The following is a 206424-nucleotide window of genomic DNA, read 5'->3' as shown; positions in this document are numbered from 1 at the left end:
TTAGATGCTCAATGGGGGATGTTGTTAAAATGAAGATTCCCAACCCCCTCCACCCAGACCCAGAATCTGTTTTTGTGGGTCTGAGTGGAGCCCAGGAATGGCATTTTTAATTGGCTCATGGCATGAGGCCAACACGGGTGGTCCCCAAACCCTGTGTCATTGGTGCAGCAGAGCCTAGGCGGGGGTCGTGGGGGTGGCACCCACTTGTGCTTAGGCCACTGAGAAATGTACAGACTCTGCAGGCCTTTGGTAAGTTCAAGTGGGAATGAAAGATGACAAGATGAAGGGATGCCTAGAACCTGATTTCCTGGGCAGCTGCAACAGGATCCAACAAGCATGAAAAACAATCCAGGAGCTCACGTTTATGTTAGGTTCTTACCAGCACTGAGAGCAGAATTCTCACTCTACACGCTTGAGAATGCAAACATGTCACAGTTATTTCTTCAAATTAGTTATGTCTGACTTGATTCAAGCCCTCATCCTGATGGCTGGCTGGAAATTGGACATCACCCATCCTTGGATCTGGCTCCCAGGGACCTCTGAAGTTCCCCGGGTCCTGCTAGTGTGGGTTTTTGGTCCCTTCTCAGTCTTAGGCCTCCTGTTAGCCCCCTGAGCCTAGAAACTCTGCAGAGCCCAGACCCGGGGCTGGGCCACCTCCCCATGCACAGGCCAGCTAGGCCCTCTTCCCCCATCCAGTCCTAGGAAGCCCACCCTTCTGCTCAACTCTCTCCCCGACCATAATCCAGCCCCCTGAGGGCTGAACAAACAAAGCTAGGAAAGGAAGGGTCTTCAGGAGTCTTTTTATGCCATCCTTCCTTGAGCCTTATTGGCACAGGAGAGGGAAAAGCAGTAAAAATCAAGCCCTGTACCTCCGTAAGTGATCCTTTGGTGCAAAGCCCTCTGCAGTAATCCTCACCATAGCCCCACTAGGGAGGCCAGACTGATCTTAAGGCCCCATCTGAAGATGAGGAATCTGAAATCAAGGCAGTAACTGTCATGGGCAACCTCACCAAATAATAACAATCTCACCAAATAACAACTGGCTGGGTCTGGACACAAAGCAGGCTGTTCAGGTCTCTCTACTCCAGCCCCAGCTCCCCTCCTGAGTCATTCAGAAATGAGGGAAGGCTGCTCTGTTCCCACTGATGTTCACTGGCCCACGGGAAGGAGGTGGAAGAATCTATGGAGGGTCATTTAAGGTGGGAATGGAGGTGGAGAGAGCCAGATAATATTTCATTTACCCGCCCTCTACTCAACTAGCAAGAACACTCCAATTGTTCACTAAACATGAACGATTTAGCCCTATCACAGCATGAGTTAAAGGACAGTCATGGAGAAAATGGATAAAGAGGAAGAGGCTTTCAGGAGAAAAGGCCCTGAGAGATCTGTGCACAGACAGACCTTCAAGGGGACACCCCCATCTGGTGACAGGTTGGCAGATTCTGCTTAGGAAACAAAGCCATGTTGTGATTTTCTCCAACGGCTCTTAGGGATGCAGAGATACAGTTCAGCTGGGGGCTGACTCCAGTCAGTATCAAATTGATATTAAAATATTATAGATTCCCAGAGAGATTGTCAAGGACTGTGTGTGTGTGTGTGTCTGAGAGAGAGAGAGAGGGACAGAAAAAGAGAGAGAGAAAGAAACCTTCAAATCCAAGAGAAAAATCCCATTTTTTTGCAACCATACAATCTAACCACCTGGAAGAAATGTCCATCTCCTGCCAGCAGCACCAGATCCAGTATAACCCTCCTTAGAGATTAGCTCTGTCCTGGGCAAGCCCTGGTCAATTCACAGGAGAAAATTCTTTTCCCACGACATACCCTGCCCATGCACCTGCTTCCCACCCCGCCCCTGCAGCATTACCACTCAGCACAGGGTCAGCCCAGCTTCTGAAATTGCTGCCCACCTGGCACCTGCTACACCTTGATAACAAGAGCATAACAAAATGTGCACAGAATCAGAGCCCACAAAGCCAGCCATTCATTTAACAAACTCCTTTAATTGGTAATTCAGTCAGGATAGGCTCTGCTCTGCTGCAGCAACAAATCTCACCAATCTGCTACATGACACAACAGGAATTCATATCTTGCTCACCTTAAGTCCACTGTGGCGCTGTGTGACTCTCCAGGGCAGTGGCCTCCAACCGGTGGCTCAGTGATCCAGTCTGCCTGGATCCCAAGGTACCTCCATTTCATAACATGCTGCCACGATTGATGAGCAGGAGCAGAAAGTCCTTGATGGTTTTGCACTGGAAAGTAAATATTTTAGCCCAGAAGTAACATGCTTCACCTCTGCTCCCAGATGCTGACCAGAACTAGTCACATGTCCCTGCCTATCTGCCACAGGGGTAGGGAAAGATAATCTTCCTATAAGCTCAGAAGAGACAAAGAGCAGGTATGGACATGAAATAGAATCCTCTACCACTGGGGGCCAACCTGGGTGGACATAGGTGCTCACTGGGACCTTTAAGCCAGCATTATCAAGCTGTTTGGGGGGAGGAGTACAGCCAGGAAAGGTTTTCAAAGGAACCAGCATCAGTGCCTAGTCCCAAAAGGTGAGGAGATGATTTTTAGGCAAGGCCAGCCGGCAGGCAGTTTGCAGAGGGGTGAGGAGTTGGGATAGAAGGCTGGCTTATCAGAGTTGGGGTGATAGCAGAGAGACATGCAGGGTTAGGGAAAAATTCTCTTAATATGGGAAACATTTATTGGGGCAAAGGGCCAAAGAATGGGGGTTGCTGAGGAGCCAAAGAGAAGGACAGCTACCTGAGCAAGGTCCCTGGGGAGGACGAGGAGCAATGAGCTGATGTGCAGTGGAGGAATCTCACCTAGAGCTTCCACCGGCCCTGGCGGCCAGGGCAAGTCCTACCCTACAGATGTGGAAAGTGAGGCCTGGTCGGCTGTCACTTGTGCCTTCATTTATTCATTTCAAGCTGGGTACAGATGAGTACAAAAGATGACGAATACATGGTCCCTAATTTTCAAGGACATATAATTAGGAGCAAAAATAAAACCTTAAAGAGGGCAAAGTACAAGAGTTATGAACTCATTTGGCTGAGAGATCAGAGAAGGGGTTTGATGCTGGTCTTGAAGGATGGACAGGATTTCAAGGGACTGCAAGGTGCAGGAGCAGATAGTCCAGGGAAGGACAGGAAGCAGGAAACCTGGGCAGGTTCTGAGGGCTCATGGAGGCAGGAAGCATGAAGGAGAGCGGAGGTCAAGCCTGCAGAGGCAGTCAGGTCCAGGCTTAGAGGCTCCTGGGAGGCCTTGAAGGCTAGCTTACCGGCAGGCCGTGAGCAGAAGGCCAGACTGGTCGTGGCTCCCAGGTCAGAGCTCATGTTCACCTCTTCCTGCTCAAGGAAGGGCCTCAGTGGCCCAGCCAACCAATCCCAGGAAGGAGCTCCTAGCTCGGGGTCCCCTCCAAGTATGCACTGGGAAGGGGCTCTTGAATGGGCCGGTGGGAGCAGTCCTCTCAGTATTCCCAGCATACACCAGCCAGGCCCATCATGCTCACAGGGAGCCCCCCACCCTCTTGCATGCTTGGAGGGACATCCATTCACAGCCTCCTTCTTCACCAGTGTTCGAACGCTGTCCCAGCCCATGGTGGGGCTATCCCCTTCTCCCCCCGACCACCTCCTCTCTCCCCACCTGGCACTGGAACCCTGTTGGGAGTCAGAAAGGCTCCGTTTCAGGGCAGAATGGGGCAGCTAATTTAAAGGGGCACCAGTCAGGTTCCCAGGGTGTTGCTAACCCCCTTCCCTTTGCTCTGTGGCCCTTCAGTGTGCAACACACCGGGCATTCCCTTTCACAGACACCAAACCCAAAAAAGGGGCCTCAGAGGTCCTCGCTGCATGCCACCACTCCCCACTTACAGAAGAGGAACTGGGTGGGAGTCTGGATGAGGCAGACGTTGTCCCTTGGGTCCACACTGGGAGAGGGCTGAGGCAGGTTTCGCACTGCTCCTGTCTGGCTCCTTGAACTGAGTCCAGACACACCTAGATTCCAGAAGGACTCCTGAGGCCAGAGTTTCAACAGCTCAGGTGTGTAGAGCACCCAGACACCGTTCCAAATGTGTTGGATAAGTTTACACCTTTAATCGTCACCACAGTCCTCTGAGATGAGATTATCATTGCCGTTTCACAGCCGAGGAACCTGCACAACAGCAGGCTGTGGTCTTGGCTCCTTTTCTCTCCCTTGCACCGAGAAGGCGCGCTGGGGAATGCGAGAGCTGAGGTCTGCGGAGAGCGGCGCCTAGCCGGCGGGAGAGCCAGGCACAGCGGGAGTCGGCCACCAGGGGGCGCCGTCCCCCCGCCGGGCCCGCAGTGCGCCCCGAGGAGGCGCCGGCGGCCAAAGGCGTGTGTCCGGACCGCGTGCTCTGCTGGGGGTTCCCAGCGCCGAAGCCCTGCGCTCCCGGACCACCCGGCTGCCCCATCCCGCGCCCTCGGCCCTGGGGGGCCCCACGCTCACCTCACTTCTGCATCCTCCTACTGTGGCCGCCCCAGAGCGTCCCGAGGGCTCAGACACTGGCGCTCGCTCACCGGACACGGCCTTGAGATTTCCTTCTCTTCCATCCCTGCGACAAACCACTGTTAGTCAGTTTATCTATATTTTCAGTATAAATGTGTAATACACACATTAAAGAGGCAGGGAAGTAGAGAAAAAGATGCTGGGAAGCACAGAGAAGGTCCGCGGGCACACGTGGCTTCTTCCCCCACTCTCCCCGACCTGCCCCGGGCAGTGTGGTCACCCAGCCTGGCGTGCGGGGTCACTCCGTCCTGATGCCGACACAGCCTCCTCGCAGCATGGCTGTCTAGGAACCACCATTCCACCATTCTGGGAAACACCAGCCACTTGGGCAGCCTCCCTCCTTGCTGCGGTTCCCAGAGCACCTCCCAAGGTTGGCCCTGAAATAGGAGTGAGCATCAGAGACAAACCTATGTCTGAATCCCAAGCACGGTCCATCATGGCGAGTGTCCCATTTCTCCATTTGTCACAGATAAAGGCACCAGACAGCTGCTGGGCACCAGGCCTGTGAGGGTAAACAAGACAAATGGAACTCTTCCCCTTGGAGTTTGTAATCCGGGAAGGGAGACAGACCTAATCAAAAAGGCACACAAATTGTGTGGCTGCAGTTGGCTAGTAATCAATCGCAGGTGCAATAGTGCCATGCCCGAGAAGTGCAGGCAGATACCTGTGCCAGAATGCAGGGGGAAGGAGGGCATGTGCTGGTGTCCCACAGGCCACAGAAATCAGTTCCTAGCTGACTGGAAGGTCAGAGGAGAGGACATGAACTCCAGCTGAATCTTGAAGGATAGGGCAAGTATGCTGATCAGGGGCCATAGAGCAAAGGTGTTCTGGGCAGAGGAGACTGCAGGAGTGAGGATCCGAAGGTGTCAAAGCTTGAGGTGTGTTTGCCTGGAGGGCAGCAGGCAGGTAGTGCATAGTTACAAGTTGCCAGAGTGTATGGGGGAACAAGCGCTAGAGGGCGGGTATACCATGCACGCACCTCCTTTAGTAATTGGATACCACCTGTGGCTATAATGGAAGCGACTGACAGGTTTTAGGCAGAGCAAGATGCAACCAGATTTCTTGGTTTAAATGACTACTGCGGCTGCCTATGCACTTGGGAAAAGGAACCTGGCTGGCAAAGGTAGGTCCTTAGGAAGGAGGCCTCCTTGTCATTATGGCTGCTGGGGGAACTGATGCCAGGGAACATGAGAGCTGGGATGCTCCAGCAGGTGCAAAGCCCAGGCAGCACCAGTCAGCGCCCACAGGCAGAGCGCTGCCCAGAGGACTGGCACTGGTCCCTGTGCCAGAACGTGCCTTGCTATAAAGCAGACCTTGGGAACTGGCTGGCTCTGGGTCCAGCACAAGGGTTCTAATTGGCACACATGACATTTGTGTTTTTAAACAATCTGCAAACACTAGAAGAGCTTGACTCTTGGGTTTTTCTCTTGAAAAAAACCCTGGCCAGCACTCCAGCTGGACAGACGTGGACTGGAGCTGAGTAGAGACGATCCCTGCAGATAGCACCCACATAAACCTTAGGATTGCTGCAGTACCCACTGCACCATTTAGCCCCTGTGGGTATTTAAACTTCAACACATTTAAAATCTTTAAATTTCACACACCTTTAAAGAGTCAGCCACCACAAATCCAGGTGAATGTTGGAAAGTATGATGTGGGGACTGGGGGGCCTGGAGGAGGAAGAAGGGCTGTATGTGAGAAATAATGACCAGGTAGATGAGTGCCTGGTAAAAGATGAGGAATCAGTAGTGACTGCCAGGTGATTGGTAGGGGCCTGCTAGTGACATTCAAACTGAATTCCCCATCTTTCTCCCCAAATTTCCTTTCACTGACTTTCCCTTCACTGACTTTCCCATCTCACTTAATAGCCTTCCAGTCATCCAGTGAATTAGACCAAAAACTGGGAGACAACAGAAAATAAGCTTTTTAAAAAATCAACTTTATTGGCACATAATTTGCAAACAACAAAAGCCTTAATATTAAACATACTTTTTGTTCAACGAGTTTAGACAAATGTATACAACCTGCAACCACCATCTTAATCCAGATATAAAACATTTCCAAGATCCCCCCAAATTTCTTGATAATACTTTGCAGTCAAAACTGCCCCCACCTCTCTGCCCCATCACCCCTCCTCATGCAAACAGCCATCAATATACTTTATTTCACTACAGATAACTTTAGTTGTTCTAGAATTTCATATAAATGGAATCATATAACACATTATGTAGCAGGCTTCTTTAGCTCAGCATAATGTTTTTGAGATTTGCAACACCTATTCTTACATAGCAGGCTCCTTTTGTTCAGCATGTTTTTGAGATTCATTCATGTGGTTGTGTGTATAAGTGATAGTTCATCACTTTTGATTGCTGACTAATATTCCATTGGATGATTATATCACAATTTGTTCACCTGGGCCTTTAGGTTGTTAAAATATTTTTTACTATTATGAATTAAACTGCCTGGTATCCTTACATAAGATGATCTCTTATGCAGAGTACAAGTAATATTAATGATAAAAAGTAGTGATAAATTGAGCTATATTAAAATTAAATGCTTTTTTTCATCAAAAACACCATTGAAAGAGTGAAACAGCAAGACACAGAGAAGAAAAAGAGATTTCAATGCATAGAGACTTGTATCCAGAATCTGTACATAAAACACCTATACTCATAAACAAGAAAAGGAGATGCCCAAGAGAGAAATGGGCAAAAGACTTGAACAAATACTTCACAAAAGAGGATATCCAAATGGCCAGGAAACATACTAAAATGTATATAATATCATTAGTCATCATGGAAGTGAAAATTAAAACTACAACATGATTCTGCTACATCTCCACCAGAATGGCTAAAATCAAAAAGATTTATGATACTGAATGTTGGTGAGACTATGCAGCAATAGGAACTCTCATACATTGCTGGGGGAGTATAAATTGGTGTGATCATTTTGAAAACCTTTTGGTATTTTCGACTAAAGCTGAACAGGTGCATATCATCTGACTCAGAAATTTCACTTCTAGGCAAATACCCAACTTAAATATATGAGCCCATGTGCAAGAGAAATGCACAAGATGTTTCAGAACAATATTATTCATCATAGCTCCAACCTGGAAACCATACTACACACATACAGGAGCATACACACACACACATATACAATACAAACAGCAATGAATATAAGTGAACTATAGTAGAAACACCATTGTGGATAAATCTTACAAACATTTCATTGAGTGAAAAACTGAAACACAAAAAAATACATACCCAGGGATTCCAGAACCATGCAAACTAAATTCCTCTGTTTAAGTTAGAAAAGTGGTTATATCTGGGAAGGGAGGCAGGCTTAGTGACTGGGATGAGCATGAGGGAGGCTTCTGTGATTGTAGCAATGTTCTGCTTCTTAAACTGGTGTGTGTAAGGTCAGCTCTTGGACAATATGGGTTTGAACTACGAGGGTCCACTTACAGATTTTTTTCAATAAATACATGGTACCTGAAAATAAATAAGAATTTTTTTTTCACATTATCTTTTCATTTCTAATGTCTAGTGTTAGTAATATGTGTAACATCTATAGTGTTTTGTATCATGTAAGACAATACTGACATAGGTACTGACAGATGATTCTTCTTCTAAACAGATGGGGTAGATGATATAAACTTACGATAACAAATACAGTACAGTATTGTAAATGTGTTTTCCTTATGTCGTTTAATAACATTTTCTTCTCTTTAGATTACTTTATTGTAAGAATAATGTATTAATCAACTATTTATGTTATCAGTAAGGCTTCTGGGGTCAACCACAGGCTATCAGTAGTTACGTTTTTGGGGAGTCAAATGTTATAAATGGATATTCAACTGCGAGGCAGAGGGTCAGTGCCCCAACCCCCATGTCGTTCAAGGGTCAACTGAACATAGTTCTGTGATAGTTCATTGAGCTGTACAGTTGGGCTTTATTTACTTTTGTGTATTATAGTTCACAGTGTAAACTGTCAAAAGACATGCATATATCTCAGTTGGGTACTATTATAGCTGCACGATCACCCCAGGAATAAAAGTCTTCCTTAAAGTAAAATTTACACCTAAGGCTTGGTTTTTCAAAAGTTTATTTAATTAAGGGTTTTGAGTAAATTTTTGATTAAAATCAACACTCAACAGTTTTATTATACAATGATGTATTACTATCTTTTTAAATAAATCATCTTTTTATTAAAATTCCCTCAAATAGGAAGCATTTCCAATTACCCGTTTACCTTTGTGTTTATGACTTTTTGTAAACAAAAACTGCTGTCACCATGTTGGAAGGCATCACGTGCTCTGCAACTTATTTTGGACAGAGATGGCTTTAAGCCAAAAGTCTGATTTTTTTTTAACTTAATAAAATAAAGAAGTGGCTTTTTTATTCCCCACTTTGTTAGTCTGCACTGACAGGGAAAACAACAAATTATGTGAGAAAAAATAGGGCATCAGTTTTAACATTCGGTATAAATAATGATAACTTTTTAATCTTTATTAAATTCATCTGGAACTTAAAATGTTATAATTAATAGCCTTTTACCCAGAAATGCCTGCATATTTGTTCTGTCTTTGTTAAATGGAAGCTTCATTATAAATACATAGTTTCATTTTAAAGTTTTGTTTTTTTTATAAAGTCCAGTTTGTTTTTTAAAGTCCAGTCCTTTATCTGTGAATTTTTAAAACTTGTTTAAAACATTTACACACATCTTAGAGTTTAAAAATCACTCTTTTTACTTGGCTTTCTATGAGATTGCAAAAATGGGTCCCCTCAGGCTGTAGGGATACATGGAAGGCAGTAGAAAGGAATGTTATTCAAGACTTTGGTCGTTAAGGCAGTGAGTCAGGAAGCTTCCAGTCACTGTGCTGTTGATCTGAATACCCCTGGAATATTATTCCACATCTTTGAGTAGGTAACTTCATATGGCCATGATTCATAGTGCTGCGTGAGAATCCCTAGAGTCACACCCCCTTTCTCCTCCCACCTCACTGTGTTTGGGCGTTCAAGGGGAACATCAGTCACACTTCAACCCTGGAACAGAGGCCCTCAAGCCTAGTGCAGCTGGGGAGCACCAGGAGGCCCTCTCGACCCACCGGGATCTGCCAGGACTCAGTCAAGTACTATGTGGGGGGCTTCTGGGGTGCAAATCAGAAGGTACACATCCAGAGAAGGGGCTGCACAACCTGACACACAGCAAGCACCCCTTTTTGTTCTGGCTCAATAAGTCGGTGCCTCATTGTTTAAGTACGAATGAGGTTCCACGTGAATGCCCCTTGCAGTGAGAGAAAGAGACACATTGGGTTAGAACTGTCTCCACTGAAACAGGTAGGAGCTGGAAGCGGGAAAGCCCGAGGCTGGCCATTTGTGAAAAATATGCTCCCTCCTGCCTTTCTGCCCTCACCCAAGACCCCAAAGAGTAAACACGCAGACCAGCCAGCACAGCGTTTTCTCTGAGGCTTTATCCACTGGGTGCAGAGTCTCAGGACGGGACGGGAGGCTGCTGGGTACCCAGGAGCCCTGATAAGCACAGGGCCTCTGGGGTGGTCTGGGGCAGTAATGAAGCCTCCCAGGCGGGGGCTTCGCAGCTCAGATCAGAGTAAATTCACACACTTCCAGCTTTCCGATGGAAACCTTAATTTACAACAAAAGGAGAGGGAAACTTTTCTAGCTGTCTTAAACTTATGACCTATAGTAGGCTCATTGATGGCCCCAAAGATAGGTCCACACTCTAATCCCAGACCCCGTGAATGTTGCTTAATATGGCAAAGACTCTGCAGGTGTAACTCAGTTAGGGATCTTCAAATGGGGGAGATTATCCTGTATTACCTAGCTGGACCCTAAATGTCATCACAGTGTCCTTATAAGAGGCAGAGGAAGAGCACACACAGAAGAGTAGCAGCCAGTGGAACCAGGGAGGCAGAGACTGGACTGAAGTGGCCCCAGAATGAGGAATGTGACAGCCTCGTCAAGTGAGAAGATGCAAGGACGGTTCTCACGCAGTGCCTCCAGACGGAGCGCAACCCTGCTGATGTCTTCATTTCAGCCCAGTGAGCCTAGTTCCGGACTTCGGGCCTCCTGAATTGTAAGAATAAATTTCTGTTACTCTGTGTGGATCAGGACAAATTCTAATATACTCCCGGTCATTTTTACAGCAGCCGTAGGAAGCTAGCACTCCACTTCTCAGCAAGACCCTTGGATTCTTAACATTTTGGTTCCCATCCCAGTTGGCTAGCATGCAGGGATTTCCTTTCTATGTACAATTTAGTGACTATAAATTAAAGTCAGCCCCCTCTTATCTTTCAGCTGGCAGGGGAATTGGTTGTGTGCCCATCATCCCAGCAGATAAAGCTCCATGCCAGGAGGTGGGGAATCCTGACCCACCCTCCCCACAATTCCATAATCCTCGTAGAAGAGTCTATGTTTTATTTTATAATGAATATAGCTACCGATTCTTGCATAAATATTTTTAAGGGAGAAAGCTTACCATTAAATTTCTTATTCCTCAGAGACTCCACTTAGTTTATATACTCTCAGATTAATTATAACAAGGTCAGAGGGGACACAGTCAGGGATTAATTGTCAAATGGTTGTGAGCAAATTCAATTTCCTACCACAAATATAGTTTGCAATTCTAGTGAACATTCATGATTTTTTACAAAAAGTATCTTAATAATTACACTTTTCTCTAACAAACACACAAAATAAAACAAGCATTACAGTTTCTATGGCCTCAAGGTTCAGGGTGACATTCTAAAGAGAATTAACAGCTTAGAGTTTTTAAACTATAGGTTACAGAGCACTCCTGCAAATCAAATACTTAAGGTAATAATGACAAGATTAGAATAAGCAGAGAATTATTTTTTTCTTTAAAATTTTCTCCTTTGTATGAAGGAAAACCAATGTAAGTTTTGTAAAAAGAATGCATACTTGTAAATTATTCAAGCACTGCATGAAGGTTAAAAAGAATTCAAATGCCACTGCTCATAAATAATTAGCATTTACATGAGGAGGGTTTCATTCTAGACATCTTTTCATGCAAGTGTTCCAGAAAGGCTAAATGAATACATTGAAACATTTTGATAAATATGTGATTGTTTTATATATGCCATTTGTAATAAGTTATTTTATTTAATTTTGTTTGTACTTAAAACTCAAAAAAGAAATCGAAAAGAATCATAAAACTTCAAGTAAGTTTCATTCACTTATAAGAAACTTTTTTGTTAGAAGGTCCTTCTATAATTAAAAAAAATATTTTGGAGAAAAGGAACACATTGAGATTAATCATTTTTACATTTCAAACTTCAAATCATTTGACTCCCTGTCATGAAAGATGAGGACACTGGAACCAGAGGGTTTCTTTCCCCTCTCCCACATCTTCACATAATTTGAAATTAATATTTTTACATAAATAGTGTTTATATTTTGGTTTGTAACTCTAACTTGTAAAATGTTTTATATTATTATTATTTTGTAGGTACACATTTTCAGATCTTACCACAGCTTCTCCAGTCCTGAAATCTTCCTTTTGATTTACAGAAGTTTAACTTCAAATAAGCCCTTTACCCTCTCTCTACTAATGACATTTGTTTCTTGAAGGTTTTTATTCCCCAAAATACTTATCTTCAACAATATTTCCCCTTAAATTTTCACTCTAACTTGTGACAGCTATTTTCTTGCATATTTAAATTTTTCCCAAGGCTTAGAGAAATTAAAAGATTTTACCCAATGTCACATAGCTAGTGTGCAAAGGGAGAACGCAAATACAGGTCTAATTTCAAAGCTCACACTGTTGTTATCTATCCATTATCCAATTTCTCCATTCACTTATACTCTTGCTCATTAACCATCACTCCCCACCTCAGTAGCTCTGTATCAATACATCTGTTAAACCCATCCATCCATCAAACATCTATCTACTTACTTCTTCAATACACCGCTACACACACATACTATGCACACTTACATACATAAATATGTAGCTATTCATCTATCCAGACATTCCACCTATTCCATCTGTCAATCCACCCATTATCATTCCATTCACTTACCTATCCATTTACCTACATTCACTTACCTCAACATCCATATATCTACCCAAACACGGATACATATGTACATACATACACTCACCCAGACATTCATCTATCCATCTACTCATCCACAAAGCCACCCATTCACAAATCAGTCCTTTCCATTTCCCATGGATCCTTTTATCCTTTCCATTAATTAACTCATCCAATTAGTTCATCAATTTATCCAATTGCTGTTAACTCTGAAACCCAAACCTTCCATAGAATAGGGAGTGGCCTCCTTGTAAGATTCTCTTCCAATCTCGTTCCATTTCCCAGCCATCAGGAGAGGACCCCAGCAATCCAGGAGCACAGTAAGGGTGTGAGAGCTGTAAGGGCAGGTACAGTGGTGAGAGTTCACACCCTCATTGTCTTTTCACCCATATGAGAATTCTTGCAACGTCTGTAGGTCTTATGGTATCCTATTAAACATGGAGCCCTCTGTTAACAATCTCTCCAGTCACTGAACCTTCTAATCTTTGTATAGTAACTAATCCCTTCTTTATTAAAGAGTCATCAGCCAAGATTCCAACTCAGGCTATGAGGCAGAAATTTTGCCCACAGTTGGCCCCCTTTGGCTTCCTCCTTCATTGGCCTAGTATTGCAGGCACTACCTTCCATCAGTCCACCCACTGCTTAGTTCTCTGGCCATCCATCCAGCACTGAGCATGACTTGCCAATATACACATAGCTTAACATCTGCTTTCCCCAACCCCACTGTAGCTCAGTGGCCGAGAAACACCACTTCAGTGGACTTCAGTAAGAACTTGAGTGACAGAAGCTCAGTTTCTCACTCAAATGACTGATCACAACTAGACTGATTAGATCAAGGCTATTCATGAAAAATATAAGTCAAAACAAATCAAGAGGAAAGACTATAGAAATAAAAATAAGCTTTAAAGACTCTTGCAGAGTAGTGTGCAAAATGGAGAGAAGGAAACTATAATCAAACCTAGAGTTGAAAAAGAAGAGCAGAAAGGAGGAGGCTAAAGAAGAAGCAGACACTAATAATGATGATAAGGAGTTGGAGGAGGAGATGAAAGGAGGAGAAAGAGGGCTACTAGTGCCCGACAACAAGGTGAACCAGCTCTGTGCTCTGGTTGTTTTTTAAAATATCAATGATATAGAAATTACAGAAATGAGATGGAGAAGCTATAACATAGAAACTGTGATTTAACCCCTGGGGCAGTCAAAGCTGCAGGAAAAAGAGGAAAGTTAGTAGCAGGAAGAGGTGGGGGTGGCAGGTACAGAGGTGAGGGGAGCAGGTACAGAGGTGGGGTGGCAGGTACAGAGGTGGGGTGGCAGGTACAGAGGTGGGGGTGGCAGGTACAGAGGTGGGGTGGCAGGTACAGAGGTGGGAAGAAGAGGTGGTAAAGAGATTTTAAATTCTGTTCATTCCTCTGTCCACATTGGCCAGGGAAGATGATAGGTAGCCTCAGCTAAATGGATAGGTAAGTGAACGGAAGGATGACGAGTGGAATGATAGATAGAATAAGTAGAATGTCTGGATAAATGAACGGCTATGTATCTATGTATGTAAGTATGTATTGCATGTGTGTAAGTGGAGTGATGAAGAAGTAAGTAGATAGATGTCTGATGGATGGATGGGTGTAACAGATGCATCGATACAGAGCTACAGAGGTGGGGAGTGTAAGGAAGAATCCAGTGGCAACAGCTTGGCTGCTCAGGTATGCCGAGTAATGTCAGAGCCATGCTGAGCTGAGATTCTAAAACAAATGCAGGCTGAGCAGATGCCCAGGCACTTACTCTTCCACCCCATTCTCCTCCAAAACCCTCAGGGTGGCAGATTTCAAGTGGTGAATATAGACTTCCACCATTGCCAGCCTATATCAAGGTGGCCCAGCCCTTTAGCTGGGATGGGGGTCTCAGGGAAGGCCAAGACGGGAACCAGGCCTTCATCCCCTCTGGGCAGTACCGAGGCCGGCCTCCCACCCACAAGCATCAGCAGAGACCATCCCCTCACCTGCAGTGACAAGGCCCAACTGATTTTTGACAAAGGTGCAAAGGAATTCACTAGAGAAAAGACAGCCTTTCCAAAACATGGTGCTGAAGCAACTGAACATCAACAGGCAAAAACAAAACAAAACAAAACAAAATTCTAACTGAAGTCTCATGATTCATGAAAATTTAGCTCAAATGGGATCACAGATTGGAATGTAAAACATAAACCTTATTTTAAAACTTTAAGAAAAATACAAGAGAAAATCTTTGGCACTGAGGGCTTAATGAAGAGTTCCTAGACATGACACCAAAAACACAATTCTGAAAAGAAAAAATAAATAAGGTGGACTTCACCAAAATTAAAAACTTTTACTCTGTAAAGAACCTGGGTAAGAGGATGAAAAAACCAGCTGCAGAGTGGGAGAAAGTATTTGCAAACTATGTATCTGACAAAGAACTAGTATCTAGAATATAGAAGAGAACTCGCAAACCTCAACAGTAAAAACAAACAATCCAATATGAACAAAAGACATGAACAGATATTTCACCTGAGAGGATAGGTAGGTGCCAAATAAGCACATGAAAAGATGTTCAGCATTACCAGCCATCCGGGAAATGCAGATTAAACCACAATGAGATGGCACTACGTACCTGTCAAAATGGCCTAAAAAATAAGTAAACAGTGACAAAACCAAATGCTGGTGAGGATGTGGAGAGACAATCCCTCATACATTGCTGGTAGGAATGTAAAGTGGTCCAGCCACTCTGGAGAAGAGTTTGCCAGTTCCTTTAAAAAAAATAAACATGCAGCTACCACATGACCTCACAATTCTCCTTCTGGGTATTTATCCCAGAGAAAGAAGAGCTTATTTTCTCATGAAAATCTGTACATGATTGTTTATAGCAGCTGTATTTGTTACGGCAAAAAAATGGAAATAATCCAGATACCCCTCGATGTGTAAATGGTTAAACAAACTGTGGTAATGCTTTGGAATACCACTCATCAGGGGAGGGGAGCCAACTATTGATACATACATTACCTGGATGAATCTCCACAGGATTATGCTGAGGGAGAAAAGCCAATCCCAAAAGGCTACATATTGTATGATTCCACTGACAGAATATTCTTGAAATGACAAAGTTACTGCAACGAAGAACAGTTTAGTGGTTGCCAGAGCTTAGGAAGGGGATGGGACAGGAGGGATGTGGTTGTGGCTATAAAAAGATAACACGAGGGACCTTTATGATAATGGAAATGCTCTGTACCTTGACTGTATCAATGACAATATCCTGGCTGTGATATGGTGCTACACTTCTGCAAGATGTTACCATTGGGGGAATCTGGATAAATGATACACAAGGTCTGTCATAGTTCTTACAACTGCTTGTGACTCTACGATGATCTCAAAGTAAAGAGTTGAATTTTTAAAGGTGTATGTAATAGCCAAGGGCTGAGGATAGCTAAGGCTTTCTTGAAGGTGAATATGTAGAAATATATGACCTGAGGACTATCTTTGGAAAACAGTTTGGCATAAAACTAAATATATATTTGGTTCTATACCTCAATTTATCTCCTTGATTGATAGGTATCTTAGAAAAACCTGTCACAGGTGCATCAGGAAGCACATGAAGAATGTTTGTAGCAGCACTGTTTGTAGCAGCAGAAACAAAACTGGGTGAATTTTCCAATGTGGATTTCCTGGTTTTGCTAACTTACTATGGTTCCGTAAGGTTATCTCTGTGAATCTAAATGTATTTTATATTAAAAACAATTTTTAAACTAGACACACTTTACTGAAAATGCTTTCAAAATTGGAGCATACAGTGGAATACTAAACAGTAGTTACAATGAAAGGACTGTTGCTGTATGCATCAACAAGTGAACTTCAGGAACATATTAAGAAAAATGAAAGTTGTAGGAAAGAATATACAGTTTGATACCTTACATCAAGTTCAAAAGCTGCAAACAAAACAAAGTATTGTTGAAGGACACAACCCAATGTGATAAACTTCAAACAAAAGCCAGGGTTCTGGATTTCTGCCTGAGGGAGGGAGGTAAAGAAGGGGGTGTAGTGGAGAACACAGCTGGGGGCCTTAAAAGTATTGTAGCGTTTGATTTCTCCCACTTAGTGGAGGGCAAATGGGCACTCACATTGACAAGCTTACTTTACCACTTACATATATATAGGACACCGAAGAAAGGAAGAAGCTTTACATAATTTTTAAAAATGGAACACAAAGGTGTTATATGTAGCAGATACTCTAGTGAGCTTGCCAGGCTGAGCATCCCAGTGGCCACATTTCACATTTTTTTGCCACCTGGAGAAAGCCTGTCTGCTCTAGGGCAGGTTAAGGACAAGACCCAAATAAGGGGAGACAAGCAACAATGTGAAATGGAGAAGGGGAGGTCACATGGAGCAGAGTGGACTCTGATTTCCACAGCTCAGTGACCACATCCCATGAGGAATGCCAGTATCTGCTCCATCTCCATGAGCCCATCCTTAAAGTAGGTGGAGTTGGGTTTTTGTCATTGAACTGGAAGAATCCTGATTGAGTCCCACGGTACATCCTGGGCCACAATCTTCCCAGCAGGGTCTGATTTAGAAGCTTGGAGGTGCCCAGGGAGGCCTGTGTCCCATCCCTCCCTCCCTGCCTTGTGTGTGGAGGACCAGATGATCAGGGAAAGTACAGGACTTAACCAGGCTTGTTAAAAGATGGTACCTTGTCACTTCTCAACTGTTTCGTCTTGCCCGTTAGGACAGGATGGGATGAGGCAGCATGGAAGACAGTGCCAGGTGTCAGAGAAGATGCAGGCCGGAGGAGCGTCACCACGGTGGTGCCTTGACCGTAGTTGCCCTGGCCACTCTGTGGAGGGGGCATCAGAGAGGCGGGAAGGGCTGCAGTTCAGGAGTCTCCTCTCACTGGGGCTTCCTTTAGCCCCATACTGGATGCAGTCTCCTGAGACAGCAGAAACCCCAGAGCAGAAGTGGAGTGGGAATTGGGAAGGTACCCCTGAGCCTGATGCCAGGCCCAGTGGGTTGGGTGTCCCACAGTGACAGCCTGTAGCCACTGGGGCCCCAAAACAAAAGTGATGCCGAGAAACACAGCAGCTTTGGGTTCTAGACGTTCATTTAAACATTCAGCTATTTACTAAGCTCTCAGCTTGGTCCATGGGACCCTGAAGAGGCTCCACAACTGCTGCTTTCATGGAATTCACTCTCTAGTCTTTCAGAAGCAACGAGAGAAAGAGAGGCTCTAGGTAAACAAGCCAGGGAGACAGACAGAGACATGCCAAGCAAGCCCTGTACGTCAAAAAAGAGGCTAATAATGTCTCCTAGAAATCTCCAGTGATGCAGGTTGCTTCTCACTCCTCTCTCTGTATAAACATACACACACACAGCTTGTTCCCAAACGTTTAGGTTATAACCCCACATAAATGTTCCTTAAACAGCTGTAAAAGAATAAGACCACGTGGTAGTAGGCCAGTAAGAGGCAGCTTTGTAAAACGCTGGGTAACCAGAACGCCTTGCGGGCTGTCCTGGGAGTGCTTCTAACACTTGGCATCTGCTCCTTGCTCTCACCCACCCACAATTCATTCTTTGTGCACCAGTACGTCAGGCGAATATAGAGGTGTTAATGGGAGGTTGCTGTCCTGTCCTCTAGGATCTCATGGCCCATATATATCTAATTCCTGGGCAAGCACTGGCACTGTCAGCCTGGCGGCCCCAGGGCAGAATATCCAGGGCACTGTTCTGGATATGTTCATTCTAATACTCGGGGATGTCATTGCCCCCTCTCTCCCATGGGGCAGCAGATTCAGGATAAAATGATTCGTAAGAGCGGTTGGTTTGGGGCAGATGCGACCTATGCTGGTCCTCCTCTCATGCTGGCCAAGTCTGCGGGGACACCTATGACCCCTAGAGGCGCCCAGAGGATGGATCTGGGCGTAGAGAGGGAAGAGCAGCTAGAGGCCATAAGGGGCCACAGTGGGGCCCGTCTACCATCACCTGGGCCACCAGACCACACCCTGGTTCTCCCCCCACCTCCTCTCCTTTGCGTCTTCTCAAAGGGCTACGCTGTGTATTGACGTCGCGGAGGTGGAGGAAGGGACCGGCATCTAGGTTTGAAAAGCTCAGAAACAAATATCCCATGACAATTTCATGTCCTTTTCCTGGATTTAAAAGGGTAGAGTGGGGAACACAAATGTTGAGGGGCAACAAGAGACGGCCAGATCCGGAGGCCTCTCGGGAGCACGGCGAGGGGAAGCCCCCAGCCCGGGTGCGGGCTCGGGGTGGGTGGGCAGACGTCCCCCAGCTCCGCAACCCCGCATGACATCAGAGGCTGGGGAGCGCGCAGAGCGCAGGCGCCGGCCGAAGCGGGAGGGGGCCGAGTCGCGCGGCCCCGGAGAGCGCCCCCCGCCCCGTGCTTCCCTGCGCCCCGCTCCGCCCGCGCCTCGCTGTCCGCGCTGCGCCTCGGGCGTCCAGAGCGCCGCCGCCCGCGCCGCCCGCAGCAGCCCAGACCCAGCCCTCCTCCTCCTTCCCCCCACCTGCTCCTCCGACGCCGCCGCTGCCGGACACGCAGCCGCAGGCTGGGGCCGGGGCGCAGCCGGGGAGCCAGGGACGCGCGCAGCCCGCCCTTCCCCCTCCGGCTCCCGCACCGCCGGCCGCCCCCCTCGCCCTCCTCCTCCCCCCTCCCTGCTCCTTCGCTTCTCCTGCTCCTCCTTTCCCGGCCCCGGCTGCCAGCACCATGTCCGCAGGGGGAGATTTTGGGAACCCGCTGAGAAAATTCAAGTTGGTGTTTCTGGGGGAGCAGAGCGGTGAGTGCCGGCTTCGTCTCCCGGTTTGGCGCGGAGTCGACCCCCGCCGCCCCACCATCCACCCCATCGGGACCTGCCCGGCTCCGGCTCGGAAAGGGCCTTCGGTGCCGGGGTGGAGGGGAGGGATGGGGATGTGGAGGTCGCGGCCAGCTCGGGCGGGGCCGGACAGGGGAGGGGCCAGGGGTGAAGACTGAGGATGGGGGGTGAGGTGGGATCTGGGCTGGGGGGCTCCGGGTGCGGGTGAGGGTGCAGGCGCGGCGCGGCAGGGAGGCCGGAGGGCGGCGGCCAGCTCGGCTGCGCTGGCCAAGGCTGAAGGCGCCAGGTTCGCCGGCTCTCTCGCACTGCGGCACCGGCTGCGGCCGACCGCGCAGGTGGCGGGGCGCCGGCGGGGGTCTGAGGAAGAACGGGAACCCCTCTTCGGAGAAGGAGGCAGGGCCGGCGTCTGGCCGCCCCCCACCCCGCTGCACCAGAGCAGTTCCCTGCGGACCCTGCTTGGAACCATGCGTAATTATAGGCACGTCCAGGCCCTGGGGCAGAAGGCCACGGGGAAGACTGACACCTGTCTCCCCTGGAAAGAGCCGGTGGAGACCCCAAGGGAACAGGGCACCTATCTCCCCTGGCTTAAGTCCGACTGGGCACAGAAGGTTCCAGACCCACTGCCCTTCACCGGTGTGTGTTAGCACTTTGGGGCTCAGGGGTCTGGGGGATGACAACAAGGGTTCCCCAATGCGAGGCAGATTGGGGGATGGTACAGGGGCGCCTTGCACCAAGAGTCTGTGAAGCCTGGCTCTGGGCAGAGAAAGGACCAGGCGACACGCCCTGCCTGCTTCCCAGCACCCCTCCAGAGAGCTTTGGCGGCCATTGGATTCTTCCCACCCCCACCTACCCCCACCTACCCCCACCTCCCAGCTCACCGCCCTTCTTGGGGGAGGGGAGGTCACGATGGCGGCCTGCCACGGGAGTAGGGTTGGGGGGTGGGGAGGGACGATGTTGGTAGGGTGGGGCAGGGCAGAACAAACGGCTTCCCTGCCCAGCAGCCTCTGCCGGCCTGCCGGGCATCTTTGAAATCCGGGTTGGTCTCATGGTGGAAAGACCAGATTGAAGAGCGCGGACCCCTCTGACACCTGTAGGAAGGAGTGATTCTCAGTGCATCCCTCCAGGGGCCCCTCACCTGGGGCTGCAGGAACACAACCCGGGCCCTGACCATTTCCACTTAGATAGAAGACTGCCACTGGGGGTAGGATCCCAGCTCTAGCTCTAAAGACCAGTCCAGTTGACCTGGTTTGGGACCTGTCTGTGAAAAGGGCCAAGACACAGGCCACCTTGGGAGCAGTGCTTTTGTGGAGTGTGTACCTGTGGGTTGTGGAAGTCACCTTGCAGTCTTCTCTCTCCTGCTGCTCATTATCTCGGGTGAGTGGTCCAGAAGGTGGCCAGGCCCTAATACAGGGATGGGGCTTGGGGTCAGGCTGGCCTTTTCAGAGCAAGGTCAATTCAGCCAGCGAGTGCTGTGTCCTAGACTTACTGAGTTTCTGAACTTAATAGTGTCCAGTTTCAGGGCTCACTTTCTTTTTACTTTTCCCAACGCGTGAGAGATTTCAGGGGTCTTCACATCTCAGTGCTGATCTCAGCTGGCCTGGAGCTCTGGAAGAAAACTCTATGGGGATCAGGCAGCATGGGAGTTGAATTGTGCAGATCCCAGGGCCTTCAGAGCCTCAGTTTCTGTCTCTGTAGAATGGTTGTTTGAGGGCAGCTCATCATGCTTCATGTTTCCCCAGTGCCTCGCAGAGGGTCTGGACCCTGCTAGACTCTCAACAAACATTTGTTTATTTCAAGTGTGCACATGCTTCAGTGAAAGACCAGGGCTTTGATGAGAGGAAACTCCCTCGGAATACCTGATGGGCTGATGTCCCTGCTGAGCCCTGCAAAGCCCCTTTGCTCCTAGAAGCACAGAAATGAGAGCTTAAGCCCTTGGAGATGAAGCCCCCGCCTGCCCAGCATATTTAGATGAGAAGTTGGAGCCGCAGGAATGGGGAGGGCATGCCTAGAGTCCCATGGTGAGTTGTTAACACTTCTGGGGCTGGAACCCACATCTTCTGTTCCCAGCCATTAACATGACATTGGGAAATTCATCCTGGCATTTGGGAAGCCAACAATTGGGGAGCTTTCCTGAGAGGGGGTGAGAGTTGCTACTCTCTAGCCAGGCTTGTGGTTTGGTCTGATAACCTGGTGGGGATGCTGAGCTGGTGGGCTGGGGGCAGGGTCTGTGGGCCTTTGGACCATGGCCATTAGGGATGAAAGGCTCTACCATCAGTGAGATAGGCTACTGGCTACTCTGGCCCCTCTGGCAGGGGGCCCTAAGACCCTGATAAGCCTCCTCCTCTTGGGCGTGTCATTAGTGGGTTGTTTACCTTAAATTGTACACAGCTTTTGGGGTACCTGAGTTAGGTAGGGATCATCTGCATCCCTGAGCCTGGTGGAATGGGGAATTGCCATCATAGCCATTGCTTCCATCTGGCCTGCACACAGTTCTGCTTGTGTTGGGCCTTTGTGCCACTGTAGCCTATGCAGGGGAGGGAACCCCTGAGGTCTGGCCCTCACCCCTTCCCTGGCTCTCCCCGTGCGACGGTGAGGTATATGGGGGAGTTGGGCCGGTTAAACTTGACAGTCTTCTAGAGCAGCATGAGCTTGCCTAAATGAGCTGAGTGCCCTGAAAAGGGGCCACAGGAAAGGGTTGGAGGGGTATGACCTTCTCTTGTTTCCTGTGCTTGGTATAGTGGTGCCATGTCCCTAAGTCAGTAGGTGAGGACAGCTGGGTTCTAAAAAGGAGTTCCTGGCCTGCAGGGTACCTTGGGCCAGATAATCCCAGGGGAGCATCAGACCTTCAGAGGTCTCAGAGACCTGGTTTGAGAGGGAAGCCATTGAGGAGCACTCTGGAGAGAGCACCGCAGGCCATGAGAGAGCTCCCCTCCCAGCACAGAAAGACAGGCTGGCTGGCTGGCAATGTCAGCCTGGCAGGGGGTGGGATCGTGGGGTGGGTGCTGTGGACCCGGGATGAGGAGTTTCCTTGCAGTAGGAAGGCTGTGCAGTCCTGCTGGTGCTCACATGGCTCTCTCTGGGCCTGCTGGCCATGCCCTCGTGCTGATGGCAGTGGTGGGGGACACAGGGGCTAATGCACACCAGTCTTGATTGAGGCACCTGGTGGCATCCAGAGAAGACAGGCATGAGCAGGTGTCTAAGGAAGGAGAGAGGACCTGCAGGACACATGTCTTCCTCCTAAGTTGGATGGCACCCTGTTGGGGTGTAGGCTGCACTCTGCAGGTCTGTGTGTGTAGTGGGGAGGAGGAAGGTGGGGTGTGTCTGCTGCCCTCTGGCTTCTGCTTATCTCCCTTTCCTGAGACTTCTCCAGCCAAAGTGGGGAGATAGATGGAAAAGAGTTTGGTCTGCTTTCCCTCGCTGAGGTGGGCGGGCCAGCCTCTCCCCCTGACCAGCCGCCTCCTCGTCCTGTCCCTGGCGGTTGTGCGGCTGGAGTGTCCATCCTCATCAAGGACAGTGTGACTGGCGTCCCAGGAGTTTTGCAATACAGTGACCCTGCACACAGCTGCCCTCTGGTCGCTTAGTCATTTGCTCATTCATCCCTCTCTCTCTCCCCGACATCCCTCTCTCCCTTCCTCCTTCCATCATCCCTTTATTTATTTAATCAGATCTTGAGTGTATCCCTTGCCTCATGGCATTCTGGTTCCCTGGGGAGTAGGGACGTTTGTGGATCTCGTTGCAGTACAGGTCTGTGCCAGCTGTGTGCAGGGAGGAACAGCTGCGGTGCCAGCCCAAAGTGGGGCGTCCTCCAATCTTTGGGGGCAGGGTGCAGGGGCAGAGACGGCTTCTAAAGGCTCCAGAGGCAGAGGTGCTTCCACAGGCAGCTGACTGTTCTCCTTTGGGCTGAGGGTAGGGAGTAGGCCTCGCAAGGGACCCACCTACAGAACATTGTCTCCCTGCTCTGGAGAAAAGTGGGTGGAGCAGGGAGTGGGAGCATGAGGGTGACTCTCAGGTGTCTGGTTTGTGCTGAGAATGGGGTTTCCCTCCACTTTCATCCCATTCTTCTGCGTGCGGGAGCATTCAGCCCCCTGCCCCACACGGCCTGAAGGGTCACCCTCTCACACCCAGGGCAGGGCCCAGTCAGACCCCTGCCCTTCTATCACCTATGCTGCCCACAGCCACACAGGGAGCCCTTTGCTGGCCTAGCAGCTGTGTGTGAAGGCCGGTCCCAGAGGGGTCCTCCTTCCTGCCACCTCCTAGACCTGTTTGGTCTGCCCAACCGACCCAGCCCACCTGGGTGTGCAGCGCAGCTTTGTTTTTTTCTGAGCATTTTTAAAAACAAGCACAGGCTGCCCCATGACCTCTCCGCTATCTTGGTTACTCAGGATTTTTAAACATTCATTAACTTTTTTAGGTCCCACTCCCTAACTGAATGTATGCCTCTTCAGGGTGAATTTAAGCACCTTTGAGGACTAAGTCTTAGTCATCGGTCCTCTCGGCAACCATGGGGGGTTTGTGCTCATTAAGTATCTGGGTTTGAAAATGATGAGATTACCCTCACTGTGTGGTACCTGCTGATGGCCCATCAGTAGATGGAAACGGAAGGGAGTCCAGGCGGCCTCGACATAATCCTGACACCTGCTGCCTTTTCAAACCAGAGGATTTGTAACAACAGCACTTAGAAATCTTTCCTTTCAAATGACTAGATCATTTAGCCCTGGTCACACCCAGCTCACAGCTCTCCTCACAGAACCTGAACCTCTCAGGGCACCTGCACCCCACCCCCGCCCCTTCTCTGAGCAACCGGACAGCAGCGGGCACCGGAGGCAGGAAGGAGGCGGGAAGGAGGGGCCCTGTCCAGACCGGCGCTGCCAAAGCTGCCCTGGAGGCCCCTGTGAATCCCCAGGCTGGGCGGGGCCTCCTCACCCCCGGCCTTGCATTCTCCCCTCCCAGCTCTTCTCTCCTCCTCCGCGGCTGGCATGACAGAGGGAACCTTGGGTGTTGGGTACATGCAGGACCTTTGATTGATTTGTTTAAGGAGGCGCGTATGAGGTGAGGGAGGGAGTCAGGTACCAACGTGAGGACTAACCTTTAGTCATGTAAGAAAACGTGGAACCTCGGTGCTAATGACAGAGACAAGAGAACTAACCAGAAGAGAACGACGAAACTGTTAGTGTATGTTCTGATCTTGCAAGAGGAATAGTCGCTATTGTCTTTGGCATAATCTGGTTATCATTATCATTTGCAGCTCCCAAATTATAATGAATCCCATTAAAATATAACAAAATAACATCATCCTTTTATTACTTAGCGCCTCCCTAAAATGAGCCCATGAATATTTATGCTTATAGGTTATATAGAAAATATATATATATATTTTCTATATAACCTATAGGTTATATAGAAAATATATATATATATATAACCTATATATTTATATATATATATATATAAAAATATATAGGTTATATAGCATATATAGAAAATATATGCTTATATATGACATTGCTCACTAGCCCCATGGGCCTGAGGGTGGTGCTGTCTGTGTCCATCTGGCTGCAGAGTCTCTGTCCTCTCCATCCTGTGTCTTCCACTGTTGCTGAATGAGTGAACCATTGAATGTGCACGGCTGTCTTGTCTTGGTGTAATAAATGGCGAGAAACTGTAGGGCAGAACCATTGAGGGAGGCGAGAAAAGGTTTGGAAGAACAGCCAAACTCAAACACCAGCGGGGACTACTGGGAGAACTTGTTTGTTGTGCACCCTGTCTGTCTGTCTGTCATCCTTTCCCACTGCTCACTACGGAGAAGAAAAGGTCGGGGAGCTGGCCAGGGAGGAGGATCAGAAGTGCCCTGAGATGGGCAGCTTTTGTGAGATACAAAAAGACAGGCTCCGGAAATGGGGCCCCCAGCATCGCCTGGAGATGTAAGCCCAGAGAGGGCTGTGCTTCCTGGAACAGAGAGGGCAAGAACAAAGACTCACACTGCCTCAGGACCCTGAAGGGAGGTTCTTTACTATATCCTGGGGCTTGACATTTCTAGTTCTCGCTATTATTTCCATAACTTTTACCCTAAACTAAGTGGGGTCTTTTTTAAAAGTAAGTGCTCAATGCTATGAATATTTTATCATTTTAGGAAAGTGATTCATTTTTAGTAGAAAAGCATATTTATCCTTGTCTCTTGGTACCAAGGCGAGCAGAAGCCCAGGTAGCTCAACCACGTGTCCTGGGCCAGACACCACTTGTTCCCAGGTGGTGACATAGCCAAGGGACATGTCTGGGCTCAGGAGAGAGTACATCATCCCCCTGCCCCTGAGAGCAGGAGAGAGCCTTTAAAGCAAAGGTTATTTCCAGGAAACGCATTAAAAGACTGGTAGCTTGGAGCCCCAGCAGGTGCCCTGGATGGTGGGCAGAGGAGGGAGAAAGACTTGGGTGTGTCTGTTCTGTACTGGAAACCACAGCTCTCTCCCAGGGTCCAGGCAGGCAGTGAAGGGGCATGTCGCCTTAGTGGGGTATTTCCAGAGAAAAGGGCTTCCAGTATTGGGGTGACAGACTCACACAGTTTCCCCTGTGGCTGGAGATGAGGTGAAGGCAGATCACAGAGGCTGGCTTGGCCATTAGCTAGAACTTTATTCTCAGGGAAATGGGAAACTGGTGGAGGACCCTCAGCTGGGGAGTGGCTTAGTCACATCTACACCTAGGAAGGATCTGTCATTCTAGGGGCTTAGAGAGGAGGATGGATGGGGAGGGATCCTGGATGAGTCTGCCCTTCCTGGTGAAATGTTCCTGTGTCCTTCCTCCAGTTAACCTCAGATGGCATTTAGGAACATGCACTCTGCCCGAGGCCCCACATGGGGCTCTTGGTGCCTTCTTAGAACCCTGTGATAGATAGGGGATCCTTTCTGTTTTGCAGGTGAGGAGGCAGGAACTATTTAAGAGCTGGTCACACCCAAGGACTCACTGCTAGTGTGGCAGGAACGAATTTGAACCCAGTTCGCTATGAGAAACACCGATCTCTGTTGGGCCTCATACCCCAAAGGCAGATTTAGGGCAGAGGAGACAGAAGAACACTGAGGCCTTGCAGACATGAGGTCTGCCATAAATGCCACCGAGGGCATCATGTGCCAAGCTCTCGGCTGAGGAGCTGCCAGCGGATCACAGCATGGTGGTGGCCGGGAAGAGGCCTTTGATGCCCCTAGGCTGAAAAGGGGCACTCAAGCCCTGGAAGAGGTGGGGAAGGGACTCTGGGAAGGAAGCAGGATACCTGGGAGTCTGATGGAGCTGGGCTTGCAAACAGGCCCTCCATCCTTACATGGAATGCACTGCTTATTTGGGGTAGTTTGAAGGGAGGTGGTGGACAGAGCATGGGGGCAGCTAAAGCCCTCCCAGGTCAGCCCTTGGCCTGCTGCCACAGGGGAAGATGCCTGGGCTCCAGCTGAGAACCGGTCACTAAGAAGGGAAGAGCCAGTCAGACTGAGTGGCTCCCTGCTCTGGGGGGGCCTTTTCCTGGCCTCAGCCTCTGTGCAGTCTTGCAGATAGCAGGTCCCCGGAGCCCCGGGTTCTGTCCAGGGCCTGCCACTAGCAGCTTTGTGTTTGGATGAGCCCCAGCCCGCCTCTGCTCTCTCCATGTGCCCCAGAGGCTGCTGGACTGGGTGCCTGCTCAGGCTGATGCAGCTCTGCCTCTGGCTCTCATTCAGTGCCAGCTCAGGCTGTGATGCCAGGAGATGCCAGGAGACAGCAGTGCTGGCTAGAGAGGTTGGAAGGGCTGCGGGAATGAGGGTGTGGGACCAGGGCCTTTGCCCACGGCTTCCCCCAGAGTGACCCTGGTGGGCCCCCAGTGCAGGGGCCTCTCCAGCCTGCCGCTGCTTCTCCTGGGAGGCAACCTCCCTGGGCCCAGCCCTCCCCGGTGTGCCCCAGGGTGCTCTGGCTCGTGCCCTCTGGGGACACATGGGTTCTGCTGCCAGGTAACAGGAATGGGACTGGCCTGCCCTTCCGGCTGGTAGGTGTTTATTCCATACAGAGAGGTCCTGTGATGAGGACAACAGAACAGGTGACAGCTCCCAGGTACTCTTACTCCAGCACACCGCCTTCTGTGGTCAGGTTGCTGGTGATAAGCAGGGAGGGCTAGGAAAGGGCCAGCACCCAACAGCTTTGGACCTGGCGCCTGCTCCTCCTCCCACCCTGTCACCTACCAGTGCTCCTGAGCCCTGGCTTCCACCCCAGCCTGGTGCTCGCTGTCTGGGTGGTAGTGGGATGTGACAGGACCGCTTTTTCCTCACCAGACAGCAGGGTGATCATTATCTCGTTGGGCTTTTACAAATATCATGTACACCAATACATGGGTCATAGTAGACACTCAAGTGACAGGTCATTTTGTTAAAGAAATAGTGATGGCAGACCCCTCACCCCTTCGTGGACGAATGAGGGCAAGAGAAGGGGTGAGGGGTTTTGGGAATCACGGTTGGTAGTTTTTGTGTAGTGAGCTGCAGGGCACACTTCCTCAAGATCTCACGGATGGAGCTGGTATCTCATTTTACAGATGAAGAAAGGGAGTCTCAGAGGTGAAGGCTCTCACCCAGACTGCAGGGCCCAGAGTTCACTGCTCACTTGGGAAGAGCACACAGGTCTCTGACTCCCTGGGTGAGGTTTTCCCCACGGCCCATCTGGCATAAGTGGGACAGGCTCATGCTGTCCCACCCTGCTGGGGCCCCCACAGCTGCTCACAGGAAGGGCCCCTCATCTTCACAGTTCTGTGACCTCCCCGAGGTGCGCAGCGTGGTGGACCACAGGGGCAGAGGCTTCGTGATGGTGTGATTAGAACGGTCTTTAGCGAGGTAAGCAGGTAGTGAGTCTCAGCCGGTTATCCAAAGGGGGATTAAGGGCACAGGCAAGGCTGGGGGTGTGGGCTGCTGGGCAATTTGGGAAGGCTGCCCAGAGCACTGTTCCATGATGATCAGGAGCACACTGGCAGGAGAGTAGGGGGCACAGCCGTGCCAAGGCCAAGGGCTCTGAAGGGCTTCGGGCCTCCGTGGAATTGGGTGTGCTTCGAGGTGGCTGGTCTCTGGTGTAGGTGGGGGTCGCGTGATAGGAGGAGGAGCTGGAGCTGGAGAAGTAGGCAGGGTCAGACCCCAGAGGACCTCGCTTCCACAGAGAGGGGTCTGGGTCTTCTCTGAAGGCAGTGGGGACCTACTGGGGGGGTTGACCAAGGAGGGACAGACACATGGATTGGAAGGCAAAGGCAGGATATGGCCTGATCAGGGGCAGGAGACCCAGGCAGCCTGGACCGGGCCAGGCTGGGGATGTCCAAGGACGGAACTGAGGGTTCGTGAGAGGTGCAAGCCTCAGTTTTCTTTCAGCTCTGAGGTTCGGCCCTGAGGACGTAGATTATCTTGACTTTTAGTTTGTACAATAAGGACTCGGGAACAATGTAGGGCTGCAGGGAGGGGCTCTTGTCCTCCTCCACAAGGCCACACTGTATGCAGATTGGCCACCTTGAACTCTGTGTCTTTTCTGCCTCCACAGTGTCCTGGGTCCCCTGACCGCTTCTGTCCTGCCAAGGGGGTGCTCCGGGACACTTGGGCAGCCCTTCCAGGCTCTTCCCCCTGCCTCCTGCTCAGGGTAGGATGTACCCCCGTGTGAGAAGCTGGTTATTAGGTGTCTGAGCTCCCAGCCCTCTGGTCATGGGGTCTGTGAACGCCCCTGGCCCTCAGGCAGCCTCCTATCCCTCTCTCCCTTGCTGGTCTCCTCTTCCAGGGAACAGTAATTCACTTCCTTTGCTTTTTCCCATGAATTCCCTTACTCCGAGGACTTGGTGGAGTGCAGCATTGTGTAGATAAGACCCCCTTTCCCAGCCTTAGGAAAGAAATATGATCTTAAGTGTGCTGCACAAAAAGTTAAAGGGGGGAACCAGGGGAACTGGGGTGGAGGTGAGGGGCTGCCATCCTGAACTCAGCCCCAGCCCAGAGAGGGCAGCCTGTTCGGGTCAGCTGGCGCAGTCCCCTGAGATGGAGGGAAAACATCCTGTTCTGACCGTGTGGATGAGCAGGGAGTAAACAGGGCATGGACTGAAGAGAGAGAAGTGGAACAATTAGAACAAATGTTTGCTGTTTATGTCCCTGTCCAGTGAAGGCAAAGGGCGAGGAGAGAACAGCGGGGCAGAGAGACCGTGGAAGCCCTGAGGTGGAACAGGGAAGCGCTCCCCCCAGACACAGGCCAAGGCGTGCCGGTCACAGGGCTTCTTGGTCAGGCGCAAGGGCCTTGGACAAGCCAGGGTGGTTTGCAGCTCTAGGCAGGGCGCTGTGCACCCCAGGGTTCTGACCGACAAAGGCAGGAGGTTCACGGAGGCGTTGACACATACGGGACCAGTTCTGTGTTTGTGTGGCGGACGCGGTGAGGAGCTGGGCTGCTGCGGTGTGAGGGAGGACCTTCCTACCCCAGAAAGCACTGCCACGGTGCTGCCAGCGCCAGGCCTCGAGGAGCAGACTGAGTTTTGTCTGCCTCCCACCAAGGCCGGCAGGCTGTGCCCCACCCTGCTATTCCCAGACTGGGTTGCTGTGAGTAGGATGGAGTTTGGGACCAGGAAATCTTTGTTTAGTTCTGCTCTTCTCTGAGTAGAGAGCACCTCTGAGAAGGGTTTCTTCTTTGGGAGAAAAAAAACACTCCCAAATTAGCCACTTATTTTTAGGATAGTAACAGATCCTACTTGAAGCATGAGGATCTAGAAATTCTCCCCTGATTATAATTCATTGAGTCCCCCCTCCCTCCCCAACAGGCAGCCAAAACACTGCAGGCTGCTGCCCAGATCAGAAAACGAAATGCAGGCCTGAAAAGTGCCCAGCTCATGCACCCACCCTGGCCTTCTCCCACCTATGTCAGAAGAGGGCAGAACCCCAAAGGCTGGGTCAGAACCAGCTTCTTTGCTGCCTCCGCCACACAGTGAAGGGGCCCCTCTAAGCCAGAGTTCTGGTCTGGAGAGCATCATCACCTGTCCATCCACGTCAGTCTGGGGGAGGCTGGACATGATGTAAGAGAATGGGCAGAGCAATGTGCAGATACAGGGTGTAGTAGATGGGGCAGCGTCCCAGCCCCTGCCCACCCACAGCCTCCATCCATGCTGGCTGGTAGGTTACATTTTAAGGTGGAGAGACCTGGGAGGTCTTTTGTTTCTTGCTAGCTTTGAAGAAGTGAATTGCCCTCTTGAGAGAGATCCTATGAGGGGTCATGTGGAGGAACTGTGGGTGGCCTCTAGAAAATAAGAGCAACCCCTGGCTGGCAGCCTCCAAGAAAATGGGTACCTCAGTCCTCTAGCCACAAGGAACCAATTCTGTCAATAACCATATTAGCTTGGAAGAGGACCTGAGCTCCAGAAAGAAACAGCCCAATTAATATCATGACTGCAGCCTTGCTAGACTCTGAGAAGAGGACCTGGATAAGCCATGTCCAGACTCCTTCCCTATGGAAACTGTGAGATAATCAATATGTGTTTTCCTAAGCCACTAAGTCTGTGGTAGTTGTTACACAGCAACAGCTAGCTACTACAGATGGGATGGAAATTTTCGAGGGAGGAGACACTAAGCTTGGAGATGCTGTTCTTTTGCAGACAAGGGATTGGAGTGTCCAAGAGGGCTGTGACCTGCCCCAAGTTGAGCAGCTGGCTAGGGACACCCAAAGCAGACACAGGGAGGCCTCCAGGAGTCAGGCCCTGGTTCTTGCTCTGCTATTGCTCTCCCTTCATGCAGCTTTGAACAAACCCACCTGCTTCCTGGGCTTCTGACTGTCTATTACAAGCAGTGCCAACTCAGATATTCTCTAGCTGCCTTCTTGCCATAACTTGGTATTTTGAGGCCACTTTGATCTCTGATTTTTCTAGAAGCCAGACCTGTGCACCTTAGTGTGGCTTACTCTCTGTTGCTCCTTGGCACCTCCTTGTTGCATGTTTCTTCTGAGGCTTCAGGAAGCAGAATCTTCTGGTCCTGGGCACACTTCAGTAAGCCTGTGAGTGCAGAGAAACCTCTGAGGAAGAGCTCTTGGCTGTGAGCTGGGAGTGATGCTGTCTGGCCATGGCCCTGGGGCTGTGTGATCCTGGGCGAGTGGCCCCTCTTCTCTGGTCTCACAGTGCAGTGAGGGGCTTGTGCAGGATTAACCCTAGAGTCCTTGGAGGCTCACACCATCTGTGGTACAGCTTTTGCGAGGGCTCCTTGGGGAACTGGAGCTTGTGGGATGGGGACAGGGTGAGCCAGCTGCCATCTCCTTGTCCTGGCACTGAGGCATCCGAGTCCAGGGGCAGACCTGGATATTGACCCAGTTCCCCTTGCTCCCTGCCCCGGCTTGGCACTGGCCACTCCAGTACCTGACGGCAGTCCTCCCTACCCATAAGGGCTGGAGACCTAACCCTCCTCCTTCCCTGCCAGCCAGTCCTGTGCCCATTCCCAGGCCCAGGATCCTGGAGATCCAGTGCCTTTCTACATCAGGAACAATGATCTTCATCTCCAAACTTCACCTGGAAAGCCATCTCTTCTCCCTGGGTAACTCCTGGGCAGGTGGCCTGGAGTCCATCCTGAGGCAGGAGGAGGCTCCTTCCTGTTGGATGATGGAGGATCCATTCCCTGCCCCCCACCAGCTGCCTTTCGGGGTGCAGTGGCTGGGATTGTGTCCATCTCCTCCGGTCAAAGCAGCAGGGTGAGCAGCAGCGAGCAGGCTGTGGGAGGTGTAAGCGAGGACAGGAAGAGAAGCTGGGGCCGGTAGAAGTGTTAGAGCAGCTCCCTGTGCTTGGGAACATCACAGTCAGCACCCTCAGCTGTTCAGCCAGGGGTTCCTCTGGTGGGGAGTGTGGGGGGGCATGTGGGAGGGCAGATGCCCTGCCTACGTTAGCCTGCAGTCTAGAGGCCGCCTTCCACCTGCCTGAGTGAGTGTGGTCTCATGGCCAGGCCACAGCTCTCCTCCCCAGGGTGGGGGCTCTGGGGCCATTGTCACAAGGCCCCTCTGACCGGACCTCAGCTGACAACCTGGGAAACACATGCCACATGTCTACCCATTCTCACTGCCTGCTTTTTTCTCTCTGTTAGTCAGGCTTTTAACACAAATGCCACCAGCAGTTCGCCTTGGGGAGAAAGGATAAACATGAGCATGTATATTACTTTGCCAAACTCCGTGCTGTGGATTGCCCAAGAGTTCCTATCAGTTAAATAAATACCAAATTGCATTAACACCAGCCTTGTCAAAAGATTGGCTGGAGGTAGGAATTTAGCATGTGCTTCCTCCTCCCAAACATACATATTCTCACTATGAATGAATTCTTCACAACACCAATGCCGCTACTCAAAAGCCTGAATGCGGCTGCCCTGTGTATGCACTGGCTGGGGTGGGGCTGAGCCCCAAATCAACTGAAGTGAAGTGCATTCTGCCCACCCTGGGGAAACCATGCCAGAGGGGAACCAAGTGTACTGTGGGGGACTCCTGTTCCGAGCTGGGGCTGGAAAGTGACTAACACTCAGAGCTCTTGGTGCTGGTGCTGCCAGTGGAACCTGGAGGGGAGGCCCTGCACCTTTTTGAAGCTGATAAGAGTACTGAGTTGACTCATTGAAGCAGAGTCCAGACAACAGGTGGACTGACTGATTGGGAGGAACTCTTCATACCACGCAAGCCATATGGTCAGATCTCAGGTGGTTTTTAAGAAATACTGAAGATGTCCTTGAGGAGGTTTTCAGTTTCCCAGCTAAGATACCAGGAGACTAGAGAGTTCCCCTACACACCAGGGCTTCTGGTGCCTACAGGACTGAGTGTGTGTGTGTACATCTCAGTGCATGTGCATACATGGTGCTCACACGTGGGATCTGCCCACTGAGCTGGTCTGTCTAGCCTTGCTCTGTGTCCTGGCCTGTGGTCAGAAGAGCTTACAGCAGTTCCCCAGTGCCTAGCTTGGTCCTGGTTTTCTGTGAAGACTAAACTGATGCCAAGTACAGTTATATTCTAGTCTTTAGGAAAACTTCATGTTGACCAGACTGTTTAATTAGAACAAGCCATTTCCTGAAGGTGCAAGGAGTCTGTGTGGATGTGTACATAATTTTAAAAATCATCATATTTCTCTTTCTCTTTAACTTTTTATTTTGACATAATTTTAGGCCTTTAGAAAGTTGCAGGAATGGTACAGAGGCTTCCCATATGCTTTTCACCCAAAATGTTACCTTTTTACTGCTCTCATAGAATTCATAATACTCCTCTGAATTTCTTCCCCCATTGTTCCTATATGGAAGCTGAGCCTCAGAGAAGTTAGTCCCTAACCCAAGATCACACAGCGAATAAGTGGCAGAGCCAGGATTAAAATCTGGGTCTGTCATACTTTACAGTGCAGTTATCAACTGTGTGTGATGTGACTGTACAGCTGTCCTGCTCCTTCTGCCTAAAGAACATCCTTTCTTATGTTGCAGGTCTGCTAGCAATAAATTGTCTCAGCATATGACTTCGTTATTTCACCTTCATTTTCAAAAGATTTCTGCTGGGTATAGAATTCTGTGTTGACAATATTTTTCTGTCCATACTTCAAAAGTATCACTTCATGTTCTTCTGGTTTGCATGGCTTCTGACATGGTGACAAAGATTTTTCTTGTATGTTTTCTTGGGTCTGTGATCCAATATAGTGCTGTTTTTGTTGTCAGTGATCTTTTAAAGAGATTTAAATAATGTGAAAGAAATCTTACATATTTACCTGTGTAGTGACCATTCTGATGATTCTCTGTGTTCATTGTTCCTTTGTGTAGATCCACATTTCTATCTGATGTTATTTCACCTTTTCTTAGAGGACTTCCTTTAACTTTTCTCATTGTAAGGGTCTGCTGTTGAATTCTCTCAGCTTTTGAGTGTTTGGAAAAAAATCTTGATTTCATCTTTGTTTTTGAAAGATGATAGTATGTATCTGAAAATTATAGAATGCTGCTATGTTAGCTAATTTTTTCTTTCAGCACTTTACAGATGTTACTCCACTGTCTTGCTGACATTGTTCCTGAGAAGAAGTTGCTGTCTTCCTCGGCTTTGTTTCTCTATACATAATGTTCCTTTCTTTCCTGTCTTCTTTTATGATTTTCTCTTTACATCTGATACTGTGCAGTTTGATTATGATGTTTCTTGATGTGGTTTCTTTCATGTTTACTTTGCTTAGGGTCCGATGAACTTTTTGGATCTGTGAGTTGGTACTTTTCTTCAAATTTGGGACACTTTCAGTAATTATTTCTTCAAGTATTTTTTGTCAGCATTCCCCTGTGCCAGTCCGTGGAGGACTCTAATTACTTGTCCATTTGATGTTATCCCACAGCTTGATGGTTTTAGTCATTTAAATTTTTCTGTTTCATTTTAGACATGACTATGTCTTCAAGTTCATTGATCTCTTCTACAATTAGTCTGGGATTAATCTGTTGTTAATTCCATCTGGTGCATTTTCCATCTCACTCATAGTTTTTACCTCTGGAAGTTTGATTGGTGTCTTTTTCAACATCTTCCACATCTCTTTTTAACTTTTTGACATATGAAATGCAGCTATAGAAGTTTTTAAAAAATCTTTGCTAATTCTAACATCTGTGTCAGTTTGGGATTGGTTTCAATTGATGGGGATTTTTTCTCATTAGGAGTCTATTTTATTGCTTCTTTGCATGCCTGGTAACTTGTTATTGGATGCTAGACATTGTGAATTTTGCATGGTGTGTATTGGGTAAGTTTGTATTCCTGTAAATAGTTTTAAGATTTGTTACCTGGGAGTGGAGTGGTGCTCAGTCTGGAGCTAGTTCTTACCCAGTATTGAGGCACAGACCTTCTGATACTTTCCCCAATGTCCCATGAATAATAGGCTTTCCATTGTGGATGGTTGGAACTGACACTACCACAGGCCCTATAGTTGCTGGGCATTGTTTCCTTTAATGCATTTGGATAGTTCTTTCCCCAGTCTCTTGAGCAGCCTCCTTATACACATCTGTTGATCAATCCTCAGCTGAAGACTTGGGGGAGCCCCTCACAGACCTCTGGGGCTCTCAGGCCGTGCATCTCCCTCCCTTCTGGCATTCTGTCTTGTGAGCTCTGGCTGCCTTGTTTTTTCCAGCCTCTCAACTCTCTGTCTTCAACTCAGGGAGTCCACCAGGCTCGGTGTGGTTCCTCCCTCCTTGTGCTATGGCCTGAAATGTTCTTAAGGCACCACTTTGGGAGCAGTTGTGAGGCTCATGTAAATTTTTCATGATTCTCAAAGTTTACCGTCCTTCATTGCTTAATGTACAGTACCTTGAAAATCACTGTTTCATATATATTTCCTGTCGTTTGGTTATTTCAGGTAAGAAGACAAATCTGGTCCCTGTTACTCCATCTCAACCAGAATCTGAAGTCTTGGTCCTTTTGTTTTCATTTGATCATTTATCTGTAGGGGGCACTGGTCCAGACCTGTGACTGTCAGTGCTGACTTGGGCAGGGAGTATTGTCTAGGCCGGTTAGCATTCTTGGTTTTTTGTTGTTGTTTTTTTTTGGTATCATTAATCTACAATTACATGAGGAACATTATGTTTACTAGGCTCTCCCATTCACCAAGACCCCCCAACAAACCCCATTTCAGTCACTGTCCATCAGCATAGTAAGATGCTGTAGAATCACTACTTGTCTTCTCTGTGTTGCACAGTCCTCCCCATGCCTCCCCCCACATTGTACATGCTAATCGTAATCCCTCTTTCTTTTTCCCCCACCCTTATCCCTCCCTTCCCACCCATCCTCCCCAGTCCCTTTTCCTTTGGTAACTGTTAGTCCATTTGTGGGTTCTGTGATCCTGCTGCTGTTTTGTTCCTTCAGTTTTTTTCTTTGTTCTTATACTCCACATATGAGTGAAATCATTTGGTACTTGTCTTTCTCCGCCTGGCTTATTTCACTGAGCATAATACCCTCTAGCTCCATCCATGTTGTTGCGAATGGTAGGATCGGTTTTTTTCTTATGGCTGAGTAATATTCCATTGTGTATATGTACCACATCTTCCTTATCCATTCATCTACTGATGGACATTTAGGTTGCTTCCATATCTTGGCTATTGTAAACAGTGCAGCAATAAACATAGGGGTGCATCTGTCTTTTTCAAACTGGAGTGCTGTTTTCTTTGGGTAAATTCCTAGAAGTGGAATTCCTGGGTCAAATGGTATTTCTATTTTGAGCTTTTTGAGGAACCTCCATATTGCTTTCCACAATGGTTGAACTAATTTGCATTCCCACCAGCAGTGTAGGAGGGTTCCCCTTTTCTCCACAACCTCGCCAACATTTGTTGTTGCTTGTCTTTTGGATGGTGGCGATCCTTACTGGTGTGTGGTGATATCTCATTGTGGTTTTAATTTGCATTTCTCTGATGACTAGCGATGTGGAGCATCTTTTCATGTGTCTGTTGGCCATCTGAATTTCTTCTTTGGAGAACTGTCTGTTCAGCTCTTCTGCCCATTTCTTAACTGGATTATTTGCTTTTTGTTTGTTGAGGTGCGTGAGCTCTTTATATATTTTGGATGTCAAACCTTTATTGGATCTGTCATTTATGAATATTCTCCCATACTGTAGGATGCCTTTTTGTTCTACAGATGGTGTCCTTTGCTGTACAGAAGCTTTTCAGCTTGATATAGTCACACTTGTTCATTTTTGCTTTTGTTTCCCTTGCCTGGGGAGATATGTTCATGAAGAAGTCGCTCATGTTTATGTCCAAGAGATTTTTGCCTACGTATTTTTCTAAGAGTTTTATGGTTTCATGACTTACATTCAGGTCTTTGATCCATTTCGAATTTCCTTTTGTGTATGGGGTTAGACAATGATCAAGTTTCGTTCTCTTACATTAGCTGTCCTGTTTTGTCAGCACCAACTGTTGAAAGAGACTGTCATTTCCCCATTGTATGTCCATGGCTCCTTTATAGTGTATTCATTGACCTTATATGTTTGGGTGAATGTCTGGAGTCTCTATTCTCTTCCACTGGTCAGTGGGTCTGTTCTTGTGCCAGTACCAAATTGTCTTGATTACTGTGGCTTTGTAGTAGAGCTTGAGATCCCCCCCACTTTATTCTTCCTTCTCAGGATTGCTTTGGCTCTTCAGAGTCTTAGGTGGTTCCATATGAATTTTTGAACCATTTGTTCCAGTTCGTTGAAGAATGCTGTTGGTAATTTGATAGGGACTGCACTGAATCTGTAGATTGCTTTGGGCAGGATGGCCATTTTGACAATATTAATTCTTCCTTGCCAAGAGCATGGGATGAGTTCCCATTTGTTAGTGTCCTCTTTAATTTCTCTTAAGAGTGTCTTGTAGTTTTCAGGGTATAGGTTTTTCACTTCCTTGGTTAGGTTTATTCCTAGGTATTTTATTCTTTTTGATGTAATTGTGAATGGAATTGTTTTCCTGATTTCTCTTTCTATTAGTTCATTGTTAGTGTATAGGAAAGCCACAGATGTCTGTGTATTAACTTTGTATCCTGCAACTTTGCTGAATTCCTATATTAGTTTTAGTAGTTTTGGGGTGGAGTCTTTAGGGTTTTTTTATATACAATATCATGTCATCTGCAAATAGTGACAGTTTGACTTTTTCTTTACCAATCTGGATTCCTTGTATTTCTATGTTTTGTCTAATTGCCATGGCTAGGACCTCCAGTACTATGTTGAATAACAATGGGGAGAGTGGGCATCCCTGTCTTGCTCCCGATCTTAGAGGAAAAGCTTTCAGCTTCTCACTGTTAGGTATGATGTTGTGTGTGGATTTATCATATACGGCCTTTATTATGTTGAGGTACTTGCCCTCTATACCCATTTTGTTGAGAGTTTTTATCATGAATGGATGTTGAATTTTGTCGAATGCTTTTTCAGCATCTATGGAGATGATCATGTGGTTTTTATCCTTCTTTTTGTATATGTGATCGATGATGTTAATGGATTTCCAAATGTTGTACCATCCTTGCATCCCTGGGATGAATCCCACTTGATCATGGCATATGATCCTTTTGATGTATTTTTTACTTCGGTTTGCTAATATTTTGTTCACTATTTTTGCATCTACATTCATCAAGGATATTGGTCTGTAGTTTTCTTTTTTGGTGGGGTCTTTGCCTGGTTTTGGTATTAGGGTAATGCTGGCTTCATAGAGTGAGTTTGGGAGTATTCCCTCTTCTATTTTTTGGAAAACTTTAAGGAGAATAGGTATTATGTCTTCTCTGTATGTCTGATAAGTTTCCAAGATAAATCCATCTGGCCCGGGGGTTTTGTTCCTGGGTAGTTTTTTGATTACCGCTTCAGTTTTGTTGCTGGTAATTGGTCTGTTTAGATTTTCTGTTTCTTTCTTGGTCAGTCTTGGAAGGTTGTATTTTTCTAGGAAGTTGTCCATTTCTTCTAGGTTTTCCAGCTTGTTAGCACGTAGGTTTTCATAGTATTCTCTAATAATTCTTTGTATTTCTGTGGGGTCCGTCATGGTTTTTCCTTTCCTGTTTCTGATTCTGTTGATGTGTGTTGATTCTCTTTTTCTCTTAATAAGTCTGGCTAGAGGATTATCTATTTTGTTTATTTTCTCAAAGAACCAGCTCTTGGTTTCATTGATTTTTTTCTATTGTTTTATTCTTCTCAATTTTATTTATTTCTTCTCTGATCTTTATTGTGTTCCTCCTTCTGCTGACTTTAGGCCTCAATTGTTTTTTTTTCCAATTTCGATAATTGTGATGTTAGACTATTCATTTGGGATTGTTCTTCCTTCTTTAAATATGCCTGGATTGCTATCTACTTTCCTCTTAAGACTGCTTTCACTGCGTCCCACAGAAGTTGGGGGTTTGTGTTGTCGTTGTCATTTTTTTCCATATATTGCTTGATCTCTATTTTAATTTGGTCATTGATCCATTGATTATTTAGGAGCATATTGTTAAGCCTCCATGTGTTTGTGAGCCTTTTTGCTTTCTTTGTACTATTTATTTCTAGTTTTATACCTTTGTGGTGTGAGAAGTTGATTGGTAGAATTTCAATCTTTTTGAATTTACTGAGGCTCTTTTTGTGGCCTAGTATGTGGTCTATTCTGGAGAATGTTCCTTGTGCACTTGAGAAGAATGTGTATCCTGCTGCTTTTGGGTGTAGAGTTCTATAGATGTCTATTAGGTCCATCTGTTCAAGTGTGTTGTTCAGTGCCTCTGTGTCCTTACGTATTTTCTGTCTGGTGGGTCTGTCCTTAGAGGTGAGTGGTGTGTTGAAGTCTCCTACAATGAATGCATTGCATTTGGTATCCTCCTTTAATTCTGTTAGTATTTGTTTCATGTATGTTGGTGCTCCTGTATTGGGTGCATATATATTTATAATGGTTGTATCCTCTTGTTGGACTGACCCCTTTATCATTATGTAATGTCCTTCTTTATCTCGTTACTTTCTTTGTTTTGAAATCTATTTTGTCCGATGTTAGTACTGCAACACCTGTTTTTTTCTCCCTGTTGTTTGCATGAATTATCTTTTTCCATCCCTTGACTTTTAGTCTGTGCATGTCTTTGGATTTGACATGAGTCTCTTGTGAGCAGCATATAGATGGGTCTTGCTTTTTTATCCATTCAGTGACTCTGTATCTTTTGATTGGTGCATTCAGTCCATTTCCATTTAGGGTGATTATTGAAAAATATGTACTTATTGCCATTGCAGGCTTTAGATTCATGGTTACCGAAGGTTCAAGGTTAGCTTCTTTACTATGTTACTGTCTAACTTAACTCTCTTATTGAGCTATTATAAACACAGTTTGATGATTCTTTATTTCTTTTCTTTCTTATTCCTCCTCCTCCATTGTTTATATGTTAGGTGTTTTATTCTGTGCTCTTTTGTGTTTCCTTTGACTGCTTTTGTAGGTAGTTGATTTTATTTTTTTGCCTTTAGTTTGTATTTGGTTGGTCTGCTTTCTTTGTGATTTTATTTTCTCTGGTGACATCTGTTTAGCTTTAGGAGTGCTTCCATCTAGAGCAGTCCCTCTAAAATACCCTGTAGAGGTGGTTTGTGGGAGACAAATTCCCTCAACTTTTGCTTGTCTGGAAATTGTTTAATCCCTCCTTCATATTTAAATGATAATTGTGCTGGATACAGTATTCTTGGTTCAAGGCCCTTCTGTTTCATTGCATTAAATATATCATGCCATTCTCTTCTGGCCTGTAAGGTTGCTGCTGAGAAGTCTGATGATATCCTGATGGGTTTTCCTTTGTAGGTGAACTTTTTTCTCTTTCTGGCTGCCTTTGATATTCTGTCCTTGTCCTTGATCTTTGCCATTTTAGTAACTATGTGTCTTTGTGTTGTCCTCCTTGGGTCCCTTCTGTTGGGAGCTCTGTGGGCTTCCGTGGTCTGATCGACTATTTCCTCTCCCTGTTTGGGGAAGTTTCCAGCAATTATTTCTTCAAAGACACTTTCTATCCCTTTTTCTCTCTCTTCTTCTTCTGGTACCCCTATAATGCGGATATTGTTCCTTTTGGATTGGTCACATGGTTCTCTTAATATTCTTTCATTCCTGGAGATCCTTTTATCTCTCTCTGCATCAGCTTCTCTGTGTTCCTGTTCTCTGATTTCTATTCCATTAACGGCCTCTTGCGTCTTGTCCATTCTGCTTTTAAGTCCTTCCAGCGACTGTTCTATTTCTGTAGTCTCCCTCCCAACTTTATATGTTAGCTCTTGCATTTTTCTCTGCAGCTCCATCAGCATGGTTATGACCTTTATTTTGAATTCTTTTTCAGGAAGATTGGTTAAGTCTATCTCCCTAGGCTCCTTCTCAGGGGTTGTCTCTGTTATTTTGGTCTGGATCAAATTTGTCTGCCTTTTCATGGTGATAGAGTTAGTCATGGGCAGTTGGCACGTGTGTCATCTGGGAAAACAAAGTCCGTTCCTGTTGGCTGGTCACCTTATTTTCCTATGAGAAGGGCAACCCCTAGCGGCCTGTGCTGGGCAGCTGTGTGCTGATGGGGCCTCTAAGTCTGCCCCAGGTGGTAGCAGAGGGGGCTCTGCATGGCTGCTGTGGGCATGGCCGGTCTCAGGCTGCTGCTCCACTGTGGCAGGCTGCACTGGAGGGGAACGGGTGGGAGGCTGTTTATCACTGTGAGGGGCCTCAGAGCTGCACTGCTGCCCAGGGGGTTAGGGTGCCCAGAGTTCCTCGGGATTCCCAGCTGCTGGGCTAAGTGTGCTGGGATGCTCCTGTCCCTTTAAGACTTTCAAAAAGCACTCACTTTTCTTTTGTCCCAGGGGCGCCAGCTGTGGGGACCTGCTCGCAGGTTTTACTGTTCCGTTTCCCTAGTATCCAGCACACCATGCACTGTGTGTCTGCCCTCCCAGTGCGGATGGCTAGGGCTGGGTGTTTAGCAGTCCTGGGCTCCCTCTCCCTCCCTGCTCCGATTCCTCTCCTCCCTCCGGGGAGCTGAGGTGAGGGGTGCACTCAGGTCCCTCTGGGCCACAGCTTGTATCTTACCTCCTCCGTGAGACGCTGGGTTCTCACAGGTGTAGATGCAGTCTGGCTGTTGTCCTGTATCATCTGGTCTCTCTTTTAGGAATAGTTGTATTTGTTGTATTTTCAAAAATAAATATGGTTTAGGGAGGAGATTTTCTGCTGCCCTACTCACACCACCATCTTGCCCAGAAACACGTTCTTGGTTTTCATCATTGATGTTCATCCAGTTGACTACATAAACATGTAAATTTTCCCTTTAACCCATCACATGATTTCTGCACTCCAGACACTTTTCAAGAACTTACTGCTACCCAACTCATTTAAAAAGCTCAATATTAGCACCTAGTTTGGTTTTATCTCATGAACACTGTGAATCTTACAGTTGGTCATGTTTCCTTTTTTTTTTTTGGCTTTGACTGCCAGGGAGCTCGGGGGCAATTCCTTAGTCTGACTTCAGTGACCAGGTGAGATGTTAGAACATGTATTTCTGTAACCAACTTTTCACTCCAGCCTTCTCTTTTAGCATACTTATCATTTGCCTTATATTTCTCTCAGTATTATTAGTTGAAAATAAGAAATCTACTGTCACTATCCAGCTGATTTGAGCAGACAGTGGGTGTGGGAGAGAGCAATGACTGGCAAATTCAGAGTCTCTGGGAAGGTCAGAGGGCCAGGCTTGGAGCAGCAGCGTATGTCATCCCAGGACTGGTCCAGGGGCAGACACGGTTCCTGTGCTAGGTACTGTGCTAGGTACTAGTAAGAGCTGGTGCTGAAACCCACATAATGTCTGCCCCTGTATACAGAGCCCTGGGGGGACCCCACACGTCACTCGATCCATGTAGGTCATTTCTGGTGGAATCTCATGTGAGCATCTGTTGAGAGAAGCTGAGGTCCTGTGCCTACAAGAAAGCCTGTTACATTGGGAACAATGGCTTTGGACCTCCCAAACACAATAGGGGTATTCAAAGGATCTGGGGGACTATTCAGTATTGTTTTCAATAGGTAGCTACTATATCCTGATATTTTAAACAATAGTCACTATTAATCCTTTCTGGGGAAAATAAGGAGGCTATTAAATAAGTGCAAGCACTCCTTGTGCTCAGCAGTCCCAGGCCAGACAGCACAGCCTCTCCCACCGTGCCAGTGTACCCCTCCTGCCTCAGAGCTCATGGCCCTCCCAGCAAAGCAGAAAAGGAACCCCTCTTCTGATACTTTCATCCAGCCATATTTCAGGGTTGGTAAGCATTTGTCACCAGCCTCGAAGTGGAAGCAGACCTTAAAGGCCATCTAGCCTATCCTCATCGGAATAGTGACCTCTTAGCCTAGGGAGTGGCAGAGCTGAGACGCATGGGGGTTTGGGGGGAGGTTATGAAGTAGTGGATGATGCCCCACCGCTCCTGACTCAGGGCAGGCTTTCCTGGGGTCACTGGGCTTAAGAGAGAAGAGATTGGGGCAGGGGGAGGACAATGGGAACGCGAGTGCGTCAGTAATGGGCCAGGCGACCAGCTGGAGCAGGAGAAAGGTTCCAGGCCAGACCAGCTCCCACCACGGTCCCACCTCCCCTCCTCCCTCCTCTCTTCTGTCTTCCCTGGGTCCCTCGGTGAGGCCCAGGTGGCTGAGCATCTTCTGGCAGAGGGAATTAACACACTTAATTAAAGTGTCCAATGACGAGCTTTGCATATCTCTTAATTACCATCTGAGTCTTTTGGGGGATGGCTTGGAATGGGATTTTTCACATGTTTCCTCATTTAGCCTAAGGTTAGCCAGCCGGCCTCTCGGGGCTCAGGTGGGAGCTGGCAAAGCCCTAGTCTGGAGCTGCCTTCCCAAGCACAGAGTGGCAGGGTGGGGCGTGGAGAAGGGAGTACAGCCTCCAGCCCTATGAGGCTTGTGTACTTGCAGGAAGGATGGGGCTGGATTTTATGTTTTGTGAAAACACAACAAAAGGAAACAAGAGTCGAACAGGTGTAGAGGGTATCTCCACCTGGTCCTCTCATCATCACAGGGCCCGGGGCTGTGCACCCCATAGTCAGGCCAGTAGTGGAGGACTTTGTGGGCAGGGAGGCGGAGGGGAATGGTGGAGTCCTCTCTCCAGGTCTCTGTGGAGAAGGGACACTGGACTAGGCTGGCCTGCCTCTTTCCCAGCCTCAGGGCATGGACTGAGCCCCGCGGCCCACAGGCCCGTGCCCGCACTCACGGGGCACTTCCCGTCTGTGCTCTGGAACCGAGCTGACGGATACCTGAGTTAGCTGGGAGTTAGCTCCTAGCTCCATCCTAGAAGTGGGTTGCTGGCCTGATCCTTGGGAAATCTGGTTTGCCTTTTCAGCCCTGAGAGCTACAGCTTTCTCTGACTGGGGCCTGGTTGTGGGGAGGCTACAGTCCAAGGATGCAGAGACCCTTCTCCTGGCATAAGGACCTGCTCTCCTAAAACACAGGCATGTAGGAAGTCCACAGCCCAGGGCGGCCTAGAAATGACAGGGAGTTCCACCAGGTCTTTCCTGCCGCCCACTCTGGGTCCACCTTTGTGACCCCAACGAGGACCAGATGGGACCCTGCTGTCCATCCAGCAGCACCCCAGAGCTGGTGTGGGCAGTAAATGTGAACATGTGGCCAACAGCAGAATTGTGGGCCAAGGTTTTGGTTTGGCTTGGCAAGGGGGCTACCCCATGGGTGGTATGTGTTCTGCCAGGCTGTGGCCGACCCTCCACAATGTCCCCAGCCAATTTCCCACACCTTCTATGGATGTGACAGCATGGAGAGCGGTCCTTCATGGAGGGAGACAGTGTCAGAGCAGGAGTCAGGGGTCTCAGGGCCCACTCAGCTGTGAGCCTGTGTCCTGGGTGTAAGCCATGCCTTGAGCCCTCATAGGCACTGAGCCCAAAGCCCTAGGAGGTTTTGGCTTCACGTGGCAACCGTGGAGAAACGTGGGGAAGTGACAGCTGTGTGCAGAGGATCCCTCAGCCTCACATCGCTGGCTGTGTCAGGTCCCTCCCCTGGGAATGCAATCCCCTGGTTGCCCTGTCTCCACCAGCTAAGACCCAGTCCAAACCCCACGTTCTTCAGGAGGTGGTTGCAGTTCCCAGCAGAGTGGCCTTGCTTTTTCCTTGGCCTCTCAAGCCCCACCCAAGTTGCCTTGAATCTTCCATGTCTGAGCCTCAGTCTAGCTCCACTGCCAGGGGAGGGCTGCCAGAGAGCATAGCTGCATGGGGGCACCTGCGCCGTGGGCTTGGCTCAGGATGAACCCCATTGGGTACTTGGTGAACAAGGAGAGAGGCCTTGTGTCTACTGCGGCTGTGTGGAAGCCACCGAATGTACAAAAGCCTATTTAACTGGGCCCTGCCACTGAGATGGGGACGTGGAGTGCAGGGCCCCCGTGGATGAGGTCCAGGTAGGTGCTGATGGTGAAGGGCTAGCATTCAGCTCCCCCTGCAGTGCTGGAATTTCCAAGGTATATGGGACTGAGCTCATTTAGACAGTCCACAGGTTTGCAAGGTGCCTGGGCCAGCTGCTCACCCTTGGGTAAGAAAGTAAATATTTCATGGTGCTCTCATTAGTAGAAAATAAGCTTAGATCCTCAGTTCATGAGATTGAATGATTATTATTAATCATTATATAGTGATTTTTTTCCAGAACACAGTGCTGGGGTCTGTGCTTTGGTCTGACAATCTTTAAGAAAGCTTTTATGGGTGGCCTGAATCCTGGGTGATTACTTGGTGTTTGCTCTTCACCCAGTTTGGCTGGACTCAAGGAATGGCTCCATCACCTGCTAGTCACAAAGCCGGGTGATGGGAAGGCACCGCAGGCTGTCCTCTGAATCTGACAGTCGCTAGGTCCTGCCACCTGCCTCTGTTCTCTATTTCTCCCCAGCCCTATTGCCTCTGTTTTAAATGAGCTCTGCCATCTCTTGCTGGACTCCTGCCCGTGGAGGCCATTCCCTGCATAGAAGTGTAAGCTTTTTCCTAAAGCACAGATCTGTTGCTCTGATTACCTAGTGTTGTGTAACAAACCACCCCAAAACCTTGTGGCTTGAAATGAGAATATTTAGTTTGCTCAGGAAGCTTTAGTTTGGGCAGGTCCTGGCAGGAAAAGCATTTCTCTGTTCCACTTGGTGTCAGCTAAGGGCTCTCAGGCTGGAGGCTTGTTCACACACAGGTCTGCTGCTGGCTGCTGGCTGGGGGCCTCCATTTCTTGCCATCTGGGTGTCTCCTTGGGGTCCTCCCTCATGTAGGGTGCCTCAGGCTTCCTCCCAGTATGGTGGCTGGGCTGGAGGGCAGCTCCCAGAGTTCACGGGAGTGAGAACGCTCCAGACGGGGGCTGAGCTGCCTTTCCTTGCCCAGCCTCGGGGGCCACGGGGCCATGTCTGCCACAGGCACAGCCCTGGCAGATTCACACCTAGCTAGAGCATCAGTGGTCTGGTGTAAAAAGAGCGTGTGTGATGGGGAATTTTGTGAGCCATCATGGAAGTCATGAACTGCGGCAGCTCTTTTAATTGCCTGTCTACTTGAGACCCTTCAGAAGCTCCCTCCACCCTTGGGAGAGAATCCGGGCTCTTAGGTTTGGCCCCCACTCCCCTGGCCCTGCCTCTCTCTGCCTGCCCCCCTCCCTTCCTCCACGGCGGGCCCCAGAGATGGACTGTCATTTACATCAACCCACTGGCCACATGGAGCTTCCTCAACCAGTGTTCGTCACTCCCCTTTCCTCACATACTTAGTCCGATTCCGTTTTCCCTGAGACAAAGCTCGGATGCAGGGGCCTCCAGAGTTGTCCCCGATGGCTCCTGGGCATGCTCCTAGCCCCGCCCTCCCGCCCCCCCAACACACACACCGCAGCCTGGCCCTCTGCCTTCTGTCCCTTCTCACAAGCTCTTCATGTTGCCCCGTGCGTTTGCTCACTGGGCTCTCTCTGCCTGGAAGACGCCTCCCCCGCCCGCCCTCCCACAGCCCCCAGATGCCCCGCCTTCGCCGGACTGCCCGCCCCCGGCCCGGTCCCTGCTGCTCTCCTGCTTTGCTGCTGGCCGCACCTTCCCCCGAGCCCACACGGCAGGGCCCCGACACTCGGGCTTGGGCGCCGGATGAGGAGCTGTGTGCCCGCTCCCCGGCTTGCCGGCTGTGGGACCCTGGGGGGATAGCTCACTCACCGGGCTGGGGTGAGGACTGAAGGAGGGCACCTAACGTAAGCACCAAAGTTCTTGTCTGGCACCGAGTAGAAGCCCGGTAAGAGCTAGAGTTGCCTTTCCTTCTTTCTACGGGCTCCTGGTAAGTGCTCGGTAATGAATGTTCTCACATCATTTGGTTCAAAGAGGAAAAATGCATCTCCCCATTTAACCATGTGGGACTAAGCTACCAGGAGATTACAGGAATATTGCTGAGCCACGAGCAGAGAGGAAAGAAAAGCTCAGTAATGATTTGCCAGCTTATTTCTAATAAAATCCTGCCTGTGGAGCTGAATCTTTGTCCTCAGGAAAAGCTTACTTTGCTGCAGTGGTGTGCAAGGGCTGCTGTGAAAGGGGATGTGGGGCAGTGTGACCTTGAGAACAGGACTGGGTAGGGAGGATGGCTCTCCACGCAGCTGCAGGGGCCAGCGGAGGGCAGGAAGGGCCTCAAGGGGAGGGCCTCCTGCCCCTGTATGCGCTGCCAGAGTGCGGAGAGGCACTGCCCTGCGGGTTTCCCCTGGGCTACAGCCCCGGGCAGTGGCAGTGGTAGGTGAGGCTGAGACAGCCGCCAAGGAGCTGGAGGGGGCCAGGCTCTCCTTTCCCAGCTTCCAACACCTGCCACGCAGGGCAGCTGCTGCCCCATGGGGTGAGGGACGGCGTGCTGCCTGTTGGAGCGGAGAGGAGCTTGGCACAGAGCTGCCCTGTACCTGTTTCACTCCTTTATGTGGTGCCAGGGCAGAGCCTGGGCAGTGGTGGGTGAGGGCTCCTTGTAATAAGTTCGCCTCAGAAGCCTCCTGAAGGTGGGGTGTGGAGGACACCCTGGCTGACGTTCATATGGGGTAGTGCTGCCTAGCCTTCCTCGGAGAGCTGGCCAGAGCTGGTGGCTGGGACAGGACGCCCCAGCCCTGGCCTCTGTGAAAAGCACGGATGAATGGGCCATGGCCTCATCAACACAAGACCCATGGGCGGTTGCAGGCTTCTAAGCTGGGAGGCCAAGCTCACAAGCTCAGACAGGGTCGGAACCACATTATCCTGGCAGCCGTGGAGAGAGTATGGGTGGTCCTGGGGAAGCTCAGAGGCAGGGAAAGAGGAGGCTTCTACTCTGAGAAATGACAAAAATGGGCATAGAAGAGCAGTAGGGAATTGCTCCCTTTTGCAGCAGAGCCCGCCACCCAGTCCAGGCCTCAGTTGGTGTGTTGGACCCCAGGCAGGCTCTCCCACCCTCACTTTTCTGAGCCCTCCTTGTGCCCCACAGGGCACCTCAGTTCCCAGGTTGCAACCTTCCAGAGAAGCCTCCCCCTCATTGCGGAGGAGAAGGTGCCTTGGCTTAGCAGCACTATTCTGGAGCTCCCAGGCACCCACAGTGGTGGCAGTAATGACCTGGCAGAAGCCTGAAACCCAGCATGACCCACACTGCTGAGGCAGGTTGGGGATAGGAGCTCGGTTCCTGGTCAGGCTGCCTCATCCTGGTGCCACTCAGTGCTGGCCCTGGGCAAGCAGGTGTCAGCTCATCTCCCCTTGTATAAGATGGGGATGACAAGATCCCCCTTCAGCACTGAGGACTAAACCGGGAGGTGCCAAGGGCTCAGGACAGCATTGCTGCAAGTGAAGAATTTTGAGGTGGCTGTCCCATCCTTTCTATTGACTGCTGTTATGGAAACGTGTGCCTTGTACAGCCCCTGGCCCGTGCTTGGGACATGCTCTGTAAATACAGAGCTCATGTGTTGCCTATTGTGGTCATGCTGGGGATGCTCAGAAAGTACCGGCTTTGGCCAGGGCCCCATACCTAAACGTTCCTCCTGCACAGTCCCAACAAAACAACTCGTTTCCTTGGGATTTTCTCCTTCCAACTAGCAGCCACCCTGCTCCAGTACTAACACACCACCAGTGCCTGGAGAAGGAGCTACTTGGCATCAGGAGCCTTTGCAGGGATTTCTGAGTTCTCAGATACTCCATGAACCTTCTGTTCCATCAGTAGCTTTTTGCAGTTTGGCCTGCCTCTCTGCCTGCTCAGCTGCCCCAGGGAAGAACCAGCTGGGGAAGGAGAACGGTGTCTTCCTGCTTTTTCTCCACTCGGCTCCCTGATGCTCACCCTTTCCCCAAGGTGTGAGATGTGGGTTTTGGTGTGTCACTACCCCGAGAAGTTCCCCAGGGGCCCTGCCATCCCTCTCTTCCTGAGGAGGTGGTAACTTTCCATTGCTTTTGGAAAGGAGGATGCTGTGTTCTCTTCAATTTCATCTGCCTCTCACTGGCTCAGGCCGTCCCATTCTGTGGTCCCCTTAGAGTTTCCAGGCCCTTCCCAGTACATGGGAAGACCCCATTTCTCACCTTCATGTGAAATCCAAGGGGGAGATTTAAAGCAAATGGAAAGCACATGCCTATTAGGAGCTCAAAGGGCAGTGTCCAGGTAAAACTAGAAGAGAGGTTGGGTGCACTACTGCTCCCCCTGGAGGTGTTCAGAATAGAAATGTGGCTATTCTGACAGCAGCCGCTGCACTGCCACCCAGAGCTGCATCAGATTCCCCAGGTTTCAGGGCACAGTCCCCAACAAACCTGCCCCCCAACTTCAGCTGGCAGCCACAAGTGGGGTCCCCAAGCACACCACATTTCTGGCCAACTGGCTACAAATCTGAGGGGTTCTTAACCCTCCTCAGTTTCCATAATTCACCTGAACAACTCTCAGAACTCAGGAAAGCGCTCTACTTATGGTTACAGTTTTATTATAAAGGATGCCAAATGGAGAGACGTGACGGGCATAGTTAAAGTAGTGGTGGTGGTATTTTTAAAAATCTGATGTTCTGGAAACTGCCTTAGCTATCTCAGTTACTTGCCTTCTACTTTTAAGCATTTCCTATGTGCCAGGCACTTTTATTACCTTATGTAATTCTTTCTTCTGTGCTTTGAAGTCTTTGATATTATTATATCCACTTAAAAATGAGGAACTGACATCTAGAGTGGTGGTGGCTACCTTAAAATAATACAGCTGAGCAGTCCCAGGCTGGGATTTGAATCCACCTGGCCAATTCTTGGTCAGAGACGGGGCATCTAAATTTGCCTCAAACAGTCTGTCCGATGTTCCTTCTGGCTAGATGACAATGGTCTTTCCATTACAGCTGTTGGTTGTTGGAAGATGTTGTTCTTGTCTGTTACTTGGCATATTGCTAAGGCTTCACAACTGGAAAAGGACCTTTCCGGGAGGAGCCCACTTAGGCTGCTCTGCTCTATCCAGGCAGTGACCGGCCACCCTGTCTTTCACCATCCCATCCAAGAATTGGGGAAAGGCAGAATGGAGAACTCTCAGATGCTAGCCTTTTTTCTTTCCCTGCCAGGGTTGTCTGTCTCCAGCAGCCCAGAGCAGAAGGGGCTTGGAGCCAAGCTCAGTCAGGCCAGTCCTCCTCTGAGCCCCCAGGGCCGTGGCAGGGACTCGGTGAGACAGTGGAGAAGAACTCCATGCTGAGCCTGACCTAGCAGATGCTCCTTTACCACCCTCCCCCCTCTCACATGATGGACGTGCTGCAGTAGGCATTTCTGCCAGTGCCAGGCCCCAGGGCACCTGCACAGGGTTAGGTCGGAAGCTGGACCCTGCAGTTTGGGAAATTAGCAGCATCTGTGGGATTCCCAAGAGACTTCCTGGTTTCTCTTAGCTACCCCAGTGGTTCTCAGTTGGGGTCTAACTGCCCCTTAGAGGGCATTTGCAAATGTGCAGAGAGAGTCCAGGGTTGTCACAGTGACTGGGAATCCTGCTGGCATTTACCTGGGAGGTCCAGGGATGCTGAATGCCCTGCAAGGTGCTGGAGAGTCAGGCATACATGACAGAGTCCTGCCCATGAGAGACCCTGGGGAAGAACCCGTTTACTTCACCTGCCTCCTGTCTCCATGGAAAGCCACCTGTGTCACCATCTCCCAGGCTGAATGAATGGGAAATAAAGAGTATGCCCATCCCAGCCTTTAACCAAAGGCACAGCAGTGTTTCCAGGCAAACACAGGCCTGTGGGAGAGGAGCATCTTGTTCTGCACACACTTGTTCTGAATTTTCATATGTGGCTCTTGCTTCAGTTGGGCTCTTATTGGTCAAGGAAGATCTGTATTTGGGTGGTGAGAGCTTGTGGGGTAGGAGAGGCCTCCTCCTCAGTGCCTGGCAGGAACTCCCCTGCACCTCACCCCATATAGATGGCTGCCTCGCCTTGGGGTCCCTCTCGGGGGTCTGCCTCCCACTTCTGTCCCTGCAGTTCTTCCTTTCCCCTGGGCTTTTTGTTTCTCTGTTGGTTTTATTCACATGGAATGTGTGCAGAGGAGTCTAGCTGAGATGTCATGGCTGAACCATTCTCTTCTTGTTTTGCAGTCGGGAAGACGTCTCTGATCACGCGGTTCATGTATGACAGCTTCGACAACACGTACCAGGTGAGGTCCTGGGCCCTCCACTCCGCACTGTGTCTGCAGCCGTGAGGGCGCCTAGAGACCACACTGGCCTCTCCCCGGGCTTGCTGATGCTGGATGAGAGCAGGATGGCCCTGGCTCCTAGGGCGTCTGTTTTGCCTTGAGGAAGCTTCCCTTCTGTGCATGGGCCCCAGCCCAGTAAAGACCCCTAGGCCCTTTTGAAAATCCAAACTTCAGTAAAGGGAACATTTTCAAGAGGGGAATTCTAAAGACAGAGTGTCTGTGTTCTCTTGTTCCCCATGGCAGATCTCAACCATTACAGTGTTTGGTCACATGGGGGGTCATCATGGTGGAGGGGGATGGACAAGACTCAAAAAGAGGGGGATGAACATCAGAGCAGTAGGAGAACCTGCTCCTCAGTCACAGCTGCGTTTTCTGGACCTTCCACTCATGCACGCTCACACAGGCATGTGAACATGGGGCCTTCACACACATGACCTACTCTCGTGCTCTCTCTCACACACACATGTACACACTGGCACACACTCGCACAGTTGCTGGGACATTTCCTTCCCTGGAGAGACTGGAGTGATGGGCTGGTGCTGCTCTATGAGGCAGGAGACTGGACAGAGTGACTTCTCTGGCTTCTGGCTTTCAAGAGTGGTCCAGGTCAACCAGTAGCCTACAGGTGGCTCTAGGTGGCCTAAAGGCTGAGCTTTTGAGGGCCAACAATATTGCATTTCCTGGCATCACTGGTGAGTGCAGGGTTTTTTACAAATTAAGTGAATTTTCACTGCAACTAAAGCTTTTTGTAAAAGGCAGCAAGTTTAATCATTTCAACCATTAAGAAAAAAGATTTTTTCCTTCCTTAAGATAGACATAAATGATGCATTTTTCTAAGCTAGTGGGTTCTGTGAGATAATAGTTCCAAGAGATGTTAGTAGGTGTTATTTGAGGAAAAAAGGCAGGGAGGAAGGTTTAGTGCTTGTATAGATTTCGGGAACACTGGTGAACAAAAGTAAATTGGCTTTTCTGCTACAGGACTTCTCAGGGCCTTTCCTATATCAGGGTATGGTTTTGATTTACTGAAAGAGGGAGGTGCAGAACCTCCCACATGTATATTTGATCATGGAATCCTTTTTGTCACCAAGTCCTCAGAGGACAAATATTTATAGAATGCACTGGGGACTGCTGTGCTATGAGGTCCCTCCACCTTGTGGGGCTTTCAGAGGATGTGGAGCCCAGCTCCCTGCAATCACAGTTCTGCCTGCTCTTTAGTCTGCCGGTCTCTCTCTGACCCCATCATCATCTGTCTCAAACACAGCCCCTCACCCTGTCTCCCTCTAATTCCCTGCTTTCCTCTGCTTTCATCTGAAATTCCAGAGAGCCAGTGGACTTGGTAAGAACTGACTGAAGGTACAGGACACGAGGCTCCGGAAGAGCAGCCCCTGGTGTTGTGCTTGGCCCCGGGCTCAGGCTTTGGCATGTGTCTTGCCCACCCTTTGTCTTTGCGGTTCCTCTCCAGGCCAGGGCTGTGTAACACGCAGGCTTGCCAAGGCCTCTCCTCCCGATAATGGGGGCTCCACCATGTCAGTCTGTGTTCACGATTGAAGCTCTGAGGAACTTCATTCTGAAATCTGAGTTGGTAGTCATTTATTTGTGAGGTGTGTGTGTGTGTGTGTGTGTGTGTGTGTATGAATAATTTCACAGATGTCATTTTGATTGTTTGATTTTTAAACACCATTAAGTTCTTTATAATGACTCTTGTTGGTGCCGCATCAAAACCAGTGAGACTCTTGGCTGGTTGGCAGAAGAGGTGGCCTCGGGGCCATTGCACTGGTCCTCATTGGTATGGATCAAAGCCTCAACTCCTCCCCAGGTCATTTGAGTCCCTCCAAGTCTCAGCCCACCCACATCTCCAATGCCAGCTTGCATTGCCCACTGCTTTGTCCTGCATCCTGTGGTCCAGTGTGCCTCGCTGCTTGCTGCTCACACAGTGACACTGTCACGCTTCCCCCCCCTTGGGTCACAGTGTCGCCTCCTCTGCAGTGCCCTTCCTTCTCCTCTTCCCTGCTGTGAAAAATTCTGACTCATCAAGGCTCAGAGCACATACTTGTTCTGCACGTTGGGCTCTTCGCATGCCCCGTCCCCCGCCCCCCTACCCCTAGCACATTGTCCTCAGGGCTCATTTAGCCTCCTGCCTTTCCAGGAACTCGTGTGAGCTCTGGCTCCTGGATAGACTCTGGGGGTGGCTGAGGCTGGGACTCCTTGGATGCACCCTTGCATTTGCGGGCCCAGCACCCCGCAGCTGGTGTCAGCACAGGGGCTTAGACAGGCACTGTCTGCCTTGGATGGAGAGGGGCAAATGGTTTTAGACCCCACCAGACTGAGAGCCAGAGGCACGCTGTTGATGCCTTGGTGAAAGAGGGAAAAAGCCCGGGGGGAGCAAGTGTCCTCCCCACTGCAGGCTTTTCTGGCTTTTTTTTTTTTTTTCATTGCAGCAGGTGGAAATTCGTTCCTAATACCCTTTAAAATGGTAATGGTAATTAGACTGGGAGGCCGTGGCTCCAATTCTGTGTATACACAGGCTCATTTTAATGAATCCTCTGGAGATGGAGAGGGGCAAATGATACTTTGTTTATTTCCTTTTACTTAACACGGTGGCAGAGATGTTTGGGAAGTAGACAAGTTTGCCAAGGGCTCTGGAGATGTTCCTGGTTGTCGTCCAGCACTGTACCCCTCCCTGCCACCCTCCACCAACATCCTGACCCTCAGCTGGAGAGCCCAGCAGACCTGCGCCCCGCCACCTGCTTCAGCTTCCTGAGGTGCCCAGACAGTTCCCAGGATGCAGTCTCACCCGCACCCCCCATCCCCCGCCATCCTTGCTGTGTGGCTGTGGTCTTGTTTCTGCTTCCCTCCCCCATTCACTCACTGACAACAGATATTTGTCAACTGTTTTACTCTGTGTGTGGAGAGACAGTGGGAAAATGACCTGGCCGCAGAATCTGGCCCCGTCCTCACCAGGTGGGTGGAAGGGTGGTTCAACCTCATCCTGGATGGCAGTCAGTGAGTCCTCCCCTAGGTCTAGGGCCGAATATGCCTGAGGGCATGGGGGCTGGCATTAGAGCCTGTGAGGACACCGGCAGGGAGAGCTGGGTTCCTGCTAGACCTCTTGGGGCGTCCGTCTGCCATGCAGGCCCTGTGGAGACACCATCTGGGGAGAGCGGGTCTTCTGCCATCTCCTGCCTGGCACTTCCCCCTGCAAAAAGCATCTTGTTCTCCTCTTGATACATCTCTTCCCCAGCCACTCACCACCCCACCCATCACCTCATCTAAATGCACTCAGTTGAAGAAGTACAATATCAAGGCTTACAAACAGGTTGGTGAAATTCACGTCTGCAATTCTCTTGTATAAAAACCAACTAAGAAATTACTTTCATATTTATTATAGCAGACAGACACCTTCTGGTACCTGCACTGTGATAAGACAACGCTAATGCAGGCCAGTGCCTCTTTTCCCCTCCCATAGGTCAGGTAAAACACACCTGCAGGTCTGGACGCTGCACCACCTGATTGGAACTTGCTCTAGAGCTGTCAGGGCAGTGTCAGGCCTCTGCAGGGGGTGCTGGGACAAGAGGGCAGGGTTTGAAAGCATCAGTCTTCTGGGGTCTCTCCTGGGTCCTTCGTGGGCTCTCTGTCTTGGCTGCACATCAGGGTTACCTACTGGCTATGGAGACGGCTAGAAAATTCACGGCTGGCTCAGGCATTAGCATCTTCTGAATCTCCGAGGTGACTGAGATGAACCTGTCACCAAGGCTGGAGCATCAGCCCATCGTGGCCCTGCCAGCATCTCCAGTTAGGAAGCCACTGACCTAACAGGCTGCTTCCGCCTGCCCGAACTTACTCAGCTGCTCCCGGGAGTGGGCGAGCGTGTCTGAAGGGCTGTGAGGTTTGCCTGCACTGGGTCAGTCCTGGGTCCCAGGGAGCCTTGGCAAAGGAATAGGATGGCTGTGTCCTCTGGTGTCCCACAGGCCAGGGCTGTCCTAGGCGCTCTTACCCCTCAGTCCCTCACTGTCATTCCTAACTTTTCTGCCCGGAGGCTTTCCCCTCTCACCTCCTGGGTCTGTGTTAGCTTTCCAGGGCTGCTAAACAAATTACCGCAAGTCAAGTGGTTTAAAACAACAGAAATTTATTCTCTCCCAATCCTGGAGACCGGAAGTCTGGAAGCAGGGTGCTGCAGAGCCACAGCCCCTCGGAAGGCGTAGGAGAGAAGCCCCGCCCCCTCGGCATCCCGTGGCTCCGGGCATTCCTTGGGGAGGGACCGCAGCCTCCCGGCCTCTGCCTCCAACCTCTTCACGTGGCTGCTTCTGCTGAACCTCTGCGTCCTCTCTCTTATAAGGACACCAGTCTTTGGATTTAGGGGCCCACCCTAAGTCTAGGATTTTCCATCCTGAGATCCTTAACAAACTACATCTACAAAGACCTTATCTATAAATAAGGTCACATTCAGAGGTTCCAGGTGGACGTGAATTTTGGAAGCACGCTGTTCAGCACAATACACCGCCTCCCAGCCTGATCTCACTGGGGACCAGACCCTCTGGCCTGGAGCTTCAGACGAGTCAGGGACCCCTGGCTGTTTCATGGGCATGGACGCCTCCCTGGAGGAGATGACAGGAGGATTTGACTGTAGCTGAGCTGGAGAGGGGAATGATGGATCACATGCCGCGGGAGAAGCGTCTGTGGACGGCCAGGGTGTCGCTACCCAGCCGTGCACATGGGGGCAGCAGGGGTCCCGCCGTTGGAGCCGAGCGCAGTGGGGGCCTCGGGCTGAGGATTCGCGCGGGTCTGCGGCGTTTTTGCCTTCGTGGGCACTTTGCTCTTCCCTCGTCAAAATTAATTAATTTATTAAGAAATTGTGTTTGGCCACTGTGTTATAAAAATGAGTATACTTCAGGCTGGATTCATTATTATATGTTCACTATTATATTTATTTTTCCTTTTGACTTTACACGTTAAGCATCTTTATGGGCCCCAAGTTCTGTGCCTGGTGAGCATTGCAGACAAGTGGGCCCGGATGGTCGGCACTGTGGAAGGCCCTGCAAGCTCAGGGGGCCTTGGGCTGGTGGGGCAGGGAGCAGACGGCTAGGGTGGGCACTGATGGGACTGAAGACTCCGGCGTTTGTAGGGGACAGATGTGGAGGGGAGGCACTTGCAGGTGGACACATACACACCTGGACAGCCCTGTGTGGCAGGGCAGGGATGTCACTGAGAAGTCACCCAGAGGTGAGTGAGGGGCCTGCACCAAGGACAGACACCACCTGACAGTGGAAGGGGCATGAGAATAGAGGGATCTGTGGGGTGCAGAAGATGGAGAGGCCTGAGTGGGCCCCAGGGTGCAGAAGATGGAGAGGCCTGAGTGGGCCCCGGGTTTCTGTCCAGACACCCTGGGGAATATCAGCTCCATCAACACAAAGGAAAATGAAGAGTCGAGTGGGAACTGATGGAACAGCCAAGTGGAGATGTTTGAAATTGGCTGTTACGTGGCCTGGGGCCCTTGAGAGGTTAGCGGTTGGGCAGAATGTGGGTTCCCGAGGCCTTGAGAACTGCTGGGTCCTCTGGGCCGGAGTGGAGAGGGGATGTGGAAGACCAGAAGGAGTAGCCTGTCTCTAGAATACAGGATGCGCGTGCTCCCAATGTGGTGTTCAGGTAACCCCCCAGCACCTGGGGGAGACAGGGAGGGGATCCTGACCCTGCTAGAGGTGGTCAGAGCAAGGGCTCACATTGGGAGAGATGCAGTGTGTTCCCTCACGCCTCAATTCTTTTTTTTTTTTCTCTTCAAAACAATGCTGCATGCAGAGGAGGCCGAGGTTCAAATCCCCAGTCTGTCACTGAGCTGAGAGGCCCTGAGCCAGCATCTCAGTTTCTCAGTATTGCATTTTTTTAACCTGGAAATGATTTGGTTGGGATGTAACCCTTGCTTCACCTGGAACAGTTGCCTCAAACTTTAGCACTAAGAATGTGATTAATTTCAATTTAAACCATAGATCGTATAGGCCTTAAAAGTCCAGATGGTGGATAATTAATAGGCCAGAAATCCTGTTGACACAGATGTGCATTACTCTACATGACATAAGAAAAGCCAAACAAAACAATGCCAAAACCACCAACAACTGTACAACAAACTAGGCAGATGATGGTCACCGGAAGCTGGTAGTGACTTGCTGACAAAGTGTCTTTGTGGGCAGTTGTCCCCACATGTGCCCTTGAGCCGCACTCTGCAACTCTGCCAGATGATGCTGGGCTTCTGGTGGACCCCTGGGCTCCAGTCCTCAGTAACTCCAGCAGCAGAGTGATCTTATTACATTAATTCAGTGAGGTTCATCTTTTGCAGACATTCGGTTCTGGGATCAAATCGTGAGGCGACTGTCTTATATAATGAAATCCGCCTGAAAGCTAGTCAGTTTGGCGAGATGCGCCCCCTCAGATCTGCCAGGGCACCGCCAGTCGTCCAGGTGCTCCCTCTGGATGTGTACCCAGCCTGCACTGCGGACAGACATGCCCTTGCTTCTAACAGCTCTTCTTTCCCTCCCTTCTCTCCTCTGCCCTTCTCTCCCTCTCTTGTGAAGCACCTACAAATCAGAAATGTGGTCGCCTCCTGTACAGAAAGCTGACTAGTGGTGGCTTCAGCGGAAGGGTTTCAGCTTCCCGTGCAGGAAGTCGCGGCGGGACTTGGGTGGCATGGCTGCGTGGTGAGGCCATCAGGCTCTTGCTCTCATTCTGTCCTGCCTTCTTGCTGTGTGGCGTTCCACCTTCGTGCAGGCTAGCTGTTGCTGCTCCAGGCGTCATCTCTGCATTCAAGGCAGTAAAAGCAAGCAGGAGTCCCTCAAATCCCCTCCCCCTCCAGCAGGCTGCGGCTTCTGTCTTACTGGCCAGAATCAGTCACCAGATCACCTCAGCTGCTAGAGAGACTGGGAAAGCAGAATTCCCCTTTTACAGCCTCTAGGCAAGAGCAAGAGGTTGGCAGCGGGTATTGGGTGACATCCCCAGGAGCGCCCACTATGTTTCATAAGTGAAATGGACCCGTGATACTCTTCTCTGCTCCAGGTTTTAGTAATCCCTCCTAACTCACTTTGTAGGGGACACTTAGCTCTTAGATCTGAAACATCTCCCGCCCTAATTGTTAATGAGAGGGCTGTGTACATGGATCCATTTGTCACCCTTTGGATGACCTCTCAGGAAGCTTCAGGCCACACATCTGTAGGTGTCTGTGTGGCTTTTGAAGGGATTGACTAATTTTGATGAAACTTAACCCATTATTTAAGTTGGAGAGTGCATATTGTTTGGTTGATATTTCAGACCAAAGGAAATAAAAGAGCAGTTGATAAATATTTAAATATTTAAATTGGGTGGTGACTCCACTGGGTGGACAGTGGCCACCAGGACTGTGCAGACTTGGAGGCTGAGGCGTCCGCTTCAAGAATCCAGGTACCTGCGTGGTGGCCTCCTGAGCCAGTGACCCCTCCCCCAGAGCCCATGGCTGAGTGGCTGGCAAGGAGAGACCCTGCCCAGCAAGGCTGCTGTCCCTTCCTCACAGCACCCACTGGCCAGCCTGCATCTCAAGTTTGGCCAGCCTCATTTGCATGCTAATTTGCATAACTTTGTCCTGATACTCTCATCTGCTGGTTGGTGTGCAGAGCACACAGCACCTTCATTGTCAAAGGCTTGTCATGCCCAGCTGCTTTCTGCCACTTATCGAAGCTCTCCCAGCCATGGGCCAAGGCCCGGCCAAGGCTAAAAGAAGACACACACACTGTTTTTCATGATTTCTCTTCCTAGGAAGAGAGTCTTGAGTCAATGTATGCAAATTGCCATGTAAATTTCCACTGCAGACTTCATTACTGTGTCTTGTCAGAATGTGGATGCAAAATTATATTTCATAACAAATGTACCTAGCATAGCAGAACTCAACAAGTGCCTCGGCAAACATCTCTTTCCTCAGGGATCTACTGGGCCAACAGTGCTCTGGGGCAGAGGGAGGGGTATCATGGGTTACCCGTCTGGGCTCCTGTGAACGCTGTGTAATACCGCCTTCGGAGGAAGATGAATGGGAGTGTGGCTGGGAAGTCTGTGCCTGTGAAGGTTGCTCATGTTTACTATAAAATGAAGTGCCTGCCATGTTCCATCAGCAGAGTAGTCTGTAAGCACGGCAGTATGAAAGGAAGAAATAAGCATTGCCAGGCTTGGGGCGAGCTAATCACAGCAGAGGGCAGCCCGGCCTCCTCCGAGGGCCATCAGCAGTGCAGGAGGCTCCCGCAGCCCACCCGAGGAGGGGCGAGGAGGATCGTGGGGATGGACTGGCAGGAGAGTCCCCAAAGCTGGGCCTACTGCTCATGTCTTGATACCTCTTTCCATCCCTGTGGCAGTTACCAGCAAGAATAATTTACTCCATACCTTGTAAGAGGAAATGAAGTACATAGTGCTTTGACCAAGGCTTCATGCCAAGTTAGAAGAGGGATGTGGTCTGCTTGAGAGCACACCTCTTTGAGGGTCAGCCTTCCTGAAGCTCTGGGATCACTAGTTTATTGGGATGTTAACAAGGATTACAGGCACAAAGGTTCCTAGGGCAAAGAAGCTTGGAGAACATTGGGTTTCATGAAGTTCATGTTTCTTCAGTGCAGGACTTCCCAGAGCCTTTATCATATCAGTGTGCTTTATGGCACACCACTGGGGCTTAGAATATGCAGCCTTTCCCAGACACATTTTATTGCACTTTACTTTTATCCCATAGATCAACTGATAGAGCTGTGTTTCACATAATCAAACAGAATCATGGTAGAGGGGCTTCTGTGTGTGGGTTTCTATAGCTTCTTTTGGAAAGCCCTCAGGGACTTGGTCAGTCCTCATTTATTTGTTTATACAGAGTACCTTCACATGGTCTAACTCCTGTGATCCAGCAGTCCTGGAAGGAAGAAGCTTGATTATCCCCATTTTACAGAGCAGAAGCTGAGGGCCAGAGAAGGTGTCATTTTTCCAGGACACTCCCAATCAGTTCTTCCCAACCCAGCACAGAGCACCCAGACCCCTCCAGAGCACTGGCAGTGGTCACTTGAAAATAGCCTGGGGCCCTCTGGGCACATGGCCCCACCCAGGTCCATTTGATAGGGGTGGGGCATCGTCTAGCTGCATACCAGATTCTGTGGGGCTGGTCATGGTCAGCCCTGGAGGGCATTGACAGGGAACCTAGGTTTGCAGGCAAAAATTTGTCCTTCTCCCCACCCCGCAAGGGCCATTAAGGCTCCTGGTCACCCCAGTCTCAGCACAGGGCTTTGTGCATATCATGGATCTGAGCTCTACCTTCAAAGCAAAAGTGACCTCCTCTCACCCCACGCTTATATCCACACAGCATAATATACTCAGTTCTACCCACATACACACACCTCTGCCTGCAAGTAAATACACAGTTACGTGCTCATGAGCATATCTCCACTCACCACGTGTCTGCTCACTTGTGCATCTGCGAGTTCCCATCAGTACACACACGTGGGGCCTGGCCTGAGCTTTGGTGCAGCCTGTGTCAGGTAGTGGGGAATCACCACAGTTTCTGGGGTCTTTTGCAAGGGGATGTGGCCTCCCTAGGTAGCTAGTTGTTTTTTCTATTTGGTGCACCCATATTATCCTTTCAGATCATTTCTGCTGATCTATTTCCAGATTCACTGTTTTCATCTGTCATCTATCTGCTGTTAAGCCCATCAGTAATTAAACAATTTCAGCTATTTTTCAGTTCTAAATTCATATTTGGTTTTTCTTCATAGTTTTTGTTTATCTGCTGAGATTTTTAAATCTGTGCCTTCATTATGAGCTTTTTTTTTCTTTATATATTTGAGCATAATTATATTAGCTGCTTTATAATACTTGCTACTTTAAGTATCTGGGTCAACACAAGGTTGGTCTCTTGGGTTTCAGCCATGGGCAAGTTCACTATGGACTCAGTGAGACCAAAGAAATAACAGTAGAATGTTCTTGGGGTGAAAGGGTTATACCCAATTTTATTTCCAGGTGGCAGGTCAGTCACTAGAATCCCATTCACTCAGAGCGAGTCTGCATGCAGCAAGCTGGTCTCTGCCTCTGGGCCCCTCTGTCCGCACAGCCGTCCCAGTCTTTGTCCTTGGTGCTGCCACCACTCCAGCCTCTGCTGTGCTCTCCTGCAGCCATGCCACTGTGTCGTCCTAAGCACCAGGCAGAGCTCTTTATATAGAGTCAATAAGCACATATTGCCCACATGTGTGTAGTGAGCTAGCTGACCAGGGCCAGGTGAGAATCTTGGCCACAGGAACCTTCACTTTATCCAGTCTCCATATTTTTTTCCTTGAGTATGGCCTTCACTTCACATGTCTAGTAATTTTATTTTTGACTTTTTTTTTTCATTTTGGTATCATTAATGTACAATTACTTGAACAACATTATGGTTACTAGACTCCCCGTATTATCAAGTCCCCCCCACATACCCCATTACAGTCACTGTCCATCAGCATAGTAAGATGCTGTAGAATCACTACTTATCTTCTCTGTATATACTACCTTCCCCGTGTCACCCCCCCATACTGTGTGTGCTAACAGTAGTGCTCCTTTCCCCCCTTGTCCCTCCCTTCCCACCCATCCTCCTCAGTCCCTTTCCCTTTGGTAACTGTTAGTCCATTCTTGGGTTCTGTGGGTCTGCTGCTGTTTTGTTCCTTTAGTTTTTCCTTTGTTCTTATACTCCACAGATGAGTGAAATCATCTGATACTTGTTTTTCTCCTCCTGGCTTATTTCACTGAGCATAATACCCTCTAACTCCATCCATGTTGTTGCAAATGGTAGGATTTGTTTTCTTCTTATGGCTGAATAATATTCCATTGTGTATATGTACCACATCTTGTTTATCCATTCATCTACTGATGGACACTTAGGTTGCTAGCATTTCTTGGCTATTGTAAATAGTGCAGTGATAAACATAGGGATGCGTATGTCTTTTTCAAACTGGGCTGCTGCATTCTTAGGGCAAATTCCTAGAAGTGGAATTCCTGGGTCAAATGGTATTTCTATTTTGAGTTTTTTGAGGAACCTCCATACTGCTTACACATCTAGTAATTTTAAGCTGTATTCTACACACTGTGATTAAGACTGTGGATTCTGTTTGTTCTTTTAGAAGAATATAGCTTGGATCTGAATTCTCAATTTTTTTTCCTGTGGTAGGCAGCAACTTAAAGTTCTTCTGTTCACATTTGTTTGTGTGTTTGTTTTGTTTTCAGTTTTAGGTTGAATGCCTGGAGTCTGCTTGGGTCAGTCAGATTTGGGCAGCATTTATATGCAGAATTTGGGGTGCCCTCTCCGTGGCTTTCTCATTTCCAGGATCTCCCATACTCTCTGGCCATGGTCATAGCTTTGTGGTCTGTCCTCTCATTTCTCAAATAGTAAAATTGAGTTTCTTGCCAGGTTTTAGCTGCCCCTCGGGTCTAGCTGGGGCTGCCCTTATGAGAGAGAAATCGTAAAAACAGGAGCCTTATGGGACTGGTCCCTTCTGCTAAGTGTTGACTCCCCTCCAGTTTCTACCTGCTTTTGGTCACTTCCCATTGCCTTCAGACAGTTGTTTGTTATATTTTGTTCAGAGTTGATAATACTAATGTGCCAGAGGGTTGCTCTGGTAGGAGTTCTGCCATTACAGAAATCAGAACTCTCCAACTTCCTTTATCTGGGGTTTTCCTCACACCTCCCAGTCTCCACTGCTCCTCCGTCTTTACCTCTATTCACTCAAGGACTTGAACAGGTCCCCCACCTTTACTCAGGTAACCCGTCAGAAACAAGGCCCCCCTCCTCTTGGAGCCCCACCAACTACACTAGTCCTGTCTGTCTGTCAGGGACCACAGTTCTATGTGCTCATCTTAGTTCCTTCACAAGATTGGGAGTTCAAGGCTGAATCTTGAACTCTGAATCAAAGTGTTGACCACACGGGAGAGCATTCCAGCAGAGGCAACAGATCCTCATGGGCCGGATGAGGGCTTGTTCTGCTCTGTGCCTATCACATAGTGGGCATTCTAGACTAAGTAAGTGAATGAGCATTAATGACTTACACTGTTGGCCAGGAGGGGGCTGCCCAGGGAAGATCATCACCCCACTTCCCTGCAGACCTGGCCTGCCCAGGAGAGACGGGCTCTAGCTGGCCGTAATGTGAAGCCAACTGCCTGTGCCTTGTGCCTGGCAAAATAGATGAGGCCAAGGAGCTAGAAATTTTCTGGTAACCAAGGTCCAGCCAAGGCCATCTTAAAAGTTGTTTCTGTTCTGTCATTAGAGAGCTGACTTTTATTGATGCTTTTGTTAAAATCAAATAAGCTTCCTCTTAAGTGGGCTCTGCTGAGCTGTTATGGTTAGTGACCTAAGATTCTGACAGTGGGGAGCCAGACAGGATGTGACTCCTGTGCAAACTCAAGTGACAGCTTCAGGCCAGACAGACAGCTTCAGAAACGAAGGGGTTTCAGGAAGCAGAAAGAATACAGCTGAATAGTCAAGCACAGGGGCTTTGCAGTGAGGGAGACCTGGGTTCAAATCCTGTCTCTGCTGTGCAAGTCATCTGTGTGACCTTGGTTCTAAGTGGGCTTTGGTCTCTTCATCTGGGAGTAGTGCCATCTGCATGCTCTGCCCCTCAGCCCAAGTGGGGAATCTGCCCCTCTTCCTGGATACCATAGCCTCCTCAGACTGATGACAGCATGAGTTCAGAGTCTAGGCAGTTGTTTGCAAGCTTTCCTGTGCAAATGAGTTATCTGCAGGCTTGTGGTGAACTTCTAATTTCCAGACTGACACCCCAGAGATTGAGATTCTGTCTGTCTGAGTGCAGCTCAGGAATCTGCATGTTAGGCAATCTTCCAATGTGGCTCAGAAGCAAGTGGTCCTTGCACTACAGGTTGAGAACCACTAAATCATCGGCCAGTGGGAGAGACTGGCCAGTACTAATTCTTTGCAGTCTAGTAGAGAAGCTGGTAAATGGGGAAGACCTGAGGCCAACCTGAAGGCTCAGAAAGTGACATGCAGAGGAGCAGAATCCTGAACTCTGAATAGGTTTTAACCATGTGAAAGCATTCCGGGGCAGGAGAACAGCATTAGGAGAGGTACCGAAAGCATAAAGTGCCTTGTATGTGTCCTGACCAAAGTATTATTACTAATGTATAAAGTACAAACTGGCATCAGGGACATGAGGCCATAGGAAGTGAGGGGTAGGCCCTGAGCAGTTTGAAGGCCAATCTGAAGTATTTGGACTGTTTCCTAGGGGCAGTGGGAAGTGATGTGGTCAGATTTCTGTCTTAGAAAGATGACCGTGGTGCTATATGAAATGTTGGTTATAAGGGGAGAACCTGAGGGCAGAGAGCAGGGAGCTGTTGAGGTTACTCAGAAAGAAGAAGTTGGTCTGAATGGGGCAGTGGTGGTGAGGATGGAGAGAAGCAGACAGGGGACACTCTCAGGAGGCAAAGGTCATGAGCCCAGTGACTCACTCCATGAGGGAGGGGGCATGGGAGCAAGCGACGAGGGCCTTCGGGGCTGGGACACCTCGGGGGCGGGAGCGGAGGTGCCCTGCTTGGGGACAGGGAGAATAGAAGCAATTTGGATGGTGATGATGGGCTGCACATGGGGCACACCGTGTTCTGGAGGTCTCCAGAGGACAGGCAGCTGGAGATTCTAGGGAGCAGTTGGATACTTAGATCTGGTGCTCAGGATGGAGGTAAGGCTTGGGATGTAGACTGGGAATCCATTGGCACATCCTGTTTGAACCTGTGAGTGTAAATGAGGTCCCCTGACACAGAACAGTAAGGGACACCTACATTTTTGGGATAGAGAAAGGAAGAGGATCCTTTAAGAGCTTGATAATTGTCTTGCCAGTGGGTTCAGCCCCGGGCAAGTTCGCTATGGATTCAATGTGACCAAAGAAATTGACAGCAAAACGTTCTTTGGGGTGAAAGGATTTATTACCCAGCTTGTTCTCCTGGTGGCAGGTGGAGCACTAGCGTCTCTTCCTTCCCCCAGAGCACTGGGCCGAGCTCTCTATATAGTGCAATAATAGCTTATTGCCTAAAGGTGTGGAAGCAGTAGCCTAGCAACAGGGAGTTACATCTTCAGGTGGTTTAGGTTCAGTGAGGATCCTGGCCATAGGAACCCCAACTTCCCCATGTATCGAATGGCAGTTAGAGAGGCAGGGAATCCAGAAACTAGCGGTGTTGTGAAAAGCAAAGGAAGGAAGAATGTCAGGGCAGAGGTTGCTCAGCAGGGCCACGCGCATCCAGTACCGCCTCGCCCGCACAGTGTGCTCCCTCACCACTCGGAGATAAAATGGCAGCTTTGGTGGGCAGAGGGCAGGCGCCAGACCCTCTAGTTTAGCAGTGGGTGGGAGGAGAGAAAGTGGAGACAGTTGCTTGGGGTCGTTTTCCAAGAATCATACCATTTGAATAGAGGTGAGAGATCGGCATACAGCTAGAGAGCTGCTTAGTGACAGGGAGGAAGGTTTTTTTTAACGTTGTGAGAATTGGGGGAAAGTTTCTTGGACCAAAGGCAAGAGTGAGTTGGAGACGGAGAGGATGAAGATATGGTAAGAAAGGAGACGGCTGAGAGAGCATTGTCTCACTGGAAAGGGCCCCGGCCAAGGGGACCCCCCAGGAGAGGCTGCTGTGAAAGGTGAAGGCGCAAATACTCAGAGCCCGGAGGGATGTTGGAATAAGGCTGGACATATGTTGACAACTTTGCAATTACCTCTTTGAATCCTGGCTCTGCTGCTTCCAGTTGTTGTCACTGGGCAAGTAACTTAACGTCTCTTACACTCAGTTTTCTTAGCAGTGACGTGCAGATACTAAAGAACAGAATTCATAAGACAGGTTATCAGGGATAAATTAATAATGCATGTAAAGTACTTCACCCAATAGCTGGCAAACAGTAAGCTCTTAGATGTATAGTTATTGTTACTGTGGTTATCACTATTGTTTGATTAGAGGGTAAATGCAAGGACTTGAAGTTGTATCTTCTGTTGTAAAGTACAATTTGAGGCCATCTTCTGAGAGGGAGCGTCCCTGAGGATGGAACAGGGGCAAAACAGAGCAGGGGGAGTTGTGAACCATTGCTGGTTGGGTGGGAGTAGGAGGTGATCAATGATAAGTCACATGTCTTTATATATTACCCATAAATTTATTTAAAGTATTTGGTGCTCTTATATTTCTTCCTTAAAGATAAAATTTCCCTTCAGCCTGAAGCATTTCTTATAATGAGGACCCACTTGCAACAAGTTATACAGCTTTCTCTTATTTAAAAATGTCTTTAGTTTTGCCTTGTTTTTTGAACAAAATTTTCATTGGCTATAGAATTGTATTTGGACGTGATGGTTGCCATTTCTTTGGGAGCTTTAAAGATGTTATTCCATCATCTTCTGCCCTGCGTTGTTTCTGATGAGAAATCAAACACCATTCTTGTTATTTCCTATATGTAATGTCTTTCTGTTTTCTGGCTGCTGTTAAGGTTTTCTGAGTATCTGACATTCAGCAGTTTGACTACAGGATGCCTAGGCATGGTTTCTTTGTATTTTTCCTGTTTCAGATTAAGTGAGCAACTGGGGGTTGATGTTTCTTATCAGACTGGGAACACTTTTAGCCATTACTTTTTCAAAATAATTTTATTTTTTGCTGACTCCGTCTACTTTTTTTTTTTTGGCATCATTAATCTACAATTACATGAGTAACATTATATTTACTGGACTCCCCCCATCATCGAGTCCCCCCCACATACCCCATTAGAGTCACTGTCCATCAGCGTAGTAAGATGTTGTAGAATCACTACTTGTCTTCTCTGTATATACTACCTTCCCCGTGTCACCCCCCTACACTGTATGTGCTAATCATAATGCCCCCTTTTCCCCCTTATCCCTTCCCACCCAACCCCCCTAGTTCCTTTCTCTTTGGTAACTGTTAGTCATTCTTGGGTTCTGTGAGCCTGCTGCTGTTCTGTTCCTTCAGTTTTTTTCTTTGTCTTACACTCCACAGATGAGTGAAATCATTTGATACTTGTCTTTTTCCACCTGGCTCATTTCACTGAGCATAATACCCTCTAGCTCCATCCATTTTGTTGCAAATGGTAGGATTTGTTTTCTTCTTATGGCTGAATAATATTCCATTGTGAATATGTACCAAATCTTTTTTATCCATTCATCTACTGATGGACACTTAGGTTGCTTCCATTTCTTGGCTATTTTAAATAGTGCTGCGATAAACATAGGGGTGCATCTGTCTTTTTCAAACTGGAGTGCTGCATTATTAGGGTAAATTCCTAGGAGTGGAATTCCTGGGTCAAATGGTATTTCTATTTTGAGCTTTTTGAGGAACCTCCGTACTGCTTTCCGCAATGGTTGAACTAATTTACATTCCCACCAGCAGTGTAGGAGGGTTCCCCTTTCTCCACATCCTCTCCAACATTTGTTGTTGTTTGTCTTTTGGATGGTGGCCATACTTACTGGTGTGAGGTGATACCTCATTGTAGTTTTAATTTGCATTTCTCTGATGAAAAGCGATGTGGAGCATCTTTTCATGTGTCTGTTGGCCATCTGAATTTCTTCTTTGGAGAACTGTCTGTTCAGATCCTCTGCCCATTTTTAATTGGATTATTTGCTTTTTGTTTGTTGAGGTGTGTGAGCTCTTTATGTATTTTGGATGTTAATCCTTTATTGGATTTGTCATTTATAAATATATTCTCCCATACTGTAGGATGTCTTTTTGTTCTATTGATGGTGTCTTTTGCTGTACAGAAGCTTTTCAGCTTGATATAGTCCCACTTGTTCATTTTTGTTTTTGTTTCCCTTGCCTGGGGAGATATGTTCATGAAGAAGTTGCTCATATTTATGTCCAAGAGATTTTTGCCTATGTTTTTTCCTAAGAGTTTTATGGTTTCATGACTTACATTCAGGTCTTTGATCCATTTCAAGTTTACATTTGTGTATGGGATTAGACAATGATCCAGTTTCATTCTCTTGCATGTAGCTGTCCAGTTTTGCCAACACCAGCTGTTGAAGAGGCTGTCATTTCCCCATCGTATGTCCATGGCTCCTTTATCGTATATTAAGTGACCATATCTGTTTGGGTTAATATCTGTCCATCTACTCTTTTTGAGACCCCAGTTGTATTATGTCAAATCACTTGATATTGTCCTACAAGTTCTTGAGACTGTTCATTTTTATGGCATCTCTTTTTTCCCTCCTTTAGTTGAGCAGTTTATTTTGACCGCCCTTCAAATTTATTGACCTTTCCTCTGTAGTATCCTAGCTCCTGTTATTCAAATCCAGTGTATTTTTATTTCAGTTACTGTATTTTTTGATGCTAAGATTTCCAGTTTTTGTTTTGGAGTTTCCATATATCTCTTGAAGTTCACCCATTTCATCTTTTCCTTTATATTTTTTAATGCATTTATAACAGTTATTTTAAAATCCTTCTCTGCTAATCCAACATCTGGATCATTGGAAGTCTCTTTCCTATTGATTATGACGAATTTCATGTTTTCTCTTGTCTGAACCTTTTTTATTGTTTAGTGGACATTGTGAATAATAAGCTGTAGAGATTCTTGGATCCTATTACCTTCCTCTGAAGATTATTGAATTTTATTTTAATAGGTAATTAAATTATGGGCAGCCAATTTTTTTTTTTTTAGAAGGGGTTACTTATCACATTTAAATGTTGTGAAGATCAGTAGGTCTCTTTTGGCTTTTCCCTTAGTCCTCTGATGTAACTCTCAGTCCTGAGATGGTGTCCTTCCTCTCAAAGCTGCTCTTTCTGGGGTTGCAGTGAAAAGCTGCTGGTGTTTACCAAGTCCTTCTGACTTGGTGGGACTAGGAAGTTACCTCGGGAAAGACTGGTTATATAGGATCTCACTTAGTTATCTTCCTGTCCTTCAGAGATTGTAACCCCTGCATTTTCTGGCTGCTTTTGATTACTCTTTAGTGCTCGCAAACTGTTATTTCTTCTATTTGTCCAGAGTCTATAATAGTTTTCTGAGGGAAGGTTAATTTGTATAAGCTACCTAGCCATTATCAGAGGCAGAACTTAGGAGTATGTTTTTGAGCAGAGCTGATGGCTCAGCCATACGGGGACAGTACACCTGTGAGAAGGTTTGCAGTGGTTCATGGCTGGTTTGGTGGGGAGTGTGGCCAGAACAGGCCTGAGAGGTTGAACAGTTATGGGATCAGATGTTCCTCTGATGGAGGAGAAATGTGAAAGCGGGGTCAAAGGTGGGAGAGAGCTGAGCAGATGGAAGTTGGCCTCTTCCAGCCCCACTACCCCTGATTTGCTTAGGCGGCTGTGAGGGGGGATGGAGATAAAGTATGTGGTTTTCCAGTAAATGGTGTTTATGACTGTGGGAGCCACTGGGTTGAGCTTTGCCACGTCTTGATCCAAATGGCACAGTTCTAGCCATCTGGTGCCTGCTCTGTCCTCCATGGAAGCAGGAGGGCCTTGTGTCCCTGTGAGGTGAAGGCGCGTGTCATCACTGCGTTATGATCAGGAACATCAACCTCTGTGCTGCCTGCCTTTGAGGGACATGTTTGTCTATGGTTCTTTGCTCTGCTTGTTAGGATATTGTTTGGCTGTGGTAGAAGAATCAGAATAACAGTAGCTTGAACAGAAGAGCAGTTGAGGTCATTGTCACACCGCAGTCGGGTGTAAACAGTCTAAGGCTGCTGAGGCGGCTCCCCTGGGTTAGGGTCTCAGGCTTCCTCTGTCTTGTTGAGCTGTCGTCCCTGCTCTGTCACTTTCGTCCGGAAGGGCCTCCTCACTCACCACCTCCTGTCTTCATTCCCAGCAGCAGGAAAGGGAAAGGGGGCAGCTGTAAGTCTCTCTCCCTTCCGCCTATGAAAGGTCCATTCCAGAAGATGCATCCATCACCTTTACATCCCACTGACCAGAATTCAGCCACGTAGCTGCAGAGGAATGTGGGAAATAAAATCTTCATTGGGGGCAGTCATGAGTCAGTCTACACATCTGGAATCCTTTTACTGTAGAAAGGGAGACTACAGACTGGGGGATAGCCAGCAATCCCTACCACCAATCCTGAGCTCATACACCTGGCTTTTAACTCAAGGATCACATTACAGAAGGAGCTGGGTGGTCCCTGGAAGCCCATTGAACACTGATGAGTTGAGAGATTTCTGCCTGTTCTACACATTTCTCCTTAAGGGTGTTGAAGACAAGGGTCGTTGCTCTAACATACACCAATTGGTGCATGTTATTGACTATTAAGGAACAAGGCTGAGTCCAGAAGCCACTTGCCAGTTCCAGACTTGTTCCCCATGGCTACACCATGCAGGAAAGGTGTGTAAAAGCTGGGGTGGAAAGAGCCCAAGCAATACCAAGATTTTAGCTCTGATCTCCCACCTCTGCCACTGATTGGTGAAGTCACACGAGGCATATCCTTTAACTTCCCTGTTTTATTTTTTCTTCTCCAAAGTAAGGGGTTGGGTTATGTCTTAAAGCCTTGTTTGCCCAGCACCCATATTCTAGAATCATATGATTCCATGACACTCCATATCTGCATTAAAGCAAGCTTCCAGAAGGATGCAGACACTTTAACTCCTTCGTGGAATGAGTCGGTGATGTAAATATATATGCACATGCTTGCAGTTTGCCTGGGGAGCCTGCAGGTGTGGGTTTTTCTGTCTCTGTGGGCGACCCTTAGTTGTGGGTTTTGTAGTCAAAAGTCACAGCACAATTTTCCATACAGTTAAGCTTATTTTTTAGACTTTATTTTTGTTTCAAAATACTTTATCTCTGCTTGTAGAGCTATTATATGATCATTGTAGAAAACGTAAAAAATAAAGAGTATGGTGAAGGAAGCAAAAAAAAAATCACCCATAATGTCACTGCTCAGCCACTGGCACTATTAAGGCCTTGATGTATTCCCTTTGCTTTAGTGTCTAGGAAAATATGAAAAATACTTCTATCTCTACTTCAGTAACCAAACTGGAATCACGTGATGTTTTGTGACTTGCTGTTGTTCGCTTGATGAGCATTCCCCAAACCCTTAAATATTTTTCGAGAACATGATCTTTAATGGCTACCAAGGATTCTAATCACGTGGATGTGCCACATTGTACGGAGCACACACTGGACATTCAGGCTGTGTCTGAGTCTTCATTATTATTATGTTGCAGGGACATCTCCATTTCACACACAGCATCTTAGCTGCTATCACAGGCCCAGGGAAGTTGGGTGGCCCGCTCGAGGCCACACAGCAAGTGCATGGCAGGGTCCTGGCCATCTGGTCACAAGACTGACTGCATCCCCCCTCGTACCAGGACAGAGGGCACAGGCATGGCACAGGGGCACTGGGAACAGTTGGCTGCCAATGTGCTGGGTTCAGAAAAGAACCAGTGGATTTTCCCAGCAAGATGCCCTCTGGGTGGCCTGTGGTGCCCCTGGGGAAGCCGTGCTCCCTGCCTTCGCAGCAGCAAGGTGCCCTGCCCCCTGTGCTGCCCCACCTGCCTGAGGTCCAGGTCTGAGGGGAGAGGCCTTGGGAGCCTCTAGGGTGTGATGGAGGGAGGCAGGTAGGGCAAGCAGGCTCAGGCAGGGAGACCCCAGCACCTGCTCGGCAAGACCCCCACCTGGGGAAAGCAGGAGGTCAGCTTTCCTGGGGAAGCCTCCTCCCCCAGCTCCCTGTCCCCTTCCCAGGCTGCCCTTATACCACTCCCCAGCCCTGTCCTCATCCTTAACTTCACTCAGACTCGCTCTGGGAGGGACAAGGGAGGCAGGGTCAGCAGAGCAGCCTCACCGGAGGCAGGGCATAGGCGTCCCTCTTTTGCTGGCTGTCACTGCCTGTTATGGAGCTTTTGCCCCTTTCTCTGAGACCTTTCAGTTGTAACCTCTCTGTGCTTTTCTTTAACAGGCAACCATTGGGATTGACTTCTTGTCAAAAACCATGTACTTGGAGGATCGTACGGTAAGTGCCTGACTTAGAGCCAGTAGCAAAGGGTGAGCTCCTTTGGGCTTATCACCCCGGCCCGTAGCAGGGCAGCCCAATGGAGCCCGGGCTGGGTAGCGGGGAGAGAGCTGGCGGTGCCAGCACTGCAGAGCCAGGACCTCCCCCGGCCCCGGCCCCCGCTGAGCCATCTGCCCGGCCCTGGCCTCTCTGCAACAGGTGCGGCTGCAGCTCTGGGACACAGCTGGCCAGGAGAGGTTCCGCAGCCTGATCCCCAGCTACATCAGGGACTCCACGGTAGCCGTGGTGGTGTACGACATCACAAGTGAGTGTGGGTCCTAGAGCCGGAGGGAGGGTGGCCCATGGGCTCCAGGGCCTGGTGGGGCCCCGGCCAGGCTGCAGCCTGTGTGTGTGTGTATATGTGTGCATGTGGGGGTGTGGGTGTATGCACATGTGTGCACATGTGTGTGCATCCCCTCTGAATGCGGAAGGCAGGTGCTTGGGTGCGGGGAATGAGTTGCCTTTTAACAGCAGTGTTTTCCACCCTCCTGCCACAGGCATGAGTGTGCTGGACCTGGTCAGCCCTGCTCAGATGGGGCCTGCATGTGCCCCTGAGGCTGACGCTGGCTGCCATAAAGACCCCTATGAAGTGACTTCTGTGTTGGTGTGTGTGTTTGTATGTGTGTGTATCAGGATGGGGTAAGACACTGGTCTCTGGGCCAACCTTGACCACGTTTTGTCAGCTGGCATCCCGGTGCCTCACAGGGCCCCTGGGAGGGGGGACCAGCTGGATCTGGGAGGACCATGGTGGGCAGCACTTCTCACCCTCTGTGGCTCTTCCGGCCAAAGCAGCTGTTTTTGAGGGTGACCACACAACCCCAAGGGAGGCTCGTGGGGCTGGAGGTGAGGCAGGTATAATGGAACATGCCTGGTCCGGCTCAGGCTGCCGTCTCACCTGTGGTGGGAGGACACGCTGAAACCATGCTCGTGGGGAGCATGTGTGCCCCAGCTGCCTCCAGCCTGCTGTCCCTGGCTCTGCCCACTCCTTCTTTCCAAGCCCCTTCCTGACAGCAAGTTCCCTGCACCCCTGAGTTCAGGTGAGAGCTGGGCCCCTGGAGGGCCTGGGCCTATGCAGCCTGATGCCAAGCATCAGGGAGATCAGGCCCGCAGGGAGCAGGCCTCCTGATACAGGCCGCCTCCCCTCCCCTCAGCATGCAGGTGGCCGGGTGGGGGGTGTGGCCCTGTGACCGCTCCTCCTTGAGGTCTGTCTTGTCTCCTGACTGAGGAAGGGGCCGCCCCAAAATGGCCTTGCCTCTCCTGGCATTTGTCTGCTCCTGGGCCTCCTCCGCCTCCTTCCTCTTACCTGCAGAGCCTAAGGATTCTCTTCAGAAACACCTCTGGCCTTCCTCAGGCAGCCCCCAAGCTCCCCGTGGGGGTAGGGCCTGCCAGCTGCTGTGCCCCCGCACTGTTCCCAGTCTCAGCCAGCTCCGGTGCACCCATCTCTCACTCTCTGCTCTAAGCCCCCATCTCTGGTATGACTCTCAGGCGGACCCCTAACAGTAGTCCATGTAGCAAGTCCTGACACGGTGACCTTCCAGCAGTGTACCTTTTCTCCCCTAGTGGGTGGCTCAGTCACCTGAGGGTCTCTCCAGCATCGCAGCCCTACAAACACAAGTGGGCCTCCTCTGGAAGGCCCAGGCCCATTGGTCTGTGTGACCTGGGGTCTGAGGGTGCACACTCCCCTCCCTCTTGTTCCTGGGCTCACACCCCTGCCCACCTCTCCCCTCTCCCACCGGGGGCTGCTCTCATTCCCAGTTTTATCCCCACTTGCTGCGTCCAGATCTCAACTCCTTCCAGCAGACCTCTAAGTGGATCGATGACGTCAGGACAGAGAGGGGCAGCGACGTCATCATCATGCTAGTGGGCAACAAGACGGACCTAGCCGACAAGAGGTAGGTGCCTGGGTGCGGAGGTGCAGGCCCCCGGCAGGCTGCCCACCCTCCACTCCTCTGTAGTTCCTCCTGGACAAGGCGTCTGGGATGCCTGTGTGCTGAGGGCCTGCTCTGACCTGTCCCATGCATCTGGGAAAGGCCCCATGGGGCACTGGAGGCTTTGAGAGCCTGTGGCAGACGCCTGCCCCCAGGCGTCCCATCTCTGCTGCCCTCTCCCACTGCCGGCAGGGGCTCCTCCGTGCACGGTCTGCCTGGTACCCCATGCACCTGGTCTGGGGAAGAGAGAGCAGTCTCCCTGGCTCCCTCTGGCTTCTGCTTGTGCTTTGTATCCCTGCCATTGTGACATGACTGCCCCCGTGTGGGAGTGGGTGTAGGGTCCTGGTCCCTGGGTGTGAACATGCAGGTGTTCCTGTCTGTCGCTGTGTCTGGGTTGGGGGAGGGGCCCTGCCTCTGAAGACGCTGCTCCATGGCTGCCTCCAGTGCAGATGGCTGACTTAGGTGCCACGTTTGTTCATTGACCTCCATGACACCTGCCTTGGTCAGATAAAGCAGTAGGTCATGGACTGTGGTGTTCCCGAAATATACCCTGACATTTCAGGAACGGTGTGAATTAGAGCCTGCTTTATTAGAATTCTGTCCTTGAAGTGAGGAAAAGGGGCTCACAGCCCACCTCCTTCACAAAGTGGCCCTGTGGCCTTTGGCAGTCACCTTTAACCTCAGTGCCTTCATTTGGGAAATGGGATTGATGTGCCACCCAGAGAAGCTGCATGTGGCCCGAAGCACTTCACAGCCGCACAGGCTCTGGCAGCAGTGACCCCTGGGAAAGGCGGGAAGGTGACAACCCCACCCAGCCTGCTGCACGGCCTGCCCCTACGCTGGAGGACACCATGGAAGGAATAGGGAAAGGGGCCAATGTCCTGCTGTGCCCCTGTGCCCCCTTCATCCTGGAGGCCCCGCGATCACAGCGTCCTCAGAGCTGGCTGAGGGCCCAGTCAGCTCCCTTGTCCTGCTGGGCAGGCCCTCATCTCAGGCTGCTCCTTCAGCCTCTACCAGGGGCTGATTTTCCCCTCCCCTCACTTGCAGGCAGATAACCATTGAGGAGGGGGAGCAGCGTGCAAAAGAACTGAGCGTCATGTTCATCGAGACCAGTGCAAAGACTGGTTACAACGTGAAGCAGGTAGGAAGGAGGCACCTGGTGCTGATTCCCAGCCCAGCTTGGCCCAAGGGGCTAGTGACTAGGTCGGGGCAGCTGGCCAGAGCACCCACACACCCACCTCATGGGGAACAAGCTCCAGAGCTCGTAAAGCTTGCAAGAGGAAAAGAGCACTCACCTGGGGAGTGTCCAGAAAATGTCTTCATTTGCCAGCATGCAGCAGCCAGTCTGCGGCCCTGGTAGCATGCTGTGAGTGTCCAGCCACCAGCGTGCAGATGGCTGAGAAAAGCAGCATTTCCTTAGCAGCTTACCTCACTTGGATGGGGGTGCAGGAAATTCAGTTCAGTTAGTGTTTTGGGGTTCATGCACTGTGCTTGGCAGCCACTCAGGGCTGTGGAGGTCCAGATGGGCTTAGAGAAAAGATCCCACCCACGCTGTAGGTGGAGCTCAAAGGAGGGAGAGGCCTGGTGAATCAGAATCGTCAGAAGAGCCGTGGAGGTGCTAGTTAGGACCGAGCCTCAGAGCAGGTGCTTCTCCTGGGTCTGCAGACTGCTAGGCGTCCATAGACGGGATTCAGCAGATCAGCGGACTGGGGTTGGAGAAAACCACACCTTTATCTTCACTGACCTCTATGTTTAGCATTTTCTTCAACAATGAACTGTAGCACAAGACTCCGTAATAGTGGTGGTGCTTGTGGCTTTCTCATGATAGAGATCATAGTCTGGTGCTGCACACATCTTATCCTTTACGTGCCTCCCTACTTCAGGATCCCAGCGGTTCTTGCACCTGCTGCCAGCTCTCGCTGTTAGCATGCTCACGAGGAAGCAAAATGCTGCTGCATCACAAGCTTGCATCTGTAAAGATTTTAGAAGTGTATTTCAGTACTAAACGGTTTCCTTTATACTCCTATGTGGTTGATTTCACACACTTAAAAGGAGTCTGTAGGCTTCTGCAGAGTGCCAAAGAGGTCTTTGGCTCAAAAAAAAAGGTTAGGAACCCCTGCCTTCAAGGAACGGAGGACTTGGAGAGGTGACAAGGAAGGAGAGTGTCTCAGGTGGGCGTGACAGTGTGAGCAGAGGTGCCTGTGGCATGGGGAGGAAACCATGGCTTGACTGGGGTGCCACTTTTGCCCCACCACCCCCAGCAGTGCCCAGGAGCACCGGACAAGCTGTCCGTGCAGCAGCCGGCCTGGATGCAGGGCTGATTCAGTCCACGAGAGCAGTGCCCATGGCACTGGGAGGGCTGCCGAGGCGCAGGAGATGCAGAACAGGCAGCCTCCCACTCCCAGGGCTCTGTGCCCCCTGCCCCGGTTGCGGGCCCACAGAAAGGCTCTGTTCACGCCCACCCCTTCCCAGCCCCCGCTGGTGTGAGGCTGCCCAAGAGCTCCCTTCTAACCTGTGGTTCCGTCACTGGCAGAGACTGTAACAGTCGGACAGACAGGCCGAGCAGGGCTGCCCAGGGCGAGGCCACAAAGGGAAGCTCAGGGGTGGCCCCGCCCACTCCTGCCTGCTCCGCCCCAGAGCCCCTCTGTGGCCGGCACCCGGCGGGGACCACAGCGACTTCACCACCCAGACGCTCACGCAGCCCGGTGCCCCCACAGGGCCGAGGCCATGAGTAGGACTCAAGGTTCTCTGAGAGCTCACGCAGTGGGGGAGCTACGAGCCCGAGCCCCCAGAGTGCCTGCAGTCAATTCTGTGGGGAGAGGGGGTCGTTGTGGTACTTGGTGTCACCTCCTAGGTTCCATGTGTGCTAGTGCCCCACCTGGCACCCTGGTGCGTGCACACACACACACACACACACACACACACAGAGTTCTCCCCACACACACTTGTACAAACCCCACCTGTGCACATGTGCACCACACTCACATTCCCTCCCCACTTACACAGATTCCCACCCATAGGTGCCACACATCTACAGCCCCACACACACCTTTACACACAGCATACACAACACACTTACACCCGCACCTGAACAAACCCACAACGTCACGCTCAACGCTCCTGTGTCCTTGTCCTCTCAGAAGGGTCTGTCTCCACCAAGACTGTGGCTGGCTCCCAGCACCCAGGTGCCTTGAGGCAGGACTCACAGCGCTCCCTGAGGAGTTGTCTCAAGGGCAGGGTGAAAGTTGGTTTCTCATGCCCGGCCCCCATGTGGGCATTGGGACAGAAGCCCACTTAAGGGCTTATCTCCCAGGGCCTAGTTCATTCCCTGCCTTGGGGTAGGTCCCTTTCGGTCCCCATGACCCGTGGCCAGCCTGGGTGCAAAGCCTGCCAGGACCCGACTCTGCACAAACCGCTGCAGGTTGTGGAGAGAAGTTAAGTGCAGTCCCTGCCCTCCAGGGCACAGGCAGCAGGGTGGCCAGGATGAGAAGAGGCAAGAGTGTGGGGACACGGGAGGGGAGGGACGCACGGGGCTCATACCGCATCTTCGCCTCTCTCCAGCTCTTCCGACGTGTGGCTTCAGCTCTGCCTGGAATGGAGAATGTCCAGGAGAAAAGCAAAGAAGGGAGTATCCTTTTCCATTGATGAGTGAGTTCGCTGGAGACCACTTATGCATTGATTTCTCCACTTAGGTTTTTAGATCAGTGGATGAACACTGGCCTGGTCTCTGGCCCAACCTTCCCAGCTGATGTGTATGGTGTGCAGCCTCTCCCCTACAGGGACAAGGCTGAACTCCAGGGTCCTTAAGACCCTGTCCAGCTTGAACCATCTAAGCTGCTTTTTCTAGGACAGTGTGGGGATACTAGAGGGGCCTGTGCAGAGCGGTGGTGGAGGGCAGGAGTGAGAAGTGGTAGCTCTGCCCCTCTCTGCTACCTTGTGTTCTGGGTACAGGTGGACTCTCTGGAGCAGGGGAGGCCTCTGTGCCCTCAGAACACAGTGCACCCACCTGTCATGAGATAGCTCCCTTCCTGCATCAGTTTCCCCGCCCCAGTCTTGCTTCCCCACCCAACCTGCCCATCCCCAACACTGGCCACCCCAAACCTCAGGCAACACCCAGAAGCCAAAGTTGAGGTTCAGAGAGGTAATCTGGGTTGCCCAATGGAAGGGAAGCCAGTTGTTTATTGTCTATTTACTTATTTATACTCTGCCATGTTACATGTGTTTATATATATGTATACATACAATATTAAAATGTACATTATATATGTACATGCACATATAAGAAAATCAGAGTGTAGGGAAAATAGAGGTGGGAAAAGTCAGAGATAAAGTCATACTTAAAATACATGCTGTGGCTAAGTAGCAAGGAGAGAAAATGTGATCTTAGGAGAAGATGGCTTTTGTAGTCTTTAAAGCCAAAGAATCTCTCCCATAGTCCTTAAGTAGGGGCCACAAAAACGTCCCTGGGGTGCCAGCAGCAGGTCCCATAGTGGGGCTGCCTCTCCCTCCCACACTCCCGCGCCCCCTGCTCGCCCACAGCAGCCCTGCCCTGCCCAGGAGCCACTCCGTGCCCATCTGAGGGCCTGAGGACCACTCGGCTGTGGTCAAGCCTGGCATGATGATGGGGTTTTCAGTCTGGTGAGGGCAGAGGAGCGTTCTGAACCCACTCCTCTGATGGTTCTGATCAGTGGTTCTCTGACCCACAGTCCCTGGGGCACCAAGGGCGAGGGCTGGAGAGGGGGTTCCTCACAGGGCATTCTCGGGGTCTAAGTGACACACCTGACCAGCTTGAGGGGTCGGTGTTGCTGCAGCTGAGGAGAGCAAGGCCCATGGAGCCCTGTGCTTTGACAGGTGCGATCCGTGCCAGCCCAGCGGGCTGCCTGCCTCCCGGGCACTTTGGCGGGTGGCGGGGCTGACAGGTAACAGGTGGGGCACTGGTCACCAGGAAGGCCTCTGAAAAAAGGTGTGTCCCACGTACATTTAGATGGTCATCCCACAGGCCAGGACAAGCGTTGCTTTAGGTGGGGAGGGGGAGGGGATGTCCGAGGACCTGGGAAGAGGAGGAGGGGCAGGAGCTGGTGACCCTGCATCCTTCCTTCAGGCCAAAGGACTGGGTCCCTGGGCGTTTGTGGAGACAGAGGGGCTGCATAGGGCAGCTGAGGGGTGCAGAGGGGTGTGAGCTGGGAGGCAGCTTGTCCCTGAGAGTCATCTTCCTTAGCCCAGCCCCCTGCAGTGATTGACATCAAGCTGGACAAACCCCAGGAGCCCCCAGCCAGCGAAGGCGGCTGCTCCTGCTAATGCAGCCTGACCCGCCGGCTTCCTTTGTCACTACTCGCTTGTTGTGTTGCTTCCTATTGGTTAGCTTCCTAAGGGGGGTGGGACACCAGCTTATCCAGATGGGAGGATTTTTCTTTTCTCTCTGTCTCTAGCAGTAGGGTGGGGTGGGGAGGGAGGCTGGGCATCAGGGATCACGTCACTCTTAACAGCTGTTACTTAAACAACTATTTTTTGGTTTGGTTGTAATATATTGTACTTTATTAAGATTGCCAAAAATTGTTAAAATTTAAAAAAAAAATTTAAATCATGTGTATACTTTTTGCCAGATAAAAATGTAGTCATTTTTATTTGAAAGATGTTTTTGTTTTTGTATATTTGTAAACTTCTAGAGAACTTTTTCCACACACCTCCTCCTTCCTGCCCTCCTTGATCTGTTCATCAACTCTGCTCTCCTCCCAACCCAGACCCAATAAATTAAAACAATTCACTGGTCAACTTCATTAGGTTCTGAGCCTGGTCCCTCTGGCCGAGAGCCACCAGGCCCCACCCACCGGACCCGACCCGGCTAAATCAAACCCTGACTGAAATACAACAGCCTCTGAAGAGGCAGCTCGACTCTGCCCTTTTTCTGTGGCCAGAGTTGGACATTGCCGCGGCCCCGAGCTGAAATCAAGGCCTTGTAGACTGCAGGGAGCTCAGCAGCAGGCCCCGCTGGAATTTCTTCCCGTCCTCTTCCCTCCCGGAAGAGCTCTGGGGGCACTTGCCGCAGGCACTGTTCTCTAGTGACCGGCAGAGCAGGAGGCCATCAAGGGAAGGACGGGGTGCCACTAGCAACTGGGGGTTTTGTGTGTGTGGTTTATAGACTTGGGGCACCATGCACGGTTCTGAAAATGTTTTAAGCAACCCACCCAGAGATCAGCACAAATACCTGGGTTGAATCTAAGGTCAGGAAGAAACTCAGTGTACCCGTGAAGCCCTCCTCCTGGGATGTCAGGGAAGCTGGAGCCTGCATCCCATGGGGCTGTCTGCTGCGGAGGGCAGCGTTGTCTGCAGAACCGGCCCCTCAGAGATGCATGTGCTCTGATCCCCTGTTGCTAATACTGAGTGCTATTCTGAAGAAGCTGATTTCTTGATGTGTTCTCACCCCACCGGCCCAGTGCAGTTGAAATCTCTGTGCAGATCCTTTTGTGGATATTGTAGCGGTACTCTGGTTCCTGAGGATAAGGCTGAGGTGGGGCCTCCAGATAGCTGTCCAGAGAGCCATGCTTGCCACTTTTGACTCATTTCTGAGAAGGCTTAGTCCTGAAGACCTATAAATCTCTGAAAAGAATTCTCTCTTCTTACTATAGTCCACTTGGCCAGCATTCCAAACAGACCCAAACTCACCAATCTTGAGCCTGCACAAAGCCAGGTGGTGGGCGGCAGCTCTGGCCAAAACCAGTAAGCCCCGCCCTCCAAGCTGGCGTAAGCTCTTCCTCCAGGCCACTGACGGGCATGCGCAGTTGAACTAAATGGCCATCTGGGGTGGTAGACCTAAGTTCTCCACAAAGCAGGGCTCTAACAAGTTACTGAAATGAATTTTGGAACTTCTCAGAATGTTGTCCAAAATGGCAGCCAGGAAGTACAGCAGAATCTGGCAGGACTATGTGTGTCCAGTGGGCCTGTCACACACATTCAGCTAAGGAGGCTGTATGTCAGAGCCACTCTTTAGAGAAGAATCTATCCTTAGGTGAAGAAAAAGCAAGCAGGATTCCCACTGAACTCTTCCAGATGGCAGAGACTGAAGTATGAGCCTAATTCCAGTGTCACATGTTTAGTTTTGATATGTGTGTACATAGTTATATATAGAGACAGACTTGTGTGAATACCTTCCATACATACATTCTCAGACACATGTGCTCAATGTATATTCTCATTTTTTCTGCTCTCAAGTTGGAACTTGCATTGTGGTAACAGTTCTGGAAATTCAAAAGTACATTCAGATGCAATGTGTTAAAATAAGAAATACTTAATATTGTCAAAAAACTTGTGATTGTCTTGCCATCAATAAAATAATGCATAGATGTGTTAAACTACAGGCAGAAAGAGCCCACAGGAATATGCGCACCATATCTCTATGTACTTATATGCACGGGTATGCATGCCCAAGTGGGGCTCATTGGAAGAGTGCTTACTTACCTCATGAGAATCTCTAGGAGTCCGTGGTACAGCACCTGGTGTGGCTGGCAGTGAGGGCCATTGCTCGTGGCCTCTGGGGCAGCCCCATTTGCAGGGATCTGCATTGGGTCTCTGTGAGTGAATGTATGGTGGATTTTTATTTTCTTGGTACTAACGAGCTTTTCTCAAAACATTCCTATAAAAACAAGTAGAAACTCAAGTTTCCTTTCCATGTGCACACAAATCCAAGGCACCATGAACTTTACTTTCCATCACAGCCTAAGAGACAGTAGATTTTGTTTGCCTTAGTGAGCCCTGCCTTTCCCAGCATGTAAACAAGCCTGGGCTCTCCCCAGCCCCTCGGGCCTCTGACACAAGGACAGTTGCCTCCTCTTGTCTTCCCCTCTTGCGGTGCCGTGCCATCTCATGACCTCCTTTCCTGAGGCCTAATTTCCCCCGTTTCCTGGGGTCTGTTCGGGCAGCCACACCTCTTGCCGTGCATTGGTTCCTTGGAGCTCATTCTGAGTAGGTGCCACCTTTGTACCGTGAAGTAGGAAGGATCTTGACTCAGAGTTAAGGTTCAGTAGTAAAACGATCAGGTTCCCTTGAAGAGGTCATGAAATTACCCCAGTATCCCCAGTGAGAGTGTTACACTTTTGCTGAACCCAGATGGGCTAGTAGCACAAGGCAATGTAGAGAATCCTGTTTCGGAAATGATAAATTAGCCAGTAGTTCAGGCCCACTCACCAAAGATCAGCCCTGATCTGGGAGATGAGCAGGAGCATCATTTTTAGGCCCTCTTTTTTCCCTTAGGAATCTCAAAGAAAAGCTGTCAGTAAAGCTCCTGTTTCCAGGCATCAGAAAAATGGGAGGATAAAGGTGGAAAAGGCAGGTAGCATACTTTTAAATGCACACACATGCCAGCATAGAAGTGTGGCAACAGCATCTCAAGTGCTGGAGCTGTGGCTGTGTGGTCCAAGGTCAGCACACCAGGTGACTAGAAGCAAGTTACTTGAGAGGCCTCCCTGCCATCACTCATCACTCTCCCCATCAGCATCCTCAAATATTCTGTGATGTTCCCAGGTCCAGGAGCAGGAGCCAGTCAGTTCAAGGTCTCAGGCAGCAGAGGATTAGAGTGGTAGAAGCTAAGCATACAGACACATCCTCAGTGTCACGTTGCCATCCTCATGGTGGCCAGCCAGTGCTGGGAGGCCCTGTCCTCAAGTACCAGGTGTGACAATAATGGCACCGCTGGCTCCGGTGTCCCACAGGCAGAGCAGCTATATTCCTTCACACAGCAAAAGGCAGGTGAGGCTGTCAGGATGTGAGAACAGGTATCCAAGGACTGAGTCCTGTCTGAGCCATGTGATGGGCAGCTGAACGGCAGCATGTCTGCATGCATCAACCAAGCACAGCCGTGTGCGCGCTGGGTTCCGAACTACCTCTCCCCCAGGAATGTGAGGCACTGTCACCTGACTTAGCAGTGTGAGGCAGAGGTCTCAGCCCTGCCTGTTTCACAGGCAGAAAACCCAAGACAGAGAAGGGAGGAGACTTGCTTATGATCACCCAGCAAGTCAGCAGCAGTCAGAACCTAGGGGTTTCCCTTCTCCACCCATCGCTGACCTGTGTGTCCCATCGTGACCACGCCCTTGCACAGAAAGGGCTGCTGTGCGCGGTGCTCCTCAGACATCTCTGCTCTGGTTAGGATATAAGGCTCTGCCTGGAGTATCTGAGAGAGCTGGGGAGGAGTCCACGTACACTTCAGGTTCCTCCATTTTAAGAAGGGCCAGTCCCAAAGTCCACTCTGATTACCCTGGGCACCCACAAACCAGGATGCCCTTTGAATTTGTTTGAAATAAACTGTTTAAGTGTTCTAAAACCTTGGGCTCTCAATGTGTGAACTCCCTAGATGCCAGACCCGTGCAGCTGGCACTCCTGGCAGGGCAGGTTTATCCCTGCAGTGGGGCTTGGATGCTTCCCTCCATGCGAAGCCGCCATATAACCAAGGCCAGCCTGTACCACGTGGTGTCAACTCCTCTCCCTGCTCCCTCACCCACCCCCACAAAACTGACCCACCATGAGGAGCACCGAGGGCGGCACTTCCATCTTTCACCGGCTCAGCAGGCACAAATGACCACACTGACTTTACATAAAACTGTGTAAAATGTGGAAGACTCAGCATGTTGATCAAACAATAAACTGTCCTAATTCTCAACATGAAGCCTCTTGTCTAATGTTTCTAAATGTTGTGATCATATATTGGGGGTGGGGGTGCAAAAACAGATTTCTTCAAGTGCGTGCTCCACAAAGAGCCTCCCCTCTGGCTGGGTGTGTGTCCACTACCCAAAGCCCTGGGCTGCTTCCTCCCCCTCACCTGGGCTCCCCCCAACTCCGAAGGGGCAAAGGTAGGACACATGAGATTAAATCCACTCTCATTTCCGTATTTCTGCCTAAAGGCTGATGGACAGGGCCACTCCAGGCAGGACTGGGACTCAGGTGTGTGTCTTTGGTCATCCCTGCTCTCCACGGGCCAAGGCAGAGGGAAGGGTGGGTGCAGGGACTCCCTTCCTTCTGATGATTTCCAGAAAGTCATTTAAAGGCAAGAATTTAAGGTGACTCACAATCACCTTTTAGGGAACACCAAGCTGCCACATACCACTTCCAACTTCACCCCACATCAATTAGGGCATCACTGAGAGGCACCTTCAAGTCAGTCATCTCCAGACTAAGAAATGCCCTGACGGCCAGGAGAGTTGAAGGACCAATCCAAAGAGGACACAAAGGTCAAGATCAGGCAGACTTGTCCTGGCCTGAGAATGCTGAGAATCTTGGGGCTGTGAAGTGAGCCCAGTTCACCAGGTCTTATTCTTCACATTCAACTGCATTCATTAGGTTCTAAAGTTTCTGGAACACCCTCCAATCTGCCAGCTCAAGGAGGGGCAGAAAATAGATATCCCTGTCTATTAAGTCTAAATTTTTAGGCTGCCAAGTAAGAGGTAAAGGAGGGATGGGATGTCAAGGGGCAGAAGCCTAAGAACCAAAGTGTACGTGCTTGTACAGGTCAGATTAGTGCCAGAGGAAAGCTGTTCCAAGGCAGGCAGTCATTCCCCAAGTTATGGTATTCAAGGCAACATGTCATCCAACAGCAAAGGGCGTGAGTAATCTAAGTGTGGCACTTACACAACTGTCTGCAGCCCCATCGCTTCCAAGATGAAGGAAGCACGCTGGGGTGTCAGTGTGAAGATCAGTTGTGGTGAAACGTCCTGGCTGAGGTGCCCTGCCCAGCATCATAGGCTGCTGCTACTGGGGGCTTTCCTCATCACTGTAGCTGTGTTTTGCCATCCAATGACCAAGAGCAGAGAAACGAGCTCTGATAATCCTATGCTTACCTCCAATTTTTTAAAAAGATATTTCAATTGAATCAAAATGATCTCAAGTCAACAGAACACGGCTGAGTGCCTCACACCTAACAGGACCACTGGGCTCTCAGGCGGCGCTGAGACAGAGGCCATGGGAAAACTGGCAAACCCCAGATAATCGCCCCCAGCAGCATCTGGGAACCAGGAGACCCCAGCAAACTGGCAGGCCCCTGACACTGGAGGGGCTACCAAGGGCCTGGAACCCTTGGAAAGGGGCTTAAGAGGAGTTAGAACAAAGGGCAGTGTGGCCAGCGCCTCGCCCCCGTGGGAGAGTCCACGGCAGAAGCGGGTATGCCCACCAACGGGGGGCCCAGGACTTACCCACTGCAGCTTCCTTCCACAGTGGCACCTCACCTCTCCCTCAACAAGCCATGGGGTCGTTTCGCATCAGGCGGCAGCTGACCTGGGAGCAGCTCTCAGTGCCCATAATATCCAGTAGCCCGGACGCTGCCATAAACACGAGGAAGTGCCTGAAGCCACACTGTCTTTTCTTTGACGTGGTCATGCCTCGTCTGCCCTTCCCCATTAGCCGACATCCCTCTTCCCACTCTGGCCACACCTGCCCGCATCTCATGAAGCAATGGGCCTACTTCGGCTGAATGGCTTCAGGGCCACAGAGGAGAGCACACAGCTGACCTCCCCTCAAAACCCCTTCCCAGGTCCCAAGGACTAGACACTATGACCTCATCCTGGCCCAAACCTACAATAGGACGAGGACAGCAAGGAGTAGGGAGCAGGAGAGCACCCTGTAACCTGCTTGCTTACTTCACCGTCAGAAAACCTACACAGGGCTGTGGCCCAAAGGACTGACATACTCAAACACACTAACGGCACACACGACACTGCAGGTCAGGTCACCGTGGAGGGTGCTCCTAGGAGCCCTGCATGCCTGGTAACAGCCTTGTTGAGCGTGCAAATCCCTGAGACCACACCAGATCTGCCACTGAATTAAATGTTTAGAAGCAAGGTCCTCAGGTCAGCTGTTTAACAAGTCTCAGAGACAATTATGGCCCACGAACATCCAAGACTCACTGTTTGAGATACAACTTCCCTTTTCAGAAGACCACCTTTAGACCCTGAATAAAATTCAACCTTGCTCCCTTTCTTCAGTTGTTAGCTGTATTGTTTCCTTCAATAAAGTAAAAACTCTTTATTGAGCAAAACAATGAAAAAGGCTGAGAGAACACCTGCCTCCTACAGAAGCATCAAGCTGTTGGTTTTTATAAACGTGAGCACCTATTATGATGATGTGAACATGTCACACTCATACCTTTTTCATTTCTAGTTCACTCTTCTCACCTACCTCCTGGGATTACTACTGGCTAACAAGGAAAGGGCAAGAACTAAGAGTTCCAAGTGCAGTGAGAACACTAGCAGCAGTGGGGCTTTTAAGGAACTCTGCCAAGGTCAAGGTCTAACACCTTCTCGTTTCAGGTCGTGTTTATTTGTTATACCAGCAACAAGGTGTCTAATTCAGGGCTTGGCGGCAGGGCTGGAGTACTCTCACTCAGCTGGCGTGACCTGAAGCAGGGGGTGTCTTCAGGCGTGGTCTGCGGTGTACACCGGGGCCGGACTCGCTGGGACTTATCAGCTCCATGCTTTATTCTTTGACTCTCCCTGACCCCTCAAGGTGAGGAAGCCCTGCTGCACACTCCCAGGGCACTGTGCTCCTCTCCTGTTGCCGCTCTTACCACACTGTTCTGGGATTAGCTTCTCACTTACCACAGCCACCCTTGTCTCCTTAGCTTTGCTGGGCTTGTGGGAAGTAGGGATAAAGTGTTTGTTCCCGTGTACATTGCAATCTTTTTAGGCCCTGGAAATATGGAGTCAGGACTGATTCTTAACACACGCTCCCATTTGTAGTCACACCATTCTATTCAATTGCTTTGAGCCAAACACATTTTATTTACCAAGAAATGTATTAATAATTTATAAAAGCCATAAAAAAGCCATACATTTGAGAACATAGCAAAGAACAACACTTTGAGAAGGCTTTTGCTTTTAACCATCAGTGAATATGCACTTAAAAAATCTAGAGAACTTTTTTCATTTTGTATTTGTTCCACCACATTCTAAGTGTACAAAACAGGAGCTGATCAACAAGCACATGAAGACAGTCCAGAAGCCCTCAGCCATACAGGAAAACCAGAACAGCTTCTAAATCTCCACGTACTGCCCAGTTAGGGGAAACCACTTAATACATGAGACCCTTGGCATTTGGGGATTTAGCATTTATAGTTCTGTCATCTGGGAATGACTCCAAGCATTCATGACATGTTTTTGAAGCCTAAGTGCTTTAAGGCTGGAGTGTGAATAAGTCACTGAGCTAATGGACAACAGAGCCATAGTGAACACAGCCTTGCTGTTTTGTACCTGTCTCCACATGTCGGGAGACCATATTGCAATTGTACCTACAGATCTGAGAACTCAGAGTAGATGACATACTGCCCACAATCAAGGGCAATTGGAAATCAGCTGGTTCCACACACACACAGCTTTGTCCCTAGAAAAAAAGGACCAAAGCACAGCAGAGGATTCGAAAACTTGTCAGGTAATCATGATCTCATGGTAACATCCTCTCTAGTTATGGTCACAAAGACTTGGACCCCACAGCAAGCATACACTATACACTAAAGGAAGTTACATATACTCTAACAAAGGGAAGACACACAAGTCAAATAAAAGCCACTAGTTTGAAATCAGTAAGAGAACTGAACTTAAAAAAATAAAATTACAAGCTGGTTTCAACAATAATTTGTTTCCAGAATAAGGAAATGTTTCTAACTATATTTTGTACCCCTTCTTATCAACTCCAGGCTACCATACCCTTTTCCAAAACTGTCAGTCACACACATACACAGTCATGTCTTGTGATTTGGATCTGCACCTCAGGCAAGTTTAGCCAGCCACTTCTCCAAGTCCTGGATGTCAGCAGAGCTACCGTCCCCTCTTCCACCCTTGGCGCTACACTCCAGGAACTCCACCTTGAGAGGCAAATGTGAGAATTCAAATTCTTTGCCCTTCTTTCCCAGCTGAGCAGGTACAGTGCTGGAACTGTCCAGTGTGCTGGGGGCAGCAGAACGAGTGACTCGTAAAGTGTTGCTAGGAAACAAAAGGAAAATGAGTCAAGAAACAAAAGGTTTAACTTTGATACAGCAATTAAAGGCCTTTAGGAAATCATGTTAGTTCTCAAATATTTCAGCACTCGTTTATTAAAAACTGTCCATAATAATATTAAGACTGTGGGATAATCCTTTTGTAGGTCACTCTCTTGGACAGAGAGGAGAGATGGGTCCACTGTTGCATGCTTACATGGACAGCAGGTCAGTAATGGACTCAGGTCATGCCAACCTTTCAGCCCAGTGCCCCCTTCCACTAGGCTCTCCTGCATGATGCTGTTTTCAAATATATTTTTTAAATACATGCTGGGCTTCAAAAACTTAAGTTTCTGAAAGTTAAGTGTGGGTAGATAGGTATTTATATTCTCTTGAGTCTATTTAGATACAGAGCTTAGGAATGCACAAACTCCAGATTCTCATAACCAATTTGGGCACAAAATACTATTTTCCAACACCTTTAACCATGAAAACCTTCCCAATTTAAGTCACCTTACTGCCACCTGCTGGCCCTAATGAAGAGAGCATAAGCAACACTTATTTGCCTACTCCAAGGAGCAGAATACATGCTGACAATCTGCTTTCTTACAAAATATAGTATTTCTTGATGCTGTAAGATTGCATGAAAATCAGTGAAGGATCCATAGGAAAAATTAAATACCTCGTTTAGAGAGAGACACAGACATACAGAAAAAGTATTTTAAAAACAATTAATACAATTAATACAAAATACAAGAAATTACTTCTTGGGGGAAAAGGGAAAAGCTTTTGGGGAAGAGAACACAGACAGACCTTATAAGCAAGGTGGTGGGCCCGTGGGTATTCACCTTAGTATTTACTAAACTCAACATGTGTGTCTTAATACTCATTTATATGTAGGATACTTTATAATAAAAAGACTTAAAAGGAAAAAAAGGCAAACATTACATGAATTCAGCTCTTGCCATAAAGCCATGTAAGTTTAGTAAACCCTATTATTCAGAAGACTATGAAATGCTTCAAAGAGCTGATAGGGTCTAATTCTCACAAATATGGGATTGAACAAATTAGACTTAAATATTTAACTGGTATTAACCTTTACAACTTCTAACATTTTCACTTCACTGCTCTATAATGCAGCATTTCCCTCTGTATTGTTTTCTATGCCCCTTTAGAATGGAAAACAAATGGACTAAAGAAAACGTGTTTTAAACATGGTAAGACTTGGAATATACTATTTTTTTTAGAAATCAGATACCCAAGTGATATGATCACTTTCTTTCAAAGATAATTTTGAACAATTTTAACAGAATTTTTAGAAACATAAAATAATCTAATTGTTCCAATTTCTTTAGCCTAATGACAAGAAATACAGAGTCTCAAGAGTGAGCATCGGTATGGGAAGACGTGAAAAACATGCAATTTAAGAAGAGATAGAAACCACTGACACAGTGACATCAACAAGATGGCAGAAAAGAAGTTTCCAGCACAAGTCTTCTCACAGAAACATAATTTGAATAACCAATGATGCCTGAAAATATCTTCATTAGAGCTAAAGAATTCAGGTTAGAGACTACAGCACTTGGATACAGCACAGAAATAAGACGCATTGAAGGTAGAGGAAGGACTTCTCCACATCACCCATGCTACATGTCCTGCAAGCTCACACAGCGCGACATGGATGCTCTACACGGGGAAAGGACAGTGAAGAAAGCACCCGCTATGCCTCAGACCCAGCACCAGGCCCACTCCAGTGGACCCCATCAGCAGGCCTGCGAGACCCTGGTGCATAGCTGGATACAAGAGATTCAGGTTCCAGACATCCAAGTAGACTCTGGTGCCAGGCCAGCATCCATGGACGCCGGCTGGGCCACCCACCCTCAGACCCAGGGACCAGGCCAGCCTGCCCATGGACCCCAGCAGCAACCCCACCCAGAATCTCTGCCAGGCCCCACTAGAAAAGGGCTTTCTCTGATGAAGCCAGTCTGTAAGAGTAGGAGTTTACTTTTAAAGATGCACAGATACCAATGTAAAACACAAGGATCATAAATAATCAGGGAAGCATGACACCACCAAAGAAACAAAATAAAGCACCAATAACCAACCATAAGAAATGGAGATCACTGAACTGCCTGACAAAGAATTCAAAATAATTGTCTGAAAGTTCAGTGAGCTCCAAAACATACAGAGACAATTCCACAAAATGAGGGAAACAATATATGAATAAGGAGTTCAACAAAGAGTTATGAACCATGGGGAAATAAAAAACAGATTCTGGAGCTGAAGAACACAATAACTGATGTGGAAAAAATCAGAGAGCTTCAACATTAGACCTGACCAAGTTGAAGAAAGAATCTGATAACTTAAAGACATATTATTTGGAATTATCTAGTGAGGAGCAAAAAGAAAAAAAAAAAGTGAAGAAAGCCTATGTAATTATAGGACATCATAAAAGAACCAATATATGCATAAGGGAGTGCCAGGAGGAGCAGAGAAAGACAAAAAGAAAGCTCATTTGAAGAAATGACAGAAAAATCTCCAAATCTAGGAAGGGAAATGAACATCCAGGTCCATTAAGTCCAAAGAACTTCACATAGATCATACATAAAGAGAGCTGCACCAAGGCAGCACAAATTGACAAAAGTCAAAGGCAAAGAGAATTTTAAAAGCAAGAGAAAAACCAGCTGTCACAAACAAGGAAACCCCCTTAAGACTAAAAGTAGACTTCTTAGCAGAAACACTGCAGGCCAGCAGAGAGCAAGATGATATATTCAAACTGCTGAAAGAAAAAAAAAAACCTGCCAACCAAGACTACTATGCCCAGCAAAGCTGTGCTTCAGATACAAAGCAAAGATAAACTTTTCCAGACACATAAAAGCTGAGGGAGTTCACCACTAGACCTGCTTTACCATCTCTTTTTGCTAGCTAAGAATATGAAAGAAAACACATGACAGTATAAAACTGTCACAGTAAGAATACAGTCAAACTCAGAATACTCTTAATACTGTAATGGTGATACATAAAGTACTTAACTCTAGTATAAAAGCTAAAGAAAAATACTAAAAATGACTGGCTACAATAACTTTTTACAGAATACACAATATAAAAATATGTAAATTGTGACATCAGTATCATAAAATATGGGGAAGTTACTGTGTAGAATTTTTATATGCAGTTAAAATTATTATCAGCTTAAAATAAATTATCAGTGCTATAGATGTTTTCAAGAAAAAAACGGTAGTAGATACACAAAATACAGAGAAAGGAATCCAAGTAAAATACCACAAAAAAATCGTAAAATTACAAAGGATAAGAGTAACAAAGGAACAAGAAAACAGAAAACAATCAACAAAACAGACTGAAGTCCCTACCTATCAGTAATTAAATGTAAATGGTTTAAATTCTCCAATCAATTATGGATAAATGGATTTAAAAAAATACAACAATGAAGAAGACTGTCTCTAAGAGAAGACATACTTTATATTTAAGGACACACATAAGTTCAAAGTGAAGGGTTAAAAATAGATATTCCAAAAGAGCAATAACCAAAAGGTCATTGCGTTATATCTTGATGTAAACAAAAATGGAAACCCAACATACCAGAAGTTGTAAGATCCAGCAAAGGCTGTTTAGGAGGAAAGTTTACAGTTACAAACATCTACACTAAGAAAAAAGCAAGACCTCAGATGAACAACCTAACTTGACACCTCCAGGAACACCTCAAGCTCAGCCCAAAGTTAGCAGAAGGAAGGAAAAAATAAGCATCAGAGCGGAAATAAATGAAATACATACTTGAAAAACAACAGAAAATACCACCAATGAAACTGAGTTGGTTTTTTGAAAGATAAGCAAAATTGACAAACCTTTAGCTAGAATAATGAAGAAAAAGAGAGAAGACTAAAAATAAGATTAAAAATGAAAGAAACACAGATGATACCTAAGAAATACAAAGGATAAGGCACTACTATGAACAAACTGGAAACCTAGAAGAAATAAATTTCTAGAAAAACACAAAATACCAAGACTGAATCATGAAGAAACAGAAAATCTGAACAGACTAATAACAAGATTGAAGCAGTAATCAAAAACCTCCTACCAAAGGATATTCCAGGACCTGATGGCTTCACGGTGAATTCTACCAAACATTTAAAGAATCAACACTAATTCTTCTCAAACTCTTCCTAACAATTAAACAGAAAGCAAAACTTCTAAACTCATTGTCATAAAAGGCCAGCATGATCCTGATACCAAAGCCTGATAAGGATGTTACAAGAAAATTATAGACCAATATCCCTGATGAACATAGATGCAAATATCCTGAACAAAATATTAGCAAACCAAATTCAACAGTACATTAAAAAGATCATAGGCCATGATCAAGAGGAATTTGCCCAAGATGCAAAGATAGTTCAACCTATGCAAATCAATGAATGTTATATACTGTATTAACAGGATGAGGGACAGAAATCATGATCATCTCAATACAGACACACTACGACAAATACTATGTGATCACACTTATATGTGGACTCTAAAATACATACACAGAGGCAAAGAGTAGAGTGATGGTTACCAGGAGCAGGGGGAATGGGAAATGGGATGGTCAAAGGGCATAGTTTAAGTTAAGCAAATAAGTGCTGGAGATGTACTATATAGTATAATATCTATAGCTAACAATATTGTATACTTAAAATTTGCTAACAGGGTAGATCTTGTGTTCTCATGAAACGCGTGCATGTGCATGCGCGTGCGCGCGCGCACACACACACACACACACACACAAATACAGGGGGGGTAGGAGGAAACTCTCGTAAGTAATGGATATTATTACGGCCCTGATGATGGTGAGGTTTCATAGGTGTACATTTACCCCAGTACAGCAAGTTGTAGACATTAAATATAGCTTTTTACATATCAAGTATAATACAAATAAATTATAATTATGAATGATTAACTTTAATTAATTGAATTAATTAAAATAATTACAAATAAAGGGGTTAAAAATTCCTTTTGATATTTCAGTTTGAAGGTATGATGTCTTTGAGAAATGTGAATGGCTACTCTTCTATTTACATATTTAAAAGTTTAAGCATATGGAACTAAATATGTAATTCCCAATTAAAAGAAAAATAAAAAAGAAACTAAAAATATGACAGACCAGGGCTGGTAAACTTTTTCACTAAGAGCCATGAATTAAATATTTTGGGCTTGTGGGTGACATTTAGTCTATGCTCCATGTTTTTCTACCTTTCTCCATTTTTTTTTACTGCTCTTTAAAAATGTAAAACTACCCTTGGCTTGCAGACCCTTGGTAGTTTTTCCTCACCATATTCTTTTCTTTAATAAAGTCTGTACACAATAGCAATAAGAAAACATCACATGCCTTATTACAATGCTAATGGTATCTCCTATGTGTGCAAGCTGTTAGCTCTGACAAACCAGCAGAACATAAAGACATGCTTGATTCCTTAAAAGTCAAAAGCTATAAGCTTTTTTAAACACTGAATTTACAAATTTGAACACTGAAATCTAGCTAAATAATATCACCACATAGCTTGAAAACTATTAAAATAAGCTACAAAAATAGTATCATAGATTTTTCATTCTTCCAAAGTGTTTCTTATCCTGTCAACAAAATTTCCAAGGTTTTCAAGTTTTTTAGTTTCTAAAACATTTCATGTCCACTATAAATGAGCAAGAAAGTAATTTATAAATTGAGTTTATGGTCTCAATAAACCTGAGATCTCCTTTCCATGAAAATTTACAATACCTATAAATATTCTTTTAATGCTTTTTAGAATTCCATTAATTCTTTTGTCAATTATTTAACAAATATATTTCACACTAATCTTCAGGCTAATTGTGATAATCATACACAACCTAATAAAACTTAAGCAGTACATTCATACCTCCCAAGTGGTAAGATATACAATTAACCAATAGGATTTATTCATACTTACAGTTCTTTCTCAAGCTGCTGCTGAATTAATTTTGCTGACTTTGCCATTGCACTGTCTATAAAGAAATAAAGATATTTTTGTACTTTAAACCAGAAAGTATTTTTCCAAGACTTCCTGTATATATGGAAAATTCCTATTAAGACTAGTTTCTTCCCATCCCCTCTTTCAAAAAAAAGCTTTTTATCACCAGTAGCTTCATTATCAAAGCAAGCTTTATATTTGCATGTACGAGTTTTCCTACAATAATGTTTATAAATATATTAACTCCGTGACCCTAAAATTGACTAGCTCCTTCATAAGTTTTCCACACCTTACAGACCTTTTAAATCAACATACATGTTAAGTCCAAACAGTGTAACAAAAAGAAAACCTACCAGCTTTGTGATTCTAATAAGAGAACAAGAATTCAAGACAACAGAAATACCCTGCATGTCATACAGAAGTGAAATAAGTACATTTCCAGCTGCTACAAAGACGGTTAAGTTACAGCATCAAATGCACATGGGCAAGAAACAAGCACCAGTCTGGCACACAGCAGGCACATAAATGTTACCTCCTCTCCTTAGACAGAGTAAGGAAATAAAGAGAAGGCCAGGTAATGATCCTAAGACCGATTCCCAATTAAGCATTATCATTACAAGTTCACTTCTGAAAAACACACTGGGTTCTTTACAGAATCAGAATTTTTGATCTGAAAGAGGCCTATAAGATGAACTAGCTCATCTTATTTTAGTGGTAATGAAATCGAAGCCTAGTTTTACTGAGCATGACTAAGAAGTTTTTAATGGTTAACAGGTTAAAGAAAAACAACTTTGGCAAACTCTCTCTGATGAAATGCGAACGGTAAACTTGTTTAAAAGGAGAGGCTCCATTCTGTCCCTGCACAACTGTGTATCTGATGACATAGTGTCAGTCTGATTAATTTAACTTGGTAAAGTAAAATTATATAAAACATTTTTCAAAACCAGTGCATGAAAGAAAAATTGGTAATAGTCATTCATTTGTCATTCCTTATAACAGCCTGGCAAGAAGACTAATGAAAATGCAGGAATATAAATAAACTTTTGAGATTAAAAAATTTTTCAATTTATATTCATTAGCAATTGTCTCCCATCCTCAATAACAATTACAGATAAGTGTATTAATTCTTAGTAGCAAACCCATAAAAATATCAATTATTGGCAGAAAAAACAATGGTACCTTGCTTATTGCAGGCAATTAAGAATGATGGTGCATTTTTCAGACCCATACTGTCAATGAGGACTTGATACAGAAACTCAGCCACATCTTTCACCTCTCGCTGGAAGGCTGCACTGTCCACAACAAACACGACAGCCCTGGAGGGGTAAAAGAGAAAAACTAGCATGTAAGCATGTAACAGGGCCACAATGTACTGAAAAATTATATCCTTCTGCCATTCAATTGAATCCTAATAAATTACACACAACAGATTCACGTGCAGGTGTGTGCACATATAATCACACAACACAAATAAATAAGTAACAAAGGACTACTGAGTGCTACTATGTATCAATGGCTACCGAGAAAACTAGGAAATGATGTCTGCCCTGAAAGACCAGGAAATCATAATACACAAACCTTGGTTATAAAATGCTAGGACATGGGGGCGGAGCCAAGATGGCGGCGTGAGTAGGGCAGTGGGAATCTCCTCCCAAACATATATATTTTTGAAAATACAACAAGTACAACTATCCCTAAAAGAGACCAGAAGACACAGGACAACAGCCAGACCACATCCACACCTGCGAGAACCCAGCGCCTGGTGAAAGGGGTAAGATACAAGCCCCAGCCCCGCGGAACCCGAGGCCCCTCACCCCAGCTCCTGGCGGGAGGAGAGGAGTCGGAGCGGGGAGGGAGAGGGAGCCCAGGCCTGCTAAACACCCAGCCCTAGCCATCCGGGCCAGAGCGCAGACACAGTGCATGCGTGGGGTGCTGGAAACTAGGGAAGCAGGACAGTAAGACCTGTGAGTGGGTCCCAAAGCCAGCGCCCATGTGACAAAGAAAAGCGAGTGCTTTTTGAAAGTCGTAAAGGGACAGGGACCCCACAACTGGACGGAAGCATCCCGGGTCACAGTCCAGCAGCTGGAAATTCCAGGGAACGCCGAGTGCACTAACCCCATGGGCAACAGCTCTGAGACCCCTCACGGAGGTAAAGAGCCAAACAGCCCCCCATCCATTACCCCTCCAGGGCCCCACCATAGCAGAGCAGTGGCCTGAGGCTGGCCACGCCCACAGCAAGGGAGCTTCCTACATACCAGCCGGGCAAGACACAGAGACCTAGTCTACACGCAATTGCCCAACACAAGCCACTAGGGGTCACAGTTGTCCCAGTAAAGAGGCCAGGAGCAAGTGGAAAGCCTTAGCTCTCCCAGCTGATAGAAAGCCAATAGCTCACCACTGCACCTATCAACATGAAAAGGCAAAAAAATTTGATCCAGTCAAGACTAACCCAGACAACTTCGACATCTGCTACATCTTCCCCTGTAAGGAACCTGGGGAGATAGATTTAACCAGTCTTCCTGAAAAAGAATTCAAAACAAAAGTCATAACCATGCTGATGGACTTGCAGAGAAATATGCAAGAACTAAGGAGGGAGAACACAGAAATAAAACAAGCTCTGGAAGGACTTCAAAGCAGAATGGAGGAGATGCAAGAGACCATTAATGGACTAGAAAACAGAGAACAGGAACGCAGAGAAGCTGATGCAGAGAGAGGTAAAAGGATCTCCAAGAATGAAAGAATATTAAGAGAACTGAGTGACCAATCCAAACAGAACAATATCTGCATTATAGGGGTACCAGAAGAAGAAGAGAGAGAAAAAGGGATAGAAAGGGTCTTTGAAGAAATAATTGCTGAAAACTTCCCCAAACTAGGGGAGGAAATGGCCTCTCAGACCACAAAGGTACACAGAACTCCCATGACAAGGGATCCAAGGAGGGCAACACCAAGACACATAATAATTAAAATGGCAAAGATCAAAGACAAGGACAGAGTATTAAATGCAGCCAGAGAGAAAAAAAAGGTCACCTACAAAGGAAAACCCATCAGGCTATCATCAGACTTCTCAACAGAAACCTTACTGGCCAGAAGAGAATGGCATGATATTCTTAATGCAATGAAACAGAAGGGCCTTGAACCAAGATTACTGTATCCAGCACGATTATCATATAAGTATGAAGGAGGGATTAAACAATTCCCAGACAAGCAAAAGTTGAGGGAATTTGCCTCCCACAAACCACCTCCACAGGGCATCTTACAGGGACTGCTCTAGATGGGAGCACTCCTAAAAAGAGCACAGAACAAAACACCTAACATATGAAGAAGGGAGGAGGAGGAATAAGAAGGGAGAGAAATAAAGAATCATCAGACCGTCTTTAGAATAGCTCAATAAGTGAGTTAAGTTAAACAGTAAGATAGTAAAGAAGCTAATCTTGAACCTTTGGTAATCACAAACTTAAAGCCTGCAATGGCAATAAGTACATACCTTTCAATAATCACCCTAAATGTAAATGGACTGAATGCACCAATCAAAAGACACAGAGTAATAGAATGGATAAAAAAGCAAGACCCATCCATATGCTGCTTACAAGAGACTCACCTCAAACCCAAAGACATACACAGACTTTAAGTCAACGGATGGGAAAGGATATTTCATGCAAACAACAGAGAGAAAAAAGCAGGTGTTGCAATACTAGTATCAGACAAAACAGACTTCAAAATAAAGAAAGTAACAAAAGATAAAGAAGGACATTACATAATGATAAAGGGCTCAGTCCAACAAGAGGATATAACCATTATAAATATATATGCACCCAACAGAGGAGCACCAACATATGTGAAACAAATACTAATAGAACTAAAGGAGGAAATAGAATGTAAAGCATTCATTCTGGGAGAGTTCAACACACCACTCACTCCAAAGATCCACCAGACAGAAAATAAGTAAGGACACAGAGGCACTGAACAACACACTAGAACAGATGGACCTAATAGACATCTACAGAACTCTACATCCAAAAGCAACACGATACACATTCTTCTCAAGTGCACATGGAACATTCTCCAGAATAGACCACATACTAGGCCACAAAAAGAGCCTCAGTAAATTCCAAAAGACTGAAATCCTACCAACCAACTTTTCAGAAAACAAACGCATAAAAATAGAAATAAATTGTACAAAGAAAGCAAAAAGGCTCACAAACACATGGAGGCTTAACAACACGCTCCTAAATAATCAATGGATCAATGACCAAATCAAAATGGAGATCCAGCAATATATGGAAACAAATGACAACAACAACACTAAGCCCCAACTTCTGTGGGACGCAGCAAAAGCAGTCTTAAGAGGAAAGTATATAGCAATCCAAGCATATTTAAAAAAGGAAGAGCAATCCCAAATGAACGGTCTAATGTCACAACTATCGAAATTGGAAAAAGAAGAACAAATGAGGCCTAAGGTCAGCAGAAGGAGGGACATAATAAAGATCAGAGAAGAAATAAATAAAATTGAGAAGAATAAAACAATAGCAAAAATCAATAAAACCAAGAGCTGGTTCTTCGAGAAAATAAACAAAATAGATAAGCCTCTAGCCAGACTTATTAAGAGGAAAAGAGAGTCAACACAAATCAACAGTATCAGAAATGAGAAAGGAAAAATCACGACGGACCCCGCAGAAATACAAAGAATTATTAGAGACTACTATGAAAACCTATATGCTAACAAGCTGGGAAACCTAGGAGAAATGGACAACTTCCTAGAAAAATACAACCTTCCAAGACTGACCCAGAAAGAAACAGAAAATCTAAACAGATCAATTAACAGGAACGAAATTGAAGCGGTAATCAAAAAACTACCAAAGAACAAAACCCCTGGGCCAGATGGATTTACCTTGGAATTTTATCAGACATACAGAGAAGACATAATACCCATTCTCCTTAAAGTTTTCCAAAAAATAGAAGAGGACGGAATACTCCCAAACTCATTCTATGAAGTCAACATCACCCTAATACCAAAACCAGGCAAAGACCCCACCAAAAAAGAAAACTACAGACCAATATCCCTGATGAACGTAGATGCAAAAATACTCAACAAAATATTAGCAAACTGAATTCAAAAATACATCAAAAGGATCATACACCATGACCAAGTGGGATTCATCCCAGGGATTCAAGGATGGTACAACATTCGAAAATCCATCAACATCATCCACCACATCAACAAAAAGAAAGACAAAAACCACATGATCATCTCCATAGATGCTGAAAAACATTCGATAAAATTCAACATCCATTCATAAAAAAACTCTCAACAAAATGGGTATAGAGGGCAAGTACCTCAACATAATAAAGGCCATATATGATAAACCCGCAGCCAACATCATACTGAACAGCGAGAAGCTGAAAGCTTTTCCTCTGCAATTGGGAACAAGACAGGGATGCCCACTATCCCCACTGTTATTCAACATAGTACTGGAGGTCCTAGCCACGGCAATTAGACAAAACAAAGAAATACAAAGAATCCAGATTGGTAAAGAAGAAGTTAAACTGTCACTATCTGCAGATGACATGATATTGTACATAAAAAACCCTAAAGACTCCACTCCGAAACTACTAGAGCTAATATTGGAATTCAGCAAAGTTGCAGGATACAAAATTAACACACAGAAATCTGTGGCTTTCCTATACACTAACAATAAACTAATAGAAAGAGAAATCAGGAAGACAATTCCATTCACAATAGCATCAAAAAGAATAAAATACCTAGAAATAAACCTAACCAAGGAAGTGAAAGACCTATACCCTGAAAACTATAAGACACTCTTAAGAGAAATTAAAGAGGTCACTAACAAATGGAAACTCATCCCATGCTCATGGCTAGGAAGAATTAATATCGTCAAAATGGCCATCCTGCCCAAAGCAATATACAGATTCGATGCAATCCCTATCAAACTACCAACAGCATTCTTCAATGAACTGGAACAAATAGGTCAAAAATTCATATGGAAACACCAAAGATCCCGAATAGCTAAAGCAATCCTGAGAAGGAAGAATAAAGTTGGGGAGGATCTCACTCCCCAACTTCAAGCTCTACTAAAAAGCCACAGTAATCAAGACAATTTGGTACTGGCACAAGAACAGAGCCACAGACCAATGGAACAGAATAGAGACTCCAAACATTAACCCAAACATATATGGTCAACTAATATTCGATAAAGGGGCCATGGACATACAATGGGGAAATGACAGTCTCTTCAACAGATGGTGCTGGCAAAACTGGACAGCTACATGTAAGAGAATGAAACTGGATCACTGTCTAACTCCATACACAAAAGTAAATTCGAAATGGATCAAAGACTTGAATGTAAGTCATGAAACCATAAAACTCTTAGAAAAAAACATAGGCAAAAATCTCTTAGACATAAACATGAGTGACCTCTTCTTGAACATATCTCCCCAGGCAAGGGAAACAAAAGCAAAAATGAACAAATGGGACTATATCAAGCTGAAAAGCTTCTGTACAGCAAAGGACACCATCAATAGAACAAAAAGGTGTCCTACAGTATGAGAGAATATATTCATAAATGACAGATCCGACAAAGGGTTGACATCCAAAATATATAAAGAGCTCACACACCTCAACAAACAAAAAGCAAATAATCCAATTAAAAAATGGGCAGAAGAACTGAATAGACAGTTCTCTAGAGAAGAAATTCAGATGGCCAACAGACACATGAAAAGATGCTCCACATCGCTTGTCATCAGAGAAATGCAAATTAAAACCACAATGAGATATCATCTCACACCAGTAAGGATGGCTACCATCCAAAAGACAAACAACAACAAATGTTGGCAAGGTTGTGGAGAAAGGGGAACCCTCCTACACTGCTGGTGGGAATGTAAATTAGTTCAACCATTGTGGAAAGCGGTATGGAGGTTCCTCAAAATGCTCAAAATAGAAATACCACTTGACCCAGGAATTCCACTTCTAGGAATTTACCCCAAGAATGCAGCACTCCAGTTTGAAAAAGATAGATGCATCCCTATGTTTATCGCTGCACTATTTACAATAGCCAAGATATGGAAGCAACCTAAATGTCCATCAGTAGATGAATGGATAAAGAAGATGTGGTATGTATACACAATAGAATATTACTCAGCTATAAAAAAAGAACAGATCCTACCATTTGCAACATCATGGATGGAGCTACAGGGTATTATGTTCAGTGAAATAAGCCAGGTGGAGAAAGACAAGTACCAAATGATTTCACTCATATGTGGAGTATAAGAACAAAAGAAAACTGAAGGAACAAAACAGCAACAGAAGCACAGAACCCAAGAATGGACTAACAGTTACCAAAGGGAAAGGGACTGGGGAGGACAGGTGGGAGGGAAGGGATAAGGGTGGGGAAAAAGAAAGAGGGCATTACGATTAGCATGTATAGTGCGTGGGGGGCACGGGGAGGGCTGCGCAACACAGAGAAGACAAATAGTGATTTTACAGCATCTTACTACGTTGATGGACAGTGACTGTGAAGGGGTAGTGGAGGGGACTTGTTGAAGGGGGGAACCTAGTAAACATAATGTTCTTTCTGTAATTGTAGATTAATGATACCAAAAGAAAAAAAGAAAAAAAAATGCTAGGACAGACCTATGCACCTGCTACAACAGGAACAAACAGGAAGATCATTTACATGAGAGCAGTCAAAAAGACTGAAAGGTGAATTTAACAGTTGACTTCAATTTTAGCCAGACAGCAAATTGGGGCACAGACTTTCTGGATAGTATGTGCAGGGCACAAGGGAATGAACGACATGCCCTAGAGAACTCAAGCTGCAACACAGGGAGGTGAGGAAATGGGGGAACCCAGTTCAGGCAGCAAAGGAGTGTGGCACACTGACCTACAGAGTCTATGCTTTTCTGTTACAAAGAGTATTGATGCCTAAATGGAAGACAAATCAATCTAAGAGAGCAGTTAACTAGAAGCAGAGTGGCTAGACCCAACCTAATGCAGCCATAGTGAGGCACCTCCGTGACAGAAACATGGGTACCAAAGTTAAGCTCAGCAGTCCAGGAAAACTGCAGGAAACAGTCCTTAGGGACTAGGGTTTGAATGCTCAGGTGCAGCTGGAGATGTACAATGGCCAACATGCAGTGGGAGAGCTGAACCGAACATCCTGCCCAAAGCCTAGAATTTAAAGGCAGTCTAATGGAGGGCGGCGTAGGAAAGTAACCCTACAAGAATTCAAACACCAGGCCTCCTGGGCTGCACTCAAATATGAGGTATAAATTTAGATTCTCCCATGGGGTAAGAGCCCAGGCAGGAACACTTTTTTTTTTTGATAATTATATTTATTTATTTGTTGAGGTCTACAACTCAGAATTACTTACCACATGATAGCAAAAAAGAAAAACAAAAACCAGGCAGGAACATTTTTATAAAAATTGGGCCAAATTCAATGAACCTCTAAGGGCCCCTAAAGGTGGAAATAGGAACCCCTTCTGGAGAGTGGCTTTCCTGTTATACTGCAGCCAATAGCAGCAAACAGAACCAGATCCAATCCCCATGAACAGGGGGCTCTGCATCAAAAACTGAAGCACAGAAAATAAACCATTTTGAGAGAGAATAACTACAAAGACAGATTATTCAGCACCGCAAAACTTAATAGAGCAATCAATAAAATATTTTAAATTAGTTGAGAGAATACTAGAAACCATAAGAAAAGAATAAGATAGTATAACAAAATAGGCTGATTTGAAAAGACAGGTTTTTAGAAGTGAAGAACAAAACAAATAACACAATGGAAAAGTTAAGCAAAGAATACTCACAGCTGGAAAACTGTATGGTAAGCAACAAAACAAATATGAGAGAATCATACTGTATGAAAGGTAAAAAAGAGAAGACAAACAGAGAAGAGTAAGGGCAGAATGATAAGGTTCAATGATGTTATTAATTAGCCTTCTAAGAGGTGAGAACAAAAGAATTTCAAAACAGAACTGCAAAGATAATGCTGAGAATTTTCGAGAAATTGAAAATGTGAATCTTCCAACTGAAACAGCATGATAAAGCTAAATCACTCCTGTCATTTACAAGACAGCTCCCAGTCAACCATGCAATCAGACAGGTAAACAACCGACACATTACAACCATTCTGCTTTTTCATTTTCAGTACAGTTTTCAATAAATGAGATATTAAATGCTTTTTTATAAAACAGGCTTGCCCAGTTGTAGGTTAATGTAAGCGTTCTGAGCATGTTTAAGGTAAGCTAGGTTATGTTTGGTAGGTTAGGTGTATTAAACACACTTTCAACTTAACGACAGGTCTATCATTAAGAAAGATCTGTACAACGGAGCAAAGAGAGTCTTTTCAACAAATGGCGCTGGAACAGCTAGACAAACACATGCAAAAAAATGTATCTAGATACAGACCTTACACCTTTCACCAAAATTAACTGAAAATGGGTCACAGACTTGATGTAAGCTGCAAAACCATAAAAACTCCTAGGAGGTAACACAGGAGAAAATCTAGACCACCTTGTATTTGGCAATGGCTTTTTAAATACAACACAAAAGGCATGATCCATGAAAAGAACTGGTAAACTGGACTTCATTAAAGAGAGAAATTTCTGCTCCTTAAAAGTCTCCATCAGAAGAATAAGACAAGCCAGACTGAGAGAAGATATTTGCAAAAGATCTACCTGAAAAAGGACTGTTATCCAAAAATATATAAAGAACTCAACAAGAAGACAAACAACCCAGCTAAAAACTGAGTCAAAGATCTTTACAGACACCCCACAAAACAAGGTATGTAGATAGTAAATAAGTATATGAAAGATGCTCCACATTCTATGTCATCAGGGAAATGAAAATTAAAACAACAATCAGATACCACTACACAGCTATTAGAATGGCCAAAATCCAGAACACCGACAACACTAAATGCTGATGAGGATGCAGAGCAACAGAAAATCTCATTTATCACTGGGGGGAATATAAAATGGTACAGCCACTTTGGAAGACAGTTTGGCAATTTCCCACAAAACTATACATACTCTTGCCATATGATTCCCCAACTAAGCTCCTTGATATTTACCCAAAAACATGTTCACACAAAAAACCTGCATATGGCTGTTTATAGCAGCTTTATTCAGAATTGCCAAGACTTGGAAACACCAAGATGTCCTTCAGTAGGTGATGGGATAAACTGCGGTCCATCCAGACAATGGAGTATTATTCAGTGCTCCAAAGAGCTATCAAGCCATGAAGACATGGAAGAGACTCAAATGCATATTAGTAAGTGAAAGAAGGCAATACGAAAGGTTGCATATTTTGTGATTCCTACTATATGACATTCTGGAAAAGGCAAAACTATGGAGACAACAAAAAGATGAGTGGTTTTGAGGGGCTAGAGGAGAGAGAGATGAACTGGAAGAGTATAGAGGATTTTTAAGGCAGCAAAACTACTTTGTATGATACTACAATGGTGTGTATATGCCATAATACATTTGTGCAAACCCACAGAATGCACAACAGCAAGAGTAAACCCTAATGTTACTGGAGTGATTAAGATGTGTCAATGCAAGCCCATCAATTGTGACCAATGAACCACTGTGGTGGGGGATGCTGCCAATGGGGGAGGCTATGCATGTCTGGGGACGGACTATATGGTGAGTCTCTACCTTCTGCTCAATTTTGCTGTGAACCTAAAACTGCTCTAAAAAGTTGCCTTTCTTTGAAAAAATCACACAAGTCTCATCTGTGATAGATTGTTCATCACCGCCACCTTGTGGCCAAGTAAGCAATAAATTTTAAGTCAATATAGCTTAAAAAAAGGAAAGAAAAACTACGTCATTCCATTAAACCTAAGATTCTATCAATTAAAAGGTATGTTACTATTTCAGGTACAACTAAGAAAGGAAAAATTTTGCCAATTAAACTATAATACCATTGGCTATAAGTAACATTCCAATTTCATAGATACTAAATTGTGTCTTAAAATACATTAAATGTGGTATGTTGATTTTCCTCTTAAGTTCTTATCAGTGTTAAGAGACTAACAAGAATAAAGCATCTTAACTGCAGCATAAGAACTTTAGGAAATAAGAGTCAGTAACACTAGGGCAATACTAAAAGAAATATGGGGATACTGTTCTGTACCTTTGAGGCATCAATTTTAAGTAATTTAAGAATAGAGGTCCATAGTGTTGGATTTTACTAACTTCTAGGATTCCATCTAGCTTTGAAATTCTTTTTTTCCAGATTTTAATAGTTCTACACATTATTTTTTCCTCAAAGTAAAAATTTCCTAAAATGATAATGAGTTAACACTTTCTGAACAATTTGAGAAACACTTTCAAACATTATCTCCTAGAATCCTTATAAAATTGTAGTGAAGGCAGGCCTGCAACCCAGAAATGGCTGACCCTAGGGTCCATGCTCTTTCCACTCCAGGACACCAGACTGCCCTCAAATACCACGAGAGCAAACAACATGGTGGCCTCCATGTACAGACTTCCGACAAGCCCATTCCACTGTTACTTACCTGGCTGAAGCCTTAAACCGCTCTAAGAACTGAAGTCTCAAGCTCTCATGGCCAGGGAGGTCAATCAAGGTCAGGCTAGTGCCCTAAGGATGGCAGCAATAACATTAATGTTTCAGTCCTGATTGACAGTCACAACATACGCCTTTCACAGTAGGTTTCAGGTAACCTAAATAGTCCCCAATTAGTCAATTAAAAAAAATGTTCACCATAATTAGTGAATCAAACAAATGTTCAAAGAGCATCTTCTATTTATAAATCATCAGTCGAGGCTCTGTGGTTATAACAGTGAACAAAAACAGACATGGTCCTTGCTCTAACAGGCCTTATCATCAGAATGATCAGCACAATGTGAAATTAGAATTTTGGTAAATGTTGAGGGTAGATGAGAAATCTGACTCTGTCTGCCGAAGTCAGGAAATGTGGTCGGTCCATCTGAGGATGGGGAAATATACCAGTATAAATAAAAGCAAAACATGTGAAAAACAGTAATAAATATTCACAAACTTTATAAATAAAGCAATAGAAGATGCACTTTATCATATAGCATGTTACCATTATAGGGATACCCAATTTTTGTAACAAAACATTCCTTTATATTTCCACTGAAATTTAATTTTTAAATATTTATCTACTAGACACACCATTTTTATTTCAACTCTGTCAATATTTTGTGTCAGTTCTTGATACAGACAATCACTGAAACAGGGAGGGGTTGTCCCACTACTAGGCAGACTCACTAAGTGCCCACTTAGGTGCTATTCACTCCAGGCCTTCATGCTTGAGCTCGTGTTCAAGGTAGATATGGCTATGCTCAACAATCAGACTCCTGAATATAGCCCTAGTACATGTAGGAGACCCACGAATCATTTCTTAGATGCCCCACCTTATCCACTGCCAGCCTTAACCAAAGTTCAGCTGGAGGGGGTCAACATGATCTGACATGCTTACAGGTGAATTCATTATGACCTGCCACTTGGTCTGTGCAGCTCTCTATGGGTAAAAATACCATGTCCATCAGCCTTCTTTTTTCATACTGGTAAGAGTCTAATGACCTTAAGTTGGGAACCACTACGACATTTCACAATCAGTATTACACCACACATTATAAACAATCCTGGAGATACAGTACTAAATACATTATTATCTTGAGAAAAAACCTGTACCTAAAACATAAGCAGGGTGACAGAAGGAGTAAAAAAGGGAGGAATGTTATACATTTTCAATAGAAATAGGTAAGCCTCAAATGTAATATGTTAAATTTTCTGATCACATTAAAAATGTAAAAAGAAATTGGTAAAATTAATTTTAATATGTTTAATCCAATATATCTAAAACATTACCTTTTTAACATAATAAAAAATCAAGGAATTATTAATAGTTTACATTTTTTTTTTTCATTCCAAACCTTTAAGACCTGGTGTGTATTTTACATTTATAGCATCCCTCAATTTGGACTAGTCACATTTCAGGTCGCTGAACAGTCACACATGGCCAGTGATTACTCTACTGGAAAGTAAAGGTCTAAAGCATACCCTGGAATACCCTACTTAAAAAATCTGGCACAAGTGCCCTGAGAATTAAAGATCTCCCAAACCTGAAATTTCAAGAGCTGAATCCTTGGGAGTTTAAAAGGGATTGAGCCAGAAAGAGTACCATTATTGAAAAAAAGCAAAAATATTTCTAAAAAATTTAAAATAATGTTTCTTTACCTTTGCTTACAATGTTTATTTCTGGAGGTATCAGAAGAGGCGGGGCAGGGAGGACCCATGGAGAAAAGAGAAAAGATCTCTACAATTACCATTCTAATTCATCCATCTCCACAGCTATCCCTCCAACCAGCCACCCGGCCCTCCCTCCACTCACCAAATGCTTATTAGGCATTATGATCAGGTTGGCAGTCCCGATCTACATCCTGGAGCAACACAGGGACACATGATTCCTTACCAGTATTTTGGAAACATACTCATTTGTAAAAGCAAAAGATTGTAACAACAAACAAAACTAATCTGCTAACAGGGCTTTTATTAAATAAGAATTTAATTGTATGGTCAGCTCAGAAATCAACCATGTGTACAAATTAGGGAGCAAAACAAAAACAAACCCCAGCTGTATTAGTCATACTGTTAAACAGATTAAAGAAACTACAGGCTATATAGATACGTTTGTATATGCATACACTATCTGGGAGGATACATAGAAAAATGGTAGGATATTACCTCTAGGAAGACTGGGTGTAGGGAAAGGAAAAGCAAAATTACTTTCCAATAAATATCCTTCGTAACCTTTTGGATTTTTATCCCATATACATGTAGTATCTATTCAACACATAAAGAAAAGAAAAAGGCTTCTCACCCTTAAGAACTCTGATACAGTTGGAAAGAAGACATAGAAACAAAAACTAATAAAATATGAGGTAACATCAGTATGCATGAGATACAAAAAAGTAAAGAGAGTGCATGATTAAATCACTGCTTTGGTGGCTGAGAGAATTTGTCCCATGGACTATGTTTATCTATAATAATAAGCTACGAATGGTACCTGCACCCTCAGACTAATTCATACTAGAAGTGTCCTTTCTTGACGTACCAAAGTAAAACTCAGACTTCCAACATTCTAGGAAGTGCTTACCCTGGTATTGTTGACTCTGTACATAGCAGAGCTGTCAGTAATAGAAGTCTGAGTGTCTCTGTAAAGGCCTGTTAACAACTGTAAAAAAAAAAAAAATTATATGGGAGAGATGAGAGTAAACATACAAATTTCAAACTTAAAGAGAATAATTTTGTTCTAACTCCTTGGTATCAGGTCAAACAAATAAATGTTGCTTGAGATAGCTGACATGGACCATATTGACTTTTATCCCCCTTTACTTGTAGAAAAATCTAATTGCTTACTTCATTCCACTCTACCTAGTGAGAAGGGGATAAAAAAAACCCCTATTATTTTAAACTACTATTTTCAAGCAATAATTTCATTTGGTTAGTGGCCAAATTTACCAACCTTCCATAAACATTTTTAATAAAAAATGATTAGAGATTACATTTCTTTAGTGGAAGTTAAAGAATTTATACTCTCAAAAGGAAGACTAATAATGAGAAAACTATATAGCACATACAGATCACCATCTTCTATCTCTTGAGCTGTTCTGGCATCTTGGCCATGGCATGAAAGTAGTTACACAAAATCCTTAAATGGGATAAAGGCTAAATATCAGTATCATAAATGTGCAAGAAAACAGAAATGGTCAAAAAAACTCCACTTTATGAATTTTTCAAGCATATTTTTGTCTTCCCAAGTGAGTCAAGAGGTAACTCCCCAATTTGTCAGCATCAGCTTCATTTCCAAACTAAACATGACCTTACAGGAATAATGGGGAGCCCCAAAACTTCCTATCAAGAGAGATGTAAATAAAAGCATTTACCCTGACAAAGAGCAATGTTTTCCCAGAGTCACAGAGGCCAACAAGAAGAACAGCTCTTTGACTGCTCCTTCTGGTCCGGATGAACTTCCAGAACACTGCAGAATAAAGAAAAACAACCTAAATTATGCCTTATCAATAGTATCTGTGTATGACTGGGGTGGGGGAAATTAACATAAATCTATCACAAAACAACTCATTCACCGGGAACTTATTTTTGTTATTACCACCATTATACTCATTAAAGCCAGACCTCTACCCCGACTGTAGACTCAAGTACAATCTCTTCTTACTAAATTTGTATCCTCAGCGCCCAGCTGCAAACACAGGACGCTCAAACTTAGAATGAAGACCCTGGGAGTCCCGGTACCGAAAGCAAAGGGGGCACCCGCGCGCTCAAGCCTAACAGGGGCCGATGAAGAAAGAGTAGTAACCCGAGTCTCCAAGACTCCGGGGCTCGCGGGGAACCCCTCTAGCGCAGCGCTCCCCCGCTGCTGCAGGTAGCAGGGAAAGATGGTATAACGGGCATCTCCTTCTCCAGACACCTCTCAAGTGCCTTCGCCGCCCCGCGTTCGCGGTCGCTCGCCCGCCCTGCACCCGCCATTACCACGGCCGTCTCTTTACCCAGCGTCAGCAGCACCACGAGGAGCGCCACCGCTACTGACAGTAGCGTCGGGTCCCCCTGCTGCAGCTCCTGCCGCAAGGAGTCTAGGTAAGGCTGGAAGGCCCCTCCGACACTACCGCCATTGCCCATCCGCCGGGTGTCCGTGGACGCCATGGCCGAGATGCGTGGTCTCCGGCGCCGCAAAAGCGACGTGGCCCTGGGCTCTGCGCAAGCGTCCGAAGCGGAGCATCACGGGAGTGGTAGTTCCTACGTTGTATTTCCTCCCTAGGGCCGGTGATCCCCAAGGTCCTGATGGGAGTTGTAGTTCTCATGGACATTGCTCCTTCCGAATCAGTGGGCAGCCACGGGTATTTCAGAGTGACATATTCATCCTTTAAAATGAGTCAAATGTCGCCGCCCTTTTCATGGTGTTTGACAGAATGATGCATGAATAAAATGAATGGCCCAAGGAATTTTCGAGAATTTCCAGTCGCTTCCTTAGTGAGGTGAGTCTTGTGAGGAGCGCAAGCATTACACAAACATTTCATCTGAATTGGGTGTGGCATGGGATATGACAGAGGATGTACGGTGCGCTACGGGAATACAGAAAGTGACGCTTAGTCCATCATGCGTTCAGAGAAAAGCTCCTGGAGGCAAGTGACAGAAACGGAGCCATCAAGGATGAGTTGTTAGCCTCTACAGGTGTAAGAGAAGAAAGGGTGCTCTGTGCAGAAGAAAATGAGTAATAACGTGAACGTTTCCCTACATTGTAAATCTAGGGCTGAGATATCTACGTGAAAGCAAGCAGCCTGGAAGACCAATGGGAAGGGAGGGGATTGTCGAAAACTGCTGTCATTCCTGCTCAAAGTGGGCAGCCACTACTCTGCCAGGCAGATATCGGACACCAAGGCGACCAGTTCTCTCAGATTTCCAAACTGAACCAGCAAGACAGGTTTTTATGGAAATTTTTCCACTTTTCAAATTTCGGCAAGTAAGGGAAAACATTCAAAATATTTTTAACACAAAATGTTTTTGATTCATCTTATGACCCAAATAAAGCACCTCTTTGGACCAGAAGTGGCCAGCCTAGGGGCTGAGAGTCTGCAGTCTCTGTCATTAAGCAGGTATCATTTCAGCGGAAGTGGTAGGTGATGAAGCAGGAAAGGCTGGCCAGAACCAGACCTGAAGGGACTGTGTGCTATGCTGAGGAACCTGGACTTTGTCCAGAACCTAGACTTCTATGCCGCAAGAAGTTCCATTTGGGGGTCACATAGATGGTTGGCAGATCAAGGGAGAACTCTGATTTGAGAAAGAAAAGACTGGAGGCAGGGAAACCAGCTGGGAGCTGTTGCAGCATTTTGGCGAAAGATGCACAGGTTTTGAACCAGGGAGAGAGGTAGGTGTGGAAAAGATGGCACAGATTTGAGAGACATTTAGAAGAAAAATATATAGGATATGGTGGTTAATTGAATATGCTGTGTTAAGGAGAAGGAGAGTTATCAAGACTACATCTAAAGCATTTGGTGTGGGTTACTGAGAATATCAGAGTGCATAAAGTGAAATACAGAACTCAGTTGGAGGGACTTTGGAGCTGGGGACACAGCCAGAATGAATAATCGCCTCTCTTTTGTATATACTGAGTTTCAGGTGCCTCCAATAAACGTAAGATATTGTATTAAGCAGGTGATACCGTACATGAATGTAAAGTTTCTGCAATAGATGGTAGGTTTTCATTTGGGAGTGATACGTGAACAAATGGTCATTAAAATAATGGAAAGCACGAAAGTGAGAAAGAGAGTGGAACCCACAAAGAAGCCTGAGAAGGCAAAGTCAGTGACACAAGAGTAAAATATGTCCTGGAAGTGGTCAGCAGCATCTCTGGTGACAGAGAGGCTTCTATGATGAGGGCTTGAATGAAAAGTGAGCTCCGGGGGAACAGCAGGGTGATGGTGGGGCTGGGGAGATCGGTATGGAAGTGAGACTGTGGTAGAAGGACAAGAGGGTGGTTAATGAGGATGATTACCAACGCTAATGAGTGTTTGCTAGTGCCAGAAATTGTTCTAACTACTTTAACTTATTAACTTGGTTTAATCCTCATAATGACCCATTATCAGAGAGAAGCTGAAGCAGGGTTTAGGTAACTTACACATTGGTCCCAGGCAACTGGGTTCTTTTATGCTTAACTGTATGCTCTAACATAGTTCAGTTCATTTTCCAGGCATTTCATTGATAAGGATAGGCAATAGGGACTCTATTTTAAGGACTCCAGGTTAAGGAAGGATATGCAGGATGTGAGGTTGACATAAGGAAACCAATGCTTTATTTAAATTAGCATTATTAATTAAAACTATCAAAACTGTGTAGTCTTACCACATTCTATTTCCTTTCTTTCCTAAGGTCCTGGTTCCTGCTCTGTACCCACTATCCAACACACACACACACAACTCCTTTATAATGATCATTGACTCCTCTGTTAGGGACTAAGAATTCAGGGAAGGAGGAAGGGCCAGACATGGAAAATACCTACTATAACTGTCTTAACTGTGTAAGGGTTTTTAGTCAGAGCTGTGTGATTGAAAAAGTGCTCTCTTGGTGGTGAAATTTTGGAATGAAGAAAGAAGAATTTAACAAGCACAATAATTTCTTTTTCAATTTGTTTATAATTTGTATTATGAAGGCAGAAGAAATGTGTGCACCTTCCACATTCAAGTGAGAAAGTAGTATCCCCTTCTCGGGAATGAGGGCATGAGAGGATGGGATCAGCTCCTTCCTGTCCTCCCACACCTCCACCTAGTGGACACCACAGGTTTCCAGGGGCTCTAGGGATGAATGCAGTGGAAAGACATGCAGAGACTGCTGCTTCTGAAAATGTTCTGCTCCTTGATTTCAACATCAGATGGAGAGTTACCACAAAAAAAAATGTCGTGAGACAATTTTTCTTTCTCTTCTGTCAGTTAAAATGTCTCATTCACCAGATAAACTTTTCCCTCCTCTTCCGTTTGCAATAGCTCTGAGGCACTGTGGCATCTGTCTCAGCCTCGGGACACCAATCATGTGATCCCTCTACTTTAGCTTATTTCTTTAATTCTGTTTCTTTGAAAAACTAGAGGATTTTAAAAAAGGAATTAAAATGAGACATGGTTATTGTGTTAAAAATTCAAGCATAATGAAAGATCAAAAAGAAAGCCACAGATGTCCTCATATTTTACAACTATAGTACCTGGTGAACATTATTTCAGACATGTCTCTGTATATTTATACTGATAAGAAGGTAGTCTAGAGAAAGGAATAAATAAAAATAAACAAATTATTTTAAGAGATGCACCACTGTATTCACAGTTCTAGAACAGGGCCTGGCTCCTGGTAGGTACTCAGTACATTGTTGACAGAATTAGGTTTGTTGACCCATTGCAGTAAGACAGTCCACACCTGAGGAACCATGGGGCATCTCACCAAAGGAAAAGAAAGAGTTATTATAGGATTTTGGGTAAGGGTAGGTTTTGGTGACTATTAAATAAGGCAGAGTATTAAATAGTCTCAAAGTAAAGTAAGTCTGTGTGTAGAAGGTCAATATCAGGTATTGACTGTAAAGTGGACCCAGCATCTAGACTCCTTGGCTGCTAGAAAGTTAAGAGAGATGAGGCCTGTTGTGTCCAGAGACTGCCCATCTGCAGCTCTGCCCCTGAGTGAGTACTGAGGCTGTAGTAGGAGTCAGGAAGTAAAGGGGAAAACTGGAGAGTTGTTTAGAAGGCAAAAATCAACAGAACGTTCTGACATTGGCCGTGGAGTGGGAGAAAACAGTGACTGAGATTTGGCTCCTGTGAGTGGATTGAACACCATGTCTTTAGCTGATATGAAATACATGAAAACAACAGTTGGATTAGGGAAGCCAGAGAGGGAAGGGGCAGGATGTCACCTCAGTTTGTGATTTGTGGCTTTGAGAATGTACAATATAGAACCGTAGGTAGGAGGAGGTATATGTGTTGGGAGTCCAGGCTGAGAAATGAAGATACAGATGTAGATGTCCCAAGTTACTCACAAGGCTTAGAGAGAGCCTGGACAGGGAGGAGAGCACTGGATCAAGAGGAAAGCCCCAGGAACATGTCCCCCCAGTTTCAGGGCTGACAGGATGAGCCCACAATAAGACCACAAATGGAAAGAGAGAGGTAGGAACCAAAACAGAGAGAACTGTCATGTCAGAAAGCTAAGGAGAGTTCCAAGGAAGGGTGAGTATCAGCTGTATTGAGTACAGTAAACAGACTCAAGAATGAAAAATCTGAAATTGTTTTTCACAATTGGCATTAGTGACCTTGGCCAGGGTAGCTGCAGGGAAGTGAGAGGAGCAGAAGACTGATTTCTGTGTGTTCAACCTTTAACAGTAAGTGAGACTTGGAGAGAGTGAGCCTCTACCTTTCAGGAGCCCAACAGGGTGAGGGAGGAAACTGAGCAGTGACTGATATGGGAATCGGGGTCAAGGGATGGTGCAGGACCTCAAGTAAACCTGAAGAAAGTCATTGCAAGTATTTTTTAAATATTTGAATCTTCTACATTCTTTTTCTGTACTTCCCTGAACACTCCACCTCAACAATTTACTCCATATCCTCCTTCCTGCCCCTTCTCTAAACACCCCGCCCCCTACATACACAGACATATACTTTTGATTTTATTAAAATGACCATGCAGACTCCTCTTAGAATGACTTCCTACACGGACCATATCCAGGAGGCACAGCTGTGGCACCACACCAAAGCTGTGGCAGGATCAGATGAAGGTTGCGCCCTGAAAAAAAGGACTCAGTTGTGTGTGTATTCAGTCAGATGGTATGAAAGAATTCCTTCTAGGCCCAACATTTAAGAAAGAATGAAGTTTTTAAAGATAAAACCAATAATAGTTTTTATTTTATGTTCTGCAGAGATGCCACTGCCAAGCTGTGAAGGCAGCCAAGCCACTAGGGCCAGCAAGACCAGAGGAAAGCTTCCGGGTCACATGAGCTCCCAGCTGCATGTGGTGGGAGCCCCACCTCTTGAATTTTAAACTTTGTGGAAAGTGCAGGCTTCCAGGAGACCTGGGGGGCAGAGCAAAGAGGTAGGACAGTCAAAATCTACCTGTATTTTCTGTTGAGTGTGAAAAATTAAGCCTGATACAAAAGCACTCACACCCATCTTCCTGCTCTTCCAATGGGTACCAGACCTTTCTCACAGTGGCCTTCTCCACATGCCTGTGCACCTCCTATGCCTTTCTGGGCAGTACTGTACACCAAGATGGTGATGTGATTTCCCTGCTCTATATCATCCTCCACAGTGTGTGCTACAAGTGGGGCTCCCACATCTGACTCCATGAGGCTATGAAGAGCCTGGTAGGACTGTCCTCTCTGTCCTCTTTAGGCAGCTGAGGAACTACCTTAATAAGATGCACTAAGCCCCTGGGATGTACCACTTTCCATGCTAGGGACTGAGGATGGAGCAGAGAACAGGGGAGCCCGACTTCCTCCCTTGACAGAGGATTTAGGTTAGGTAAGTGTGACCTGGGTGTTCACAGCAGTGGCCACATGCAAACACTTTCCTTACATGGGAACCATGTGGGGCAGCTGTTAAAATGCAGAAACTCTGAACCTGGCACCGACTTGCTGAATCAGTATGCCCAGGGCCTGGGGATCAGTATTTTAAAGGCCGTGCTTCACTTACAGGCACACAGAAGATGAAGAGTCACTGCCCTACATCCACATGTTATTCTCCCATATCTTCCAAATGACTTCAAGTGAGTAAATGATGTCCAACATAGTTATATTGCACAGGTGTGTCTTAAAGTATGTTAATGCTTAGAAAATCGGTGCTCTGCATGAGTAGTAAGTATAGCAACTTTATTTTATGTATTGTTGCTCAAGCTCTCAAGAGCAGTACTGTGTAAAAAAATTCCCTGCAATGATGGGAATGGTCTCTTTGCTCTCCTGTATGGGGCCACATATTGCTGTTGAGCACTTGGATTGTGACTGGTGTGATTGAAGAACTAAGTTCTTTATTTTGTTTAATTTTAATTAATTTAAATTCAAATCGCCACAGGTGGCTCAAGGCTACGATATGGAAGATGCAGCTTTGTATAAAAAGGTGTTCACTGCAAAGCACCACGTAAACTTCTTCTTCTTCTTAGTAATAACACGAGTTCTGCATGTCCAGGCATTTCACTTTTCAGTGTCCTGAGCCTGTGTCCTTACCATCTGCCCATACAAGTAGCCTGGGGTTGCGCTGTCCTTTCTCCATTCCATCTGGCCCATCATTTCATCCGCTGTGGGCCACAGCCCACTCCTCCTTTTGTACCCACCACCTAGAGCCCCACCTGTGTTCGCTCTGCAGCTTCCCCCAAGCTGTTGCTCCTACTCACCCGAGGTTGAGCATTGTCTCAGGTTAGCAAGAGCCGTAACATACTTTTCTCCTAAGTAGGATTCGTACGTTGTTTTGTCCCGAAGTTTGGCCAAACATTGTGTGTCATCCCTGAACAGACTGTCCTTGGTGTCTGACTTGAACAAACAAAACTTGCCCGGGCAGTCACTTCCACGTGTTCCATACAAAGTCTGTCAAACGGATGGAAAGCACATGAGGATGTGTGCGAGTGAGCAGCTGAGAACACGTGAGCGGGATGGAGGAGGCTGAAAGCTGGGACCCAGCCCCGGGAAGAAAGGGGGTTGCAGAGGATGCCTTGGGATCTGCTTGTGTCCCTCACTTGGCGTTCATCTGTTTCTGGCTCCAGCTCCACACCTTACTGAAGCCCCAAAGTCCTCTGGACCAGGCCTATCCTGGTCCCACCTCCTCTGGGAAGTGCCTCCCACCCACGCACCCCTTCCTGACTTCTCTGATCCCTCTTCCCCGCTGTTGGCCCTGACCTTGGGGGATGCTTCCAGGAAATGAAAGGACAGAAACATGTCCCTTCCAAATATTGCCAAAGAAGATACTAAATGTGAGCCACCCCATGAGGGGTGGTACAGGTAATTGTTAAAAGTTCATGCTTCACTGATGGGCAGTGACTGCAACGGGGTATGGGGGGGACACGACAATATGGGCGAATGTAATAACCACATTGTTTTTCCATGTGAAACCTTCATAAGAGTGTATATCAATAATACCTAAAAAAAAAAAAAGGTTCATGCTTGACTGCATCTTTGATCCTGTCTTGGGCAAGAGGCTTGAGTAGTCCAGGCCTCCTAAGATTATAAGTGAAATGATGATTACAAAAAGTTTAAGCTTCCATCTAGGACCTAGGCAGGGTTCATTAAATGCTAATTATTATCATCTAAAAGGACTCACAAAGACATGTTTTCTTAATTTAACAAAAACAGAACTACTGGTGAATCAACAGGCAGGAAGCCGGCCCTCGGGGCCGGTGGGGTGGGCGGAGGAGCCCTTAGGCCTGGAATGCACAGGCAGCCCCTCTGCCCCCAAGACCCGCCCTGGGTTGGCTGCTTTCCGGAGCAACGAACTCCCTGAAGGTAGGGGCCCTGTGTTTTCCAGCTGTTGGAATAGCTCTCAGTCTGTCCAAGCAAGAGAAACCGTCCATATTTTGTGACTTGTATCAAGGAGATCTGGGACACAGAATCAGTCTCCTTTTTCAAAAAGCATACAAGTGGGGAAAATGAGGGTCCCACAGAGCAAGGTCACGGGCAAGCAGGAAGGCAGATGCTTGGACCCAAGGGCATGTGGATCAGATGGGGACTTGTCTCCAGTGACCAGGAGATACAAGCAGAGCTGCGCCTGGGAGACCCAGTTCCACAGTCCACGACCTCCTGTTTCTAGTTTCCAGAAAGAGATTGCTAGAGTGTGGGCTGCATTTAGCACTGAACTTTCCCAATACTCTACACCCACCCAGGAACAGAGTGGGAGGCCATGGCTCATTCATACCTGCTGGCCAATTAACAAGTCGTGAACACACTGTGCCTTATCTTTCCGTGAGACCACAGCATGGTTCGGGGCCTGGGCTAGGTTGCAGGTTTTATACTGATCCACATCCTTCTGGGTGCCATCGAGACACAGCAGCTTAAAATTCCCCTGCTTCAGATCCTTAGCCCACGGTTCAGGGTTATTTCCTAGGGAGAGAAAAGGTGGCTCAGCCCTATTCGAAGGCTTTGGTCAAGGCGCCCTCTGGGGGGATGTGGTTGACTGCATGTAAAGGGCCTGGGCACAGTGACCAGTAGAAGTGCACACGCTGGGGTTTCATCAATGTGGAGAGGAAGAGACACCTACATGTCTGCAGTCATATTCAACTCACTCCTACCAGGAATTCCTAGTGATCACACTCCCAACCGCCCCCCAGCCAGAGGAGATGTTCAAGAAGATGCTCATTTCTACTAAATTCCAAACCATCTGGACTTGTTGCTGCAGCAGAGGAAGAACATGACTGTCTAAACAGGCTGCCAATCTCTGCATAACTTCTGGCACCAGCAAGCCCAAGAACTTTCCCCAGAGGCTCTTCTGCTGGCAGGGGCCAGTGTTTTATTCATATAAGTGTTCACTCCTACTGGTTCTCCATGAAAATATGCACATGCCCCTTGCTTCATCGTTTCTGTATTCTCTCTGAAAAATGAAAATCTCACCCATTTCAGGACTTCTAATCTCCTTCCTGAGGGAATTTTCAAATATGTTTTCCCAGTTTTTACTTCCTCCCTTAAATGCAGGATTGCACTCTTTTCCTTGATTTAATTTTCATTTAATTAAACAAGCAACACATGAATTCACTATAATAAATTTTATAATATTTTATAATAAATGCAAGTTTCATGTTATTTGTATATAAAGTTAAATACCTCTTTGCTTACATTCCCCAAATGTACACTTATAGTTTGAACAGAAAACTCCAAATTGCCTGCCTCACCCCACCAGTAATTCCACACATCTTTGCTCACCTTCTGACATTCCCCTTTCCCCCCCAACTCAATCCTTCCATGTGAAATCCATCAGCATTCTCTCCAAACCCATTGTGTTAATGTAAACACTTATTCAATACTCAGCTGACAGCCCTCAGCAAGACACAGTCTTATTGGAGGGGGAAAATAACACACATACCAAAAGCAAAAATTCAGGGCCCAAATAATAGCGTTTTATATTTTGTGGCACACACACTAAATACTGTGTAAGCTCAGAACCAGCCTTGTGAGAGCACAGCCATAGAACACTGGCTGGAGGAGGCAAGGTTTTAGGTGTGTCTTGTAATGTGTGCAGGATTGAGAGGAAAGGAAAGGAATGCCTCTCTGTGGGAGGATGGATGGCACTGGTGAGATTCAGGAATGGGGGCATGCCTGATGTTTCTGATGGGTGAGGGGAGACTGGCCCCACTGGAATAGTCTAGTGGGTCTTTGAGGATATGCGAATGGAAGTCAGTGTTACTGTTTGAGCCAGAGTCTGAAATAGGAAAATTAAGAAAGATGAGATTCAGGGTGGCGATTTGGTCTAGGTTGGGTGGGTAGCAGTGGGCATCTAGAAGTGCATAATAAAAATTATTCTTTCCAATAAAAGTAATGCTTGTTTACTGTGGCTAATTTTTGAAATGCTGCATAGTTTAGGGAAGAAGATTTTGAAACACTCATAATCCCATGGCACCCATTTTCAATGCTGGTATATTTCTTCTAATCCTTTTTCTATACTAACATACAGTATGCAGGCACATATCAACATAATTAGATCATACAAGCCACATGCTTTTGTATCCTGAATGCTTTTGTACTCTTCTGTATCACACATACCATAGAATTGAATGAAGACTGTTTTGAAGAAACAAAGAACAGACTGACTGGGAGACCAGTCTAAGCCTGACTGGCAGGGTTTATGATAAAGTCCTCAGCAGGGTCAGGGGCTGTGAGAAGGGGTGGATTTTGAGAGAAGTATGAGGAGTTTGGATTTCTACAGGTTGAGATTACAGTGCCAGTGCCTTTTATACTTAAAAATGACCATATGCCAAATGGAGATCCTGCGGTGTTATTTAGATGGGAAGTTATGGTCTCTTCTCTAGATTTTCCTCAGGAGGCATGGCTCTTAGAGTCATCACAGAGTGGGGTGTGGAGGCCTAGAGAGAGGAGCCCTACTCAGAATAAACTAAGGGGTGACAAAGAATCAGTCTTAGGGTAACACCCAGGTAGCAAACAAAAAGCACTACCCTTAAAGGGAAAAGCAAGAATAATAGGAGAGAAGAAAGAAAAATTAGTCAACACAATATTCCTTCAAGTGAGTACTTAGCAACTTCTGGGTGCCACATACTGTAGTTGGTTTTGGGTATAAGAGGAGGAAAAAACTGTGGCCATAGTTTATTACAGAACGTGATGAATTTGATTATACTAGCAATCTGGACAGAGGGTTCTGTTGTGGGCTGTGCCATCTGGGAAGGCTTCTTGGAGGATTTGGTGCTGAGCTAGTTCATTTTAGGTGTGTTGCTAGAAAAGTTTGAAGTTGGTTGAAGGGACCTGAGGAAAGGAGGGGAAGTAATAATTGCCTGGATTATAGCAGGTTCTATAAGCAGTTAGTGATACCGAGGGGGCAGGTGGAATGCTCATTCCTGCTAAGTTTTTAAAATATGTTGTTTTGTTTCTTAATGTCATAGCCACCTAATATTCACCTACTAGTTTTAGAATGCATCGTTGATTCTTGCTTGAATAAATTATTACCATATTGGTTACCAAATAATAGGTTTTTAACTCTGTAATTATTTCTATATTTATGACTTAGCATTCTACAATAAAGAAAGATCTTTCCCTTCACCCCTACTTGTTTAATCAGGATGGATTTGTACATTCTTATTTTATTCAATGGTTTATTATCTCTTACTACTATTATTATTTCTTTTCATGCTCAAAATGTCCCAGATTGGCCAGTGGGAGGTCCTTCAAAATGGCCCCAGTGTGCTTTGACATGTCCCATTCCTCTGAGCTCTTCAGCATGATATTCCAAGATCACCTTATATTTTTCCTGCCCAGCCCTAGAATCAGCTATTTTTCCAAGGGGACCTCGTTTCTTCTATTGGAAAATGGTTCTAGAAGAAAATGGTTCTTGGTGCTCACTCCTACTGGTGTGCCACTGTCTCTAGGTTTTTTCAGTGGGTCTAGAATGTATTTGAAACATATATTGGACCTGGAGATACAGGAATAGTTAAAAATGACTTTGGGGGGATAATTTAAAAAATTTGAATTTGAACTGTGGATGGGATGAGTATTAAATCCATGTTAATAAAAATTTCCTGGTCATTGTAGGTATGTAAGTATGTATGAAAATTGTAGGTAATTGTAGGTATGTAAGAAAATGTCCTTGTTCTTAGGAAGAATGCACTGAAGAATTTAGGGGAAAGTCAGGACAATGTCTGCACTGGTGGGAAGGTTCTGGAGAGAGAATTCAGGGCCACTAGAACCTCACAGCCCTTACCATTCTGCCTACCCAGGATTTTCAGTGCAAAAACAGGTTTAGAATTCGAGCCCTGCGGTCTGATAGAGTCCATAACACTTCCACAAAGGCAACTGAGCATTAAGTAAACCCAGCAACCTGGGTTGCGTAGACAGAGGAGCACGTACACTTACCATCAGTGTTCTGTGGGACAGTCTGGTGTTTCACAAAAGCCACATCCCCCTTCTCAACCAGACACCTGCAGAATACCAGGCAGGGAGAGAGAAGAAAGGAGGTTAGAGGGGGCCACATCTGTCATTTGGGAGGGCCACCTTATAGGTCATGGCTAGCCATCTGATATCAGCAATTGTGACTCCCATTCTATCTCTAATCTAATATGCTCACTAATCTTACATATTACTAAAGGAAGTAATAAAGAAAAGAAACCAAAACCTCTGGTTGGCTTTGTAGTTTTACAATCTTAGTTCCACACACTAAATCCTAAATTCTGGCACATTTTCTCCAACAGAGCTACCTCGTTTTCTTAGCCTCAACATAGATAGTAGAGGAGTTTTCCAGTAAGGTGATTCCTTATTCACACTCTACTTTGTAAAGTTGGAAATTTGTGGACTGTGAATTGTACTTACTCTAATGCACTGGATTGTTCTAATTGAAGAATTGTGATCACCTTTGTTTTTTTTCACTAATTGTAAAAGGAGAAGCTCATACTTCTCAATATGAATACCACTATCACTGGGCAGTTAATGGATTCATGAACTATGAAGTAACACAGGCCTGAACAGGAAAGGGTAGTTAAAATGTAGTAAGGTCATATGGTGCACAAGTGTCTCTGTAGGAATGATAAACACTCCCTGAAATAGAACCATAGTGGGAAATGTAGAAATCACAGCTTTACTTTTGTGTATTTCCAGGTGAGTGTGATTGCAGGTTTCCCAGAGGTACGTGAAAGAGCATGAGTCAGACTCCCGACTCCTGCATCCAACTGTGGCAGGGTTTCCTCACCTTTGCTCTGGTGACGCTTTGTGCCAGATGGTCTTTGTGGTACCGAGCTGTCCTGTGCATGCAGGATGTTTAGCAGCCTCTGCCAATTAGATGCCAGGAGCACCTTCCCTCCCCGGCCCTGCCCCATTTGGTAATTAAAAACCTCTCGAGACACTGCCAGTTTCCCTTGAGGGACAATCTCCAGATACCAGGAACTTGTAATCTGAAGCACACTGCCAGTCTCTGCTGCCTATGACATCCAGGTCTGGAGACAGTGTCCCTCAAGGGCTTGGAGGCCCTTCACATCAAGTTCTGCATATGGTTGTTAAACGTGACACCCTCCCACATGCACGACTAACAAGCTGGGAACATAGGAATCTGGCCTTAGTTCCTAAAAAGGAATCTTACCAAGGATGAGCTTATTATCATATTCGTGCCTGGGCTGGTAGACTCACCTGAAAGCCCCTGTGTAGCCGTAGTACCTCTCATGGTTGTTGGGAACACACTCCTTTCCCGGGGAACTTGCCGAGCCAATACACAAAGCACAGAGACTGGAATTTGTCATGGACCCAGGGGCACAGCTTGCACTGAAAAACTTATCTGTGCAGAAGGATAGGAGGCAGTCAGCTCTTCCTAAATGAGTCAACTGTGGCCTTCATTTAACACTTAACAGGTGTGTATGACCCAGATAGGGAGAATATAGTCATCCAGAATCACCAACTGAGGACCTGTGAGGCTGTAGGCTTTAAAAGGAAACTTAATCGAGGCTGGGAATAGGAATTAGTGACCATTGTAAATCAGGTAGAGGGGATTCTATGGGCGTCCTGATAGTGTCATCACTTATCTAATAAGAGAAGAGATGGAAATGACATGAAAGTTTACATAAAAGGGATAAAATTGAAGGTCTTACTCATGGAGCTTATGTCACCTTTTTTCAGAAGTTTCCTTCCCCAGCTGTTTATTACAAGAACCTTTAACTGAACTTAGAATCCAAGCTCAAAAAAGTGCAGAGGAGTTTTATTACAGCTCAGCAGCTCTCCCATAGCTGGGAAACCTCCAGGAGGCTGGGGAGAGAATAGGTGGCACCCGGGCTGGTGGGGAGCCAGCGAGCTTTCTGTCACATTGGTGCCAGAGAACACCCCAGTGCAGGAATGTGAGCTCCTCTCCAAGTCCCTACTCAGGATTTCTCAGGTTCCTGTCTTGAGAGGCCTCTCCTTTTAAAACAGTTGCACATATTGGAGGTGGCAGGAAGTTGATGTAAATAAAAACCATTAGGAAACATTTGTTCGTGTTGAACTTACATACAGGTTTTTCAAGGACAGAACCAAGATCCTAGCTGAAGATACTCAGGGGACACAGAGAATAAGCTGATCCACCCCTCGGAAGGGCAGTCACTACTTGCTGGGCAGTCACTTAGTGACACTGCCAGGGAGATGTGATGGCTACACACACCCACACTGCCAGGAAAGCCCTGTGGCAGGAATTGTAGCTGTCCACCCAAGGGCCATTTCTGCTTGTTTGTTAGTAACAAAGATCTAGTTGGGTTATTTCCTTTTAATTTTTCCTTCATTAATTTTTTATTGATATAACTGACATTCTATTAATCTCAGGTGTACAACATGATTTGATTTTGCAAATATATTGGCAAGTGATTACCACAGTAAGTCTAGTTAACACCCATCACCATCATAGTTAAAAAATATTTTCTTGTAATGAGGACTTTTAAGATCCACTGTTTTAGCAACTTTGAAATATGCCATACAGTTTTATTAACTATAGTCACCATGCAGTACATTATATTCCCATGACTTTTTAATTTTGTAATTGGAAGTTTGTACCTTTTGACCTTCACCCATTTCACCCACACCTGGCCTCTGGCAGCCACCAATCTGTTCTGTGTAATTATGAGTTCCCTTTTATTTAAGTAGAGTTCATTTGTAAGTGAGGTAATAAGGTATTTGTCTTTTGCTGCCTGACTCATTTCACTTAGCATAATGCCCTCAAAGTCCATTGATGTTGTTGCAAATGGCAGGATTTCTTTCTTTTTTATGGCTGAATGATATTCTATTGTGTATTTCCATATCCTGGCTAGTGTGAATAATGCTGCAATGAACATGGGGTTGCACATATCTTTTTGAGTTAAAGTTTTTGTTTCCTTCAGGTAAATACCCAGAAGTGGAATTGTTGGATCATATGATAGTTCTATTTTTAATTTTTTAAACAAAGATCTAGCTTTATCTGGGGCATAAACATGCCCAAATAAAAGATGACACTTCTCAGCCTCTTTTATAGCTAAGTGTGACTGTGTACCTAAGTTCTGAGCAATGAGGGTTATTTGAGGTAACTGGGTTAGATTTCCTAGGTGGCTCCTTTAATAAGGTGACAGCAGGTGACACACATTTCAAGTGCCGGTACTCCTTTCTCCTTTTGGAGCTATCGGTCACCATGGGTGACCTTGAAAATGGAGACCTCATAATCAGAATGATAGAGCAGAGAGGGAGGAACCTGAATTTCCAGGGCCATAGCAGCCATGGATGTTCACCTCTGTTCTTTCCCATGAGAGAAAAAGGTAAACATATATTCATGTAAGCCATTGTGTGCAACTAAAAAGAACCATGCTGATCCAGCTCCCCAGACCTACTGTCCCTTCTAGATATTTCCTTGAGGTTCACTTTAACTAAATTTTACTTCTATAGGACCAGGGCCACAGCATTTTGTACCAAACCACTCTTTTTCCAGTATACCTCTTTCTGGCCTGTCCCTGAGCACAGGTCCTTCCCAGGATTCACTCACCAAATTCACAGTGGTTGATCTTGTTGTACAGTAGGCCCATGGGAATGTTCCAGCCTGCAGTTCTGTCTACTGCAGTGTGGCAAGACTTCTTGTCTTTCAGAGTGTCCCAGGTGAGGCCAGGATCTGATGACTTAACCACAGCCACAGCAAAATACCCTATAAAAAAGATACCGAAAAAGAAAGTATTAACACCTCTGGGCCCTCCAGAGAGTCTGTCCACAGTGAAAGCCTGCCATTTCCCTATGGAAGCAAAATTATCTTGAATCATTCTTCTGTCTTTGAAAACATCTTCCCAATAACTGACGGAGGTGAAATACAAGTCGCTCTGTGAAACGGAGATTAATCTGAACTTTAAAAACAAAATAGTAAGAATACATTATCAATGTAGCAATGGCTGGTATATAACCCTTCCCTGAATGCATAAACTACTAAAGTTTGTTTTAAACCAGCAACTCATCCTCTACTGTGAAATATCAGAGGAATAGATACTGAAGAGTACATTTAACTACGACATTTTATACATTAACAATTATTAGGAAAGAATAGTAAATGACCAGTAAACTACAGGGAATATTCTGGGCAGATATTTTGTGATACATTAGGTAAATACCAAAATAATTCTGCAAAGCAGAAACTGTCCAGATCAAGTCAGCTGCTATCTTTAGCAGCAAATGCATGTTGGTCCTTAAAACTGGGAATATAACATAGACCCGTGACTTCACTTTCCTAATTAAGTTAATTTAAGTTAATTTAACTCAGTACACTGTTCATAGCAGAAAACAGAGAAGCCTATTGTTCATGGAATAAGAACAGGTCTTTCTATTGTCAGCTAAAGAGCTTGGCTCCTATAGAAGGGGAGGCTAAAAGGTTGTAATGGAGAAGTCACAAAAACAGATTTGCACACTAATGGCTGGAAAATGAGCTGGGGAGGCCTGAGCTCTCTGATAAGACTTCCTGTCTTGCTCCTGCACCGCCTTTCCATATCCATCCCCAGCCAGAGTCCTGGCCAAGAGCTGGGTTGGCCTGGGGTCCTGGGCACAGCTCTGGCTGGGAGGCTGGGTAATTTTATGCTCCTAGATATCTGCCTGTGTGAGTCTCTCTCCTCAGCCCTGCCAGGCACACATAAGCAAGGCTCCTTGGCTAGTGCTAACTCATCTAAAACTGTGCAGCTCTTGTGTAATGCAAGGCATTTGGGAGTGGTGGGAAGGGCGTGGATTTGCTTGCTGGATATAGGAGCCTAAACAACTTGTGAACTCTTTGAACTGTTGGTCCTCTTATGCATCCTTAGAGGATGACAAGACTTATGTTATAGGATTAAATGAGAAATCCTGTGTACAATCCATGATAAGTGTAAAAGTAACCGTCATTATCAATTACTCTCCTTCCATGGTTCTTTTGAATTCCAGAAGTTGGTGTCTTGTATCACCTTATCTAATTTCAATCTGAATTTAAACTTACCTTACCCTTTCCCAAAAGCAGTAGGAAATATCTTAAACTCATGAAGTTACCAATCCCAACTCACCTTCCTCTGGTGTGTCCACACAGTTAGAGTCACTTTTCTCTGGGAAGAGAAAATGAAGAAGTCATGAAATGCTCATTTATAGTTTGGACATCATGCCGTTCCCATGTGTAGCTCAGCATAAAAAGAGTCAGGAAAGTCTCTACATATCACCAACTCCCAAAATGTCTAGGCCCTCTAGAGTAGCTGCATTAGCTCACTGCCTTTGGAATTCAGCCCAAAATTGGAATTTCAAGTTTCCTGCTCTGCCTGACCTAAGGCCACAGCAGCCCTACCAACTGTACTTCAATCCCTACACCAGGACGACAGGACAAGTGTTGAGTTTTGGAAGAGACCTGCCAGGATCTCAACTGAGGATCCCAGCTGTCCTCTGCAGAGAGGTCACTTTTAGCTGGAACTTCCCAGGGCAAAGCCTCCAATCACCCTGGTGGAAGTTGACAGAAGATCCCATCTTCAAGATGACTGTGGGGAGTAGAGATGAGGGAGCCCAGAGCCCAGGAAGTAGGAGGTACTCAGTAAGGCAAGAACTTCTTAGCTGCGGTAGTATGAATCAGGCTGTGGTTCTCCCATCTCCTCTCTCTATGGCCTAGAGGAAATGCAACACTGAGCGGTGCCTTTTCCACTTACCGTAGTTCTCTGCCAGGACAGGCACCAGACCACACTTGCCCGCTATATAGACAAAGCCTCCATCCAAGCTCATGGCATCAGCTTCTCCTTTCTGCAAAAACACAGCACATCACAGCTGGTGAAAGGAGGTCCCCTCTTGTCCTACCTGTTCTTTCAGCTCTTTCTTCAAAGCAGCCTTCCAGCACAGGTCAAAAAGGCCCCAGGAGACAGCAGGTGCTGGCATTAGACTCCCAAAGGATCAGTCAGGCACACCAGCATAGGAAATAAAATGTACTCTCATTTTCTCCCAAATCGTTATGAATTAATGATTAGATCTAGGTGCCTTGCTTTGTTTCTTCAGAAGCAAAGACCCACATTCAGTTTTTGTGTCCTCTCATAGGACACACTGCCCCAAAGACACTCCCACAACACCTTTCTGATATGAAAAATTCTCATTTGTGGGAGAAATAGATGAGTGAGGAGGGACTTGAGGCTGTGCCCATGGCATGCAGCCCTCCTGATGGAGCTCCAGCTCTGACCTGTGGCCATGTGTCTGAGTGCTATTTCAGTGCTTGGTTTGGACAAGGTCTTCAAAAAAAGAGTAAAATACATTGAAGTGACATAATTCTCAGATGTAATAAGCCCTGAATTACAGAGATGCTTCAATTCAATGAGACTGCCAAGGTTTCCATTGGGTCTGGAGTTATACTTTCTAGGAATACATCCTGAAGGAATAATCAGATATGTGGGAAACTATTTGGGCAAAATGTATAAAAGGGCAAAAACATGCAAGTCTGATTCATAGTTGCAAAAAGAAACAGACTAAATGATGCTATGGATAATATGGATAAATGACTAATTAAATTGCATCCCATCCACACTATGGACGTTAAAAGATCATGTTTTCTAAAAATGATAAAGCTAACTGGATATCAAGTGGAAAAGGGTAGTAAACTGCATGACATGATCCCAATGAACAGGATTTTCTTTGTGTTAGAAGATTACCAATACTTTTCACTTACCTTCATATCATTCAGGATTTTCAAAATTCTAAATGCAAACATGGAATGTTCTTGGGGGTCAACAAAGCTAAACTTCTGTTGACACAGTCAACATGGCCCTGTCACACTTGCCACAGTGCACTTGTGTCAGGCACACCCACACCATGCCCAGCCTCCCGTCACTGGACACCGCTGGGACTGCCCTCCTCGGTGTGCTGAACAAGGAGGAAATGGAGCCCTAAGGAGCCCTTGGATCTGTAACCTGAAGTCATGAAGCTCCTGTGGTGCTGGGCTCTCACAGTGCAGGCCAGTTTCTAGAAACATGGTTTTTATATCATTCTCAGAAACATTCACTGAGCCAGAGGGCCAGGCAGCCCGCAGTGGCAGGGGCGCCACCCTACGGGGGCAGGAGTGACACACCGTGATCTTGGCGATGCAGTCTTCCGTGGTCTCTGCTGATTCACACTCTATTTTCCCATCACTGTTTACGCTCCACTCGTCGCACTTGGTCCTCTCCTGGTGGCCTATCGCACACCACTTCACCTTCTTGCACTCTGGATCTGGGCCTAGGGCAGAAGAAAGACAGCTAGAGGTCAGAGGAGGCCCTAGAAATTGCCTGCTGGTTACAAATGCTACTGTCTTTGTGAAAATGCTGAGATGTACCAGCAACACAAATGGATCCCATTCAAGGAATTAGAAAAGCCAAGGTAATAGCAATCTCTTGGTTCTTTCTTATCACTTAGATTTTGCTTAAAATAATTTCTTCTGAGAAGCAACTCTCCTGCCAACCACTCTATTAGTTCTTCTTTTTGCAGTAGCGCTTAACCACCTGCACTGTTCAGTTTACTTGTTTATTGTCTGTTTTCTGCAGGGGACCATAAGCTCAGCCTGGGCATGGGCCATGCCTGTCTTATTCTCCATGGTGCCCTCATCATTCAGGGCAGTGCCTGGCTCATGGTCATGTGATAAATCAGATATGTGGGGAACTATCTGACCATGGGTCTCATCAGACCATGATATTTTGTTCTGGGTATTTTCTTCCTTCTCCTGAGCAAACCTCTCATTTTTAATTGATCATTCAATAGAGTGACTTAACATTTTGTGAACATATTCATTGAACATTTGTCTTCTCCACTGGTGAGAAAATTCCATGACACCGGCATCTAGGACATGTTTGTCTCACCATTGTATGCCCAGCACATAATACAGTTTATGGCTTGATGATGAACAAATGTCTATTGAATGAATGCTCAAACAAGCCCCCAGTGACCCAAGGACCTTCAAGAACAGGATCGACCTCTCCAGAGCTCCAGCTTCACTGTGGCCCATGGTGACCACAGAACTGGCTAGACATGTACAAGTGTGTAGCAATTTCATTCTGTGTGACTTACTTCATGCCAGGTTAACTGGATTCACAAAGTGGGTAGGGCAGCTCTGATTTATACAAAGGAATTGTTGCTAATATCAATCCAAGTCATCTTAAGCATCAATTTCCCCTAACACCCTCTGGTGATGTCTGGGCCCGTCCCATGAGTAAAGCCATGTAGCGTCAGTCTAACCCTGAGCAGCACAGGGAGGGCAGACAACAGTGCGAGGGCGGGCGTCCCGTGCTAGAGTCTATCGCTGCTCCCTCCCTCTCCAGGTCTCCAGGCCTCTAAGGTCACATGATCCCTCCTGAGCACTTACGGTTATCATCCCTTAGATTCCGAACAGCAGTGACATACTCATATCCCAAGTACAGTGAGGTGTCCATTTTGGGGGGAATCCTTAAAAATCCATGGGCAGAGTCCTTAAAGAGCAGGTCCTTCCCATGAGGGGAGCTGAAGAGCTGGAAGACTGTGGATTTGTCTTTGCCGTAATGTTCCTGTGTACAGTAAAACACAATAGTGAAAGGCTACAGCAACAAGGGAGGCTGTGAAATGGGGCTGAAGAGAAACAAAAAACCCAGAAAACTAAATTAAAACCATGAATTTTTCAAGATACCAGGAGAGAGGGCAGTCAGGCCTGCTCTTTCCCACCCAACGCCTTCTCCACTCGCAGCCCTCTTGGGGCCATGCCACATCCTATTTCCTTGAAGGTGGCTCTGTGCCCATATTCCCAGCTGGGCTGATAGCTCACTGAGTGCAAGAAATGTATCTCTGTCAGGGGCTGACATTGTGTGGCTGACACTTAGACTCTTGCCAGGTACATGGGAAGTCTGGACAAGAGCAGGTTGGCTCAGTTCTGGCATTGCCCTGCCCTAGAGAAGTAAGCGAGCTGTGCATGCAGGTCCCTTGCCATCAGGTTGAGGGATATCAGGGGAGAGAATTTCCTTCTGGGGAGGTCATGGAAGGCCTCATGGGAGAGGTGGTATTTGTCCATGGCCTAGAAGGCTTGGTTTAGATGGGAAAAATAAAATAGAGCAATAAGAGCATCTTCATGTCACTGGTCCAAACTATAAGGGTCTGGAAGACAACAATTCAGGATTAGGTTGGGTGTGACTCTACGAGGAGTCCCTGCTGGGCACTTTTAGACAAGTGGGTGGTGGTGGCATGGTTCCCACTATGTCCTTGAAAGAAGAGGACTTGTAGAGTGGCAAGGATGGAATGAATGAAAATGTCCCAAATCCAAGCAGGAACCACTAAATAGGGGGGAAGATAGTGAATTCAATACTTGAGCTGTGTTGAGAAGCTCCCAGATCAAGTCCTCTTTGCCACCCATGCTTCGGGCCACAACGGCATGGGCAGGGACACTGGCCAGGTGACAGTCCTCATAGTCATCCACTGGTTTCCGTGTATTGTCCTTGCAAAGCAGCTCATACTTTCTCCTGTCAGCCTCCTGTGGCAGGTTCTCTGGGGAAGGAAATCCCGGATGAATGGACCGCAGGCGCAGCCATGAGCTGTGGTGTCACCTCCCCTTCCCTTGCCATCATACTGAATCATAAGGTGTGTGAGCTGAGACGAGAACCTTGAGGGCCAGAGGACACACACTGATTTGCTCACAAGCCCACAGCCAGTTGTAGGTAAGGAAGCTACTGAGGCCTAGAACAGGGGTGACTTCCCGGCACCCCACCATAGGTCTCCTCCCAGCAGGTGGGCTTTAGGCCAAAGTTGACCAGCCTTGCCCCCACTCCTTTGCCATGGCAACAGTGACTAGGAGGAAGGGGCCATATGTACAGAAGGTTGAATGGTGGAAAGAGGTGCAGGAGTCCAGGTGGGAACCCCACAGGCACACACCTCTGCACGGGTAGAAACCAACAATGACAAAGGGGTAAACAATATGCTCATGTCTGACTGCTGAGCATAGAAAGGAGGGCAGGAAAAAGGGCCCACTGCTTGGAGGGGATCTGCAAATTCTTTTCCTATCATTTACCCAGTACTGTCGAGTGCTTGACAAAGGCCACTTCCCCAGCATCATCCATCAGACACCTGTGGGGGAAGAAACACATCAGGTGGGTTCTAGCAGGGCGGGCCCTGATTCTTGAGCTTGAGGATCTGATCACACTGTCCCAACCTGGGACAAGGACAGAGCCTGGTGGAGGCCTTTGTGTAGACCCACAGCTGAAGAAGCCCCATGGGGCGCTGACGTGCGGATACCCTGGAGATGGAGTGGTAAACACAGGAGCTGGAGGTTCCTCACCAGGGGACCCAAAGCAGCAAAAAACCACTGAGGAGATTTTAAGACACAAAAGACTTCTCAGACTTCTAAAAAGAGTTACAAACTTCTAAAGACATAGGATGTCCAAGGTAGGAATGTGCCCTTGGCTGACTATAAAACTTCAGGATATAACCAAAGGGAAAGAAGGAGCAAGAAATCAGCCACATGAGCTGTCTTTACTGGGCAGGCAAGGGAGGAGGGCCAGGGGCCAGGGCACTGGACAGGAGACACTGCTGCAGTCGAGAGCAGGGCATCAGTCACTGAAGAAGGCCCGGATGCGAGAGATGTGCCTGTCCCTTCAGTCTCACCTGGTATAGTGAGAGGACGCACAGTCAAATTCAAGGGCTCTGGGGAGGCAGAAAGGATCCCGAGGAGAGGGGCTTCTTTATCAATGTCCCATGAAGGGAGTATGTGCTGGCCTGGCCTGAGGAGTCCCATCTAGATCACTGAGTGACTGAAAGGGGATTAGGCCTCCTGGACACCCCTTCACAGGCTGGACTCTGCTGTGGTCCAGAAAGGGTCCCCCAGCCTGAGGATATTAGACATGTTAGCCACCATGGAACAGTGTAGGTCTCACTCACTTGAAGGCACCCGAGTAGCCGAAGTACGGTTCATGGTTGGAGCAGGCACACTTGTCTGTCCCTTTCCCCACACAGAGTTGACACAGTTTGGGGAAGGCCGTCCGATCCGTACAAGGGACACAGCTGCTTGTGAAGAAATTGGCCACTGCTGCTCAACACAAGACATACAGACCGTGCAGGGCATGAGCCATCCTGGCCACATGCAGTGATAGCTTCCAGACCAGGGTCATTAGGGAACAGAGAGTGGCCCAAACAAAACGTGACACCCAGTCCCAGCATGCCCCTGTGTTCACTCATCAAGATCAAGGATTTCCAAAAAGGGATGAGTTCATCCCTGTCCTCCACACCTCCAAGAACCATGCCTGTGCCTGTCAGTAACCAAGGCCTGTCTCAGGTCACTGTCAGCCTCCATCCCTGCCTTGTGAAGCTGGAACAGTTCAGAGAGAGGTCTCTGGGAGTCCTGCCTGACGGGAGACCCGCCTGGAGAGGTGCAGGCCAAGGTTACAGCCAGCAGATGGCCAAATGGGAAAACTCCAGCAGTATGGCGAACAACACATCAGCCATAGCCAGGGAAGTAGACAATAGAACCCACAAGCTTGGCCCTGACTGAAGCCCTCTGTTGGGCCTGATGCCCTTCCCCCCACCTCCTAGGGACAGCCTCTGATGGGGTGTCGGGAGCTCAGAGAATAAAAGATTCCCAAGGGCTGCTGGTATAGCAGACCTGACCAGCTTGAAGCTGATTTACCTCCCATACCCACGCCCAGAGTCATCATCACCTAATCACCTCATCATGTCTAAGCAACCCCAGGGTGGCCTGCATGGGCATCTGGAGAAGGTTGCCTGCCCAAGGGCACTTACTCTCCTGCCTGCTTACCTTTCTGAAGAGGTTCACGCGGCTCAGGCAAGTCCCAGTACAGTGTGCCAATGGGGATGTTCCACCCAGCAGACCTGCTATAGCCTGTGTGGCAGGACTTCTTGCCTCGGAGCTGGTTCAGCATGAAGTTGCTGTCCTTCTTCACCACAGCCACAGCATAATAACGGGTTTGAATTCCTGCAAAATGTTAATGGCAGACCTGCAACCTGGGCCACAAGGAAATATGGCTCATCACTACTGGGCTCGTGAGTAGGGAAGGGGACCCCACAGGCCCCACTTATGTTGGGTTGAATCATAAAGAGAGAGGGATCAGAAGAAGTTTCGTAGGCTTGCAGGGGAAAGAAAGGACCACAGAGGGAAAATATGTAATAACCCTCTAGGCAAACACATAGCAGGAAGACCACACGTATATGTGCCCCAAATGCTTCTGCCTACCCTGGCCCTGAAGGGTGTCTGCCTATACCTACCAATTCAAGCCCACCAGGAAACTGGAGCTGTGGCACCGAGGCCATATTCTTGACTCCACCTGAGTATTTCCTGTCCCCTGACACAGGCCCAAGGAGAATCGGGTTGCTCTCAAAAGAGATGGGCGGCCCTCGGGGCTCCGAATGTGTGTTCCAGTGCGGCCTCTGCCGTGTGTGTGGTACTGATCATTCTTGGAGGTCTCCTCCATATAGCTCAAAATCCTAATGGTTCAGGTAAGACTGCACACAGCCTTCTCTGTTTCTCTGGGAGCACATCTCCTGGCCCAGGAGGTCATGTCAGGAGCACCCATCCTCAACCAGCCCAGTGCCCCAGAGGTTTTGAGTTGTGCCTATGACAGGGCCCCTCAATCTCCACTCAGTCCACAGTGGGGGATGTTCATCAGTATCTAATCTCTTGGGGGATGTTCATCAGTATCTAATCTCTATTAGCTGCCTGAACAAGACAAGACTCAGCATCTACCAGAAAAAACCAAGGGCCACAAACTCCCTCCTGGGTTCCCAAAGAGAACTTACTATCGTCTTTGTCCTTGTAGAACTCTGATACTACAGGCTTCAGGTTGTTAGGGCTCCGGCCCGCCTCGTACACCCAGCCTGCATCCAGTGTCGCAGCATCTGCTTCATTTGCCTGAGAGGGAAAAGACCAGACCTGATGAAGCCTTTGCTTTTGAGGAGGGCCTATCTAAACCTGGCAAGACGGGGTGACTGGTAGGGTTTCCTGGATCCCCAGCTTGGCCAGCCCGTGCACCGCTTGCTGGGCTTCAGTAGACTCTATGTCCCTAGCAAGGGGACTTGGCCACCATATTCCTATTCCTCCTGCATAGAGGAAGTAATGGATTATTTTTCTCTTTTCCCTGGTGAGCAGTCTGGCTCTTGACCCAGAAACCAAATGTGATCTTTCAAGATTGACCTAAATTACAGGAGCTTTAGAGGGGCCTTAGAGGGGAAAGCCACTCTCCCCATATCAGACTGGGTACACAGCCCTTGCATTACAGGCTCTGAGGGAGGTGCAGTCATGGGCTCAAGTCCACCTGCTGGGCCATGCTCTTACACATGTTTTCGAGCCCAGTTACTTTCATTGGTGATCTCTTTATCTTGGGTCTTCTGCTGAGGTCTTCCTCAGGTGCTCCATGAAGCCCTCCTTTGAGGAAAATGTGCCCTGTGAAGCCCTCCTTTTCTCTACTCTGATTCAGTATTTGGTACTTTCCCTTCTTGCCCTCGGTCCCTATAACTGCAGGAGTCTTTTGTTCAAGAATTCAGTACTTTCTCTGGGTCTAATTTCTTGCTTATACTATGAACTAAGGGTTAAATGCTGATCTTGACTTCAGTTTAATTAAACTTCAGTTTAATGGCCTAGTCAGATGCATCACAGGTTAACATTCAACTTAACTTCAACTTAAAAAAAAAGTAATTTTACATATTAAAAAACAGGCATATGTGCATCAGTAGGTGAATGGATAACGAGAATGTGGTACATATACACAATGGAATACTATTCAGCCATAAGAAAGAAACAGATACTACCATTTGCAACAACATGGATGGAGCTGGAGGGTATTATGCTCAGTGAAATAAGCCAGGCAGAGAAAGACAAGTACCAAATGATTTCACTCATATGTGGAGTATAAGAACAAAGCAAAAACTGAAGGAACAAAACAGCAGCAGAATCACAGAACCCAAGAAGGGACTAGTGGTTACCAAAGGTGAGGGGTGGGGGAGGGTGGGTGGGGAGGGAGGGAGAAGGGGATTGTGGGGTAGCATGATTGGTGCATGTGATGTGTGTGGGGTCACGGAGAAGACAGTGTAGCACAGAGAAGATAAGTAGGGACTCTGTGGCATCTTACTACACTGATGGACAGTGACTGCAAGGGGTATGGGGGGACTTGACAATAAGGGTCAATGTCGTAACCGCATTGTTTTCCTTGTGAAACCTTCATAAGAGTGTATATCAATGATACTTTAATGAAAAAATAAAACATGGGCATAAAAAGTTTGTCACTTCTCCAGAGTACAAAGCTAGTCAGTTATGGAGCTGGGATTTGAATCCAGACAGTCTGGTTTATTTCTTCTATTAAAGTTGGTTGCTGGTTATTTATTTATTGTTTGTTTGTTTGCTTAATTTTATTTATTTATAGTTTCTGCTTCTACTAACTCTCATCTTTAAACCAATAGTTCATTTGAACTCTTACAGGTGCCTTCCCACTAGGTCTAGAACATATTTCTCTTAAAATAAGAAGCACCACTTTTACATAGACACTTCATAACGTATTTTTATTGCCATTTTTCTTGCTTCAAATATTTTTAATCAGAATGATGTGTGTTGTTTCATTATAATAGAATATATAAGAAACAATTTACCATTTAACCATTTTTAAGTGTACATTTCAGTGCCATTAAATACATTGACATTAGTGAAGGACCCTTCTGTTTCACAGGTAGACACCAGATATGAAACAATCTTTGTGGTTTTCTTGGTATCACAAAAGGTAGGTGTAACTTTCAGAGACTCTCCCCACCAGTATAACTGTTGAAATCAAAAAGTAAATGAATCAGCAACAAGTTGATGATATGTCTTAAGTAAGGATTAGTGAACTGGAAGCTAAATCTGAAGAATTTATCCTGGATGTTGCCAAAAAGAGATGCAGGTCATGAAAATAATGAAAGAAGGATTTCAAGATATGGAAGCTAGATTTTAAAAGGACTCACGTGTGTCCTTTTGGAATTTTAGAATTTAAAAAAAAATGGAGACACTGAAGAAAGGGTAGTATTTAAAGAGATGAAATCTGCATATTTTCCAGAGCTGATGAAAATCATGATTCCGCAGATCCACTATACCCTAAATAGGATAAGTACCAAGATTTCCACAACTGCAAATATGATCATGTACCTATGGAACATTATAAAGCAAGAAAATGAAATTTCAAAATCTAGAAGATGATTAAAGGAATAACAGGATAATTCCAGACTTCTCAGTGACTACAATGGAAGTCAGGAGACAATGGAATAATATTTTACAACAGTGTGAAAAGTCAAACTAGAATTATACATTCAGCAAAATTACCATTCAAGAATAAGGGGGAGATTAAAGCAGAGAAGACAAACAATTTAATACTAAGAGATTAACAGATCATTAAAAGAACATATTTCAAGAAGGAAGCATGTCCCATAAGGATGGTCTGAAATATGAGAAGGAATTGTGAACAGATTAAATGGCAAAAAGGCAGGTAAATCCTGATATTCTTCCTCTCTCTCTCTCTCTGTCTCTTTCTCCTCTTCCTGAATTTTTAGCTGTGTATACACACCCATATAAATAAACATAAACACAAACACACATATATTTATATTTAGATATAATGTCTACAAATACATAAAGTATCTATAGTTTGGGGTTAAAAAAGATAATCCTAAAATACTAAATGATTATATCTAGACAGGAAAGAAGGAAATCTGAGCTACTGTATTCCAGAGACCTTTTCTTGTTGGGGAAGTTGGGGTCAGGATTATTATATTATCCTTTGGTAAGCTAAAAGTACATATTAAAAATATAAGGAAATCCTTAAAAAACATAAATAAAATGTTTAAATTCACTGTCAGTAGGGGGAAATGTTGAATAAAAGGAAAACAATACATATGAATACACACATGCAAGTGTAATTTTAAAGAATCAGAAAAGGAAAAATCAGAAAGCAGGGAGAAAGCAGGACTAAGAGAACTCAAAATAATGGCAGAAATAAGTATAAATTTATTTATAACAATAACTATTAATGATTTAAATTTACCACATAAAATAAATGAGATTGTCAGATTGCAATAATAAACAAAATCCAGCAATACACAGTTTTCAAAAGACTCACCTGAAGCATAAGCACACATTGAAAATAAAGGAAAGAGAAAAGATAAAGGAGGAGAATACCAACCAGAAGAAAACTGATGCAGTGTGTTAATATCAGAAAAATAGAGTTTCTTCAAGAAGCACTGCAAGAAATAGAGATTATTTCATAATGATAAAATTCCAAATTCACCAAGAATAATGTGGATTATTCTTTCATACATTGCTGGTGGGAGTGGAAGTTTAAATAATCACACATTGGATTTGTTCAAAAATCAAATACATTTGGCATTGTCCTACAAGTCAAATGCTCACACATCGCATAGCACAGCAAGTCTGCTCCTGCATATATATTCAAGATCAAGTAGTAATACTTGTGTCCCAGAAGATCTGTGTAAGAATATTCTTCAGGCCCTGATTAGAATAATAAAAAGCTGGAAAAAACCCAAATCCCTAATGATCAGAAAAGAAAAAGTAAATTGTGGTATTACTAATATAATTGACTATTGTACAGCTCTGGACAATAGCTATATTCAGCAACGTGTGGACCTTGGCATAATACTGAGGAAGAAAAAGTGTGAAAAGACAACACATAATAATGTCATGTTTATAAAATTTTTACAGAAGCAAACCTATGCAATCATATGCCTATTTAAGTCTTAAAACTAAAATAAAAGGCAAGGAAGTTTTAGGATTTTGTTTGCTCAGGATGTAGAAACACATAATAGCAGTAAGTAGGGCCAGCAGGTCATCCCACCCCAGGACTGGCCTTTCCCATAGACTCCAGTGCTGCCCCACAGTAGCCCTGCAAATAAGCTACTGACAATGATGAAGTTTTGAGAACCTGTGTGGGTTTGTGGGTGGTATTATTTTTTTATTGTCAAAATATATAAAAATAAAAAGGGGCATGCATGGACCAAAGATGAACATACATCATGATTCAAGGTTTATAATTAAGTCATGATAGTAACTGAGGTCCAATTAAAAAAACATGCACACAACAGATCAGTTGTTTATACCAAATCACTGATCCTTGAATTAATCATGCTCCATCTACCTGAGTCTACCTCTCCCACCTCCCTGCTCCTTCCAGTCTCTTGCTTACTATGTTCTTGTCACCCTGGCTTCCTTACAGCAACTCAAAAAAGCCCAGCTATTGCTGTCTCAGGTCCTTTGCATGTACTGTTGTTCACTTCCTGGCATATTCTAACACGGCTCTTGGCAGACTCACTCATGCTCATCCCTGGGGTCTCAGATTCATTGCTTCCCTCTCAGGGAGATTGTCCCTGACTCCCAGGCCAAAGCAAGTTTCCTCTGAAAGTCTGTTAGAGCATTCTACTCTTCCCCTTCATTTTACACTGGCACCGAATTTGAAATTACATGTTTACTTGTTTGCATGTTTTTTTCTCTCCTGACTAGACTGTGAACCCCTCAAGTAAGGATCATGTGTGTTTAAATTCACTACTGCAGCCCCATTGCCCAGCACGGGGCCTGACACACATTCAGAAGTGCAGAAACAATGATGGAGTGAAGAGTTTTATGGAAAGCCTAGAAAACAAAGGGATCAGCCATCATCTGCAGTCATGACATCCACTGTATTCCTCTTCCCTGTGACCAGGGTTCATCTACTCCCCATCATGTATCAAGAACTAACAAAACAATGTTATATACTTTTGATAGCAAACGTTCTTGATTTTTCTCTGAGTTCAAAGAACTTAGTGCCTCAAAACAGTACTCTTTCAGAGTATGTTGGGTTTTGACTTTAATCTTAAGGATGACCACTCTAATTGTTTCTGAAATAATTTTATTAACATTGGGGGTTGACTGTTCCACACATCGGCCTCCTACCTGTGAGTAAAAAAGTATTCCAAAATGACAAGAGAAAGCATGGATTTTCCTTCACTCTCCTGTAGGCAGCAGTGACTTACCGCAATGGCCTTGATGCACTCCTGGATGGAGGTTTTCTTCACACAGGTGATAAAAGCCTTAGGAAAGATGCTTTTCATACTTTCACTGAAACTGGAGCACTTACTGGCCTCCTGAGTTGAGACAGTGCACCATCTCACAGTTTGCTCGGGCACAGCCAGACTCAGCCCTGGGGGAGAGAGATCAGAGGTCCCTGTTCCGGCGGAAGAGACAACAGCACCCTCTAATGGGCCTCCGAGGCCACATCCCCTCCTTCCTGTCCTCCCACACCTGTCTAGGAACATGCAGGGCACAGCTGCCAATGCATTCTGATGCTGGGGACAAGAAAAAGGAACCCTAGTGACCTTCCAGTTTCCTGCTGGCCACCCGTGCTGGCCAGAGAGAGGCTGGCTTGACCATCAGCTCCCCAACTGGAGACAAGTCTTTTCTCCTTGCCTCAACATCATGGGGCCACCATGGGACATAAGCCTCATCAATGTGACAGGGCATTTTCAGCCACTTCAGAGCATCAGCTTGATACCACAACTTGGGGAAGCCAGCAAGGTAGGAATCACCATTTTTAAAAGAGGAGGGACATGGACTCAGTCATGCTTTTCCCAAGGTCATCCAGCCTGTTAGTGGCTGAGACTGACCAAGAAACCAGGTCTCTGCCCAGGTTATAAAACAAGATGATATTTTAAGTTATTTTCCATCTGTTTGGCCAGAAGATAGGGGTAAATGATTGATGAGATAATGAATTTGCCCTTGATATTTCTGTCATCCACCTAGGAATAACTAGAAACTCCACATATTCAGTGGCTCTCTGTTTCCAATGACCCCTCCCTCAATTTTCACCAGCCTTTTTGGCTGCCATTAGGAGAAGCAAAAGCCAGCCATATATTTAGCTATTAAAATCCATGTTGTTGCAAGCATGTTGTTTCCATCATGTGAGCTTTGGCACTGTCCCCAAAGCCCTCTGTCATCTCCATTCTCTTGTGGATCAACAGCACTGTGCTGACTCAGGGAAGCTGATGAATATCCTTTCCCAACCACCCTTTATCCCCCCTCCGCCCATGTCACAGGAGGCATCAGGAGGCAGTGGCAGACCCTCTCCTAAACCACACCTCCAGACCCTCCTGTGGTTCTGTGGGCAGGAATATGTTTGAGTCATGCGTTTACCTTGCACAGCCCTATGAGGTGTTCTTGAGTGGAGGGTGGGGAGCATAAAAGAAAGTAATGCGGGTCTGAATCCTAAGGGCAAATTTTTTCAGGAGAGATAAATAACTAAACACAGAAGCCTCCAAAGGTATAACAAATGCACCACCGGTGGCAGCAGGAGTTAAAGGACAGAGGGAACCGAACAATCTCAGGAGGTGATGGGTGTAGGACAGCACAGACATATGTCACAAGGTCCTCTCCACTGGTGCCTGGAGCCATGGCCTCCTTTACCCTCACCTGACAGCCCCGGGGCGGGGGGTTGGGGGACTGTGCTAAACCTCACTGGTGAGGACCCAAGAAGTCTGGCTTCAAATCTCATGCTCTGAACCCCGCGGTGGCCCTGTCTCATTAGCAGGACATTATCCGCGCCAAGTGCATCCATGGGACATCGGACTGCGGACGGTATGGGGTCAGATTGGAGGAGGCCTTAACTGTCATGCTCAGCAATTCGGACTTGACTGAGGAGGCTTTAGAGAAGGGGGTTTGATAAACCGTGATGGAAGTGTTCTAATATACTGTATTCCACTACTACAAGATTGCCCGGACAAGGAGGAGGAGGAAGCCAAGAGAGCCTGAAAAGGTGGCAGGAGCTCAAGCAGGACCCGCAGGTGCGCGCAGACGCAGAGCTGTCCCTGAGGCAGTGCAGACGCAGGTGCCCCGCGCGCGGCGGGGAGAAGCGCAGGAAAGGCCCCCGGGCTTCCAGCCAGAGAGTGGACCCAGCAGGGGTCCAGTGCAAGGGGCTCCCAGGCCGGCGACTGTGCTGGCCTTCCCATTGGCGCACTCACCCAGGACTGCGCAGGCCAGCAGGGCGCGGACGGCGAGCCTCATCCTGCCGAGTCTGCAGCAAGGAGTGGCGAGCGCCGACGGACCGGATCAGCTTCTGCGCTGCCGCCCCGCTCCCCGTGCCCCTTTATCCCTGGGCCAAAGGGCCAAGCTCAATCTTTAACCTCCTGTGTTTGCGCAGCCCGCTTGCCCAATCGCCTCTCACCACCGTCCCCCCACTCCTTCGATCACCTCATTTCCTGGGCTCTGGAAAGACAGCAGATGGAATCCAACACAAAAATGCTGATTGAAAGGGAATTAAAGAAAAATCAACCCTTTGTTATGTGCGCTCCCTCTGTGCCAGGAGCAGGCTGCAGCGGGTTGAGGGGGGGGGTAAGGGGTAGCCCTGCTCCTGAACCCCGGGTGTCAGAGCTGGTCCTGCACCAGTTCTGTGTGCTCATTACACCAGTGGAAGAGAGAAGGCATTTGCCGCAGATCCAGGCTAGGATAACAGGCAAAGAAGACCTCCCTGGGAGAGGGCATCAGAGAAGAATAAAGTTGGCCTCAAACAGAAGACAACAGGCTCAACACCTTCCACTAGTTCCCAGGTGCCCTTCGAAACCTACTCCTGGGCTTTTAAAGGCCCACTCCTCTGAGAAACTGTTCACACCCCTCTTTTACAGCTTAATAATGGCTAAGGCTCTTGGATTGGAAACTTCCTTCCCTTCATGCAGCCTGCTGGACACGTAGCTCAGAGAGTCACAGGGGAGACAAATTCTCTCCCACAAGAAGCTGCCCAGGAATGTGGTCAAGACTGTGAGACTTGGAACAAAGTTACCCGAGCACAGAGAAAGGGCCCAGGGGAGGATGTGGCCTGATAATGTCCTAGGTCCCCCTGGCGCCATCCAGCTAGTGGTCTCCAAACCATTTTGGTTGACCATTCTATATATGTACTTTTTAAACTAATATATTGTGTACATTTCAACTATAAAAATAATAGAAATTCATAAAATGGTAAGACAAAGATGAAACTTATTCTTAAGTATCCCTGTTTATTCTGCTTTCTATTCAATGAATAATATCTCAAGGCAAAATTTACCCTTAGGAAAAGGGCAAGGTTCCTGGTGGTAGATATAAACCCATACTTTAGAGAGTCATCAAGATAGTTTTAGGGTTCTCTAAAAGTTACTTCGTACCCAATTTGATCAGATGATCATTGTTTTGGGTTTTTTTTGCACTAATTTATACCAGTCTGAGAAGCTGTGTCAGTATTGCCATTTTATTTTTGTTTGTTTTTGTGTTATCAGAATTATCTTATAATTCTAGTTTCTTTACAGGACTGTTTTAAGGCCCTTGTGCATTTTATGAAGTTTGGTGAGTTAAACCATGTTACCTAGTCTGTACATCCAGTTTACTGGACACATGCAAATCACAAAATGTGGAACCACAAAAGCCAAAAGTAAAGGACAGGTCAGGGAGTCACAGCCACCCACATGCCTTTCCTCACACCACCCCTTATGAGGTGTTCTTCATCTTCCCTCAGGACCTCAAAGGCTCCACATGCCATGCATCTGTCAGACCGGGTGGAAGACAGTGCAAATCCTCATACAATACAGGAGTGAATGTTAATTTGTTAGTCTTTTGCATTAAGAATAAATATAAGTGGCAGATTATATTCTCCCATACTGCAATAGACTGTTTCATATACAAGGGGTTTGGCACACCCCTTTAGAGCATTGCTATAGCAGGGACTTTCTGTTTATAGTAGGGACACAAGACAAGCCTGGCCATCCAGACATCTGCCTCACCAAAAAGGAAGGGTGGCCACTACTGCCCTTTATCTGTCTTGCCCCTAACGGAATCTCCTCCTGCTCGAGCCATGGGAAACCCAGAGCCTTGACAGGCGGGGCATGGGGATAGGTGCATTCCTACTTTCCCCAGAAGCAGGCATTAGGGAGTGGTCTACCTTCATGTAGGGGACCTTGAAGTACAGGGGTAAAGATAGACAGGGAAAGTCAGAGTGGCTGGGAGGAGACTCCAGAGAGCAGACATGTCCACATTCAGCTGATGCCTTCCTTAGGCCTACAGTGAGCTTGAAGGATCTTCCCAGAAGTAGGAAGGAGATTTCTCAAATGTTTAGCTGATCCACAAACTTAGGGAAGCTCAGTGGAGTGCATGGAAGGCAGATGGACTGTGATTCTCTCCCGGGGGCCCCTATTCCACTCACACACTGAGCCTTTCTTGAGGCAGCTCCTCCAGGGACAGGCCCACAGCCAAGCTTGAGTTCCTCAGAGGGAGCACCCTCTGGCCAGGCCCAGCCCTCTCCAGACCAGATCACCCCATGTCCTGTGTCAGTGGAGCCCTCTGAGTCCAAGCCCAAGGGAGGTGCAGGGGAGGAAGTGCAGAGCCCACAGGATCTGGAGAAAGATCAGAAGAGAAATGGAAAATAGGAATCCTACATTACCTACTCATGTGGGTAGGTTCTTGCTCAGGAGGGCAGGAAAAGAGCCCCATGTCTGCCATTCCCTGGAGGCAGGGGTGAAGCTGGCTATCGAGTGTGCGTGTGGGCACGTCCCTAGTTGTATGGCTTTGCCCACATCTGTAATGTGTAAGAACATGTGTGGAAGAGGTTAAAATGACAGTCTTCTGTCATTTTGGCCTTGATGGCCATGATGGCCCATGACCCTGTGCCTATACTCTCCCTTATGGTGTTTATTTTTCTGCCAGAGACACTCTGGAGTCAGGAAACTCATTATTCCTCTCTTACAGTTTAATGATGGCTAACACTGAGAGATTCACTGGGCACTCATCACAGCTCTCGGGATGGTGCATTAGAATCTCCATTTTAGAGATGAAATAAGGAAACTGATGTCCTGAGGACTTAATAACTTGTCCAAAGTCAGCTGGCAAGTCAAATGCACAATCAGGTGGTCTGGTTCCAAAGTCTATGTACCTATCCACCAGGAAGACCACCTCTCCCAGGAAAAGAGACACATAGAGACCAAGAGGCTCATGTGGACTCACACTGAGAAAGGGACAGACAAGGCACTCCCAGCCCTGCCTTTCTCCACAGACACGCAGCCCCACAGGTCAGTCTGCAGAGGGGCCTGTCCTCCTGGGAGAGGTTTGAGGGCCCCAACTGCAGAACCTCAGGCATGCACCAGCTTATTATGTTCAGATGGAAGGGAAGTATCACATTTTTAGCCCTTCCATGTGGGAGGCAGTGTTTTGGGGCAAGATTTTGTGATCATAACCGACTACCTAAGGAGGTAAGACCATGCCCCCTTTTTCTGATGTGGACTCTACAGTGAAATGACAGGTCCTCCTTCACAGAGCTCTGGGCCTAAATGCAAACCTCTTAAGTCCCAGCCTTCTCTAGACCACAAATGCCCTTTAATATTTATCTCCTTATTTATCCAGAAGAGGGAGGGAGAAAGGGAAGGAAGAGAGGAAGGGAGGGAGATTAAGAGGCAGACGGACAGAGAGGCAAACAGACAGTGAAGAGAGCTTCAATTATAGTCCAAGCCAAGCCATGATCTCAATCTTCCACTAAGAACTGAATAAAAATCTTAAATTTCAATATTTTTAGCCCTCTTATAGAAAGAGCTGAATTTGTGTGTACGTGCAGGAGGGTTGGTAGCTGACCTGCAGGAGATGGGCAGGAATGCACTGGTCCTCTGAACCAATATTTGTTCTTTCCAAATGTTGCCTCATTTGCAAAGGAGCAGAGCAAACAAAGAGCCTCTGTCTGCTTGAACCCTCCCCACCCCTCACTGCTCTCTGCCCTGCACCAGGGCTTCTCCTCTGAAAGACCTGAGTCTGGGTCATCGGAACAGTGGGATCAGGCAGCTTAAGAACTGCTGCTCACAGACCTGTTATTCCACAGACCTCAGCGAGGGTTGGACAGGAGAGGTGGGAACCAAGGGCACAGGAGAATAGTGCAGGGCCAGATGGCGTCATCAACAGAGTTAGAACAATCTTACACGTACTCTTCCAAGTAATAGAAAACGAAGGAGCACTCTGACTAATTTTTTGAGGCCAGTAAGTACAGTTTGAAAGCAAAAACCATCAAGGACATCATGACAAAAAATGCCTTTTATGAACATAGATGAAAAAGTCCTAAGCAAAATATTGGCTAATTGAATCCAGCAATATTGAAAAGGGATACTAAGTCATTACCAAGTTGGTTATTCCAGGAATGCAAGTTATCTTTTGCAAAATTAATCAGTGCAATTGATCGTATTAACAGAATAAAAGAGAAAAATTACATGACTGTATCAGTCAGTACAGGAACAGCATTTGGTAAAATTCAGCCTCCATTCTGTTTTAAAGACTCTAAGCACACTTAGCCTAGAAAACTTGCTTAATCTCTCTGTGTGTGTGTGTGTATGTGTGTGTATAAAAGATATATATATATAACATACATATAAAAGGAATATGATATATATGAAATTATTATACTCTGTGATGGAATGATAAATGAAAGCTTTGCTTTTGAGATCAAGAAAAAAATCATAAGGTCAGCTATTGCCATTTCCATTCAACATATTTACTTGTGATACTTGCCAATCCAGTCAGTACAAAAAAGATACAACAGAACCCAATAGTGATTTGTCCTATTATTGCTTCTGTTAACTTTGCTTGGGTAAGGTGAGTAAGGTGGTGTCTGACAGGTTTCTACACTGGAAAATTTCCCTTTGTAATTAGTGAGTAGTTTGTGAGGAGATACTTTGAGATTATTTATTATTTTGTTCCTCATCAGACTTTCACATGCTACTTTAAGCATCCATTGCTTGAATCAATTATTACTGTATTGGTTGCCAAATAGTGATTTCTGATTATATCATCCCTTGATTATATCATCGGCATTGTAAAGTAAACAAGTGCTTCCCTATCTCCATGTATTTATTTCCTTTTATTTGTTTTTATCAGCATGGATTCAGGGGTCCCTTTTTTATTCAGCTATAATATCCTACTAGCATTATTTTTTTTCTTTTTTATTGTGGTAGAATACATTAACATAAAATTTATCATCCTAGCCATTCTTGAGTGGTTCAGTGGTTGGTATCAAGTACATTGAGCTTGTTGTGCAGCTGTCACCACCATCCATCTCCAGAACTCTAGTCATCTTGCAGAGCTGAAACTCCATACCCAATAAACAATTAGGCCACATTGTCCCTTATCCCCAACCACTGGCAACCACCACTCTACTTTCTCTCTTTATAATTTCGACTATTCTAAGTACCTCATTTAAGTGCAATCATACAGTATTTGTCTTTTTGTGATTGGGTTACTTTACTAACTATAATGTTCTCAGTTCATCCATGTTATAGCATATGTCCATAATTAACTTCCTTTTTAAGGCTAAAATGTATTCTGTTTGACACTTGAACAACACAGGTTTGAACTGCACAGATTCACTTGTACGTGGATTTTTTCCAATAAATATGTTGGAAAATTTTTTGGAGATTTGTGACAATTTGAAAAAACATTTTCTTTTCTCCAGCTTTATTAAAAGAATACAATATGTGAGGCATATAGCATGCAAAATATGTGTTAATTAACTATTTTTGTTATTGGTAAGGCTTCCAGTCAACAATGGTTAAGTTTTAGGGGAGTCAAAAGTTATATGCAGATTTTTTACTGTGCAGGGGGTCAGCACCGCCTAACTCCCATGTTGTTCATGGGTCATATTTGCTTATCCATTAATTTGTCAATGAGTACTTGGATTGCTTCCACATTTCAGCTACTGCAAATAATACTTCTATAAATATGGGTGCATAAATATCACTTGAATAATTTGTTTTCAGTTCTTTTGGGTCTACACTCAGATCTGGAATGTCTGGATCACATTTAATGCTCAATTCTTTATTTTTATTTATTTATTTATTTTTTAAATAATTATTTTTTATTGAAGGGTGGTTGACGCACAGTATTACATTACATTAGTTTCAAGTGTACAACACAGTGGTAGAACATTTATATACATAATTCTAGGTTCCAGCTATCACCCTACCAAGCTGTTACAATATCTTGACTATATTCCTTATGCTATACATTACATCCCGGTTACTTATTTATTTTACCATTGGAAGTCTGTCCTTTTTTTTTTTTTTTTTTTGTGAGGGCATCTCTCATATTTATTGATCAAATGGTTGTTAACCACAATAAAATTCTGTATAGGGGAGTCAGTGCTCAATGCACAATCATTAATCCACCCCAAGCCTAATTTTCGTCAGTCTCCAATCTTCTGAGGCATAACAAACAAGTTCTTACATGTAGAACAAATTCTTACATAATGAATAAGTTACATAGTGAACAGTACAAGGGCAGTCATCACAGAAACTTTCGGTTTTGCTCATGCATTATGAACTCTAAACAGTCAGTTCAAATATGAATACTCATTTGGTTTTTATACTTGATTTATATGTGGATACCACATTTCTCTCTTTATTATTATTATTTTTAATAAAATGCTGAAGTGGTAGGTAGATACAAGATAAAGGTAGAAAACATAGTTTAGTGTTGTAAGAGAGCAAATGTAGATGATCAGGTGTGTGCCTGTAGACTATGTGTTAATCCAAGCTAGACCAGGGCAATAAAACATCCACATATGCAGAAGATTTCTCTCAAAACAGGGGGGGTGAGGTTCTAAGCCTCACCTCTGTTGATCCCCAATTTCTCACCTGATGGCCCCCCTGCGACTGTGCCTGTCTTAGGTTGTTCCTCCCTTGAGGAATCTTACCCGTCTCTGGCTAACCAGTCATCTTCCGGGGCCATACAGGGAAATGTGAAGTTGGTAAGTGAGAGAGAAGCCTTATTGTTTGAAAACGTTAGCTTTTCACTTCTTTGCATATTTATGCCCTGTGGCTTCTATGCCCAGCATTTGTCTTGAGGTATCTTTACCACTTGGAGGAGTTATGATACTCAGTAAATTTGATATGAGGCACGAATTCTATTTAAGGGTTGTAATTAGGAAGGAAGAAGAAAAGCTTTAGAAGTAGCAGGCGGAAGAAAACATGGGAAGATTGATTATTTCTTTGACAAATCTTCTTGTAGAGTAACTTCAGCATATATAGGTTTTAAGCTACTACTTAAATTGCGTACACACATTAACATAATAGGAGTATAGTTACATAACCAAAGCATATCTGTAATTACCAGCCATCTCCAGTGAAACCAAGAAAACCATTAAGGCACCTTAGGCATTTGTGAAAACTTATCTATGATATGGTGGATATTGTCCAACTGAACTTGAACAGTCTGAGAGAAATCAGACAAATTAAAACAACCCATTCCTGGGGACTGTTCACATGCCATATGTTCTTTTAACAGTAAATAGTCTGTAGTTGTAAGAGTTTGGAGCGCTACAATTTGCACTTCTCCAAATTCTTGGTTGAGTTCCAACAGTATAGATCCAGTCAAATTTGTTGTTTTACTGTATGCACAGGCCAGCTTAGATATCTCCTTCCTCATTCCCATGGCAAGTCCAGGAGCTGGTGGGATGAGTGCATCTACAGCTGTAGCAGTGCGTGGATCTTTGTTGGGGTTTTTTGATGATCATCTTCTGGCATGAGTCTTCCAGAGAGTGCAGATGTTGGAAGTTCTTTTTCATATCATATCTTAGTTCATTTTCGGGGTAGCCCAATTAGGCTTTGATCCTCTGTATAAACACAAACAGACCCTTTGCATACACTTTTATATGCCCTTTATACCCTTGTGTAGAACTCGTTGGAGGTTACCACACAGGAACTGCCCTTTTTTTTTTTTTTGCTTTGTTTTTGGTATCACTAATCTACACTTACATGATGAATATTATGTTTACTAGGCTCTCCCCTATACCAGGTCTCCCCTATAAACCCCTTTACAGTCACTGTCCATCAGCATAGCAAAATGTTGTAGAATCACTACTTGCCTTCTCTGTGTTGTACAGCCCTCCCTTTTCTCCTACCCCCCCATACATGTTAATCTTAATACCCCCCTACTTCTCCCCCCCTTATCCCTCCCTACCCACCCATCCTCCCCAGTCCCTTTCCCTTTGGTACCTGTTAGTCCATTGTTGAGCTCTGTGATTCTGGTGCTGTTTTGTTCCTTCAGTTTTTCCTTTGTTCTTATATTCCACAGATAAGTGAAATCATTTGGTATTTCTCTTTCTCCGCTTGGCTTGTTTCACTGAGCATAATACCCTCCAGCTCCATCCATGTTGCTGCAAATGATTAATGCTCAATTCTTTAAGGAAACGCCACACTGTTTTCCATAATGGCTATACCACTTTACATTCTCAGTGCACAGGGTTCTAATTCCTCCACATCAGCACCAAACTTATTACTTTCTTTTTTTTTTTTTAATAGAAGCCTTCCCAGTGGGGATGAGATGGTGTTTTATTATATATTTGATAAGCATTTCCCTAATGGTTAGTGATGTTGAAGATGTTTTCATATGCCTATTCGAGTCCTTTGCCCATTTTTGGGAATTGGTTGTTTTCCTGTTGAGTTTTCGAAGTTCTCTGTAGACTATGAGTATTAATCCCTTATCAGACATCTGATATGCAAATATGTTCTCCCATCTTGTAACTTGCCTTTCATCCTGTTCATAATATCTTTTGAAGCACAAAACATTTAATTTTCAGAAAGCTCAATTTGTCTATTTTTGCTTTTGTTTCTAGTGTCTTGATGTCATACCCATAAGATTATTGCCAAATCCAATGTCATGATGTCTCTGACCTATGTTTTCTTTTAGCAGTTTTACATTTTTTAAGTCTTAAATTTAGATCGTTAAATAATTTGAGTTAATTTTTGTATATGGTATTAAGTGAGGGTCCAACTTCATTCTTTCGCATGTTATATCCAGTTTTCCTAGCACAATTTGTGGAAAAGACTGTTTTTTAATCTGCTGAATGTCCTTGGCCCCCTTGTGGAAAATAATTTGACCATATATGTGAGTGTTTATTTCTGGGCTCTCTTTCCTCTTCCAATGGTCTGTGTCAGTTTTTATGCCAGTACCATAGTCCTTTGATATCTGTAACATCACGGTAAGTTTAAAAATCAGGAAGTGTGAGTCCTCCAGCTTTGTTCTTATTCAAGTGTGTTTTGGTTATTCAGGATCACTTGAGATACCATATGAATTTTAGGATTTTTTTTTTCTATTTCTGAAAAAAAAGTTGTTGGGATTTTGATAGGGATTGTATTTAATCTGTAGATTGTTTCAGGTAGTGTTTACATAATATTGTCTTCTAACCATAAGCACAGGATTTTTTGCATTTATTTATATCTTTTAAAATTTGTTTCAGTAAGGTTTTACAGGTTTCATGGTACAAGTCTTTCACCTCTTTGGGTTAAGGTAATTCCTAAGCATCTTTTTGATGCTATCGTGAATCAAATCATTTTATTAAATTCCTTTTTGGAATGTTCATTGTTAGTATATAAAAAAGCATCTGATTTTTATCTGTTGATTTTGTATCCTGCTACTTTGCTAAACTGGTTAATTAGTTCTAGCAAAAAAAATTTTGGTGGAATATTAAGATTTTCTAAGATTGTATCATCTGCCAACAGAGATACTTTCACTTTTTCCTTATTTGGATGCCTTTATTTTTATTTCCTGTCTATTTGCTCTGGATGGAACTTCCAGTACCATGTTGAACAAAAGTGGTGAAAGTGAGCCTCTTTGTCTTGTATCCTGATCTTAGAGGAAAAGTTTTCAGTCTTTCACCATTAAGTATGAATTCCACTGTGAGTTTTTCATATATGACTTTTATTATGTTGAGGTAGTTTCCTTCTACTTTTAGTTTGTTGAGTGATTTTTTTCATGAAAGACTGTTGGATTTTGTCAAATACTTTTTCTGCATCAATTTAGGTGGTCATGTGTGGTATTTCCTTCATTCAGTTAATGCAGTATATTACATTTATTAATTTTCATATGTAGAACTATCTTTGCATCCCAGAAATAAATCATACTTGACAATGGTATATAATCCTTTTAATATGATGCTGAATTCACTTTCCTAGTTGAGGATTTGTAATCAATGTTTATGAGAATATTGGTCCATAATTTTCTTTTCCTCTAGTGTCCTTGTCTGCTTTAATATCAGGATGATGCTGGCCTCATAGAATGAATAAGGATGTGTCCCCCTCTTCAATTTTTTGGAAAATTTTAAGAAAAATTGATTCTTTAAATGTTTGGTAGGATTCACCAGTGGGGCCATCAGATCCAGGACTTTTCTTTGTTGGGATATTTTTGATTACTGATTCAATCTCTTAACTAGATAGAGCTCTAATCATATTTTTTATTTCTTCATGATTTAGTCTCGATAGGTTTTGTATTTCTAGGTGTTTGTCCATTTCATAGAGGTTATCCAATTTGTTAACATACTTTTGTTATAGTACCCTCATAATCCTTCTTATTTCTGTAGAATCAGTAGTAATAGCCACATCTTCATTTCTGATTTTAATAATTTGAGTCTTCTCTCTGTTTTTCTTAGTCAATCAAACTAAAGGTTTATCAATTTTGTTGATTTTTTTAATAACCAACTTTTTGGTTCATTGATGTTCTTTATTTAGTTTTTCTACTTTATTCTCTATTTCATTTATCTCTACTTTCATTTCTATTATTTCCTTCCTTTTGCTAACTTTGAGTTTGGTTTGTTGTCTTTTTTTTTTTTTTAAATAATTATTTTTTATTGAAGGGTAGTTGACGCACAGTATTACATTACATTAGTTTCAAGTGTACAACACAGTGGTAGAACATTTATATACATAATTCTAGGTTCCAGCTATCACCCTACCAAGCTGTTACAATATCTTGACTATATTCCTTATGCTATACATTACATCCCGGTTACTTATTTATTTTACCATTGGAAGTCTGTCCTTTTTTTTTTTTTTTTTGTGAGGGCATCTCTCATATTTATTGATCAAATGGTTGTTAACCACAATAAAATTCTGTATAGGGGAGTCAATGCTCAATGCACAATCATTAATCCACCCCAAGCCTAATTTTCGTCAGTCTCCATTCTTCTGAGGCATAACAAACAAGTTCTTACATGTAGAACAAATTCTTACATAATGAATAAGTTACATAGTGAACAGTACAAGGGCAGTCATCACAGAAACTTTCGGTTTTGCTCATGCATTATGAACTCTAAACAGTCAGTTCAAATATGAATACTCATTTGGTTTTTATACTTGATTTATATGTGGATACCACATTTCTCTCTTTATTATTATTATTTTTAATAAAATGCTGAAGTGGTAGGTAGATACAAGATAAAGGTAGAAAACATAGTTTAGTGTTGTAAGAGAGCAAATGTAGATGATCAGGTGTGTGCCTGTCGACTATGTGTTAATCCAAGCTAGACCAGGGCAATAAAACATCCACATATGCAGAAGATTTCTCTCAAAACAGGGGGGGTGAGGTTCTAAGCCTCACCTCTGTTGATCCCCAATTTCTCACCTGATGGCCCCCCTGCGACTCTGCCTGTCTTAGGCTGTTCCTCCCTTGAGGAATCTTACCCGTCTCTGGCTAACCAGTCATCTTCCGGGGCCATACAGGGAAATGTGAAGTTGGTAAGTGAGAGGGAAGCCTTATTGTTTGAAGATTTGTTGTCTTTTTAATAGTTCCTTTTTGTGAAATTAAGCTGTTGATTTGAGATCTTCCTTCTTTAATATTTTTAGTTATATATAAATTTAAAGTTTAAATGTGTAAATTTAAACTTTATGTATATAGATAATTATATATTTAAGGCTTAAAGTTTGTATTAGCATTGCTTTTGCTGTATTCCATGTGTTGGTATGTTGTATTTTTGTTTTCATTCATCTCTAAGTACTTTTTAATTTCACTTGTGATTTCTACTTTGATCCATTGGTGTTTCAGATTATATTGTTTAACTTCCACAAATTTGTGAATTTTCCAGTTTCCTTTTCTTATTGGTCTCTAACTCCATCTTGTGTAGTCAGAGAAAATACTTCGTGTCATTATCAATCCTTGAAACTCTATTGAGATTAACACGTGGCCTAATATACGGTCTATCTTGGAAATGCTCCATGTGTACTTGAGAAGAATGTGTATTTTTTTATTCTGTACTCTGTTGAGTTGAGTGTAGATGGCTGTTTGATCTAGTTGGTTTAATGAATTCTTCAAGTCCTCTATTTCCAAGCTTATCTTCTGTCTGGTTGTTCTGTCCTTCATTAAGAAGGTAGTATTGAAGTCTCTAACTATTATTGCAATGGTATCTATTTCTCTCTTCACTTCTATCAATTTTTATTTCATGTATTTTGATGGGGCTTTTTTTAGGTGTGCAAATGTTCCTAATTGTTATATCTTCCTGCTGTGTTGGACTTTTTAAAAATATATAATGTCCTTTGCCTCTTGTAAGCCTGTTTGGTTTAAAGTCTATTTTGTCTGTTAATATTATAGCCAATCCTGCTGTCTTTTGGATATCTTTTTCCACCCTTTCACTTTCGATCTATTTTTCTCTTTGGGCCAAAGTAAATCTCTTATAGACAGCATATAAATGTAACATGTATTCTTTTCCATTCTGCTAATTTCTGTCCTTTGATTGAAGAGTTCAGTCCATTTCCATTTAAAATAATTACTGATAAGGAGGGGCTAACTTCTGTCATCATATTGTTTGTTTTCTATATGTGCTTCATTTCCTGCATTGCCATCTTCTTTGTGTTTTTTTGATTTTTTTTTTAGTGAAATATTTTAATTCCCTTCTTATCTCCTTTTGTGTAGATTCAAAAGTGGTTTTCCTTGTGGTTATCATGGAGATTCCATTTAACATCCTAAAGTTATAACATTCTAATTTGAATTTACTCAAACTATTGATATTTCTATTTTGTTTGTATATCATTTTCTTGAATCTCTCTACATCTTCTTTTAGTTCTCTGAGCATTTTAAAGATAGGTGTTTTAAAGTCTTTGTTGGATAGATCCATCATCAGGTCTCTTTCAAGGACAGGTTCTGGTTTCTGTTGTTTTTTTTCACCTTTGAATGGGTTTCTTGGTATGCCTTCTGATTTTTGATTGAAATCTGTACATTTTAATCTAATAACGTAGTAACTCTGGACACCAGAATCTCCTTCTTACCTAAGATTTCATTTTGTTTTTATTGCTGTAGGCTGTCTCTGTGCCAAAGATCAGCCTAAGATGAAAATATAAGGTCTTTTCAGATGTTTTAATCCTGTTCATTTCCCTAGGTATGCACAGTGAATTTTTAATTTCCCCTGAAAATGTAGTTGCTTTTGATACATAGTCTTAAATGTCTGGCTTTCACCGAGAGAAGGGGAAAAGGTGTTGGCTCTTTAAATTCTTTGGAAATCACTTGGAGGAGGAGGGTCTTACAACAATAAGAGGAGGTGCAATAACAATGGCTTCCCTCCTCTGTATCTGCACATTCAAAAACAGCAGTCAGTACCCATAACACATTTATTATTTTCATGACAGGATCTTTATTGCCCACTCTGGCTCCCCACATGCGGTATGCAAACAACTGGAATACATGAACAGCTGCCTGATGCAAGACTGAAGGGAGGGGTATGGATAGCCACTGCCAAGCGAAGAACCGAAATAGACTAAATTAATGGCAATTTACCTTGCAAGCCTCCTAGAAGTCAGAAGCTTTCAATAGGCTCTAGAGTTCCAAAATAGTTACATCAAACAGATCCTACCCGTGAAATATTTTTTCTGGATGGTGAGACAGTTTCCTGGTGCTTCCTAGTCTTCCATCTTCCCAGGATCCTACTTTTCATTTATTTTGATGCTCAGATTATTTTTGTGAATTTGGCCACTGGGTGGCCCTTCAAGCTTATGCCTGTATTTTCTTTACAAGCCCCATCATTTTATAAACACTTCACTTTCTGGCAGAATAAGACATTCAGGCCTGTCTTGTAGTTTCCCTGACCTATCTTGTAGTTTCCCTGTACCAGCTCTGGAATCAGTTTCTGGAATCTCATTTCTCTAAGAAACTTTTCCTTTTAAAATAGAATGGTATGTAGGAACCAAAATCTGGATGCTAAGGTGGTAACTGCTTTGGAGAGAAATCACAATGAGGATCTTTCAATAGACTGAGCTAGGAAATGTGTGTGTGTGTGTGTGTGTGTGTGTGTGTGTGTGTGTGTGTGCGCGCGCACGCACGTGTGCACCTCTCTCTCTTTCTCTTCCCCCAATCACAAGTTCATACTGATTCTTCCAATTCCAACTGAACACCAAAGTAAATCTCATTTTCTCCCTCCTCATATTTACAACTCCCTTCTCTGACTCCCTTCTACAAATCTGGAGCCCAATATTCTCAATTTTTTAGCTCTTTGCTCCCTCCCCTGTATATAATCAATCTCCAGATCCTCTGGCTGCCTCCTTGGCCCATTTCTCAGGCTTCACTACCCCTGGCTATTTCAAGAAAATGAAAGGGAGGAAGATAAACACATACTTTTTAACTGAAGAAAGGAACAAAAAGGGAAGGAAAGAGAGAAAGGGAAAAGGAAGAGGAAGAGGAAAGGGAAGCGTTTTAATCTGGCTTCACCATCACGTCATATACTGTGAAGGTCAGGTAGTAGGCTCATGAGCAGAATGAGGGATAACTGAACATCTTTCAGTGTTATAAAGCTCTGGGCTCCTTTTTTTCTCAATTCAATTATTCTTCTATAATGTACTGGAAGAGACTAGAGGCTGTTTGTCCTTACTTCAAAAGCCAGAGATAACTATTCTGCAAACAAAAGAACCTCCTAAGAAAACCCTTTTCTTGTCAGTATAATGTTCAACCTAACCCAGCTGAACCTGACCTCTAGGTCAACAGGTGCAGGGGCCACTGACCCTGGAACTGAGTAGACTGTGGAAACTGTCATGTGTAAAGAAACAAAAGTCCGTGATCAAAGGCAGGCATGCAAGAAAAGCTGGTCTTCTCTGGCATGGTGTTTGCAGAACTCTGGGCAGGCTTGGCAAAGATGGGAAGGTGGGTAGAGATCATGGCCAGGACACATTTTGGAACTCCATGGCAGGGCTGGTTTCAGGCAAGATTGTGAATCAGGCAACATGTTACAGGAACTGCTTTCATCCCCATCCCAGAGGCCCCTCTAACAATTGACTTCTCCAAAGTGGTATGCAAGAGAGAGAGGAGGACAGCTGAAGAGTTCGGAGAGCATGATATAAAGTAGGCCAGGACACCAGGATGTCAAGGAGTCTAGATTTTAAAATAAAGGAAGGATCTCAGGTAGAGAAATCTACTCCTGTGCACAACTGGAATGTAGTGGTGATAGAAGTAGCATCAAACAGTGATAGAAGAAAACATGAAAAAAATGATCACATCTGCAAAGATCAGGACAACAGGAGAACATGGCCCTGGTTCTCTGACCAGGAACAATGCTAAAGCTAGTGTGATTTGGTCATTTGCTTCTACACACTCACTTCTATATTGTGAGACTTTAAGTTGCTCAGTGAATTAGGCAAGTTACTTAACTCTCAGTGCCTCTGTTTCCCACCTAGAAAATGTAATATTGCCTACTACATAGGGTTATTATGAGAACTAAGTGACCAATTAGAGTAAACCTCCTAGTAAAGTACCCAGCACATTAACCTCATTATTTTTGTGTTACAACCAGTATCTTCCCCCTTTAATCCCTGTGTACACAGCACTGTGAGCCCAGCCCCTCAGGTCATATCACATCAGGGAACCCTGCAAGAATGCTGACCAGTAGATCCTAGACAATGTGCCATAGAGAATACAGCAGAGAGATCCTGGCAGCATTATTCTCTCCCTACACCAGTTACCTGTGCACTCCTTTTATTCACCTATCCATTCTTGAGGACAGGTATTGGGTATTATCATGTGCAATCTGTGGGATAAAATTGGTACAAAATTAGAGTCAGAGACACCTGGGGTTGAATTGAAGGTCATTTAGAAGTTCCAAGGTACAGTACAAGTTAGTTCTTCATTAGTAATAAGAATATGAATACCTGCCTTCTAGGGTCATCCTGAAGATTACTCACAGTGCTATTAAAGTGCTGACCCATCCTGACATGTAGCAGTCACCAATAGATGACAATGACTATCATTTCATGGACTGGTACTGACATGACCCCACATACTTTATGGCTCCTTCTATTGTTAATGGGCCCTTCAGCAAAACACACCCTGTGAGACCTCCTAGTACAATGGTCTTATTTTACAGAGAGAAAAATTGAGACCCAGCCAGAGGACATAACTGAAGGGTGCCCAGCAAGACAGGCAAAGCTAGAACCTAGGACTTTGGACTCAATGTCCTGAGCTATCTCCACTATCCTGTGACTTGCTTTCTTGGGAGGTGTCATTCATATTTTCTTCCAAGGTTATTCAGAGACTTCACTTCCATTGCTCTTTTGCCAGGGAAACCAAGTCCTGAGATCTTCAGGTGAGCCCACAAGAAGTGGCTTGTTAAGCTGAGCAGAGTCTAGAGCTCCTGGAGCAAAATAAACAAATTACTGATCCCTCTCCTGCCCCCACAGTAAATGCCATTGTTTGATGTCCCTGCTTTCCATGGGAAAAGAAGAGCAAAGTCCACCTGGTTTCTCAGCTGTTCCAAAGTAAACCTCTGACCTATACAGATTTGTAGACAAATTGGTGTCAGCTCTTGGTTTCATCTATTCAATTATTTTATCCTTTAAGTGGTTCTAAATATTCTCACAGATAGACCTGTACAAAAATATGTGCAATTTGTCTATATGTGAAATTTAACAAGACTTATTAGCCCTCCAGGGTAGAATCTGCCTGAAAACAGATTTGCTGGGCTCTATGCCCACTCCTTCACCCCAAAGGAAGGTGGTGTGAGGTTGCAGAAGACTCACTGGACTGGAGCTATGAATACACACAAACTGTATGCCAAATAATGTCTGTCAGTGTGTGTGTGTGTGTGTGTGTGTGTGTGTGTGTCTGTGTGTGTGTGTGTCTGTGTGTCTGTGTTTCTAGGGAAAGAGTCCCAGGATTTTATTAAATCCCAAAGGGGTCCATTTGTACCACAAATATGTTAAAATGCTAAACATTAATTACCTGTTCTGGTCTTCTGCCCAAGTTCTCAAAATTGGCAGGAAGTGGAGGTAGGTTACTTGACAGCTCTGCCCTACCCACCAATGAAAGGTCCCTGTGGGACCAAGGTCTTCAGGATCCTGCCTCAGGTCTATGCCACTCAAGAATGCAAGTTTGGCTCTCCTGGTGGCAGAAACTCAAGCCAATCAAAGCCAACATTCTCTGAGGCTGTGGACAACAGAGCCTGAGGACTTTGTAGCAGGTGAAAATGTAGGAAAGAGTCTTCCTAGAAACCCTAAAGAAAGAGAATATGTGTGCCTTTGGATTCCTGGAGGCAACCTACAGGGAGATAACCTAGGACCAGAATGAAAATACCTTTCCTGAGAAGGACTATGGGACATGGAGCATTCTCGAGGCACTGCTGGAAGTGAAATCAAACTGCAGGAAAGAGACAAGGATGAAATAAAAAGGTTTAGCTAAAGTGAACAAGGGAATACCTCTAAGAAACCTTAGAAAGCAAGCTACTATGTTTTTGAATAATGCACAAGACAGTAGAAGGAGGAGCTCTGTGATGGCTGGATATTATGTATGCCACATTTTTGAATATTTAGATTTTGTTGTCTTCTTTTAATGAGTAATGAAATTTATTTTAGAAGGCAGTTTAGTTACTTGAAGATCTGCTTGATCCTCTCAAAGCTAGTTTCACTCTCAAAAAGGGCAGTTATAGAGCAGCCCTTGATCTACAGCTACTGTGGTGCCATGTCTAAGGCATGACCCTCAGCAAAAGCCTTTGGTGATGAATGTTGTCTGTTTGCTCAAGTTGGTAGGAACATGAATGATTCCTGGCCCTGAGCGATCCCTCGGAATTGTTCATCTAATAGGTCTCTCATAATTATTCCTGCCTAGCCTGATGGATTTCAATTTTATTCTACACACATGCAGGTTAGTATTTTGTGAAAGACTCAAGGACACTCTTACACAGATCTTTATACAAATCCCAGTCACCTTGGCTATCCCAAGCTTCTATCTCTGTTTCCTCAACTCATGGTGATGGGGTCTCTTGGGTTCCCCCTCCCTGTGCAGTGATCTAGAAACATTCCCAGGCAAAAAGTACGGTCATCATTCTGTCTACCTCTTTACTTTCTCTTCTATCAGGGATCATAGCCCTATGCTGTTATTGCCTAATGTTTGAAAACAGTTCTTTCATATATTTTATCCAATTTTTTAAGTTGTTTATGGAAGAAGAGCAAATCCTGTACTGCTTACTCATATCACAGGCAGAAGCAGAAGACCTCATTCATAAAACTGACATTTAACAATATAAAACGTAGGTTCCCATTCAGCATTTATTGAAACACCACCATAGGTTGGAATTGTGGTAATAATAGATATGGCAAAATGTCTGATAAGAAATAGACTTAAAATAATGTAAACACACTTTCAGGAAGTTGACTGTAAAAGGGTTAAAGGATTGGATTTTTTGCAGAAATTTTTTTCAATTAATATGAATCAGCAGTTTGATTCTGCTTGACATTATGAATTTTTTTTACGCCTCACTCTATTTTTTTTAAATTTTGGTGTCATTAATGTACAATTATATGAGCAACATTATAGTTACTAGACTCCCCCCATTATCAAGTCCCCACCACATAGCCCATTAAAGTCACTGTCCATCAGCATACCAAGATGCTGTAGAGTCACTATTTGTCTTCTCTGTGTTGCACTGCCTCCCCTGTGCCCCCCCTACATTATGTGTGTTAATCGTAATGCCCCCTTTTCCCCCTTATCCCTCCCTTCCTACCATCCTTACCAGTCCCTTTCCCTTTGGTAACTGTTAGTCCATTCTTGGGTTCTGTGAGTCTGCTGCTGTTTTGTTCCTTCAGTTTTTCTTTGTGCTTATGCTCCACAGATGAATGAAATCATCTGATACTTGTCTTTCTCCGCCTGGCTTATTTCACTGAGTATAATACCCTCTAGCCCAATCCAGGTTGTTGCAAATGATAGGATTTGTTTTCTTCTTATGACTGAATAATATTCCATTGTGCATATGTACCACATCTTCTTTATCTATTCATCTACTGATGGACACTTACGATGCTTCCATTTCTTGGCTATTGTAAATAGTGCTGCGATAAACATAGGGGTGCATCTGTCTTTTTCAAACTGGGCTCCTGCATTTTCAGGGTAAATTCCTAGGAGTGGAATTCCTGGGTCAAATGGTGTTTCTATTTTGAGTTTTTTTTAGGAACCTCCATATTGCTTTCCACAATGGTTGAACTAATTTACATTCCCACCAGCAGTATAAGAGTGTTCCCCTTCCTCTACATCCTCATCAGCATTTGTTGTTGTTTGTCTTTTGGATGGTGGCCATCCTAGCTGGTGTGAGGTGATATCTCATGGTGGTTTTAATTTGCATTTCTCTGATGATTTGCAAAGTGGAGCATCTTTTCATGTGCTTGTTGGCTATCTGAATTTCTTCTTTGGAGAAGTGTCTGTTGAGCTACTCTGCCCATTTTTTAATTGGCTTATTTGCTTTTTGGGTGTTGAGGTACATGAGCTCTTTGTATATTTTGGATGTCAACCCCTTATCAGATATGTCATTTATGAATATACTCTCCCATACTGTAGGATGCCTTTTTGTTCTATTGATGGTGTCTTTTGCTGTACAGAAGCTTTTCAACTTGATATAGTCCCACTTGTTCATGTTTGCTTTTGTTTCCATTGACCAGGGAGATACACTGATGAAGAAGTTGCTCATGTTTATGCCCAAAAGATTTTTTGCCTATGCTTTTTCTAAGAGTTTTATGGTTTCATGAAATACATTCACCTTGTTGATCCATTTTGAGTTTACTTTGTTTATGGGGTTAGACAGTGATCCAGGTTCATTCTTTTACATGTAGCTGTCCAGTTTTGCCAACACCACATGTTGAAGATGCTGTCATTTCCCCATTGTATTACCATGGCTCCTTTGTGGTATATTAATAGACAATTTATATTTGGGTTCATATCTGGACTCTCTATTCTGTTCCAGTGGTCTATGGGTCTGCTTTTGTGCCAGTACCAAATTGTCTTGATTACTGTGGCTTTGTAGTAGAGCTTGAAGTTGGGGAGTGAGATCCCCCCTGCTTTATTGTTCCCTCTCAGAATTATTTTGGCTATTCGGGGTCTTTTGTGGCTCCATATGAATTTTAAGACTATTTGTTCCAGTTCATTGAAAAATACTGTAGGTATTTTGATAAGGATTGCATTGATTCTGTAGATTGCTTTAGGCAGGTTGGTCATTTTGACAATATCAAATCTTCCTACCCATGAGCATGGGATGAATTTCCATTTGTTAGTGTCCTCTTTAATTTCTCTTAAGAGTGTCTTGTAGTTTTCAGGGTATAGGTCTTTCACCTCCTTGGTTAGGTTTATTCCTAGGTGTTTTATTCTTTTTGATGCAATTGTGAATGGAGTTGTTTTCCTGATTTCTCTTTCTGCTAATTCATCGTTAGTGTATAGGAATGCAAGAGATTTCTGTGTATTAATTTTTTTTTGTGTGTGTACCAAGATACTTTATTATTTCTTTGGGATATTAAAATACATATAACATAAAATAGTATTAAGTGGTTTCACCTATTGTGTTTAGCTTTAGCTTTTGTTGTTGTTGTTGTTATCATTAATCTACAATTACATGAGGATCATTATGTTTACTAGACTCCCCCCATCACCAAGTCCCCCCCACAAACCCCATTACAGTCACTGTCCATCAGCATAGTAAGATGCTGTAGAATCACTACTTGTCTTCTCTGTGTTGTACAGCCCTTCCTGTGCACCCCCCCACATTATACATGCTAATCGTAATGCCCCCTTTCTTTTTCCCCACACTTATCCCTCCCATCCCACCCTCCCCAGTCCCTTTCCCTTTGGTAACTATTAGTCCATTCTTGGGTTCTGTGATTCTGCTGCTGTTTTGTTCCTTCAGTTTTTCTTTGTTCTTATACTCTACATATGAGTGAAATCATTTGATACTTGTCTTTCCCCACCTGGCTTATTTCACTGAGCATAATACCCTCTAGCTCCATCCATGTTGTTGCAAATGGTAGGATTTGTTTTCTTCTTATGGCTGAATAATATTCCATTGTGTATATGTGCCACATCTTCTTTATCCATTCATCTACTGGTTGCTTCCATTTCTTGGCTATTGTAAATAGTGCTGCGGTAAACATAGGGGTGCAACTGTCTTTTTTAAACTGGGCTGCTGCAAGTGGGACTATATCAAGCTGAAAATCTTCCATACAGCAAAGGATACCATCAGTAGAACAAAAAGGTGCCCTACAGTATGGGAGAATATATTCATAAATGACAGATCCAATAAAGGGTTGACATCAAAATATATAAAGAGCTCATGCACCTCTACAAACAAAAAGCAAAAAATCCAATTAAAAAATGGTCAGAGGAGCTGAACAGACAGTTATCCAGAGAAGAAATTCAGATGGCCAACAGACTCATGAAAAGATGCTCCACATCGCTTGTCATCAGAGAAATGCAGATTAAAACCACAATGAGATATCACCTCACACCAGTAAGGATGGGCACCATCCAAAAGACAAACAACAACCAATGCTGGCGAGGCTGCAGAGAAAGGGGAAAGCCTCCTACACTGCTGGTGGGAGTGTATGTTAGTTCAACCATTGTGGAAAGCAGTATGGAGGTTCCTCAAAAAGCTCAAATTAGAAATACCATTTGACCCAGGAATTCCACGTCTGTGTGTTAATTTTCTATGCTGCAACTTTGCTGAATTCAGATATTAGTTCTAGTAGTTTTGGAGTGGAGTCTTTAGGGTTTTTTATGTACAATATCATGTCATCTGCAAATAGTGACAGTTCAAGTTCTTCCTTACCAATCTGGATGCCTTTTATTTCTTTGTTTTGTCTGATTGCTGTGGCTAGGACCTTCAGTACTATGTTGAATAAAAGTGGGGAGAGTGAGCATCCTTGTCTTGTTCCCGATCTTAGGGGAAAAGCTTTCAGCTTCTTGCTGTGAGATATGATGTTGGCTATGGGTTTGTTATAAAATGCCTTTATTATGTTGAGGTACTTGCTCTCTATACCCATTTTGTTGAGAGTTTTTTATCATGAATGGATGTTGAATTTTGTCGAAATGCTTTTCCAGCATCTATGGAGATGTTCATGTGGTTTTTGTCCTTCTTTTTTTTTATGTCGTGGATGATGTTGGTGGATTTTCAAATGTTGTACCATCCTTGCATCCCTGAGATGAATCCCACTTGGTCATGGTGGATGATCCTCTTGATGTATTTTTGAATTCGGTTTGCCAATATTTTGTTGAGTATTTTTGCACCTATGTTCTTCAGGGATATTCATCTGTAATTTTCTTTCTTTGTGGTGTCTTTTCCTGGTTTTGGTATTAGAGTGATGCTGGCTTCATAGAATGAGTTTTGAAGTATTCCCTCCTCTTCTATTTTTTGGAGAAATTTAAGGAGAATGGGTATTATGTCTTCTCTAAATGTCTGTTAAAATTCAGTGGTGAATCCATCTGGTCCGGGGGGTTTGTTCTTGAGTAGTTCTTTGATCACCGATTCAATTTCATTGCTGGTAATTGGTCTGTTTAGATTTTATGTTTCTTCCTTGGTCAGTTTTGGAAGGTTGTATTTTTCTAAAAAGTTGTCCATTTCTTCTAGGTTATCCAGCTTGTTACCATATAGATTTTCATAGTATTCTTTAATAATTCTTTATATTTCTGTGGTGTCTATCATGATTTTCCTTTCTCATTTCTGATTCTGTTTAGGTATGTAGATTTTCTCTCTCTCTAAATAAGTCTGGCTAGGGGTTTATCTATTTTGTTTATTTCCTCAAAGAACCAGCTATTGGTTTCATTGATTTTTTTCTATTGTTTTATTCTTCTCAATTTTATTTATTTATTCTGTGATTTTTATTATGTCCCTCTTTCTGCTGACTTTGGGCCTCATTTGTTCTTCTTTTTCCAATTTCAATAATTGTGACTTTAATCTATTCATTTGGGATTGTTCTTCCCTCTTTAAATAGGCCTGGATTGGTATATACTTTCCTCTTGGAGCTGCCTTCACTGTGTCCCACAGAAGTTGGGGCTTTGTGCTGTTTTTACCATTTGTCTTTGCTTGATCTCTGTTCTAACTTGGTCCTTGATACATTGACTTTTCAGGAGCATGTTGTTAAGCCTCCATGTGTTTGTGAGACTTTTTGTTTTCTTTGTACAATGTATTTCTAGTTTTACACCTTTGTGGTCTAAGAAGTTGGTTGGTAGAATTTCAATCTTTTTGAATTTACTGAGGCTCTTTCTGTGGCCTTGTATGTGGTCTATTCTGGAAAATGTTCCATGTGCACTTAAGAAGAATGTGTATCCTGCTGCTTTTGGGTATAGAGTTCTGTAGATGTCTGTTAGGTCCATCTGTTCTAGTGTATTTTTCAGTGCCTCTGTGTCCTTACTTATTTTCTGTCTGGTTCATCTGTCCTTTGGAGTGAGTGGTGTGTTGAAGTCTCCTAGAATGAATGCATTGCATTCTATTTCCTGCTTTAATTCTGTTAGTATTTGTTTCACATGTCTCGGTGCTCCTGTGTTGGGTGCATAGATATTAATACAGGTCAAATCCTCTTGTTGGACTCACCCTGTTATCATTATGTAATATCCTTCTTTGTCTCTTGTTACTTTTTTTGTTTTGAAGTCTATTTTGTCTGATATAAGTACTGCAACAACTGCTTTTTTCTCCCTATTGTTTGCATGAAATAACTTTTTCCATCCCTTCACTTTTAGTCTGTGTATATCTTTGGGTTTGAGGTGAGTCTCCTGTAAGCAGCATATAGATGGTTCTTGCTTTTTTATCCATTCTATTACTCTGTGTCTTTTGATTGGTGTGTTCAGTCCATTTATATTTAGGGTGATTATTGATAGATATGTACTTATTGCCATTTCAGACTTTGGATTCATGGTTACCAAAGGTTCAAGGGTATCTTTACTATCTAACTGTCTACCTTTAACTCACTTATCATGCTATTATAAACACAGTCTGACGATTCTTTATTTCTCTCCCTTCTTTTTCTTCCTCCTCCACTCCCTATATGTTAAGTGTTTTATTCTGTACTCTTTACTGTTTCCTTTGACTGATTTTGTGGATAGCTGATTTTATTTTGCATTTAGTTAGTATTTGGTTGGTCTACTTTCTTTGCTGTGATTTTTTTTTCTCTGGTGACATCTATTTAGCCTAATAGTCCTTCCATCTACAGCAGACCCTTTAAAGTACACTGTAAAGGTGGTTTGTGGGAGGTAAATTCCCTCAACTTTTGCTTATCTGGGAATTGTTTAATCCCACCTTCAAATTTAAATGATAATCTTGCTGGATGCAGTATTCTTGGTTCAAGACCATTAAATATATTTAATCATTTCATTGCATTAAATATATCATGCCATTCTCTTCTGGCCTGTAAGGTTTCTGTTGAGAAGTGTGATGATAGCCTGATGGGTTTTCCTTTGTAGGTGATCTTTTTTCTCTCTCTGGCTGCTTTTCATACCCTGCCCTTGTCTTTGATCTTTGCCATTTTAATTATTCTATGTCTTCGTGTTGTCATCCTTAGTTCCCTTGTGTTGGTAGATCTGTGGACTTCCATGTCCTGAGAGACTATTTCCTTCCCCAGCTTGGGGAACTTTTCAGCAATTATTTCTTCAAAGACACTCTCTACCCCTTTTTCTCTCTTCTTCTTTTCTCCTCCTCCTCCTCCTCCTCCTCTGCAAATATTGTTCCATTTGATTAGTCACACAGTTCTCTTAATATTCTTTCATTCCTAGAGATCCTTTTATCTCTCTCTGCCTCAGCTTCTCTGTATTCCTGTTCTCTGATTTCCATTCCATTAACAGTCTCTTCTATTTCATTCAGTCTGCTTTTAAATCCTTCCATTGTTTGTTTCATTTCTGTAATCTCCCTCCTCACCTCATCCCTTAGCTCTTGCATATTTCTCTGCAGCTCCATCAGCATGGTTATCACTTTTATTTTGAATTCTTTTTCAGGAAGATTGGTTGTTTTTGTCTTCCCAGGCCTTATCTCTGGTGTTTGAATGATTTTGGACTGAACCAGGTTCTTCTGATTTTTCAAGGTGATAGAAGTGATTGCTGGTGAGTGGCACATGTGTCAGCCTGGAGAACAAAGTCCCTTCCTGCTTGCTGTTTGCCTTGCCCATGTCTGTGGCCTGTGCCAGTTAACTGCACACAGGGAGCAGCCTCTGGTTTAATCCCCTGAGCTTCCGGTGGCAGAGTAGCCCTCAGGATGGCTTAGGGCAATGGCAGGGGTTGCAGGTGATCAATGTGTGTTCTCCATGACAGCAGAACCCCTACGTGCTTTCCAGACTCTGTACCAGCTTCCTCTGCCTATGCTGATCAAGTAAAGGAGGCAGCCTCTGGGTTGATCCCCTGAGCTGCCATGGGCAGGATGGCCCTCGGGATAGCCTAGGGCACTGGTGGGAGTTACATGCAAGCAAGCACATGTTCACCCCAAGAATAAAGCCCCTACATGCTTTCTGGGCTCTCCACCATTTCTCTGCTGTCTGTATTGGGCAGCTGCATGCAGGGGGCAACCTCTGGGTCTGGCCCAGCAAGCTGCATACTGGGAGAAGACTCTGTGCGGTTGCTGTGGGCAGGGCTCCTCCCCAGCTGCTCCATAACAATGGCAGGTCAGCTGGTTTGCTTGCAGTGCTGGTGGGGGAAATGAATGGCAGTCTGTTTATCACCATGAGGGGCTTTGGAGCTGCGTTGCCACCCAGGGCATTAGGGTGCCTGAAGTTCCTTAAAATTCCCAGCCTGCTGGGCTGAGTGTGCCAGGAAGATTTTGTCCACCTGTTAAACCCTTGTCCCTTTAAGACTTTTAAAAGGTCCATTTTTCTTTTGTCCCAGGGCAGCCAGCTGTGGGGACCTGTTTGCCGTCTCAGTCTCAGATTTTACTTTTCTTTTTCTCTAATATCCAGTACACCATGCAATGTGTGTCTGTGCTCCTGGTGCCGATTACTAGGGCTGATTATTTATCAGTCCTGTGCTTCCACTCCCTCCTCACTCTGATTCTCTTCCTCCTTCTGGTGAGCTGGAGTGGGGGTTTTTCCTGGGTCACAGCTTTGTATCTCACCCTTTTCATGAGATGCTGAGTTCTTGCAGATGTAGATGTAGCCTGGCTGTTGTACTGTATCTTCTGGTCTCTCTTTTAGGAATAGTTGTATTTGCTGTATTTTCAAAATATGTATGATTTTGGGATAAGATTTCTGCCACCCTACTCATGCCATCATCTTGAGAATCTCTGACATTATGAATTTTTAATGTCCAAATATATATTCAAAACACACAAACTCCATACTTCCAGATGGAAAAGTTGTCAGAGTAAGAAGGCAAGGGGGAAACCTCCTCCTATGTACACCCAAGGAAGCAACTACAGCAAACACAATGAACCCTGAAAATTGAAGTTTCAGGATTCTGCCTGAAACCTAGTGAAGAAGAGAAGACAACACTGAGAATGATAAGGTGGCAGAGCCACTATCAATCAGGACCCAGGCCCTTCCCCAATCCCAGCCCATAAGCAGGAGGGAGAGGAACAGAGGGGATAAGCACTCAGGTATCTTGCACACCTGGCCCTGGAGATCTCCCCTGGAAACACATGTAGTCCACATTGCATTAGGCTTTTGTGCTTAATGGAGCTGGACACCAGCAAGAGTTGGAGCACTCTGGGAGGCTAAGAATCCTGTTATTGTGGAAGACAGGAATGTTCCATCAGGCCTTCTGAGACACAACACAGAGGCAGTAGTTTGAAAGATTCATCAGCAGTGGGAAGTGTGCCAGAGATGTGGGGGTTGGAGGGAGCCCTCTCTTTGGGAGAAAGAGCAGGTGGATGATGCTTCTTTAGCCCTCCCTTAGCCCAGTTGACTTGGTATTCATGGGAGCCAGTTCCAAATGCTCCATTGCCTTCCCTGGAAGTTCAGCCCAGCAGCAGTAAGACTTTGCTGCCTGGCAGATGGAGGGAGTCCTTCCCAGCTTTCCTGGCCCTCCCTCAGCCCAACTGGCTGGGCACCAGCAGGAACCATCTCCAAATGCTCCATCACCCTTGCTGGTGACTCAGCCCCAGTCATGCTCCCTGTTCACCACCCTGCCTGCCCCCACCTTTCCCAGCAGCAGCCACAATTATTACCTGGCAGGCAGAGGGTGGCCCCACCCACAGCAATACCAGCAGAAGCAAGTCCATCACACAAAGGGCATGCAGAAGCGAGTTGCCAGCTTCTGCTGATAGAGATCAGCCACTGCCTGCAGGCAGGCAGAGAGGTGGCCACCACCGCAGCCCACCAAGAGCAACTATGGCTCCACTGCAAAGGAACCAGACACTGGTGAGCAATGAATCCTGAGCTTCTGGGCACAGGATGTCTTCTTCATAAAGCCATTACTCTCTAGTCCAGGAGGCATAGCATATCTGTTGTACATAAAAGAAGAAACACAGAAACCCAGACAAAATGAGGCAGAGGAATATGTTCCAAACAAAAGAATAAGATAACATACTTGAAAAAGGGCTAAATGAAATGGAGATCAACAATATTCTTGATAAAGATTTCGAAGTAATAGTCATAAAGATGCTCATTGACTTGGGGAAAAAATTGATGATCTCAATGAAAACTTCAACAAAGATAGAAAATTTGAAAAAGAGCCACTCAGAGCTGAAGAATATAATAACTGAAATGAAAAATACAATACTAGACTGCTGGAAATAGAAGAAAGAATTAATGAGATGGAAAATATAGAACAGGTAAACAATCAAGCTGAGAAGCAAAGAGGAAAAATAATTTCCAAAAATGAGAAGATGCTTAGAGAGCTGTGTAACAACTCCAAATTGTGTGCAAACATTCACACAAAATGGGTTCCAGAAGAAGAGAGAGACAAAGGGGTATAAAGTCTGTTTGAAGAAATAATTGCTGAAAACTTCCCCAATCTGGGGAAGGAAATAGATACCCAGGTCCTCAAAATATCGAGAGCCCCTAACAAAAGGAACCCCAGGGAGACAATACCAGGACATATAGTAATTAAAATGACAAAGATTAAAGATAAAAAGAAAATCTTAAAAGTAGCAAGAAAGAGGCAGATACTTACCTTAAGGGAAACTCCATAAGGCTATCAGCAGATTTCTCAGCAGAAATTTTACAGGCCAGAAGGGAGTAGCATGAAATATTTAATGTATTCAAATGGAAGAACCTACAACAAAGAATCCTCTACCCCATAAGGTTATCATTCAGAATTGAAGGAGAGATTAAAAGTTTCCCAGATAAACAAAAGTTAAAAGAATTCACCACTGCAAAACTGGCTTTATAGGACATGCTAAAGGAATTTCTGTAGATGGAAATATTCTTAAGCCTAAATACTTTTCATTAGTGAAAATAAACCTACAGTAAAGGTAGCAAACCAATTACTTACTAGGCAATTATGAAATTAAAAAAACAAAAGTAGTAAAATCAACTATACACAAAACCAGTCAATGAATACACAAAAAATGTAAATTATGACTTCTTATACATAAAGTGTGAAGGATAAAGAAGACTAAACAGTAGTACTTTTAGATTGTGTCTGAAATAGAGTGAACATCAACTTAATATAGACTGTTATTTATTTAGGAAACTCTCCATGAATTTTATGGTAACTGCAAACCTCAAGCCTTTAATAAATACACAAAAAATTTTTTAAAAAGAAATCCAATCACAGCATTAAAGAAAACCATCAAATAACAAGAGAAGAGTATAAGAGAGGAGGAAAGGAACAGAGAGGAACTACAAAAACCAAAAAACAATAAAACGGCAATGAGTACATACCTATCAATAATTACTTTGAATGTAAGTAGACTAAATGTACCAATCAAAAGACAGAGTGGCAGAGTGGATAAAGAAAAAATCCCCATCTGTATGCTTCCTACAAGAGACTCATTTAAGACTTAAGACATACATAGAATGAAAGTGAAGGGATGGAAGAAATATTTCATGAAAATCAAAGGGAGAGAAAAACAGGGATAGCAGTACCTTTATCAGACAAAATAGACTGCAAAACAAAGTAACAAGAGACAAAGAAGGACATTACATAATGATAAAGGGATCAGTCCAACAAGAAGATATAACAATTATAAATATCTATGCACCCTAATATATAATTAGGAGCACCTAAATATATAAAACAAATACTAACAGCATTAAAGGGGGACATAGAATGGAATTCACTCATTTTAGGATACTTTAATATACCACTGACATCAATAGACAGATCAACCACAGAAAATAAATTAGGAAAGAGAGGTACTGAACAACACATTAGATCAGATGGACTTAACAGATATTTACAGAACATCTCACTCCAAAGCAGCAGGATACACATTTTTTTCAATAGCAAAAAATACTGACAGCTTTTCTTCTAAGATCAGGAACAAGACAAGGATGCCCACTCTCACCACTTATATTCAACATAGTACTGGAAATCCTAGCCACAGCAAACAGACAAGATAGAGTTAAAGGCATCCAAATTGGTAAGGAAGAAGTAAAACTGTCATTATTTGAAGATGACATGGTACTATATGTAGAAAACCCTAAAGTTCCACCAGAAATGTTATTAGAACTAATAACTGGATTCAGCAAAGTTGCAGGATACAAAATCAATATATAGAAATCTGTTGCCTTACTATATACTAACAAACAGGATACACATTTTTTTTCAAGTGCACATGGAACTAGCAGAAAGAGAAATCAGGAAAACAATTCCATTTACAATTGCATCAAAAAGAATAAAATACCTAGGAATAAACCAAACCAATTAAAGAAATTAAATAAGACACAAATAAATAGAAATATATCCCATGCTCATGGATACGAAGAATTAATATTGTGAAAATGGCTATCCTGCCCAAAGCAATTTACAGATTCAATGCAATCCCTATCAAAATACTAATAGCATTCCTCAATTAACTAGAGAAAATAATCTTACAATTTATATGGAACCATGAAAGACCCCAAATAGCCAAAGAAATCTTGAGAAAAATGAACAAAGCTGGGAGTATTATACTCCCTAACTTTAAGCTATACTACAATGCTTCAATAATCAAAACAGTATGGTACTGGCACAAGAACAGATCCATAGATCAAGAGAATAGAGAGCCCAGAAATAAACCCATGCACATATGGTCAACTAATATACAATAAAGGAACCATGAATAGGAAAAAGACAGTCTCTTCAACACCTGGTGTTGGGAAAACTGGACAGCTGTATGCAAGAGTATGAAACTGGATTACTGTCTAACTCCATACACAAAAGTAAACTCAAAATGGATTCAAGACCTAAACATAAGACATGAAACCATAAAGCGCTTAGAAGAACATAGGCAAAAATCTCTTGAGCATAAGCACAAGCAATTTTTTTCTGGATATGTCTCCTTGGGGCAAGGGAAAAAAATTAAAATGAACAAGTGGGACTACATCAAACTAAAAAACTTCTGTACAGCCAAGGACACGATCAACAAAACAAACAGCAATCTATAGTATAGAAGAATATATTCATAAGTAATTTATCTGATAAGGGGTTAACATCCAAAATATACAAATAACTCATATACCTGGACATCAAAAAATCATATAGCCTAATTGAAAAATGGGCAGAGGACCTTAATAGACATTTTTCAAAGGAAGAAATACAGATGGCCAACAGGCACATGAAAAGATGCTTCACATCATTAATCATCAGGGAAATGCAAATCAAAACCACAATGAGTATCACCTCACACCAACTGGAATGACCACCATGCAAAAGACAAAAGACAAGAAATAACAAATGTTGGTGAGGATGTGGAGGAAAGGAAACCTCCTACCCTGTTGGTGGGAATGTAAATTGGTGCAGCCATTGTGGAAAGCAGTACGTAGGTTTCTCAAAAAACTAAAAATAGAAATGCCATACAACCCAGTTATTCCACTTCTAGGAATTTGCCCAAAGAAAACAAAATCCTGATTCAAAAAGATATGTGTATTCCTATGTTTACTGCTACATTATTTACAATAGCCAAGATATGGAAGCAACCGAAGTGTCTGTCAATAGATGAATGGGTAAAGAAGATGTGGTACATATACTCAATGGAATATTATTCAACCATAAAAAGAAAACAAATCCTACCATTTGCAACATGGATGGATCTAGAAGGTATTATGTTCAGTGAAATAAGCCAGGCAGAGAAAGAGAAATACCGTATGATTTCACTTATTTGTGGACTCTAAAAATAAAACAAAACAAAATGAACAAAATAGCAGTAGACTCACAGACACTGAGAAGTGATTTGTGGTTACCATGGGGGAGACATTAGGGTGAGTGAGCAGTATGGTTGAGGAGAATAAAGAGACACAATCATCTTAATCATAATATAAATTGGCCACAGGGATGATAGTACAGCATGGAGAATATAACCAATGGCTCTGGAACATCTTTCTATGTTGACAGTAACTTCACTAGTCTAGTTGGGGTGAGGATTTAATAATGTGTGAAACTGTTGAATCACCGTTTCATATACTTGAAACCAATATAATATTGTATAGCAATGATACATCAATAAAAAAGTAAAATAAAATACACAAACTCATTTCTTAGTCTTTGTTTTTACTATGGAAGTCCTTAATATTATACACTGATGCTTTCTGTGCACATTTGTAATCAGCATTCAGACTCCCTTCAGAAACATTTGTTGCTTAAATTCTATCTAAATGACTTGATTTTTGAGTAAAATAAAGAATAGGGAGGGAAGCTGAGCTAGTTTTGTAGAGTTCTAAACAAAAAGGTTCAATTTAATAGATATTAAATTCAGAAGCACAATTGTAGTATAAAGAAATAGTCCCCCCCACACCAACACAACCAAATTTGAGAACATTTAAGGAATTTTTCTGGGAAGGCATGATAATTTTATTCATTTTAAATTTTGCATCAGTTACAGAAATTTTCAGGCTCTGAGCATCTCTGGGGGTCCCACTTTGATCAGTTTTTAATTTCCATGGAAGTTGCAGGCATCCAGAAGTTCTGTGATGCATAATGTAAGAGAAAGACCTTCAGGCCTGCATTTACTAAACACAATTTTTTCCTATTTTCTAAAAGTAAATGGTAGGGAATGAAGATTTTTAACAATCCCCTCTTTCTCTCCTAACTGATGTCAGTGCTATCATTAAATACCTACATTTTCCTTTCTTTCTGCTTTTATCATCCAATGCATGATGTAATTCAACAAAAGTTCATGCATATTTCCAACATTTGATTATACCAGCTCTAAGTTTATTTCTACAACTGATTCTTTTTGAGGCAATTGTGCCATTCTAATATACATACATATACATAAAAATTAAGAATTTCATTTTTATGAATATTATGTACACATATTACTTAAATCTTTGAAAATTGTTCCTTTATGAGGGGTATATATATATGTGTCATTTTCCAATCCTCTTCCTATCCTGTTTGTCTTCATTTTGTTAGCAAAAAAAATGAAAATACACATGTAAACAGGTTCAATTTCCAAATGATCTCAAGTTATATTGCACTCTCTGCTCCTTCAAACAATTTAGCCATGTTTCAGGTGGTGTCTTAAGCAGTTGTCTAATTGAGCTGCCTAACTAGTAAGTCTGAACCCTCCTACAGGGCCTGAAGCAAACTCTATGCATCTTTGTGTTCCTATCAATACTGATCTAGGGCTTTGCACACAATGGTCCTTACTACAAACATGTTTACCTTGACCCTCATGCTTTTGCTCCTCAATGTCTTTATTCTACTCACCGGACCATAAGCATTGTCTCATGTTGGTGACAGCCTTAAGATACTCTGGCCCTAAGAATTTTTGATAAGTTCGTTTGCCCTGAAGGTCAGCCAGACATTCTGTGTCATCACTGAAGAGCAGGTCCTTGGTTGAGGATTTAAACATCTGGAACATCATGTATTCAAACCCATTTCTTCCAGAGCTCCTGAATCAGACAGACAGACATAGAGCTGTTATTCTGCCTCAGAAGGCTTAATTCTGCTGGACTACTCAGCTCCAGCCCCTAGGAAACCTGGGACACAGCAAAAATGTAGGAGGCACCACAATAAAATGGCAAAAATCCTGGACTCTGGCTTCAAATACTAGCCCTACTTTTCACTGTCATATGACTTTAAGAAAATTCCTTGTTGACCTCAGTGAACCTCAATTTACTCATTTGTAAATGAAGATAATAACACTAAATAATGAGACAATGTATGTAAAGCAACCGCCAGATGGAAAAAGCTCTAAGCTTGCCACTATATCGCAATTCTGCCAGTCACTGCTGGATGTTTCCAGCTCTCTGGATCACACTTGCAGGTCTTCCTGCTGCCCAAGCGCCTACCACCGTGCCTCTTCTATTCTCTGGATCTGCCCGAGGCACATGACAATTTCCATCTCTTCCTTCCCCTCCCCTCTCTTCCTTTGTCCACTTCCCTTATAGCCAAGGTGGAAGCTCACCGCGTGTGGGACTCATCCTTTCAAAATTCTGTGACAAAAAGCCTCTTGTTTTGCCAGCTCCCCCTGGGTTAGTCCTTGAACTGGGATGTGTGGGCAGCATACACTGACACATGGGTTACTCATGAGGGCTCTTCCAAGAATGGGGGGTGCCAGTGCAAAAGACAGATGAGGCTTTGAGCTTTCCTTGAGATCATATGATTTAGACACTTTGCTACTCCACAGGCCCAGCCCTTGTTGGCTGCCTATGGAGGTCATAAGTTGTCTAAATGTTGGCTCTTGAACTTTCACAAAGCCTAAAACAGTGCTCAGAATGCCCAGATTTAGAAAACACATTGGGATCCACTCTTAGTCAGGTAGAGTAACCTACACTCTGCTTTTCCCACGTATAGCTCACCCTACTGTGAAGGGCACTAAGCCACCTCTCTTATTTTGTGACAGAAGAAGAGAGAAATGGACTCACGGAGTAATTGAACAAGCCCAAGAGGTACATGACGCTGCTCAGAAAGCCAAGTGGGTCTCAGGGAGATGCCACATGTCTGAGGCTTCTTCAGTCCACCCTGAGATCCTAGACAGCCCCAGAGCAAGAAGTGAACATAGCCACCAGCTTTCTGCTGTCATCAGAAGCAGGGCCACAAGCATTGAGTTGCACTACACAGGGAGAAAGAGGGAAACACCCACAAACCCACAGGGCTGGGGTGCTCTGTGCAGCTCTGCACGTGAACTGAGCACTCCCTTGGGGGTACAACAGGAACTCCTGGGTGTCCATACCTGCTGGTTGAAGAGTATTCTGCGAACACAATTTGCCTTATTATTCCGTGATATCACTGCATGATTTGGGACTTGGGCGAGGTGGCAGCTCTGAACCTCAGTCACAGGCTTCCTGGTGCCATTGAGGTACAGCAGCTCAAAGTCTACCTGCTTCAGATCCTTAGCCTACACTTCAGGGTTCTTTCTTGGGGAGAGAGAAGGCAGGTCAGCCCCATCTGCAGGCTTTGGTCAAGGAGCCCCCACAGGGGGCACCAGCCAGAAAGGAAAAGATTGATACATTTAACTGTATCAAAATTCAAAATGTCTGTTCATCAAGAGACATTATTAAGAAAGTGAAAAGGCAAGTCGTTTCAGAGAGGAATGACATATTTTCAGTACATATAGCTGACAAATCTTATACCAGAAAATATAAACAAATGCCTATAAATCACAAGAGCCAGATGTGCTTTAATAAACTTCCCCAGCTGCCTAACCACGGAGTGATTTCCCATGAAACACTCAGATTTTTCCAAGGATGGAAGGGGCAGAGCAGGCACTTACCATCCGTGTTCTGCAGGACTGTGGAGAGCTTCACAAAGGCCACATTTCCCTTCTCAACCAGACACCTGTGCAAAAGAGTCAGGTCAGTGAGGAGGGTAAATAAAATTTAAACTCTGACTTTTAATTTTATTTTCTGAAAATTGAGACTAATAATAACATCCTTAAGCTGTATAAAAATTAAATTAGATAATATATGCAATATTTTAATATAGTTTCTAGATCACAATAAGCACTTTAAAATTGGTGCCTATTACTGTAGCCAGAAAAGCACTCTAACAATTGCCACTAGTGGTTGCAATGTTATAAATGAATATCTTGTTTAACATCACATAAAATAGGATTTTTGAATAAAGTATGTGGTCTGAGCTAGAGGGAAGACTGTTAATTTGGACTAGGTGGTGGGAAAGCAGTGTTTTCGTTCCTCTTTGTGGCCCCTGACTTCTGAAGTCAAATATATGTAAACTATGACCTTATTCATCTTACAGTGTTATATCAGAGATCAGGACTTTATTTTTTTTCAATTATTCCAGTAAGCACTTATTGTGTTTCTGGTGGAAGCTAAGGCAAAGAAAATGGAGTGATACACGGCCAGTGACTTCAAGGAGCTCAGAATTTAACGTGAAAGCCAGATGCACCCCAGAATGGACTAAATATTTGAAGAAAGTAAGAAAGCAACTGTATCTGTCATGGTGTATGTGAGAAGTCTCCATGGGGAGGGTACCTTGTAAGTGTGCTCACAGCGGACACAGAAAACCAGGAAGTTAACTCTCCAAGGTCTTGGAGATGTGACTTAGTCTTCCCTAGCTGCGGAGATGAAGAACCTGAAGCTCCTGCAGGACATGAGTAGATGATCTCCAGATGGCTCCCACCAGACCCTTTCCTCACTCTGTCTCCATCCTGCTACACACAACAAACATGAGGTCTCATCTTCCTTCCCTGAACAGACTGGCTTTTAGGACCAACACGTTGTTTGACCAACAGGATGAGGCTGAGAGGATTTCAGGAACCTGAAGGCAAGTTTATGAGGAGCTTGTCATCAGGTCGCCCTGAGAGAGGCCCAAGCCACAGGGAGAACCCACCGGTCTACACCCCCGTTGAGCTCCTCCTGGCATCCAGAGTCACTGCCGGCCACAGGAGAGAGACTCGGAACTTCCAAATGACTCCAAACCCAGCACCCACTTTATTGTGATCACTTTAGAGATTCAGAGTGAGAAATACCAAACTGATCAGAGTCGCAACAAAGAACTCTGAGAAATAATCATACACTGTGGTTTCAAGTCCCTGTGTTTGGGGCTGGTTAGTTACAGAGCAATAAAGAGTTGGGGAGGCCCCAGATCATCAGTCACTTGTGAAGGTGAAAAAAATACATATAACAAGGTCTGCAAATCATATTTGGTATATATTTCTTAACACCATGTTTTCCGATACATACATGCAGGACCTACAAATTGTGCCTTGTTCCCAGGGTTTAAGCTGTGACCCTTTAGATGTGTCCTTCATGTGTACTACTGGATTTTTAGGCTGAATGATACCTTTAGCACTACAGCATGACCAATGGACCTTGCTGAAGATTCTCTGAGCAAAGCCTGGGGAGTCGTCAGCCTCTTGACTGCATATGGACATCAATCTGCCCTCTACTCATTCTTCTCTAGGAGCTTCCTCTTGCCCACCGACTTTCTCTTCATGGACTTTTCATTCACCTTCTCCCCATCTGCTACACTGAGTCCAAGCCTACTTACCCAACCTCCCACCCTTGACCCACTTGACCTCTATTTGGTTAATTCTTGCATCCAAACAACCACCATTGCATTGTATTACAAGACACAAGTAGGACGGAGTGTCAGACACATCAGGGATTAGAGTGTTTCTGGCTCCTAGTCCTCTTTGGGAAAGGGGAGATTGGGCCAAATTCTCATTCATTTTATACCTTCTACATTCCTTGGCACAGAAACATGTCCTCAGAAGAATGACTATGGGTGCTTGTCTCGGAAGAGAAGGTTTCAACAGACAAAGAGCAAAAAAATGAAGGAGATAGGATAAAAGACCCCAAAGATGGTTGCATTTATTACTCTAAATTGCTCATAAAATTGGACAGAACTCTGGAAAGAACCCAGAAAAGTCATACTGGCTGTTAAGAGGCAAGAGTTAAATTTAGCTCAGACCTCTGTATCCAACTCCCATGTTCTTTCCATGAGGTATGGCGATTTTAGAAGCAAGTGTTCTTAAATCGAAACGCCTGCTTCCTAACTTAGCACTTTCACACAAGTCAACTATTTAACCACTGTGTGTGTCAATTTGTTCATTTGCCAAAAAAACATAATAGTCAACTTGAAAGGCTGGGGAGAAGATTAATCTATATGTAATTTCAACTGCAATGTCTGCACAGAGTAGAACTCTTTTATTAGTAGTTACTGGTAGTGGTGCTGCTGCTGCTGCTGCTGATGGTGATGGTGGTGATGGTGGCGATAATGATATAATTATCATCACTATATGGACCAGAAATTGGACCCCTTAGAAGGTACATCAGGGCAAATTTTGTTTAACATAAGGAAGAATTTTCTAAACTTCCAGATATAATCATATTATCTTGGTTGTATCCTTGAAACTGCAGATTTTATTCTTTTCTTAACTGGAGGTCATTTTTCTCAAAATGGAAGAGAGAAATATGGTTGAATTTGTGCTTTACAAGGAGAAATCTAGTGACATGGTTCAGAATAAGTCATAGTAAAAATAGAGGTGATTCAGCCCATACATACATTCCAGGACACAGCATGAATTTTCATCATGTGCTATACTGGGTCCCTAAAATGCCTTTCTTTACCATCCCTACTTGAGAGATGTTCTCTATTTTTTTTAAGTCCCCATATAAACATCAACTCCTTTGGCATTATGATACACCCATACTACCTCAAATTAGAACTAATATATTTTTTCATTATACTCCTAGAACATAAATCACATCTCATTATGATGTAGATATTTATGTTAAACACATATTGACATGTTATATATTCTAAGTGCTTCATAATAAACACCCAGTGTTTGGATAAATAAACTTACCTAGATTACAAAATGATGCAGAAAGAAAGGAGTGAATAGGATATATGCCCTACCTGGAAATTAGGAAGTATTTAAACTCTCATTGGAAACTTAATTTTTATATTTCTTCACTAACATATTTAAGTGAATATTTTCTTTATTTTACTATACCCATTTTTCAACAAATATAATGAAATTAAAAAATTAATACTGAGTTCATTGGTTGTAATATTTTTCTGAAAGACTGGAAATAAGATACTTTATCATAGTAGTATATCAGGGGAATTTAATCTCAGTTCTTATTTTGTTATTACAAAATGAGTCACATATTAATTACATCATACTTTCATATAATAAAATTCTTTTACTGGAAATGAAACAAAGACTCTCCAATCACTAAAGATCAATAGATAAGACATAACAGAAGTAAAAACCATTGTGAAAGTTGAAACGGATTTTGTCATTCTTTTACATGTGAGGTAGACAATAATAGAGCTGGCTGTGGAATAACAGCAGCCTGGAAATGGTTCTGAGTTCTGTCAACTGTGATGGGCTCTGGAACTTTGAAAGCTACCAAGTTAAATTGTCTGATTTGGTATGTGTACAACTGTTAAATGGGAATAACAATAATTTTTATTTCACGGGATTTTTTCTGTGAGAATCGATTGTCTTTTATTCTGCCAAGTCCAGAGAAAATGTCATTAAAACTCTTTTTCAACCGGAAGTAGTCATTTTCCACTTGTGTTAGTCAATCTGCTCAACTGCATATCTAATTTACTAAATGAAAACCTCCTCTAGATCAAATTCTCATTCATTTTATACCTTCTACATTCCTTGGCACAATGACACAGTTGATTAAGAAACATTAGAGCACTGAATGAATAAGTGATACAACAAATGCAACTATTTCAGGTATGGCACTGTATTTTTTTTACCAATCTCAGAAATGGACAGTGTGAGTGCTTGACAGTAAAGATTCATTGTTGAAATAAACTACCCACATTACAGTGATACAGAAAAGACAGGATATATTGGCCTACCTGGATAGATAGGTATACAGAGAAGAAAATTTTCATTAAACAAAATTATCCAGATAATTTGTCTGGAAATCATTTTATTTATTACTTACATTATGTTTACTGTGAGCCAAGGGTATTTGAAATAGCTTAAAATTTTAAATTCAATTAGTAGTCAGAACAAGCCCAGAAAGTACAGGTGTTACTATAGCTTCCTTTTGATGGATGAGACAATTACAACACATCAGTTAAATAAATAACATGTACAAGATCACAGAGTTTGTAAATTTCAGAGCCAGAATTAGAATTTAAGTAGAGAATCTTCAGCTTCTGCTTTCCTAACCATTATATTATGATGTAGTATTTCAAAAAAAAGGCATCATCATTATTCACTTGAAGTAGTGTGCAATCCTTCTGACATTTTTAACACATACATTAAGTTACAGTAAGAACCAATGATAGGAAATTTACCTCTTTTAGTACTACTGGCAATAAAACATGCTTCATCCACAAATCTTATTGCAAGAACATCTCTGTTCCTTTTCACCTACGTGCTTAAATAAATCTTACAGCATTTCATCAAAAGATAAATGTTGGGACCCATTCAGTCTCACTGAAAGCTGCTCAGTGGTGAGTACATGCAATCTGAGATTGCTCCTGCAGTAAATCTGTCCAGGTTATTGACTCCAGTTCAAGTTATCATGCATAAAGTAAATACCATTATTGACATGGAATATACTTAATTTTCTCCTATTTCATTTACTTCCCATATATTAGGAGGCTATAATGGCCTTTCATGATAGAATTATGGAACACACTGCCTCAGAACATGGTTTATTTATAATCAAATAAAAGCCTTTTGTTTTGGGCTATCACAACTGTGCTTAATAAAATCAGTGATGTAAATATATAAATAAGACTTTTTTTCTGTTGGATTTTACAGAACCAGATAAAGATGGCACTAGGTAAACAAAATACGGATGGCATATACCACAAACACACTGACAGTAGGGGATTTTAGAATGGTGTCATTGAGAAAGAAGGCAAATTATTCCAGAAGGAATATTTTAGAAGCAAAAGGGAAGAAGACCATTTTATTTATTTCCCCTAAGGATGTGAAATAGCTAGTAACATTCTAGATATGTAGCAGAAAATTTTACATGCAATGGATGCCTTATGGTGTTTACAATGATGTTTTAACACAAATCCTGAAACTATGCCTCAGTGGTTCAGAGTAAGCTGGCCTCGGGTGGGACCTGAGAATCTGCAGGTCTTACCAGTTTCCAGGTGATGCCGCTGGTGGTCTGGGAGCTCACTTTAATCATTGCTTAAGGGTTGTACAGCTTAATCTTATCTTGGAACTCTGGTGAGGAAAGGCCACCAATCCCTAATAACTTTCTTTATCCAAACATTGAGGAAATGTAGGCTGTCTTGCAAATAAGACTTATGAAATATTCATATTCTCTAAATGAATCATTTGCATTTTTAAGGTCAATTTAGACATTATAACTCTTCACACTTTAAAAAAAAATATTTTATAGTAGCTGCTAACTGCATTTGATGATATATGATCCTTTTACAGACCTTGTGATTGTATTAAGCAGGTTATAAATCATTGGTTAATTTTTGGTCATTTAAGTATGTTCCTATATACTAAATGACAAATCATTTATTTCTTTTATTATTGTATATATGTCAAAAACCAAGATTATTGTATTCAATAATGTATTAATTCATTCAACAAATACATATTGAACCCATACTTATATTAGGTACTGGTGTTACATGAGTGAAAAATAATAAACAATAAAGATTAAAAAGTAAGTTGAAAATACAGTATTTGAACACTGATGGACAGTGACTACAATGGGCTATGGGGGGAACTTGATAATACTGTGAATGTAGTAACCACAAAAAATGTGTATCAATGATACTTTAATAAAAATTAAAAAGAAATTAAAAAAAGAAAATACAGTATTTGAGTTGGTATAGCTGATAAAGCAGACAAAAAAACAAAAAGAATAAGAAATGTCTAGGATATTGCAATTTCAGCTAATTTCTGAAATTATTTCAGAGTGACATAAGTTAAAGCTTCATGACTTTCATCTTATTTTTTAATTTAAGTTTTCCAATATTTATTTTCTCCTGATTTTTAAAAATACTAATTTAGAAGAACCATATGATCCAGGAATTCCACTCCTAGTATCTATCCAAAGAAAACAAAAGCCTTAATTCAAAATGATGCATGTTCCTCTATGTTCACTGCAGCATTATTTACACAATCCAAGATGGGAAACAGCCTAAGTTCCCATCAGTGAATGAATGGGTGAAGAAGATGTGGTATATACACACAATGGAATATTACTCAGTCATTAAAAGGAACACAATTTTGCCACTCGTAAAAACATGGCTAGACCTGGCAGATGTTATGCTCAGTGAAATAAATCAGGCATAGAAAGACAAATCCTGCATGATATCACTTAAAAGTAGAATCTAAAAAATAAAACAAATGAATAAATAAAACAAAAATAGATTCATAAGCACAGAGAACAAACTGTTGCTTGCCAAAGGAGAGGGATTGGGAGACTAGGTAAAAATAGCTGAAGGGCATTAAGAAGTACAAACTTCTCATTATAAAATAAAGTCACAGGGATGAACATACAGCATAAAGAATATAGTCCTTATCAATATACAAAAATATGTAGTAACTTTGTATGGTGACAGATATTATGGTGAGCATTTAGCAATGTATGTAAATGGAGACTCACTACGTCACACACATGAAACCAATATAATATTGTACATCAAATACACTTCAGTAAAAAAAGCAATTAAAACAGAAGCAAACTTGCTACAGTCTCTCTGCATCCTCCTCAGCACTTGGCGTCATCATTTTTTTCTTTTCCATTCTAATGATATGTAGTGTTTTATCATTTTGATTTTAATCTCAATTAGCATTTCCATAAGAATGAATAGTGCTGTTCAACTTTTCATGCGCTTATTTGCTCTCCATATATCCTCCTTGATGAAGTCTCTATAGATTTTTTTTATCACATAGTATTTTTAATTTCCTGGGCATTATAAACAGATACAGATATTTTAAAAAACATTTTAATAACTCATATGTTTGAGCATTTCAAAATCCAAAAGCTAGCATTGCATGCTTCTGACAAATAACACACTTAACTGCTACAAACTATCCCCTACATACTGACTCTGAAAGTCTCTCTGACCTTCTTTTGCCTTAGACACAAAATACAACATTGTATTCCATTTATATTAGATGACTTTTAAATGTTTAAATACCTAAATAATAACACAAAAAGTATGTTATTGCAAATGAACTGATCACAAGTACTAATCAAATACCAAATTATTATTTCATAATCAAACACTAAATCTCATGACTGAGATTGCTATGATAGCCCATTCCATGACAGAGCAATTCCACAACCAGAGGCCCACCCCAAGAAAACTGTCCAAAGGTCCCTGTGCATAGCAGCAGAAAACAGAGGAACCCAGCTGGGTCTGCCAACAGGAGAATGGAGATATGTTTATAAACACATATTTATTTATTACCACTGATGCAGAGCATTTTAGTGAGTCAATGCTACACGCTATGATGTTATGTTATAGAATACTAGATTCTAGAAAAACAATTAGTCACTGGAATAATCTCAAAACAGTGTTGAGTGACAAAAGCAAGTCATAGAACAACATAATTTAATGACATTTATGTAAAGTTGAAAAAGAAAACAATATAAATGGGAAATATATTGAAGTAGTGAACTAGAATAAAAAGCAAGAGACTAAAGTGACAAAATTCTGAAAAGGTATGACACTCATGTGGGCAGAATAAAGAACTAAACTGGAAAAAAGACTAAAAGTATTACAATATTTGTTTTCTTAATCTGGTGGAGCTGACATTGGTATATTGTTTACATGGCTTTACCTTAGTGATATGAAATATCTCATAAAATATTTTGTTAACCATTTATGAAAATACACTAAGCAGAGTTTGTAGCCAGTTAAGAAATTTTAACTCAAATATATACAAAATCAGATAATATGTTTTGTTTCTATACCCACAATGTAGAATTTATAATAAATTGTCTAGTACAGAGACAAAATCTTTATCTAAGCCAATATTCTTAGATATTCTTCAGTTTTCCAGTTCCATATCAAACTATCAAATTTCATCAATAAATATGCTGGGGCTTAGATCTTAATTGATATTTTAATTCATCAACATATTAAATTTCAAAATTTCTCTATTTTCATTATTACTGGAAACTCAAGCAGTACTTTCCTTCTATGTCCACCATTTCATTTAACCAAATATCCATTAACTACTGTGTACTAGCCCTATTTTGTCAGTGGGAGTAATTCATGGAATAACACACAAAAATTCTCACCTTTGTAGAGCTAGCATATTTGTGGAAGTGAAACAGACCACATTTTTTTTTCTTATTATAAGAAGCGCAGCATTATGTCAGAAGGTAAAGATCAGTATGCAAAAATGAGATCAGGGCCGGGGAACTGGGAAGGTTGAGAGGGCTTCCATCTGTGACACAGCAACAGAATCCCACATGCTCTTAGAAGAGACAGGATTACTGATTTAGAACATACCTCCTAGTTCCAGTTAAATTCTTCAAGTTCTTTAATACTGCATTGTTATAGATTAAGACAAAGTCCTCAGAGACCAAAACTATAAAAAGTGTTACATATGTAAGTTTCAGGCTTCTTAGTCTAACCACTGCAAACTCTGCAAAGCATGTTTAAAATCAGTGCCTTGGATGCTAGGATAGTAGAAAAATCTGAAGATAGGCAAGCTACATTAGAAGAGCAATATAAACGAAAATAAAAGCAGTTCATTCAAACACTTGATGATCTGCAGGTTTGGGGGGTGTAGAATGGGATCAAATGGGGTTTAGGTCTTCAAAATAATTTCTTAATCATAAATTCCCATTTCAAATTGTAGTGCCTGTAAACACACTGAATTGGGAAACCTCCAGTAAGCAAAGATCACCCCTAGAGCTTTAACCACCAAGCTTGTAAAAAAAATAAAAAAATAAAAAATAGAACCAGGGTGGTGTGATTTACATGAAAAGATTCTCACATAATCTCTCCTTTATTTATTTTTATTAATTTATAAGTCCTAAACGTTGTATTTAATAAATTCTTCCCAGCCACCAGTCACTGTCCATGGTGCTACATGAGAACTGGAAGCTGGGCCCACAGAGGCCTCATGCCTGTCGGATCAGTCAATGGTTTCTGTGAATTAGCCACATCCAGTGTACACCATCCTGGCCAGTCTGACCCCCACCTTCCTTCCGGGCTCACCTCTATTCATTCTCCTCCTCCTCCACACGAGTGACTCGGATCTTATTGCTATCTCTGAGCAAATCCTAATTGCTGCTATTGCCCAGACTTGCACCCTTTTATTAGACCTCCCTAAAATGTCATCTCAGAAATTTGTTTACTCTCACTCTTATTAAAATTGTCTATCACTCCTATCCATTTAGACTCTCATTTTCCAGAAGGCATTTGTCATTCCTGAAATTCTATTACATTTTTATTTATCTGGCCTTTTGGCTGTCATAAAATATAACAGACATAAAAATTAGGAATATATTATCTTAGCCACTTAATGATATGTATTGATTATTTAAGTAGAAACTGCACTAAATCATCAGAACAAAAAATATATTCCATCTAAGATCTTTATGAAGCAATAAGGCATATGAAATACACCAGAGTAATAATACCTTTTTCCATGGATAAGGCAACATCTCCAAGCTGCAGGAATATATGAGTTAAAAAAGAAGATGTGGATAGTAAGAAAATATTGAAATAATTCAGGAGAATGAAAACTGACCACCTACCCAGTAATTCTTTGGAATGTGTCTATTATTTTTATTACATAAGATTTTATAAAACTTATAAGTGATTTGGCAAGAGAAAAAAATGGAATTCAGAGAGAAACAAGAATAACTCCTATTGTATACTTGACATCATAGGGACCAGGAAAACTGAAAAATAAGCCACACTGTGGATCACAGAAATCTTCAGGGCTGGTCAATGATTTTAGGAGCTGGTTATTGAATTTATAGATTTTATTCTGATTTTTAAAGTGTATCCTACTGTATTTATGTAAAAATATATACTCCTATTTATACATATTCCTATAAATATATATCCTATTATATTCATGAATAAGTATATATTCCAAATCACATTCCAATTTCAGGTTAGTAAGAAAAGATTCAATCATCTTTTGGATGGCTATCACCCATCCCTAACAATGGATGGATATCAGTCCAATGTCCGTCCAAAGGACAATTATCAATTCATTCATCTACAAGATTACCATACTTTACAAAATGAAGACATCAGAGGTACTTATTTATCTATATGTAATATCAATATAATTATCATGTAACTTAATTTAACATACCTGAAACCAGGCACTTTTTTATGATCTTATCAAATATGAAAATAAAAGATCCTCTCTGGTTAAGATGGTCATACTTCAGGGGATTCTGGCTGGAAAGAGTAGCAATCATGACTCTGGGAAAACTGGAAAAATTTTGAAAAACTTAGACAGTGATAACCATGTCTGATTTCCTGCATTTTTCACCAGATGAGCCTGGGAAGTCAGGGTATCTCAATAACACAACAGTTCCAGGAATCTTGATAGTTCCTTAATTTCCGTTTTTACTGTTTTCTTTATATTTCAATTTTGAGAGAAACAGAGTACAATTCATAGTGGAATCTCTGTAGTTGGCCGTAGCTCATGATTCCAAAATGTCCTGAGGTAGTCTCTAAAATATTTAACTTTTTAAAAAGAAATTTGTATTATAAAACAGTGTTAGATTTGTAGGAAGTTGAGAGCAGAGAACAGTCTGCTCCCATATACCCACATCCAGTTTCCTCCCTTAGTGACATCTCAGAGCCTTGGCAATTTGTGTGTATTATAATCAAACTAGAGTCATAATATTATAATTATCCATGTCTCTTCTTGGCTTGGTTGTTTCCTTTCTTACTGAATAGTATTTCACTATATACCTGTATCCTCTTTCTTTATACATTCATCTAATGAAGGACATCTTGGTTACTTCTGGCTTTTGACGATTATGAATAAAGCTGCTGTAAATATTTGTGTGCAGTCTTATTGTCCCCGGTAATTTTCCTGAAGTCGAGAATTGTCCCAAAGTTTACTTTTCCAAAATAAACATAGTTTTCATTCATTTAAAGTGAACAGGTATACTGATCTCCTGCCCTTCGCTTGTAGTCTATCTGTGTGTTTGTACTTACAGTGAGCCTCTTTTTTTTTTTGTAGATAATTATTTTTTATTGAAGGGTAGTTGACACACAGTATTAAATTACATTAGTTTCAGGTGTACAACACAGTGATTCAACATTTATATACATGATAATTCTAGGTACCAGCTATCACCATACCATGTTGTTACAATATTTTGACTATATTCCTTATGCTGTACATTACATCCCGGTTACTTATTTATTTTACAATTGGAAGTCTGTCCTTTTTTTTTTTTTGTGAGGGCATCTCTCATATTTATTGATCAAATGGTTGTTAACAACAATAAAATTCTGTATAGGGGAGTCAATGCTCAATGCACAATCATTAATCCACCCCAAGCCTAATTTTCATCAGTCTCCAATCTTCTGAAGCATAACAAACAAGTTCTTACATGGAGAACAAATTCTTACATAGTGAATAAGTTACATAGTGAACAGTACAAGGGCAGTCATCACAGAAACTTTCGGTTTTGCTCATGCATTATGAACTCTAAACAGTCAGTTCAAATATGAATACTCATTTGGTTTTTATACTTGATTTATATGTGGATACCACATTTCTCTCTCTATTATTATTATTTTTAATAAAATGCTGAAGTGGTAGGTAGATAAAAGATAAAGGTAGAAAACATAGTTTAGTGTTGTAAGAGAGCAAATGTAGATGATCAGGTGTGTGCCTGTAGACTATGTGTTAATCCAAGCTAGACAAGGGCAATAAAACATCCACGTATGCAGAAGATTTCTCTCAGAACAGGGGGGGTGAGGTTCTAAGCCTCACCTCTGTTGATCCCCAATTTCTCACCTGATGACCCCCTGTGACTGTGCCTGTCTTAGGTTGTTCCTCCCTTGAGGAATCTTACCCATCTCTGGCTAACCAGTCATCTTCCGGGGCCATACAGGGAAATGTAAAGTTGGTAAGTGAGAGAGAAGCCTTATTGTTTGAAATGGTTAGCTTTTTACTTCTTTGCATATTTATGCCCTGTAGCTTCTATGCCCAGCATTTGTCTTGAGGTATCTTTACCACTTGGAAGAATTATGATACTCGGTAAATTTGATATGAGGCATGAATTCTATTTAAGGGTTGTAATTAGGAAGGAAGAAGAAAAGCTATAGAAGTAGCAGGTGGAAGAAAACATGGGAAGATTGATTATTTCTTTGACATATCTTCTTGTAGAGTAACTTCAGCATGTATAGGTTTTAAACTACTACTTAAATTGAGCACACACATTAACATAATAGGAGTATAGTTACATAACCAAAGCATACCTGTAATTACCAGCCATCTCCAGTGAAACCAAGAAAACGAGTTAGGCACCTTAGGCATTTGTGAAAATTTATCTATGATATGGTGGATATTGTCCAACTGAACTTGAACAGTCTGAGAGAAATCAGACAAATTAAAACAACCCATTCCTGGGGAATGTTCACATCCCATATGTTCTTTTAACAGTAAATAGTCTGCAGTTGTAAGATTTTGGAGCACTACAATTTGCACTTCTCCTAATTCTTGGCTGAGTTCCAACAGTATAGATCCAGTCAAATTTGTTGTTTTACTGTATGCACAGGCCAGCTTAGATATCTCCTTCTTCATTCCCATGGCAAGTCCAGGAACTGGTGGGATGAGTGCATCTACACCTGTAGCAGTGCGTGGATCTTTGTTGGGGTTTTTGATGATCATCTTCTGGCATGAGTCTTCCAGAGAGTGCTGATGTTGGAAGTTCTTTTTCATATCGTATCTTAGTTCATTTTCGGGGTAGCCCAATTAGGCTTTGATTCTCTGTAAAAACACAAACAGACCCTTTGCCTACACTTTTATATGCTCTTTATACCCTTGTGTAGAAATCATTGGAGGTTGCCACACAGGAACTGCCTTTTTTTTCTTTTTTTTTTGTTACCACTAATCTACACTTACATGATGAATATTATGTTTACTAGGCTCTCCCCTATACCAGGTCCCCCCTATAAACCTCTTTACAATCACTGTCCATCAGCATAGCAAAATGTTGTAGAATCACTACTTGCCTTCTCTGTGTTGTACAGCCCTCCCCTTTCTCTCACCCATCCATGCATGCTAATCTTAATACCCCCTACTTGTCCCCTCCCCTTATCCCTCCCTACCCACCCATACTCCCCAGTCCCTTTCCCTTTGGTACCTGTTAGTCCATTCTTGAGTTCTGTGATTCTGCTGCTGTTTTGTTCCTTCAGTTTTTCCTTTGTTCTTATATTCCACAGATAAGTGAAATCATTTGGTATTTCTCTTTCTCTGCTTGGCTTGTTTCACTGAGCATAATACCCTCCAGCTCCATCCATGTTGCTGCAAATGGTTGGATTTGCCCTTTTCTTATGGCTGAGTAGTATTCCATTGTGTATATGTACCACATCTTCTTTATCCATTCATCTATCGATGGACATTTAGGTTGCTTCCAATTCTTGGCTATTGTAAATAGTGCTGCGATAAACATAGGGGTGCACTGATCTTTCTCACACTTGATTGCTGCATTCTTAGGGTAAATTCCTAGGACTGCAATTCCTGGGTCAAATGGTATGTCTGTTTTGAGCATTTTGATGTACCTCCATACTGCTTTCCACAATGGTTGAACAAGTTTACATTCCCACCAGCAGTGTAGGAGGGTTCCCCTTTCTCCACAGCCTCGCCAACATTTGTTGTTGTTTGTCTTTTGGATGGCAGCCATCCTTACTGGTGTGAGGTGATACCTCATTGTAGTTTTAATTTGCATTTCTCTGATAATTAGCGATGTGGATGGAGCATCTTTTCATGTGTCTCTTGGCCATCTGTATTTCTTCTTTGGAGAACTGTCTGTTCAGTTCCTCTGCCCATTTTTTAATTGGGTTATTTGTTTTTTGTTTGTTGAGGCGTGTGAGCTCTTTATATATTCTGGACGTCAAGCCTTTATCACGTGTGTCATTTTCAAATATATTCTCCCGTACTGTAGGGTTCCTTTTTGTTCTATTGATGGTGTCTTTTGCTGTACAGAAGCTTTTCAGCTTAATATAGTCCCACTTGTTCATTTTTGCTGTTGTTTTCCTTGCCCGGGGAGATATGTTCAAGAAGAGGTCACTCATGTTTATGTCTAAGAGGTTTTTGCCTATGTTTTCTTCCAAGAGTTTAATGGTTTCATGACTTACATTCAGGTCTTTGATCCATTTTGAGTTTACTTTTGTATATGGGGTTAGACAATGGTCCAGTTTCATTCTCCTACATGTAGCTGTCCAGTTTTGCCAGCACCATCTGTTGAAGTGACTGTCATTTCACAATTGTATGTCCATGGCTCCTTTATCAAATATTAATTGAACATATATGTCTGGGTTAATGTCTGGATTCTCTAGTCTGTTCCATTGGTGTGTGGCTCTGTTCTTGTGCCAGTACCAAATTGTCTTGATTACTATGGCTTTGTAGTAGAGCTTGAAGTTGGGGAGTGAGATCCCCCCTACTTTATTCTTCTTTCTCAGGATTGCTTTGGTTATTCAGGGTCTTTGATGGTTCCATATGAATTTTTGAATTATTTGTTCCAGTTCATTGAAGAATGTTGCTGGTAGTTTCATAGGGATTGCATCAAATCTGTATATTGCTTTGGGCAGGATGGCCATTTTGACGATATTAATTCTTCCTAGCCACGAGCATGGGATGAGTTTCCATCTGTTAGTGTCCCCTTTAAATTCTCTTAAGAGTGACTTGTAGTTTTCAGAGTATAAGTCTTTCACTTCCTTGGTTAGGTTTATTCCTAGGGTTTTATTTTTTTTGATGCAATTGTGAATGGAGTTGTTTTCCTGATTTCTCTTTCTGTTGGTTCATTGTTAGTGTATAGGAAAGCCACAGATTTCTGTGTGTTGATTTTGTATCCTGCAACTTTGCTGTATTCCAATATCAGTTCTAGTAGTTTTGGGGTGGAGTCTTTAGGGTTTTTTATGTACAGTATCATGTCATCTGCAAATAGTGACAGTTTAACTTCTTCTTTACCAATCTGGATTCCTTGTATTTCTTTGTTTTGTCTGATTGCCGTGGCTAGGACCTCCAGTACTATGTTAAATAACAGTGGGGAGAGTGGGCATCCCTGTCTAGTCCCGATCCCAGAGGAAATGCTTTCAGCTTCTCGCTGTTCAATGTAATGTTGGCTGTGGGTTTATCATAGATGGCCTTTATTATGTTGAGGTACTTGCCCTCTATTCCCATTTTGCTGAGAGTTTTTATCATGAATGGATGTTCAACTTTGTCAAATGCTTTTTCATTATCTATGGAGATGATCGTGTGTTTTTGTCTTTCTTTTTGTTGATGTGGTGGATGATGTTGATGGACTTTCGAATGTTGTACCATCCTTGCATCCCTGGGATGAATCCCACTTGGTCATGGTGTATGATCCTTTTGATGTATTTTTGAATTCGGTTTGCTAATATTTTGTTGAGTATTTTTGCATCTACGTTCATCAGGGATATTGGTCTGTAGTTTTCTTTTTGGTGGTGTCTTTGCGTGGTTTTGGTATTAGGGTGATATTAGCTTCATAGAATGAGTTTGGGAGTATCCCCTCCTCCTCTATTTTTTGGAAAACTTTAAGGAGAATGGGTATTATGTCTTCCCTGCATGTCTGATAAAATTCCGAGGTAAATCCATCTGGCCCGGGGGTTTTGTTCTTTGGTAGTTTTTTGATTACCGCTTCAATTTCATTGCTGGTAATTGGTCTGTTTAGATTTTCTGCTTCTTTCTGGGTCAATCATGGAAGGTTGTATTTTTCTAGGAAGTTGTCCATTTCTCCTAGGTTTCCCAGCTTTTTAGCATATAGGTTTTCATAGTATTCTCTAATAATTCTTTGTATTTCTGTGGGGTCCGTCTTGATTTTTCCTTTCTCGTTTCTGATACTGTTGATTTGTGTTGATTCTCTTTTCTTCTTAATAAGTCTGGCTAGAGGCTTATCTATTTTGTTTATTTTCTCGAAGAACCAGCTCTTTGTTTCATTGTTTTTTGCTATTGTTTTTTCTTCTCAATTTTATTTATTTCTTCTCTGATCTTTATTATGTCCCTCCTTCTGCTGACCTTAGGCCTCATTACTTCTTCTATTTCCAGTTTCGATAATTGTGACATTAGACCATTCATTTGGGATTGTTCTTCCTTTTTTAATTATGCTTGGATTGCTATATACTTTCCTCTTAAGTCTGCTTTTGCTGTGTCCCACAGAAGTTGGGGCTTAGTGTTGTTGTTGGCATTTGTTTCCATATATTGCTGGATCTCCATTTTGATTTGGTCATTGATCCATTGATTATTTAGGAGCGTGTTTTTAAGCCTCCATGTGTTTGTGAGCCTCTGTGCTTTCTTTGTAGAGTTTATTTCTAGTTTTATGACTTTGTAGTCTGAAAAGTTGGTTGGTAGGATTTCAATCTTTTGGAATTTTCTGAGGCTCTTTTTGTGGCCTAGTATGTGGTCTATTCTGGAGAATGTTCCATGTGCACTTGGGAAGAATGTATGTCCTGTTGCTTTTGGTTGTAGAGTTCTATAGATGTCTATTAGGTCCATCTTCTCTACTGTGTTGTTCAGTGCTTCCATGTCCTTACTTATTTTCTGCCTGCTGGATCTATCCTTTGGGGTGAGTGGTGTGTTGAAGTCTCCTAGAATTAATTCATTGAAGTCTATTTCCCCCTTGAGTTGTGTTAGTATTTGTTTCACATATGCTGGTGCTCCTGTGTTGGGTGCATATATATTTAGAATGGTTATATCCTCTTGTTGGACTGAGCCCTTTATCATTATGTAGTGTCCTTCTTGATCTCTTGTTACTTTCTTTGTTTTGAAGTCTATTTTGTCTGATATTAGTACTGCAACCCCTGCTTTCTTCTCGCTGTTGTTTTCCTGAAATATGTTTTTCCATCCCTTGACTTTTAGTCTGTACATGTCTTTGTGTTTGAGGTGAGTTTCTTGTAAGCAGCATATAGATGGGTCTTGCTTTTTTATCCATTCTGTTACTCTGTGTCTTTTGATTGGTGCATTCAGCCCATTAACATTTAGGGTGACTATTGAAAGATATGTACTCATTGCCATTGCAGGCTTTAAATTCGTGGTTACCAAAGGTTCAAGGTTAGCCTCTTTAGTATCTTACTGCCTAACTTAGCTCGCTTATTGAGTGTTGTATACACTGTCTGGAGATTCTTTTCTTCTCTCCCTTCTGATTCCTCCTCCTCGATTCTTCATATGTTGGGTGTTTTGTGCTGTGCTCTTTCTAGGCGTGCTCCCATCTAGAGCAGTCCCTGTAAGATGTTCTGTAGAGGTGGTTTGTGGGAAGCAAATTCCCTCAGCTTTTGTTTGTCTTGGAATTATTTAATCCCACCATCATATTTGAATGATAGTCGTGCTGGATACAGTATCCTTGGTTCAAGGCCCTTCTGTTTCATTGTATTAAATATATTATGCCATTGTCTTCTGGCCTGTAGGGTTTCTGTCGAGAAGTCTGATGTTAGCCTGATGGGTTTTCCTTTATAGGTGACCTTTTTCTCTCTAGCTGCCTTTAAAACTGTTTCCTTGTCCTTGATCTTTGCCATTTTAATTATTATGTGTCTTGGTGTTGTCCTCCTTGGATCCTTTCTGTTGGGGGTTCTGTGTATTTCCGTGGTCTGTTCGATTATTTTCTCCCCCAGTTTGGGGAAGTTTTCAGCAATTATTTCTTCTAAGATACTTTCCATCTCTTTTCCTCTCTCTTCTTCTCCTGGAACCCCTATAATATGGATATTGTTCCTTTTGGATTGGTCACACAGTTCTCTTAATATTGTTTCATTCCTGGAGATCCTTTTATCTCTCTCTATGTCAGCTTCTATGCGTTCCTGTTCTCTGGTTTCAATTCCATCAATGGCCTCTTGCATCCTATCCATTCTGCTTATAAACCCTTCCAGAGTTTGTTTCATTTCTGTCATCTCCTTTCTGACATCTGTGATCTACCTCCGGACTTCGTCCCATTTCTCTTGCGTATTTCTCTACATCTCTGTCAGCATGTTTAAGATTTTTATTTTGAATTCTTTGTCAGAAGACTGGTTAGGTCTGTCTCCTTCTCTGGTGGTGTCTCTGTGATCTTTGTCTGCCTGTAGTTTTGCCTTTTCATGGTGATAGGAATAGTTTGCAGAGCTGGAACGAGTGACGGCTGGAAGAACTTCCCTTCTTGTTGGTTTGTGGCCCTCCTCTCCTGGGAGAACAGCAACCTCTAGTGTCTTGTGCTGGGCAGCTGCGTGCAGACAGGGCTTCTGCTTTCTGCCTGGCTGCTATGGAGTTTATCTCCACTGTTGCTGTGGGTATGGCCTGGTTCAGGCCTCTGCTCCAAAGTGGTTGAGTCGCGTTGGAGGGGGAGAGGCCTGGAGGCTATTTATCTCTGTCTTGGGCCTCCATGCTTCCTGCAGCCCAGGGGTTAGGGTGCCCAGAGATCCCCGGATTCCCTACCTCTGGATTACGTGTCCCGCCCTGCCCCTTTAAGACTTCCAAAAAGCACCCGCCAGAACAAAACAACGACCAAATAAAAAAAAAATTTTTTTTAATTAAAAAAAAAAAGTGGCCACTCGTTTTCCTTTACTGTTCAGCGCCAGCCTCAGGCATCTGCTCACTGGTCTTGCTGCCCTGTTTCCCTAGTATTGGGGGCCCTATCCGTTTAAGACTTCCAAAAAGCGCTCGCCAAAACAAAACAGCAAAAAAAAAAAAAAAAAAAATGGTCGCTCGCTTTTCTGGTGTCCTTCAGCGCCAGGCCTCCGGTGCCCGCTCACTGTTCTTGCTGCCCTGTTTCCCTAGCATCCAGGGCCCCCTGGGCACGTACTGTGTCTGCTCTCTGGGCCGGATGGCTGGGGCTGGGTGTTTGGCAGTCCTGGGCTCCGTCTCCCTCCTGCTCTGCCTACTCTTCTCCCGCCTACTCTTCTCCCACCAGGAGCTGGGGGGAGGGGCGCTTGGCTCCCGCTGGTCCAGGGCTTGTATCTCACCCCCTTCGCGAGGCGCTGGGTTCTGTCAGGTGCGGATGTGGTCTGGATATTGTCCTGTGTCATCTGGTCTTTATTCTAGGAAGAGTTGTCTTTGTTATATTTTCATAGATATATGTGGTTTTGGGAGGAGATTTCCGCTGCTCTCCTCACGCCACCATCTTGGCTCCCTCGGTCTCACAGTGAGCCTCTTATACACAACACATAGCTGGGTTTCAGATCAACAGCTACCATTTTCATAACTCTTTTCTGCTTGTTGCCTCTGTCTTTTCCTTCATCCTCTTCTCCTCCCCTTTCTAGTTTTATTTGGGCATTTATGTGACTCCATTTTATATCCTCTCTTGGTAGACCAGTAACAATGCTCGAGGGTCCTTGTGTCTCTCCTCCTTGACTGCCTTTCCCTCATTTGTCCCCGCTTATGGCGTCTGTGTCTTGAATGTCATTCTATAATAACTTATTACTATTGCACCAAACCCTCTGGTGAGGCGGTGAGGTGTCAGGGCAGGGAAAGCATGGACACATTCTGTTCATTTTAGGATTAAACCTTGGTCATTCCGTGTGCCTCTCTGTGACTTTCCCAAATGATTCTCCAGTGGGAGAGCTTTTTACCCTCTTTGGAAAGTGACAGAAAAGATACAGTGCACATTAGTGGGAAGTATGTCCTTATCCCAGATCTTTTGGGAAAGGCTTTTTGTAAAGTCTTTTCCCCTTGAGACTGAGTCTCTGCTAGGGAGAATGCTCTGGATGTGTGAGTAATCACACTGTGGAGTGGGTTCCCCCAAGGAAGAGGACTGGGACACAGAGATTGCCTATTCTTCATCTGGCCTCTGTCAATCCGTATCAATTATAACTTAAGTGTTCCTGCCAGTTTACAGCTCAGTGGCTTCTGCTCCAGATGAGGAAATCTGAACTATATTCATGTACTTACTTAAATAAGTTCATCTTTTTGACTTTCAAATTTTTCGAAAATAATTCTCCCCTTACTAAAATATTCAACAGGTCCAGGACCAACCTCAATGCACAGCTCTTACAATCTCCCAGCCTTGCTTAAAATCTGTAAATCTCCTCACTTCTCACAGGACCATGACCAAGTTTAAACAATCTGCAGCCCCATTTTCCACTGTTTCACATCTCTGACCACTAGCTCAGCTGAACTTCGTGTGTCCAGTGTTTTAATGTTGTCATGTTCTCATCTCTTTCCTGGTAGGTCCATTCTTATGCTTTGCTACTGTTCCCAACTCCAAATTTTATAGAAAGTTCAATGCTAAACTTCATGCCAATCTTTTCATAAAGCCTTTCCAGATCCCCAGAAAAAAAAAAACAACTTAGGACATTCCACCCATTCATCCTTTCTGATGTATGACTTCTTTCCTATCAAATCTGATGGCTATTTATCTCATGTGTTACTTCTGGTACTTGGACTAAATGTACCAGAAGGCAGGCAAGGGTTAGTGTCTAATTCATTTTCACAATTTCCAAATCACCAACTTCTCATACAGAATATCTATAATAATTATATTCTGAAAGAGCAAAAATATAATAGTTTCTTTTGGTTCTTATCAGAGATCTTTTTCCCATTTACTTGTATTCTACCTCCCATAGTAAATAGATGCAATTATAATTGTAAATCTAGGTTAATGTATTAAAACTAAGACAAACGGCAACATTTCAATATTGTTTTCATTTGTCAGTTAATAGTTTTATGAATTTTAATTCATTTTTACTCACATATTTAAGAAATATTTGGAATTGAATATAGCAGGTTTAATGTAGCATATATGTGTCCTGCCTTCCTACTTAATTGATTGTAAAGACACAAAAATATGATCATATGAAGACACATATGATGTGGACCAGAGCAGAAGAGGTCTATTAACAGAGCTTTTGTTTTCAGAAATTAGATGTGTACATGACATGCCTTAGGAGATAAGAGATATATGGAACCTCAATCCTGCAAAAGTTAGAGTTAATGAAAAGCAAGTGTATTTGACTAACAGGTTATGTAAAGGCTTAGGAACTGGTGGCACACACGGAAAGCTGTCCTTTATGATAATCTTATGCATTTACACAATGAGCTTAAAGCTTGATCAGAATTTGTCCTTTTCCATGCCCTCTGAAACCAACAGTGTTGCACAAGCACTTAGAATCTGCTGTATCTTTCTACCTTTTCTCTTTTAATTTAGAAAGAATATTTGGTTAGCATTTGATGTAACGTGAATTCAAACAGTGTCTGCCAAGGCCTGTAATTTTTCCTTCTCTGTTTAAATGTCCCTGGTTTGAATGATTCACTTATTACTTCACAGAAAAACTGACATTAGGTACTATATTCAAAAGCACTTTGGAACACAGTTGAAGATCTTACTGAAACTGAAGTGTGATATGACATTAATTCTTTCTTGGCAGCATTCAGTGCCGCGTTCAATCTGAGCTCTCAAGTGAGTATGACCTAACACCTCCCAAGCCTTATTTTTCATCTTTTAATGTGGTCCGAAGTTTATTTATTCTCATATTCTCTATCAATGTATGCTTGTGCTACAAGCATCCTTTGAAAAAGGAAATATCCTTTATAAAAGTAGTGAACACCAACTTTCTACTATCAACTTAATTCTCACAAAATATTTTTTTTCATTAATAAATAATGTGGCCCAAGGTGTACTTTGCGAAGGTCTCTCATCTCAGTAACTTCAAATGCCTCTTAACTTGGGCAGCTCTATCTCGGCCTATCTCTCTCTGTCTCTGACTACCAGCCTCTTCTAACCAGCTTCTTCTATTCAGTAGTTGCCAACCTCTTCATCTGTATTGCTGCAATGTAACTCACACTGCTGCCTTAGGTCAGTGATGAAAAAATATCCTGAAAATAAATATACCTGTGCTGGATGGAGTTCCCTTCACTTTTCTCTCCCTCTTTCTGACACACACATACATACACACACATATCATCTCTCTCAGAAAATTAGTCTCCAATTTAGTAAAGAGTTAATGTAAAGTCAACCTCATCACCTCACACCCAAATCCTTCTGCATCAGTTGTCTGAAACAATAATTAAGACACAAAAAAGATATAAAATCTCAACTCAAAGGAATGAATTTACCTATAATAAAAAAAGATTAAAATATTCTTAGAATAGTTTAGTGTTTCTATTTTATTATATACTAATTACTTAACTGTTGGTGAATTTATGAAGAGATGATCTCACTTGAGCTAAATACCCATCAATAAGATCATTTTATTTCTAAATCAAATTATTCCCACAAAAGTAATCAATAGGATTTATTCCTAAAATATTTTATTATATATATATTTATGTAATATATATTAAAATAAAATACTTCTGAGAAAAAGAGCATGCTGACATTAGCCAAATCTTTGTCGTTTCTTATATTTGCTAGGATTCACCCCCTAAAGGTGTTAGCATCAATCCCCTTCGCTATGCAATGCCTCCACACGTAGAACCTGCCACATGGTGTCAATATTAAAGCTCATTTCCAGCCTTTCATAAAATCATGTGCATCTTTCCCCCTGGTCCCACCATTCTCATCTAGTTTTGCCTAATTGAACAGGCCCTCCACAGAGGGTCCTGCTTTCCATGGAGCCTTGGCAGACAGTGGCCGTCTCCTGGGTACACTCTTCCTACAGAAGCCTGGATGGGAGGTGCCCCCTGGAGTCTCTGTGTCATGCGGCCTGTGGCTGCGTGGAGTTCCAAGTGAGCTTTGCCACACCTTGTGGCCCTACTTGCAAAGGGAAGCTAAGGGCACCCATACCCTTCCCCTGGTCTGCTCACCTACCCTCATTCCTGGAGGACTACATCAGACCTCCTCCCAACCCTTATGCATGTTATGGCCTCTTCTCCATTTCTCGGAGACAACAAACAAAAAGAAATTAGATATTCAGCAAATTCCCACCATATCTGCACTCCCCTTAGTCTAGAAAGGGCTCTGTGCACAAAAGCGTATTTTAAAATCTTACTTTGTTTAGGATACACATATATATAAAGTGGGTACTTGTCTCTTACTTGTATTATTCCCAGTATCTGAACTTATGGATCAGGAATCCAGTGTAAGGGCTGATAAAGGCATGGCCCTCTATGAGCAGAGGATCAGTAAAGCAAAGAAAGAAAGGTGACAGATAAGTATTCATCTGTGAACAGTGTGTGTCACCTTCATTTGTGTTCTATTTAATCAGTCATCCATAATACAAATATCTATGGAACCTGTACTATGTGTAAGGAAGTCATAAATATTCACTGGGTGAATGAATAAATTTATGAGCAGGAAAGAGGAGGAAATTCTAAAATACAGCACAAAATTCCAGGAATAGTTAAATAATAAAATAGTTCAATAATCCTAAAAAAAAACTGCTGCTCCCATATGAGATTATTGATCATTTTCCCAAATGAAGATGAATCTGTCAGTGTTACCAACAGTGCTATGTAATTTATTGTACTGAATCTTTTTTTTAATGTTATCAGGAGTATCTATGCCAAGCATTTTTAATAACCATGCTTCAGAATGGCATGCAAACATATTTTATTTCATCTGTTATTGGCCACTTAAAGGTCAAATAACCTTAATATAATTTAATATAAAAAAATCAATGTATCACTTATTTTTTTTCTTAAATAAATGATAGATTTCAAAAAATGGTTATGTAGAACAGGTACTTAGAATAATTCTTCATCTTTTAAAAAAATTTTATATTGAGGTACACATAAGAAAATGTCTGTCTCCTGGGCACACTCTTTAGAATAATTCTTAAACAATCACAATAAATGGATCATAGAACTCCTAGGAGATAATGTAGGAAAAAACCTAGATGCTTCAAGGTATGGTGATGCCTTTTTAGAAACAATAGCAAAGACATGATCCATGAAAGAAATAATTGATAAGATGGACTTTATTAAAAACTTCTGCTCAGTGAAAGATAAGATCAAGAGAATTAGAAGACAAGCCACAGACTGGGAAAAAATATTTGCAAAAGGCACATCTGATAAAAGATAATCTGAAATATATGAAATCATCTAAAACTAAAATTAAGAAAACAAACAACCCAATTAAATAATGGGCCCAAGACCTCAATGAACACTTCACCAAAGAAGATATGCAAATGGCAAATAAACATATGGATATCGACTCCACATCATATGTCATCAGGGAAATACAAATTTAAAACTACAACGAGATACCCACCACACACATAGAAGAATAGCCAAAAATCAGAGCACTGACACCCCCAGACACTGGTGAGGATGTGGATCAACAGGAACTCTCATCACTGCTCGTGGGAATCCAGATGGGAAAACCTACACACAGATGTTTATAGCAGCTTTATTCATAATTGCTGAAACTTGTAAACAACCAAGATGCCCTTTGGTAGGTGAGTAGATAAACTGTGGCCCATCCACACAATGGGATATTACTCCATGCTAAAAAGAAATGAGCTACAAGCCATGGAAAGACTAGGAGGAAACTTAAATGCATACTACCAAGTGAAAGAAGCCAATCTGCAAAGGCTACATACTCTATGATTCCAACTAGAAGACATTCTGGAAAAAGCAAAAATATGGAGACAGTGGTTGTCATGGGTTTGGAGGAGGGAGGGATGAACAGGCAGAACACAGAGGATTTTTAGGACAGTGGAACTACTCTCTATAATACTCTAATGGTAGATATATATCATTATGAATGATATGATGTGCAGGCCCAAGAGTGAACCCTATGGTAAACTATGGACTTTGGGTGATGATGTGTCCACATAGGTTCATCCCTGGTGACATATGCCTTGTTCCGGTGGGTGATGCTGGGGATACAGGAGGATGTGTATGTGGGGGCAGGGAGTATACAGGACAACCCTGTATTTTCTCCCCAGTTCTCTCATAAAGCTTCAACTGCTCTAAGAAATTACCGTGTAATAAAAGAACATATTTTCCACTTGTAGTTAAACTCTGAAATACTTTCATAATTCAAACACCAACACCAATCACTTTTTTTCCCACAAGGAATTGAGATAAATGACTGATCTTTACTCAGAAAGTGTTTTTGTATTACAGTTTGAGACCCAACCTCAGGGAACACCCTGAAGTGCTAGCTGGGATGAGAATCCCAAATAGACCCACCAGCCCTATTCAGGGAATAAATTCCAAATACGCCATAAAAATACATTATTCTGTGTAAGACTTGCTTAATTCTTTAAATAGCAATTTTTAAAATCTGGGACTCGTTTCCAACCAAACACTAAAAATGAATACCTCAACTTACCACCAGTTAACATTAAGGCATCATATTTTGAGAATATGTAACATCATTATCACGGATGAGTTCCATGAAGACTGCTTCCAACAGGATGTGTGCTGTAAATTTTTTAAATCATCCTGTCATCAGAGTTGATTCCTAGTTCAAAATAATGGATTATAAAATATATTGCCAATATTCTTTAAAGTAACTTTTTAAAAACTTTACTTTGGTGAAATAATGTGCTAGCATCTTTAATTGGCATATATACTTTATTGCTCTTGAAAATTATTAACACATAACAGACCTGAATATAAAACATAATTTCCAGCAAACACCTAAATCATATGAATCTCCCAGAGAACTTTCTTTCTCAGGAGGTAGAATTGTAAGTCATGGTGAACACTTTCCAAATACAGCACAGTGTTCTAAAAATGACTTTTTAAAAAATGTTGCAAGTATTCGTTTTTTTAATGCAAATTGTTTAATGCAGTATATTAAAGCAAACTGATAGATCGATGGTTACTGACTTCCTGTGAGTTAAGGAATTCTGTCAGGGTTCCCTCAACAAACTCATTCCCATGTGAAAGAAACAACTTGCTTGAGGTTTTCATGATCAAGAGCCAGGCTGGTTCTTAGTCTGCCAGGAAAAACAAAGAGCTTGAGGGGCTGTTGATCCTTCAATGACTGGGTCTCCAACAGCAAGTGGAGACATGAAGGGGTGAACGTCAGGACTCACCACCCCTTTGCACCATGCTACCCAGGAAGTTCTATTATACACCAGCTCTGTGTCTAGTGAAATGCAGTAAGAGGAGGACATGAGCATTGGTGAAACTCTCAGAAACTGCTTTTGAAGGCAAAGAGAAAGAAATTCCATGCAGAGTCACAAAGGAGAGAGCCCATCAAGTGTCAGTCAACATATCTGCTTCCTCGATCTGGGTCCAAGGTGCTCTTTTCAAAATAAAGGTCATGTATTAGATGCATGAGTACAAATCAGGAGCCACCTCAAAGTAGGCCTGCGTGCCTGACTTCATGCACATCCAGGGCATCCAGGGCACAAGACAATTAGGCTTTCTCCATTATCAGGTTCTGTCAGTATCAAGTGATTTGCCTGCTGATAATATTGATTTTGTATCTTAGCAGCATGGAGAAAGAATCAGAGTGAAAAGGTCAGCAGGTACAGGGAAGAACTGTGAATCTTGGACTACCTGTTGTAGGAGTGAAAAAACATTCAAAGCCAGAGACACTGGTGAACTCAAATGGCTGCACTTCCCACCCACCTCAGCCCCGGCCACTGCATTTTAATTACACTATATCTCTGTAGCACTTCTCACTTTGAGCTTCATTTACAGCCCTATATATCTTGTTCTACACAATAACCAACATTTTATTTTTTAATCCTGTGCCTTGCAGCTGCACAATTTACATTAATGTACATTTGCATTTGGGAAGCTGTTCTTATGAAATTTTTACAATTTATTACCTTTCAGGTTTTATTACCAGTTGAATACAATTCTGAATTCATTAAAAGTCCACAGTGTGGGGCAAATATTTTAGCACCCTTGCCATACATACTCAAAAGACCCTCTAGTTAGATAAGGAATGAGAATGTGAATCAGTCAAGATCTGAGCAGATGCCACATTCAAAGGATTAGCTGGTAAAACCTTAACTATTATAAGCAGCTCTTAAAAGAGTAACTGGACGAAAATTAGGCTTGGGGTGGATTAATGATTGTGCATTGAGCATTGACTCCCCTATACAGAATTTTATTGTCGTTAACAACCATTTGATCAATAAATATGAGAGATGCCCTCACAAAAAAAAAAAAAAAAAAAGGACAGACTTCCAATGGTAAAATAAATAAGTAACCGGGATGTAATGTATAGCATAAGGAATATAGTCAAGATATTGTAACAGCTTGGTAGGGTGATAGCTGGAACCTCGAATTATGTATATAAATGTTCTACCACTGTGTTGTACACTTGAAACTAATGTAATGTAATACTGTGCATCAACTACCCTTCAATAAAAAATAATTATTTAAAAAAAAAAAAAAAAAAGAGTAACTGGCAGGATTAAGGGAACAATGGGGTGGGTCAAGCACCACGTTCAAATGATAGCAGGAATGTCCACTGCCCTCCTTAGACCTCAGAGACATGACAGAACAGAATGTGATGACCCTCAAAAACCAAATGGAGGCTGTACTGTGGGAGGCAGGGCACCCCCAGGAGTGGTGGAAGAAGGTGGGGGAAGCCTCTCCGCACAAAGAGGAGACGTCTCAGCCTCTGCTCCAGGACTTTGACCCACCCACCCTGCAAGCCCCACAGGAAGCCAAACAGCAAGCAAGGAGGTCTGCCTGAGGCACAGAACAGAGGAGAAAAAGGCAGAGAGGGACTGATAAAGTTAACTGAATATAATGGGCACCTAGTGACGGAACAAGGGAAAAGGCCGCAGTGAATAGTTTCTAAGAGATTAAAAAGCAAGAGCTAATGCTCATTCCCCAGGGACACTGGACAGCCTTATAGGCTAAAATGTTATCTAAAAGCAAACTAGGGGAGTTGGAAACTAATAAAACAAGCAAAACAAGAAACAAATGTCTGTGTGAAGGCACTGAAATGCTAGCAAGTGATTCTGGACATGAAAGACCCTGGGAGAAGACACTGCCTGAACAGCCTGACCACAGGCAGCTCTTCCTTATGAAACAGGAGCAGCATCCCACTCATTTGCAGAGGACTTCTTCCAAGACCCCCAGAGTGTGCCTGGAACCATGAATAGAACTGAGCCCCACATATACTATGCTTTTTTTTTTTTTTACTATTAAATACACATTAAATTTATGAAGTTTAATTTATAAATTGGGCACAGTAGGGGATTAACAAAAATAACTAATGGTAAAATAAAACAAGTAAAACAATACACTACAATAAAAGTGATGTGCATGTGGTCTCACTCTCTTTCTCTCAAAACATCTTAATGAGCTGCATTCACCCTTCTCCTTGTGGCATGTGAGATGGTAAGATGCCCTGTGATGAGATGGAGTGAGGTGGGTGGTGGAGGCACTGTGACACAGCTGTAGGCTGCTAGTCTCCTTAAGATGACCTGGCAGAGGGAGATTACCTGCTTCTGGAGTGAGACTGACCTTGGGAAACTGAAACAATAAAAAGTGAAACCACAGATAAAGGGGACCACTGTAACCTTTACTGAACTGAAAGAGATGCTGGGAGCTGAGTAGAAGTCTGCTATGAAATACAATTTGAAGTGAAAGATCTATACTCTGAAAAATACAAGACACTCATATGAGAAATTTAAAAAGATACCAATAAATGGAAACACATCCTGTGCTCATGGATAGGAAGACTTAATAATCAAAACGGCCAACTTGCCTAAAGCAATCTACAGATTAATGCAATCCTTATCAAAATACCAACAGCATTCTTCAATGACTAGAGAAAATAGTTCTAAAATTCATATGAAACTACAAAAGACCCTGAATAGCCAAAGCAATCCTAAGAAGGAAGAATAAAGCTGGGGGGATTATGCTCCCTGACTTCAAGCTCTACTACAAAGCTATGGTAATCAAGACAATTTGGTACTGGCATAAGAACAGACCCACAGACTAGTGGAACAGAACAGAGAGTCCAGATATTAACCCAAACATATATGGCCAATTAATATACGATAAAGGAGCCATGGATATACAATGGGGAAACGACAGCCTCTTCAACAGCTGGTGTTGGCAAAACTGGACAGCTACATGTAAGAGAATGAAACTGGATCATTGTCTGACCCCATATACAAAAGTAGACTCAGAATGGAGCAAAGACCTGAATGTAAGTCATGAAAACATAAAACTCTTAGAAGAAAACATAGACAAAAATCTCTTGAATATAAGCATGAGCAACTTTTTTGTGAACGTATCTTCTCAGGCAAGGGAAACAAAAATCAAAAATGAACAAATGGGACTACATCATGCTAAAAAGCTTCTGTACAGCAAAGGTCACCATCAGCAGAACAAAAAGGCATCCTACAGTATGGGAGAATATATTTGCAAATGACATATCCAACAAGGGGTTAGCACCCAAAATATATAAAGAACTCACATTCCTCAACACCCAAAAAGCAAATAACCCTATTAAAAAATGGTTGGAGGGATATGAACAGACACTTCTCCAAAGAAGAAATTCAGATGACAAACAGGCACATGAAAAGATGCTTCACATGGCTAATTATCAGGGAAATGCGAATTAAAACCACAATGGGATATACCTCACACCAGTTAGGATGGTCAACATAGAAAAGACTAGGAACAACAAATGCTGGTGAGGATGTGGAGAAAGGGGAACCCTCCTACACTGCTGGTGGGAATGTAAACTACTTCAACCATTGTGGAAAGCAATATGGAGGTTCCTCAAAAAACTAAAAATAGAAATACTATTTGATCCGGGAATTCCTCTCCTAGGAATTTACCCAAAGAAAACCACTTCTCAGATTCAAAAAGACATATGCACCCCTATGTTTATCACAGCACTATTTAAAATAGCCAAGGTATGGAAGCAACCTATGTGCCCATCAGTGGATGAATGGATAAAGAAGATGTTGTACATATATACAATAGAATACTATTCAGCCATAGAAAGAAACAAATCCTACCATTTGCAACAACATGGATGGAGCTGGAGGGTTTTATGCT

The 206424-nt window shown here is 44.1% G+C and overlaps 2 protein-coding genes and 1 long non-coding RNA gene across 3 annotated transcripts; 1 reads left to right on the top strand and 2 right to left on the bottom strand.

Moving 5' to 3' along the window:
- Positions 1-1818: 1818 nt before the first annotated feature.
- LOC118911144 (uncharacterized) lies at positions 1819-4541 on the bottom strand. Its single transcript, XR_008998061.1, has 4 exons — positions 3870-4541; positions 3281-3347; positions 2764-2930; positions 1819-2249 (listed from the first exon to the last, which is right to left on the bottom strand). It is a non-coding gene; the product is annotated as an uncharacterized LOC118911144 (long non-coding RNA).
- A 14411-nt stretch (positions 4542-18952) lies between these two features.
- Positions 18953-83955, top strand: RAB6B (RAB6B, member RAS oncogene family). Its single transcript, XM_036882855.2, has 8 exons — positions 18953-19388; positions 51325-51383; positions 72286-72339; positions 72538-72643; positions 74159-74270; positions 75354-75447; positions 77868-77934; positions 79540-83955. Exons 1-8 carry the CDS (start codon positions 19319-19321, stop codon positions 79602-79604), a joined length of 627 nt encoding a protein of 208 aa, XP_036738750.1. The 5' UTR covers positions 18953-19318; the 3' UTR covers positions 79605-83955.
- A 3085-nt stretch (positions 83956-87040) lies between these two features.
- LOC118911160 (serotransferrin-like) lies at positions 87041-141434 on the bottom strand. The gene is given in 24 exon segments (XM_036882867.2): positions 87041-88261; positions 94215-94269; positions 95415-95551; positions 105776-105858; positions 108404-108481; positions 109194-109288; positions 109815-109985; positions 109988-110079; positions 116169-116362; positions 117684-117868; positions 121340-121404; positions 122603-122747; positions 124941-125096; positions 126463-126501; positions 127087-127177; positions 128487-128632; positions 129753-129930; positions 130719-130897; positions 131418-131473; positions 132284-132431; positions 133158-133334; positions 134156-134267; positions 139397-139563; positions 141377-141434. Coding segments are annotated over 24 exon segments (3006 nt in total). The 5' UTR covers positions 141420-141434; the 3' UTR covers positions 87041-88047.
- Positions 141435-206424: the final 64990 nt, after the last annotated feature.

This window comes from Manis pentadactyla, chromosome 1 (genome assembly GCF_030020395.1).
Source record: "Manis pentadactyla isolate mManPen7 chromosome 1, mManPen7.hap1, whole genome shotgun sequence".
In the NCBI taxonomy this organism is placed as follows: Eukaryota; Metazoa; Chordata; class Mammalia; order Pholidota; family Manidae; genus Manis; species Manis pentadactyla.
The sequence above is the reverse complement of the archived record's forward strand: the minus strand, read 5'-3'. Positions and strand labels throughout refer to the sequence as shown.

Bases quoted from the DNA above. Each gene is read 5' to 3' on its own strand.
- RAB6B (XM_036882855.2), top strand. From the start codon at position 19,319: ATGTCCGCAGGGGGAGATTTTGGGAACCCGCTGAGAAAATTCAAGTTG. The intron at 72,340-72,537 runs GTAAGTGCCTGA...TCTCTGCAACAG, and splicing joins TGTACTTGGAGGATCGTACG to GTGCGGCTGCAGCTCTGGGA. The intron at 74,271-75,353 runs GTAGGTGCCTGG...CCTCACTTGCAG, and splicing joins ACGGACCTAGCCGACAAGAG to GCAGATAACCATTGAGGAGG.